Source organism: Bombyx mori, chromosome 3 (genome assembly GCF_030269925.1).
Source record: "Bombyx mori chromosome 3, ASM3026992v2".
NCBI classification, from domain to species: domain Eukaryota; kingdom Metazoa; phylum Arthropoda; class Insecta; order Lepidoptera; family Bombycidae; genus Bombyx; species Bombyx mori.
In genome coordinates this window covers 10,675,507-10,884,420 of record NC_085109.1, presented here as the reverse complement: position 1 = coordinate 10,884,420, position 208,914 = coordinate 10,675,507, and the positions used below count along the sequence as shown (strand labels likewise).

At 37.4% G+C, this 208,914-nt stretch overlaps 17 protein-coding genes, 2 long non-coding RNA genes and 1 other non-coding gene across 40 annotated transcripts; 10 read left to right on the top strand and 10 right to left on the bottom strand.

Moving 5' to 3' along the window:
* The first annotated feature begins 489 nt into the window (after nt 1-489).
* On the top strand, nt 490-27,363 carry LOC101738413 (centromere-associated protein E). Its single transcript, XM_004931643.3, has 12 exons — nt 490-727; nt 11,410-11,474; nt 19,897-20,116; nt 20,210-20,449; nt 21,309-21,507; nt 22,469-22,636; nt 23,174-23,325; nt 24,485-24,645; nt 24,867-25,023; nt 25,903-25,962; nt 26,036-26,201; nt 26,767-27,363. Exons 1-12 carry the CDS (start codon nt 713-715, stop codon nt 26,811-26,813), a joined length of 1,650 nt encoding a protein of 549 aa, XP_004931700.1. The 5' UTR covers nt 490-712; the 3' UTR covers nt 26,814-27,363.
* Nucleotides 27,364-31,558: 4,195 nt separating this feature from the next.
* On the top strand, nt 31,559-32,860 carry LOC101738547 (uncharacterized). Its single transcript, XR_009976916.1, has 2 exons — nt 31,559-32,034; nt 32,549-32,860. It is a non-coding gene; the product is annotated as an uncharacterized LOC101738547 (transcript).
* A 350-nt stretch (nt 32,861-33,210) lies between these two features.
* LOC101738677 (actin-related protein 2/3 complex subunit 2) lies at nt 33,211-43,702 on the bottom strand. The gene is made up of 8 exons (XM_004931645.5): nt 43,311-43,702; nt 42,710-42,803; nt 42,248-42,347; nt 39,169-39,355; nt 37,714-37,849; nt 36,956-37,040; nt 35,965-36,172; nt 33,211-35,210 (listed from the first exon to the last, which is right to left on the bottom strand). Exons 1-8 carry the CDS (start codon nt 43,382-43,384, stop codon nt 35,183-35,185), a joined length of 912 nt encoding a protein of 303 aa, XP_004931702.1. The 5' UTR covers nt 43,385-43,702; the 3' UTR covers nt 33,211-35,182.
* Nucleotides 43,703-44,885: 1,183 nt separating this feature from the next.
* On the top strand, nt 44,886-46,846 carry LOC101738816 (ubiA prenyltransferase domain-containing protein 1 homolog). The gene has a single exon (XM_012695159.4). It carries the CDS (start codon nt 45,035-45,037, stop codon nt 46,025-46,027), a length of 993 nt encoding a protein of 330 aa, XP_012550613.1. The 5' UTR covers nt 44,886-45,034; the 3' UTR covers nt 46,028-46,846.
* A 36-nt stretch (nt 46,847-46,882) lies between these two features.
* Nucleotides 46,883-71,041, bottom strand: LOC101739047 (ubiquitin conjugation factor E4 B). The gene is made up of 19 exons (XM_004931647.5): nt 70,805-71,041; nt 70,025-70,660; nt 69,818-69,956; nt 68,998-69,557; nt 66,192-66,437; nt 65,524-65,770; nt 60,818-60,991; nt 59,690-59,810; nt 58,747-58,878; nt 57,696-57,893; nt 56,234-56,576; nt 55,587-55,682; nt 54,744-54,853; nt 53,403-53,541; nt 52,695-52,808; nt 51,115-51,235; nt 50,363-50,469; nt 49,409-49,502; nt 46,883-48,663 (listed from the first exon to the last, which is right to left on the bottom strand). The coding sequence occupies exons 1-19, from the start codon at nt 70,826-70,828 to the stop codon at nt 48,608-48,610; spliced, it is 3,657 nt and encodes a 1,218-aa protein (XP_004931704.1). The 5' UTR covers nt 70,829-71,041; the 3' UTR covers nt 46,883-48,607.
* Nucleotides 71,042-74,863: 3,822 nt separating this feature from the next.
* TOR1 (target of rapamycin) lies at nt 74,864-96,617 on the top strand. Of its 3 annotated transcripts, none has more exons than XM_062674000.1 (11): nt 74,872-75,006; nt 75,501-76,268; nt 76,361-78,930; nt 79,012-79,181; nt 79,280-79,565; nt 79,646-81,387; nt 81,460-81,619; nt 82,618-82,833; nt 84,387-84,758; nt 89,786-90,100; nt 94,135-96,617. In XM_062674000.1, exons 2-11 carry the CDS (start codon nt 75,620-75,622, stop codon nt 94,567-94,569), a joined length of 6,915 nt encoding a protein of 2,304 aa, XP_062529984.1. In that variant the 5' UTR covers nt 74,872-75,006; nt 75,501-75,619; the 3' UTR covers nt 94,570-96,617.
* Nucleotides 85,192-89,788, bottom strand: LOC119630259 (uncharacterized). The gene is made up of 2 exons (XM_038019017.2): nt 88,684-89,788; nt 85,192-85,289 (listed from the first exon to the last, which is right to left on the bottom strand). Exons 1-2 carry the CDS (start codon nt 89,517-89,519, stop codon nt 85,277-85,279), a joined length of 849 nt encoding a protein of 282 aa, XP_037874945.1. The 5' UTR covers nt 89,520-89,788; the 3' UTR covers nt 85,192-85,276.
* On the bottom strand, nt 95,946-97,966 carry LOC692798 (cytidine deaminase). Its single transcript, NM_001046645.1, is given in 2 exon segments — nt 95,946-97,145; nt 97,729-97,966. Coding segments are annotated over 2 exon segments (561 nt in total). The 5' UTR covers nt 97,868-97,966; the 3' UTR covers nt 95,946-96,723.
* Nucleotides 97,967-103,834: 5,868 nt separating this feature from the next.
* Nucleotides 103,835-116,159, bottom strand: TOR2 (target of rapamycin). The gene is given in 10 exon segments (NM_001184845.1): nt 103,835-104,272; nt 105,194-105,508; nt 105,851-106,216; nt 107,263-107,478; nt 108,665-110,554; nt 111,186-111,471; nt 112,031-112,203; nt 112,307-114,879; nt 115,074-115,871; nt 115,940-116,159. Coding segments are annotated over 10 exon segments (7,275 nt in total).
* Nucleotides 116,160-116,798: 639 nt separating this feature from the next.
* Nucleotides 116,799-124,850, top strand: LOC101739194 (sedoheptulokinase). 6 transcript variants are annotated; one of them, XM_062676568.1, is made up of 4 exons: nt 121,624-121,983; nt 122,308-122,425; nt 122,749-123,328; nt 123,558-124,850. In XM_062676568.1, exons 3-4 carry the CDS (start codon nt 123,042-123,044, stop codon nt 124,657-124,659), a joined length of 1,389 nt encoding a protein of 462 aa, XP_062532552.1. In that variant the 5' UTR covers nt 121,624-121,983; nt 122,308-122,425; nt 122,749-123,041; the 3' UTR covers nt 124,660-124,850. The 6 variants fall into 6 exon arrangements, with proteins under 6 accessions (XP_062532564.1, XP_021207330.1, XP_062532552.1 ...); XM_062676580.1 differs by lacking the exons at nt 121,624-121,983; nt 122,308-122,425 and adding an exon at nt 116,799-116,944; XM_021351655.3 differs by having other exon boundaries at nt 121,619-122,425.
* LOC101739429 (uncharacterized) lies at nt 120,474-126,051 on the bottom strand. Of its 2 annotated transcripts, XR_001140055.4 has the most exons (3): nt 125,664-125,818; nt 125,461-125,588; nt 120,474-120,870 (listed from the first exon to the last, which is right to left on the bottom strand). It is a non-coding gene; the product is annotated as an uncharacterized LOC101739429 (long non-coding RNA). The 2 variants fall into 2 exon arrangements; XR_009976917.1 differs by having other exon boundaries at nt 125,461-126,051.
* Nucleotides 126,043-134,427, top strand: LOC101739559 (zinc finger CCHC domain-containing protein 9). Of its 3 annotated transcripts, XM_021351657.3 has the most exons (5): nt 126,095-126,368; nt 126,463-126,477; nt 132,226-133,137; nt 133,615-133,722; nt 134,237-134,427. In XM_021351657.3, exons 1-5 carry the CDS (start codon nt 126,231-126,233, stop codon nt 134,372-134,374), a joined length of 1,311 nt encoding a protein of 436 aa, XP_021207332.1. In that variant the 5' UTR covers nt 126,095-126,230; the 3' UTR covers nt 134,375-134,427. The 3 variants fall into 3 exon arrangements, 2 of the variants coding, with proteins under 2 accessions (XP_004931708.1, XP_021207332.1); XM_004931651.5 differs by lacking the exon at nt 126,463-126,477 and having other exon boundaries at nt 126,043-126,368; XR_009976884.1 differs by lacking the exons at nt 126,095-126,368; nt 126,463-126,477; nt 133,615-133,722; nt 134,237-134,427 and adding an exon at nt 126,694-132,152 and having other exon boundaries at nt 132,226-132,377.
* On the bottom strand, nt 132,165-146,269 carry LOC101745301 (SET domain-containing protein SmydA-8). The gene is made up of 8 exons (XM_004931770.5): nt 145,677-146,269; nt 144,975-145,182; nt 140,761-140,959; nt 139,264-139,388; nt 138,796-139,022; nt 138,196-138,359; nt 136,449-136,641; nt 132,165-135,871 (listed from the first exon to the last, which is right to left on the bottom strand). Exons 1-8 carry the CDS (start codon nt 145,807-145,809, stop codon nt 135,639-135,641), a joined length of 1,482 nt encoding a protein of 493 aa, XP_004931827.1. The 5' UTR covers nt 145,810-146,269; the 3' UTR covers nt 132,165-135,638.
* A 6,750-nt stretch (nt 146,270-153,019) lies between these two features.
* On the top strand, nt 153,020-158,473 carry LOC101739703 (voltage-dependent anion-selective channel). 3 transcript variants are annotated; one of them, XM_004931655.5, is made up of 6 exons: nt 153,020-153,387; nt 154,272-154,430; nt 154,537-154,700; nt 155,153-155,380; nt 157,129-157,337; nt 158,063-158,473. In XM_004931655.5, exons 2-6 carry the CDS (start codon nt 154,275-154,277, stop codon nt 158,152-158,154), a joined length of 849 nt encoding a protein of 282 aa, XP_004931712.1. In that variant the 5' UTR covers nt 153,020-153,387; nt 154,272-154,274; the 3' UTR covers nt 158,155-158,473. The 3 variants fall into 3 exon arrangements, with proteins under 3 accessions (XP_004931712.1, XP_062532617.1, XP_021207303.1); XM_021351628.2 differs by having other exon boundaries at nt 153,053-153,387; nt 154,255-154,430; XM_062676633.1 differs by having other exon boundaries at nt 153,037-153,387; nt 157,129-158,473.
* Nucleotides 158,474-159,506: 1,033 nt separating this feature from the next.
* On the bottom strand, nt 159,507-166,536 carry LOC101740208 (COP9 signalosome complex subunit 4). Its single transcript, XM_038020532.2, has 9 exons — nt 166,196-166,536; nt 165,456-165,535; nt 164,994-165,145; nt 164,182-164,285; nt 163,410-163,595; nt 162,261-162,379; nt 161,073-161,227; nt 160,316-160,532; nt 159,507-159,687 (listed from the first exon to the last, which is right to left on the bottom strand). The coding sequence occupies exons 1-9, from the start codon at nt 166,276-166,278 to the stop codon at nt 159,554-159,556; spliced, it is 1,230 nt and encodes a 409-aa protein (XP_037876460.1). The 5' UTR covers nt 166,279-166,536; the 3' UTR covers nt 159,507-159,553.
* Nucleotides 166,537-168,652: 2,116 nt separating this feature from the next.
* On the top strand, nt 168,653-191,117 carry LOC101745441 (protein lin-54 homolog). 4 transcript variants are annotated; one of them, XM_021351719.3, is made up of 22 exons: nt 168,704-169,122; nt 170,574-170,709; nt 171,796-171,881; nt 172,695-172,820; nt 173,802-174,030; nt 174,613-174,725; nt 174,882-174,954; nt 175,594-175,718; nt 176,620-176,695; nt 177,158-177,240; nt 177,367-177,444; nt 177,865-177,967; nt 179,354-179,443; nt 180,414-180,484; nt 181,835-181,978; nt 183,005-183,157; nt 184,851-184,929; nt 187,352-187,559; nt 188,223-188,346; nt 188,922-189,061; nt 189,655-189,874; nt 190,520-191,117. In XM_021351719.3, the coding sequence occupies exons 1-22, from the start codon at nt 169,072-169,074 to the stop codon at nt 190,529-190,531; spliced, it is 2,520 nt and encodes an 839-aa protein (XP_021207394.2). In that variant the 5' UTR covers nt 168,704-169,071; the 3' UTR covers nt 190,532-191,117. The 4 variants fall into 4 exon arrangements, with proteins under 4 accessions (XP_021207396.2, XP_021207394.2, XP_037874774.1 ...); XM_038018846.2 differs by having other exon boundaries at nt 168,705-169,122; nt 188,235-188,346; XM_021351721.3 differs by lacking the exon at nt 172,695-172,820 and having other exon boundaries at nt 168,653-169,122.
* Nucleotides 189,777-203,137, bottom strand: LOC105842399 (uncharacterized). 2 transcript variants are annotated; one of them, XR_009976918.1, is made up of 3 exons: nt 202,999-203,137; nt 201,582-202,713; nt 189,777-189,922 (listed from the first exon to the last, which is right to left on the bottom strand). It is a non-coding gene; the product is annotated as an uncharacterized LOC105842399 (long non-coding RNA). The 2 variants fall into 2 exon arrangements; XR_001140051.4 differs by lacking the exon at nt 189,777-189,922 and having other exon boundaries at nt 200,953-201,727; nt 201,809-202,713.
* Nucleotides 191,235-199,533, top strand: LOC101745584 (SET domain-containing protein SmydA-8). The gene is made up of 8 exons (XM_012695206.4): nt 191,235-191,389; nt 191,922-192,121; nt 194,915-195,138; nt 195,855-196,142; nt 196,449-196,692; nt 197,053-197,283; nt 198,044-198,132; nt 199,280-199,533. Exons 1-8 carry the CDS (start codon nt 191,346-191,348, stop codon nt 199,496-199,498), a joined length of 1,539 nt encoding a protein of 512 aa, XP_012550660.3. The 5' UTR covers nt 191,235-191,345; the 3' UTR covers nt 199,499-199,533.
* LOC101740340 (erlin-2) lies at nt 202,898-207,527 on the top strand. 5 transcript variants are annotated; one of them, XM_021351724.3, is made up of 7 exons: nt 202,898-203,007; nt 203,813-203,930; nt 204,637-204,717; nt 205,134-205,242; nt 205,880-206,031; nt 206,609-206,761; nt 206,848-207,527. In XM_021351724.3, the coding sequence occupies exons 1-7, from the start codon at nt 202,955-202,957 to the stop codon at nt 207,214-207,216; spliced, it is 1,035 nt and encodes a 344-aa protein (XP_021207399.2). In that variant the 5' UTR covers nt 202,898-202,954; the 3' UTR covers nt 207,217-207,527. The 5 variants fall into 5 exon arrangements, with proteins under 5 accessions (XP_021207399.2, XP_062532609.1, XP_012550625.1 ...); XM_062676625.1 differs by lacking the exon at nt 202,898-203,007 and adding an exon at nt 203,069-203,207; XM_012695171.4 differs by lacking the exon at nt 202,898-203,007 and adding an exon at nt 203,153-203,294.
* On the bottom strand, nt 207,520-208,628 carry Ef1beta (elongation factor 1 beta'; the record flags this gene model as incomplete). Its single annotated transcript, NM_001044091.1, is given in 3 exon segments — nt 207,520-207,923; nt 208,096-208,339; nt 208,500-208,628. Coding segments are annotated over 3 exon segments (669 nt in total). The 3' UTR covers nt 207,520-207,578.
* Nucleotides 208,629-208,914: the final 286 nt, after the last annotated feature.

The window sequence follows — 208,914 nt, the reverse complement described above, 5'->3', positions numbered from 1 at the left end:
GAGATCGCTTTCAGTGGTAAGACCGCCTACTATCCAAATTAACCTGCCTATTGATTGATTTTCATTATAAATTGTGTGTTATCACTGGTGGTAGGACCTCTTGGGAGTCCGCACGGGTAGGTACCACCACCCCGCCTATTTCCGCCGTGAAGCAGTAATGCGTTTCGGTTCGAAGGGTGGGGTAGCCGTCGTAACTATACTGAGTATTACTGAGACCTTAGAACTTATATCTCGAGGTGGGTGGCGCATTTACGTTGTAGATGTCTATGGGCTCCAGTAACCACTTAACATCAGGTGGGCTGTGAACTCGTCCATCCATCAAGGAATAAAAAAAAAAAAACGTTACGTATAGTCTCTCTCTCTCTCTCTGTCTCTCTGTCTCTCTCTCGCTATCCTTCCATATTAAAATAGTTGAAATTAGTTTTAAAAAAAAATATAAGCCTAAATATTACGATCTAAGTATGTCACAAACTATAGCCGTGCTTAGTTTTATTCCCTGGATCCGACCCGACGCCGGCGCACGCTTGAACCCAAATGATCGAAGCGAGGAGCTAGTTCAAGCCAGCTATATACATTCGCGCAGTCAGTCCATCGTAGACGGCGCGCGCTCACGACATATATACGTACACTCCTCGTCGTATTCTGACTCCGCTCAACCGGTACAAAAACGAACAAAGTGCTTCCTAGTTTAATTTAGAATTAAAAGGCCGACATGCCGAACGGAATCGTGAGTACTTTAACCCTTTTTATTTCCTATTGATATTTAGAGATTAACTGGTTTAACATTTTAAGGCGATAAGTTTTAAAATTGTTTTTTTTTTTTATAATTTTCTTTTTAAGAATTACGAGCGTAAAGCCGTACACTTCAAATTTAATTTGTCAACCGATTTAAGCGGAGAATGGCTAAATGTTGATACATTCATATCTTAGTATGTAAATTACATCCAAATTGTAGAGATTAATTTGGAAAGACCCAAAAATAAAGAACACTATATTATTATATCACTAATATATTATGTTATTTAGTAAGTTTTGGATTTAAGAATTCTCAGAGATGATACGCATCAAAAATAATAAAAATAACGTTTTTTTTTTTTAATATTTTTTATTTCAATACAGTCATTTATATACGAAAAACTTTCGAATATAAATAAGTAGTGTATGGTTCGAATTTCTCAGAAGCGTAAGCTTGATGTTCTAAATGATTCAATTATGAAAGGTAATTTTCGCACCTCTTAGTGAAGAGGGAAGCTTGCTTTGTATACACAAACAGTTAGGTACCATTAATTCTAACTAAACGACCGCTTCTAGATGACATCTATCGATGAACTACATTTTATCTTCCGTTTCAATATCTTGACTTTCGGTAGTTTATGTGTTTTAAATTTTATTTTTTTCCTACCTAATCTGATAGACTTAAGAGGCTATGTTGGCGTAACATTATCGTGTAGATGAGCTCTCGGGGCTCAAACCTGACGACGTTGCTAACATTAACCCTAGCAAGAACAGTGCTTCGCAGAATCTACCCCCGTATCGGAAACGCGACCCACTGGGAAGATCCGGGGAGTAACTCAGTGGGCTGTGTCTATGGATTAGTTTACTCGCCGAATCCTTCATGCGACGGGTTCGACGAGACCGGTGACCTGTGCTTGAGGTGCCTAAAAGCACCGTTAGTGGATCAGGAGGATCCGTAATGACGTGCTTTTTAATAGTGTACACAGCGAGACCGGCACACGGTCTTCCGGGTGTTAAGCGGCAGGTAGATCCGCCTCATTTGAGACGTGAGGAGGAGGTTTTGATAAGCTTGCGAAAAACGACAATCCTTTATTTAAAAGTAGATTTCTTCAGTTTCAAACCAAGCTTACCCCAAAAATATATTTAATTTTAAAATTCTAGTTCCACAATTATTATCTTTCTGGGTTTCATATTCATTCTCTTTGATTGCTCCAAAACACATAGGTTGAATAATCCAATTTTAAGACACAAAGTAATGCGGTAACTGGTATGCGGTATGTGGACGATTCTATGAAATCTCGGACGAGTGGCATTACTCGTAATTATAGTTAACATGATCCGTAAGGTCGAGTTACATGTTATCTGTACATGTTTAATTGAATTTATCAGTTAGTATAAATAATAAAAACAACGTTTTATGCCCCCGTTTCTTACTTTTTGTTCACAAGCGTGAATCATAGGAAAGCTCTAGCTACATTTTGGGACGGCTACCAGACTTTATGGTGGTCCTTTTCTGTGATTCGAATTATTATGCTGTGTATTTCACTGCGGAATTTAAAGATACTACAACGTCATTGCCAACGCTTAAGATGAGACTTGACACTAGATGAGCCATGAGCTTGTCCTCCTATCTAGGAATCTTCTTCTATATCGTTCCCTCACTGCTGAAGATCGCGACCATATGTGACGTTCCTCCACTGTGTTCGTTTTTTTTATTGCTTAGATGGGTGGACGAGCTCACAGCCCACCTGGTGTTAAGTGGTTACTGGAGTCCATAGACATTTACGACGTAAATGTGCCACCCACCTTGAGATATAAGTTCTAAGGTCTCAAGTATAGTTACAACGGCTGCCCCACCCTTCAAACCGAAACGCATTACTGCTTCACGGCAGAAATAGGGTGGTGGTACCCACCCGCGCGGACTCACTAGGGGTCCTACCACCAGTAATTACGCAAATTATAATTCTGCGGGTTTGATTTTTATTACACGATAATAAGTGGAATGAACCGCATGGTACAGACTACCACCTCCTATCTAGGACAATAATAAAATTATTGATTCAAAATTCCACTTATGACGTGTCCAGACTTCGATTAAAATCACATACCAACAGATGGTCTGGATTATATTATTATTTAATGCATCTAGCCTAAATGATTTATCTTAGTAAATGTCTAGATTGATACGTAATAAAATTTATATATATTTCAATTTCTGTCGTAAGAAAACGAGCGAGCATAAACCCGATCTAATAGTAGTCTTCATCGTTGCTTCTGGACATCAGCAATACCATGGCCACAGCCAAGCCGCTGCCTACTGTAAATAATGCAGCAGATACTTTTAAGTACCTATTGTTTTTGAACCAGCAAGTTGTACTGTTCACTTTCCTGAAAACAATCCCATAAAGCTTATCTTTAAGTTAACAATGCGTCAGTGCAAAGACAAATTTTACGCCACCTCGTTCTAGAAGAATCTAAAAAGAGCAATGTACTCTCTAAAGACAGATATCTTCCTAGTTTCCAGTTCTAAGTCTGACATTTAATTTTCCCTTTATTGAAACACAATTCGCAAATACGTTCTGTGTTCCACCCAAGTTATTTTATTTTGCGGCGTATTTTGTACAGTCGTCTACTTTATTTATTTAATGCTTATGTGGGTAGACGAGCTCGTGGCCCACATGATGTCAAATGATTACCGGAGCCCATAGACATCCACAAAGTAAATGCCGCCAACAACGTTGAGACATGATTTCTAAGTCTCAGTTTGACGGTACTACGGTTGTCCTACACTTCAAATCGAAACTTATTACAGTTTCATGGCAGAGATCGCGGTACTTAGTATCCGCCGTGCGGGCCCATGCTCTTACTAGGGCTAGTACTCTTGCTAGGGTTAGTGTTAGCCACGACCACAACTTAGAGCCCTGTGAGCTCACCTACTCGTTCGACGAATCTAGTATGATCTCTTGAGGTCACTAGAATAGGAAGAATTAAAAAAAATAGCGTTCCCTCAAGACGCCTTACCACCAATCGGTTGAACTAAACTAAGCAGAAATAATTTTTTGGCTGTAAACCAGAAATAAGAAAGTACTATTATTTTTTTAAGTTACCTAAACACATCCGTCTCTAATGAGTAACTAAATGCACTGAAACAAACGCAACAGTAATTCAAAGCTTTATCTTGATGTTACCTGAATCCCGGTCAAGGATTAACAATGCGTTTCAGAACTCATTCCTTTCGCTTTATTCGTGTGTCTCCGTCATCGACATATTTAGAATTACTAGGAGACTTTTAGGTTCGATAGAGCTTTAGAGACTTTTCGTATATTCAATAGGTCAGGTAGGATAATCGAATTTAATTTCGATAATTCTAACTCTTGACGTTCTTGTGTACCCGCTAAAGTGTGTTCAATTTACATTCAGCTTAAATTTATATCATAAACAATTTATATAAAACCAATGTCGTAAATGATTGACTAACAGCTTTCACTGCATTCGTTCAATTACCACAAGGTGCCCTCAAAACGCACTTAAATGATGAAAAATGTTTATTTTATTAGTCTTACTTGCCCACATGCAATACCATTGATTGAAAATCGAACATATCCATAAATAAATGATCCTCGATCTTCCTAAGTTGATACTTATCGAGAGACCTCGTTTCTTTGGTTATATCCAATAGTTGTACCTAATCACACAGCGCAGTGCCTTGGTTCAGTTCTCAGTTAATGCTGGCTGTTGCAACTTATTGAATTGTAGATAGACTACACACACACGGCTGACCTGACATTTATTAGGTCAAGTTAAGTAATAAACAAGGCGCATTCGATGCGTTGTCAATGAGATAAAGTAGTTTAAATGGCTGCACTAATCTGTGTTTTGTCGCATCACAGAGCTAATTGTTCATTCGTGAATTGTATTAATGACTGATGTTTAGAAAAAAACTAATCAATATATTAAATAAAGTCTGTAGATTAAATACATTAAAAAACAACACACAAGGGTCTACAGATAATTGTGACAATAGAACTTGTTTACCCAAGAGAAAGGTTTTTAACTGCATTTACAATTGAACGTTAATTGGACACCTACTTTAGCAAATGTTTACACGCAGCTTTTTATGAGTTTCACAATTGAGAACTTGTATCATTTACGTTTCCTTTTCAATTATAGAGATATTATATTATATTGAGAGAGAGAAGTATGGAGGAGTTTCTTAACATGGGATTTATTCCATCGAGATATTATGATAATTTCGATGGATTTATTCATTATAAGGAGAGCCTCAGTGTGTATTATGAGTACTCAGCCAAATAGTAATTATTAGTTAAAAACCCTTACATACATGTGGACCCGAGATGTTGAAAACAAACACACACTAGATGCACACAAGAAGAAGTGCACTCAGACCTCTATTACTAAATATCTTTAATCAAGATACTTACTGAATGCAGCTGGCAATCGAAGCCAGGTCTCGTTATAAATTAATAAGCGTCATTAACCATCTAAGCGATCTTAAGATAGTATTCATCTACAGTCGTCAGTTTTACATCTCTCATAGAAGGTTAGACAATTTACAAATTCTATAAATAATAGGGGTTACAGTATGAAATTGCCGTTCTATTGTAATAGGTACTTCGAATTGACGTAGAACCTTCATGGCTTGAGATTTTTGAATAAACCTCTTTTTAAATGGTACCTATGAGGCTCTTCTTTTAAAAAATCTGCAATGTATAGATAATAATGGTAGATATTTTGATTGAATAAAATGTTAAATGAAAAAAAAAAACGAATTTCAATTTTTCAGTAAAAATCGGCAATTTCAAACTTTAACCTCTAACATAAACCAATGTCAATTGCTTTTTAATAACACTTTTTGCGTATTTGATAAAACTGCGGTATGGTTAATTTCTGTTAAATAATGGAACAATGACATTTACGCACGAATAAAAAAAGTAGGTGAGTATTCGAAATGCATAACAATGATAAACAGGTTACAGAGATCATAAGTCAGAAGATTCTGTTCAAGAAAGTCAAGTGTAGGTATGACATAACATTCGCGTCGATTCTAAACCATCGGAAAGAAGTGTCTTTTTATTTATTTATTTATGTTTGAGAAGTTACTGGTGGCCCGGAGGCCTTTCCAGTTTTACCACGGCAGGTGGGCGAGCAAAAGCCAGGAGAAGTGGGGTTTGCTAAGAGCTATCCGAGCGCCTCCGAAGGAGACCTAACAACTCAAGAGTAGCTATTTCGTGAATGCATCTACTACCGAATCGGAATCGCGACCCGCTGAGAAGATCCGGCGAGAAATTCAGCGGGCTGATGTTTGGGTTAGGTTGCACGTCGAACTCGGCAAAGAGTTGGGTACGGTTACCAGGGTCCCTAAACCTACTCCTAGTGTTAGAGCTAAAGGTGTCTAGTGCAAGGGTTATTGGATCTGATGGATCTAGCTATGGACAAGCACGTGCCTAGGGCGTCGACGGTGACTGGCTCCTGCGGGTACCTAAGTATCACAAATGTCTACACGTAACGCGAAATGTGGGGGCCTTTAGAAAGGCATTTGAATCTTAATAAAGGAAGTGAGAAACATAACACAAAATACAATCACTGCACGCACATTGTGCTTGTATTTTTTAGGCATATATGGGCAGACGAGTTACGGCTTACAGCCATAAAGGATGGAATTAGCATATCTGGACATTAGATATGTACGTACGACTCGGTCATTGGTATCGATGGGCAAATGTGTTCTCATCGAGTGCTAGCATCTAGCCTGCATCTAGCCCACTAAGTTTCTCGCCGGATCTTTTCAGTAGGTCGCGTTTCCGTTTCCGATCCGGTGGTAGAGTCTGTGAAGCACTGCTCTTGGTGTGTTAGTGTTAGTAACGTCGTCAGGTTTGAGCCCCGTGAGTTCAACTACTAGTCAAGGCTACGCTGAAATGGTCGCTCAAGACCATCAGCTTAGGTAGGAAAAAAAAATCGATAACGAATTGCTCGCAAAATCTCGATTACGAATGACTTTTCTTCATTCAACTTTGTATGCGAGAGGAATAGGCACTAGGTGGATGCGGCCGTAGTCCAAACGTCTAAAGGATTTTTTTTTCATGTTTTTCTAAATATAGTTGATAAGTAAGCCCAGCTGATAAAGCGTGGTTACCACTACCTACATAAATTAGTGTTTAGTTAGAGATATTACAGAATTAATGAGAAGAAGTGATTCCCGGAAACTTTTTCTGAAGAAATGAAAGCCTTCGCTTACGTTCACAGAGAGACGGTTGTTATTCTATAAAGTTCTAAGAAATAAAAAACCTCTGAAAGGTACCGAAAAAGGAATAGGGCATCCGTTGCGACTAAAGAAAATGGTCATAAAACGAATGAACACACATAGAACGTTTATAGTGAAGAAATCGAATTAAAAAAATTTAAATGGAAATTTAAAATTAATTTATTAATTTTTAGTTTAGAAATTAATTTTAAATTTATAATTTAATTTAAAATCGAATTTACTCATACTTGTTTTTTTATTTCTATGGTACCGGCGAATAGAACTTGACATTAATCAAATACCTAATACATACATCTCTTGCAAATTACAATTTCAAAATTTGTTAGCCACGATTTCCTTCTTTAAATTTATGTAATAATGATCTTTTTTTAATATAAAAATATAGCTTCTCTTACTATCTAGTTTGTAAACTTTTTTTTGTCAAACAAAAATATTATCAATATATTAATGCGCGAAACAAGGAAAAAAACAAAAGAAAACATCGCATTTATGATACTCTTAAAATACATATTTTTGTATTTATAATAGTTAAATAGTCGTATTTAATTAGATATACTTCATACATGACATAATATGCACTATGTCTAATTGAAAACATTGAACATCACATTTCAGTATACGTAACAAAAATAAACAGATAATAATAAAAAGGTCGTGAGAAACAAACATTACAAGACCCTTTAAAAATTCCAAAAAAAAAAATTAAACACATGCTATACACCAATGAAGGTTGGTAGGTGTTTTTTTAAATGGACCTAGCGTCATTTCCTGTTTTCCATAGTTGGTAAACAGCTTGATATCATCGACTCACATAAACAAAACATAATTGAGTTTATCCTAAGGTCCGAGAACATTATTAAGCGAGAAGTCTCCGTGTATACTTATAGCTAGTGGCAGATGTTGTAAAATAGTTTCCTAATTCTCATAATATCTATGACAAAATCGAATGAAGATGATATTGCGTTCTGGTTTGTAGGGTAAGATAGCAAAAATTCTTAAAGTACTGAAATATCATGTATCAAAATCTGATGTCCATGGACTCTGGTAACCTCCTAACAAATAGTAGGCGATTGGTAGATACAGATATTCGATTATAGATTGGATTATAGGAAGCTTATGTTTTCAATTACACCAAATTTAATTTGTTTTTCAAGTAATTCAAATGTTCAATACAACCCAACGTTTCTAACAATTTCAAACCAGGAACGTTTTCAAGCCAACCGTAATAATAGTAGTTTATTTTGAAACTAAACACGTCTTTCCTTCACGGAAGTTTTCCATAAACACTAAGCCCGGTGATTATTGAAGGAAAATATAATCCTTGTAACCGCAGAAAATTACATAATATATATTTATGCAGCGTCGTGCGCAAAGAAATGGCTTTTTTATACATATATCAGTACCTAATAATATGTTGTTGAAATGATATCATCCGAGCCTAATAAATCTTGGTATTCCGAAAACGGCGGTGTTCATAATAACAGCACTGAATTAAACTACTCCGCCAGCCGGGCTTCCTTGGGGTGAGCTGCGCCGTCTGGTTGTAGTATTGACCGCGGTAACCCCCTTACCTTATCCGGGTTCTGACCTCGGAGGACGCTTGAGCGAAGAGTGCAGGGGAGTCGTTTAGTGGGTAGGATCCTGAAAATATCCTTGGGCCTGCGGTCTCGCAGTCGCAGACCAGTTCCACATACCCCATGCGCCCCCTAGGCACGGAGACCTCGTAGGAGATTCAGCAAAAAAAAAGGTACTTATACTCCCCAGCACCCGGGCGGGCCCACCGGCGCTCACTCTGAGTGGCGGGGGGCTCCGTCTGTGGGGGAGTTTTGCTGGACTTCCACCGGGTGCCTCCGTAGGTGGCGGATAACGAGCCTCTGGGAGCAGTCACACTCCCAGGGGTATCGCTCCTTCTCTCTCGTCGTGTAACAGCGGGAGAGAAGGAGCGACGGGGACCAAAACCAGCAAGGGGGGTTCCGGGTTCTCCACGCCCTTTACTGGCTGAAGGGTGTTTCTCTGGAGACACCTGGGCCTTCCCCTTCCTTCTTCCCCTTTGATATCGGCGTTGCTTACGCATCTTCCGGCCGCTGGTCGCCATGTCCCCGGCTTCGGCTATAGGTAAACGTCCTACAGAGGGGGGTACCGGTGTACCGGCGTGGCTTCGTCGTTGTTGCTCTCTTGAGCGTTGGGTGGTCTGTCCTGTTGCTCATTACACTCGGCGGGCCGCCGGCCAGCCCATAATCCTCGTGGGGGACCGGGGCCGTTGCCGCGAGGCAGGGGCCCGCGAGGACGTAAACCTCTTTAAAAAAATCCCCGATCCTAAGCTCTGGTGCCCAGCGATGGGATGAATAGCTGGAGGGAGTCCAGTCCCGAGGGACCCCAGGGGACCGACCTCTGGTTAATCAAAGAGTACAAATGGAAAAATGGCATCTGCTGGAAAACTATTACCCCAGGATGGTACCTCCCGCTCCGCGGGGGGCTTTTTAGAGCGTGCCTCGAGTCGGGACGGCTCTCGTCGAAATGGATGACAGGCAGACTGGTCCTGCTGAGGAAGGACGGGCGCCCCGCGGACTCACCCGCAGGCTATGGCCCCATCGTGTTGCTGGACGAGTCAGGCAAAATGCAAGAGAGAATCTTCGCGGCCCGCATCGTCCGGCACCTAACCGAGATGGGTCCCGATCCTTCCACGGAGCAGTACGGCTTCAGAGAGGGCCGCTGTTGCTGTTGATCCAACTCCAACGAAGCCGTAACCCGGGGCGTTGTGGCAATGGCGGTGTCTCTGGACATTCGGAACGCATTCAACACCCTGCCCTGATCGCGGAGGCGCTCGAGTATCACAGCGTCCCCGTGTACCTTCACCGGCTGATCGGCTCCTATCTCGGGAACAGGTCGATCGAATGCGTCTGACACAGTGGGGCGGTGTACCGCTTCCCCGTCGAGCGTGGTGTTCCGCAGGGGTCTGTCCTGAGCCCCCTGCTGTGGAACATCGGCTTCGACTGGGTCCTGCGGGGCACCCTACGGGGGCCTACTATAACGCGAGATCTACTACAACGCGAGGCCCACTACAACGCGAAAGATTAACATGTCAAAGGTTGTCCATACCTGCTCTACAACTACAAAGATAGATAAGAAATCCTAGAGAAACAATAGGTACATTCGTAAAACAGTGTAAATAATGTATTTCCATTGTTACATAATCTTTCTTTTAGCCCACAGACGTCTATGCTGGACATAGGCCCTCCCCAAGCCTCGCCACCACGACATAACTAGCACCTTATCTGAATATAAATTAACGGTATCATCCTACATACATACGTGTATCTCTAAATATGGATAAGTCTAGAATGTTGTCTGTGAAAAGAACACAGATATTAAAATTTTTACTAAACTTACTTTTTTTTCTCTAAAACTAACATTATTATTAGTTTGCGTAGATGTCAGGCGATGGCGCGATCCATATGAAGTGAATCTTCTCAATATTCAAATTATGACGCGAAATTAAAGCTTTAATGACAGGTACATTAGTACATTAGAGTACATTGTACAATTGAATGTATATCTACGGATATATGTATGTACCTAGGTTTATGTGTATGATGTGTGTATGTGTATGTATGTATTTGTACTTATATGTATACCGCCAATTGTACTTTTTTTGTATTTAATATATCGCACTGTTTATTTGTTTTTTAGTGTACAATAAAGAATACTCTCTCTCTCTTTCTCTCTCTCTCTTTCTCTTTCTCTCTCTCTCTCTTTTTCTCTCTCTCTTCGATCAATAATAGTACTATTGATCGAAGCTCTCTCTCTACATTCATGTACTGACTATATTACATGGTGCACAGAGTATGATCGCACTGGATGCGGGTTTTCTGAGTTTATCTCTACATATTCGCTGGTAGCCTAAGATGCTATTCCAGTTACGCCCTGACGGGTAGGTTATCTCACGGGCTCAATTTGAGAGAATTTGTTAACACTAGCCCTAGCAAGAGCAGTGCTTCTCAGAATCTACCAGCAGATCGGAATCGCGACCCACTTGTTACGACTAAAACCAAACGCAATAAAAAAAACTGAATTTCTCGTAATACTTACATCAGTAAACAGACTTACATTATTAAAACGATAAATTAAAACATTTAATAGCCAAAAACGAAAATATTACTAAACATATGTATGTAACTACCTAATTATTCGTTTTGTGAAAACGTTTATCCGGCCACAACAAAATTGGGCTTAAATCTCTTAAAATACAATAAATATTCGTAAAGATAAGCCCACGAGTTGTTATGAATAAAACACGTGTGTGCAAGTCGAGGCCTTATACTTGTCATGCCGCGACTTCATTCAACACACTCAGGTACAACCAAAACTAATGTTTGTTGGTGTGTCCCCAGAGACTATGGTGGGTCGCCGTCGCGCTTCTATTGTGGACTCCTCAAACAGAATGCCGGGAAGTTACGTAAGTATATTTTTTTACACAATAACAGTATAAGCAGAGCTTATACGAATTGTAAAGGAAATTTTTATGCAAAAAAAACTATGATTACTTAAAAGATGAAGCAGGTAGAAATAGTTTTTCAATTACATGTATAATAGAAGACGTAGGAATTTGATACTTTTTCCTGATCTACTCAATTTCGCTTTTACTCAAACCACTGGTACCACTGGAAGCGCGTTCGATTTCGTATTCACTATACAGGGTTCTTGACTCAAATGTATAAATTTCATTGCGTCATTAGGTGATCGAGTTCACAGCCCAAGTGGTTGTAAGTGGTTACCGGAAGCCCAGGACATCACAAAGTGAGTAGTCCCACTCATATTCAGACATAAGATCAAAGTATGACCCGTCAGACTATTTCATTGTTCTATTTTGTGTTAGAGCCAAAAAATATAGATTTTTGTTAATAGGAATAAAAGGTACCGTTTCAAATGTCATTTAATTCGATTATTTAATGAATTCAACAGAATAAGTAACCAACATTCAGTAAATAAAAAGAGAAGAGAAGTAAAAAAAAAAAACATTTTTATTAAAATGTCGATCGTGAACTATATAACATTAAATAACAAAGCGTTGGTGTGATCGAAGATTAACGTGACTATAACAAACATGATTAATTACACATAACATAAATAAATAAAGTCGTGGAGGAAACAATTATTTATTATTTTGCGACATTTATCAAATAAATTTTTAGTCATTACTTCTTCCTTATGTAATTACATATAATATTAACATTTTGTTCTCTAGGACTAGTCTACTTTGTCAAAATCTTTATATAATATCATATTTTTATCTTTAGATATTTTTGCTGTTCAATTATAGTTTTATCGCTTTGCATTCTGTAATTGCATTACATTTTTAATGATTCATTAAATAATTCGGAGTTTCTGTGACCTTTTTTTTAACACTGAGGAACTGGGAGAAAGATTTCCGATGTATCGTATCAATTCAAACAAATATATAAGCGTTGAAATACAAAGGGTAGGTAGGTACCAATTATTCTATACTAGTGGACCCCGCGAACTTTGTTCCGCCACACGGTTTGTTTCAAACACATCAACCGGTTAAATTCAAAATTCTACTTTAATTAACCATAGAATATATTACGTTTCGCTGTCAGTTGCGTTTTGTTATTCCATATTAGTTGCGTTTTGTTATACCACGTTTTATGTCGCGTCCCACGGGAACGTGATAAAAATATCCTTTGTCCTTTTCCTGGTTTTAAGCTACATCCCCACCAATTTTCAGACAAATCAGTTCAGCCGTTCCTGAGTTATAAATAGTGTAACTAACACGACTTTCTTTTATATATATAGATAACATATAGTAGCCTAGCACATGTTTAACAAACAACTTCTAAAACGAGTAATAAAGGAATCATGTGATAAAAAGGTAACGATTAACGGTAGGCAGCCGCTTGGCCCTACCCCTGGCATTGCTGAAGTCCATGGGCGACGGAAACCACTCACCATCAGGTGGGCCGTATGATATCGTTTGCCTACAAGAGCAATAAAAAAAGGTATGCGTATTGTAAATCCACGCGGCAGGTAGGTGCCACAATTTACTAATTTCTACTGTGAAGCAACCCTACGTTCAGTGTGATGTATGAACGCCGTTATTACGATACAATTGTGGCTTCGACTTCAGACGAAATTTGATGTTTATTGGAAATCTAACATCGCGATAGAGACCTCGTTACAAGTCGTTTAGTATTTGTTTTTTTATTTTCTCTCAACCCTATTTTTTTATTTTAATTCGTCACTACGATCTGCTTCAACCCACAGGAGCGACAAACACAATCCACTTAGGTACAATTAAAAAAACGTGTGCAAATGTCATATGAGTCGGATTCGAACTTCTTGAAGATGTTGAGAGATTCAATTATCTAGACCAAGACAGGTCAAGCTTATAAAAGCCTGTCAAAACTCCTTCTATAAACAAAAAATTAAATTGAGAATTAATTTACAATTTAAATACTTAATAATAATTGTGAAACGAATATAAAGTGCCTTAAGCATTTTAAACTCGACAGAATTCTCTTTATATCAAACTAGCGACCCGCCCTCGCTTAGCTTTGTAGCTTTGTTGAAATTGTAATTTATTATTGATTTCTCCACTATTTAATGGATGTTATTATACATATAATATTCCTCTTCAATCACTCTATCTATTAAAAAAAAAACACATCAAAATCCATTGCGTAGTTTTAAAGATTTAAGCATACATAGGGACAGATATAGGGACAGAGAAAGCGACTTTGTTTTATACTATGTAGTGATGAACACAATAAAAATAGATACTTAAAACCGTTGTATATTATTACATCAACCGGAATTCGAATATATTTCTGAAGCTACATGACTTGTGAGTTGTAGCTGAATCTTCAGAGAATAAGTGGTTTATTTATAAAGTTCACGTTTCACAATTTTCTAATTTGGTGACAGTCTGACGACGACGAGATGTGAAAGCGAATGCATCGCTCCTAAACATAGCATGTAAATTCGGTGTCTTATTCGTATGCAGGTAATACATATAACTGTGTAGTGGCGAAGTGTCAGTTTTTACACGCTTTATATTAGCTTCTCTTGTATGTATGTTTGTATGTTTGTAACTGACTCTTTTAGACGCGATTTTGACCCACTTTAAACGGCCAGATTTCATTCAAACTTTGTAGGTTTATCGAGGACCCATGACAATACAGTAATTTGATAAGCTTATTTCATGCCTCAATTTGCAAAAGAAGATTTTTGCCAATTTATATAATTTTTATCTATAGTCGATAAGGCAGGAATTGATGTTAAAGTACTTACCTAATAGTTTTAAAAATACGTTTTTATAGAAAATTTTACTATAAAATGAAAAATAAATAATAGTTTCAAAAAACTAAAAAAACACGCTTTAAATATAATTCAACTAAAAATAGAAAATAAATTTTAATTAATTTAAATTGAAAATAGTGTATAATATATTTTATTTTAAAAAAAGCGTGGGATGCATGGTGTTATTAGTTATAAATATTTTATTATATTAAATTTATTTTCTATTTTTTATAATATTAAAATTTATTTTCTATTTTTTAGTTGAATTTTACAAAAAGCGTGTTTTTTAGTTTTTTTAAACTATTATTTATTAAAAGTTAAACCAGAGACAATAATTGTTACACTTGGACAAGCCTGACGCATACTAAAACTGTCTTCCTGGCTCAATCTTGTACAGATATGATTTTAGGCTATCATACAATCACTGTTAGTATCTTCCTTCGTATGTCCATTTTTGTAATAGAAGCCGATTGGAGCGTCCATGTATGGATTCAATTTCAAATACACGTATCTACTAATTTGTTATAAATTCTTTTTTCTTCAGAAGCCATAGTGGTCTAAAGGATAACACGACTGGTCAATTTGTATAGAGCCACGCGATGGTGCCGCTGTTTGAAACCCGTAGGCAGGTTTAATTTTTTCTAAATAAATACGTAATTAACAAACATTCACGAATTACTTCCACAGTGAAGAAAAATATCTATACATATAAATAAAATTGTAGTGTCTGTTTGTAATATTGAAATAGCCTGTTTTAGAAAACACCAAAATAACACTTTTTACAATTTTTGTCTGTCAGTCTGTCTCTCTGTTTGTTCCGGCTAATCTCTGGAACGGCTGGATCGATTTTGACGACACTTTCACTGCTTAGTAGCTGATGATATAAGGAGTAACTTAGGCTACTTTTTTTAGACTAGCTTCGCCCCGCGGCTTCACCCGCGGTACGACCATAATCGCGGGACTCAGCTATCTCAATAATAAAATTTAATGTTTCCGAAGCGAAGCGAGGGCGGGTCGCTAGTATTGTAATAAAAATCAAACCCGCAAACATTATAATTTGCGTAATTACTAGTGGCATGGCGTCTTGTGAGCCCGCAAGGGTTGATTCCAGTATCTTGCCTATTTCTGTCGTGAAACAGAACTTCGGTTTGAAGGATGGGGCAGTCGTTATACTGTAAAAGTGAGACTAAAACTCGACTCTCAAGGTGGGTGGTGGCAATTACGTTGTAGATGTCCATGGGCTCCGATCTCCAACTAATATCAGGTGGGCGCAGAACTCGTCCTTTTCTTGCTTTTGTTATTTGATTAATAAATAAAAACATTTAGAATAGCAAAATATTGTTTCCCTTTGTGGATTATCCTTAGACCCTCTGAAACTGACTGTACAAAGTGCAGTAGCCGTGACCTAACTATAAATAACACAGTATAAATAAGCTCTACTATAAGTATCAACATGCGTTAGATTTGCTATTATTAAACAATAATATTATTCAACGTTTAAACAAACAAAGTACCGAATAACTTTCGAAACATCAACAATTAAACCTACAAAGCGATATTAAATCCAACATTAGTATGTATTGTAGGCAAATTGAACATGCCATTTCCACACATTTATAAATTTTATGTTTGAAAAATAATTACGTTTTACTAAATTGAAAGTTATATACTTAATTTACAGACAAAACTTGAGAACCATGAGTCCGCACGGGTAGGTAGTAGTAATGCGTTTCGGTTTGAAGGGTGGGGCAGCCGTTGTAACTATAGTTGAGACCTTAGAACTTATATCTCAAGGTGGGAGGCGCATTTACGTTGTAGATGTCTATGGGCTCCAGTAACCACTTAACACCAGGTGGGCTGTGAGCACGTCCCCCCATCTAAGCAATAAAAAAAAAATTGTCGTTTTGTTGTTTTCTTTGTTTATAAATTACTAGTTTTTGCCCGCAACTTCGTCCGCGTGGAATAGTTACTTGAGCATAACGCTAAATTTTACCTGCGACTTCATTTTCTTTTGCGTAGAAAGAAAAAAACCCAATTTTGAAACATTATTTATTGGTGCTCCGTTTGTCTTGGCGTGATGTTATATAGCCTATAGCCTTCCTCAATAAATGGTCTATCTAACACTGAAAGAATTTTTCAAACCGGATCAGTAGTTCCTGAGATTAGCGCGTTCAAACAAACAAACTCTTCAGCTTTATAATATTAGTATAGATATCTATTTTCTGGTGTATAATAATATTTAATGAAATCACTGACTTGTCAGCTCTTCTCATTTAAACGTAAAATAAGATAAATTTAAGAGGCAAAGTCCTTTGTTCGCCTGTACATTTGTCGTGTTTTATGTTCACTATTATGTAGAATTTACTAAGTGTCATTTATATACATTATTATTGGACATTCGAATGCAGAGAATCTGTGCCAACTATTAATATTTTTTGAATGTATTTGAGCACACTTTGCTAAAATGGTAAAGGATATAATATGTATAATACGATAATATTGTTCATTAACCCACTGAGTTTTTCCGCCGGATATTCTCAGTGAGTCGCGATTCTGATCCGGTAGTAGATTTAGCGAAGCATTAGCAGGCAAGATTTAGCTTTTGCAAGGGTCAGCGTTAGCAATTCTCTCAGCTTGAGCCCGTGAACTCACCCACCTGTCCGTGAGTAGTTATGGGAAGACACTTCGAACTCTTCTTAGGGTTAGTGCTAAAGGCGTCTAATCTATCTTAGTGAATCGGGTGGAATTATTTACAGGAAATATTTGATGGAAAAAAAGACAGAAACTTTATTTTTTATTCACCACAGAAGTAAACCGATATCGTGCTTGTATCATTTAATTAAACGAGAACGGATATTGAAATCCCGCAAGGAAGACAACTATTTTTGCGCTCCAATCACAAACAAAACATCAATATCTATTTAAGGGTCAACTCCTAACGTTAACATTGATTGATTTATTTATCATCGACTTCCATCCTTACGCATTACTATTGCAAACTTCATTCATAAATGTATTCATAATGTGTGTAATAAATTGAGAATTTTACGCGGAATTTCTATAATCTTTAAATTAAAACTACTGTTACGGTTTAATCTCGTGTTTTTTTTTTATTGCTTGGATGGGTGGACGAGCTTACAGCCCACCTGGTGTTAAGTGGTGACTGGAGCCCATAGACGTGCGACATACAAAGTAAATGCGCCACCCACCTTGAGATACAAGTTCTAAGGTCTCAAAGAATAGTTACAACGGCTGCCCCACCCTTCAAACCGAAACGCATTACTGCTTCACGGCAGAAATAGGCAGGGTGGTGGTACCTATCCGCGCGGACTCACAAGAGGTCCTACCTCCAGTAATTTTTTTTTATTGTCATATCATTTCCAGTGTCGATTTATTTATTGCTTGGATGTGTAGACTAGATTACGGCCTAACTGGTGTTAAGTGGTTACCATAGACATCTACACCAAAATTCCACCTCCCACTTTGACATATGAGTTCTAATGTCTCAGTTTTTGCAATAAAACGGCTGCCCCACCCTTCGAACCGAAATGCATTACTGCTTCATGGCAGAAATAGGCAGAGTAGTGATATATACCTACGCGTGCAGACACAGAAGTCATCATAGCACCAGTTAAATATTTACGATTTTCGTAATCATGGACGACTAATATTAACTCGCAATAACTTGGTCATCATCAAGTAATCATTAATTCTCATTGCGAATTACAACCGGCCTACTGTACTAAATTTAGAATTGGTAATTCAAATCTATAGTGGGCTTAGGAGTGAATGTAGGTTTCTTCGAGTTTATTCGTGCGTCTTTGCCTTTGTTAGCTCTTCAGTAAAGTTTGTGAATTAGTTTCGTTAAAAGAAACAAGGTGGCGCGCGAGTAGTTTCAATTAAACGTTAATTACGGTAGGTAGCGGCTTGGCTCTGCCCCTGGCATTGCTGTAGTCCATGGGCGACGGTAACCACTCACCATCAGGTGGGCTGTATGCTCGTCTGCCTACAAGGGCAATAAAAAAAATTAAAAAAATTTACAGTGTAGTGAAAGCTACAAGCTACTATATGATATTTAAATTTTAGAGTAGGTATATTCTTTCTTTTTCGCTATACGTACATATGTTTTGCGGGGTCAAATACATCTCGCGACATTTAGCAGGTCGTTAGTCACCACGTGGGAAGACTACCCACACTACGCTTTCCTGTGCGCGGTTGCTACTCGAGAACTTTTCGGCCCCACCGGTTATCTATTCCAAGAGCAATGTATCCTATTCACTGCCACTTCAATCTTGTAATCGTTCAGGCTATCCCAGTTACTTTAGTTCTTCTTAGAATCTCCTCATTCCTGGTTCGATTTTGCAGGAAACTTTCCATATAACCATAGCCCTCTCCATTGTCCTTGGAGTGACTTTGAGTCTTCCGATAAGGCTCATTGTCACCGACCACGTCTCACTTCCGCATGCCAGCACTTGCAACACACATTGGTCAAAGACTTTCATCAAGGCATTGCAGCATTTGAGATGAGAAAATTTTGCACAGCTTCCCGAACGTTTCCCAGCCCAGTTTGACAATTTGTGCTAGATAGACGTAGTCGACTATAACTTCGCGCGTAAAGTTTTCTGGAGTGGGCATAATTAGTATTCGTACATATAGTATTCGATTTAATAATCGTTTTGTGCATGTTCATACTATAACCCACTCGGATTTCTGTCCCTACTGAGGTCATTAAGCATTTTGCTGATATTCTCCAAGGTCTCAGCGATAATCACGTCTCGTCGGTAAACCGAAGGTAAGTTATGTACAGACCGTTAATGCCTTTGAGCCCCTTCCGATCCAGAACCTTTAAAAATCCTGTAATGCAGCGATGACAGGTTCGAAGAAATAACATCTCCGTGCTTCACATTACGTTGCACATGGACGGGTTCTGAAGCCCGGTCCTGTAATTGGACTAATAAAGTTGTATTTTCGTACAATCACTTCAACACTTCGATGTACTGGAACCGTTGGAAACTGCAATAGAGCCAAGGTCTCGATCGAATCGAAAGCTTTGTCGTAGTCCCCAAATACAAATCAAAACTGCAGGTTATATTGCTCGGTCTTTGGTACAACCTGCTGCAGGGTATGAATTTAGTCTACGGTTCCGCTGTGCCCGTTAGTAAGAATTACTAAAAAACATAAACTATTTAACTACCCACTCGTTTAAATGAAGAATATTATTAATTACAGCAACAACATTATATTTAATTAAATATATTGTTCGCTTTTAATATATAAATTGAATAAATATGTAAATTGGTGGTAGGACCCCATGTGAGTCCGCATGGTTAGGTACCACGACCCCGCCTATTTTTGACGTGAAGAAGTAATGCGTTTCGGCTTGAAGGCTGGGACAGCCGTTGTAACCATACTGAGACCTTAGAACTTATATCTCAAGGTGGGTGGCGCATTTACGTTGTAAATGTCTATGGGCTCCGGGTCCGCCATTAACACCAGGTGGGCTGTTAGCTCGTCCACCCATCTAAGCAATAAATAAAAAAACACTTTTAACTATTACGCAGAATCGAGGATATCCGGGATGTGCTGATGACCTTAGTTCATTTGGTACGAGCAACAGAAGACAAACTGGAGAGACATGAGTTCAGAGAGAAGATGCTTGGGGAACAAGTGAAGAAGATGCTGATGGCACTTGATAAAAAACATAGAATGTTAGAACCACTGAAAGGGATGATATCGAGGCTTGATCAAAGGCTTTCAAACGTGGAGACGATTCTTCTACAGGTATGTTTAAAGTCACTAACATTGTTAATTATATATTTTAAACCAATCATATTACTTGATCAAGGGTATTTCTTAACGTAAGTTTTATTTCAGAAAGAAGAACGCGAGAAAGATTCTCAAAAGAAGACAGATGAAGCACTGGAAAGTATCCAGAAATCTATTCTAGCTCTAACGACGACAGTCACAGAGAATGCTAAGGAAAATAAAAATACAGAAGTAGACAGTAAATTAGAATCCTATGGAAACACTTTAGAACGACGACTTAATGCTACTGATGCCAGATTAGAAGCTGTGAAAACTCAAATAGATAATTTGAAAAACACAATAACTGAGGTTCGCTTCTAAAATCTATTTCGGTACTGGGTAAATTTTACTAAATTGGCGATTGATTTTAACCGGTCACATTATGCGTTACATTAATTAATTTTCTTCTTTAATTACCTAACTTATTAAAAACTCAGTTGAATTTATCTATACCAGTGGTCCCGCAGTGGTCGAAATTCGACTATAATTAATTGAAATTATAAGTTTCAACATTGTTATGGTCCTATTCTATAGATTTCGCCAAGACTACACTATAGACAAATACTCGTAATATTAAAGATAAACAATACTAACCTATTCTCAATTTGACTACAGACTTTAAGCAATAACAAAAGTTTGACAATAAACAAAGAGTGTATGTGTGTGTGTCAAATACATGGTAGTGTGTGTAATATTTTCTTTATTGGTTTAATGTATCTTTTATGCATAATTTTTAAAAAATATTAGCATTGTGCACTTCTTCTCTATATTCTCTATAAACGTGGAAAATTTCATATTCCTCCGTCCGCGCAATTTTCGTAAAAAGGGATACAAAGTTTTTGCTTCACATATTAATATCTATCTCTATATATATAAAAATGAATTGCTGTTCGTTAGTCTCGCTAAAACTCGGCTGGACCGATTTGGCTAATTTTGTTCTTGAATTATTTGTGTAAGGTCCAGAGAAGGTTTAAAAGGTAGATCAATATAAAAATGCTCGGAATTAAATAAAAATAACAATTTTGTTTTCCCTTTGATGTGTCCCCCGTCGGACGTATTCCTGTTTTATGTTTATTTTATACAAAAGTTTAAGTCTTTTATTTATCGATTGAGGCTCTACGAAGTCTGCCAGGTTAGCTAGTTTCAAATAAATATGTTCGACTTACAGGATAACCTTCGAACATTGTGTCAGGGAATGGCCTATGACGAAAATCCATTGAAGAAACACCTGACGGAGGCTGAGAAGCTATTAAATAAATATGAACTAAAGTTGGTTGAATACAATAGTACTTCGAACAAGAATGATGTTGAACCGATTAATGAGATACCTCTGGCCGACGAGCAGTGGCACAGTAAGATGGCTGAAGGTGGGTTTACATTTCAGATTATCAAGGTTCATGACCTTCAGAACTTGCGAAAGTAAATTTTCTTATTAATTACCAACTTTATTATGGGTATTGCTATAAGAAAAGTCACCTTGACTTAACAATCCCAAAAATTGTTTCTTTAAACACACTTAAAACTTTTTAAAGTTATAAAGATATAAATAAGCATAGTTTATACAGCTTTCTTTAGCTTTATAGTTTAAAAAAAAACAGTTTTCCAAATTATCGTTCTCTTTAAATTCATGTTTAGGCTCACGCTTTTTTCAATTTCAATGTCATCTGAAATAGTTGGGTACTGTAATTATAAAATAGATAAGATATATAAATTAATATAATATGTAAATTATAGGCAACGACAGCATATCTCAGTCTACATCAATATCCTTTCCGAAAATTGGAATTGTAGTAGTAATAGCCTAGTCTATAAATCGTACTGTAAGAAGACATTATTAATCGTGTCATTTGTAATATTCTGACAACGCAGTAAAAGGTACTACCGCTCTGCCTATTTCTGCCGTGAAACAGTAATGCGCTTCGGTTTGAAGGATGGAGCAGCCGTACTATAAAAATGAGACTTAGTCATGTCTCCAGCTGGGTGGCGACATTTTTTTTTATCGTTTAGATGGGTGGAGCTCACAGGCCATCTGGTGTTAAGTGGTTACTGGAGCCCATAGACATCCACAACGTAAATGCGCCACCCACCTTGAGATATAAGTTCTAAGGTCTCAAGTATAATTACAACGGCTGCCCTACCCTTCAAATCGAAACGCATTACTGCTTCACGGCAGAAATAGGCAGGGTGGTGGTACCCACCCGCGCGGACTCACAAGAGGTCCTAGCACCAGTAAAACGTTACGTTGTGGACGTCTATGGGCTCCAGTAACCACTTAACACCATCCTTGAGTTCGCCTAACTATCTAAATTTAAAAAATACAATTTACAGTAATGGAGCGCCAAGAGATAGATATAAAGAACATTCAAAAGATACTAATTGACGCAGAGAGCATGTGGAAAGATTTACCGCGAGTTTCACAGATAGAGCGTGCCCACAACGAAACTTTGGAAGCTATTGTCAACGCAACAGAAGACATAAAAGCTAATGACGAGAAATGTAAGTTAATACTTATTTCTATAATTGTAAATAGGCATGCTTTAACAAAAACCGACTTCAAATAGAAAAAAAGATATTCCAAAACAAATTAATATACACTAAAAACAATAATCATCGAAATTGGTTGGCGTGATATTGAGTTATTGAGTTATTCATCTATTTTTCGCGCACGTAGTTAATGCAAATTTAAGACTTATATGGTTTTCTCATGGATACCATTATCAGAACTGGACTAAATGGGACCACACAGGAAGCATCAGCTTTCTAATAAAAAAGGAATCATCAAAATCGATTCACCCAGTCAAACGCTATGAAATAATACAAAAAAAAAAAACATACAGTCGAATTGAGAACCTCCTCCTTTTTTGAAGTCGGTCAAAAATTATTGCTGATGTGCATATTATGAGAAAAGCAGAGTCTCTAATCAAATTATATTGCCACATAAAAGTAAATGTTTACGATTACTTTAATATATTGGCTTTGATTTGGGAGATTTTTAATACGATTTTCTTTATAACGAAACTAATCTTTTTGTAGCTGTGGATAAGGTGAACAAAGAATTGCGTGCGATGAGCGATCGTCTTCAGGGAACTAATGTGGACATCCAGAAAAGTCTTACGCAGAGCAACACGCTGACAGAACGCGCGTTCAATGACATCTGGCGAAGCTACGACATGCTGCGGAATGAGGTAATCAGTACAGCAAATGAAAATGCCATCCGTGACCACGAAAACTGTAATAATAATCAATAACTTGGAACAATTCACGCACGGTCATCCGTGTGCTTAGTGCGAGTTTTTTAACGTTCTCGATAGCGTAAAAGTTAGCTCATATTTGTATGGAGTTGGAACGTTTGCGTACATTTGCCGCTAAGGGCGCTGTTCGAACTGCATACAAAATTGGGCTAACTTTTACGCTATCGGGAACGTTAAAAAGCTCGCACTAAGCACACCGGCCCCAAATTAGGAGTCCCTGTGTTGTGGGTACCAGAGACTGATAAACATACTTATATACGTTTAAATATATACATAATAAGCACCCAGGTAATGTGTGGACAAACGTGTTCATCACACGAATGTTTGCCCCGATGTGGGATTCTTAACCACGACCCTCGGCGCAACAGTCAGGAGCGCTTCTACCGCACCACCGAGTCAGTCAATCAGTGTAATGTTTTAAAAACAATAGGAAATACCGCAATGAGAGTAAACAACCTGAAAATGAATGCGCATATTGTGTGTACGTACGAGCTTGCCCACTGAGTTTCTCGCCGGTGTGCTTAGTGCACTATCGAGCACTTTTACACTATCGAGAACGTTAAAAAACTCGCACTAAGCACAAGGATCTTCTCAGTGCGTCGCGATTCCGATCCGGTGGTAGATTCTGCGAAGCACTGCTCTTGGTAGGGCTAGTGTTAGCAAATTCTCTCATAGTGAGCCCGTGAGCTCATCTACCCGTCCGGGCATAGCTGGAATAGCCTCTTAAGCTACCTACCAGCGAATAGGTAGGAAATAAATACAAGGTCCGGTATTTCTATCACGAAACAACTATTGTTTCACACTTAGTTTTTACGGATGTTCCGTTATAACTACTGAACCATGCATTTGATTAACTTGAAACTTGGTATCCATGTAGAAAATACATGTACTTAATGGACAGGCTAATATTTATATGATTGTTGGACTCCCTACACCAGTTGCGGGGGCGTTAATGATGAGAATCTTTGTTGGGGTGAGAAATAATAATGTTAATTTTAAATGCCCAGCGAAGCGGACGGGTACAGCTAGTCTTTTATTAAGACTGTGTATTCACGTCATCGTTTCATTATTTATCTATATGTTTTTTTTTTAGATGAAAACACTCACTAAGAGCGAAGAAGTCATTTTACAAACCGCAGATAATGTGATCGCAGCGAAGCAAGGTATAGAATACGGAGTTCAAAAAATCCTTATATACGTGGGCGACCTCATAAAAACGCAGACCAAAACTATGAACAGAACTGTTAGCGAAAGGTAGACGATAATATTTAATATTCAATGCATTGCTAAAATTTTGAACCTTATAAAAAATGCATTACTCCTGACAAATGCACATTTACATATCGCCATAGATTTTAAATTCTAGTTTTATTTATTGTTTTTTAATTTTATATTAAGAATTGTAAGTATATCAAGTATTTATTTAAGTACCTATTGTACTGTACACTATTGATTAAAGCGAAATTTTTAAACAGATTCGACGTGATACATTCCACGGTGATAGACAAACATAATGGAACTCTCGTAAATCTCAACTCAAAGATAGAGATGGAAATGTCGCAAGTGTGGCGTCAGATTGGCATAATGCATCAACAGCTCACAGCAAGCCAAGGGTCACTCAACAAACTGACGGTAATCTATTTTTGTTTCACATTAAACTTTTTCCCGCGGTGCACATACTATTTTTTCTCCTACCAGGCCGAAAGTTCGTGGAGTACCAAGCCGGGGTCCTGGGGCGAAGCCTCGGTGGGGTCCAGGGGCGAAGCCCTGGCGGGGGGTAAACCCGAAAAAAAACAATTTAACTATATTTTAATTTTTAAATAAACTGCTACTAATTGAATAAGAACTATCTGGTGAACTCATCTTTGCTTAATACTTCACTATTAAATTTTATTGCCTTTTGTTTATTTCACTTTTACACTAAACACAATATTGCAAATTACCCGAGCACAAAAATAGCGAAGAATTTTAGGTGCGTGAGAGCAGACGTAGACACTAACGCGCATGCGCACTTGTACCCAGGGAGAAAAAGTTACACTTTCTTCCCTGTACAGCGGGAGGAAAACCGAACTTTCGGCGTCGGTAGGAGAAAAAATATATATTGGTGTATAAAATTAATTTCTCTCGGTTCCCACCTTTAGAAGAAGGGTCGGGTCATCTTGTTGACGAGTTGCGATCTTGTTGAGACTAGTGCGCCATTTAAGCTTGAAGAAGTGCTATGGTGGGTATAAGTGTAAGGGAACGATTTCCAAATCCGAATTGCGAAACGTATAGAGTAGTCATGCGATTTTAAGGATGGGGCAGACGTTGTACTTCTTTAAGATCTTCAAGCAAGCGGATAAAATCGCTCTGTAGACCGACAGTTCGAATATTAATATAAAACGTCGTAAATAGCCAGTCAAATAACTATCTTGTAAGACCCTCAGGTCTAGTATTATTCTACTGATGGCAGCTATTGTTGTTAATGAAATAATTACGATGCCTTTTTTATTATTTGTATTCTGTTGACAGGAACTATCCGAGAGTTACACAAATAGTAGTACAATCACTTTGAACAAAGTGAAGGATGAGGTAATTTACAATGCACCTTATTGCATGACGATTAGAACTATATCACAATGATTAAATTGTATTGTGTGTGTAGGTTGGCAACGTCACTAACAAAGTATTGGAATTGGGTGAGAATTTAAATTACGTATTGGGAAGACTGGCCCTCGTGACGCAGGAGTTCAGCCAAATATCAACAGGATTGAGCGAAGCATTAATGAACTTGAAGAATGATGGGAATGTTGAAGAAAAAAAAGAAAAAAGTTAGTTTTTAATCTTTATTAATTAAATTAATTCTATCAAACCCACGAGTGTTCTGGTTCCATCAGCATTAAATTTGAAATAAATAAATGAATACACACATGTATGTACTTAAAATGGAAGCTCGTCGTATATCGCAGTTGGTTGCGCAAAAATGTAGTTTTACTTTTAAGTACCTACAAAGTCGGGTAATGTTGTATTGGAGAGTAAAGAAAAAACAATATTATTTACAAATTTTAACAATTTAAACATAAAACATTTTCTCGATCCTGAATCTCTATTGGTTCTTACGCAAAATAGTCTTTCTATATTCTTTCCCCATCAAACTCTCAATTTACAATGTTTTTAGAATTGTGACGCAGTTGACCCACTAATGTTGTCCGTGAAATAGTGCCCAAAATTGACAATTTTCCGTCTAGCTCTTGTATTATTTCTTCTCTGAATAAATACCTTTATCGATCTTTATTGAACAATTCAAAAGTTTGAACAAATTCATCCGCCGTCAAGTGAAACGCTCTAACCTTTTTATTTATTAGCAGTATACGTTTTCACATGTTCATAAAACAGTTTCAGGTCCTGGTCCTCACGAAATTAAAACAGAAAACAAACCCTGAGTCGAGTTCGTCGATGCCAAATATACTATAGTTGTATTGTAACTAGTTATAAGCTATTACCAACTTAGTTAATAAGACGACTGAATTAGACACAATGCCTTAAGTTCAATAAAAATTTATAATCCTACCATCAAAAGATAGATTAAAGAAATGTTTCACAGAATATGATGTACTTCTTCTTCTTCTTTGTCGTTTCCTCATTACTGAGAGCCGTGTTGTACTTAACCTATTAAAATCTCAAAATTCAATGTTTTTTATTGAGACTGACTTAATTTCACAAAGGTGAGTAAATTGACAAGATTGTAACGTAAAATTACTAAAAATATATATCACGCAATGCATTGTATTGATCCGTTAATGTTACTTTATCAATACACAAACTGAATTAAATAAATAAAAAAATTAATATGACTACTTATGACGAAACGTAAGCTAAAATTAAATGGTCAACAATGTTAATTAATACTAATTATAGTTAAATTTATATACGTATTAACAACTTATGTAAGACTAATATGTTTTCCTAATAAAATAATTTAATCTAAAACAATATGTACTTTGATTTAAACCGATAATTTATATTTATGTCAGTCAGTAGCGTTTGAAAACGGTAAGTAAAGACGTCTTTCTTCAAACGAAGCCTGCGGAGAGTACCTACTCAGGGGTAGACATCCGTGATTACCTGGAGCTTGACTCAGTTAGTATTTACAGTCGGCATCATTGCGCCACTTTGAGAAGGTGGCACGACACGAAAACCCTCTTGTCGTGGCCGCCGGAAATTACATACCCGACCCTGTGGACCGAATGGTAAACAGTCGACGTCACCCTAAACACGTCAGTATGGATACTCCCGATCCATTAACAGTGCTTTTAGGTACTTCAAGCACCGGTCACCGTCCTTGCCGAACCTGTCGCTTGCGACGAAGGACTCGACGAGTAAATTAACCCACAGACACAGCCCACTGAGTTTCTCGCCGGATGTTCTCAGTAGGTCAGTAACTGTAGGCAGCGGCTTGGCTCTGCCCCCGGCATTGCTGAAGTCCATGGGCGACGGTAACCACTCACCATCAGGTGGGCCGTATGCTCGTCTGCCTACAAGGGCAATAAAAAAAAAAAAAAAGGTCGCGTTTCCGATTCGGTGATAGATTCTGCGACGCACTGCTCTTGCTAGGGCCAGTCTTAGCAACACTCCGGTTTGAGCCCCGTGAGCTCACGTCAAAGAGAAGCTGAAATAGCCTCTCAAGGCTATCAGCATATAATCTTAGGCTTTACAGCCCAGGGTGGCTTTAGCCTGGTCCAGTATGTCTCTCCAGACTGTTCTGTTCAGGGCTTTCTGCTTCCAGTTCCTGATACCGATAGCTTTGAGGTCGTGCTCTACGCGATCTAACCATTGGAGTTTGGGCCTGCTACGACTTCTGCTTCCGTCTGGTTTGCCATATAGTAGTTATCTTGGCATTCTGATCTCCTCCATTCGAACTACATGTCCTGCCCATCGTAGGCGTCCAATTTTTATAGTTTTTATGATATTAAGATCCGTGTAAATATCAGACAACTCGTGGTTATAACGCGTCCTCCAAATCTCGTTTTCCTGTACAGCACCAAATATCCGTCTTAAGATCTTACGCTCGAACACAAGTAGACGGTTCTCATCCTTTTTGCTAGGTACCCATGTCTCTGAGCCATAAATAAGAATGGGCCTCAGTAGGGTTTTTTAAAGAAGAATTTTGATATTTCGTGACAGAGTTTTGAATCAGAAATATAATATACCTACTGGCTGTACCCGTCCGCTTCGCTGGGCATTTAAAATTAACATTGTTATTTCTCACCCCCACAAAGATTCTCATCATTAATGCCCCCGCAACTGGTGTAGGGAGTCCAACAACCATATAAATATTAGCCTATCCATTAAGTACATATATTTTCTACATGGATACCAAGCTTCAAGTCAATCGGATGCATGATTCAGTAGTTATAACGGAACATCCGTAAAAACCACTGTAGATTTTTAATAGTTTAGTATAGATAAGCAGGCCGAAGTAGCATTTATTCGCCGACAATATTCGTTTAACTATTTCTGCTGTTATGTAATTATCAGCATAGGTAGGAAAAAAGGGGGTAGGCAGCGACTTGCCTATGCCCCTAGCATTGCTGATCTTCATGAGCGACGGTAACCACTCACCATTAAGTGGTATGCTAGTCTGCCTTCAAAGCTCATATAAGGAGTAAACACGAGCTAGGTATTATTAGCAGTAAAAGGATAAACAGAGAACCAAATTGTTTGTCGGTCATACAGTTTAAGAGTCACGCTTTACAACCAGTAACGAAATAAAGAAAATCTTTCAGTAATAAGTTTGTGATCGAAAGATTCTTTTTTATTTTCAAGAAGTACCTAAATATGGCTTCTAATGCTTTTTAATCAGAGAAATCTTATCTCCTATTATTTTGCTGATACTCTGCGACAGACATAGCCAAACCACCGCCTACCGCTAAATTCGAACTTTTGGGATAGCAACTTTCCATAAATCAGGAGCGAACGCTTGCAGCAGAAGCATCTATGTGAATTGACAATTAATTAGATCCTCTGTGTTTGACCAGTTTGCCAACGGAACTCTCAAAAACAATTCCCTGACTGACCCTATATGATATGATCTTTCAAAATATGCGGCAGATCCTTAGAAGATGTAGAAGCGGGATTTCATAACTTATATCTAAGAACAAGAAAGTAAGATTTAAAGCTACATGAATTTGGCTGTGTGTGAAACGGATGACAGCTTGTGAAATGTGGATTGTAGGGTTTACGTGTTTCGTTCATAATTTACAAATAATATGTAAGTACTTGGTTAGACTCTTGGGGACATTTCGATTACCAACTTATAAAATTCAATGAGCACTGCTTACGAAATGCGATGTCAATGATAAAACACACCCAATAAGTTGAATTTTACCACACAATAAAATTTTAACAAAATGATAAATTTGAATTCAAAGTAATTTTATGTAATACTAGCGGTCCGCTCCGGCTCCGCTCGGGTCTTTAACAAAATTTTCTACGATATTTAACGTTGTTTTATTTTTTTAAATAAAAGAAGACTTATTGCGGCATAACTATAATAGCTAGACATATGCTGTCGCGACACTTTTTGTAAATAATAATGTGTTCTACAAAGTCGTAGTACATTATTCTATCATCAATAGTTTTCGCAGCGCATGCGCTGTAATAAATATTTTAGGTAATTTTTTTACACCTTGGGTTACATTATTGAAGTTTAAGGATCCCTAATTTTTTTCAAAAAAGATAATAGCCTATGTCACTCAGGGATAGTGTAGCTTTCAAAGAGTGAAAGAATTTTTCAAATCGGTTCAGTAGTTTCGGAGCCTATTCAATACAAACAAACAAACAAATCTTTATAATATTAAGTATAGAAGTATAGATGTTTTAATAGATAAATTATTTACTGACATTTGTTCAAGGCTAGAATTTAGATAAATGATTAAAGTTGTGTTTTTGTCAATAAATGATTTACGACAATTATGATTTTGTTTAAAAAAAGCACTATTGCACTTAAAGTTATTGTTAGGTGACACAACTATTTATAATTGAAGTTCATACCGTAGAACAGACTCGGATAGTGGGTAACAAAGGAGTGCCGAAGCATGGGGTGCGGTCTGACCACTCCTAAAAATTAGAACGCCCCGTAGTGTTAGTAATCCAATTGGAAAGAAATGACGCTATATGTGTATATTTCTGTAAAATATAACCTAACGTAGCTTAGCGATTATAAACTAGTTAAAACTAACTCGAAAGGTCGGAAAGATGGATCCTTTTATGGATGTGATAAAGAATTCTGAAGAACCTGAATGGCTTGAAAATAACATCGTTGGTGGCCTGAGAGTTTGGCAACTTATATTTTTGTGTCTAGCTGGTGTGACGGGTATAAGTAAGTACTAAAATCTTCTTAGAACGATTTCCCAGAGACAATTTCAATTACAACCGATGTGTTGCATGTAACTTTGCCAAAGTTCATTTTGTATAAATATGATTTATGAGCATATTTGAACTTAATGAGCTCTTAAGCTGCACTTTATATTGCATAAGACTTAACCTATTAATCTTCATCATCATCAGGCTATAGCTACCTATTACCGAGCACTGGCTTCCCGTCAGAATGTGAATTGTATGACATTCGAAGTCTCACTCAACCATGGCTCACAAAATATCTAAGGATATTTCTTCGTAAGATTCTTTAATATCTGCTTAGCAGTTTTTTATTTTATTTATTGCTTAGATGTGTGGACGAGCTCACAGCCCACCTGATGTTAAGTGGTTACTGGAGCCCATAGACATCCACGACGTAAATGCGCCACCCACCTTGAGATATAAGTCCTAAGGTCTCAGCATAGTTACAACGGCTGCCCCACCCTTCAAACCGAAACGCATTACTGCTTCACAGCAGAAATAGGCAGAGCGGTGGTACCCACTCGCGCGGACTCACAAGAGGTCCTACCACCAGTTAGAAGTTACTATACACAGTAAAGACACAAACAGTCCGTAAGTTTATCCACCATTATTCTTTTAATTTCTTGCAGCGGTGATAGTGTGTTGCTGCTTTCGCTTTCGAATACCCCGCACGAAACAACAAATAGAGGCAGACTACCAGAGGAGGAAGATCACTTCTAAATTCAGGCAACAACTAGAAACTATACAAGACTCTAAAATGGATGCTATGTCATTACATGATGGTCAGTGATTTGTTATTGCTTATGGACTACCGCAATTAACGTCTGGTTCGTGGTATGAATGGGCAAGTTAACCTGAATATATGTGAAAATTAATCTGGCAGAACGAGATGCTTAAAAATTCGTTAAGCCAGTACCTACCTGCTTTACTATTATTTGCTCTTTTTAGTATTTGATCCATTACAACAAAAAAAAAATAACCTACAACAATAGGTTATTTTTTTGTATAACCATTAATCATAGACACAAAGGAGACTGCAATAATTTTTATATCCTCTGCAGTAACAGAACAGATAACAAATGAGTCAGTTCAACAATGATCTTATTTGCATTTCAATACGTGTGATAAGATAATTTTATGATAACCGTTACATATTAACCGTTAACGTCTGCACGCCAGCCCTAGAACTTTTGCACGAGAAGACAAACAAACAGATGGACTACCAACCAGGGTCGCAGCCGAGTTCCATCTCCCCGGAACAAAGTAAGCACTTTTTTTTTTTAATTTGCTTGCAGATTTAATTGGGTGTGCTAGATTCAATTACACAGAGCTAGCGTCCTATATACAGTAAATTGTGTAATTAATGATAGAGTGGTTAGATGCTTTTAGAAGCGTGAAATATGAAGCGTGGATTTGGAATAGTGGGTCAAACTGATCGATATTCGTCACCCCCACAATAGTGTCTGGTACGTTGCTTTTCGTAGATTCCCCTTTTAATTACGAGTTCTAAGTATTTCAGGATTTCATAACCATAACATTTTTCGTGTGTTTGCGTTTCAGGGTTCGTAACTCAGGCTAAAGATTTTTTTATTGCCCTTGTAGGCAGACGAGCATACCACCTGATGGTGAGTGGTTCCGTTGCACATGGACTTCAGCAATGCCAGGGGCAAAAACAAGACGCTGCCTACCGAGAAAAAAAACTATAAAAAATGTTAAAATATGTACACATATCAAACCCAAAAACTTATTCCTTTATTGCTATTCCCCACATTCTCAGGTTCTCTCGATGCCACAGTCCAACCCGATGGACAGAAGGCAGAGCCCCAATCATCGGGGCCCAACTTTGTGAAATTTGCGACAAAGGTGGCCAACCTTTCCAAGCTTGGCCCACCCAAACCCACACCCACAACGTCAGAGGCGCCGAAAGACAAAATGGACTTTTAGAAAATTTGATTTCTTAGCAATTTAAATAATAAACGCCAGTAGAAAGCGTTTTAAATCTGAAGACGTATATTTTATAACGTTATTATAGCTATATGTGAAATGTAGTAATATTTAGTTTGTTCCGTATTATAATCATTGCATTGTCTTACTTAGTTTCATTTTGGCGCAATAACCTTTTTTTTTAATGCTTAGGTGGGTGGACGGTCTCACAGCCCACCTGGTGTTAAGTGGTTACTGGAGCTCATAGACATCTATAACGTAAATGCGCCACCCACCTTGAGATATAAGTTCTAAGGTCTCAAGTATAGTTACAACGGCTGCCCCACCCTTCAAACCGAAACGCATTACTGCTTCACGGCAGAAATAGGCAGAGCAGTGGTACCTACCCGTGCGGACTCACAAGAGGTCCTACCACCATACCACCAGTACCTCTATCTGTATAGTATTTTAGTTTGAGCGACTTCGTTAAGTGTGTCGTGAATAAAACAAATATCATATTGCAGTAAGTTTTCTTTAATCTAGAAAATAAAAATACAGTATAAACGGATTTTTAAATCACAAGAATAATAATTACATATTCACAAATAACTTCCGTGTTCCGCACAGTCAACATAATCTCGCTTTAAAACTGACAGTAAAACAATAATCAAATGTAAGCAATAACTTTAAAGCAACATTTTAACTTACTTTTATTTTACATAAATAATATTTACTTAGCAAGTTTTCGAAAATAAGAATTACATTAAAATTTCAAGTTAGCTAACGTTTCATTAATTAGTTTACAATTGTGTCTACGTATGCCATTTTTAATTTTCATTCATTCAATTTATATATTTATTATTTCATGTCATGTCATAAACTTGCCACCGCGACCATTGACTTAGCGAATTACTTAATTCATATAAATCCCAACGTGACTATTAAGCGATGAACAAATCACCTTAGTCAACTTTCAGTCCACGACTCGATAATCTCTCATCCTAATATAATTAATTAAAACACTGTTATATTTTTTACTTATATTTTATTTTTAACACATTATTTTACCACGGCGAGTTTGGATTGCGTTATCATATTACAGTTACGAATTATTTGGTGTTTTTTTTTTCTCAATAATCCGAGCAACGTGCTCGCGCTAAGCCTACGACGCTAAACACGTGTCGTAAGAATGTTGCACCAATATGTTTTACTAAGCAAAAAATTGTATTAATAAAATATTGCAATAAAATTCGTCTAGGGTGAATACAAATGCTTTTCGGAATTTGCAGTGAAAACGGACTGTTGTTAATAGTCAAATATACATATTGCGTTTCTAACCTAGCGTCTCTACAGAACAATAATCGCATCGCATCGATCGAACTAAATCAGCATCACCATAAATAAGGCCATTACACATAGTTCTCGTGGTCTATGGAAGAATCTATTGTAAGGTACTATACATTTTCACTTATATATTAATTATAATTGATCGGACCTATCTAAAACGTAAACGGTAAAAAATACATTTAAACATTGTTCGTGTTACACGTAATATTATTATCATTGAATTATACAAAAATGTTAAGAAATAAATACAAGAGCAGTTAAATAATATAAAATGATAAAATAATTCGTACGAGTTTGTGCATGTTACCTGTCTCAACATTCATGTGATATACATTTTTACATCTAAAACGAATAGGTAAGTAAGTAGTGTGTCATAATAATTATTATATTACATTTTATTTCTAGACGAAGACCGGTAATTGTATTAACTTACAACAAAATTACGTTAGCGAGTCTCCTACCTTCGACGGAAACTATACAACATTATCTAGATATATATATATATTTCTGTATACGTAAAGTCGAACGCTAAACTTTAGGAACCCAAGTCTGGATGCGGAGCTTTCGTTACAATAAAGCACAACTTCGTCTTCGTCGACGATTACCACTACTGCAACATTAATTTACGCGCTACGATCACGAGTCGATCGAATAAATATTCATAAAATGTTCAAGTTTCCTCGCGTTAACTACGAAACGCTCTCGGCAGCACGCTAAATCATTGAGCACACGAGCGTATATTTGGCAAAAATGTTTCGTGAAAATGGCATCAAGACAATGTTATAATAAGTACTTTGTGACGTTCCGAAGGACACTCGGGAAGTGTAAAATATGAATAGAAGTAACACTTAAACGATCTTTTAAGTAATAAATTAATAAAAATTAACAATTTCGTTTGAATATTATCGAGCGTCGGACGACACTGCAATGCACACAGCGTCCGCTCGTGTATCTGACGACCGGGGTTAATAATTTAAAATTGTTCAAATTACAAGGTGGATTCAAAGACTATAATGAACGTTCTCGTCGTGACGTGCGAAGGGTGGAGGTCGCGTCACTGATGACGTCACTGATGACGTCACCGGACGACGGAGAACGCGCACACTGTGTTCGGCGTCTACCTTCCGCCGCAACGTAACACTCAATCTCTTCTCACAAAAGTTCTGCCCCTGTGCGAGAAAAATTTATATATATAAAAATGATTGCTGTTCGTTAGTCTCGCTAAAACTCGAGAACGGCTGGACCGATTTGGCTAATTTTGGTCTTGAATTATTTGTGGAAGTCCAGAGAAGGTTTAAAAGGTAGAGAAATATGAAAATGCTCGGAATTAAATAAAATTAACAATGTTGTTTTTCCTTTGATGTCCCCCCCCCCCCCCGTCGAACGGATTCCTTTTGTTTGTTTTAAGTTTATTTTATACAAAAGTTTAGGTCTTTTATTTGTCGATTCATGCACTACGTAGTCTGCCGGGTCAGCCTGATATAATATTAATGAAACGAAAGGTTGAGAGAATGTTTTTTTAAGGGATTTTGTGACCTTTAAGTCATGTCTTATTTTAATTTATATTCATATTTTTATGAAAAATTATATTAAAGTGAAATGAAATGAAGATGATTAAATTGAGAGAAATGAGTTCGTCGTCCTGGTGGTAAGACGTCTTGTGAGTCCGCACGGGTAGATATCATCACCCTGCCTGTTTCTACCGTGAAGCAGTAATGCGTTTCAGTTTGAAGGGTAAGGGAGCCGTTGTAACTATAGTGAGACCTTAGAACTTATATCTCAAAGTGGGTGGCGGATTTACGTTGTAAACGTCTATGGGCTCCAGTTACCACTTAACACCAGGTGGGCTGTGAGCTCGTCCACCCGTCTAAGCAATAAAAAAAATAAAAAAAAATCGTGTTAGGGCCGGCCGGCCGCACTCACGTGATGGTCTTGCGCTCGGAGGGGCGCGCGGCGGCGTGCGGGCGCGCGCGGTTGAGCACCTTGAGCAGGTCGCCGGCCTTGGCGCGCATGCGCGAGTGCACGTACACCTTGGAGCACTTGATGTGGTAGTGCAGGTAGTCGCGGAACATGTGCAGCAGGTCGATGGTGTTGTCGCGCGCCGCCGCGCACGTGTGCCGCGGGAACAGCACTGCCCAACACACACACACTCCGTTAAGCGATTACGTTTTATTCACTATTGTGAGGAGGTAAAGGAATGCGAGGAGCAATTGTCCCCATTAAAATGTGAATAATGTGTGTCTGTGTGTGAATCGCTTGATAGGCAGCAGCTTGGCTCTGCCCCTGGCATTGCTGACGTCCATGAGCGACGGTAATCACTTACAATCAGGAGGCAACTATAAGTCCACATTGTTGCCATTACTAAAAAGCAAGCAAATGCGTTTCAATTCGAACCTTCAACTCGTGTCTCTGCGTGCTCAGGCAGTAAATAAAAAAAACATTCGGTTGTACTCACGATTACAAAATTTTTTTAATTAATAATCAATGGTTTTTCTTTTCTTGGAATACTAAATGATAGGTAAGTAAGCACGCACAGTAGGCGACACGATCAAAAGTAACGCGTCTTGATTTTCAGTGTCGGATATGCGCTATGTAAAGTAACAAGAAATGTAAGAGATTATGTGCAGGAAAATAAAAGTTATTCAAAACAGAGATTTTCCAGTATGGTGGTATCTACAATTCAAATTCACAAAGGACATTTTCTGACAACCAACCAACTAATCAAGCAGATTAATTATGTAGATACGATTTTTGTTAATTGATATTATTCGTCCGTCATGGACATTCATAACATGTACAGTACATATTCAATTCTGACCTGCCTCAGGTTTGAGCCTTGACATAAATAAACACATGTTCACTCAATGTTTCAACCATCAAGCTGAACACTCAACTTAAATAGTTATTAACTCACCAAATGTGACGTAGCTGATGTTGTCACCCACTCTGGCGTCAGTGTCGACCAGTTCTAGCGGCGGCTCCTTGTGTGAAAACAACACCTGGATACACATGAACAAATCGTTAAGCTTTTAAATTCTTGTTACAAGTTTATTTGGGTGCATGACCTTTAAAATAAAAACTACAAAATAAATAGACAGTAGGCAAGAAGACCCTGATTAGCATCAAAAGAAATATTGATAGTACAGGACTTTATTGTAGTGATGATGTGTAGTGTAGACGTGAACGAAGGCTGATGGCCCCCAGTTCCATGTGCCTCAACCGTACTTGAGACATGAGATTGAAGTATTGTAAAATAATCTGTCGTGATGAACCCTGTTACGCCAAGTAACCTATTTTCGTGATTGAGGTAACCAACCCCTTTGGAGATATAGGTTGACAAGTAGATGTGAGATAAAAAGGGGGTCCGGTAATCTCTACTTAAGTCGGATATTTAGGCGTCGGCAGCAGGGCGTACTAACTATTTACACAGCATCACTGCGGTGCAGAAGGCAAGGGGAAACCACTGCACTACCCCTCCCAAGAAATCCTATGAAAGCAAACAATGAAACAAGAGTATTAGCATGAAATGGAAGCTGATGATACAAAGAGCCACGAAGGGCTTTCAGGGATACGACCTTCAGCAATGAAGTATGCGACTAAGAAGAAGAAGAAGAAGAAGAAAATAATATGTGCTGCTTAATATAGCATATATATTAAAATCAATATACTTACTTGAGGTGCGGTGTGCGACGCCCTTCTTCCCTCTTTCAGTTCTTGCATAAACACTTTCCCAATGACCATATCATCTTCGTGTCGAAAGACTGTTGAAAACACAACAGTCACGCGATCTTCCTGCGCTTCAACGTATCTGAAATAACACCATTTGCACATTTATCAATGACACTCCTTATCGGCCCCATACGACACTGCCAGCCAGTGAATTTATTTCAAGGTTTTTTGGTGTGGTCACCATTACATCACAGCTTGGCCAAAACTTCGAAAGACGTTGTTGAGAAAGCAAAAAATATTTTGGGATATAGACCTTTGAGACATGAAGTTGAGGTCTCGATTTTTTTTTTGCTTAGATGATTGGACAAGCTCACAGCCCACCTGGTGGTTAAGTGGTTACTGGAGCCCATAAACATCCACAACGTAAATGCGCCACCCACCATGAGATATAAGTTCTAAGGTCTCAAGTATAGTAGTTACAACAGCTGCCCCACCCTTCAAACCAAAACGCATTACTGCTTCACGGCAGAAATAGGCAGGGTGGTGGTACCCACCCGCACGGACTCAAGAGGTCCTACCACCAATATATTTTATTGTACAAGAAGTACAGATGGTACAGTACAAGAACGGGTCGTGCATTTTTTAAGTAGGAACGAAATTGGCTATTTTTATCCATACAAGAACATATAAGGTTTCTCAACATTTTTAAAAGTTAACTCATATTTGTATGCAGTTGGAACGTTTGCCTACATTTGCCGCTAGGGGCGCTGTTCCAACTGCACTGAGTTAACTATTACGCTATCGAGAACGTTAAAAAACTCGCACTAAGCAACTGAGCACTGGTATAGCTTGTTGATGGCATTACTTGATATACAAATTGTCTTAAATTTTAGGCAACCAAAAACAACTCAATATTCAAGACACCTATAAAGACATCAGTATTTTCACTGAATTTCAATTAGTATATTTATATATATATACATATACTAATATATACATATCGACGCTTGAAAAGCAAACGTGACTAAGCGACAATGCGTGAACTTTACAGTAGACTAATTTAAGGTTGAAATACCAAAAATTCTATTTTAATGTATCTAGCTGTAGGATTGAAATGATTTTAATAGACCTAGAAATAATTTTTTTTGCGCATCGAATATGGTTATTACCTATCATTTATGTACAAAGCAGTTATTATCGCTTAGTCACGTTTGCCTTTCAAGCTTCTATATGTGAATATTAACAACTAGCGACCCGCCCTCGCTTCGCTTCGGAAACATTAAAACACATATGAAACAAAAAAATAAAATAAAAAAAAAGTAGCCTATGTTCATCAGGGACAATGTCGGCTTCTAATGGAAAAAGAATTTTTTAAATCGGTCCAGTAGTTTCGGAGCCTATTCGAAACAAACAAACAAACAAATCTTTCCTCTTTATAATATTAGTATAGATACATACAAAGTTTCATCCTGTCGGTAGTTAATGACGGCTCGCTTGTGGCTGACGTCACCGTCCTCTTGCAGTCTGAAGTAACGTTCGAATACCGACGCAAAGCAATTCCTCTTCAACAGACCAACTTTTTTCACTACATCCTCCCAGTCTTCCGGAATGTTTTCCATGTCGAGGAGCAATGAGATATTGTAACCTGTGTATAACAATGTTTATGTCACATAAATTATAAAAGCAGACTGTACCTGGATCTTTACAAGATAAGTTTTATGCCAATAATTTATCGTTTTGTATTAATTGCTGAAGCTTATCATCTTACATCGATACTGGACACTCTGGACACCAGAAATATTTTCAACTGCAACTTGTATAGATACATATGTTTTTGCTTAGATGTCTGAACGAGCTCACAGACTACCTAGTTTTAAGTAGTTGCCGGTGCAACTGACAATATGACCAATCCTTCAAGCCAGTACACATTACTGCTTCGCGGTAAAGGTGATGATACACAGAAACAAAACTAATTTTACGATTTAATTTTTCGCGTTTTTTTTTTCCTGGACAGGATAGTGATTCCAGCGCGACGCTTCCCTAACATTAATTACATAATGTCTTGCCTTCATTGTCGAAGTCGTTCGTGAACATATATTAGAGAAATATTTCCTTAGAAAAAATGGTTCGTGACTGCGGAATTTCAACACTGCCACAGTCGCATCGTATCAAGATACGAATACACCGGGCGTCTTACGGTTTAGGCAATGACGACTTCCAAAAAAAAAAAATTAAGTATGGTTATCAACTGCATTCTTACGTCATAATTTATTCTATGATAATACAATTATTCAAAGCTGTTTACATTGTTTAGTGGTGTCGTACAAGTATTTGCATTCAAAGCAGGTTTCTGCACTTATTACAATTCATAAATTTTCATTCCACAAACATACCCAGATAAAACATGTACAACATTATCTTATCAATTTTAAAGCAAAATTTGGTAAGACTATCAGCCTTATCCATACTCACAATAAGATATAAATGTAAAGTTTACTAATGAAGAACATTATTTTCATTTTATTATTCAAACAAATTTCATATTATTTCAATCAGCCTATATTTTACCTGAATTTTTTTAGTCTGTTCTGTCACTTTTTCAATCTATAAATAAGATGAACTAATATTTAGAATAAAAATTAAATTATATTTTAGCATTTCTCTGATAACTGAAGAAACACTTCAGTATAAACAATATATAAACAATATAACTTCGAGGTCATCTATTGCCATTCCATATTTTATCAAATTAATAATACACCAAATAGTAACGCCGAGCCATTCATAGGCGTGGTTATGTGGCACCGACACGCGACGATAAAAATAAACGGGCAAAGCACTCTGTGATTAATTAATCTCCAAAATGAATATCAATAAGAACTCATTTAGAAAAAATTCTTCAGAAAACTATTCAAAGTACATGTTTTTAATACCCACAATCAATTTATTTAGGATTTAATTTTCACAACCTTATTCTACTTCTCATCAGAATTAAATTGACACAGAATTTTTAATTTTTTGAAATTGATGTTTTTTCTTCTTCGTTATTTATCGCACGCTGCTCTTGGGACTCTTTGACTATAGCTATTCCGCGAAATGTTTAGTCTAGGCACGGAATATTACTTATTATCTGGCTCAGTAAACATATTTAAAACAAAATGCTATACAATAATACTATATTTGGCTCTTTTGGTTGACAAGGTTGCAGATAAAGGTCTAGATGACAAGAATAATACACGGCTCCATAATGTTAAGTAATTATTGGAGCCTATACATTACAACATAAATGCATACAGGAATTTGTACCGTGTACTTGAAGCCTAGAAATCTTGGTAGATCCCAGATATTTTTCAGTAGAAATAGGCATAACAGTTACCAATGTATGGAGACTCAAAACACCTTTTCAGTAATGTGATTCATTCAAATAAATACTTGTAAAAATGTTCTCCTATAAATTTAGATAAAATACATATTTCCTGTTTTTAATGTAATACAAATTAATTTACTTTAAATGCCAGCTAGGCCTTCAAAAACAACTAATGAGTACATATCAAATTAAGGAAAATAAGGTAGAATAAGTCCAAGTGATGTTATATAATCTAAATATAAATAAGGAATTCAGTACCTTTGTCATCTCTGGTTGTCAATCTGTTTTTTTTAATTGGCGATAGACTGAATAATTTACTTATTTATTACACTTCATGTAAAATTTACAATGGGAGACTTAATGCCTAAGGCATTCTCTACCAGACAACCAAAGGTAGTGCCGAGAAAATAGTGGTAGGTGCAACAAAATAATATTAACCTTATCAACATAATTTAGAAATTATCAATTGTTTTTCTCTAAATTTCAATAAACAAAGAAAATAAATATTTAAAAAAACAAAATAACACTGAGGTTTCAGTAATTTTAGTAAAATTTCAACCACAGCATAAACAAAACTGCTAATAGATTATCCAGTTGTGTATAAATATATATTAATAAACAATACTTCCAATACTTCTTCAGCATCAATCTGTAGTGGTAGAATCTTCAGCTAAATTCTTAATTAACTGTCCCCTTATTTAATCTCCCCCATTGAGAGTACTGGTGATATAAAAACCTCTACCCTTACAGGTTAGTATTGCTTTTCATCCCATTGCTGTTGCTATTATGCGTTTCTGTTTCATGGATAGGATACCCATTATTTTAATATAATTTAGATTTAGACTATACCTCAAGGCAGGGCACATCATTCATGTTGTGATAAGTTTGAACTCTTAGTAACTGATACCATCAGATAAACCATAATATCAACGTGTTTCCCGAACTTTATGACATGTCCTCCTTCAAACGAGGCTTGTGGGAGAATTAAGTAGTAGGCAGCAACTTGGCTCTGCCCCTGGCATTGCTGAAGTCCATGGGCAACGGTAACCACTCACCATTAGGTCGGCCGTAAGCTGGTTTGCCTACAAGGGCAATAAAAAATATATATATTCTCCACATCTCTTCCATTATAAGGAAAAAAACAAAATTTAAATATCTTTGTGTAATTACCTGACTCTGGTTCAGTAAGAAGGGGTCCATACACCCTCTTGAGGAGCTCATCTGCTCCATGTTCTTCTAATTGCTTGTAGAACTTCAAAGATATACTAACCTAAAATAATATTTTTGTAATTATGTACATTTTATGAGTCTAAGCTTGAAGGTCTGTTGATATTTAATTTTAAACATAATTCTATTTATTCTTCATAGAATTTTTTTTAGGTTTAGCAACATTTCCTCCAGGTGTTTTTCCAAATTTTTCAAATAACAAACCTATTTTCTCACCTCATTCAGCTACTGATTTTTACATTTTTAATTGCTAGATTTATGTTTTGTGTTTATATGTTTTATTGACATTTTTATTCAAACCAATAACAAAACAATTTTAAACATAAAACTACACATTACTAGTTAATATGACATCATTGTATTGAGTTTCTTTGATTTAACTATCACTTATCAAGTCATACATACCCTAACTTTGGTTTTGTCTCCATTGACATTGGATATATGGAATAATACTCCATCAAAATCAGCTACAGTAACATCTATTGACTCAGGCTTTAAGCTGAAAACAGAAGGGGATAAAAATAAACACTTATTTATTGAATAAATTAGTCATATCCTCTTAGTAGCGACATTTGGTATCAGTTTCGGTGCATTGTTTACGGGCAATATGGTCATTGGAATTCTAAGCCTTTATATGGGATATTTCCGCAGACAAAAATATGTGGCACTTATAAACAACCGATATGACTCATCCAAGTCGTGATAGGCACTAACGCGTCACTGTGACCGTGACACATTAGAATTTAATTCCAATAATACCTGTTCTCTGACACTAAGTGCACAATTCACTTGGTATTTGTACTCCAGCCGTCAACGTGGGACCACCCCCAGTGAATCTTGACACTTGTCAAGTCCTCCCCTGGAGGGGTTATGCCCAGGATACAATCTTTATAGGAGTCATCATCATAATGACTATTAAAATTTAAATAACTACCGTAAACAGTGTACTCGATAAATTGATTCTAATCACGAAAAAAACAGTAACTTTCTAGTGTAACGTACTCACCGCGCCAGTGCATTTTTATATTTAACCGTTAGTGTTTCTTCTATAATTCTATTATTGATCTCGAGTAAGATCATTATTCAACAATTTATAACCTACAGATATTTCATAAAATCAACGCCTAGAGCACCTTCATTTAATTTTTTTAAGTAAGAATTTTTACGATGACCGCCCGTGCGTATAGACAACCAAAAACGACAGAGAAAAGAAACGAAAAAATTTAATGAAATTCGACAAGCAACCATAGAGTGTAAATTGAATATATGAACGAGAGCTTAAAAAGTTCTTAGATTTTAGTGGAAACTAAAATGACAATTATCTACAAAATGAAGACAATATACATACATATAAACAATTTTTAATAAAAAATTCACGATGCAAGCGAAGCTTACATCAGCCTAAATTCTTAGGAATATAATGACATGTCATTGATTTTTTTGAACTCGTAAATTATTGCAGTCCTTTTGTTACTACTTTTTCCTATATTTTATTATTTTTTGATGAATTGTTTGAGAAAAATATTAAACATCATAAAAAAAAGTGTGCTTGTGTGGTAAAAACTTAACCTTTACGTCGGTTATGTCAAAAACCAGAATATGGGTCTTTTTTGTCTTAACTGAAAACTACGCCTAAAAGCAGAGTGAAGTTATCAAGATTCAGCAACATACTTTTTATCTCCTTTAGCCCCATTGAGTTTCTTGCTGGATCTTCTCAGTGTGTGGCACTTCTGATTTAGTGGTAGATTCAGCGAATTACTGCTGCTCGGGCAGCTGGTAACAAACTCCACTCTTCCTGGCTGAGTCCGTACTCACTCAGATCTTTTGGTGAAACTAAAAAGGTAACTGGCCGCAAGTAATCCTTCCTTCTTAAAAAAGAAGTCTATTGAACTCTCAAAAAGAATTATCATTATACTGAGAGGTTGTGGACAGCATTTCATTTCACCTGATTCCTTTCATTTCATTAAGATTTTACATCAAAGAGTATATTTTCCTTTAGCACCATTCGGCTTTTGGTAAAATGTTAATTATTCAAATTACTAATTTTTCCAAGCCCACTGAGTTTCTCGCCGGATCTTCTCAGTGGGTCGCGTTTCCGATCCGGTGGTAGATTCTGCGAAGCACTGCTCTTGCTAGGGTCAGTGCTAGCAACTCTCCGGTTGAGCCCCGCGAGCTCGCCTACAAACGTTAGGGCGAAGCTGAAATAGCCTCTCAAGACTATCAGCATAGGCAAGGTTAAAAAAAAATAAAAAATTATCCAAACACACTACTTGACTTGTATGAGTTATTTTCCCTTTGCCCATTCATTGAACGAATCAAAGAAAAAATATGTATTCTGGCCATATTCTACTGTATTCTACTTATTAACTCCATGATTCTGGCTGCTGTCTTGTCAACTATTTTTCGTTCTTTCGTATCTGTAGGTAGTTATCTCAAATATACTAAGTGTATAATCTATGGATAGGTATATTATCTATGGTCAATAGAACAGACAAGGCTGGGCTTAGATTCCCTTGCCTTTCCTAATAAGGAAAAGTTGTACCAAAAAAATAATCTATGGTCAGTAATACCGTTTGTTTTGGTTTGTTTTCTAACATCGTCACCTGGTGCTTCTTTATTTGGTTCATTTAATTTCTTAGGTTGCTTATTTTAGCAATACTTTGGATAGTGATTGTTGTGTCAGATTTATTTTTGTGACAATTATACCTAATTACAATTTGCTTTAAAAAAATGGAACAAAAAAGAAAAGAAGAAGATATTCCAGGTGAAGAAGGCAACTTATTAGAACAGCCAAAGGAAGATACGATAGCACCTCGAAATCCTTTTATGAAAGTGCGCACCTATGTTTTGGCGCTGAGACCGTGGTCTCTAAGTGCAAGCTTGTTACCGACACTTCTTGGAGCAGCACTCTCTTACCGGCTACCGGGCGACAATGGTTTCAGTTGGTGGACTCTCTTGCTAACATTGTGCACAATACTTCCGGTTCACGGCGCCGGTAATGTCGTCAACACGTATTTCGATTTTGTTAAAGGAATCGACAACCGCAAGTCCGATGACAGAACTTTAGTAGATCATATTTTGAGTATTGATGAAGTGGTATCCCTTGGTGCAATACTATACCTAGCTGGATGTGCATTTTTTGTTCCGTTGGTAATTTCATCACCTGCCCGTATGGAGCATCTAGCTTTAGTTTATTTTGGGGGTTTATCATCCTCCTTTCTATATACTGGTGGTATAGGTTTGAAATATATAGCTCTGGGGGATATATTAGTTTTAGTAACGTTTGGTCCAGTGTCTGTAGTATTTGCTTTTCTGGCCCAGACGGGACGAGTTGATTGGCCCATAATGGCTTATGCAATACCGTTAGCCTTAAACACAGAGGCAATATTACATAGTAATAATACGAGAGATTTAGAAATAGACTGTAAAGCTGAAATAGTAACACTGGCTATACTAATTGGAAGAACAGCATCTTATCTATTGTTTGCATTTTTATTATTTATTCCATATATAATGTTTGTGGTTGCTTCTGTCCGTTGTTCGTTATGGTTCTTGTTGCCAATGCTTACATTACCAAGAGCTTTTGAAATAGAAAGAAGATTTAGAAGTCCAGATGCTATGAGGTATGTGCCAAGACAAACAGCTAGGTTAAACTTTTATTTTGGTATGCTATACATGATCTCATGTTTGTTTGCTAATAAGCTGCCATTTCTTTTACGATAGATAAAAGATAGGTGGACACTAAATTTATTGTCTGGTACCAAATATATTTATAAATCTAATAATAACGTTATTTGTTAAATAATTTAATTTTGTGAAAAAATAAAATCATTATAATGTAATGTTGTGAATCTTATTGAGTTAAATATATTTCCATTTTTAAATTCACTAATTATAGTTCCAATAAAATCACTAAATTATTACAATGTTAATAGGAATAAGATAATTTGATACCACAAGCTACTTAATGCCTTAAAAATTTAGTGACCAATTGCAATATAAGATTTCTTTGAGTACCCAATTGATTATAATTATAATCTTTAGTCATAAATGACAAATAAACTACACACAAATTTGTATAATATAATTTTTTCTAATGTCGAGAGTTATGTCTTTGCCTTGTATGTTGTAATTTCTCCTTCCAGTGTAAAGAATATTTTTACTAGAAATAATGTTGGTAATAGTTTCCCACTATGTTAATTTTATTCATGATTGTAGACTGATAAACATACCTTATGCCATACATATGCAAATCTAAATGAATGAATGGAGAGATTTAGTTATTAGATTCTAGCATTATTTACGTGAAGGTGATATAATATCTTCTTATTACTTTGAATCTCTTGTAACATATTCATAATCCTACAAATATTCCTATCTACAAAGTGTTGTGTGTTAAAGCTTTATTAATGTTATTGTATTAGAAATTATGCTATCTTCTTTAACATATTGAATATAGTTAAGTGTTAATGTGAATTGGACAATAATTTATTGTTAAAAATTAAGAAAAAATATATAATTATTTACAATTTTCATAGAAAAGCAATTTTATTTTAGTTCTATTCAATAAAACCCATGTTTTACTTTTATGCTGTATGTGTATTTATATAATCAACATAAATGACCTCTAGTATAATGTCTTGGTAAAATATAATAATTACAAGTGAAAATATACAAGTGAGACCATAATAATTTTTAAGAAATGGATTTTAGTATGGAGCAACCTTTTTAAAAATTATCCATGACTTGGCAGTGATTTTAAAAATACATATCTATAGTATAAGTATTAAAACTACATGGTTTATATTATTATTTTATGTTTATCAAGTATGGCTATTTATATTACTTTGAATGAAAAAAAAAATCCATTTCTAACAAACTAATTATTTAAAAAAGGAACAAAATCACATTGATTAAAATTAAACGATACAAAATAATGTTTGCTAAAAATAGACTACACATAATATCACTAAACACAATAAATTGAATAGTAAAATTAAATACATTTTTTCCTAAAATTTTATTTTCATGAAAATAGTCTTTAATCAACACTCCATACATTTGTTTATTATCGTATTACATAATATTATTTATAATGTTTGATTTTTGTATATTTAATCATTAGTTTTAAACTAATGTATGACTAATCGATCCACAATCGACGTTATTTGCACATGACTAAAGAAAATTTAGTTTTTACTTAAAAAAATGCTCAGTTACATGTTTTGCCATTACATTTTATTTTATACTTTCCGGGGTTTAGACAAGCACCTCGCCACGGAACCGCGTCAAGTGAATGGCATTCATAATATTAGGCCTCATTTCCTATATATACAGAAATGGGAATACAAACATTATGCTAAACAGACCGAATACCAAACATGGGGACAAAGTTGCTATTTTAAATTTTTATATACAAAAAAAATGCATTAATTTTAAACGTAGGCAGCGGCTTGGCTCTGCTCCTGGCATTGCTGAAGTCCATGGGCGACGGTAACCACTTACCACCAGGTGGGCCGTACGCTCGTCTGCCTACAAAGACAATAAAAAAAAAAAAAAAACGATAATTGTAACAATGCACACGATCTTCTTTTAGTTTTTTACATAGTAATAAAATCATATGAAACATCTCGGCCTACATAACATGGAACAATAGACATGGACACTTCGTTAGTTTTTTTTTCTGTTCATTCGATCAAATCTCAAAAATGTTTAAACCATTTCAAGGCAAATTAATTCCATTAACTGAAAACTATTTTCATTTAAACGATAGCAATTGAAGGCGTTTCGATTTTATAAAAAAATATAACGAGAAATTTAGTCACGGAAAAACAAAAGAAAAGTTCAAGAAATTGTAAATCAAAATAACGGAATTGATATGCACTTCGCCTTTTCATACGTGGTCTAGAACCGAATTCCACTTGCCGTTGTCCAACAGTTCCAAGATTCGCGGCCAACGCTTTTAAAACACCTTTAAAACTGATTCACTCGAACTCTAAAAACACTATGGTACGAGAATTTTAATCTACGTATTATTTATTCAATTTGGTGCCATCGATATCAATCAATTGATTCAATGGACACCTTGTAGTAGGAAAGCTACGACGATAATATATACTAAGTTTTGTCTAACACGTTCATTAGTATAGTTAAGATATTCACGAATCGTTCTCACAAGCACACACGCTCTGGATAATCTCAGTCACGCGCGGACAATAGTCCCCGAAGGCGGATTTACACCTGTCGTTAGTCTTTATATGTGTAATGTTGTGTACATCAGACTTTAGCCTTGGCTTTGGACGATTACGTTGATTTTTTCTCGCGCTGCCATTGTTGGATTCTTTCTTTGAGTTCAGTCGCTGTAATAAAAACATTCAAGATTCAGATTATTTTTTTAATTCGGTGTTACCACTCGTAGGTAATGTTGTAAATCCAGGTGGGTTCCACTAGATCAATGTAACACCACAATCTTCTCTATTTATGCCTTCTAGTTCAATGGTGGAATAACCGTTATAAAATTCAACTGATGGCTTCAAGCTCATGTTTCAACGTGACCACCACGAAGTCGTCGTGGCCTAAAGGATAAGACGTCCGGTGCATTCGTGTCGAGCGATGCACCGGTGTTCGAATCCCGTAGGCGGGTACTAATTTTTCTAATGAAATACGTACTTAACAAATGCTCACGATTGACTTCCACGGTGAAGGAATAACATCGTGTAATAAAAATCATACCCGCAAAATTAGATTTTGCGTAATTACTGGTAATGGGACCTCTTGTGAGTCCGCGCGGGTAGGTATCACCTTTCTGCCGTGAAGCAGTGATGCGTATCGGTTTGAAGGGTGGGGCAGCCGTTATAGCTATACTGAGACCTTACAACTTATATCTCAAGGTGGGTGGCACATTTACGTTGTAGATGTCTATGAGCTCCAGTAACCACTTAACACCAGGGGGCTGTGAGCTCGTCCACCCATCTAAGCAATAAAAAAAATATCATATGATGTCCTTGAGCTCTAGTAACCATCTAACGGCAGGTGGGTCGCCAGCTCGTTCACACATCAATGCAAAGAACAATCATGATAACTGTAATGGAATCTGATCAGTACCTGGACGTAGTTGGTCCTCGGAGAGAGGCTGTCGGTTGAAGGGGTCCGTGGCACTGTTCAGTAGATGACGTAAGATCACCGACCTGTCCATTACCTGTTTAATACAATTAAACACAACACATTAATAAAACTTCGCAAAAACAAGTAATTATATTCTTATTGCATGAGATAGTGTGGTAACAACACTATCCATTTCTCCATAGAATTCAAGGTCGCATGGCAGTCTGTAGATAATGAACCTCACAGACAAAGTTAATACAGACTCATACTCTGAGCCATGAAGTCGAAATCTCAATTGTATTGTATAAAGGCTGACCTTCCTTTAAACCGAAAATCATTACTACTTCGTAGTAGACATAGGCAGGATGGACCTTCCCGTGCGGGCTTACAACGTTACTAACAATGGAAGTCAGTTGGTGATCGCAGTACGTTCACATAATAGAGAACGCTACTGTCCAATCCTCGAAGAATAGTCGCTTTACGACACCCAGGAGAGTGGGTGGGGCTAATCCAGGCCGACACGACGCGGCCAATGCAAAACCGCACGAAAATAAAATCACATCGTCTTCTCGCATTAAAACTGTATAATCTCAAAACTTACTAATTTTACAGGAGAGTGTTTTAAAGGTTTAACATGTGATATTTTTAATATTAATCATCTTTGCAACATTTATTTATGAATTTTTACCAGTTAGATTATCTGTCTTTTAAAGTAAGATAAAATTATGTATTCATTTTGTTAATAATAGTCAAAATCTCAGTAAACAAAAAAAAAAAACTAAAACTAAACTACGCTCTTTTGACAGTATTTATGAGAAAAATACTGGTGATAGAAAATGATTCCGCATATTAACGCAATTTCGAATATTTTTGGAAACCGTACACTTTTAATGAGAAAAGACGATATATGCAAATAGACATTCTAAATCATAATTAAAATGTCAAGAAGCGAACCTTCCCAGAGGGTAAAACCACGGGATCCGTCATGAGCGTGTCCATGAGTGGATCCCGGAACTCTTCGGGGGCGTCTGCAAATTCGTCGCTTTTCTGCTGGTTCGACACTGAAACGAAAAATAATTATAAAGAACCCGTTTTTATTATTAAAATGCGCAATATATACATAGTGGGGGTCGTATAATTAGAAACGCTACTAACGGTCCTTGACATTATGTAAGATACTTCACTGCAATCGTTTTTTTGTAATTTTTGTTTGAAGTTTAAAATTAAACAATAATTTTATAACTTGTAACGAGACTAAGCCAAGCCTTATATTTTTTTCTTATATTCATAAGCAAAATCAGTTGAAGCGAAATGAAATGAAGTTTATTAATTTGAGACTAATCAATTGGTATGAAATTAAATGAAACGCGATGGGATGGGATTAAATAAAGTCTCAGTAAATTTGTGGTTAATCACTGAAACTTCTTGGAAGAAGCCAAGATGCTATGTCTGGCGGCTTTGTTGCATCTTCCCACATTTGTACACTTTCCGCCGTGCCGTTATTACACATTTAAACCTAAAGAAAATTTAAATAGACAAAATAAAATAATTTACGCAACTTCGCTCCTCGCGTACCCGCCAAAAATGATTTAGTACCAAATGACGTCACACGCAATGAAGTTCTTACAGCGGTTTTATGTCAAAAGCCGTTCTATTCCCTGTGTATGGAGAATACTTGAGTATATCTTGTGTTGAAGTGAACTCACCAGCAATTTGATAGGCATTGTCTGCGAGCGCTTTAAAGCGTTCTATTTCTGATGGTGTTTTTATGTAGGACTTTGTGAGCCGCACGGCCGCCTCTTCAAACAGTTCTTTCCGGAACGATCTCTGTCGAAAAACATCACAATACTCCATCATTAAATACTCGTAAACGTTTATAAAATACTGCTGCAGATATGTACGAGACATTGATTAATCGGCCACATGTGACCCGGACGCGATCACGTCACGCCCTGCCCTTCTGAACTGCTTGCTAAGTATTTAGAACCAAATCTTATGTTTAAGCTTGAATCTAAACTAACTAATAAGCTTTTATCGCGAACTTGGTAGTAGTTTTTTACTGTGACTTAATTATATTAGAATCGATTCATTAGTTTCAGTGATTAACCCTAGACGTACCTTTCAATAATTATTAAAGTTTCTTGTTTCAAAACTAGGATTAAGCCATTCAATAAAAAAAAACATATATTTCAGATTAACAGACAACAGATTGTTAATAAGATTTGTTTAAGTAATAGGCTACTATAGGTTTTTTTCCTAAGCTGCTAGCCTTGAGAGGCTATGTCAGCATAATCGGGCGAGTAGGTGAGCTCACGGGGCTAAACCGGGAGTGTTGCTAACACGAACCCTAGCAAGAGCCGTGCTTCGCAGAATCTACCACCGGATCGGAAACGCGTCCCGCTGAGAAGATCTGGCGAGAAACTCAGTAGGCTGTGTCTATGGGTTAATTTACTCGTTGAGCCCTTCGTCGAACTATAGGTAGGCCGAAACCACCACCCTGCCCATTTCTGCCGTGAGGCAGTATGTGCTCCGGTAACCACTGAACACCAGTCGTATCGCGAATTCCTCTTAGCAATATTTATAATATATTAATACGTGAAGCAGAAACTTTGTACCCCGTTTTACGAAAGTTGCGCGGACGGAAAAGTATGAAATTTCTCACACTTATAGAGAATATAGAGGAGTGCGGAATCTTAATATTTTTTTCATGTATTTGATACACACATGCATACATACTATTTGTTTATTGTCGTCAAACGTTTCTTACTGCTTACAGTATGTGGTCAAATTGAGAATAGATTAAATATTGTTTGTCTTTATTAATATTTGTCTAAAGTGTAGTTTTGGCGAAATCCGTGATTATTTATATTAAAATATAAATCTACAGGGGTTTTTACGGATGTTCCGTTATAACTACTGAACCATGCATCCGATTGACTTGAAACTTGGTATTAATGTAGAAAATACATGTACTTAATGGATAGGCTAATATTTATATGAGTTTTGGACTCCCTACACCAGTTGCGGGGGAGTTAATGATGAGAATGTTTGTGGGGGCTGAGAAATAATAATGTTAATTTTAAATGCCCAGCGAAGCGAACGGGTACAGCTAGTAGAAGTATAATATTGACAATAGAATCATAAGAGTATACAAACTTATAATTTCAATTAATTATAGTCCAATTTCGAGTGCCGGGGGACCACTAGTATATAGAAATTCATGTATAGAAGCCTATTTCGATAGGTAGATCGGGTGTTGTTAGTAGTGTAGTTGAGTTCAACGCACCTCGTCGGCGGCCAGCGCGGCGTGGAACTGCGGGGAGTCCAGGTGCAGGTAGATGTCCACGAGCTGACTCAGCAGCCGCCGCGGCTCCCAGCCGTACTTCTCGGGCCGGCGGACCTGCACAAATAATTGTTTTCTGTTAAAAGCATCTTAAGTAGATGATACGTTTATTATAAAAGAGAAAGAGAGAAAACAAGATACATTAATTAAAAATATTTTTGCACTTTTTTTATTAATAATAAAAAAAGTATGGTTAAGTCTCCTGTATGGTTAAGAAGTTTTGTAATTATCGATTATACTGTATAAATAATAATATTCATATTTATTGAACATTAATATTATACACTTTAATATTAAGTTAGCATTAATATATTTACAATGAACTCTGCACTAGGCATGTCTATGACACAGGAGACCAATGACCAATGCTCCCCGCCACGGTGTTTCCCGAGCGCTATGACATGTCCTTCAAACGAAGCTTGTGGAAAGTATTGAGCAGTAGGCAGCGGCTTGGCTCTGCCCCTGGCATTGCTGAAGTCCATGGGCGACGGTAACCACTCACCATCAGGTGGGCCATATTCTCGTCTGCCTACAAGGGCAATAAAAAAAAGCGTAAATGCCGCCACCCACCTTGAGTTATGAGTTCTAAGATCTCAGTATAGTTACAAGCCTTTAAACCTTTCACTCCTCGATATGTAGTGTGGAGCTCACCTTAAGGTTTTTACACTTGGGGCCGCAGAGCTGCTGCAGGTTGAAATTGAGCATGGAGGCGAGCCGGTCCACCAGCTCGCTGCGTAAGAACGGCTCTTTGATCTCCACCGTCAAGTACTCCAGCATGTCAACCGTTTCTCTGTAAATATTGTACCCATTATAGTTTAACAATAAAGACACAAAGCACATCAATGTGGGAAACGGAACGTTTAGAGTGAAAGGGATGAATGTATGGGGAAGAAAGGGACAGAGGAGAGATATTCAAGATGGCGATCGGACATCATACGGTGAACGTGTGCACAAAGATAACATTAAAGACACAAAGCACATCAATGCAGGAAACGGAACGTTTAGAGTGAAAGGGATGAATGTATGGAGAAGAAAGGGACGGAGGAGAGATGGTCAAGATGGCGATCGGACATTATAAGTTGAACAACTACGTGCGCTAAAATAATACATTTTGTTACTTTTCCAAAAAAAAACTGTTTTATTTTACTTTGAGCTAATCCCACATCAAATACACACAAAAAAGGCCAACACATTTACCAACCAGCCTTCTTGAAGAACGGTTTCTTCATCCTAAGAACTGTCATTTGTTTTCGTTTGCTAACGTCAAGAGAAGTTTTCTAAACTGTTCGATAACAACAAAAGTGTTTTGTGTACTCAATATTTCTCTTAACTCGATCACCCTAGCTATTTGGCCCGATGTTGTCTGACGATGGTCTTAATAATGCGGTTTCCCCGACATATATATAGTATACTAGCTGACCCGCCAGTCTTCGTAGTGCCTCAATTTTTTTATTTAACTTAAACAAAAGTAATCCGTCCGACAGGGGACACATCCAAGGAAAAACAAAATTGTTATTTTTATTTAAATCCAAGCATTTTCATATTTATCTACCTTTTAAACCTTCTGTGGACTTCCACAAATAATTCAAGACCAAAATTAGCCAAATCGGTCCAGCCGTTCTAGAGTTTTAGCGAGACTAACGAACAGCAATTCAATCCGTCTGGTCCACTACACCAGACGGATGTGATAAGTGACATGGTTACTACACAAGGGGTTCGCGGGTTCGAATCCCGCCAAGGGAAGATATTTATATGATAAATATAAAATGTCTTTTTCAGGGTTATGGATGTATAATAAATATATGTATGTGTATAATAAAAATCTTACATTTATTTCCGTTATCTGATACCTGTAACACAAGCTCTTTACGAACTTAGCGCGGGACCAGTTAACGTGGCGTGATCGTTAGTAAATATATATTCATTTATATATATAATATTTTATATTAGTTATTTGTAAAGTTAAAACGGTACAAAGGTAGAATGTCGCACCTGGCGAGCGTGAGGTAGGAGCGGCACTGCCTCTCGTCCTGCGCGAGCGTGCGGGCGCGCGTCTCCCCGCCCGCCGCCCCCTCCTGCGCCTCGTGGATGCGCTTCAGGTACTGCGGACAACACCACACCACTACATACATACACACTCAACACAACTATCTCGCTAAGTATCGGAATATAGAAATAGTTATCTGTATAACATTATTATCTTCACAATTAAGACTCATCTCGATTTGTGGCGGTAGTCATTAACGAACACAAGATATTTGATAGATTCCTGAATCTCGCTTACCACATTTTCAATATAAGCGTGCAAGTTACGATCAACAACATTCGGACCGTCGGTCTAACGAGCAATACGTTCCGCTCGGTGGAAGAACTTCCTTCCGTCGTAAACCTACACGACTTACCTTTTTCTTCCTAGATGGAGTGGGTATAACATCTATTCACAATGTAGTTTGATTTGATTTATTTCTACAAGTACCATACCACTTACGTGAACTCTCATTGACGATGTCGGACTATAAACTAGCCATTAAAGGGTTAAATTAGAAAATAATATGATGATATCATGAACGGGAGACAGCAGTGAGATACTGAAATGGACGCATTAATATAAAAGAAGCCAAACTACAACCAACTAAGACATATTACATTTTACAATACAATTGAGGCTTCGACCTCAAGCCTCAAGTAACAGTAGGTGGGCCGTGAGCTTCAAGCATTTATTCAATAATTAAATTATTCAAAAAACATACCAATAAAATACATTGGTAAGATTTGAACAATAGGCGACTTCAACAAAAGCAATTATATATAAAGAGGAGAAGATTAAACACTGACCGTGAGACACTCGTCGAGTAGGAATGTGGTGTCGTTCATCAACATGTTGATGAACTTCACAAACTGACGACCGGAACGGGATTCCTTCACGATGGCCTGGAACCACACAACAAGGTACAGTACACTGGTGGTAGGACTTCTTGAGAGCCCGCACGGGTAGGTACCACCACTCTGTCTGCCGTGAAGCAGTATGGGGCAGCCGTTGTAATGAAAACTGAGACTTAGAACTCATTTCTTAAGGTGGGTGGCGCATTTACGTTGTTGATGTCTATGGGCTACAGTGACTACTGAACACCAGTGTGCTTAGTGCAAGTTCTCTATAGCGTAAAAGTTAACTCAAATTTATATGAAATTAGAACAGCGCCCCTAGCGGCCAACTGAGGGAGCACAAGTGGACGGTGTTTTTTTGGGTTTGTTAAATTGTTAATAAATAGTTGTTGTTTGTTAAATTTGTAATCAGATTTTATATTTAATGCTGTAATGCTTATATTGTAATTTAAAATTAAAACTTTAAAATAAAATAAATAAAATAAGATATCCTACCCAAAATTGTGGACGCACGAGTATACGTAATGTGCCTTTAGATTTTACACTTAAATTATTTAATTAAACAAAATGATTATTTCCGAATGAGTTTCGTCACTGACCTGTTTATGTATGGGTCGTTCCCACATTCCCTTCAATATGATACTGATATGGAATCGAATAGTGAACTTGTCGTAGAACTCCGTGCTCTGGCCCGTAGTCTCAATGTCCGTATAGAATTTCATCAAAGCGCTGGGCAGCTCGTTTTGCGACATCGGATGGTCCATGAACTTTTCGTATACGTTTTTCAGCTTCAGCGGAACCGAAAGGTTTATCACGAAAAGCACTTCGACAATTTTCGCAACAAGATATGGATTTTTGATGAGATGGGAATTGCAGATGGCGCTGAGGAGCCACGTTATGATTGGATCCTCTATGTATTCAGCGACTATTTGAGGTACGTATCTGGAAATGGACAACAAATAACATTATCTATAAATTAACACGTGAAGAAAAAACTTTGCACACCTTTTAATTTTACGAAAATTGCGCAGACAGAGGACTATGAAATTTCCCATAGTTATAGAGAATATAGAGGAGTGCAGAAGGCTAATATTTTTTTTAAATTATGCCTAAAAAATACATTAAATCAATAAAAAAACATTACACACACTACCATTGTATTTGACGCATACACACGCATGCTTGCATACTATTTATTTACTGTCAAACTTTTGTTCTTGACGTCTGTGGTCAAATTGAGAATAGATTAAATATTCTTTGTCTTTATTAATATTTTTCTATAGTTTGTAGTCTAGGCGAAATTTGTAATTATAGAAGTATAATTGCGGGGGCGTTAATAATGAGAATCTTTGTGGGGCTGAGAAATAATAATGTTAATTTTATAAGCTCAACGAAGCGGACGGGTACAGCTAGTAGAAGTATCATATTGACAATAGAACCACAATAGTGTACAAACTTATAATTTCAATTAATTATAGTCGAATTTCGACTACCGGGCGACCACTAGTTATTATTATTATTCCGGTGTCAACCTCTATTGTGTTTTAGCAGATATTAAGCTTATACATTTTTTGTATAATACAGGAGAATGTTGTTAGACGAGGCCACGACCGTCAGCTTTGAAGATTATCTACGCAAGGAGGAGCTTACACAATCTGGATTATAGCTTTTCATACAAAATAAACTTCCAATTTGAATTGCTGTTCGTTCAGTCTCGCTACAACTCGAGAACGGCTGGACCGATTTGGCTAATTTTGGTCTTGAATTATTTGTGGAGGTCCAGGGAAGGTTTGAAAGGTGGATATGAAAATGCTCGGAATTAAATAAAAATAACAATTTTGTTTTTCCTTAGCTGTGTCCCCCGTCGGCGAGATTCCTTTTGTATATTTTAAGTTTATTTTATACAAAAGTTTAGGTCTTTTATTTATCGATTGAGGCACTACGAAGTCTGCCGGGTCAGCTAGTTCCTGAATATATATTTTCACTTTACACTTTAAAACTTAAGAAAACAAAATGTTACCAGACATGCTAAAACCTAAAAGCATAGTTTATGAGACTCACTGCACAGCGAAGAGCATGAACTCGGCGACGTCCTCGACGTACCACTCGGGCGTGGCGCGGAAGGCGAGCGCCGGCGGGCCCTCCCCGGCGGACGCGTCCAGCTGCCGCGACAGCAGCGCGCACACTGACGAGTAGAACTGCACGCTGCGCCGCATCACCTCGCCCTCCAGCAGCGCCGTCTCCGCGCACTGCTTCGATCTAGCACCCACCGACAAACTGTTATGTGACAACCTGTACCGGGTCTTAACAAGAGAGGCGACATAGGTTCTGTTATCGCTTACACGGGTCAACGATCTCACGACCACCTGGGGTTAAGTTATTAAGTGAGAATAACGACTGTCCCACAAAAAAAATATGGAGGAGAGTAGCAGCCGCCCCTGCTGAAGATTGAAAACGCAAGAAAGAAGAGAAGAGAAGAGGGAAGAAGAAGGAAAGTCCCACCCATCACTACCTCAAGCCTGCCCTACAACATCCTGCAGCGCATCACCCCCACCTCATTAGGCAGGGAGATTCAGCCCGGGCAGAGGGGTTCCTCCAAGGCCCACTCCGTGCCCCCGCAAGAGGGTACGACGACCCTCCTTCCCTTGTCCCGCATTTGGAATTGGAACGCACGAGGGCTTTGCAGCAAAATTAGACAAGAGGATAGTGGACGTTCGACATGTTTGTTTCTTGAATAATGGCCATCCCCCCTGCTTTACGACATATTATTATACCTGTTTAAGATGATCCCATCATCTAATTTTACAATCGCATCGCCCGCCACCGGAATAGAGTTTATCCATACTACCTAGAACCACTGCGTTCATCCACAGTGTGATTCCAGAGATCTTATTTGCCACGTATCATCCGGCTTTGGAAAGAGCTCCCCTCCACGGTGTTTCCCGAATGCTATGACATGTCCTTCTTCAAACGAGGGTTGTGGATAGTACTTAACGGTAGGCAGTGGCTTGACTCTGCCCTTGGCATTGCAGAAGTCCATGGGTGACGGTAACCACACACCCTCAGGTGGGCCGCATGCTTGTCTGTCTACAAGGGCAATAAAAAAAACTACCTGTGTAGACGTTTGATCTGCCTTCTCCAACGTCTCAGTAGTTCTCGATTCCGCAGAGCTGAAAAACTGTTTCTCCATTGTGGTTCTGCAGCCATCAGTTCCTCGATTACCTTCTGTAGGTCACGGAAAGCGCTGTAAATTGAAGAATCAAAATTATTTACTATTTTTCGTGGATTTTTTTATATATAGGTATGTATGGTCTTGGAATTCATGAATGCGGCTTCCAGATCGATTTAGATCGTACGTGACCACCGCCGCTCTTGGACATTGGCAATGCCGATATAACCGCAAAGGACTCCTCAACCTTGTTCTTTTATTTCCTTTCTAGGTAGACGAGCATAGGCCCGTCGGTGAGTGGTTCTTCTTCTTCATCATTGTCCTCACTGCCGAGGATCGCGACCAAATGTGACTTTCCTCCACACTGAACGATTATGGGTGGTATGGACCGCATGGTATATACTACCACAAACCCTTTCTTCACCAGATCTGACCATCAATTTTTTTATTGCTTTGATAGGTAGACGCGCTCACAGCCCACCTGATGTTAAGTGGTTACTGGAGCCCATAGACATTTACAACGTAAATGCGCCACCAACCTTAAGGTATAAGTTCTAAGGTCTCAATATAGTTACAGGCGGCTACCCCACCCTTCAAACCGAAACGCATTACTGCTTCACGGCAGAAATAGGCGGGGTGGTGGTACCTACCCGTGCGGACTCACAAGAGGTCCTACCACCAGTTAATCTAGCTGGTGAGTGGTTATATATAACATAACTCGTCTACATGCTAATTAACTCACCCCAGTGACAGATCGATTTTGTAATTTGGCGGCTCGACGGCATGGTATTAAGCTTCCTATAGAAATTATGATGAAAATACACAGAAAAATTCCGAATTCTATACAAACAAGGGTAGCAACGGCGGCAGTCGCCGGTTAACCTACCGAATACGTCTTTGATGTGTGTGTAATGCAGGAATGAGTGCCACGTGATGCATGTGCAGCGTCAGGAACCAACAAACAGTCTGGAATTTAGCCTCGGGCCACTTGTGGTTCGGATCGTTATCTGAAAGAACAGATTATACTATGTATTTCATTTGTCTTACCGATTTCGTATGTGCAAAGATTTCTTATACGTATCATAGACATCGTTTTTTTTTTTCAAGTAATCACCGAAAATCGCGTTATTTCGTCTTTTTAGTTGTTAAGTGGTTACTGGATTCCATAGATATCTACAAAGTAAATGCGCCACACACCTTGAGATATAAGTTCAATGAGCTCAGTATGGTTACAACGGCTGCCCCACTCTTCATACCGAAACGAATTATTGCTTCACGGCAGAAATAGACGGGGTGGTGGTACCTACCCTTGCGGACTCACAAGGTCCTACCACCAGTAAAGAGATGCAAATCTTAAATGCAAGTTCTTTTAGTCGCCGCTTCGCGAATGCAATTCTCTTACCGGATCGGAATCGCGGCCCGCTGAGAAGATGCGTAAATAGACGTAAACAATGTTTAACTGTTTAGGCATATTTCAGGGCTAATGCAAATTACAATATCCTAACTTAATATTTATATGTCGGAGACGGTCATTAGTTTGGTAGCTAAACAAAACTCGTACGATTTCCGAGACATGGCAGCACGATTGCGGTATCTTCGAAACGGCTAACTTCGTGCTACGACAGAGCCTAGCCGATGGAGGCGCGTAGACGCCATCTAAATTGTCCTAAGACAACAAACGTATACTCAATATTTCTCTTAGCTCGATCACCCTATTCCCCCCTATGATGTCTAACGATGGTGTTAATAATTGTAGATTCTCCGACATACATAAGTGTATTTTTATTAATAAATACTCAGAGACGATCGAAGGGACATGTTTATTAAAAAATCTCACAGATGGCGCTGTATTAAATAGTATGTATATTTCTGTCTCATTCTTTGCTGGCTTCATCCTACACATTTTTGTATTTGTGTCTCTTACCTGTCGTTTTTTCCGTTGCATCCGGTTTGAAATCACAACGATTCTAAAGAAGTTTTCACTTCAATTATGTAGGTATCTCGTGAAACTTACTGAGTTCATCGAGCCAGTCCTGGGCCTCTTGCGCGGTGAAGTACAGTCTAGTCTCGTCGCGGACGTTCGCCCACGAGTCCGGTTGGAAAGTGTACAGCGGGTACACGCGCTCCAGCTTAATGCGGACGGACAGCAATTGTAACACCGAACACACGTTCAACATGAAGCCATCGCCTGAAATGTTTATTATTTTTATAGCTTAGATGGGTGGACGAGCCCACGGCATACCTGGTCAAATGCATTGCCGCGTTATTTTGTTGTTGAAAAAAAAACGATATTTCCAGTTTTTATTATTAACTAGCTGACCCGGAAGACTTCGTAGTGCTTCAATCGATAAATAAAATACCTAAACTTTTGGTTTAATAAACTTAAAACAAACAAAAGGAATCCGTCCGACGGGGGACACATCAGAGGAAAAACAAAATTGTTATTTTTATTTAATTCCGAGCATTATCATATTTATCTACCCTTTAAACCTTCTCTGGACTTCCACAAATAATTCAAGACCAAAATTAGCCAAATCGGTCCAGCCGTTGAGCTTACGGGCTCATTCTGAGAGAATTTGCTAACACTAGCCCTAGTAAGAGCAGTGCTTCGCTGAATCTACCACCGGATCGGAATCGCGACCCATTGAAGAGAGCCGGTGAAAAAATTAAGTGGGCTGTCTTTGGGTTAGTTCGCTCGTCGAACTTTCCTCGTAATCGACGATTTCGATGAGGATGGGCACCTGTGCGTAAGAGGCCTAAATGTACCGAGAGAGGATCCGGTGGATCCGACAAGACACGTTTCGTACGACGGCAACTTTGCGTTGTCCCGTCGCCTGGGTCAGATAGGGTTCTATTTTCCTATCGATATACTTATCTACATACATTTTGAATTCAAGGATGTAACACTAGTTGTAGTTGTAGTACTGTACAACGCAGTCAATCAACCTAACAAATTATCAAAAACAACTTCGACTATGAAACAATGAATATGAAGAATTACTTTGCAATTCGAATTGCCCACACGTATCGATACTTCAGAGAGGAGGCATTAACGTTTTGGTGACTGTGATCTCCGGTGCCCCATTTACGCCAATTAAGTAGCATGAACGCTAATTAAAATTTAAACCTAATATTCGAGCGACCGTGATGTCAACAATTTTTTTTCCTTTATTGCACATAGGCGGTGCGATATTCCTATTGAAATTCTCCTCAGGTTAGAGCCCCGTGAGCTCACCTACTCGTTCGACTATGCTGGCATAGCCTTAGGGCTACCAGATTAGGTACGAAAAATTTTTTTTTGAAATAGCTTTTGCCCGCGACTTCGTCCGCGCGGAATAGTTACTTTGGCATAACACTAAATTTTACCCGCCTCTTCATTTACGTAGAAAGTGAAAATATTTTTGAATAATATAATGTTATGGAGCTATTTAAAAAGGAAAAAAACCCGATTTTGAAACATTCTTTATTAGTGCTCCGCTTGTATTGGTCTTAGCGTGATGTTATATAGCCTATAGCCTTCCTCAATAAATGAGCTATCTAACACTGAATGAATTTTTCAAATCGGACCAGTAGTTCCTGAGATTAGCGCGTTCAAACAAACAAACTCTTCAACTTTATAATATTAGTATAGATATAGATTGCGCTAAACTGCCTTATAGCTTTATAAACGTTGAAAACAGTGATATAACGTATAATGCGGAATCAAACAGCTATTTTCATAATGTTAATTTTGAACTTTCTCATACATTCTGACTAAGAGTTACAAAAGTTTTAGTACAGTAATCTTTGTTATGATGGGCAGAGGCGAATGGCCGCGGCGATGCTGTCAACCTTGAGACGTAAGATAATAGTCACAAATACACGAAGAAATGAGAATTGACGATATTAAGTGACAGAACAAAAAGAAAAGAAAAAAATACAAAGTTATTTGGCAAGAATGAAAATGTACCTCGATCACTTTCTAGGTATTGGATTGAATCCAAATAATGAAATCGTACAATCTAAATACAGGTGTGTTCGTGTTAAATTTTGTATGTCTATACTACAAGAGTCTATATTGCATTTAAATGGTAAAGTGTCATATGAAAAATTCATGTGCATACATAATAAACAGTATTAAAATCATATTCCAAGGAATGAAATTTCACAAGTTTATCACTGTATTTATGTTGCTTGCTGAAGTGGACGGGGAAAATATTATGTCGAGCGAAAAATGCAGCGCACTCCTGGTTTGAATGGTTTTGATACATTTTATGTTTGAATTTCAAATCATAGCCTTCGATTTGTTTACTATTTTAAAACCGCCCACAAGCATGTATGTACCTACATCGAAGATGTTTACAAACAAAAAACATTAATATAATTATAGTTAAGGTGGATCAAGCCAAAACACTATTCTGATGAAAAATATCTATTTAATAGAAAAATATTAAAAAAAATACATTTTACGAATTTGGTAAACGTGTTACGTATTAAGATCTTGAAATAAAAGTATATAATCACATTTCATCAGTACCGAGTGCAAAAAAACAATAAGTCCTCATTTCATCCACAAATGCGCGGATGGAGTTACGCGATACGCCTAGTATTATTATTATCTAGTTACGTAAAACTACATATTGAATTCGTTAATTGAAAGACTACAATTCTATTTGTGTCAGAGTCGACGTTGAATTAATAGCACATAATGTTCTAATCAGCATTTTGTTTGCCGAAAGTTACAGTAGTGAATGATCTACTGTGCACGCCAGTACTTTTCCCGAGACACTTGCGATCGTAAACATAAATATTTACACGGAATCAGTTACAGTGTTACAGCGGTTCGATGTAGGGAAACTTATTATTTGGACTAGAGGTGGCTAATATAACCAATAACCAATAAATTTACCGGTAAAAAAAATTAACACTTCTATTCGATAAATAAAATTACCCAAAACGGTTAAAAATACCGTTTACCAAACACACTGCGTGTAGTGGCATAGGCAATTATTGGAAATTATATTTATGCAAGTTTCAACTTTATTTCAACACGTAAGATTCATTTTCGCCTTGCAGATGTCTTCAACTTATCATGTAAAAAATATTGAATTTTATGATTTCATTGTATGCTCTATACCCCTCAAAATAAAGCACAATATTTAAGTTGGTGTATTTTACAGTTAATGATAATTTTTTTCGTTAAAAAATTGAAATGAAACGATATTTTTACCGAACGCGAAGATGACGTGATTGGTTGATTTTTTAAACGTAATATTTTGTTTGGTACTTGACATTTTGGTGGCTCAGTGCATCTTTTCTATTATTTTGGTAAAGTTGTGTTTTTGTATTTTAAGAGATTTGTACTTTGTGTTTGTGTGTTTTGACTTTGTTTTTGTGTGTTTGAGACTTTGCTTACTTTGTTGTTGTGGATTTTTAAATTGTATATCTAATTTAAAATGCCGAAACGCAATGCAGAAATATGGGATCATTTCGAAAAGTGCTAGTACCATTCAAGTTTAACATTAGCAAAATTAATTTTTCAACGAAAAGATTTACCGGTATTTTCAACCAATAAAAATATCGGTAATTTTTTTTATCAATTACCAGTTAACAGATAAATAAATTCAACCGTTAACGCCATCTCTAATTTGGACCGAAGCCAAACGTATGTTTATTAGACAGAGACGAGGTTAGCGGCATTTCAAAGAAATCCAACATTTTCAACAAGTCATTCAATCGTAATTTTGCTAATTGATATTTTTATTATGTTTCCAAGACATTGTTGTGTCTTGAAGCACTATCGTGGTCTTTACTAGAAAACGCACTAAAACGGTTAATACGTAAGAACTAGATTGGCGTAAAAAGACAATGGAATGAACACCAACAAATGTAGAAAACAAGGAAAAAGGAGTAGGGTAACAAAAGACATATTTGGTTATTTAGACCGACTCTGTGGAGCAGGAGTTAGCGTCCCTAAATATCATATATTCGATTCCCGTATTTAGCAAATCTTCATATGATGCACAAATTTATTTGCTCTAGTCTAGGTGTTTAATTTCGATGTGTATATATTTTAATTTATATAAGTATCCATATCAGTCTCTGACTCTCATAGTACAGGGAATTCTAGTTTGGGATCTACTCTAGTAATAGCAATTAGTTATGTAACGATTTATTGAAATTAATTAAATCATGAGTTTTTTTTTAAATCTTCATCGAGCTCCACTATTATCAGAGGTGATAAAACTGAGCTCGACAATTTTTATTTTCAATGTTACTACAAGACAGAGGTAGGTAATGCTACAGTCAAATCACTACCTCAGGTTTTATATAATGCTAACAATACCCTGTGGACAAGTCACACATTACTAGATAACTGTGTGTGACTTGTTCCTCAGATAAAAGAGGTGCTCGATGAAGATTAAAATAAATATGATTTAATTAATTTCAATAAATCGTTACATAACTACCGGGCGAAGCTAGTCTATAAAAATTTATAAGCCTAAGTTACTCCTTATATCATCAGCTATCAGTGAAAGTCTCGGCAAAATCGATCCAGCCGTTCCAGAGATTAGCCGGAACAAACAGACAGAGAGACAGATAAAAATTGTATGTACTGTATAAACTGTATATAAATTCATATGCATGTACTAAAAAGCGGTTAATTCAATATTACAAACCGACACTCCAATTTTATTTATATGTATATAGATTTCGTTACGGGGATCATTTTTAACTCACCAGCGAGCGTACGTTCATCAGTCTGCAGTTGTGCGCGTCGTTCATTTCGCTGCAGTATGGCCGCGAAATAGTTTAGGAAAGGCTCCCTAGCCTCGGGACAGACCAGGATATTATGACAGATGTTGTGCAGAGTATTGCGACTGGCTTCCACTTCCCGTTGCAGAGCAAAGGCCAAGCTTCTGTCTCCGGTTCCCGAAGAGAACAGACGCTCTGCCAAACGGGGGTTCTCTTCCGCGAACAACGATATCTGGAATTATGAATCTTATTTAAAAAGCTTCTCATTATTTATTTATTTCTTATTCCTACACTACATCTCATATGTTTGTGAACTCGGCAATACAATAAAGATGTTAATAAAAAACTAGCTGTATCCGTCCGCTTCGCTGGGCATTTAAAATGAACATTATTATTTCTCACCCCCACAAAGATTCTCATCATTAACGCCCCCGCAACTGGTGTAGGGAGTCCAACACTCATATAAATATTAGCCTATCCATTAAGTACATGTATTTTCTACATGTATACCAAGTTTCAAGTCAATCGGATGCATGGTTCAGTAGTTATAACGGAACATCCGTAAAAACCACTGTAGTCTGTAGATTTATATATTAGTATAGATTATGTGAAAAAAAAAAGGCTAATGATGGGTAATGGGTAATGAAACTCACTGAGAAGAAGGGCCCGAGGAAGCTCACGCGTGCGATCTCGCGGCCCGGTGCTGAGGTGACTGGGTCCGGACAGAACGAGGGTAGGCGCGCCAGCAGCTCGCACACAGGGCGGCGCGTGCCACGAGCCCCCGCCCGCACCTCGCACAGCGCGTGTAGAGCTCGCAACGCCGCCCCGCCGCACACGTGGCCCGTGCCCAATGCACTGCGCATCTCTTCACGAACTCCAAGCACCAGCCAAGTAAACACCTGTCCGATCCCATCATAGATTACGCTTTTTCATTACACTAAATTCAGGGATGGGCAAATATTTTGATAGTCGGGCCACATTGCAGATGAAAATTTGACCTCGGGCCAAAGGGTTTTTTCTAATTTTAAGTATAGTTTTTGCTAAGAATGTCAATTGATGAATTTTTTATAACTTTTAATTAAATTGTGCGACTATTATACATACTGTAATTGTTCAATTATCATAATTATATTTTCGAATAGGAGGCGCTGAAATTTTGATTCCCACCGGCATTTATGTTAGATAAAAACTAATATCTGTGTTTTTAATAATATATATATATATACAATGCTTCACGGGCCAGACAAAATTCTACCGAATCCGGTTCGCGAGCCGCCATTTACCCAGGCCTGCACTAAATGATAGCTGCAATTATGTAACGATTTTGGTTACTAATTGTTGGTACTTGTAAATATTCAATTTAAGAATATCTGTCACATTTACATATAAAACGACATATTAGTGACATTAGAGTTTCGTGGACCTAGTTTCAAGATTATTTTTGGATGGGCAGACAGATAGGCCTATAAAAATTAGTGTTACTTAGAGCCTTTAAAAACCACAACGCGGATACCGGTGCCCACCTTGAGCCATTAACTAGGGTCTTATTGGCAAAACGTGATAACTACTATTATACAGGCGATACTATAGATAGAATCGAGCACAAGGTTGTTTTGCAGCACAAGAAGGCAGAATGCTAACACCTATTCTGTCAGAACGAGTTCCATTCATGTCCTTAAAAGAAATAAAATTATTCTAAAGATAATAACTACAGATTTATTAATATTACAATTCAGTATTTAATAATACATCCTATACTGTAACATAATTGTGCTAGTATACTTAGAGAGGCAATCTTGTGTTGTCTTGATTATCAAGATTTTATTGTAACTATCGAAGTCTATAAGCAGCAGGTACCTGCTTTGCTGACGTCCATCAGCTTCGGTGACTACTCACCACTACATGGGCTTTAAGCTCATTTGCCCACAATAAAAAAAATTAGCAGTCATCACGGCCTAGGGTGTTAAAGGACGAGACGTCCTCATATATTGCGTGGTGTTTATTTTTATTGCTTAGATGGCTGGACGAGCTTACAGCCCACCTGGTGTTAAATGGTTTCTGAAGCCCATAGACATCTACAACGTAAATGCGCCGCCCACCTTGAGATATAAGCTCTGAGGTCTCAAGTATAGTCACAGCGGCTGCCCCGCCCTTCAAGCCGAAACGCATTATTGCTTTACGGCAGAAATAGGCAGGGCGGTGGTACCTACCCGTGCGGACTCACAAGAGGTCTTACCACCAGTAAAATGGTACTATGGATGGTACTATGTTCGTTTTCAAAACCTGCACGCAGGTCCCATTTTTGCTAATCAAATACAATATGCTTAGCAACATATGTTCAGGACGGTCTTGCATGATCCAAGAATAATGTGGTAATAAAGACCGGATCCGCAAGTATTTAATTTTCGTAATTACTGCTCATAGGACGCATTGCGAGGGTAGAAACCACTTCTTATTGCATTAATGAGCAACTGAACCCATAACTCAGTTGGTGTTTAATAGTTACCGGAACCCATAGGTATCACAGCATGACCCCACCCATTTTGAGTCATCAAGTTGACTAGTAAAAATTGTATTGTATTTGTAAGTTTATCAGTGAATCTCAATGAATTATATCTTCCGTAGAACTGAATATAATAAAATATTTATATTATTTTTCAAGAACACTAGTTTTGCTCTTGGGTGTGTTTCAAATCTTAAGACATTTCAAGTATATTTCGTTAATTTGATAGTTAAAAATGTGATTTAATTCCACAATATACTAATAAAAGCAGTGGAATACTTATTGTAGTGTATTAGTGAAGATATTTGTTGTCCTTTTAATAAAAGGATTGCGGAGTGCAGGTTGTATAAAGACAGACACACAATGAACAGATACATTACCCAACATATGTGCATAAGTTCATAATTAAATAATAAAACATAAGTTATCTTTTTGCTAATTTGTCTGTCAAATACAATGTTTGTTTCAAATTCAAATTTCAAATCAATAATAATTTAATAATGCAATAGTTATGTGTTTATTGGAGTAGGTTCAAATTTAGAAGTTTTTTTCAACTTTTTATTTGGTTTAATACAGCATATTTGTGTTCTTACTGTACTGGTTGGTTAACTAAGTTTATTTATAAATGAATATAAACCAATTTATATCAATGTAGTTGTTTGTTAGATAAAAACAAACATATACCATTATTTCAAATCCAATAATTGGTTGAATTTAATTCAATTGCAAGAAATCTTGAATATCAAATGTTGGTAAACATTCAAATCAATAATTTATATTTCAATTTAAATGTCATCATAACATACTTGTTGAATAACAAAACTTGTAAACTCTACCACTGGTTCCAAAAAGAATTACAGTACTGAGAACAACCAGTGAAACAACAAACGCAGCAAGCCTGGACTATCCATTATTCAAGATATTTGTTAAATAAGTTACATTATAAAGGTCCTTACCTCATCAAATATTTCTTTATCAAGATATGTAGCAAGCAGTAATTCTGGGATGAGGCCCGTTGGTGCATTCCCAATCAATATGTAAGGTAATAATGGTGATTTCCTGCACTTTTCCAATTCGAACCTTCCTTGTAACACTAGTACCAAATGATTGACCAGTATAGTTCTCAAACTTTGGAGCAAATCACTCAAAGGTGGTTCTGAACTCTTCTTGGGGTGTTCTCTTTCATATGAGTTTACATTATTGTAGAATTGAAGTAAATAACTAACAACTAAGCCTTGTGTGGGCATCGTTTTCTGGATTGGTAGGGCTGGTGATGGGCATTCAGGTTTATCCGCATCTGTTTCTACACTTGTTGAATTGGACAAAGAGTCCTCACCATTCTCCTCATTCAAGTTCTTTGAAGTCTCAATAATTGCAGTAAGTTTTTGATTCAATGGATCACCACCATCTGCTATTTGTATTATGACATCCATTAAAGCTTCAGATATGAGCTCAGTCAGAGAAAGTTTTGGATTATCAAGTAACGATGCTGCTACTGTTGGCACAAAAATCCCACCTGCATACAAATATTCTCTCTTTAATAAGATTAAGTATAAGTATTAAGTACAGAAAAATTAAATGTGACAAGTTTTATTCTAGAATCCTTTAAAAAACATATCTTGATTTCATAGAATTTTAAATTGAAAGAACTGTTTTAAAAAAATAACAATTTTGTTATTATTGCAAAATATTATGGATTGTTTCCAAATTAGGTAGGAAAGATTATTTCCAAACATTAACTTTCCTTTCATTCCTAATTAATATATATTAATTTACCTGCACTGTCATCTGACCATGAAACTTGAAGAATCTTTGATACAATGGTGCGTAATTGCTCTTCTGTCAACTCTGTGCAACTGACAGTTCGAGATCTATGTATTTTACGTGCCGGAGATGCTGATGAATCATCTTCAACCTTAAATTACACAATAGGTTAGAAACAATTTTACAACAAGTTACATTGGATTTTCGGTTCTTTGCTACCTCCATTGGTTCTTGCTGAGCTTCAGATTGAGAATTTCTTTCAGACACATCATCTACTTCCATTGACAAAGAACGACGAGAACAACTTGGTGAAGCATTTGTTTGTCTTGGTCGTACAGGTGATGGCTCAACAAACTGTGGTGGAGATATTGATCTTGATGTGCTATCTTCCCTTGTAGAACTCCCTTCTGAACCAGCAACAGTATTTTGCGGTAAGCTTCCCACTCTCACAGACCCACAACTTATCAATGTGTCATCACCCATTGAGTCAAAGCTACTGTACTGTCGTGTTTGTGTAAGATCTGTCATTTTTGTGTCTGGCATTTCATCCAATATATTGTTGTCAGTTTTTTCTGTTACAATTAAACCGTCTGCTGATATTTTATTTTGATCTGATTGATCTGACCTGACTTCTTCTGAGTAATTGGGCTCTTGATTTGCATTCGCTGTGTCAGGAGTGGTGGGTTCTGTAGAGCTTCTAGTTGAAGGAGCTGGGGACAATCGTAAGGGTTGCTGTGGACTGTGTAGGTCAGGAGAAGGAATTGAGGCGCCAGGGGTTACCGGAGGACTAGCTGAAGTAGGCACTGATCCTGCACTATTAAGAGCTGCGAGACGAACCAGGCGTCTTCTTCGTATCTGTAACGAATATTGACATCTTGCAGCACGTGTGAGTAAATGACAATTGCTGGGACGTTCACCATTGACGCTTTGTTTTGTTACGAAATTAGATTGGCCATACGTAGTAATAGACGGTCGTTTAAAAAAATTATTTTGACTTACCTCCTCTTGGCTCAATTCACTCATGATGAAAATTATAGAGTAGATTTTTCTATTAATTTGTTCGGCCTATTCTGTTACGTTAATTTTTCTTTCAATATTTTTAAGAAAAAGAAGCACAAGCCACACAACGAGTCAGTCACCTCGCTCAGCTGTTTGACGTTTGAGGCTGCACAGTGCACAATGACAATGACGAAGTTAATAATGAAAATACACGCGTCATCTTTGTAGATGAATTAGTATAAAGAGTATGTCTCTTTTTGTGATATTTGAAACAACGTAAACAAAAAGAGATAGCACCAAATATGACATTCACCCACTGTAAAAATGTTACCCTAGCAATAAAATCATTCTAGTACTATATAATTAAAGTTTTTTTTAATAATTTTCATACCTACCTACTTTTAGCATTACCCTTCCTGGAGGGCTGAGCCTTTGCTCGGCCAATGGCTCAAAATAATCCGAGTAGAATATTTAATTCTTACACAAACGCAAATCTGTATATGTGTAACATTTATTTGATTTTTGCGGCATAACGTAGTGTAAGTGATTGCAATATTAAAATTTAAAATAATAAATTAATGTGTTTAAAAATGTGTAAGTCGTATGATTTGTTCCGAACTTTTCCCTTTAAGTAAATGAATTCAGTCAATTCTCTGCAGTGTTTTCCTGCAGAGCTGCAAAATCCTGTTATTTGCCATGAATAGGTACGTACGGACAGTAACCAGAAAGAATAACCTGACTCATAAAAAAAATCACATTCACAACTTCTCTTCACTGATACCAGTCAGTCACTTACTTTTTGCATGGAAGTAAGTAGGTAGGTAGGTGAAATAAAAAAGGCAGTGCCTAAAAGTCAATTTAAACGGGAAAAAGTGGCAAGAATAGTTACTATGAATTTATAAAGAGCAATAGCGAGACTGGTAATTTTCGGGGCAGGATTTGGTTAGTTCTTTTAGTTCTTTACGTGTCTCTGCTTGTTTTGAGAAAACTTTTTTGAGGGTAGTACGATTTACAAAATGATATACCTATTAGTCCCAATAGAGGTAGGTTTTTTTTCTAATAATAGTAAATGTATAAATGATCTTATACTAGTCAATAATAAGCATATTTTAACACCATTTATTGACGATATTTTTTGGCCATTAATTTATTATTACATTCCATAATTTGATCTAATGATGACAAAAGTCTACATTTAACGATTTTTGTTTACTCTTTGAACTTAAAATGAAGAAGTTTTGGGTTTTTGTAATTTAGTCTTGAATTAACATGAATAGTTATTCTGTATCGTTATTTATATGTATTCTTCTATTTTTCTACTGTACTTGTAGATAGACGATCATGCGGCCTACTTGATGATGAGTGGTTACCGTAGCTCATGAAGACATTCTGTTTAAAACTCAAAACTCACTATTTAAACCCCACAATTTTTTTCTGTCTGTTTTAACGTCGACGTAGCCTAAAGGATAAGATATCCGTTGCATTCGTGTTGAGCGATGCACCGGTGTTCGAGTCCCAGGCGGGTACAACTTTTTCTAATGAAATACGTACTCAACAAATGTTCACGATCGACTTCCACGGTGAAGAAATAACATCGTTTATTACGAGGGCGGCACTAAAAATTTCGGGAATTAACGAAGTGACACAACATTACTATTTAAAAATGTATTTATTGCTTTTCGAAGTATTCTCCGCGAAATTTGACACATTTTTCCATACGATGGAACCAATCATTGAAGCAACCATTCCATTCGGAAGTTGGGGTCTCCAAAATGGCCGTTTTGTAGGCGTCCACAGCTTCTTCAGGTGATGAAAATCTCTGTCCACGCAATTTATTCTTTATTTTAGGGAAAGTATAGAAATCATTAGGGCTTAGGTCGGGGCTGTACGGCGGATGGTCTAATAATTCTATGTTTTCTTGCTCTAAAAACTCTTTTGTTCTGTGCGCGGTGTGAGAACTCGCATTGTCGTGATGGAGGATGATGCGGCGGTTGCAGTTCTCTTTACGGAGTTCAGAAACGACCTGTGGCAAACAAATGCTAGCATACCATTCTGCATTAACCGTTCTTTGTCTCTCAAGAGGAATAGTCGTAACATGGCCGGTTTTGGAGACAAACGTGGCCACAATTTTTTTGAAACACTCCGTGAACGAACAATTTTTGTTGGCTTTAACTCATTTTCGAACACCCAAACTCGTGACTGGTTTTTTGTTTCGGGTTCGTACGCGTATATCCAGGATTCGTCACCTGATACAATGTTGTATACAGCATTTGAGGATCCTGCGTGGAATCTTTCGAGAGTTCTGACGCACCAAGTAACGCGAGCCGCTTTTTGCTCTTCACAGGGCGAATGCGGTATCCATCGGGAAAACAACTTTTTTACACCTAATTGTTCATGCAAGATTATTTGTATTTGACTCATGCCAATGTCTAAAGTTGCCTGAATTTCGCGGTATGTCACATGTCGATCTTCCTCAATCAGCTTACGCACAGCATCAACGTTTTCTTGGGTGACTGCAGTTTTTGGACGACCTTGACGGGGATCATCACTGAGCTTGACACATCCACGTTGAAACTCAGCAAACCAGCGATAAATTGTGGTTTTGGATGGGGCTTCATCACCAAATGCAGAAATCATCCGGTCAACACACTGTTTTTGTGTTAAACCACTTCGAAAGTCATAACATATCATCGCTCTTGAATTTTCTCGAGTCAATTCCATTTTCTCAACGACTAAACAAGTTTGACAAAACCTCGTGACAAGACCGAGAATCTTTTTTTAAATAAATAAATGGTATTCGATTTTTAAAATCAAGGAGTTTTCAATTAAAAAGATTTTAATATGACAGGAACAGTGGAAATATTCCATTCCCGATACTTTTAGTGCAGCCTAGTAAAAATCAAACCGCAAGTGTTGCTAACACTGGCCCTAACATCTACTGGTGGTAGGACCTCATGTGAATACTGGTGGTAGGACCACTTGTGAGTCAGCGTGAACCACCACCCTGCCTATTTTGGCCATGAAGCAGTGATGCGTTTCGGTTTGAAGGGTGGGGCAGCCGTTGTAACTATACTTGAGACCTTAGAACTTATATCTCAAGGTGGGTGGCGCATTTACGTTGTAGATGTCTATGGGCTCCGGTAACCACTTAACACAAGGTGGGCTATGAGCTCGTCCACCCATCTAAGCTTTGATGTTTAATGTGTTTTAAGCAAACACATACTATGTTGTTTGCTTTCCCTATTATTTTCGAAAGCCATAAAAGAACCATAAATGGCTTTGATGAAATGTCTATGACCCGAGTTGAAGCTGATGATCAATTTAACTTTGTCGTACACGAAAAAGAAAAAGATAAAAGTACACAAAAAAAATTATATCACACGGATTCTTCAATGTATCTAATTATAATAACTATGTATAGTTCAAAGTAGGGAAGCAAGGGTAGTTTTCCAATTACAGAGCATAATGCGACTCAGTGGGACACAATGCCGAATTATGCTGAAGCATAATTGGAACGTGAATTAGTTTTCAAATGCATCAGCAGAGTGCGCTAAGTTCAGTATTGAAAAAAATATATTCAAACCTCATTAATGTATAAATAATGTAGTGGTAAACAATAATAATTGGTTGAAAACTATTTACGGTTATTTTAAGTAATTTAGATTTTGATTATTTCATTAACACTTTTTTAAGTTTTGAGTAATTTTTATAAACGAGTTATAAGAAAATTATATACTTTTTAATTGAATCATCTTATCCAGATGATAGTGTTGACGATGATTTATCGAGTGCTTCGAGTTTAAATCAATTATTTCATTAACAAGTGATATACTTATTGAAAATATATATGATAATGAAACAGATGAGTTATTTGAGCCATTAATAAAATATCTGATGACAGGCAGTACTTTTGAGAGTGCTCGATTGTGCGAAGCGTTGCTGTAGTTGGACCATTCAACGTTGAGCATTATGCCGCATAATGTGCTGTAATTGGAAAACTACCAAGAAGATTTTTTTAAATACCTACATTTGTGAACCATAGATAATCTATCAATCCTGTGTCAATGGCCGAATGTTATTAACTTCATTTGTTTACATTTATCTTTTAATAATTTGTTTAAAAATCGTTGACTATCAATTAAGTCGACAAATATACAAACGAAATCATGACTAATAGTAATTTGAGTGAAACATTGATAGAGGTTTGAATTCATAATAATTTATAGCAGTGATGGTGATGAACTGCGAGTGTAATAGTTTGTTCTGAGTCTTTTAAAAAACAAATCTGGCTTTCCTTGAAATGAAAATTTCTGACAAAGGCGACAATATGACGAATCATCAAGTATTAGAGCTGATATCAGGTCTAAAATCTCGACATTCAGAAACAAGACACCGAGCTGTGCGAGAGTTGCTACATTTTGCCAAAACAGAACTGCGGGAAATGTCTCAGGATAGTTTGACCCAAATTTTAGATGATTTCAACCAACAGATACACGATATGACCACTAGTTACGATAACAACGAAAAAAAAGCTGGAATTCTTACTATAGGTACATGATAGAGGTTATATTTTTCTATTGGCCATGATTCACATGTCTTTAATGGTTCCAAATAATTAATCTATTAACAAATACAGAAATTTTGGAGTAGGTGGTGCTAATTTAAATAAATAAAATGTTATAAAATATCTTTTCAGTTTGTCTTATTGGAGGTGATACAGAGACCACCAAAACAAGGACAATACGTTATGCAAATTATCTACGAAATGTGTTTCCATCTACAGACATAAATCTCTTAGAATTGGGTGCTAAAACTATGGGACGATTAGCTTCCTCATTAGGAATTAAAAGAGGAGAATATGTGGAGACTGAAATAAAAAGATGTTTCGAATGGCTAGCTGAAGAAAGAAATGAAGGCAAACGATTATCGGCTGTTTTAATTTTGAGAGAACTGGCTATATCTATGCCATCATATTTTTTTCAGCAAATAAATGGATTCTTCAATCATATCATGAGAGCACTTAGAGATCCTAAAGATCAAATACGAGAAGCTGCAGCAAAAGTTTTGAGGGCTGCTTTTGCAGTAACCTCTCAGAGAGAGCAGCCAGAGCAAAGTAACAAAGCTCATTGGTATATTCAATGTTATGAAGAAGCAGAGACATCATTTGGTGATCATGCTATTAGAGAAAGGGGATTGAACAGGGATGACCATGTGCATGGAGCTTTATTAATTCTAAATGAATTACTCAGGTGCTCAAATGCAGCATGGGAGAAAAAATACACTTCTCTAATGCAAAAGCTAGACCCTGATTTAGATTCTCATGATGAAATGTCTTCTCTCAGTCCTAAAATTCAGGGTTCATGGTCATTGTCACATTATTCAGATGAAAAAAATCAACCTCTAATATTTGAATCCAGTATTTGCAAGAAATTAATTGAAGATAATTGTGAAAAAATCTCAGCTGGTATGAACTGGCAAAAAAAAATTAATTTGTATTTAGAAAAATAAATTATAGTGTCATTGTATCTATTGAGACTAAACAATTATTTTTTACAGATGTAATGGCTCAGCAAATATCAAGAGCTCATAATGTGCATCAGATGCTCCTTCTGTTAATACCTCGATTAGCTGCCTTCAACAAAGAAACTTTTGCTAAAAGACATCTGAAGTCAACGATAAATCATTTGATAACATTCTTACGTGGTAGAGAAAAAGAAAAGGCCATGGCTTTCACCACACTTGGCTTGGTTTGTGTAGCTATGGAATCAGATGTACAACAGTATCTCTCAAGAATTATTGATATTATCAAATTAACCCTGCCAATCAAAGAAACACAGAAAAAACGTAACGGATCTGAAACACCATTATTTCATTGTGTTACATTACTAGGATTTGCCATGAAAGAGAATGTAGCAAATGAAGTTAGAGAGCTGCTAGATTCTATGTGTTTGACAGGCTTAAGTCCACAATTAACAACTTGCTTTAAAGAACTAAGCAATAATTTACCTTCTTTAAAAAAAGATATAACTGATAAATTATTGAACATGCTATCTTTAATATTGAGAAAGAAACCTTATGTTTCTACCAACGAAAATCACAAAGGTGTCTTCACAACTGCTTTGCTAGCAGAACCTCATGATGCCAATAAATTAGTATTGGCTTTGAGGACTCTAGGTTCTTTTGATTTTGAATGGAATAACACTTTGATGTCCTTCATCAGAAGGTGTACAGATCATTATCTGCTGTGTGATCATCACGACATTCGGCTAGAAGCAGTAAAGACAGCTGCAAGATTATTAACGAAAGCTGTGGAGAGATGCGCCCAGATAAATTCACGAACTTTAAATTTAATGATTGATGAATCCATAGGTAAAATTTTGTCTGTTGGACGATCAGATTTTGATCATGAAATACGCTACAGAGTACTTGAGGTGTTTATGAATCCAGTATTTGACAGATATCTTGCTGTAGAAGAACATCTAAATTGTCTTTTTGTTTCTATTAATGACTCGAATTCTGAAGTTGGAGAACTAGCACTGTGCATTTTTGCAAGATTGAGCAATCTCAACCCAAGCTATACCACACCAACATTGCGTCAACTGTATGTACAAATTCTAATAGATTTGCAACATTCAGAATCTCCGCGGAATAAAGAAAAAGCTTTACGAATGATAAATAATATTATATCTCATGCTCCCACAATTACACGTCAATTTGTTGATACAATTCTAAATGTGCTTATACCGAAACTGAAAGAAAAGGACAGTAATTCCACTATGATATCTACAGTACTAAAGGCCATCGGAGATTTGGCAGAGGTTAATGGTGGTGGACATGCTTTAAATAAATGGTTAACAGAATTGATTTCTACTCAAATTGAAATCCTGGCAGATCCTAATCAAATCGAAAAGAGAAGTGTTGCCCTATGGTCTTTTGGTCAAGTTGTAAGTGCAACAGGGCACGTGGTCGCTCCATACATGGAATATCCCAAGCTAATGGATCTTTTGCTAAATTTCTTAAAAACGGAACAGCAACTTCGAGAAATACGCGAAACTGTTCGGATTTTGGGATTGTTAGGAGCATTAGATCCATATAAATATAAAGTAAATCAAGGATTAATAGATTTCCAAACTGTGTCTACTTTGATACCTATAAGGGAGCCGTCAGTCGATAGTTTTGAATCTAATATCAGTGAAATGTTAGTAAATATGTCACCGTTAGTACTAGATGAATTTTATCCAGCCATCGTAGTGACTTCACTAATGATAATGTTGCGCGATCCGACGTTAGCGCACCACCATCCAAGTGTTGTGCATTCTGTAACTTTTATCTTCCAATCACTGGGTATTAAATGCGTCCCGTACATATCACGTGTGACGCCAACGCTTCTACACGTTATTCGGACAACGGAAAACAGCAATTTTCGTGAAATACTTTTGACGCAATTAGCACAATTGATATCTGTTGTGAAAATCCACATTCGAAACTATCTGGAAGACATTTTTGACATGATAAGGGAGTACTGGACTCCCAACAGCCACCTCCAAGCTACCCTAATAATGTTGGTCGAACACATAACGGTCGCGATCGGTACAGAATTTAAAATTTACTTACGTAAAATACTACCGAACATTCTTAGGGTATTGAAACACGACACAAGCAAGGATAGATTTTTGACAGAGAAACTGTTAATAACAATACAAAAGTTTGAGAATAATTTGGATGACGTGCTCTTGTCGGTGGTGCCAGCGATAACCGCCCTGTTTGACGGGAGAAACATTCCGTTCGCAATTTCGAAGCTTGCGATGGAGACCATCGAGCATCTCTCCGTGCACTTGTGCGTCAAACAGTATTCGGCGACAATCATTCAAGCCCTCGTCAAAGTTTTGGATAACAACGCTTCATTGAGGCAAACTGCAATGAACACTCTCTCCGCTTTGATAGTTCAAATGGGCCGCGAATACATAGATTACATACCGTCTATGGAAAGGATATTATCGAAACATAAAATACAATGTCCTAACTATATCGTGTTGGTAACGCGGTTACAGCTAATATCTACGCTTGCATCAGATGATGATTATTTGGACGAAACGCGGTCAAGACTTCGTAATCAAAAGAACGAAGTGAGTGTAGGCAACATCTATTAGCAACTTGTTGTCACAATTAAACTGGGTGTTTAAATAATAACATGATCTATTTTCTAGATGGTAAGGTGCACAACGGAAATGCAGCCTATACAGAAAGTTACGTTAAATGTACACAATTTACGTAAATGTTGGTCTGTCCATAACATTGTGTCCAAAGAAGACTGGATGGAGTGGTTGCGTCTGCTCAGTGTCGGCTTCCTGACCGAATCCAACAGCCCTGCTATCAGGCGAGCAATTGTGATATTTATTTATCAGTCCCTTAATTGTAAAGCATAAATCAAGAGTTGTTTAAAAAAAATTGGTAATTTTGGTAAATTACTTACAGAGCCTGTTCTACTTTAGCACACAACAACCCTCAACTTGCGAGCGATCTGTTCAATGCGGCGTTCATGTCGTGCTGGACGGAGCTGGACGAGTCCTCGCGCAAGGACTTGGTGGCGGCCTTGGAGCGAGCACTCACCGTGCCCGACCTGCCGGAATTAGCGTTAGCGGTCCTCAACCTGGCCGAGTTTATGGAGCATTGTGAAAAATCATTGTTACCGATTTCCATAAAGTTACTCGGAGACACAGCTATAAGCTGTAGGGCTTACGCTAAAGCTCTTTATTATAAGGTTAATGAATCTTTATTATTGTTCATAGTTAATTAAATGTCTTAGTGATTTTTTTTTCAAATTTTTTATACACGTTTTAGGAGGAAGAGTATAAGAAAAATCCGTGTACGAAGGTAATTGAAGCTTTAATTCATATAAACAATAAGTTGCAACGTAAAGAAGCTACTAACGGCTTACTCGAAAAAGCAGTTAGTGAAAACAAAAACGGAGAGAATGCTATAAATAACCACGTTCACTGGTACGAAAAACTTAACAATTGGGACCAAGCTCTAGAACTGTATACTATTGCATTAGAATCTCAGCCCAACGACGAGGCTTCAAAGTTGGGAACGATGCGGTGTCTGGAAGCTATGGGCGAATGGAAAAGATTGTACAGTATGACCCACGATCAATGGGACAACATGGACGAGGAGTTTCGTAATAAATCTGCGAAAATGGCCGCAGCGGCATCTTGGGGTCTTCAAGAATGGTACTCGATGAAGAAATACGTGGAACTGATTCCAGAAAGTACCCAAGACGGGGCTTTTTACAGGGCCATCATAAACATACAGGACGGACAGTGGGCCGAATCGAGACATTACATCGATCTTGCCAGAAGTCTCATAGATGTCGAGCTGACAGCAGTGGTTGGAGAAAGTTATCAAAGGGCTTATGGAACACTAGTCAACGCCCAACTGCTAACCGAATTAGAAGAAATTATCACTTATAAATTAATAGAAGAAAGACGAAGCACAATCCGAAAGACTTGGTGGACACGACTCCAAGGCGGGCAGAGGCTGGTCGAGGATTGGAGGAAGATATTACAAGTGCGCAGTCTAGTCATGTCGCCGAGAGAAGATTTTCAGACGTGGTTGAAATTTGCGTCGCTATGCAGGAAAACGGGCGCAATTAATCAAGCGCATAAGATAGTTATTTCGGTGTTGGGCAGCGATCCGATCTCGAACCCCGACGTCATGTTACACGTGCAGGACCCGCGAATCGTTCTGGCTTACAGCAAGAACTTATGGGATGTCGGCAACAAACGTTACGCTCACGATGTCTTGCAAAGATTCGTGGATAGCACCGAACCGGAAAACGAAGAACATTGTCGTCTCTTAGCGCGTTGTCACTTGAAATTGGGCTCGTGGTGCGAAGCAATACACGAAATCAATGAGCTATCGATCCCGGAAATCTTAAGGAACTACGCGACCGCAACGATCCTCGCCCCGGAATGGTACAAAGCGTGTCACGCGTGGGCGTGTATGAACTTCGAAACGGTTCTGTTTTACAAGCAACAAGACAACACGTCGGAGAGCAGTGTAACGGGCGGTACTGGCGAGAAAAAAGTCGCTCGAACCGACTTCATAAACGCGTACACGATACCCGCTATCGAAGGTTTCTTCAAGTCTATAAGTTTGTCGAACGGCAACGCTTTGCAAGACACGTTGAGATTGTTGACTCTGTGGTTCGACCACGGACATCATCCGGCCATTTACGATGCAATATTCGAAGGGATACGACAGATCGACATCAAGATATGGCTACAGGTCATACCACAGCTGATAGCCAGGATCGATTCGCCGCGAAGTCTCGTAGCTAAACTGGTTCACATCCTTTTGATTGATATCGGAAAATCTCACCCTCAAGCCCTGGTTTATCCATTGACGGTCGCGACGAAGTCATCGTTCGTGACCAGGAAAAACGCCGCCAACTACGTATTGAAAACTATGTGCATTCATGCACAGAATCTGGTGAACGAAGCCGCTATTATTTCGGAAGAGTTGATCAAAGTGGCAATACTGTGGCACGATCAAGTTTACATAGCACTCGATGAAGCGTCAAGGTTTGTTGGGTACAGATAATTTTAGATAAATATACCAAATATTGAACAACTAATCTCCGGCGATGATTTCAGGTTTTGTTTCAGCGAGAAAGATTATAAGAGAATGTTTAAAACTTTGGACAAAATGCACGCAATGCTGGATACCCCTCCGGAGACGTTGAAGGAAGTCTCATTCCTGCAGATGTATGGACGCGATCTACAGGAGGCGCGGCGCTGGTGCGAGTTATACAAGGTAAACTTGTTACAGGCATAAGGTCTCATAACCCTGGTTTAAACATTATAATGTATTATTTAACCAATATCTTTGCTACCTCTCTCTCTGGTGTAACTGGAAAAGCATCGGGGCCACCAGTAATCCTTCAATGATGAAAAGTACTTGAAAGATTCAAGTTGATATCATCATCATCATTTGTCTACCATTCTCCCAGTCACCTGGGGTCGACGTAACATGTTTTCTCCTTCCATACTCTTCTATCATATACCATTTCTTCGCTCGCTCCCCTCTTACACATATATGTGAGAAAAAATGGATCATCCATTTCTTCTTAGGTCTACCTCTTCCTCTATATCCTTCCACATTCATAGTTAACACTCTCTCATCACATGTCCATACCCATCCCAAACGCGCACTTTTCAACTTCTCTGTCACAGGGGCCACTTTCAGACTTCCTCTAATATATTCATTCTGTATTCTATCCATTCTCGTTACTACACATCCCTCGCTCCCCGAATCCTAATCACGCAGGAGCAAGTCACCGTCGTCGCCCTAGACACGTCAGATCCAATAACTCTTGCATTAGGTACCTTCAGCTCTAACACTAAGAGCAGGCTGAGGAACCCCGGTAACCGTACTCGCCGAACTCGACAAAGAGGTCGACGTGCAACCTAACCCATGCATCAGCCCGCTGAGTTTCTCGCCGGATCTTCTCAGCGGGTCGCGATTCCGATCCGGTAGTAGATTCATTCGCGAAGCAATTGCTCTTGAGTTCCTAGGTCTCCTTCGGAGGCGCTCGGGTGGCTGTTAGCAAATGCCACCCCTTCTGGCTGAGCCTTTGGTCGCCCACCTGTCCTGGCGAAACTGGAACGGCCTCCGGGCCACCAGTAATACTTCAATCATAAAAAAAAAACATGCATCGCAACATTAGCATCTCTGCTGCATGCAATCGCTTTCTATCCGCCATTTTTTTTTCAACATTGAGTTTATATATTAAGTATTATTTATTAATACAGGAGAGCAACGAAGAGAGGTACCTGAACGAAGCGTGGGATCTGTACTACCACGTGGTGCGGCGCATCCAAGCCCAGTTCCGGTCGCTGACGTCACTGGAGCTGCAGTACGTCAGCAAACGTTTGCATTCGTGCAAGGACCTGGAGCTGGCCGTCCCGGGCTCGTACGTGCCTAATCAGAAAATAATTAACATCTCGTACATACACAGCAATTTGCAGGTACGAATTTAGTTGCGAATTAGTATCATCAACACTGATAGCCGTTTCGCCTAAAAAACTATAGCGCAGGCGAAAAGTGAGTTAGTTTTTCATTTCAGATTGTCTAAGTATGTATATTGGTATATATTATATTATAATATAATACATATTATGTAAACGGTATATATCTGTTAATTGTATGTATATATTGTCTATGGTACACCGCAACATACCTGCTATATTTTTATATTTTCCAGAATTTCTGTAAATTAAACGGTTGTCTGCAAGAGATCGCTTTTAGCGATAAGACCGCCTATTGTACAAATGTATCTGCTTTTTTAATGTAAATTGTGTTTTGGTGTGCAATAAAGAGTATTCTCTCTCTCTCTCTAAGTTACTTTGCAAGAATTTCGAATTTTAAAAATTTTTTGATTAAGATTTTGCGTAAATATATGTATCGTTAACCATCAACTAAATAGTAATTTTAGAAGAGCTTTAAGCTTTGACGTTCTATTGAATTGTGATAACTTAATTAGGGCGTTATAGCATTTTAAATTCTCTTCATATTCAGATTCGATTGCACAATTTTGTGATTGACAAATTAATATTCAATTAGCAATGACAGGTAATAATTATCAGAACATAATTTGATATTATGGATAATAACATGTACTTTTAGGTTAGGAATTGTGTTCTTTTTTTTTATAATAAATATTTTATTGTCTATTTGATCTTACTTCTATATTGTTATATCACGGGAGCTCACACGAGTACCTACTCGGTACCAACCACCACCCTGCCTATTTCTGCCGTGAAGCAGTAATGCGTTTCGGTTTGAAGGGTGGGGCAGCCGTTGTAACTATACTGAGACCTTTGAACTCTTATCTCATGGTGGGTGTTTGCATTTACATTGTAGACGTCTATGGGCTCCAGTAACCACTTAACGCCAGGTGGGCTGTGAGCTCATCCATCCGTCTGTGGCGGGTAGCCATCATACAATACAAGATATTTGACCGATGCCTGAATCTCGCTTACGACAAGAAGCTTGAATATAATAATATACAAGTTCCGAACAACAACATTTGGACCGTCGGTCTACCGAACAATATCACCTGCTTGGTGGAAGATCTTCCTTTCGTTGTTTAAGCCTCACACACGTCCATCTAAGCAATAAATAAAAAAACATTTCCTACGTTTCAAAGACTTGGTAGTTTCCGTGTTCTTGAACTTACGAAAGTCAAACTAAATGTGTTTTTAAATATACCCTTTTTTTATAATACAATAAAATCATTTTTTTCTACACTATTTTTTATTCAAGTTTATTTTCTATTTTTTAGTTGGATTATCTATAAAAGCGTATTTTGTTGGTTTTTTTTTAAATTATTATTTATTTTTAATTTTTTAGCTGAATTTCAATTTTTTCAATTTTTTTATTAAGTATACCAAATTTCGAGTTAATCGGACGTTTTGAAGGGGGTCAAAATCATGTTCAAAGATTCCGTTACAAACATACACACGTCTGAAGGTAATAAAAGCGTATTAAAATTTGCTTGAACCTTATTCTTTTGTGTCAGGTAATCAAGTCGAAGCAGCGTCCGAGACGTCTGACCATACAGGGCTCTGACGGCAAACAGTACATGTTCCTGCTGAAGGGCCACGAGGACCTGCGGCAGGACGAGCGCGTGATGCAGCTCTTCGGATTGGTCAACGCTCTGCTGCGGGCCGACGCCGACACGTACCGACACGACCTCGCCATACAGAGATACGCGGTCATACCGCTCTCCCCCAACTCCGGACTCATCGGCTGGGTCCCGCACTGCGACACTCTCTACAATCTAATCAGCGAATTTCGCGATAAAAAGACGAACAAAACGGCGCTGAACACGGAACAGCAGATCATGTTGAGGATGGCCTCGGATTACCAGAAGTTGATGCTGAAGCATAAGGTGAGGTTCGGGAGTGCTCTGAGGAATTGTTCGAAACGATACCATCGAACCGCCCGCCACCGGAGTAGAGTTCATCCGTACTACCTGGAGCCACTGCGTTCATCCACAGTGCGTTTCCAGAGATCTTTTTTGCCACGTACCATCCGGCTTTGGAATGAGTTCCCCTACACGGTGTTTTCCGAGCGCTATGACATATCCTTCTTCAAACGAGGCTTGTGGAAAGTACTTAACGGTAGGCAGCGGCTTGGCTCTGCCCCTAGCATTACTGAAATCTATGGTCGACGGTAACCACTCACCATCAGGTGGGCCGTATGCTCGTCTGCCTACAAGGGCAATAACAAAAAAATATATAAAAATTTAAGGCTCCGGAACTATTTTAATCTCAATTTCATTGGTTGTTGTATCGGAACTTAGGGGCAATGAAACGACCGTACGTAATAACAGCTGGTTTATTACTACCGTGAGCGGAGCGGGTCGCGATATACGAAGTACATAACAAACACTGCACTCCTCCCTCATTATTTTGAAATCCTGACAAAGAAAACAACTAATTAGCTTATCGTTAATTTAAAAATACTTCTTATAATCTACTACTTTTCTTGTCCTCTTTGGTCGACCACACTGTCTTTCATTATCTGGCGCCCTCTCTTCTAATCTCACGTTATCGGGGTCATCTGATGCTACAATAGGGTAATCAGGTTCACACTCGGTCGGCAGGCTGGCAGCTGCGATGTTTTCACTAGCCTCCTCCCATTCATCGCCCTCCTCATCCTCCCCCCTCACAATGTCAACGTTATTGCCGTGCGTGGGGGCCGATACTGGTGCCGGCTCCGGTACCGGCGGCGACGATATAGGTGAGGACAGCACTAACTCAGAGCTAGGCTGCGATACTGATTGCACTGTTGTGGGTCGATCCGGGACTGAAATATCAGCGCCTTCGGTGGAAACAACATTGCTCACAATTGTTTTTGACCTAGCATCCGTGTACTTCCTAATCTGATCCAAATGTCTGACACACGTTGAATCACAGTTTTCAAAATTGATCTGAAACATTCTATTGCCTAAGATATTCGTTATTTTTCCTTTCATCCAGCTAGCCTTTCGAGCAATAAAAAATCTTGCCCAGACTATTTCACCTATTTGGAATTGTCTAGATTTACTTAGTTCTTTATTAGGAACAACTGCATTATCTTCCACTTTTTTAGTGGGTAATATTAAATCTAATCTTGTTCTTAAATTACGTCCAAACATCATACTTGCAGGTGATGCGCCTGTTGTGCAATGTATACTATTACGATAATCGAACAAAAATCCAATTAATTTTTCTTGAATAAGCCGTGGATTGAAATTAGGATTATATTTATTTTCTTCGATTATACATTTTAACATTTTTCGGCAAGTTTTCACCGAGTTCTCGGCTTGGCCGTTACTTGCTGGATGATAGATCGGTGAATTTAAGTAATTTATACCGTTATTTTTGCAAAATTGTTGAAATTCCACGGAACATATCTTAATGTCGTTATCTGATACAATTTCGTTAGGGATACCGAAAACTGAGAATAATTCTTTCAGTTTCAATATTAACGCACTAGTGGAGGTGCCGCAATTCATATGAATGCATTCGAGCCATTTACTAAATGCATCGATAACAATTAAATAGTGTACCGTTTGCCCTATAGACATATAATCTATGTGAATACGGTGCCATGGGGCAGGCGGGCGCGGCCAGGGCGCGGGGGGCGCACGGGCCGGCGCGCTGCGCTGAGCGGCGCATACGTCACAGCTGCCAACTAAACGCTCAATATCGCTGTCAATACCTGGCCACCACATGCGACTTCGTGCCATATTCTTCGTCTTAACGATACCGAAATGAGCACAATGTAGTTCTTCTAACATACGATCTCGAAATACCGCCGGAATGACTATTTTATGTCCACGAAACAAACAACTATTGATAATTTCTAAATCAGTTTTACACATAAAATAGGGTAATATTAATTTGCAACTAATCTTTCGCGGCCACCCCTGCTGCATATAATTAATGACTGTTTTAATAGTTTTGTCATTGGCGGTGGCATGCTGTATTCGTTCGAAAGAGACTGGTTCTTGTGTTGCATCCATAAAGGAGATAGCACTATGTTCCTCGCTTTGTTTCCTATCAGCTGACCCGTTCGGTTCGTAAGCTAACGGCGCTCGGGAAAAGTAATCTGCCACAATATTGTTTTTGTTACTTATATATTGCACAACGTAGTTATAAGCAGATAACATAATAGAATATCTTTGTAAGCGTAGCGCGGCGGTCACTGATATGCCGTTTTTTTTACCAAAAATAGATAGGAGCGGTCTGTGGTCTGTTCTTAATATGAATGGTTCCTGACACCCATACAAATACTGATGAAAGCGCTTAACGCCAAACACTATAGCCGTCGCCTCTTTATGAATCTGACTATAATTCTTTTCGCTTGGCGATAAGGAACGCGAACCGAACGCGATCGGCCGTTCTGTACCGTCGCTGTAGCATTGCGCGAGTACCGCGCCGAGACCAGACGGGCCCGCATCCACTGTCAATGTTAGCTGCGCCCTCGGATCGAAATGTGATAGTACGCGGTCCGAGGCGAGTTCTTTTCGCACGGAATCAAACGCAAGCTGCTGTCGCTTATCCCAGTGCCATTTTATGTCGTCTTTTAATAATTCGTTCAGCGGACTTAATAATGAGGATGCATTAGGAATAAAATTCCTGTAGTAATTAATTACTCCGAGAAATCTTTTTAATTCTAGGACATTTGTGGGGATTGGGGCTTTTAGAATTGCATCTACTTTACTGGGACATGTTTTAAGACCATTTTTATCTATTTTAAAACCTAAATATGTGACACTGTCCTGGAAAAAAGAACACTTTTCTTTTTGAAGCCTTAACCCAGCATTTTGTAATCTACCTAGCAATAAACGAAGTCTCTGCAAATGTACGGTTCTACTTGGGGCTGTTAAACAAATATCATCATACCAACACGACACTCCTTCAATACCTACTACTAGAGATTCTATTGTGCGCTGGAAAATAGCTGGGGCATTCGCGAGACCGTACACTAAGCGTGTATATTTGAAAAGTCCTTTCGGTGTATTTATAGTTGTGAGGTCTTGAGAGGCTTGAGACAAACAAATTTGATTATAGGCATTACTTAAATCTAGCTTAGAATAATGCTCGCCGCCGCCTAACTTCGCGAAAACCTCGTCTATGTGGGGTAATGGATATTTGTCAATTTTTAAAACTTTATTTAGGGTACAGGAAAAATCTCCAGCTATTTTCACTTTACCATTCTCCTTCAGAACTGGTACTATGGGCGTAGCATAATCTGAAAACTGTACTGGTACTAATATACCTGCTTCGACAAGCCTATGTAATTCTTCTTCAACCTTGTCCTTTAGAGCAAACGGTATTTGGCGTGGCTTAAAAAATTTAGGTGTTGTATTTTCTTTCAAGTGTAAATGCACTTCATATTTATTAAAACGGCCCAATTCATCTCTCCAAATGTCAGGGAATTCATTCAAGATCTGCTGCACCTCTTGGTATTCCGCTCTAACTGATAAATTATTATTGTTACACATAGAAACTAAACTCATATTAAATTGCGTCATGAAATCCCGCCCTAATAATGGTGGACCACCTTCTGAAATTACATAAAACGACATAGGCTTCATAATACCATTGTAACTTACTTCACAATCGAAATAACCTACGGGCGTAACTTTATGCTTAGTATAAAGACAAAATACTATATCAGACTTACTTAATTTGTATAATGGGAAGTTATCCCTGTAAAATCTTTCTGAAATTACACTACGAGCAGCTCCGCAATCTAATTCCATAGAATAAAACTTATTATTTATAGAAATGTTCAACTTAATAGGATCGTAGCGAACATACCTTAAATTATACAAATCACATTTTTTACATTCGTGTCCATCGCTTTCGTTATCATCCATATTATTTAACGACAGTTTTCCGACCTTTTTGACACTGCACACTTTCTTAAGGTGACCCTTTTTACCACAAATCATACACTTATAGTCTTTGAAACGGCACTTTTCTACGGAATGACCTTTCAACCCGCACACTGCACAGCGCGCGGCTGCAGCCGATGCCCACGACGACTCCGCCTGCGCCGAGGCGCCCCGCGCCCGACGCTCGCTGACACGATACACCATCTCTTGTTTGATAAGCTGCTCACTACCATCAACATCAGCTCTCGCCGCCCGCGCACACGCAGTCTCCTGGGCTATTTCAATAGCTCTCGAAAGCGTTAGGGAGTTCGAGTCTTGTTCGAACAATCGATCTCTTTCTGGACCTACTTTCAGGCCTAGAATAAATCGATCACGTAGCAACGTATCTAATTCTGTACCGAAATTACAGTGCACGGCGAGTCCCCTCAGACGTGCCGCCCAATTTTCGACTTTCTCACCGTCCATTCTGATCGCACCATAAAATTTTGCCCTGTCGGCAAAAGTCGATCTTTTCGGTTGAAAATGTCCGTTGAGTACTCTAACCAGCTCAGTCCATTGTACTATTTCTACCTCCTTAGGATGTACGAGGTTCCTCACAAGCCGATACGAATCATCTGAAAGATGTGCAATAAGCACGGAGCACCAATCTTCAGCTAAAACTTTGTTCAACTTTAGGAAATTTTCTAATTTCTTGTAAAAGATCTGCCATTCTTGGGTTTTATAATCAAACTCAGATATGTTTCCTATAAGTTGAGCCATATTTTTTTTATATATATAATATGCACTTGTGGGTAATTCGTCGCCAGTTGTTGTATCGGAACTTAGGGGCAATGAAACGACCGTACGTAATAACAGCTGGTTTATTACTACCGTGAGCGGAGCGGGTCGCGATATACGAAGTACATAACAAACACTGCAATTAACCTAAGAAAAACCATTGAAAATTTGTGTTGGATTTACAAAAGGGTCCCGATTTCCCCAATCTACGGTATATGAATTATTCTAACGTAAAAACAATGTTTTAGGTGGAGGTTTTCGAATACGCGCTTTCGCAGACGCCGGGCAACGACCTGGCGCGGCTGCTGTGGCTGAAGAGTCCGTCGTCGGAGGTGTGGTTCGAGCGGCGCACCAACTACACGCGCTCGCTCGCCGTCATGAGCATGGTGGGCTACATCCTCGGCCTCGGAGACAGGCACCCGTCCAACATCATGCTGCACAAAGTCACCGGCAAGGTCCTGCACATTGACTTCGGCGACTGTTTCGAAGTCACGCAGACGAGGGAGAAGTTTCCCGAAAAGATACCCTTCAGACTGACCAGGATGCTCATCAATGCTATGGAGGTGAGTGAAGTTATATTATTTGGTTGGTGTAAGTTGACTCGCTCAGCGGGTACTAGAGCTCTTAGGTTAAATGCTCATATTGAGAAATTAGTGAATGAACAATAGCTTTCCAAGCGCGTGACAGCATGATTAAGAAAGACGTTAGTGCTGATCCGTTCGAGCCTAAAAGTAAAAAAAAACATGTGTGGCACTCGAGGACTGCCGCGGTAAAGCATATAGCATTTTTTATCAACTTATGCAATTATAATTAGACAATAATAATTTAATATTAAAACAATAATAAATTAAGACCACGCTATATTTATTAACATTAACAAAAGCAAAACATTAACTGTCCCCTTCACACTCATAAGCTAGACCGCGCGAGAGAGAGAGATGGGCAGACTTTTCATGATGCGCATGCAGTGCGACGTCACGCCGCGCGCTTATTTACAAACACTACAATTACAAGCGCAACGTGTGAATGTGTTGAACGCGAGCTACATGGTAGGCGGAGTGGGGGGTGTTGGGTTTTATTTTCGTTACGGAATTTCTTGATTCGGTCGCCGCGCTCAAAGCCCGCAATAAAAGCTATGCAATAGCTTAATATTAAGCAAAATATCTGTATTATCTATTCAGTGTTATAGGCATCGAGTTGTGATTAAAACTATAACAGTCATATTAATATTTAACCTACATTTCGATCTCATTAATTCGCAATCTTGAATGATAACCAACAGATTAATTACGGGTCGCAAACTACGGATTTGATATTACGATACCAGTTTAAATTGGTTCGTCAATCAAGCGAATTGTGTTTGCGAAAACGTTAATCGAAAAGGCTCTCCGTGCGTTATATGTATATAGGTGTATAATATTGCATTAATGTTTTTGTGAAAGGCACGCAGACAGCGTTCCGATTAAAGAGTGAATCATTCGTACCGCGACTCGTTAAATGTCTCGACCAACTTAAATAATGACAACTCGATTTCACGTTTCTCAAGACACTTAAAGAAAAAGCTTTGCTTATAGATTAATTTTCTTAACAGTTTTTTTTTTGAGTCGTAGGGTACGTAACCTACTTATGTTTATTTTGAAAAGTACAGACTTGAGTTCGTCATATGTCTATTTAGGCTATTTATACATATCAGTATCGAGGGGTGAAAGGCTATTTCATTTAAGAGACATTTCGCATAATACGCGGCATTTATATTTGTAATTAATGGTCCGTTTTATTTGTTATTATTATCAACAATTCGACGTTTTTAATTGAACTTCAATTATGTTTATCCCTATTCAAATAGCGGAAGAATTTTTTTATTTGCCACGATATTTTTTCAAAAATTTTAAACCTTAAATGGCTCACCTGTTAAATTGCAAAAATGTCGCTTAAACCAAATAGCTTTTCGCCCCTCGATATATAGGTATTCAGAGTGATGGCGGGACATCGTGAAACGCGTCAATCTAAAGTATCCAAACACTTTTTTTCCTACCTATGCTGATAGCTTTAAGAGGCTATTTCAGCGTTACTCTAGCGAGTAGGTGAGCTCTCGGGGCTCAACTCGGAAGTATTGCTAACACTGGCCCTAGTAAGAGCAGTGTTTCGCAGAATCTACCACCGGATCGAAAACGCGATCCACTGAGAAAGTCCGGCGAGAAACTCAGTAGGCTGTGTATATAGGTTAATTTACTAGTTCGACAAGGACGGTGACCGGTGATTCGAGCTACCTAAAAGCACCGTTAAAGGATCGGGAGGATCCGTAATCACGTTTCCCAAACTCTACATGACGATCACGACCACTCTGTCAAGAGTGAAACGGTTGTGAAGAAGAAGGGTGTTTAAAGTACTAAATCCAAAGTCGAACCGTCACAATACAGGTTTCGTCATCTGTTCGCAATCACTAATTATTAATAATACATGTATTATATCACAAGTTGGTAGCAACAACACAGTCTAGCAATTAAACTAATGTTTACCCGCGACCATGAAACAGTTTTCATACGCAATCAAATACAACAGTTGAACAGCTAAGAAAATCGATACATAATGTTTGATAAATATGAAAATTTACATAATATGTTTGTTATTAATTCACAGAAAAAATATAATGTTTATAGTATTTATAGATAATTTATAACTTGTTTTTTTTTATATTCATATGTTATGAGTTAGCTCAGTCTCTGGCACTACTGACTTTCATGACGTTAACCAAAGTCAGGTCGGTCGTATGGACGTCGCCTACCATATAAAGCCAATAAAAAAAGATATAGGAAAAGTTTTATCGTGGTAAATAACATAACCCGGACAATGCCGAGTATATCTGCTATAATAAATACCATAGTGCGTTCCCTGGTTCGCGATTCTACGTAACGACAGGTCTCCAGATCGGCTCGTAGTTTATAGGTAGGATACAGAAGCAATCTTTATCCGGCAATATGTATCTTTGTTGTTTCTGAACTACAAATCTAAATAAATTAAATTATTGTTAATATAAAAAATCATTGGAGATAATTTCGTAAATACTGGCAGTACTATTATCTTTTCTCATAATCTTAATAATAGGGATTAAAGTATGGAATTGCCGTTCTATTGTAATAGGAACTTCGAACTGACATAGAACCTTCATGGTTTGAGATTTTTGAGTGAAACTTTTTTCAAATGGTACCTATGAGGTTCTTCTTTAAAAAAATGTGCTACATTCGATTATCGAATTAGTTTTTTTTTATTTAGCTTAGACAAATCAAACACGATCAAATAATACTTGCTATATTAATGGAAATTAAGTTAAATAATGATATAGAATAACTACGCTAAGTGCTCTTACGTGAACGGCCCCCAATAATTGATCGAATGAGTAATCAAGATGGACTTTTAAAATTTTTATTGAAGTCAATCTTTATCATTTAACGGTCTCTTTGAAAACTCGTCCGCATCGCAACATGTAATTGTAAATTAATTGATCACGCTATGTCATCAGATTTGAACTTCTTGAAAAATAATGCCCTCATAGTTGTAGGTACATAGTAGTTGTTAAATGTATTTCAATGTCGATCTGACACGCAAAATGACCTTGATTCTGACAGGACAAATTATGTAAACAAAGAAATATGAGAAGTCGTCGTGGTCCGAAAGTTAAGGCGTTCGGTTTACTCGTGTCAAGCGATGCGACTATGCCCATGTTCAAATCCCACAGTTTTTAGAAAACACGTACATAGCACGTGCTCGCTAAAGACATCATCCTTGATGCATGAATAACGACGTCTTTTTTTTATTGCTTTGGTTGGCTTTTGGCTCACGGCCCACCTACTGTTAAGTGGTTAGTGGAGTCCATAGACATCTATAACGTAAATGCCCCCACCCACCTTGAGATATGAATTCTAAGGTCTCAGTATACTCGTAGTTACAACGACTGCCCCCTCCCCCTTCAAACCGAAACGCATTACTGTTTCACGGCAGAAATAGGCAGGGTTTTGGTACCTACCCGCGCGGACTCACAAGAGGTCCTACCACCAGTAATAATGTTATAAAAATCAAACCCGCTAAAGCAATTTTACGCATGACTGGTGGTAGGACGTATTGTAATCTCGCACGGTTGTATTGGTACCACCGTCATGCCTATTTCTGACGCGAAGCAGTCACGTGTTTCAGTTTAAATCGTCAGATAGATGTTGGAAAGTATATTGAAGACATTGACCATATTTCTCAAAGTGAGCGGCGGCATTCAGTTTGCCGTCTCAGGTCAAAGATCTCTACCTCACATCAGTATTTTAACGTTTCATGTTCAAGGGCATCCTCCATGTAAATATTAATAGTAGATTAAGTAAGTCTTCTTCTTTTTAGATTTTTTTTTAGATTAGTTTTCGTTATCATTATTTTATCCTATATTTGTAAGGAACATTGTGTACTCAACACATTTATCTTGATTAGTCGTGCGCACATGGCTTATGTTAACAGCCAGATTTTTTACTTGTTGTTATTTATTGTGTATCTTTTTTTTGCTTTTTATGTGTATTGTGTGCCTAATAAATAAAGTAAATAAATAAATTTGATCCAGGTAACCGGCATCGAAGGTACGTACCGCTTCACCTGCGAATCTGTGATGCACGTCCTCCACAAACACAGAGACAGCGTAATGGCTGTGCTCGAAGCCTTCGTCTACGACCCGTTACTGAACTGGCGGCTTGTAGACAACGACCATCACTCCATCACGGAGTCCTCGTTCTCCTCAGACATAGACTATTCGTACACCCTCCCGAACAGAAGCCGAAATCATTTGCTTTACGAATCACCAGAGATCCCGCCCGAGGCTAATCTAAATAAACGCGCGGTCGCCATTTTGAACAGGATTAGGGACAAATTGACCGGAAGGGACTTTCCTAATGTTGAATCTATAGTGAGCGTGCCCCAACAAGTGGAACTGCTCGTGAAGCAGGCGACAAGCAATGAGAACCTCTGTCAGTGCTATATCGGCTGGTGTCCATTCTGGTAGTGGACCAACTGTAATGGTATATATATATATATATAACATTTCTGTGTATATATATATATATATACACAGAAATGTTAAGCGAAAACCAACTTCGCTCGATCTGAGAACGTAACAGTATCTTATTATAATATACGATGTTACATCATATATTATAATAATATACGGTAGAAGAACGTAAAAGTATATTAAAACCATAAAATCTTGTCGAAAACAGATAATTAAAAGAAAAATTAATAGGTATCGTAATGTTTATGTCCTAGTGAGTTTTTCTTATTTACGATCCAATATATTTATTAATATCCGAAATATGAACAGAAACAAAAGTTTAATTTTCTCAACATTTCTGTTTGTTTTAAGTTCCTTCATTAGTTATATTGAGTATTAATATGTTTTGTACATTAAGTATAGTATATTATATTAGATTAGTTCGTATTTATAAATGTCGTAATAAAATTTTCGATAAGTATTACTATAACAGTTTTGTTTCGTTATTAAATTAAAAGGACGGTAGGTCGTAAAAAGTATACTTTTAATGTTTATACAAATAACATAGATATTAAGAAGCTTATTTAATTGTTAATAATGTAAATAGCAATTGTTAAAGAGTCGTTACTTTTATAGACGCTGTAAGAATTAATTTCACGCGACTGTCTGACATGAGTTTGTTTCTTCTTACATTAGGTATTAGGTTCAAGTACTGAGAAACGCTATAAGGTATTTATTTGACTGTGCTAAAAAATTTAGCCGAAAGATTTCGTTAAAATATACAACATTTCAGAAGAATATGTTTAATATTCAATTTTGAAAACATTGGATTAGTTTGACCGAAAACCCTATGACATTTATTCTCTATCTCGTGACGTCATAAGTGAATGTCATTCTACTTGGAGTTATCAATTCAAAATATTGAATTTTAAAAATTTGGATGCGTTTTGAACTTGGAATAAACCATCTGTATTTCTGTGTAACAGTCAAATGCGTACCCTATTAAACTGAAACCTTTTTGCTAATTATTTATAAACCAAATAGATTTTATATGAGTTTAATTCTCACACTCTCTCAATTTTTTCAATTTTGTTAGCGTAGATAACCGAATTGTCTATGTAAAATTAATTTATGGTTTTGAAGTTTTCCAATCGACGTATGAATAAACCAAAACTCACACGTTCTCACAAAAGAGGTCGTGCGAATATCTCGAGAACAAAATTCGTAACAAATAAATATATGTTTTCATTCAGTCAAAACTGATATCGCTGCGAATACGTGTATTATCTGGAATTAATAGTAGATATTACACATAATATTTAGATGAACAATAATCACTGCCAATAAGATAAATAACAATATATTTTTGTGTTGAATAATAAACAATACGGGTATAATTATGGTAATAATAATTGTTGACTGCCATTTTGCATTTCCATTAACTCATAACGATTTTTTACATTTAACATCGTAAACATAATTCAGACACATAGTTTCATAGCAAAAATTAAACGAATTATTATGTGAACGTAATAATTTACAAGAATTTGGATACATTTCGCAAATTTTTTTATTTTTGTGTAAGCACTAAATAAAAAATAATGTCCATACAGACGTAATGACAGTTGCCAACAATGGAAATATCTCTACTTTTACAAGTAATATTTATTTATGAAAAGTAGAATACAAAACTAACCATGGCAAGAACATTGGAAAAGGTACAATTCTTTTACGAGTAAACCTTTAGAAAAATGACCAAAAATTTTTATTTCAAATTTCATTGTTATAGTAAACAACAAATCAAGACTGTTAATTTCTTAAATTTTAAACTGGTGTAAAGATTACCACCAGAAGGTTCTTAGTTTCGCTTAGCCGGGGATGTCCCCGGCAAAAGGTGGATCTTCACAACACAGTTTGTGTTTGATTCTCATGAAAACAAGTGTCTGTTTAATAACAACGTTTCTTCAGAAACTCAATTCACACACATTGCACCTATTATTAAGTAATCTAAGCGTTGTGTTATCAAAGTGAGAATATTATACAATAAAGTTTATTAAAACCTCTCAATTTCTTTCATTTACTTTTTCTCTTGATTGAAGCCGTAAAATTACACTTACGTAATAACGCTGATACTGTCACTTTCATTGTTTTTTTTTTTCAATTCCGTTTTTACGTAATGACACTATCCTTTTTAAAACTCACGAACGAAAGAGGTAGAAGATGTGATAGTTTAGTACATAGAACGGTATCCATTGTCGGCCTGCTCAAGTAGATTTCGATGTCACCGTCCGAACTACAGAACTCGTTGAGGGTCTGCCGACATACCCCGCAGGGCGCAGTGAATTCTCTTTGATGGGCTACTATAGCCACACATTTAAATTTCGTGTAACCGTCACAGACAGCCTTCGCAACAGCCGACCTCTCTGCGCACATCGATGGTGTCAAAGTGGAGTTCTCAATGTTGCATCCGGCGTACATTCTCGAATCTTCTTCGGTAAGTATAGCGGCACCAACAGAAAAATTGGAATAAGGACAATAGGCCCGTTTCCTAATTTTGACAGCTTCCATCAACAGATTCTGAACAGTCTCATCTGGGAACGTGAACATTGATGTGATACAATTTAATCGGAAAAAAAATGCATCAATGTTACAGAAGATTATTATGATAAGGAGTGAGATTAGCAAATAAAAGGTTAATTGTGTTTGGATTTAAAAAATATGTTGTGATGGGAGTCATAAGATAAAGGAACTGTTACTGTGTGAGGGTTTTTATTTAAAAGATATGTAAAACTAAAAATACACTAATTTAGTCAAAGAAAAAACAAAATTTCGCAATATTTTAACAAGGATTTTAAAATTATTCAATGTATTCGGCGACAAGCAAGAAGCAATTGCGAATAAACACGTTAGTTGTTGTTCAAATTAAATGTTACGTTATTGAAACGCAATATTGTCGCAACGTTACGGACTTTTATTAGGTATTTGTGTACTAAACATCTGTCATTCGATTACGATTTTTTTAAGACATGTCCATTCTACATTGTTAACATTAAAATAGCAGTTACGCGAGTCATAAGGAAGCGAATAAAAAATGCATTATAAATTATTAAAATTCCAATTCAATGTGACGAAACATTTAGCTCCTTTATCGAACATAAAATAAAAAAAACTTACCCAGAGAATTAAAGTCCACGATTTGAAAATTATCCATTGTGCGTGCGTTTGTCTCTGTCGTGTTGGTGCGCGCGGTTCCCAGTGCGGTCAGCGACCAACTGATTACAGTTAAACGATCTTTGATTAGATATTGTTTCATGATTGAAAGTCCCTTTTGCGTTGTGACTTATGACGACATGCAGTCTTCTATTGGCATGCAACAATATTTGCAAATTGACATATTTGGTCAAACAAGAATATATCGAGATAAAGATTGACTGAATCTGTTTCTGCATTGTCTTGATAGATTAAACATATTTATGATGCATATTCAATTCATGACCAACTTGAATACAACTAAATTGAACGCATAATAAGAATTGCGATACAATGCAAATTGAAAATACAAGAAATGAGGCCAAGTTTCATGGCCAAATACATTTCATTTTATGTACACTATGTTATTCTGTATTATACTGTTGGTTCCATTTTACGTTTTTTTAAATTTTATTTGCACCGTCATTGCCCTACATGCAATCGTTGGGTAGGTATGTGTAACGTGTAATCGTAAGCTCACACCTCACTTGGTATTAAATGGTTACCGGAGCTCAGACTTCAAACTGGAATGCTGAACAGCTTTGAAACAAAATAGCTGATGATAGAAATCAGCAAATTCATATATTTTTCGAGTTTATATTTACAAGATACTACGTCCTTGGTACAACAATTAGTCTGGCATTCTCATCGATAAACAATTCGGATTCCGTGCAAATCATTCGTGCGTACAACAGATTAACCGACTAAAATCGATCTACACGGGAGCCCATTTCTTCGACGTCGCAAAAGCGGACCCCATGTGAGTGGAGAGGATCTCATGTGAGCCCGCACGGGTAGGTACCACCGCCTCGCCTATTTCTGCCGTGAAGCAGTAATGCGTTTCGGTTTGAAGGGTGGGGCAGCCGTTGTAACTATATTGAGACCTTAGAACTTATATCTCAAGAAGTGTGGCGCATTTACGTTTTAGTTGTCTATGGGCTCCAGTAACCACTTAACACCAGGTGGGCTGTGAGCTCGTTCACACATCTAGGCAATAAAAAAAGCCGATTTAGTTTACTTATTAACGATATTCCCCAGTCGCCGCCGACTCAGCTAGCCTTATTCGCTGACGACACAACCGTTTACTACCCGAGTAGAAACAAGTCCCTAATCGCGAGTAAGCTCCAGAGCGCAGCGTTAACCCTCGGAAGTCTACATATAAAAATAAAAAAATATATTTTCAACAACATATTACAGCTCAAAGCTTCCTAAGTAAAGGGTTTTTCATTAAGAGTGCTCAAATTTATAAATATAATAAAAAACCTGTTTAAGTGATAATGCCACAATTTTTATTTTATTTTATAGAGTATCTATTCGATGTTATTATGTTATTATAAATGGTGCTCAATTTCACGAAGAGCACACCTTCAGGGCGGCAATAGACTATGGTTTGTCTGCATAGACTAATGATTTCACGTAACCCGACAGAAAGTAGTCGAGCGGTGTTAACTTTCACGATCGGTGGTCAGTTGATGTCGCCACCACGCAAGATGACGAAGACTTCGAATTTCTCATCCATTAAATTTAATGTTTCCCGTGCTGTATGGCAAGTGACGTCGTCCTGTCGAAACCATATGCTTCTAAGATCCATATCATCTATCCTAGGCCACAAAAAGTTTGTTATCATCGTCCGATATCGTTGCCATTGACAGTGAGCGCGGCTCCTCACGCATCTTCGAAAAAAAAGGCCTGATGATACCGCTGGACAGGCATGTAACGTTCCGTGGTGAAATCTCACGACCATAACTTAATATTACCATTAACCACCACTTAATATTTAAGTTCCACGACAACACTTCAATAGCCATTCGATCAGTTATTTTCTAGATACCTAATAGAAAGTAACTTTTATCAAAGTGTCCAAAGCTGATTTTTCCAAATCACTAAGTCTTTCTTTAAATATTTCATATTTCATCTTTCATCCTATAGCCTATAGCCTTGTTTGAGAGCCGTACCAAGTCCTTGAGATCTCCTTGATATACTTTATGTCGCTGATGAGGAATGGGATGAGGAAGCTAGCTACCCACTAAAAACACAGCCGTGCTCTTCAAAAGGGGTTACCCTCCCGACACCACTGCAACTAGTATTTCGTCACGAATTAAGCCCTACCGTGCTTTATTCCCGCCGTTAGAATATTTGGCCAGCCCATAGCGTGGGCCTCAAAGGCCACGTACCTATGCATCACCCTCCACACAGGGATGACATGCGGTCTCCACATTAAGTTAATACGCGGTAGAGCCGCGTTTCTACTCGGTCGACTCTACCCAATGACCTCCAAGCGAAGTAAATTATCCCTTCCTGATAAGGTAACACTCTTCAAAACATGCATACGTTTCGTCATGATCTATGGAATCTATGGGTTCTATGGGTTCACTCACGAAGCCCCCATGCGCATAAACTCTCCAGGTCATTAAACCATACCGTTTCTGCAAGGTAGCCGTGGGAGCACCGTGGTACCCGTGAGGAATGTCGCCCTTCACGACGATCTAAATTTAGAACCAACACGTATCTTATACCTACTCTAAGATAGGTGGCAATCACTCGTTCCGTACAGGTCTTAGGGCTCGTAAGCCACATACGTCAGTTGATGCATAACATTGTTGCAAAGAGCATTAACAGAATATTGTTTTTTTTTTACAATTATAAGTACAATGTACATGACTAGTGCTGCCACTTGTATGTATGTTTTCAGCAACGGTCTCTCTGCAGCCCATATGATAATTAAAACCAAAACAAAAGGACGAATTAACCTTTTTTTTTATTAAATAAAATATGTAGGTAATAGCGACGCTCAGCGATATAAAACAACCGGAAAATGATTATGAGAAGTTATTCCGCGGTGATGTCACTTATCGCCACGCAATCTTGTTACATTACAAAATCTTATTTTATCATACGAAATGTCATATCGATGATTGGTATCACCTTCGTTCTAGTAACATATACTACAAATAGGTATTATTCATCGATACTTAGAATAGAAAAGCTTTGTTTAGGTCCGCTAATGGGCAGTGTAGCAATGGCATCAAATATTGTGAGCTCATAACACGGTCATCAATATGTAACATATATCCTGACGACGGCGCGGGTTGACTTAAGGATGTGATGCTCCAGATGATGTTTCTTCCTTCTTGAGATGCTTCGTAGCGGGCGTGGCCTAAAAGATAAGACGACTGATATACTGACATCAATCGATGCGACTATACTGGTATTCATATCCTACATGCAGGTATCAAATACATACCCAAGTTTCACGAATGATTTCCACAATGAATTAATAATATCATAAAAACGAGCCCGCAAATAAATAAATAATTAGCGTAATTACTGATGATTACGAATATTCTACAGATCTGGGGCGAATCAGTTATGGATTAACCTATGGCTTTATCACCGTGTAAAACCAGGTGGTAGGACCTCTTGTGAGTCCACACGGGTAGGTACCACCACCCTGCTTAATTCTGCCGTGAAGCAGTAATGCGTTTCGGTTTGAAGGGCGGGGCAGCTGTTGTAACTACACTTGAGACCTTAGAACTTATATCTCAAGGAGAGTGGCGCATTTGCGTCGTAGATGTCTATGGGCTCCAGTAGTCACTTAACACCAGGTGGGCTGTAAGCTCGTCCACCTATCCAAGCAATAAAAAAATAAAAAAGATTTGTGTGTATATAAATGTTATGTTTACATGGACTTGCATAGAAAAGCGGCCAATGTATTAAGATTTTTTGTGTGTATGAAGTAGGAAATAACCAGAAGAACAATATGTAGACAATGCTGTTATAATTGAATTTTCTATTATTTAAATTGTCATTCCACGAAAATTTAGATTCATATCGTAACCGTACACGTATGTTTATAATGACAAAATAATTTGAAATTAAGCATTTTCTGATGTAACGAAAGACAAAAAAAAATAATGTCGCCTTCCTAATGACAATCAATGGTAAAAGTCAAACTGACAGTTCCTGTTTTGTGTAATCATAGGATAGATGTCGCTTTATTTAAAATCTCATTAATAACGTAAAGCACATTATTACATAATGTTATCCTGGGTATTTTAAGATTCATATTTTTTATTTATTTTCGTTACTTATAAGCATAATATACATTGTTATATGTATTATTTAATAACCTTGTTTATTAATCAAAACTTTGAACTATGGTGGTTGTTTTACGCTATATTTATTTTGTAAACCACCGAATTCCACAAGCTTGTTGCCTTTCGAGACAGCGCCATAGCGCGCCAGACAGAAAGGCATAACGAAACGCAGCACATAATAATAATATATCTTTTTATGGAATTGGCTATAGGGAACAAGTTTCGTTTAAAACATATTCATTATACTCACTATACAAAAAAGCACAGAAAGCACTTATATAAAGCCTATTAGCAACAACAAATGTTAGCACGCGTGCGTGTTCAATCCAGTTCAATCCATTGCTGTTATGATAATATCTTTGAATCCGAATTGCACTGTCTGTGATTATAGTCTTTAGAAACTACCTTCTCTCTGCTTCGAAAATCCTCAATGCAAAGGGTCGTGGCCTCCCTGAATAACTTTCCTGGGCTATTCCACACCAGCACTGCCTATCCTCAGCAGAGTGGATAGCATCGTGGACTAAGGTGTCGACATTAGAGCGTATCTAGTCTGACTAGCATTGAACTTCTGCCTCTGGGTCTTCTTCCGCATACGTTGCCTGTTACCAGCAGCTTTTCTAGATTGTCGCTTCTCTTTCTGACAACGCGTCCAAAAACTCGAAACTCCTTTGCGCGCATATGGTGCTGTGCCGCGTCGGAACTTTGATATTTTCCTCCATCTCCATATCTCAAACAGGTCGATGTGTTGGCCGTAGACTTTTTCAAGTCTTTACGCCCAAAGAAAAATGAGAATGTAGGAAATGCTTTTTGGTATTCTTGAAAATATTTCATAAATCTATACATATAAATAAAATTGGAGTGTCTGTTTGTAATATTCTAATAACCGCTTTTTACTACATGCATATGAATATATATACGGTACATACACTAAAATATATTTTTTACAATTTTTGTCTGTCTGTCTGTCTATCTGTCTGTTTGTTCCCGTTAATCTCTGGAACGGCTGGACCGATTTTGACGAGACTTTCACTGATAGGTAGTACCTTGATGATTTAAGGAGTAGCTTAGGCAACTTTTTTTAGACTAGCTTCGCCCCACGGCGACACCCACGGTACGACAATAACCGCAGGTGACATCACGGGACAGCTATCAATATTAAAGTTTATTGTTTCCGAAGCGAAGATAGGGCGGGTCGCTAGTGGTCAATATTGGACATAGACTAGAGTTTAGAAACAATTATTAATTTAATTTCCTGATATCTTTGGTGCATTAAATTTTTAAGCCTTTTTTTAATAACAGAAATTAAACAGTATAAAGATTTTTTTTCGTTTAATTCCCAACTGAAAATCTTAAAATTAATGAATCATTTTCATTTTACACAACACAAATACGAATAATATAACAATCAAATATTTCATTGAACAGATCCTTCGTTAGAGGCATTATTATTATTCTAGTCTAGTTTGCATTGCACGGTACACTTGTTAAACAACTATATTGTTGTCATTGTTTTCTTCAAAACTTTCATTTGCATTGGAAGTAAAACATTGCAATTTAAGTCATTGTTATATTATTGTATTTAATATTTATTAGATTAAAATTAAAAGTTACAACTTACAGCAGCTACTTAGTAAAAATGCTCAATAACACATCACAATAATTGAATATGCAATTTCGAAAAGGGCACATCTCTGAAAATGTAAAATGTTCAGGAAATGAAAAAAAATGGATTATTTTCTAAAGCAATGTAAAATTTAAAATATTAACTTTTGAGATATATTTTAGCGTTAATTAGCAATTGAAAATTACTGGAATTATTATAAAATTGGTGTAGGTAAGCCTCAAAACTACATGAAACGTATATGAAAAAACGTATTTGACAAAATATGCGACATGTGCCCTTTTCGAAATTGCATATTCAATTGTAAAGGACATCACCAAAACGGACACCAGCCGACATAGCACTGACATAAGTTCTCGTTGCTGGTCGCCTGCTGGATGAGCAGGTCGACTTGTTTCTGCACGGACACCGTCTCGTCGATGTGCGGGAAGTCGCGGCCCGTGAGCTTGTCCCGGACGCGGTTCACGATGGAGAGGGCGCGCTTGTTGAGGTTGGCCTCGGCGGGTTGCGCCGGGTCGCGCGGGAGGTCTCGCGGGGGCTCGCGCGGGGGGTCGCGCGGCGGGCTGGCGGGCTCCGCGGGGCACGCGTCGGGGTCGGCCCGCGAGCGCCGCGTCGCCTCGATGAGCCTCCAGTTCAGCAGCGGGTCGTACACGAAGGCCTCGAGCACGGCCATCACGCTGTCTTTGTGTCGGTGCAGTACTTCCATCACGGACTCGCATGTTCGGCGGTACGTTCCTTCGATGCCTGTCACCTGTACATCATTTTATTTATTTATTTATTAAACTCCATGTAAAATTTACATTGGTAGACTTAATGCCAAAGGCAATCTCTACCAGTCAACAAAAGTAGTGCAGAGTGAATAGCATGAAATTTATATTAAATTACAAATACATACATAAAATCACATATACATACATGCATATAAAAGTTTATACAGTATTAAAAATAATATATTATTAATAAATACTAATAAATACATAACACGGACGGTAAAGTCATAATTCAGTTATATACATTTCACATCAAGCGGTGACGCTCATGAAGTGACTATGAGTTCGACACATTCATAAATTCATAAACTATGAGACAGGTAGCCCCAGGACCGGATCTATTTAAGCCATTAAGCCTGTTCTCACATTCCAGCTTATTAGATCGAACTGTATTTCATGATGATGCCTTACTAAAAATAGTGTAAAATTAATTAGATTTAAATCCATGATTATAGGTGTAGCGAGTGGTCGGAAACCTTGTCATACCATGTTTTTACCATGTGCTTTGCTTTAATAAGAAACACTACTACAAAAATAATTACATACATGTGGGGTTTTATATTCAGGGTGGGCCAGTGAAACGTCTGATCACTTCACACTTCACACAAACTTGATTCTTTATTTCGTCTTAATCTATGTAACTAAAATATAAACGTCTTGCTTCTTCAGAGTTACACCGCGTTTGTCTTTCTTACTTCCTAACACGACATCTCCTACCACTCTCACTCAGTCATGCTCCATATCGCTCCGTTCCGTTCCTACATACCTAATAATTTCGCGGAAGAGCTGTAGCCGAGGAGTTAACGAGGCGCACAGGGCTGGCGCGCCGCGGTGTTCTGACCACTGAGTGTAACTAATAATGTATGGGACTCAAAATTAATAGTTCATATTGAACGCCTCACCTCCATGGCATTAATGAGCATCCTAGTCAACCTAAACGGAATCTTCTCCGGGAATTTATCTCTCGTGACAGCAACTTCGAAGCAATCACCAAAGTCAATATGCAAAAATTTTCCGGTGACCCTGTCGAGCATGATGTTGGACGGGTGCCTGTCCCCGAGGCCGAGGATGTAGCCCACCATGCTCATGACGGCGAGCGAGCGCGTGTAGTTGGTGCGCCGCTCGAACCACACCTCCGACGACGGACTCTTCAGCCATAACAACTTCGCCAAATCGTCACCGACCGTATGCTCTAGAGCATGCTCAAAAACTTCCACCTGAAAAAGTTTTTTTTGTTAGATATTGTTTTCTTATCTATTCACACGGCCCAGTCGTGTAGTGATTAAAGGAATCGATAGACACCACAACGCGAATGCCGCTATCCAGTTCAATACAAGTCAAAGTTAAACAGAGTCATCCTCAATTGTTTAGTAATAGCGCTTCGCGGCATAAAAAAAGGTGAGTTGGTCTCATCAGGTTTGAGCCCCGTGAGCTCACCTACTAGTTAAGGCGACGCTGATATAGCCACTCAAGACTATCAGCTTAGAAAAAAAAAAGGTGAGTTGGCTAAAAAGTCTAGTAACCAATTGAAAGTGAAACATTACAATAAAAGTGATTACCTTTTGCATTAGCATCAATTTATCGAGATCTGAGGCCATCCGTTGCATGATTCTGTGTTCGATGTTCAACAAACACTTGCGTTTGTCCCTGTAATCTTTGATGAGGAAGTGCAGAGTGTCACAGTGCGGCACCCAGCCAATGAGACCCGAATTAGTGGAGAGCGGGATGACCGCGTATCTCTGTATGGCCAGGTCACGCCGGAAAGTGTCCGGGTCGGCCTGCAGCAGCGTGTTCACGAGACCGAACAACTGCATCACTCTTTCGTCTTGACGGAGGTCTTCGTGACCCTTCAGCAGGAACATGTAGTCTTTACCGTTCGAACCGCGGATGCAGAGACGACGTGGTCTTTGTTTAGAACTTATCACCTGTGAACGACAATACTTTTAAGTGATTTTATGACCTGGTTACTAAGACCTTTAAGTCATGTCTTATTTTAATTTATATAATCTTATTTTTATGAAAAATGATAATATGGAGTGAAATGAAATGAGATGAATTGAAGATGATTAATTTGAGACATTAATCAACTGGGATTAAATTAAATCAAATGAGATTAGATGATATGGGATGAAATGTAACATCAGTAAAATGGAGGTCATTTACTGATATTTTTTCAGTGGACTTTTTGGAGGATCCCGAGAAGTTACGCACAGCGGCTTTGTTTCGTTTTCCCACATTCGTGCACTTTCATAGATATTTAAGGTAATAAACCACCGTTATTACACATTTAAACCTGAAGAAACACTAAGTAGGCAAAATAAAACAAATCACACAACTTCACTCCTCGCGTTCCCGCCAAAAAGTCCGAACGACAATGCTTTTTTTTTAAGGGATTTTATGACCTGGTAACTGAGACCTTTAAGTCATGTCTTATTTTAATTTATATTCATATTTTTATGAAAAATTATATTATGGAGTGAAATGACATGAAGATGATTAATTTGAGACATTAATCAACTGGGATGAAATTAAATGAGATGATACGGGATGAAATATAATCTCAGTAAAATGGTGGTAATTTACTAAGATTATTTCAGTGGACTTTTTGGAGGATCCCGAGAAGTTACGTCCAGCGGCTTTATTTCATTTTCCCACATTTGTGCACTTTCACAGATATTAAACAGTTAATAAACCACCATTATTACACATTTAAACCCGAAGAAACACTAAATAGACAAAATAAAACAAATCACACAACTTCACTCCTCGCGTTCCCGCCAAAAAGTCCGAACGACAATACTCTTTAATATTAACCATAGATAATACACATAAATTAGTTTTTTTTTAATGCCCTTGCAGGCAGACGAGCGCACGGCCCACCTGATGGTGAGTGGTTACCGTCGCCCATGAACTTCAGCAATGCCAGGGGCAGGGCCAAGCCGCTGCCTACCGCTAAACGCTAAGCCGCTACCTGCAGGCTGCTCTGTATATGCGCGATGCGTATGAGGTCCTGGTCGGGCACGTAGGAGCCGGGCACCGCGAGCTCCAGGTCGCGGCAGTTCAGCAGCCGCGGCGACACGTACTGCAGCTCCAGCGACGTCAGCTGCGGCAGCTGCCGGCTGATGCGACGGAACACGTGGTAGTACAGGTCCCACGCTTGGTTCAGATCTCGCACCTGACCAGATTCCTGTATACATGGATTTAATTAATTTAATTTATACATATAAATAAAATTAGTGTCTGTTTGTAATATTGAAATAGCCGCTTTTTACTACATGCATATAAATATATTATTATGTATATGGTACATACACCAAAATGACATTTTTTACAATTTTTGTCTATGTATTTAATTTTGTTCCGGCTAATCTCTGGAACGGCTGGGCCGATTTTGACGGGACTCTCACTGACAGGTAGCTGATGATATAAGGAGTAACTTAGGCTACTTTTTAATACGAGCTTCGCCCCGCGGCGTCACCCGCGATACGACAATAACCGCGGGTAACATCGCGGGACTCAACTATTCAATAATAAAATTTAATGTTTCCGAAGCGAAGCGAGGGCGGGTCGCTAGTTCTGAATAAGATGACCCTTCAAACCCAAACGCATTCCTGATTCACGGCAGAAATAGGCAGGGTGGTGGTACCTACTCGTGCAGACTCACAAGATGCCACCAGTAATTATGCAAATTATAATTTTGCGAGTTTGATTTTTATTATACGACTAGCTGTACCCGTCCGCTTCACTGGGCATTTAAAATTAGCATTATTATTTCTCACCCCCACAAAGATTCTCATCATTAACGTCCCCGCAACGGGTGTAGGGAGTCCAACATTCTTAAATAAATATTAGTCTATCCATTAAGTACATGTATTTTCTACATGGATACCAAGTTTCAAGTCAATCGGATGCATGGGTCAGTAGTTATAACGGAACATCCGTAAAAACCACTGTAGATTTATATATTACTAGCGACCCGCCCTCGCTTCGCTTCGGAAACTGTAATTTATTATTGATTTCTCCACTATTTAATGAATGTTATTATACATATAAACCTTCCTCTTCAATCACTCTATCTATTAAAAAAAACCGCATAAAAATCTGTTGCGTAGTTTTAAAGATTTAAGCATACATACGGATATAGGGACAGAGAAAGCGACTTTGTTTTATACCATGTAGTAATTATTATACGATGTTATTCCTTCACCGTGGAAGTCAATCGTGAACATTGGTTAAGTACGTATTGCATCAGAAAAATTGGTACCCGCCTGCGGGATTCGAACACCGGTGCATCGCTAAATACGAATGCACCGGACGTCTTATCCTTTAGGCCACGACGACTTGTCGACGATCTTCTAACGTATCTAACATACCTTATATCGGTTGCACCAATCTTGTGCCTCGTTAAGTTCTCGGCTGTAAGCGTGGCTGAACGAAGCTTCCTTTACCGTTTCCGGTCCCCTCTCCAACATAGCATGCAGTGGTTCCAGCGTTTTCAGCATAGCATTAACGTCGTTTTCGCTGAAATATAATCTAGAAGCTTCCTCTAATGCCTCATACCATTGTTCGTGCCACAAAATAGCTACTCTGATCAGTTCCTCCGAAATCATCGCGGCCTGATTGACTAAATTGCTTGAATGAGTACACATAGACTTCAATATGTGATTCGCTGCGTTCTTTCGGGCCACAAATGACGATTTAGAGGCCACCGTCAATGGATACACAAGAGCTTGCGGATGTGACTTTCCAATGTCGATGAGTAATGAGTGAATGAGTTTCCCAACTAGGGGTCGAGGTGTGTCGATTCTGGCGATGAGCTGCGGTATGACTTGGAGCCACACGTTTATTTCAATAGTTCTAATACCCTCTACGAGCGCTTCATGTACGGCGGGATAGTGACCATAGTCAAACCACAAAGTCAACAATCGTAATGTATCTTGTAAAGAGCTGCCGTGTGACAAATAGATTGATTTAAAGAAGCCTTCTACGGCGGGAACCGTGTGCTGTTGAATGCATTCGGGGCTCATTTTTCGCTCACCAGAAAGGGTGCGGCCGGAATTGGTATCTTGATGTTTGTAGAAAAGCACAGTCTCAAAATTCATGTAGGCCCACGCATGCCAGGCTTTGTACCAATCGGACGACAACTCTGTGGCAGCCGCGTAATTTCTCAATATTTCCGGTATGGAATGTTCATTGATTCCGAGTAGAGATTCACACCACGATCCCAATTTCAAATGGCATCGCGCCAATAGTCTGCAGTGGTCAGCATCTCCAGTTTCAGTGCCGATGATGTAACGCTGAAGCTGATCGTACGCAAGCTGTTTATCTCCAGCAACCCACAAGTGCTTGGCGTAGGCCAAAGTCAATCTTGGCTCGTGCGTCGGAAGAGGCATATCTCTATTTTTGCTGGGATCAGTACCGAGTAGCATCACCAAAGTTTTGTGGGCTTGCCGTGGAGCACCACTCTTCCTACACAACGATGCGAACTTAAGCCAAGTAGCCATATCTTCTTGCGGCGTAAGAACTAAGCTACGAACTTGTAAGATTCTACGCCAGTCTTCAACCAATCTTTGGCCACCTTGCAACCTTGTCCACCAGGCTTGGCGAATGGTTTCCCTTCTTTCATTTACCAATTTATATGTGATCACTTCTTCTAATTCGGCAAGTAACTGAGCGTTTACCAGAGCTCCATAAGCTCTTTGATAGCTTTCTCCAGCCACTGCAGTTAGTTCTGAATCCAGCAATGTTCGTGCTAAGTCTATGAATTGTTTTGATACTTTATATTCACCATTGTGAATGTTAAGAACAGCTCTGTAGAAAGCACCGTCTTGGGTGTTCTCGGGTAGGAAATTTACATACTTTGCCATCGAATCCCATTCATTGAGGCCCCACGCAGCTGCAGCGGCTAATCTGGCCGCTTTGTATTTTTCGTCAGTACCCATTTTAACCCAACTTTCTGAAACTGTATTGTATAATTTTAACCACTCTCCTAAAGCTTCGTAACAACGTAGTTCACCGAGATATGCATCCACATCGTCAGGGTCTGCTGACAATTTTTCGCTGTACAGATTAAGTGCTTTTTCCCAATTGTGCAATTTTTCATACCATCTGATTTGCACTTTCAGATTCGTGTCCCCGGCTTCACGTTGAGCCATTACTCTTTCCAATAGACCTTCAGCTGCTTCTTTTTGTTGCAATTTATTATTAATATGAATCAAAGCTTCTACAACTTGTGAAGTGGCGCCATTGCGGAACTCTTCTTCCTGGATACAAAAATGATAGATAAAATTTTGATTTAGGATATTTAAAAATCTTGACAAGCTGTCATTAACAGAACTAGACGATGACCGAGCTTTGCCCGTTTTTTTTTTTTTTTTGATAAATTGTCTTTTTTGGAAATTATATTTAAATACGAATTACATATTGATAAAATGATGAAATATTCCAAGATCGTTTAGGCATTTTTAAGTGAACACGTGAGTTAAAAAGACACAAATAATATAAATAAACAGTATATTTTCTTGGTCTAACCTTAAACCAAACACTCATTGGCTTCGGGTGGCTTAACAACGCCATCTGCTGAAATAGCTTTAGTGTTATTGTCTCTTTAAAGCAGTTAGTTGCTCTCAATTATGAAAAATAGTATTATTATTCGCCAATAGATGTCGGGAAGAGTCAAAGTTGATTATCGATAAAGTTGATTATTGAAAACACGAATAAAACAACATTTTCTGAAAATAAACCGTAGCTAGATCGATTTATCACCCCCGAAATCTCCTGTGTACTAAATTTTATTAAAATCGTTGGAGCCGTTTCCGAGATTCAGATTATATATATATATATATATATATATATATATAAGAATTGCTCGTTTAAAGGTATAAGATAGCTCACCTTGTAATGAAGAGCTTTGGCATATGCTCTACAGTGCATAGCCCGTTCTCCCAAAAGTTGTGTGGATATTGGCAAAGCGCCTCCTTCACAGTGTTCCATGAATTCGGCCAGATTTAGCACAGTGTGCGCCAGCTCCGGCGCGTCTGGAGCAGTTAAGGCCTGTTCTAACGCATTCGACAGTTCGGTGCGCGAGGTGTCGTCTAACTCAGTCCAACAGGATACGAAGGCCGCGTTGAACAAGTCTCGCAAAAGTTGAGAATAATTGTGGGCAAGATCTAAACACGCCCTGAAAACGAATTTTGATAACTATACTACGTTTTATACAATGCGAATGTTAGTTTTTCTCCTACCTACGCCGAAAGTTCGGTTTTCCTCCCGCTGTACAGGGAAGATAGTGTAACTTTTCCCCCCTGGGTACTGACAAGTGCGCATGCGCGTTAGTGTCTACGTCTGCTCTCACGCACCTAAAAGTCTCCGCCATTATAGTGCTCGGGTAAATTGCAATATTGTGTTTAGTGTAAAAGTGAAATAAACAAAAGGCAATAAAATTGAATAGTGAAGTATTAAACAAAGATGAGTTCATCAGACAGTTCTTATTCAATTAGTAGTAGTTTATTTAAAAATTTAAAAACAGTTAAATTGTTTTTTATGAGTAAGGGGGGCTCCGCCCCCCCACCCCTCCGCCAGGGCTTCGGTCCTGGACCCCGGCTCGGTACTTCACGAACTTTCGGCCTGGTAGGAGAAAAAATAGTATGTGCACCGCGAGAAAAAAGTAGGACATCTCATCCCGCGTGTTGGCCAATTTACTATTATACAATTATATTAATAATTGTGAAATTACATACCTTAGAGCAGGGCTATGAGATTCGGTTAGCAATCCAATGCTGAACCGCCGAAGCCACTCCAACCAGTCATCTTTAGACACACGACTGCTTACAGTCCAGGCAAGCTTCAAACTATGAGCGTTCACACATAACTTGCGAATGGACTGTGATGTGTCACATACTATGATACGAGCCTGAAATTTTTATATGTTTATCAACAAGGATATATTATTTTTACAATTTATAATAATTCCACTTAAAAATAAGTTTCTTGTTTGAGAAAATGAGTGACCTTACCTCTTGGTTGTTATTTCTGGGCCTACGCCTCGTACTTTGGAGAAACTCATGCATAGCTAAAGTTTGACTAGACTGTAATCTTGACAATAGAAGTTCGTAATTTTGATGCTGTATTTTATGTTTAACCACCACTTTTTGTACTAGAGGTATGAAATCGGTATATTTTCTACCTAGCTGCACTATCAAGGCGCATAAGGTGTCCATTGCCGTTTGTCTTAGTGGAGCGCACGAATCTAGGCTCCGCACAAGCGGGTGGATGATTCTCGAAACCAATTCATTATAACTGAGAGAGTCTGATAATATGTCTACTGTTTCCATCGCCACCTTAGCTACATGAATTGGACAATCGGAGGCGTCAAACAATTTAACGATAGACGGTATTACGAGATGCATGTAGTCGTCAAGGTTATCCTCGAACTTTTGTAGAGCATATAAAAGCTTTTCAGTGACCACGCGATCTTTACTAGTATCATGCGCAAGTACGCGCAGTATTTGAGGCATCAACTGTGGTAAATACACCTTAAATTCCGAGCCGAGAGCTATGGCTATGTATTCTACTAACAGTATTAACGTCGGTTGTAGAAAGCTGTTTGGCGTCCAAAATTCCTTAATTAGATCAAATATCTTGTCCAAATAATTGCGTATGTGTTGTTTCACGATGGCGATTAGCCTCGCTAGTTGTGTGAAAAGGAATTCGCGGAAGTTGTTGTTATCAGTCGCCCGCGCTACGTACAAGAGGCTTGGGGTCACGCGAGATATGTACGGAACACATTTAATACCTAAAGATTGGAATATAAAGGTCACAGCCTGAACTACATTAGTGTGATGCTGTTGTAAGGTTGGATCACGTAATATCCGCATTAGTGTTGATATAACGATTGCCGGATAGTACTCATCTAAAACAGGGGAAGACATATTAACTAGCATTTCACTGGTAGTCATATCAAAATTGTTTCCTTCAGATTTGCTATCAGTGACAGGGACAAGTGTGGAATCGACCTTCATCCCTTTTGTCATTTTGTGCTTGTAAGGATCTAAAGCACCGAGTAAACCCAAAACGCGTATAGTTTCCCTTCTATCTTTAGGTTGTTGTTCAGTTTTCAGGAAATTTAACAGTACATCCATAAGGTTTGGGTATTCGGTGTAAGGAGTTACTACATGTCCAGTAGCACTAATTAGTTGTCCGAATGCCCACAGCGCAACACTTCTTTTCTCAGTGGCACTCGCGTCTGATAATAATTCCAACAGTATAGACAAAAGTTCGGGAAGCCATTTTTTCAGCCCAGTATTGTCTCCATGTACATCTGCCAAATCTCCAATCGCTTTCAATACACTGATTACAACACCTGGATTAGAGTCGGATTCTTTCAGTTTTGGAACCAAAACATTAAGTATTGTTTCCATGTAAGGTTTTACAAGTTTCGGTGCATGTAGTATTAAATTGTCAAGCATTCTTGCTGCTTGCTCCTTATTTCTACTCATTCCAGAGTGTTCTAATTCGGTTAAGAATTGTATCAAAACTTTTCTAAGACCTGGCATAACATAGGCAGGGTTCACAGCACTAAGACGTCCCACTGTACAAATTGCCAATTCACGAATGGACAGGTGTTCATCATTCATGGCCATAAAAAGGAAAGTAAGATTTTCAACTTGTGCCAAATGAATATCAAATATATCAGTTAGTGATTCTAATACCCAATAACGTACTTCATAGTCAGGATCCGTGACTGCAACAATTAACAATTTGCCTATGACCTCTGCAGTTAACAATGTGAGTGTTCTAGATGGGCTGTTGATAGTTCTGATTGTAGCATCAGCCAATAATTTTGCTGATGTTTTAACTGCTTCAAGTCTAATTTCTTGTTGATCACTTAGCAAGAAGTGTTCTGCACAGCGCCTAACAAACATTAATAAGCTGTGTTGTCCTTCAAAATGAAACGTGCCCAATGTGCGTAATGCCAATACTACACTGGCTGAATCTTGTACTTCTATCACAAGACTCATGTTACTCATTTGTTGTTCTAAAGAATGTGGTACACCAGGATGCAAAAATGGTTTGTTTCTTAAAACAATTGAAAGCATATTTAGTAAGCCTTCCGATATTTCCCTTCTGAGATTTGGTAAGCTTAGACTGAGCTCTCTGAGGCATATGGTTAATGATGGGCTAAGTCCAGTAGCAAACATTGGATCCAAGAGTTCTTTTATATCATTAACCACTAGATCTTTAACTGTACCAGCCAGTAAAGTTATACATGCAAAAATAGATGGATCAACCCAAATTCTCTTTTTTGTTAGTGTATCTCTTACAGGCAAAGCTTGTTTTATAACCTCCATGATTCTTGGAATATAATTCTTTATATCATTCTCTAGAGCAGCCGCCATCAAACCTATTGTTGTAAAAGCAACATTTTTGTCTTTTTCTCTACTACGAAGACATGTGATCAAGTAGTGCATTGTTGTACTAAAATATTTTTTTAGAAAAAACTCTTTATTGAAAGCTGCCAATCTTGGAATTATTATAAGTAATATTTGTGGTATCCCTTGTATCTTCAATACCCGTTGAGCCATAACATCTGAAAGATATTAATCGCATTATATGGTATAGTAATAATACTACAATAGTTTTATTACATAAATCTCTTTAAGCTAACAATTTTTTTTTTTATATGTTATAATTTTCAAAATTATTTTTGGAAAGAAAAGCATTACTTTCATAACTAGAATTTATTCATTAATGAAAAATTTTAACACTTAACACTAATGTTACCTTGACAAATCTTCTCAAACTTTTCAGTAAGTAGTTTACGACATACTGCTGATTCATAGATAGGCACAGGATATTGAACATTCTCAGTTTTAAAACCGTCACACAAGTATCCACGTTTGACTGAAGGACTGTGCAACTTAGCGCTTATAAAAATGATATCATCAGAGACTGTCAAGTCTTTTTGTGTGTCAAAGTTGTGTATGAACTGTGTGTACTTCTTTTCCCAAACAGAATTTGAACATCTTAAGAGTTCATTCAATATTAATAATCCTCCATGCACTCTATCCTCTTTGGTCATGCTCTTTTCTTTTAATGGTATGTCTTCAAAAGAAAACATAGCTTCTTCGTAGCACTGCATGTACCACTGAAGTTTTGCTGTTGATTGCTTTGCTGTTTCTCTCTGCGAAGTCACCACCAAGCCAGCTCTCAGAGCCTTGGCTGCAGCTTCACGGATTTGCTGCTTTGGATCTTTGAGTGCTATTAGAATGTGATCAAAGAAACCTGAAACTTGCTGATAAAAATATGTTGGCATTGCTATGGCTAGTTCTTTAAGAAGTAAGACTGCTGAGTGGCGTCTTCCTTCATTGCGTTCTTCGGACAACCACTCAAATGCTCTTTTAACTTCGAATTCTACATACTCTGCCCTCTTAATACCTGACACAGTAGCAAGACGACCGACAGTTTTAGCAGCTAGTTCCATCACTCCCACATCAGAAGATGGTAGAAGATTGCGAAGATAGTTGGCAAATCTCGTTATACGAGTTTTTGTTGTGTCGCAATCGCCACCGATTAGGCATACTGAAATAAACAATTACTTAGAATTTTAAATATATTCCTGAAATTATCTTAAAAGAGAATGAAATTACCAATAGCAAGGACACCGCCCTTCTTTTCGTGGACGTCATTGCTTGAAACCATTTCAAATATTTGATGATTGAATTCATCGAGGAACTGCGTGAGTTCCTCTTGTGGTACCTCTCGTAATTCCGTCTTCGCATAATGATAAAGTTCACGTGCAGTCTTTATCTGAATGTCAACCGTTCGAGACTTCAGTCCCGAAACAAATTGAGCTACTTGATTAGACATTTTTAGGACCACTACTTCATGTTTCAGCCTTCAGCTTTAAATTGATTAACGCGATTAACTTATGATTCTGAAGAAGTGATACAAATAAACATAGAAGACCGTCATGTTGAGTTTTTTTAAGGAATTTTAGGACCTGGTAACTAAGACCTTTAAGTCATGTCTTATTTTAATTTTATTTATATGAAAAATGATAAGGGTGAATATTTGAAAACGTGCATTTTTGATGTCTCGCTGTGAATAACACATTAAACCTAAATCGATTTTGATCACTTTTTTTATAGTTAATGAAGGGGGGTACATATTGCTGATCAATTTATTGTGTTTTATAAGCTATTAGCCATTTTATAAAAAAAATAGTTCCCAAAATCTCACTACCATCCGTGTCCCTTTTCCCAATTTTCAACCATTATCATAAGAAAAATTAAACGAAACCTTTGAAGAATAACATTTTTTCTTATTATTTAGTAAATATAATAGTTAACGTATAAACTGAAATAAAATATATGATATAAAGAACGGTTTCAGTTAATTTTATACCAATTCAAAAATTGTCCCACCCTTCGTACTACTTACCGTTCGCGAATATTGACAGTGACATAGAATTGTACCCAATGGTAAATGTCATCCTCACGACGACTCCCCACCACGACCTCAGTGCCCGCTAGTGACTTAAGGAGATTACACGTCTTAAAGAGCGATTTGGCGCCAACGAAAAATTAATAATCTACAAAAAATCGTCCAGGTCAAAATAAAATCTCCTTACCGTTCGTGTCTTATATATATAGGTAAGTTATTTGTTCAGATTAATTTAATTAATGATTTAAATATTTGCCATAAGATTATTTGTCGTCTGATAACGTATTTAGTCTCATAAGTCTAATAAATAATGCAACGTACACAAATATTTCCAAATATCTACTTCCCATTTTACTATTTACCATTTTTCCCGTTCACATTTTACCCGAATGGTAAGGAGCAAGCTGAAAAGGTAAGTAGGTATTTTTTCTATTTAAATGTAATATTGTTTCATTAGATCCTATTTTTACTGGTGGTAGGACCTCTTGTGAGTCCGCGCGGGTGGGTACCACCACCGTGCCTATTTGTACCGTGAAGCAGTAATGCGTTTCGGTTCGAAGGGCGGGGCAGTCGTTGTAACTGTACTTGAGTCCTTAGAACTTATATCTCAAGGTGGGTGGCGCATTTACGTTGTGAATGTCTATGGACTCCAGTCACCACTTAACACCAGGGGGGATTTGAGCTCGTCCACCCATCTAAGCAATAAAAAAAAATAAAAAAATTTAAACTGCCGTGTAAATTACGAAACCACTACAAATTTCAGATTCAAGAAAAGTGCAACATAGCACTTTCTGCGCTTTTTTCTGTCACTGCCAATCTTCTCTTACAGTAGTGGTATCTCTATCGTCGCTTTTTTTGTTTCTATCTATACTTATTCAATAAATAGGTATAGGTATGAGTTGTTAGTTCCACAACCGTAATCCACACAGACTCGGAGACTGTCATCGGACTTCCACAGAGAAGTCCGATGACAGTTTGGCCCATAGTGCGAAAGAGAAGGCTAACCTTTTGGTCCAAAACCAAATTCTTCGCCTCGAACTCGACTGTGGACGACGGGGGTGCCACACCACTGAACATCCCCCGGTGTGATAGTTCCCTGCCGGAGATCTGCTTTACACAGTGTGCAGTCAGGCAGGAACTCCGACTCCTGGACGTCCATAAGTCGATTGGGCCGGACGGCATCCCTGCTGTGGTTCTGAAAACATGCGCCCCTGAGCTGACGCCTGCGCTAACGCGTTTGTATCGCCTCTCTTATTGCAGTAACAGGGTTCCGTCTTCTTGGAAGACCGCCCACGTCCACCCTATCCCCAAGAAGGGTGACCGGTCGGACCTATCGAGCTATAGGCCTATCGCGATAACTTCCTTGCTTTCCAAGGTGATGGAGCGAATAATAAAAACACAACTCCTGAAGTATCTTGAAGATCGCCAGCTGATCAGTGACCGATAGTACGGTTTCCGTCACGGTCGCTCAGCTGGCGATCTTCTTGTATACCTTACTCACAGGTGGGCTGAAGCCTTGGAGAGCAAGGGCGAGGCTCTTGCTGTGAGCCTTGATATCGCGAAGGCCTTCGACAGGGTTTGGCATAGGGCACTTCTGTCGAAGCTACCATCTTACGGAATCTCCGAGGGTCTCTGCAAGTGGATCGCTAGCTTTTTGGATGGACGGAGCATCACGGTCGTTGTAGACGGTGACTGTTCTGATACCATGACATTAACGCTGGCGTTCCACAAGGTTCGGTGCTCTCCCCCGCGCTTTTCATCCTGTATATCAATGACATGCTGTCTATTGATGGCATGCATTGCTATGCGGATGACAGCACGGGGGATGCGCGATATATCGGCCATCAGAGTGCCTCTCGGAACGTGATGCAAGAGACACGTTTAAAACTTGTGTCTGAAGTGGAAAACTCTCTGGGGCGAGTCTCCAAATGGGGTGAATAGAACTTGGTTCAATTCAACCCGTTAAAGACACAAGTTTGCGCGTTCACTGCGAAGAAGAACCCCTTTGTCATGACGCCGCAATTCCAAGGAGTATCCCTGCAATCTTCCGAGAGTATCGGGATACTTGGGGTCGACATTTCGAGTGATGTCCAGTTTCGGAGTCATTTGGAAGGCAAAGCCAAGTTGGCGTCCAAAATGCTGGGAGTCCTCAACAGAGCGAAGTGGTACTTCACTCCTGGACAAAGGCTTTTGCTTTACAAAGCACAAGTCCGGCCTCGCGTGGAGTACTGCTCCCATCTCTGGGCCGGGGCTCCCAAATAACAGCTTCTTCCATTTGACTCCATACAGAGGAGGGCCGTTCGGATTGTCGATAATTCCATTCTCACGGATCGGTTGGAACCTCTGTGTCTGCGGAGGGACTTCGGTTCCCTCTGTATTTTGTACCGTATGTTCCATGGGGAGTGCTCTGAGGAATTGTTCGAGATGATACCGGCATCTCGTTTTTACCATCGCACTGCTCGCCACCGGAGTAGAGTTCATGCATACTACCTGGAGCCACTGCGGTCATCCACAGTGCGATTCCAGAGGTCTTTTTTGCCACGTATCATCCGGCTATGGAATGAGCTCCCCTCCACGGTGTTTGTGTTTTACTAATTACCATTCCTATAATATAATTACCATTCTAAAATTCTCTTTACCATTTGTTTAATTTCTCATTACCGTTTGCACAATAATTTCAGATCCAAATTGTGACGGCCTATTTTTGGTCTCACGCATTTTTTTGTATGTGTATGCTATCAGCTTTGCTATGAATATCTAAAGAACAGTTTTGCAAGTACTGTTTTTTCATTCTTTAAAATTGTCTAATATGTTCATTTGCAAATATTCACCCATAATATGGGCCGTTTTCCAATTACGCACAAGAGCGCATTATGCGGCATAATGCTCAACTAAGCTTCAGCATAATTCGGCATTGTGCGTCACTGAGTCGCATTATGCTGTGTAATTAACCATTACTTAATGGTACTTTTCGTTTTGCGGCATAATGCTCAACTAAGCTTCAGCATAATTCGACATTGTGCGTCACTGAGTCGCATTATGCTCTGTAATTAACCATTACTTAATGGTAGTTTTCCAATTACAGAGCATAATGCGACTCAGTGACGCACACTGCCGAATTATGCTGAAGCATAGTTGAGCATTATGCCGCATAATGCGCTCTTGTGCTGTAATTGGAAAACGGCCATGGAGTGAAATGAAATGAAATGAAGATGATTAATTTGAAACAATCAACTGGGATGAAATTAAATGAAATGAGATGAGATGATACGGGATGAAATATAATATCAGTAAAATGGTGGTCATTTACTGAGATTTGTTCAATGGACTTTTTGGAGTCAAATGGACGTAGCAGGTATTTGGGAGCCCCGGCCCAGAGGTCGGAGCAGTACTCCACGCGAGGCCTGACTTGTGTTTTATAAAGCAAAAGTCTTTGTCCATGCGTGAAGTACAAAAGTAATGATGTAACAACATCGTGTAAGATGAAACGTCATAGTGTAAGGGCTAAGAAGGTATTGTGCCCTGGGCGCGAGTTAAGATCGCTACGTCACATCCATCACAAGCCATCCTGTTTCTGCTGTGAAGCATGCTTTTCGGTTTCAAGAGTAGAACAGCCGTTATATAATTTACTGGAGACTTTGACCTCACGTTTCAGTTTTAATGGTCTATTGGCCTTGTTAATTATCGATAGGTATGCCGTGATCTCATTCTCCCAACAGGTCAAATAAAAATGCATCATCAAACAAGATTAAATAAATTATATTTACTTTATTTATTTTTTATTTGCCCCTAATTTCTCTTCGATTAATTTAACCCAGCTTTCATATTGTTCATTGTCTTCTTCATTTAATTCGTCACAAAATTTATCAATATCTTCATCTTTCACAGTAGCTTCTTCTTCAGGGGTGAACGGACTATTTTCATTTGTCTGGCTGCTTCTCTCGACCACTTCTTCCTCTCCACTGTCATTAAATTTTATTTTCTTATTTAATGTTTTTTTTAGTCTTTTGTTTTTATTTTGTATTGTTTTTATTATTTTATTTCGGGAGTGCCCTGTGTCTTCTTTATTATTTGTAGTACAGAAGTTTTTTTTTCTGTTTTTTGTCGTTTGCTTAGCTGTGTTGCCCATATTGATCTGCAATATAAATAAAATTGTATTCAGATTAAAATAAATATGATATCGAAATAATATAACTATTAATCATTTTATAATCACTTTACTATTAAATAACACCTTTTTTCATCTACTTCGAAACCATACATACGGCCCACTTGATGATAAGTGGTCACCGTCACTCGTGGACGAAAGCAATGCCAGCGGAATAACCAAACCGCTGTATATCGCCGAGGGTTCCCATCAAACTTCGTTTTGAAATGGATATATTATATCGCTCATAGCGCCTAAGGACACACCATTTCAGAGCCAGTTGGTAGGTATGGAAACATGAACTCAGTGATAGGTGTGAACGTTGTTGCGGAGTGCAGTCAAAGGAAATAGCTAACACTTGGACGTGTTTACCCAGAGATATGAGTAGTAAGCAACAGTGCAATGTCAAGAAAATATCGACTTTAATATTCTATGAACATTTTGAAGACATATATACATTTAGGCCTTCCGGAAGAGCATAGCCCGTTCAGATACACATGCATGCGACTTCGGCATTTAGTGTAAAGTTCTTGCCTCCTGATATTTTTGTTAGTATAATAATTATTGGTAGTATGAAAATAAAGATTTCATTTAAATACAATTTACTTCTAATTGGTTAATTTAATGTTAAAACAGAATGGGGCAATGAACTCATTTTCAAAATATGTATCGGCGTAATTAAACAATCCGCAGCATGGAAATGGTAGGTACTTGATTACGTGTGAAGTTGTCATTCGCGTTCGTTTATTGAACTGGCGCAAACGGAGGAGGGTCATTATTATTGGTATAAAAAGGAATTTATGTAGTTCTTGTAGTATATGTATGGTTCTAGCAAAGTACCTTTAATACCGAATAAGTGGCGCGTGAAACAAAAAACATGAAATTCAATGTGAAACGTGACCGAGATTTATTATTATGAACTAAAATTAAAAGTAATTGAAAAATATTTGCTTGTATCGTCGCAAAACATAAAAAGTCTATCTATTGTTTGTTTCAAGATTTTTTAACAATAGCCGAAAGTCAAATTGAACTTAATTTAAATAGTTTGTCATTTCAGTTTATCCAATCAATAGTCTTCATACAAATGAACCGTCATCAAATGTAGGTATTCTTTGAAACCACTCATTACTTAATGCAATAAAAATGCTATGTGGAAGCATCGCGTGCACGCACCTATAAAACGCAAAACATTAACGACATTATTTGTTTCATATTGATTTTCAAGTATCAGACCTTAATTTGCGTAATTACTGGTGGTTGGACGTCTTATGAGTCCGCACGGGTAGGTACTACTACCCTACCTATTTCTACTGTGAAGCAGTAATGCGTTTCGATTTGAAAGGTGGTACAGCAATTGTACTGTAAAAACTGATACCTTAGAACTCATATCTCAAGATAAGTGGCGGTATTTATAATATGTTGTAGATGTCTATGGGCTCCGGTAACCATTTAACAGCAGGTGGGCCGTGAGCTCGTCCACTCATCTAACCTAAAAAAAGGACAGTAGGTTATGAAAATAAATAGTTAAAAGGTTTATCTGAGGGTAAGTCTTAGTTATATTTATTGTTAGTGGCTAAATTTTCAAGTATATTTTAATTAGCCAAATAGCATGAGATACTTCTGTGAGATAGTCTCATTCTTTAATTATCTGACATCGTAAATCCAATGTCGCTTGTCACATTAGTAAAATGGAAACCCTGCCAAAGAAATCGCAGCTAGTATCCAACCGTACGAAAATAATTCCAACTGAAAAAAAACAGACATGACTACTTCAACGAAGATATTTACATTTGGTGTGCAAAACAGAAGCAAATTAGAAACGTTATCGTAAAAGTAATATTCACACGACTTATTTATTGGTTGTAGGTTAGTGATTAATGAAAGTGTTTGATAAACATATGCCACTCAATGAGATAAGAACTACAAACAGAATTTTTTACGTAATAATAGTTGCAGTGTGTTTATTTGAATACGCCAGGCGTATTGCGACCAGACTAGACTAACCACCCACAATCCACCCACTGCTCTCTTCATGGTGCACAACAGCGGCGTCCGTCACTCTGTGATTCGCTTATTTACCAATTGATACTAAGTTGTGCACACATATCTCGGATTTTTATACTATTAAACTTGAATTATTTTTTATTTATTCATTTACAATGGCTGATAACATGAAACAATACATTCTGGGAATGGACATTGGTACCACTTCAGTAAAAGTATGCATTTACGATTATCACACTAAAGAAGTGATTGCTAATCAAAACAAGGACACAGCAGCTAACATACCGAGTGACCAGGGAATTGAAGGCAATAAGCAAGATGTGCCAAAAATAGTATCAGCTGTTCACTTTTGTGTGTCGCGCCTTCCTCGCGATCTGTTGAAGCATGTCACAAAGATTGGGATTTGTGGACAAATGCATGGAGTTGTATTGTGGAAAAACGAGTGAGTGTTTTCATACTTTTATTGAACAGCAAATAAAGAGTCAAAAGACATCCATCCATGGCCTGTACCTTAACCACCTGATTATTGCTACCTCCACCAGGTCATTGGTCCACCTTGTAGAAGCCGTATTGTCTGTCAGCACTAGAGAAATTTTCGGTCTTAACAGCAATTTGTTCTAGAAATACATCTTTTGTACTAGTATTAAAATTATTTATTTCACATGTTTCAGGGCTTGGGAAAAAATTGAGAAAGATGGTGTAGTCTTACGTTTTGAAGGTACTAGAGAAAATATGTCTGCTTTATATACATGGCAAGATACAAGATGCAAGCCAGAGTTTTTAGAGACACTGCCAAAACCAGATTCTCATTTAAAGTGTTACTCGGGGTATGGATGTGCAACCCTTTTATGGATGTTAAAACACAAACCAGAAAAACTAAAGCAATTTAAGTATGCCGCTACTGTGCAAGATTTCATAGTAACAATGATTTGTGACTTAGACACACCAATTATGTCAGACCAAAATGCTGCTAGCTGGGGGTATTTTAATACAGAAAAAAAAGAATGGAACCGAGACATTTTACAGTCAATCCATTTCCCTGTAGAACTTTTGCCTAAAGTTGCCAAAAGTGGTGAGATTGCTGGAAAATTAAATATGTCTTGGAATGGCATTCCTGCTGGTACCCCAGTAGGAGTAGCACTTGGTGATCTTCAATGTTCAATAATTGCTACACTTGAAGATTCACAAGATGCTGTTCTGAATATTTCTACATCAGCACAATTAGCTTTCGTTGTGGATAAAATTTCAAACTTCAGCAGTAATACTATTGAGCATTTACCATATATTAATGACACTTATCTCGTTGTTGCTGCATCCTTGAACGGTGGTAACGTGCTAGCGACCTTTGTGAAAATGTTGCAGCAATGGATGCTTGAATTTGGTTTTCCTATACCACAGTCTAAAGTGTGGGAAAAAATAATTGCATTGGGTTTGGATGCGCAAGAATTACCAACCATGAAAATCAATCCTCTTTTGCTTGGAGAACGGCATGCTCCAACAATGAAGGCAATGGCCGAAAATATTGACCTATCTAACATTCAACTTGGGTCTGTCTTCAAATCTCTCTGTGATGGACTTATTGAAAATTTACACTACATGATGCCAAAAGAAATATTACAAAGTGCAAACATTAAAAGAATTGTTGGCAATGGTTCTGGCCTTTCCAGAAATCCTGTGTTACAGAAGGCTGTAGAGCGTTTCTACAATTTACCTCTAGAATTTACATCAGGAGGTGATGCAGCAAAAGGAGCTGCCATAGCAGTGAAGTTTTAAATGTTAAATGTGTTTTTTTTTTGTATTAACTGACCACCAAATTTTGCCGTTCATTATTATGTTAGTAAAAGGAACCTGCAGACACTTCAGTGTATGTCTCTTCCCACAATACAGGTAAAATATATCATAATGATGGTGGTCTTCAAGTTTTGTTGTGTATAATATTACGGAATTAAATATTATTTATTTCATGTCTTTGTTATTTAATTCTTATGCTATTTATACAATAGTATACTGTTTACTCTAGTGGCTTCTCTAAGCCACACCATTGACAATTATTATGGGGACAGTGACAACGAGCTTACGGCCCACCTGATGGTGAGTGGTTACCGTCGCCCATGGACTTCAGCAATGCCAGGGACAGAGTCAAGCCGCTGCGTACTACCCATCTTGGAGACTGACATCCTACATTTTACTTGAAAAATTGCATGCATCTTTATTTTTATTTTACAATCACTCTATCAGTAGAAAATTTAAAATATTTACAACTTAGTTATTAATTATATGTATTTTATGATTTTAATGAAACGTTAATAGACTCGATCGTTTTATTATATGAATAAATCTGACGGCGCTTTTCTTTTCGATTATTAGTAATTTTGATCAAAGAAAAAAGTTCACGAATGTAGTGTTATAGCTCCAGGATACGCTTAACATCGTAGGACGTGAGCTCGTCTACATCTGAGCATAAACGAATCGTATCTACGACTAAGACTTGAGTAAATTAATATCTGTTTAACATCGATGACGAGAATCTGAAAGTAAGTAAAGGTCGGAAACAAAAATAGTAATGTTACATACATTTCTAAAACTCTTCTATTTAATAGTACTTGATCTGTTAATTTCTTGACCTCTTGAGTTTGATAGAAGACAGCTTTTAGGCTAATTATATTTTCTTGCAGCTTTCTTTACACTGTAGAATTAAAAATCTTGTGAGACGAATTTTAAAACTATTTTATATTTTTATATCACATATGTGCGTATTTTTATTAATAATTTTACACCTTGAGTTTTAAAACAAATGTAATTATGAATATTATTTATAATTCATTAAATATTTCCTAATTTCAACACAACAGTTTAATTTTCTTATAACCTAATTTTTTAACTCATATTTATTTGTGTTTAATCTATGTTTCCTAAGCAAAGGGAAAAAAGCCCATTAACTCTTTCTCAGCCGAAACCACATTGTTGTTCGAAAAATAAAATAGAAAGGAATGAAATATAATTCAAGAGTAAAATGAATCAATAGCGAGTTGGTGTTGAAATTAAGTTAAATAAAATAATTAAATTACTTTAGTGAAATTAATTACAATTTATTCCGTTTCTTTTCATTTCCATTTACATAAAATATGATAACAGCTTTTTTTATCTTTAAGATGTAAGAACTATGCTCCCTTTGCCCGTTTAATTAATAAATCGAAGAAGAAGAAGAAAGAAAAAAATTGAGAAAAATAAACAGCGCACTTCAGCGCAGCTCGTAGGGTAAATTCATTACAGTTTAAGGTTAGAATAAATAATTATCGCTGGTAGATATTTCGGTATAATATCAGCGTATAGTCGTTTCCAAAATGACAAGATTCACGCGGGCAAAAGGCTCGAAATCATCTAATGAGAAAACACCGGAAGATGGAACTCCTTGGGAAGTAATGAAGGAACAGTTAATGAAATCTAAACAACAAAACGAAGACGCTGAAAAACGAGAACAGGTTATTATTTATTATTTTTAATCAGCAAGCACAACATATAACTGAAGAATAACGTGTCCAATAATGAAAACACAACCATTTCTACACATTGCAGATTATTATGCTTGACGTAAGACAGATGTACTTCGTAAATAGACACTACGATACAACAATACTTAATGAAAAAAGCGCGGGAAGTGTTGAATTAAGCGGGCGTCTTTTTTTTGGCTAAACTTTTGAAAATTAAATTAATTTAATATTACAGGATCAGTTAAGTTGTAAAGTGTATATATATTAGTAGTATTGATTATTTATAGTTTTAGTTTGTTTTCTTCGCCTGGTAAGTCATCTTATTGTATTATATGTAAATAGTATTTTTTTCTTGGCCTCCATGTTGGAGCCCGAAGACCCTGGAGGGACATCCCTCCAGGTGTCTCATGTAGTTACAATAGATGCTTCGGGAATGGAAACGGAAGGTTCCATTATAGATACAGACTGTTCGGAAAACATTAAATCCGTTAAAAGAAAGAGAATATCAACTAGAAACCAAAAAAAGAGAAGGAATCACAAACATTCAGATCTACCAGATTGCCAACTTTCCCCTAATGATATAAAGGATAATGTTATACCTAAAGTACTTGAGTCAGATGATAAAATCACTGAAATCCATCATAATGAGGTTGCTAACTCTAAAAACATTACGAGTAACCCTCGCACTGCTAGGCTGCTTTACCAGGCGTCAGACCCTGCGCCTTATGATGTACATATTCAAAAAATTTTACAACCTAATCAAACTGGATCTATACATCCAGTACAATTTGGATTCTTTCTAAAAAAAAATTCAATAAAAAGCATTGTAGAGGGAAGCATAAAAAAAATTGGAAGGAATAGGTTGTCATTTCAATTTAAAACATTTCAGGAGGCTAACTCATTTCTAAATCACAAATCTCTTGATGATAATAAATATAAAGCTTTTATTCCGGCCTTCACTATCACCCGCATGGGAATAGTGAGAGGTGTTCCATGTGACTGGGACGAGAAAGATGTTATAGAAAATATAGAGCTTCCGCAGAACTGTGGAAGCATTCTGAAAGTTAGGAGACTAAGCAGAAAGGTTTATGACGGCGAGACACCCAAGTTTGTTCCAACTGAGACCGTAGTTTTGACCTTTGATGGGAAGGTGTTACCTCCCAGGGTCTTTATGTGTTTTAACTCCCTACCTGTAGAGCTTTATATTTACCCCACGCTGCAATGCTTTAATTGCTGCCGTTTTGGTCACACCAAAATGCAATGCAGAGGCACTCCAAGGTGTTACAAATGTGGTGACAATCATTCAGGTATAAGTTGCGAGACGGAAAGAGATGATGCTGTGTGTATTTTATGTTCTGGTTCCCATTTCGCAACAGACAAAAAATGCCCGGAGTATGCTAGGCAGAAAGCTATAAAAGAAACAATGGCTAGAAACTCTATATCCTATTCAGAAGCAAGTAAAGTCTATCCACCAGTTTCAAAATCTTATGCTGACATTGTTGCTTCTGCTTCATCAGCCCCTTCGGGTCCAACTATGACTTATTCAAGCCCCTATAATTTAACAAGCCCTTTTAAGAGTCCGACTCAATCATATAAGAAAACAGTATTCTTGAAACCCAAAGCTCGTCCCAGAAATTCTAGTAAGGGATATGATCAAAAAGCGCATGCAGAGCTTATCCAAGATTACAGCAACATTCCTTCCTTTTCTACAGGTTGTCTCAAAAATTACAATGATTTGTCAGAAATAATAACAAAGGATCTCATCATTTCTATAATTCAGTACCTTTCACAATCGAACATAATTAAAATACCGTCCAACGATGCCGTTTCTTCAAAAACTTTTTTAACTAATGGACAGTCAGGACCATCCACGAAACCAGTCTCTGGTGATTCAATGGAATTGCCGGAGTATTAATAGTAAAAAAAGTGACTTAATTTTTTTATTGAATAGTTACAAACCATTTGCAGTCTCTCTTCAAGAGACTTGGCTTCGTCCTGGGTTCAATTTTAGAATTCCAGGACATGTCTGTCTTAGAGAAGACAGAACAGATGGGTATGGTGGAGTGGCACTAATTCTTAGGGGAGGTGTGCCCTTTGTCCACTTACCCATCCCTAATCACAGTGATAAATTTTCTATTATTGCTGCTAGTGTAAATAATATCTGTTTTGTAAATATGTATATACCTCACCCTTCCAATGAAGTCTTTGACGATATTCGTAGCATCCTATCTTCCCTCCCGCGCCCTATTTTGGTTATGGGAGATTTCAATGCACAACATTCTATGTGGGGAAGTTCTAAGTCTGATCATTATGGGGCTAGAATCTTAGACATCTTAGATGATAATAATTTATGTCTTTTAAACTCTGGTTGTCCTACTAGAAGAACACAGCCCCATGAGGGTATTAGTGCACCAGATCTTACCCTTTGTAGTCCCTCACTTGCTCCTACATTAAACTGGTGGCCTCTATCGTCTTCATATGGAAGCGATCACTTTCCACTAATGGTATCATTTCCTCAAAAAATTTGTGAAAAGACATCAAAGGCCCCTCCCCGGCTAAAATATAGACTTAAGGATGCCAACTGGTCATTATTTGGAGATAAAGTTCAACAAAATTTATCAACCATACCTCCACTAAATGACAGCAGTAATCATCTTTGTGCTGAAGCTTTTACACGGGCCCTACTACAAGCTGCTGAGGAAGTTTTTCCTATAAAAAACAATAGTGGAAATGGGTATATTCCATCACCTCCTTGGTGGGACAGTGAGTGTTCTGCTGCGATAGCTGAGAGAAAGATAGCTGAAGAAAATTACAGAGAAAATTCTACAACACAAAATTTTAATATTCTTAGTAATCTTATAACTAAAACTCGTAAATTATTAAAACAAAAAAGATTCAATAGCTGGAAATCTTTTTGTGCCTCAATTTCACCAGAAATTTCTCCATCTCAAGTTTGGCAAAATATTCGTAGATTCAGATCCGCTTTCAAACCTCCAAGGTCTCCTTTCATGGATAGTAGTACAGTTGATTTGTTTCTTGACAAATTAGCTCCACCATTTGTCCCATCTATAGATAATATTTCTTCTGACTCACAGCCTTCTCTCCTCTCCCAGCATGATAGTAGCGATTCATTCATTTCCTTTAGCCTTTCAGAACTCAAAGGGGTTCTTTCAAGGCTTAGGGACTCAGCCCCGGGTTGTGATGGAATTCCATATTCTTTTCTTCAAAACCTGAATGACTCCTGCCTTTCTTATTTTCTCAGTTTAATTAATTCAATCTTAACATCAGGTAATATTCCTCCATCATGGAAAATCCATGAAGTTATCCCAATACATAAGCCCAACAAACCCATTAATGATCCATCATCATACAGACCAATTGCATTAGCTTCAGTGATTTCCAAAATTTGCGAACATCTAGTTAAAAATAGACTAGAATGGTTTATTGAGAGTAAAGGGTTACTATCTCCTAACCAGTTTGGATTTAGGAAAGGTAGGAGTACGATGGATAGTCTCAGCATTTTTATGACAGACATAAGATTGGCATTTTCATACAATAAGTCTGTGTTAGCAGCATTCTTAGATGTGTCTGCAGCCTATGATAATGTCAACCTTTCGGTTCTGAAACAAAAAATGATTAATTTGAATATCCCACAAATTTTCATAAGTTTCATAATCAATCTTCTCTCTGGTAGAATGCTTAAAGTAATATCAGAAGACTCTTATCAATCCCGTATTGTCTGGAAAGGTTTACCCCAGGGCTCCGTTTTAAGTCCCTTACTTTACAATATATATTCTCATGATCTGGAAGCCTCCCTTAGGGGTAAAGTTAACACACTCCAATATGCAGATGATTTACTCCTCTATGTCTCTGGTGATTCTATTGACAACATGTCTGATACTGTCACATATTCTCTTAAGTTGCTAAAAGTTTGGCTTGACAATAACTCTCTAAGCCTTTCAGTTCCTAAAAGTATTATAGTCTTATTTTCACGTATGAGGCTTCCTCCATCAGTGTCTGTATTTTATAATAACATTAGAGTTCCTGTTAAAAGTGAAGCAACATTTCTTGGGGTAATTTTAGACTCAAGACTTACAGGAAGCCCTCATTGCTACTATATAAGTGATAAATGTGAGAAGATTCTAAATATATTGCGTTGCCTCTCTGGAGTTTGGTGGGGAGCCCACCCTTTCTCTCTAAAGCTTTTGTATAATGCCCTAATAAGGAGTATTTTGGACTATGGAACATTTATACTTGAACCCTGTAATGCAGTAGCTCTCCATAAGTTAGACATTATCCAGTCTAAGGCTCTGAGAATAATTGCTGGGGCTATGCGTTCGAGCCCTATTAACGCTTTGCAGGTCGAATGTTCTGAAGCCCCCCTGCACCTCAGACGACAATTTCTTTGTGACCGGTTTCTATTTAGAGCATTCCAAGTTTATAATCATCCTCTTTACACTAAGTTACGGTCTCTGCTGGAATGTATGGATTATCCGTACTGGACTCATAAATCGCCGCCATGCCTTATTGTTAGTCTCCAAAAGTACTTAGCTCTTCAAGCTCCTACACATAGATCACAATTCCTTCCAATATTTTGTGTTAACTATGATGCCCTAACTTTAAATCCATCTATTATGTTTGATTTCGGCCTAAGTAAACAAGATCTTTCTATCAATGCCAAATTTGTTGATATTATTGACAGTGACAGCCGATGGAAAAATTGTCATTTAATTTTTAGCGATTCCTCCAAACCCGGTCCCGAGGAGTGTGTGGGGGTCGGCATTTTCCATCAACAGTTTGGCATTGTTCAGAAAATAAAATTGCCTCCAGAGACTTCAGTATTTACTGGAGAATGTTTTGGTCTTCTGAAGTCTCTGGAGTACATTTTAATGATGAAGCTTAAAAAGTCAATAATTTTAACTGACGCTAAAAGTGCCCTCCAAGCCTTGGAACGTTTTCCTTTTAACAGTAACCGAAATAATCATCCTGTGATTATTGCATGTCGTGATTTATTGTATCAATGTTGCATCAAAAATTACACAGTTTCCTTTGCTTGGATTCCGGGGCACTCGGGTATCTTTGGCAATGCCAAGGCCGATAGCCTTGCCAAAGCTGCGGTCAATGATGGAGATTTGGTTCCGTACAAAAACTTTTGTTGTGATTTAGCTCTGCTTCCTAAATTCCAATTATTGAATTCTTGGACTCACATTTGGCGTTCTTCAAGACAGACTAAAGGTCGATATTACAGCACGATCCAGGTGGATATACCTCCTAAACCGTGGTTTTCAAATCTGACGTTTGGTAAAGCTATCACATCGACCCTTATTCGCATGAGGCTGGGCCATGCATGCATTCCCTTGCATTTGGCAAGGCTTAACCTTTTGCCTAGCGATATATGTGAGTGTGGCAATGACGTTGGGGATTTTAATCATATATTCTTTGCCTGTCCTCGAAATGACCGTTCCGCTTTTATTTCCTCACTTTTGTCCATTAAAATTCCTTTTCCTACTTCAATTTCTATCCTTTTATCTAATATCAATATTGATGTATATAGAATATTAGCTAGTTTCATTTTTCATAATAATATAAAATTGTAACCATTTATGTACTTAGTTTATATAATATATATACCTGATCCTTTTTCCAAATTCCGTTCCAATTTCAAATCCAAAAAATAAATCCATTAATTCACTTCCTAACCTTTTTGCGTGGCTGACGCACAAACCGTGCAGGCCAAGAAATGGGAGAAAAAAAAAAAAAAACAATACTTAATAGGTTACAGATAAATTTTATTTCTACTTAATATATCCGTTCACTATTAATATACACAAGTAATATTTATTTCTAGGCTGAAAAGAAACGTATTGAGAATTATGAGAATTTTCTTAAGGAACACAAAACTCAAAAACGAACAGCCACATGGTGTGAATTCGAAGAAACCACACAGACTACAACCAAAAAGCAAACAAGTCCTAGTAAAAAAAAGAAAAGGAAACAAAATAGTTCGTATCCTCCTGTTACTGAAGAAAATCTTAGATTAGATGATCAAGAGAAGACAGCTGAACAGAAAAAAAATAAAAAAACGAAGAATAAAAAAAATGAGTCCACAAACAAGCATGCTGTTCAAGTCTCTGAATATGTAAACCACAACGAGTCTGATGTTTCACAAGCAACTGTAATTCCTACACCTAAGAAAAAAAAAGAAAATTTTAAAAACAACCAACAAAAATTGCAGAATGACAATGCAAAACAAAATAATAAACAAAATAATCAAACTGAAAACAACAAAACTGTCAATAGACCAAAGGAAAGAAAAAAGAAAAACTTTATTAATGGACAACCAGTCCGTAGGAAACCAGTAGACGATAGCTTCCAAATAATAATCAATGGTAAAGAAGTTGAGCTGATTCGTTATGATGGTTTTCCTGTTATGAAGAAAGATGCTGAACGTTTACAAGAATTAAAGACCAATATGATCAAGAAGGGAATTCCTAAAAGTGAAGTGCAGAGAACTATGAAATTGGAAAGGAGAAGAGCAGAAAAGGCGTTGGCCCGTGTGAAGCGAGAAGTTTGTTATAATTGTAGGAAAGGTGGCCATAACCTGTCAGATTGCCCAGATTTAAAGTCGGTTATACCGGGAGTTGACGCTGGAGATGGTATTTGTTTCAAATGCGGCTCAACAGAGCATAAACAGTTTGAATGCAAAGTTCAAAGGGACAAGGAATTCAGATTTGCAACATGCTTCATTTGTAAAGAACAGGTAAAGTCCTAGAAAAACATAGGTCTCTTATTTAAGCTAATATGATTTTACTTATTAATCTTATTTTTTTCTTGTACACAATATAATTATTTTTGATTCAGGCCATACATTAATGATTTGTATGATTTCTTGAGGACTAAGAAAAAATAGAGTAGCATTTACGAATTTTTTATGTTATGTTTATTAGGTATTAATAATTTTCTTACTTTTTATTGAAGGTCCAGGATCTGCTCTCTGTACCTCACACATAGTTTACCTTGGAACCTATTATATTATTATAATCTACCATGATTCTCTTGTCTGTCAACATAAGTTATGAAAAACGAAACTACACTGTTTGGATGTATTTATGTTAATGCAGAAGATTTTTCAAAAATTATAACAATTGACTATAATTATGACAATAAACTTTATTGGTACGGTGATTATGAAATGTATGATAGAATAAGAACTAAGAAAGTTTTACTCATGTTTCAGGGACACATTGCTAGACAGTGCCCTGATAATCCAAAAGGCTTATATCCTAATGGTGGTTGCTGTAAGATCTGTGGTGATGTTACTCATATGAAAAAGGATTGCCCTACGGTAAGGAAATTATTCTCGTTATGTTAAAAATTCAAGTAAGCAAATGTAACATCTAAACATTTAATAGTAACTAAACAATTATTAGTAACTATCAATAGTATTTATAGTAAACTATTCAGATAACAAATATTTTTATAGGGAGTACTTAGTCGGCTTGCACAGTATAAATCACTATGTAAAATCTACCATGCTTTTTATAATAATTTTTTTTTTCTAAAATTATCCTATCGTACATATGATTTATGTTCTAAATAAATAATATATATATATATATATATATATATATATATATATATATAATACAGTACAAATGTAATTACTGACGTATGTAAGTTATATCTTTGTAGGCTTACTGGTTAAAAAAGTTTCAATATTCACTTCTACAAAAAAATAAGAAAAATTTCATAAGTACATAATAACAATTCATGTGATTTCCGTATATTCTAAAATAAGCATGCTGGCTTTGTCTCCCATTTTACGACAAAATATATTGTTTATAATTGTAATGTTACAGATGAATAACCAGAAAGAAGAGACTGCAGTAAAATTACAGACATTGGATACTGCTGATAATGTTGAAGAGATAATGGAAAGACAAAAAAAGCCTGCTGCCGTTGAGACACTTAAGAAACCCAAGAAAATTACATTTTAAAACATGTACATATATTCATATTATAATAAATACCTAATGAATTTGTTTCAAGAGATCAGTTTATTGTCTTTTAGAAATTTTATTACTAATTTCACAAGTAAATGTTGTATTCAATTGTGCCAAAAAATAATCACAATAAGTAGAGCATCACAAGTTAACTTTTATTGCTCTAGAGCAGCGATTCCCCATCTATGGTAAGCGTACCACTGGGGATACGCAGGGTCCCGTTGTGTGCGTGGTAATTTTATTGGTAATGGCGGAAATAATGAGAAGTTAAAGCAGTTAACTTAATATGAACATTAAATACAATACCTATATATGTGTACAACATGTAGTTTAAAACGAAACTTTTATGTAACTATAAATATAGTTATTAAATAGAAACTGTTCGACTGATAAACAATATAAGAAACGAGATCTATTCGACGCTTGAAATGCAAACATGACTAAGCGACAATGCGTGAACTTTACAGAAGAATAATTTAAAGTTGAAATTATTTTAAAATATACCTGAAAAACACCTGAAAAAAAATTATATTTTAACGAATCTAGCTATAGGATTGAAATTATTTTAATAGACCTAGAAATATATTTTTTTTGCGCATCGAATATGATTATTGCCTATCATTTATGTACAAAGCAGTTATTGTCGCTTAGTCACGTTTGCCTTTCAAGCGTCGCGTCGTATTGATAGAAATAGGTATGGAGATATCACTGTGAGTACTCATAAAAGAAGATCTTTATCAAGGGAAACCGAATGGAAACGCAATAAATCCGCACGCAAGTCAGAATTTAGATGCCATTTTAAACTTAACTATAAACAAATTTGACCTTTAATCACAAAGTGGTAAAGACTACTATACTGTTACATAATTATGTTAAAATTGATAAATCTCCTTGTAATATTTTGTTAAAGGCGGAATAAAAAAGTAGAATGTCCATCAAATCAATCAAAACAGCAAGTCGATTTTTTCTTTTTGATGTATAAAAGTAGTGTGGAGTGAAATATGAGGTATACCTATACATATGGCGGGCTATTTCCGATTTTAAGAGGAAAAATACATACTGAAAATTATTTGTAAAAAGGGTTGTTTTAATTCCATATAATTTAGATAATTTCTGCACAATAAATTGATTCGACCGTGTGGAGCTGGGGCGGGTCGCTAGTACATAATATTTATTACAACAATTAAGACCTACGATTGTACCTTGATGCTTATCAGGTGAAATTTAACGAAATAGGACACAAAAACGCCAATTAAAGTTACAATGACTCAAGACTGGCTATTAGTTGTTCCATAGATTGTTGTGCTATTTGTCCAGTAATGCCTTCAGGACTGTGAGGATCTTCACGCTGTAGAATCCTTGCAGAATCCGCTAGACATTTAATTGGTTCTTGCAATTTCTCTTTCAGTTGATCCGAGGTAATCAAACCAGCCCCGTATTCGTTTCTTGCCAAAAACATTAGTGGCGCATGTAATTCATACAGCATCATACCTAGGAATGAAATTGTAAACATTTATCATACTTTGTGGTAAGAGTTGCTGTAGCAACTTATATCGCTATTTTGCAGAATGGCAGAAACCTGAATCTAGCTAAAACTCATTTCAAGATGTCGCAATATGGGACAGGTCTTACACCACACAGTGGGGCCAATTATGATCGTTTTTGTTTCACGATTTCATAAAACTAGCTTTTAGATAGCTTATTGGTGTTCTGGTTGCCTATTAAGCAGTTAAGAAAATCCCAAACATAAACAAACATTGGCGTCGATTTACCGAGTAAAAAACCCGTTGATGTGTGATCTCCCCATATATAGTTTTAGCTACGGTATTTGTACGATATGTGAAATTATAAAGTTGCATTGTGAAGAATTCGAATTTAATGAATTCGCCCTTGAATGCGATCGGGAGTAAGCAAGCGCGATAAAAATCGGCACATGGAATTACGTTTAATGCGGAAAAACCACTGTAAATACCTGCTGAAGAGTTTTTTTATTTTTTTGTTAAACTTACCATGGAGTATGTATACATATATTAAATTATTATGTTAGGATTTAAAATACTGAACGTACCTCTCATCCTAGTTTCTCCCGGCGTTATAACGTCCAAGGTTTTGAGAACAAGTCGACATATTTCTACTTTCCTTTCAAGCAAAACGTCGGGTAGCTCATCAATGTTATATTCTTCCACTCGACCATATAATTGCGCTAAGGAGTGCTTTAATGAAAGAAGAATCGAGTGTCGGGGGTGGAAGACTGACTTGTACTGTAACAAACGGTTTAGAAGTTATTTTTTCTTTACTTTAATTTAAAGGGAATTATAACTACAAGTAAGTTCATTTAGTACCTGCGATCCAAATTATAGATTTGATTAGACTCGCTTGATTAGAGTAATAAATTCAAAGCCATAAAATGTGCATACAAGTTCTATTTACTAATCGCTTTATCGTTTGTAAACCTGTTTAATAACTAAGGTTTACATATTGCACTGTCTACTTATGCACACAAAGCAAAACATTCGTTGATCAGATAATCTTACAGGATTCCTCCTAAAATGTATCTGGATATTATATTCATTATCAGATTCCGATACGGTTATGCAGCTACAAAATACATCTCTGGCTAGGTACTACTACATCCTACTTCACATGCTCTTTTTGATTCCTTTAAAATTCTTCCTAGGTTTACTTAATATACGTAAATGATAATAATAAATGTAGTACCTAATCCATTATAATAGAATAGTTATCCAATAAAAATCGATTGTCCAAATTACTTGTTGGTATTCGTTTTTTGAGTTAGGTGATACTAAAATTAATTTAATGGATTGTGTTATTACCTACAGCAATTATAAAATGTTGGTTTCGGTATGGACATAGTATCTTCTGTTAATTTTTCGGATTGTAGATTGTATTTATAAGCCAGCAAGGTGGGTAGCAAGATCCTAATTTTCCGCAGCGTAGCATTTGCGTGTTTTGGTCCGAAGACCGTGTACCAAGAAGCTTCCTTCTTCGCCTCATTAACCTTCTTGATGTGAGTCCCAAGGAGGGCGATAGTTTTCATGAGTGTCTATGAAATTCTTTAACCAATTAACATCAGGTGAAACCGTATCGAACGTATACTCTAGTAATTAAAAAAGCTTTAAAGGTAGAGCAAATACTTCAATGTAATTGAGATAACGTGACTGTTTACCAACTTTAGTATTAAATTGTTTCAAATTAACGGTCATAGAGTCTTATGGATCACGTGGATTTCAACTTTGTATAATAAATTTATATTTAAATGCTTTTTTTTGCCAAAAAAATCCACAAGTGAATTCTTTGAGATTACAGTTGAGTGATATTTTTTATTTATCGTAATAACAATATCTTACCGACTCATTTACAAAAAAAAAACACGTTCTTATGTACACGTAATAAGGCATTATCTATGGCCTATAAATAGTTTGATATCATGAGTAATAATTAAAGACAACAGATAAGAGGAGTCAAGCTACAAACACTTTTTTTAAGTCAGATAAGAGGGGTAGAGGTCCCAAACGATGGTCGGACCAAATAGCGGAGGAACTGGGGAAACCTATCAGCGACGCACTCCACCGGGCTGCAGGGCGGGATCGATGGAGACAGTTGGTTGAAGAAATCGGGCGGAGTCACGATCCTCAGCAGTGAGGGACCGATCGAAGAGAGAGAGAAGAGGAGTCAAGCTACAAACATTTTTTTTTCTCTCTCATCTGTTAGCCTTGAGAGGATATGTCAGCGTAACCTATTAAGTAGGTGAGCTCACGGAGTTCAAACTAGAAACACTGAAATTCAAAGTAAACCTTTTTAATTGTTGCTTCTCGTTGTTCGATCGCTGCTGGGCCAGGTTCTAGAGCGTCCAACTGTTCTGTCTCAGCTTGAACGACGGCTAACATCTTACGGATGGCGGCACTAGATGTCTTAAAGCCACAGTTTTTATCTGAACACATCCACATTGCTTCGTTTTCTGGAATATTTAGTGACAGTCTTAATACCTTTGCTCATTAAATATAGCCAGTTAATACAGTAGATTTTTTTTTTGTGTGTGCCTTAGTTAAAGTAAGATGTGGTTAATGTTACCAGTGATACAGCGTCTTGTAAGCCTGCGCGCTATGTACCACTACCTTGCCTATATCTGCGGGGAAGCAGTAATGCATTCGGAGGTGACGAGTGGGACAGACTTTATACTATACAATGAAGCTTAGACCTCATGTCTCAAGGTGGGTGGCAGTATTAACGCAGTAATATCTACGGACTCCAGTAATCCCTTACTACCAGATAAGCTTTGAGGTCGTTTCCCCGTCTAAACAACAAAAAATTAAGAATTGAATTTAAAATTCATGACCATAACTAAGTGTATAAAATCTTATCATGTATCACTAAACTTATCTGCGACTATTTACCTAGAGGATTTGTTGGCAATATAACCCCGTCGTCACACTTGCTACATTTGAGTGTGCTAAGATGTGTATTGAGCTCCGTTGGATCAGCGCAACGATGACAGTCGCAGTAAAAAAACTTTGATTCAACAAGGAATTCTCTTCGCACTAAAGTTGGAGACAGAGCATATGTGTAACATAAATACAAGTTTTCCCCGGATTTTATAGGAATAGCTGCCCTGACCTGAACTCTGTAAAATGGGTATACAAAGTATATAACGTAGGTAATGGTAATAGTTCATTAAGTCGTTCGAGAATCGCACCGCACGGAATAAGCATTTATAATGTCTACTACGATTAGGAGCACAAAAATACATATTTACAAATATTTATCTGAGACAATTATTAATGTAATGGATTACTATTATTGTATCGAATCTATAAATGCATAAAAGTACAATGAATTAATTGAAAAAGTACCCTGAAACTCACCGGTAGTCATTGCTAAGTACGGTATGAACTATATTTGGAACACAGCTGTGTGCTGTGATAGCTAATCGAGGATATATAGCACGAATACTGAAGCCTCCATGTGATGGAACCTCAACTGAATTTACCTATTTAAGAAAAGGAATACGATGTTCAATTATCAAATAAATGGAATTGTATTTTTTGCATGAATATGACTGTATTGTGAATGGTTCCGTATATAGAATTAACTTTCAAGATAAATAATAGGGGTTGATGTATGAAATCGCCGTTTTGTAATAGGTACTTCGAACTGACATAGAACCTTCATTGTTTGAGATTTTTGAGTGAAACTTTTTTCAAATGGCACCTATGAGGTTCTTCGTTTAAAAAATATACAACATTCGTTTATCGACTTTCAGTTGTTTTTTTATTCAACTTAGAAAAGAAAGATGGATACTTCGAAAATTTGAGTGATTTTTGAGTATGAGTTCCGACGCGGAACTATCGCTGCAAAAACAGCTCGCAATATCAATGTTGCGTTTGGAGAGGAGACTGCTAATGAACGCACCGTGCGATTTTTGTTTAAACGCTTTCGTGATGGAAATTTTGATTTGAAGAACGAACCACGTGGACTGCCATTTTTTTCGTGATTTGGACAATTTTCTACGTGATAAAAAGTTTTCTTCCCAGGGAGCAGTACAAAATGGTGATGTAGATACTACAGTTTGTAGTATCTACATCACCAGAGTTCTATCGCAAAGGACCTTCGCATAAATGACCTTCCTATTAGGTGGCAGCAATGATAATAATGGTAGATATTTTGATTAAATATATATGTCAAATGAAAAAAAAAAGAATTTCAATTTTTCAGTACAAATCGGCAATTTCATACTTTAATCCTATAGATATTGTAATGGTTCTTCTTCTCGTTATGCTTAAAATAACATGTAATCAAAAAGAGGCAGGTATACCATATTTTTATGTAATATATAAAAAAAAACAATGGATTTTCGATTCGAATAATAGGTAATTAATTTGTAACAGGTAAAAATATTACCTATTTAAATAAAATACTATATCGTTTTTATAATTAATAACAACATACCATCATTTACTGGATTTTTTATCGAAGAGCGAGATTTACTGCATTACACTGACGCTTAAAATGTCATGTCCATAACTGTTACTTTACTGGTGGTAGGACCTCTTGAGAGTCCGCGCGGGTAGGTACCACCACTCTGCCTATTTCTGCCGTGAAGCAGTAATGCGTTTCGGTTTGAAGGGTGGGGCAGCCGTTGTAACTATACTTGAGACCTTAGAACTTAGGTATATCTCAAGGTGGGTGGCGCATTTACGTTGTAGATGTCTATGGGCTCCAGTAACCACTTAACATCAGGTGGCATGTGAGCTCGTCCACCCATCTAAGCAATAAAAAAAAACTGTCCTTGTTTAATCTTACGACATTTTTAAAGTAAGCCATATGTAGTAAAAAAGTATTTTATAAAGTAAAGCACTTACCTCAAGAATGCCACAAACTTTTTGTACTAATTCTTTATCGAATTTGTTTCCTAGCTTGCAATGATCGACCAGGAAGTTGACGACATTGACTTGGTCTGCAGACCACGTTTGTTTCTTTTGTCGTGCCTCAGTATGGGTTTCCATCGGCTCTAGCTCATACTGCCATCTGTGAGGATCTTTTTCTTTCGCTAACAGAACCCTAAAATGTACAAGCGATTTGTATATGATTATTATAAATTTAAAACAGAAAATGATACATTAGGCACCTTACGGGTGGAGAGCTTATGGCCTGAGAGCTGTTCTTGTATATTGGAGCAAAGCCACTTCCTTTTTTTTTTTTTTTTTTTTTTTTTTTTTTTTTTTTTTTTTTTTTTTTTTTTTTTTTTTTTTTTATGATTGAAAGTTTACTGGTGGCCCGAAGGCCTTTCCAGTTTCACCAGGACAGGTGGGCGAGCAAAGGCTCAGCCAAGAGGGGTGGGATTTGCTAACAACTGCCCGAGCGCCTCCGAAGGAGACCTAACAACTCAAGAGCAATTGTTTCGCGAATGAATCTACTACCGGATCGGAATCGCGACCCGCTGAGAAGATCCGGCGAGAAACTCAGCGGGCTGATGCATGGGTTAGGTTGCACGTCGACCTCTTTGTCGAGTTCGACGAGTACGGTTACCGGGGTCCCTAAGCCTGCCCCTAGTATTAGAGCTGAAGGCATCTAATGCAAAGGTTATTGGATCTGATGGATCCGTAAGGACGTGTCTAGGGCGTCGACGGTGACTGGCTCCTGCATGATCAGGATTCGGGGAGTAGTCAGCGGCGGCAACGATAAGGCGATTATCATGACGCATAGCCTTATCGAAGTATCGTTCAGACGCTGACTTCATGTATTTTCGAATTGATTCGAGGCCTAGGTCGTCGTGTAGGTCAACGTTCCTCACGAACCACGGAGCCCCGACAGCTAACCTGCAAAAGCGGGATTGTAGGGATTGGAGGGTGTCTATGTGTGTGCGGGCCGCGTGAGCGAACACCACACTCGCGTAAGTCATGACGGGCCTTATGCAAGTTTTGTAAAGTGTCACCTTGTTCCGAAGGGACATTTTACTCCGCTTACAGATCATGGGGTAGAGTCTACCGAGAATAAACGCGGCACGGTCACGGACTGATTTTATATGCGGGCGGAATGTCATCGATGCATCCAGGGTAACGCCCAGGTACTTGACCTTCCTGGCCCAGGGTATGGGTTGTCTAAAGAGAGTAATCGGGGGTGTGAGATTCCTCCTCCTAATCCGGGAGGAAATCCGTGTGGAGCTTCCCCTCTGAAATAGCACCGCAGTACTTTTCGCTGGGTTGATGTCTATGCGCCATTTTCGGAACCACTGTCCTAGGGCTAGGGCTGCGCTCTGAAGCTTCTTCGCGATTAGGGACTTATTTCTACTAGAATAGTAAACAGTCGTGTCGTCGGCGAATAAAGCTAAATGGGTCGGCGGCGACCGGGGAATATCGTTGACGAATAAGCTAAATAGGAGGGGTGAGAGGACAGAGCCTTGCGGGACTCCAGCTGTGAGAGGTCGTGGGGAGGAGCGGGTTCCCTCGACTCGATATCGAAAAGAGCGGTTCGACAAGAAGTCCCGTATGATGAGCACGAGACTATCCGGCACGCCCATGTTGAATAGTTTGAAAATCAAACCATTGTGCCAGACTTTGTCGAACGCTTTTGCGACGTCGAAGAAGAGAGCTCCCGTGTATAACGGTTTTGGTCGATTAAGCCCCACAAGAATGTGCTCCGTGAGGCGGTGCACCTGTTGAACGCATGAGTGATTTGTACGGAATCCGAATTGTTCATCGATAAGAATGCCCTTGGATGAGACGAAGTCTCTGAGGCGCTTGTAGAGCAGACGCTCATACAGTTTGCCTAGAGACATGAGGAGGCTAATCGGGCGGTAGCTCGTCGGATGATTTTTTGGTTTACCGGGTTTATGTATGCCGATAACGTCCGCTTCTTTCCACACCGCGGGAAAGATACAGTTCGCCATAGCGGCATTGAAAATAGATGCCAACATCACGATGAGTTGGACGGGTAGAAGTTTAATAACGCGGTTGGATATACCGTCGGAACCGGGAGCCTTGCGAGGACGTAGGTCTTTGATCAAGTCTTTAACTTCCATCGGGGTGACGGGTGGTAACGCATCAGAGGGTGGCAAGGAGGCTCTGCGTTCTACCTCACTGTCTACTAATTCTACATGAACAGGGTCCACGGATTGAGTGCTGGGCGTGCACTGGGTTTGCAATGTATCGGCCAGCAGCTCTGCTTTTTCGTCATCATCGAACGCCGCGAGTCGGCCTGAGGGGCCTACGAGGGGGGGCATAGTTACTACCGTATCCGATTTGAGAGTACGAGCTAAGCGGTAGTAAGACCTTTGGGAGGGCGCGAGTCCTTCTAAGAAATCAGACCATCTGGCATCTCGGACTTCGGCGATGCGAGACTTTACGTCGCGTTGTAGGGCACGCATTCGAATACGATTTTCCGCGGTAGGATACCTGTCGTAGGCGCGTATCGAGGCGTTCTTAGCTCTAAGGAGTTCCCTAATATCGTCGGACAATTTGAAGCGGTGAAGGAAGTCCTCCGCTACAACTTGTTTCGATGACCTATCTAATGTCGAGGTGATGTGTGACGTTAAGATGTCTATGGCTTCAGCGGTATCCTGAGGAGACGGGATAGAGTCCGGGTTAAACGGGAGCGATGGTGGATCAGATTCAGCCAGGCTGATGCCCAGCGTGTGCCAATCCACCACAGTCCTCGTGACGGGAACGGAATCGGGAGCGCGACCGAGCTTCATAACGACGGGACGGTGGTCTGAATCTAACTCTGAAACTACTTCGATCGAGTGTAAGCGCAGAGTTACGTTTTTTAATAACGCTATGTCGAGTATATCCGGGCGATGCGCGATATTTAGCGGGTAGTGAGTCGGGGTTAGCGGAGCGACGATATCGAAGGCGAGATCATCGACTAACGCGTCAAGCCGCCTGCCATTCGGGGTTGTGGTGTGTGAGTTCCACCTGATGTGTTTACAATTTAGGTCGCCCGCCAGAATGACAGAGCTCCCCATACCGAGCAGCGCCTCGATATCACTGCTTAGAACGATCTTATCCGGTGGAAGATAAACGGACGCGATAACGATCGGCGCGTGTCCCGTCAGTGAGATTCGGCACACTGATGCTTCGATATTAGCGAGCGCGGGAGGATCGAGCGGGACGCAATGCAGGGCTCTTCTATAGTAAATGACGGTACCACCACCACGGGCAGAGAGCCTGTCGTTCCTGACCATGTTATAGTTCGCGATTTTAGGGTCACGGCGCGCGGGCTTAAGTAGGGTCTCCTGCACTAAAAAGATATCAATTTGGTGGTCACGCAAAAAGTCAGAAACCTGATCACGTTGATTTGCGAGACCGTAAGCGTTAAAAAATCCTATCGTTACGGATAGGGGCTTTATTCTACTTATATACGCCATTGATTACCGGCGGAGTGAGGGGAGGACGTACGTATTTAATGACGCGTATACGTCGGCGTATTCCTGCACAACGGCGATAAAGTGTTGTGCAGTGGAGGCAGCGCGAATGGCGTCGCCCAAAGCGTTAACGCGCTCAAAGTTGATCGACTGAAAGAAGTCGATCGCTAAAGCGAGATTGTCGGACGCGGTCGGAGGGCAAGTCGCGGGAGAGGGACAAAGCCACTTCCATGGAGGCAACATACTAACAAAAACTCACCCTTAGGTACTGGCTATGGATTCATACGCTTATCATCAGTTTACCAACTGTGCCATGAGTTCATTCACCTATCTAATGCATTAAAAAGTAAAAAAACCTTTTTGAGGTCTTTAAATCATTTAGGTTCATGCTTAATTAACGGTTCTTAATTCTTTAGTGTAAGTTTTTTTATTGCTTTGATGGAGGGACCAGCTCAAAGCCTATTCGAAGCTAAGTAGTTACAAGAGTAGTTACTATGGACATCAATAACTTAACTCCCCCAACTTTTGGAGAAATGAGTCTCAGTTTTTTCAGTACAAAGGCTGCTCCACCCTTCAAACCAAAACGCTTTGCTGCTTCACGGAAGGAATACGCAGCGTAGTGGTACGTAGCCTAGCTGGCTCACAAAATACCCAAATACCAATTTTGAAGTTTTAATTCATTATTTTAAAAAATGTATGACATGTCCTTATAACCTCAATGGTGTGATACAGTCCAGTTGAGGCGCACAAGTAGTCCAGTCATCGACAGGTTGAAAACGGACTTTGGCTGTTGCGAAAACTGCGCATTCAGCAACGTGTTGCGACGAACTTTCGCATTCCACGCTACATATCGGCCAGCCGCATCGCGAACACAGTGTGTTGTCTACCGGAACGTAGCAGCCAAGACAAAGTGGTGGAGTATCTGAATTTAGACAAAACAAAACTATTAGTGAGCGGATGTGTTATGAGTATCGGAATCACGCATACAAGAAAAGTACACCTGACACCGAATACTAAATATCTTTTACAACGATAATCGTACTGGGAATCGAGACCGGACTCCTCGGTGTCGTGGGCGGGGTCACTTAATTTACTAGAGGTATATGCTTGGAGTAATTTTTTTGCTGCTGTTAAAACAGACGGGATTTCATGTAGCTAGGGTTAAGTAGTTCAACTATTCACAAAATAAATGGCGTAACCTATTTTGAGACATAAGATCGAATTGTTTATAATTTCAAAGGAATCGTTGTAACGGTACCCCTAGCTAAGGTAGGGGACCTTTTAAACTGTAACACTGCTTCGCGGTAGAAATAGGCGGGACCTTACTTGTGTTGTGAGCTCACATTCGGCCTATCACAGTTTTGTTGAATGGTTTCAAATTAAGTAGATAGTATAAAGTTAGAAGTAAGCATTTACCTGGTTTTGGCCCAACGGCAAACGGTGTATCACAAAATATCAATTCGCCGGCATCCAAATCTCTACTAGCTACTAAATATCGTCCGTATTTATCGTTTTGCTGTATAGTATAATGACTAATGTCACTGCACATTTTCAATGTAATTATTCAAGAAATCCCGAGCACACAAGGATCTTGTGGAGTAAGATCTAAACGTCTGAGAGTTTGCGTCTGAGCGACTTTAGTATCTATTATAAGATCAGACTGTTCGAGAATTTGGCCGGTCAAACTCCCGTAACGTCCGATTTGGGCTTATATTTTGTAAATCATTATGTTATCGGCTATAAACTTCGCGTAGTGAAAACCTTAAAACGTAATTGTTGTTTAAAATAACAATACAGTACTTCAGCCATCGGTACTTAAAATGTTATTGTTGTTTAATTTAGAGAGAGAGAGAGAATACACTTTATTGCACACCAACACAATTTACATTCAAAAAAACAGTCACAAAGCACATATGTACAATAGGCGGTCTTATCGCTAAAAGCGATCTCTTCCAGACAACCGTTTAATTTACAGAAATTCTGTAAAATATAAAAATATAGCAGGTATGTTGCGGTGTACCATAGACAATACATTATTATAGAAAATATATACATATAATAAACAGATATATACCGTTTATATAATATAACATATACCAATATACATACTTACATACAATACATACTAATATACTTACACACACATAATAAATCAACAGTATGGAAATGATAAATGATAATGATGCAACAAACAGCACTAAGCAGATAAGTAGTGTTCCTTCACCATTCTTTTAAAACAATTTAAAGTTGAAGCACTTTTCACTGCATCCGGCAGAGCATTCCACAATCGAACCGCCTGGACGGTGAAGGAATTGTCAAAGAATGATGATGAATGCACCGGCATTTTCAATCTCAGGTTATCCGATGATCTCAGAGAAAAATTATGCGTATCACCTAGGAACTCCTTTTTAATTTATTTATATATTTAAAGAATGGTCAGCCAGATGTATCCCACCTGAACTGTTCGAGCTGAATCCACACTGCCGCCCACCTGGTTTCAAAGAAAAACGCCCAATCTGGTGCATGCTTAACCACCTGAGAACGGGAGTTGGTCACTGTAACCAACTGCGGAAGAGATGGGGCTGGACGGAAAACGAATGCTGTGAATGCGGATGCCCAGAACAAACTGTACACCACATTGTCATGGAATGCCCACTAATGAAATTCGCGGGCCATGTGGAAGATCTCAAAAATGTAACAGAAAAATCTATCGATTATTTCACAAACTGTAAATTTAAATTATAACCACGCAGTGAAACAAATGCCATACGATAAATAAATAAATAAGGGTTCATTTCGAATTTCTGATTTGGGTGAACGAGTAAATTTTCAGAACAATCGTGACCTACATATAGCTGTCGGAAATGCCAGAACCATTCCACGTTTATAGTGATGAAAGACTGAAATGTAGAACGCATCTGGCGTGACATTAACTGATTTACTAATAATTCCACTGAATTTCTTCTTTTATATTATTTTAAAAGAAGATGAATAAAGAGGCTGGGTAGTTTTTTATATCTTAAATATATGTAGAATTAAGTTCATAATTTTTTTGTAGTAATGTAAATAATACTATATTTACATTACATGTCCATATATATTGTGTAAATAAAATCAATGTGTGATAATCATACTATTAACGGGTGAGCGTATCAGAGATATAGCCTAAAGCTAGTTTACCTACTCATACAAAGTTTACCGGTGGTAGGACCTCTTGTGAGTCCGCACGGGTAGGTACCACCACCCTGCTTATTTCTGCCGCGAAGTAGTAATGCGTTTCGATTTGAAGGGTGGGGCAGCCGTTGTAACTATACTGAGACCTTAGAACTTATATCTCAACGTGGGTGGCGGCATTTACGTTGTAGATGTCTATGGGCTCCAGTAACCACTTAACACCAGGTGGGCCGTGGGTTCGTCCACCCACGTAAGCAATAAAAAAATAATTAAAGAAACAATACACTAGGTGCTTTCGAGGTGTTTTAAATTCTTTTTTTGCAACTACTTATGTTTGAAATTTGGCAGCTTTCCGAGGTTATGTGTTGACAATGATGATTTTCAGTCAGCCAAAGATAATTCGGGTCTCGTGAGTCGTCTACTTTTAATAATAATATGGATTTGAGAACGTCATTAATTATCGTATTTAAAGGTATTGTAAGTCCGAACGGGTAAGCACCATCACCCTGCCGGTATCTGTCGCACAGTAGTTATTCGTGTCTTTTTGAAATATCCTACCTTTCTTCTTATACCTTCTTTCTGTTATATTATACAATCGAGACTTGGATGAAGTGGCATAGCTACCTAGGAGCTAGGCGGGGCAGTGCCCCGGGGCCCTCAAGCTCGGGGTGCGTTCGAATCCTTACCAGAACTCTCGATCGAACTGAAATTTTGGAAATTTCTCCTATTTCAAAATAAATATGACAGGTTGTAACCCCACTTTAATCATGACAACTCAGTTGAGAGAAATTCAAAAGTTATGCCTAGGGAATTCCCTTAAATTCTTTCTGTAGGTAGGCAGTGTTGTCAATTTGACGGATAGTGATATGTGCGTTTATTATTCATCGAGGTGCGTTTCATTGTGAATTCGAGTTAAGATTTTTTTTTCGAGAACGTTTAAAAATTTTATACTGTGCCAGGAGTAAGTAAGCTCGTAGAAGCCGCGCGACGCGCTACCTGCACTCTAGCGCCCCGCTAAGGAGATACGATACACCGACGCGGTGTATCGCGTCCCGACCCGGCAGGCTGGTTCTGGTCCAGCGGGGTATTCCGGGACACCAGCGGCATCGTCTGGGCGGCCTGACGGGCTGCCCTACCGAAACGGCCAACGTTTCAGGGCTTTCGATTCGCGTCGAAGATTCCGTCGGCCGGGCGTCCTTGGGGTGAGCTGCACCGTCTGATTGTAGTGCTGACTGCGGTAATCCCCTTACCTCATCCGGTTTCTGACCTCGGAGGGGATCGGACATTTGGACGAAGAGTGCAGGGGAGTTGTTTAGTGGGTAGGGTCCTGAAAACATCCTTGGGCTGGCGGTCTCGCAGTCGTGGACCAGTCCCACATACTTACCACGCGCGCCCCCTAGGCCCCCTAGGCTAATTTCATATTTTTATTTGATAAAACCTAATCAGTTTACATAGCAATTGGGGCCCCATTTTTTAATTTGCCCCAGGGCCCTTGGTTACCTAACTACGCCACTGCTTGGATCACATGTCTCAAAGTGAATGGTGTTCGTGTTATTATATTATCTATAGGCTTAAGTAAGCAACAAAACGGTTGCGAGTTCGTAAAAAAATGATTCGTTACGATTTCTTTTATTATTTTGAATGTTGATTTATTGAATCTTGTCTAAGAAATCAGCATTATTATCCTTTTTTAACGACCTAGGAAACTCGAAAATTGAGTGGGTCTTTTGCTAGATAGACCGACGAAACGAATACCAAATGTTCACGATTGATTTCCACGGTGAAGGAATAACATCGTGTAATAAAAATGAAACCCGAAAAATTATAATTTGCGTAATTACTGATGGTAGGACCTCTTGTGAGTCCGCGCGGGTGGGTACCACCACCCTGCCTATTTCTGTCGTGAAGCAGTAATGCATTTCGGTTTGAAGGGTGGGGCAGCCGTTGTAACTATACATGAGACCTTACAACTTATATCTCAAGGTGGGTGGCGCATTTACGTTGTGGATGTCTATGGGCTTCAGTAACCACTTAGCACCAGGTGGGCTGTGAGCTCGCCCACCCAATTAAGCAATAAAAAAATAAAAATAAACCTACTTTGGAACTTGGACACGAATTTCCTACCTAAGCTGGTAGCCTTGAGAGGCTATTCCAGCGTAACCTTAACCAGTAGGTGAGCTCACGGGGCTCAAACCTGACGACGTTGCTAACACGAACCCTAGCAAGAGCCGTGCTTCGCAGAATCTACCAACGGATCGGAAACGCGACCCACTGAGAAGATCCGGCGAGAAACTCAGTGGGCTGTGTCTGAGAGTTAATTTACTTGCTTATTACTCGCTTGCAACGAAGGGCTCGACGAGAACGGTAACCGGTGCTTAAAGTACCTAGAAGCACCGTCAGTGGATCGGGAGGATCCGAGATGACGTGTTTTGGGCGACGTCGACTGCTTTCCATTCTTTCCGCAGGGAATGTAGTTACCGGCGGCCACGATGAGAGGGTTCTCGTGTCGTGCCGCTTTATCGAAGTGGAATAATATTACCAAGTATCTATACGAGTATGCAAATTTCATTGAAATCACCGTTAGCGCGATTCAGGCTAATTGTCGAACTTCTCTTTGTCATTACATTAGGTTTATTCTAATGATAATAAATGATTTTTATTCCATCAAAATTAGTTTATTTTTAACAATAGTAGTAGTAGTAGTAATATAGTAATAAAATAATTATAATATGTAGTAGTATTTAAAGATTGTTAAAGATGTTCAAACAAGAGCTTAAGCAACGAAAAGCTCAGTAGCACCTATTTGTGTTACTTACTGCTTACTGTTACCAAACACAGCCTATTAGATTTTTATATTATAAATTATAACATTTTAACATATATTCTATTTGTCAAATATTTACAAGATTTTGTTAAAAATTATGCTAAATTTTGACGATATTTTAATTTTTTTTAACATTAACCAATTAAGAAAATTGTATGATAGACTTCCATTCGTTGATGCAGCTGTCACCCAGGAAACGATATCATGTCTCCGTCCAGTAAGTATAGAAGTAACCAAAATGATAAATATTTCGAAAGTACCTACTTAGAATTTTGGCGTTGCCAATTGGCTATCATTAAGCATTACGATGTCTGACAGCGAAACGATGGTGATCACTCTCCTGTGATAAGAAGTAACTGAATTGACTTATGTAGAATCAATAAACGAAAGAACATCGTAAATTTCACTAAATCTAAGTAAATTATTCTATTTAATTTTTTTTTAGATTTCTATCAAAGTGTACTTGTAAATAAATAAAGAAACTCGTAAACTTTATGTGTTTCTGGTCTAGGACGGAACAATAGGACAAATGATAATTTGCAAAGATGAAGATGGTGAAATTCAATGTCCAAATAATGAGACAATACAGAGCCAAGAAAATAAATTCTCTTTATGGAGATGGCTGCGAAACTTTCACAATGTTAGTAAGCACACATTATATTTATTATATTCCGTAACCCAGGGGCCAGGATTCGGGTGAGGCCCTTAATCCGAAATCCGCCTCGGCATCGGTCGTTTGGTACAGAAATCCAAGAGCGCTCTCTCTCACTTTCTCACACGCTCTCTTTCTGCAAAATAGTAGTCACAGAAGTCGAGCATCGCCCGCCACGACTCGTCGGTATCGATTTATGTGACGAGGACACAGTGTGCCCCCCTCCTGTTGCGAGCTTATGTCACGCTGTGCCCAACGATCAAAATAAAAAATATGGGTAAATTTTCAAAATTGGGTATCCTGACACATTTTTGCACTGAGAGAAAAGACGGCTAATAGACTTGAGCCCGGATTTTTTCCGAAACAAAACAGGGCATGTTAGCTGAAATGCCAAAAGCTATTTGAATTGATTTACTCCAAGGATGAGCAACACGCGGCCCGTCAAACGTTTCTAAAATTGAATTTATTTTATCGAGTTTCTCATTTCTGTTTGTTTTTCTGTTCTTTTTTAGTTTGTTTTTATCTTACATTAAAATTTGTATAATATGAAATCTTTTTTTTCAGTTTTATATTTTTTTATTCTAATATTTATTATAAATAAAGTTTCGTAAATTATTAATAAGAGTTAACTTAATAATATGTGAAACACGCTAAAATTAAAAAAAATTAGGCCATTGATTAAAAAGGTTGCTCGCCCCTGCTTTAATCTTATTAGCATATTAAGGCTCTATAAATTTGGCGCCCCTTTTTTTTACCTGTAGGATTTTTTAAATTTTTTATTATTTGTTCGTCGTTTGTTCGTTAATGTTCGTTAAAAATTGTTTGTTCGTCTTTTATTTATTTATAATTAATTAAACAAATGATCACCGTTAAGTGGGCCCCCTTACTAGATATATTTAATTTTATCGCTTAGATTAATTCATTTTAATCAATTATCGTTTGTTCGATGACCATTGGTGATTGTTCTATCATAAAAACAATTAAATTCCAAATTATTAATTATTTTATAACTAGCAAACCATCCTCACGCCTACATTGCGCATGCGCCGGTTTTGTCAGTCAGCTGGCAATGGCCATATTTACTAGCGTTTTGTTTACAAGTGCGTTTATACTGTCTAATTATTTCTATCTCTTAGGTTTATGGCATTTCTCTAATTATTTCATAAGTAGATCAAAAAAATATTGAAAACTTCAACAAACTTCAACAATACTTCAACAAAAAAATGTCAGTGAATTTAATGAAACGGCCAATTAGTCGTTAACGTACGATTAGCGCGGTTTTAATAAATTCAGTTATTTTTAATGATATTGAATATTAACAAGCACATTGAAATTTCAGTGATTTTTAATTATTTTTAAGAATATTTTTTCGTGTTAAAAATTAAATGATACTATTCATTACCATTCAATAGGAGATAGTTATGATACTTGCATCTATATATATAAAAATTAATTAGATGGGTGGACGAGCTCACAGCCCACCTGGGGTTAAGTGGTTACTGGAGCCCATGGACATTTACAACGTAAATGCGCCACCCACCTTGATATATAAGTTCTAAGGTCTCATGTATAGTTACAACGGCTGCCCCACCCTTCAAACCGAAACGCATTACTGCTTCACGGCAGAAATAAGCAGGGTGCTGGTTCCTACCCGCGCGAACTCACTAGAGGTCCTACCACCAGTAATTACGCAAATTATAATTTTGCGGGTTTGATTTTTATTACACGATATTATTCCTTCACCGTGGAAGTCAATCGTGAACCATCGTTGAATACGTATTTTATTAGAAAAATTGGTACCCGCCTGAGATTCGAATACCCGTGCATCGCTCAACACATATCCACTGGAAATCTTATCCTTTAGGCTACGACGACTTCAAAGTATGTTTAATAAATATGTTTTAGGTTCAGGTCAATAAATCTATTAGTCTAAAAATTCCCACCATTGTACAGGAAAATTATTCCATTTAAAGTAATCTCGTTTCATTTTATTCAATTTTTAATACCATAAGTAACTATTTCAAGTCAAACCACATTCATTTCATTCCGTTCCAATTTACTTTTGTAAAGTATGAAAAATGGCTAAAAGACCAGAGTTCCGGCTGTTTGAGAATAAAAAATAAGAAGAGGAAAAGACGTCACACTGCCATTCGCGCTTTTAGTCATTTTACTACTTTTAATATTATTCTGTAAATTAGTGTAAATTTATCTATTGCATATTTATTGTTTATTACATTAATAAACTAGTTCCACAATTTTGGGTATTTGATTAACAAGAACACTGAAGAGTATTTTAATATCTGAAGTAAATGATCACAGATTTTCTAAAACGCTAGTTCCGGCGCGATGCGCCCTCTTGTGACTTGCTGACATAATCAAAATTGTCTTGTGGTGGGCAGTGCAAAGATTGGTCGCGCGCGCCAATTTGCGTGGAATTCTCTGTGAAATAATACCAATTTGTGAATTTATAAAACACAGTAAGTATCTACGTGAAAGATAAAAACGATCAATCTATGTTTACAAGATCAACCAAATTGTAAACTGCAATTAGGCGTCTTGGTGGTCATAGCCGGTTCTAACTAGGAAGTATCGACGTCATGTTACGGTCATTTTAAAGACTAATACTTATAATAGAGTTCTCAGTGCATGCAAAAATATTTTAAGTTGCCAATTTAAAGTTATTTGTATTTCCATTTTCCTAATTATATTAATGGTTCGTAAATCTCATGACATTGGTTTCTTGGTTATTTGACGCATGTGATTTCAACCTTTGAAATTTGGCTTGGAAATCTTGAGACGAAGGTCAAGTTTAAGGCCAATGAACTTGCAAGTACTTCATTTTGCTTACATATTATACATATATATGTATGCTTATTAGAATAATTCATTCCTTCTTAGCATGACTGTGTTATGTAATAAGTCAACTAAAAATGTTGGATTAATATTTTTCGAAACCTTTGGCCCTGACACAGCTGGCAGTCGTTATTAGCATGACAGTAGTGGTTAGATAAAAATGAATGTAAATCAAGAAACATGATCTTTCGTAATTCTGAATAAAATCATCAAACTAACACAGTCTCACATTCAGAATATCAGACCTGAAAAACCAGGGCAAATGCCCGAAAATAGTCTTATTTAGAAAGTACAGAATTACAACCCTAACTTCTTGTAGATCAGCAAATATTCTGTCCCCTTATGATGATTTGAAAAAACACTCAAATCCAACATCAAAATCAGGAAGCCTACTCTTATAAAACCCAGGAAGCTTATAAAAAGTATTTGGCCTAGATTCTGCCCTTGTCTTAGATTATTATTTTGATAATTTAATTCTATCTTATATTTAGATACCTCTTGATTATAGGACATGGCTCCCCCATATTATGCTGACCTTGGAAAGAAGGCCAATGATGTCTTCAGCAAGGGCTATCACTTTGGTGTTTTCAAACTCGACCTGAAGACCAAGAGCGAGTCTGGTGTTGAATTCACCAGCGGAATCACCTCCAACCAGGAAAGCGGAAAGGTAAGAATGAAGATGTGAAATCAGTGATTTATGTTTAAAAATGAAGTAGCTTGGTTTTAGATTTACAAAAATGATGATCTAATGATGATTTATAAATTTCTTTTAGGTTTTTGGCAGCCTTTCCTCCAAATTTGCAGTGAAAGACTATGGCTTGACTTTCACAGAGAAGTGGAACACAGACAATACATTAGCTACTGACATCACAATCCAGGACAAGATTGCTGCTGGCCTTAAAGTCACCCTTGAAGGCACTTTTGCCCCACAGACTGGGTAAGCTTTGATATGTATTGAAATAAATAAAAAGTTCATTTTTGAAACAATGATTCCTCTGAGAATTGTACATTCGCATTTCTGAGTCATCACTTTATTTTGATAGGGTAACTGGGCCACAGACTAAATATAAACAGTAAACATGCTGGTTCCAAAAAAAGCTATGGAAATAATTACTGCAAGGATTAATTTATTGGGTTTGCTTTTTTTTTCGTATTTGATAAGATAAACAATTGAATGCCTTAATTCTGTCACAATGTGTCTGTGTTGGGTTGACATAGCAACAAAACAATTAAGTAATGACAGTAAATTGAAGCTATTACCACAATATACTGATAATGGATTATAACACATTATAGTATATACTAGATTTCAATGTTAAAGCCACAATGAATGTAGAATAGCATTATCCTTCTGTCCATATTAAAATAAAAAATAATTTTGATTTGTAGAACTAAAACTGGAAAATTGAAGACCTCATTCACCAATGACACAGTAGCAGTGAACACTAACTTGGATCTGGACTTGGCCGGTCCAGTTGTAGACGTTGCAGCAGTACTAAACTACCAGGGTTGGCTGGCTGGTGTACACACCCAGTTTGATACACAAAAAGCAAAGTTCTCCAAGAACAACTTTGCTCTAGGTTACCAATCTGGTGACTTTGCTCTCCACACAAACGTGTAAGTAATCACAAATTATATTGGTTTTTTTTTTAATATTGAGTAATTTTCGGACAGTACTTTGTTCTGCCCCTGACATTGTCGACGTCCATGAGCAATGGTAACCACTAACTATCAGGTGGGCTATATGCCTTAGCTACATAAAAGGGCAATAAAAGTGGTTTGTTTAGTTTTTTTTTTCAGGCAAAATAAATAAAATAAAAAATGTTAAAATGATCAGGTAAATAATCAAAGCTGCAGCTTGTTAACATAATCTGGAGATTGGTTTCAATGATTCAAATTGATTAAATTCATAAACTCTGTAAAATATGAAATATTCAAGGTATAGCTATTGGAAAATGTCTTATCTTTAACAGAGAAGATGGTTTGTGCTTATATGTATATGTATTATCTATATAAATATTTTTACAAAAAACAAATGTCGCCAGATGTGTGAATATTAAAATCTGTTTTATATTCTAATAACCAAAAAGGTCAGAAATATTAGATTAGGTAGATGAAAACAAGTCAATGCTAGAATAAATCAAAAAAGTTAGTTTTACTAGTGTATAATTTGTACAATTTACCTGCCATGGAAGAAAATGTTGTCAATGTTTTACATAATAAAAAATTGACAAAATATAAATAAATAAGGCCGCAATTTGCGACGTAACACAGGAAAGTATCGATTACTTAGAAGTTTGGTTGCATAATCCTATAATTGTTCTAGATTGAGTCGGCAAGGATGTCCCGTTGTTATATTAACCACTTCAATGCGGTGCGGCCGTGTGTGGCATTGACCTTAATACTTAACTCTTCATATTTCGCATGATTCAACTTGACATTAACAGGATAATATAATATATAGCTGGCCTTTCAAATACTCACGCATTCCGATATACGTGAATTAAAAAACAAATAGCGCGTTATGTTCTATTTTAAATAGGTATTTGCTCTTTGTTTGTTGTTGAAACATAGAAAAACAATTTATAATTAGGCGAAAGGTGTGACGTAAAATTTTTAATCTCTTGGCGTGCGAATAATATATGCGACAATATGCCATTGTAATAGTATGCATATTATCTACCTATCTTATCTAGATTAAATGAAACTACCAGTTATTGTTAATATTTTTATTATTATTGAAGATTATGATTTAAAAAACACTTCATGAATGACTATCGTGATCCGATGACTGCATCGCGACAGGAGTAGGCAGGCGGTGGTAACAACTCGTGTGTGTTATACGCCCAAGCATCAGTAATTCCGAAACAGCCTGACCTTTTTGGTTTGAGCCGTATTTCCGGAACAGTCGCAGTGACCTTATATATTGAAGACGCTATTCCTGCATCGTCGAAGCCGTTCGCGAAGCTACGGTTATAAATTCACATTTCCTTAAAATTACCTGCGAAATTTGATCACCGGCTTAGTCGCAACGCTGGTTATGACTACACTCGACGTTTTATCTCTAAGGCCACCACGACTTCAAAATTCGTAATTTTTTTTTTTGTATTGTTGAGTGGAATAGGTCACAGCCCACCTGGTGTTAAGTAGTTACCGGAGCCCATAGACATCTACAACGTAAATTCCGCCACTATCTTAAAATATAATTTCTCAGTATAGTTCAACGTCTGCCCCTTCCTTCAAACCGAAACACTTTACTGCTTCACGGCAAAAATAGGCAGGGTCGTGATACTTACCCCTGCGGACTCACAATACATCCTACCACCAGTGATTTAGCGTAACATTAATGAAAATTATTTTCACAGAGACAATGGTAAAGATTTCGGCGGTTCAATCTACCAGAAGGTATCTGACAAGCTGGACTGCGGCGTCAGCATGAAGTGGACGGCGGGTTCGGCCGACACATTATTCGGAGTTGGAGCGAAGTACGCGCTGGACCAAGACGCGTCTCTGCACGCCAAGATCAACAACAAGTCCCTCATCGGTCTTGGTTACCAACAGAAACTACGCCCAGGTCAATATTCTTCTATACTAATGAAATATAATACTATAAATCTACAGCTGTTTTTACGGATGTTCCGTTATAACCACTGGACCATGCATCCGATTGACTTGAAACTTGGTATCCATGTAGAAAATGTACTTAATGGATAGGGTAATATTTATATGAATGTTGGACTTCCTACACCAGTTGCGGGGGACGTTAATGATGAGAATCTTTGTGGGAGTGAGAAATAATAATGTTAATTTAAATACCCAGCAAAGCGAAGAGGTACAGCTAGTTATCTTATATGTACAATCATTAGGTTTCCGAAAGTTTCATATAATAGTCCTATGATAAAAAATAATCTGTAATTTGCATTTTTACATTGAAAGTGTTTATTTTGTGCAAAACTCCATAAATGACAAGATAACAAAGTAGAATCTCATGACATTCGGCCCATTTTACGTAACTGTTTTATCAACTCATCAATCATGCTCAGACAGAAAATAACCTGGACTTACGCAGATCACGCATTGCTCTATTTTTTTAAGGCACGATTGTCTTATCTCTTATCGGAATGTCTTCCGATCTGTGAAGATTTTACGTAAGTTTGTGAACGCGTAACACGATTATCTCGTTCTCGTGATATTTTTTTTCAATAACATTTCATTTTTTGTAAATTGGAAAGTCATTATGAAGTGATTTATGAGGCAATTAATTGCATATTTAATATTCATAGTACATGTTATTTACAGGCGTAACCCTTACATTGTCTGCTGCCATCGATGGACAGAACTTCAATGCAGGTGGCCACAAGGTTGGCGTTGCCCTCGAACTCGAGCCCTAGAAAATATAACCAAACCTACTCTTGTAGATAAATACATACTGTTGTCACAACCAAACAGCGTGTATAGAGAATCAATCAGTATCGTAGAAATTACGTGTATAGTGCCCGGAGCGTTCAAAACGCAATATTCCTTTCCTGCTTTCCTAAGAATGCTGTGAGACTATTTCATTAGCTTTTCCTAAATGTTTGTAAACAATTCGCGTCAAAATATAGTCTCACTCGACTTTTAATTAATAAATCTTGTAAATAAGCACCTGTGGTGTGATATATAATTGATTGAATGATAATAAAAATGAATAGTCTGTTTTAATCAACAAAATTTTGTTTTATTTATCTGTTAAACCCTTAAACCCCATATTTGTCCTGTACCTCAAAGTAAGAAAAATGTTGTGATATATTACCCCTTATTATTTTATTTTATTCTGTTAAGATTGTTTTAATAAAGTCTTTTATGAAGATGATATCCTTGTTTTATACAGATTAATACCTATTATTTTGGTTACCTCTAAACAAATATGATTTACATGATAACAAATACCTGTATAAAAATAATCCATCTTACATGTCGTAGGGCAATCGGATTATTGCAAAATTTGTAGGACGACTTCAAAGGGACTGGATTATTGACTGACGGGACTAAATGTAAGGCAGTTTTTCGCAAACGAGCAATTTTTTGTTGTTTGCAAAAAGAAACTTATTTAGGACAATCAAAACGCGAACTCCGACCAATTGACTAATTAAAATGATTGTTTATAAAATCATTAGTTTTGATTGGTTAGGTACATAAATTGGATTGATATTATATTAAAGCAATAATTAAGTTAATACTAACTAGATGATGTTTTTTTTTTGATAACGCCATCTTGCGTCTTTAAAGCGGTTGGTTAGTTGCCCTCAATTAAGAAAAATAGTATTATTATTCGCCAATAGATGTCGGGTAAAGTTGATTATTGAAAACACGAATAAAACATTTTCTGAAAATAAATCGTAGTTAGATCGATTAATCGCCCCCGAAATCCCCTGTTTACTAAATTTTATGAAAATCGTTGGAGCTGTTTCCGAGATTCAGATTATATATATATACAAAAAATGCTCGTATAAAGGTATAAGATATTGAACTGCTCTTCACATGGGTGAACGAGCGAGGTTTTTTTTAATAGATAGAGTGATTGAAGAGGAAGGTTTATATGTATAATAAAATTCAATAAATAGTGGAGAAATCAATAATAAATTACAATTTACGAAGCGAAGCGAGGGGGTCGCGAGTAAAATATAAAATATGAAATTTATGTGCGATTATTATATTATGGATGACTCGGGTCAAAAAGGTACTTAGAAAAGAAAAGACTTAATTTAAGATAATTATTTAATCTATGCTGTTTGAAAGTATAAAATACAATTATTGAATCATTTCTTCCTCCACGACTTTGGCCATCCACTCTGGTTCTGCGGAAGCTATCTTCTCAATCAGACTATTTACTTGATAACATAAGCTTTGTATTTGTTTGTCCCATTGAGGCAATATTTCTCGAGCTGAAATATTATCATTTTATGTTAAATAAATATATGCCCTAATATTTCGTTTTCTTCGCGCCTTTAACTGTGAACATGCCTATTCCTTATTAATAATTCACCTAGTATATTGAATACTGAATTGCTATATGATATTTCTGCTAATAATGGAATTGAGACTTAGAATTAAATGTCGAAGTTTGGCCGGTAGTATTAATAATAAGAGATTATTGTCAGAGAACTGGTGATAGGACCTTTTGAGAGCCGCGCGTGGGTAGATACTACCACCCTGCTTATTTCTGCCGTGAAGCAGTAATGCGTTTCGGTTTGAAGGGTGGGGCAGCCGTTGTAACTATACTTGAGACCTTAGAACTTATATCTCAAGGTGGGTGGCGCATTTACGTTGTAGATGTCTATGGGCTCCAGTAACTACTTAACACCAGGTGGGCTATGAGCTCGTCCACCCATATAAGCAATAAAAAAAATATTTGCCGCGAAGTATACATGGCCTTTAATTTTGAATAGTATGATAGGCAAAGATAATTCCATTGGACTTCAGCTTAGACATCATGATGTGTCCCCCGATTCAAGTGTGGTATAGGCGTAGTCTGCAACATAAATGCTAACAAAATTCAGTTCTTATACTTACTTTCAAAATGTACAATGGAGCTGATCTGGTCGATGTACCCGTTCATGCGACCCTCGCTGATCATGTGGCTCGCTATTCGTTCCGCTTTAGCCGGCGGCGTTTCTAGTAGCGCACCTAATTCTTCGAATGTTATATTGTTGTAGAGCTTGCTCGCTGACAGCAGATTGTGTTCGAAAACCGCTCGGTCGAGGATCGTAGACCCGTCGGGTGTGGTCGCCTGTTACATTTAAATTAATCATCAGTGAATCCTCTATCATTTCAATCAACAACATAATTATTACAAATAGATCAAGACGCGGTCATAACCTGGTAGGCACATACTTAGACTGCCTAGTTAAGAACGTACAAAGTATAAAAACACTGCACAGTAATTAATAAAAAGTGGCTTTTGATCTCAATTTTTCATGGTTGATGACAAAATTCGTATTTTATAATACCCGTTTACATTATTTGGTAATTATTGAACCGTGAAAATTACATGAACAGGGTAGAATTTAGTTTCCTATTTATTATTCCAAACTAATATGGAGATAACACGCTTAAAATTTCGGTATCAAAAACCTGCAAACTTAGACAGCAAAAAAATTATAATCAATCAAATTAACATTTTTTTTTAAGGTTTTCAGTCATGCTTCTATTCATCTATTATAACTTATATATTTATGCCTTTTTTAATGTCAATTTCCCAAATTTGCGGACCGTCAAAACTCGGCCCCGTGTCCGAACAAAAAAAAAATGTAATATGTCCTAACTTAACCTTTTGATGTGTCTGCATGAGGGATTCGAACTCCTGCAATTCTGACCGTCGAATTATACGATCTAAATACATTTTCTCTAGAATAGAATACGCCGGCAGCTGTTGGCACCGCTCATCTTTGAACAATGTTGCTAGCATTCTGGATCTCTGTTGTCCTGTAACATTTTAGATAAAAGACATTACTTTTTAATACGCTTTTATTAGCTTCAGACGTATGTAGGTATGTTAGTATGTAACGGAATCTTTGAACATGATATTGACCCCCTTGAAAACGTCGGATTAACTCGAAATTTGGTATACTTATTAATTAAGGACCGATGACAATTCGATATTTAAAAAAAAATTGAATTAAATTGTAATTCAACTAAAAAATGAAAAATAAATAATAGTTTAAAAAAACTAAACAAATACGCTTTTATAGAAAAACATTTTACACGCTTTTTTTTACAATAAAATTATTGATATTGATATATAATTATTGATATATAAATTATTGATTATTATTAATAAAACATTTTTTCTTACACTATGTTTAATTCAAATTTCTTAAAATGTATTTTCTATTTTTTTGTTGGATTTTCTATAAAAGCGTGTTTTGTTAGTTTTTTTTAATTATTTAAATATTAAATTTAAAATAAATTTAAATTACTTTGACGAATATTAACTACTCCTACAGCTGCTCCTATTTCTCACTAGTATAGGAAAAGCCTGCGCATAGAAAATCCCACCACTCTACCTTGATCTACCGCGATATAATCACGCGTTCCAGTTAGGGAGAATTTTTGATACATTCCTGCTACGCTGTGAGAGTGTCCTAATGTTATGTGGGCGCTTATTAATGAAAGATTAATGTATTCGAAAACTGTAAAGTATTTTTGAGGTGTTGATTAAATTATCATTCGGTAAATAAAGATAACTCTAACAAAGCACCATAAAATTGTTGACACTGGTATGACTACTTAACAGTAGAAATGGATATTAAAAAGACTAGCATGTCTAATGAAATGAAAAAAAATGCACCATTTTTTATGTAGTGACTTAGACTTAGACTGTAGTGACTTAAATGTTCTGATCTGAAGCTGTGGTCTTATTACAAAAATATTGTGTAATATAATCAATGTGTCAATGTCTTATCGATTTTCTATTTTTGCAGCCCAACAATCTTAGCATTACATTGAAATCAATTACCAGCAGATGCCAACACGGTGCATATAAGGGCATTCCTGAGGCACGTCATCCGCTCGTCCTCGTGGATAATGTTACGATATGACAATTCATTGTACCTTTGAGCCGCTTCGATGAATTTCCTAAAACAAACCAATTTTTATTTCTTTTTGTTTATGTTGCAATGTCGAGAATTGCGAATGTCTCACTTTTTTTTTTCCTACCTAATCTGATAGCCTTGAGAGGCTATTTCAACGTAACCTTAACTAGTAGGTGAGCTGACGGGGCTCAAACCTGACGACGTTGCTAACACGAACCCTAGCAAGAGCAGTGCTTAGCAGAATCTACCACGGTGTCGGAAACGCGACCCACTGAGAAGATCCGGCGAGAAACTCAGTGGGCTGTGTCTGAGGGTTAATTTACTCGTCGAGCCCTTCGTCGCAAGCGACGGGTTCGACGCGTTCCCGCTTGAATGCCTTGAGACACGAAATTAAAGTCTCAGTTGTTAATAACGTTTCACCCTTTCAGCTGGACATAGTTGCATCGCTTCGATGATAGATTTTGCGAATGTAGTGTTCGCTCAGTGACCAGTACCTAAACTACTCCCACAAAATTTTACAATTTCTCTTTTTAGGTTAACCCTCGAAGCTAAGGTGAGCAATGTGGATCTTCACAATGATCTGGGTGTCGAACGCATTGGTAAGTACACCGCGCGCCTTATCCTTTAGATCACGACTTTTTTTATTGCATATTTGAATGGACGAGCTCACAGCCCACCTGGTGTTAAGTGGTTACCGTAGTCCATTAACATCTACAACATAAATGCGCCACCCACCTTGATATATAAGTTCTAAGGTCTGAACTATAGTTACAACGGCTGCCCCGACCTTCAAACCGAAACGCATTACTACTTCACGGCAGAAATAGGCAGGGTGGTGGTACCTACTCGCGCGGACTCACAAGAGGTCCTACCATCAGTAAAAACTTCTTGCAATACCTTCATATTTATGAATTTCTGTATTTAAAATTTATCAGATTGACTATTAAGAACTGTATTGGCATCATTTGAAACACAATAAAAACACGTCACATCTAAAGATTTAGAAGTAATGGCCCTTTTTTTTAAACCTAAATTGTTGCTGACAAAACTATTCAGCGGTATAAAATATATACCTTCTATAATCTAAAACTCTTGCATAGCAAACTTTGTAATATATCTGCAGTTGCTCGTTGGTTGTTTCGGCCTGTAGCAATGAGGCTCTGTTGACGAATGCCTCAGCTTGCACCGGATCGTCCACTTCAAGGTACAGTCTGGCTATCTTTAGGTACGTTTCCAGTTTGTAATCAACTGAATATTGTCTAAAAATGAAATTTTAAATATAATCAAGAGGTCATGTTCTTTTTTTATTTCATGGAAACATTTTCAACAAAAAAAGATATCCACTGTAATTTGTGTTACAAAATCTATAAACGTTTTATGTATAAGCTAGTGCAATTAAATTTTTCATATTGGAGTTGTTTAAAAGGTATAATATAAAACTCAACATAGCAGTGGTATGTACTACATACCCAGATAAACTGCTCCCCTTCATGGATTGGGGTTTAAAATACCAACTACTTCCTACTCCTGTTTCTACAGAACAGGGCTGTTCAGATTGCTATCAGAACTGATTTCATTCATGGGATGTAGAAATACTATGTTCACCCACAGTGCAGAGATACATACAATCTAATTTTGGAATGAGCTTCCCTGCAGTTTTTTCTGAGTGCTGTGACATGTTCTATTTCACAACAATATAAGGGGAGTCAGTGCTAGGGAGAGGGTTGGATATGCTCATTACATTGCTGACTTCCCTGAATAACTATGACCACTCACCATCAGGTCTGTCTGTAAAGGCAATAAAAATAATAATATTACTGTTTTGAAAGAAAATGAAAAGCATACTTCTGTCCAGTTTCCAATGGTATTCCAACTAAAACATTAGCAGCTTCCTTCCAGTTTTGATTTCGCTCGTAGATATCTGCTAAGTGCTGTCTGATACTGGCCACCTATGATAATGAAAGACTACAAATAAATTTTATATAACGTAACCTTTGTTAACTATAATTATACATTTTTACAGATGATTTATATTATTGTCAGGGTTAACATTTGTGTTCATAATTTAGGATTGGTCAAGATTTTTATAAAATACTAGCTGTCCCGGCAAACATTGTTTTGCCATATATAAGATTTCTAGGGAATTTCTAGTGTAGAAAAAAAAACTAATTTATTGTAAGTGTGTAAGGATGTGGTAAATGAGTGAAAGAGGCATGTAGCGCTGTGAACGTTGAGGGAATATATAATAAAAATAACAAAACCTCATTAAACCACATAATACCTCATTATAACAAAAAAAGTCCAAATAAAAAAAATATGTTAGTGGTGGACAACCCTAATCACTTAGGGGTATGAAAAATAGATAGTAGCCAATTCTCAGGCTTATTGAATATGCATAAAAAACTTCATGAGAATCGGTCAAGCAGTTTCGGAGGAGTATGGGATGAACATTGTGACACGAGAATTTTATATATTAGATGTTCTTTAATATTAACTTTTGAATAAAATCTAATAAAGATTTACAAATTTAGAATTATTAAGGTGTATTCTTCTGAGATTGAGATTAAGAATTTTTTTACTTCAAAGTATTTCATCAGATTTTATAAAGTAAATTTGGTTTTCCAATATGAAATTTCTGTATAATACATATATCTCACCTGTTCTTCAAATGAAATAACTCTGGGTTGTATAACATCAAGTGCAAAGTGGGAAACCTCCTGTGAAACATTATCAGCCAGCAGTGCTAAGTGTGTGCTCACATCTGTCAAGAGTTGCCTTGAAATCACTAGGCTCACATTTTCATTAACAACTGTGTGAGAAGAAAAAACTGACAATATTTATACTCTATTAGGAAAAAGAAAAGTACACCAAGAGTGTCATTATGGTTAATTTGGATGCTTGTAATAATTTTTTTGGATCCTGATTTCTTTTATGAATTTTGTGAAATGCCAATTTACCATTTCAATATTCTCCATTTTCTTTTGATAATTTTACCCAAAATTATGCTATGGTTTTACAGCTGTTTTAAGCAATTGTTTGCTGTATTTATCTGCTTATTTATTCCAACAGAAAGTAACATTAAATCAATAAGTTTAAATATAATAAAAAAATAAACTTACTCGCTTCTATGAATGCTTTCAATGACTCTGATAATTCTTGTTCTGTACTTTTTAGTATCTCCATAAGAACATTGCGATACCTGTAATGATTAATGTTAAGATCAACATTACAAGCCAGCCTCTTAGAGGGAGGATTGTAACAATAAAATAAAAAAATTATAATAAATAAAACTGTAATAATAACTGTAATGTAATGATGATGATGATGATATTGCATAGAAAGTATATTTTAATTTATATATTTTATTTTTCTATATTCTAATTTACCTACATATTATATTTCATATAATAATGAAAACATTATTTCATTGTTCGTTTTAGTTTGTTAAATTAGAAAGATTTGACAGATATACTTAAATTGAGGAAAATTTGCAGGATTTAAAGTATGATATGTTGAATGAAATTCTATGGTTTGAATTTGGATTATAAAATATATTTTTCAGGCAGAGCTGTGCCCACAGCCCACTCGGTGTTGTGTTTACCAAAGCCCATAGACATCACAACATGAATGGCGAAACCGATTTGGAAACATGTTTATATCCCAATAATTTAATGTTCTGATTTGAAGGTTCAGAGATCTGACCTATCCTCTCTAGTTATAAAATACAAATCACAAAATAGATTAATTTATAAATATTATTAGAGCCACTTTAAAATAAAGCTATACTATTATTCTTTGTAACTCATAATTCTTATGTTATTTTTAATAATAAAAGCAATTTCATTATGTAGGTACTAACTTTTCAGCTTGATCTTTATGCAAACCACCCGAATTTCTCAACTCGCTTAAGTACTGGCGAACACTTTGCAAATTGACGGGCATTTTAATTTCCTAATAGGCTGGATATACCTTAGCTAAAATAAGCTAATGATAATCGGCAGGTAAATATATTTTAGTCAAATTAATCCTGTGGTTAAATTAGATTATTATTTTTAATTGACGTCTTTATTTTTCGACTTGTTTACGGACAGCGGCAACTAGAATTTTTAGCTAAGTGTATAATCTATGCCACCACTGTTTTTTTAAATATTGTGTGACTTTTTGGCGGGAACGCGAGGAGTGAGTTGTGTGATTTGTTTTATTTTGTCTATTTATTGTTTCTTCAGGTTTAAATGTGTAATAACGATGGTTTATTAACTGTTTAATATCTGTGAAAGTGCAGAAATGTGAAAAAATGAAACAAAGCCACTAGACGTAACTTTTTTTTTTTTTATTGCCTTTGTAGGCAGACGAGCATACAGCCCACCTGATGGTGAGTGGTTACCGTCGCCCATGGACTTCAGCAATGCCAAGGGCAGAGCCAAGCCGCTGCCTACCGCTTAATACTCTCCACAAGCCTCGTTTGAAGAAGGACATGTCATAACGCTCGGGAAACACCGTGAAGGGGAGCTCATTCCATAGCCGGATGGTACGTGGCAAAAAAGATCTCTGGAAACGCACTGTGGATGACCGCAGTGGCTCCAGGTAGTATGGATGAACTCTACTCCGGTGGCGGGCGGTGCGATGGTAAAAACGAGACGTTGGTATCATCTCGAACAATTCTTCAGAGCACTCCCCATGGAACATGCGGTACAAAATACAGAGGGAACCGAAGTCCCTCCGCAGATCCAGAGGCTCCAAACGATCCGTGAGAATGGGATTATCGACAATCCGAACGGCTCTCTTCTGTATGGAGTCAAATGGAAGAAGCTGGTATTTGGGAGCCCCGGCCCAGAGATGTGAGCAGTACTCCACGCGAGGCCGGACTTGTGCTTTATAGAGCAAAAGTTTTTGTCCAGGTGTGAAGTACCGCTTGGCTCTGTTGAGGACTCCCAGCATTTTGGACGCCAACTTGGCTTTGCCTTCCAAATGACTCCGAAACTGGACATCAAAACTTCTCGGGATCCTTCAAAAAGTCCATTGAAAAAATCTCAGTAAATGACCACCATTTTACTGAGATTATATTTCATCCTATACCATCTCGTCTCATTTAATTTAATTTCATCCCAGTTGATTAATGTCTCAAATTAATCATCTTCATTTCATTTCACACAACTCACTGCTGTGTGATTTGTTTTATTTTGTCTATTTAGTGTTTCTTCAGGTTTAAATGTGTAATAACGATGGTTTATTAACTGTTTAATATCTGTGAAAGTGCACAAATGTAGGAATATGAAACAAAGCCACTAGACGTAACTTCTCGGGATCCTCCAAAATGTCCATTGAAAAAATCTCAGTAAATGACCACCATTTTACTGAGATTATATTTCATCCCATATCATCTCATCTCATTTAATTTAATTTCATCCCAGTTGATTAATGTCTCAAATTAATCATCTTCATTTCATTTCATTTCACTCCATAATATAATTTCTCATAAAAATAAGAATATTACATTAAAATAAGACATGACTGGTCTTAGTTACTAGGTCATAAAATCTCTTAAAGTATTGTGTTCAGCGTATGACCTCAAATATTAAGTGTATTGTTGCGTGTGTGTTTTCTACACGCGTTAGTCACATTGTGAAGTTTCAGAGAAAAGTTATAATCGTATTATGATTATATCCCAAATCGTATAGCGATTACTTTAATAACAATTTAACAAAAAAGCTTACAAATTAATACAATAGGGTATTAGGCAAATACAATAAAAACATATAAGTAAACATGTTAGATTCATTGTTATATATATATTTTTTTTAATTTCTATAAAAATACTCTATATAGCCGAATAATTAGGATTCTAGTCTTTTACATTACTATATAATTATTTTTTAAGAGCTAATTCAGAGTAAATTTATGGCATCTAGTTGCATTGTAATAACCAATCAAAGTTACTTCTTAAAGTTGCGAATAAATTAAAAATACTGGTCGCACCGGGTGTAAGGTTTAACTCACATTTCTTAGTTAAACTTAATAATAATTGTAGTAGGGAAGTATGCTAAGCTTGAATTTGTGTCTGATTTTCAAGTAGAAAGATGTGCAAAATAAAATGTGGTACCTATGTGAGATATAGATATAAATGTTTAGAAATAAATAAAAGTGTAGCAACAGCCATTTTTTAATTTAGTGAAATACGTAGGTAATTCGAATTTTTCCCCTCGCGTTCTTTTCATCATTAATTAGCTTCATTCAAGTCTTATTTTTATATTTTTCTGGTATAGGTATATCTAGGTACTGTAACTTTACTATTTTCAAAAATAAAAATCGACTTCTGTTTTTTGTAAGAGAATCGATTATTTTCGTTATGTTGGCGAATGGTTCACAAAATTAAAAAGTTGAATTGCAAAATAGCGCCATCGAAATTTTAAGGAATTTGATGTTTACTTTTGGGAATATAAATAACTGTAGCCTATTTTATCTACTTTAAATAGTTAGACAGACGCTTTTATTAATTGTTAAACAAAGTGCGTGTTCATTTATTACTCATATATCAAATAAATGTATGTATTGTGAATCCTAAATTTGTTTTTAACCGTGGCGATTCGTGAGACTTCGGTCCATTTATTTGACAAGTTAAAATGGCGGCCTCTTTTAAACTATCATACCATCAAAAATCTTTAGTGTACCGGAGTGAAAATTAAAATCTTTTTGTGATATTATTTGTAAATAATAACGTTTAATCAGACGTTCAAAATGGAACATAACTTAGATGATTCATTAAACTTAGAAGGAAGCATAGAAAGTGTAAGTATTCACTGCAGAATTCAAGACATTCTTTTCTTATTTTTATGCTTATTTAGCAACGAGTTTATTGTAATAATTAAAGGCACTTCGATAAATCAACCACACAAACTTATGATTTGTACTGAATTAATAGTATTCCAGAATTGTTGGTAATCAATCATACTTTGCATCAACAATCTTAATTAATTTTCACAACATGCAAAGATCTAATTTTTTATATCCTCATTATTATAATATAATCCTCCTTAGTGTAATAGTTAAGTTATAAACTCAGGATCAAATAAAAAAATAGTTTTCATTTTTAGATAATGTAAAATTGTATCTGAAGTATGGTTTCAGATTTCAAATTGATCTCTGAGGTCTGTTGTTTTGATAACTAAAACTCAATTCATAATAGTAAGGTTTGTGTTTATGTACAGCAATAAAGTTCATGACAATCATTTGCATTTGACATTTAATGAAAATCGTTCAAGAGTTATCCTGTCCGCAGTGGATAGTATTTCCATTAATGAATTATATGATGAGAATGATGAGATTTAAGTTTACATCCATTATTTGCAAAAAAATAATTATCACCTTCTTATTATTTATATCCATCATCTTTTTAGACATAAAAGAAATTGGATGCCCAGTTGACCAAAAATTCTTCCTTAAAACCTTTTTTGTTAAGTTTCTTTACTAGTATTTGGTGTCTAATTCCATTTTTACTTCAATGTGAATTATGTGAAAGGATTCACATAATCTTTTGTAAATCTGATACTTTAGAAGCACTTGAATGAAAGGTGGGATCTCTTACCATTGAAACTTCAATACCTTTCTCACACTAGGTGGTGACGTGATAAAAAAGCATTTTAGCCATTTTCATTTTATCTGCTCATTTAAATAAATAAAAAATCTGCTCATAGAGTAAGTTTTATCTTTCTGTTTTATAATTCTCATTCAATTAATTTAATTAAGGTAACAATTTAACAGTATTTTGCGTTTTACCTTTACAAGATTGACAGAAGCAATAAAATCAAATAATTTTTTTAATGCAAAGCATCCAAGCTAGTAATTCAAGTCATTGATTATTGAATCAGTCACTAGGTATTACTGGTGCTTTCTCACAGTTGGAAGTAGTTTTCAAATAAAAACAGGATGCATATTGCATGCATACCCATTTTATTGAAGTATGCACATACAACAGAGATAGTAATCTGTCTGACATGAGTAGGTGCATAGTACGCACATTTCAAAGAGCATTTTACAAGGAGTAAAATATTAATATAAGTGATTGCTGTTTTAACAGAAATATTATTTTTAAGTAATTTTAGTGTTACTTATAAAAAAAAGTACAGAATGATAGAATATAAGCATATTTACTGCTATGATATTTTGAATCTTGTGTAATAGAGTTAAAGAAGGAATGGTGTTTCATTTTTGAAATTTCAATATTTGAAATGGGTTTTTAGATGGATTTTGATAATGCCGGAGTGGTTGTTAGTCAAGATAATATGACTCTCTCTGCAAATGAACACTCAGGTGATCTCTCAATGGATTTTGAAGAACAACAAATTTTAATGGATGCAGGAACGGAAGAAGTCATTGGTAAAAAAACTTAGATAAAAATCAATTATAGTCTATGACATTATTAAAATGTTATTAGTATATCTGCAGTCTCCAGTAATGAACAACACAAAACAACAGAATTTGTTTCTATTCCTCCAATTTATGTTTCAAACCATGATTCAACTATAATGAAAACATTCCCTGAGATGCCAAAAGCTTTATATAAATGAAGTCACACAATTATTCCCTGAGCGACTTATTATGAAGATGAAAACACCAACTCACTAGCTTTAGAGACACGTGATCATGAGCCCTAAATGTGTGCCATTGAATGAGATTTTGCAATGACATAAATTATCATTACTAGTTAGTGATCAAATTGCAACAATAATCACAGACACCGTAATATTGATTTTAATTTTGTGCTTATATTACATTTACAATTTTTTCATTTATTGATATTATTGCTTTAGTTGAGAATAAAATCCAAAATTTACACCACAGTTTATCACTAGATACTTTACTGATTAGTGTCGGTAAGGTGGTGCCACATAGGTATGTACCACCACTCTATGTAGTTCTGCCCCAAAACGTGTGTCTTTTGTATATCATCATAGTCAAACCAAAATCTGCAGTGTGCACTTTTTGAGGTTTTTACTTTTTGACTTTATCATATAGTTCACAGCCCTATCTACCTTATAAAAACTGTTATGTGTGTTAGCTTTAATATTTATCTATAGCTTTCATTTGATATAGTTCTTAGAAATTCACCTTAATATAAAATTTTATATGAAAATGTTTTTACTCGTTAATTCAAAATAGAGTTTTTGCACATAGAAGATTTTGGTTTGACAGCGACGATGTGTAATTAAGACATAGACCTCATGACTCAATTCGCGTGGGGATGTTTATGTGCTCCAGTAACCACTTAACACCAGGTGGATTTTGAGCTGTTGACATTTGTGGAAATAAATAAAAAATGCCACCAAAAAATGTTGCTGAACAATTATTTCATTACCCATTGTATAATATAACAATGTACAATATACAATGTCTGCGATTATCAAATATATTTTTTCAAATATAATTTATTTATCTTGTACAATAAATCAAAATTAATTACAGATTTTACAGGTGACCAGTTTTCGCTTCAGGAGTATGCTGTGCAAGATGATCAAACTCCAGAACCTGAAGTGACTATTGAGCTGAACGTAAATATGCTGTCATTTTTTCATGTTTAACCATAATATATATTATAAGTTATAAATATGTAATTAGTTAATTAACTTGTAATAGTTAATTTTTAATGAATTATTTCAACTATTTATTCGCTTTTTAGTAATCACAGCTAGTAATGTTTTGCCAGAGATTAGTGTATAGCTTAATATTATGGTAAATGAGTTGTTTACCATTACTACAGACACATTTATTCAATAAATAACTCTATTGTTATGTCAATAGAATGAAATTGGAGCTGAGAGGCGACAAATCAGCATTGCCATCACCCAGTTTATTAAATTATTAAATCTCATTTGTATTTTAATAATGATTATCCGAGCCTTCTATCTGAAACTTGTCATTAATTTGCAGCATAAATGTGGGCAGTATACTGATGTCGGAGTTAATAATTTTCCTAAAACTGATTTATTTTATTAAGCATTTATCTTTTATTTTAAGTTACTCGTGAATACACATTTGGAGACATACAAAAAAAAATGTGGTATCTTTCTATCACCAATACAATCCTATTATTTTTCTCTATCTAATCACTGGTAGCTTACCGGGCTATCCCAACTACGCTCGGAAGGGAAAGTGAGCTCAGAAGCTCAACCTAAGAGAATTGCTAACACTAGCTCTGGGGAGGAACTCTGTGGGCTGTCTATGGAATAATCTCATGCCTGATAGGACATGGATGTCTTATCTGTTAAATTAGGGACGGACATCCCAATTGTAAAATGGCATTGTATTTGTTTTTGGTGATGTAATAATGCCTACTATAGATTAAATTTATGGATTAATTTCAGCAAATGAATATAATAACACCACAAGACACAATGTTGGATCTTAATTTAGATCTTGATAGCTTAAAAGTGGAAAGTGATAACATTTCCAAAGAAATAACCATACAATCTAAATACATTCTATTAAAGGTAATTCATTAAAAACTTTCGAATGAATAGCATGTTATTTAGTCGATTTCACCAATTACGAGATTTGCGACTCCAAAAGCGAACGTCTAGTGCCAGGGTGTTTATAATTCTGTGCTCTTTTAAAGGCGATAATCGTACGAAAAATTCTATCATGACATAATCAAAGACTGCAATCATCTCTTGTATCCGAGAAACTAATGTATATGAGCCTTGATTTGTTTAATGCTCTTTCTAGAATCTAATAATCTCGTTACGTTTTTTTCGTAAATCATACATAAGTTTGAGAAGCGTTTCTAGAATCAAACAGAGTTGATTATTGAGCAAACCACCTTGAATCTGACTACTATATTGTGGTTTTATAAAACTTCCTACCTATTCTAAATAGTAACCTCAAGGGGTTATTCTAGATTCACCGAACTAGTAGGTGAGCTCACGGGGCTTAAACCGGGAGTGTTGCTAACACTGGCCCTAGTAAAGAGCAGTGCTTCGCAGAATCTATATTGTGGAGTTGAATGGTGAAAATTCCAACTTCGATAAAGCGGCACGACACAAGAACCCTTTCATCGTGGTCGCCGGTAACTACATTCCCGATCCTGCGGACAGAATGGAAAGCAGTCGATGTCGCATCAAACACGTAATTTCGGATCCTCCCGATCCACTAACGGTGCTTTTAGGTACCTCAAGCACCGGTCATCGTCCTCGTCGAACCCGTCGCTTGCGACGAAGGGCTCGACGAGTAAATTAACCCTCAGACACAGCCCACTGAGTTTCTCGCCGGATCTTCTCAGTGGGTCGCGTTTCCGATCCGGTGGTAGATTCTGAGAAGCACGGCTCTTGCTAGGGTTCGTGTTAGCAACGTCGTCAGGTTTGAGCCTCGTTAGCTTACCTACTAGTTAAGGTTACGCTAAAATAGCCTCTCAAGGCTCTCAGCTTAGGTAGAAAAAAAAAAGGGAAAATTCTATATATGAATCTTTTTTACAGTCCGCATCTTTGAAACCCACTAAAAAGCCAGAAGTGAGCAGCATGCCGCGACAAGTGCCAATAGCGCCGAAGCCCCGCCTGTCGCAGACGACCAAACCGAAGACCACGTTCGGTCCGGGCAAGCAATACGCCATCGCGCCGAAACCTGTTACGTTTGTGATGAATAAAAATACAAAAAAAGTCTCAGTAGCCGGTGTACAAGCAAACTCAAAAGGCAATGCTGTACTAGGTGAGATTTTGTTATGAATATAATTTTTTAATTACCATTCAGTATTCATATTCATTTCAATATAACTGATGATTAATTTGATATGTGGGTAGGAATTTAATTAGTAAGTGGTATTGTTAAAATCACACAAAAAACCTATGGACTTCTTTATTGAAGTCAGTTAAACTTCTAAAACATGAGTTGTGAGTGTCGTGACATAAATGATAAGACATCCGGTGTGTTCCTCGTATCCAATTTTGCGGGCGGACAAATGAAATACCTATATACTTAACATATGGGAACAAATGATTTCTATGTTGAAGGAATTAGTCCATGTAATAAAGATGAAACTCGCAAAATTCACGTAATTACTGATGGTAGAGCGTATTGTAAACTCAATTGGGCAGAGAACACCGTGCTGCACATTTCTGCCTTTTGCTTTGAGCAGTGGGACAGACTAAACAATAAGGCTTAGTCTTCCACCTTGTCTTTCAACCAGGCGACATTCACGTTGTATCTTTGGGATATGGTAACCACTTAACAGAAGGTGTGCGGTAAGTTTGTTCACGGAAGTTTCCAATAAAAAATGTTTTCTATTTCTAGCTCAAATTGGTAAGCAGTTAGTTATGGTACCAGCTGAAGGAGCACAGAAAATTAAGCTGGTGTCTGCCGGATCAGGTGCCACTCTCCAATATGTACGAGCTAATTCTGATCAGGTACTTATGGCCGTTTCCTGGATCCTATTGCATGTACCACTATCAGAGTTGTAACAAAAAGGTTTCATACAAATCAACTTGATTGCTTCTAATAATAAAAAAGGTTTGTTGGTCAAAATATATATTTTATACATTAAATATATGTTACCGTTTCAGGCACAGTTAACACCAGCAAAGGCCGCCGGAACAACTCAAGCTAAGCCTTTAGTGGCTAAGGTCGTAGTGCAAGGTAAGCGCTCGTCACCTCCACTCACGCGCTGACTTAACTGTTACCCTCTGATTAAGTCCACTGCGAAGAAATCGTGCTTCACGTTTGAACAGTAAAATATCTGTTATTTCCAATTCAGCAGATAGTAATCACGCAAATTATGATTTTTGCCTCTGGCATTGCTGAAGTCGGCTCTGGCATTGCGGTAACCACTCACCGTCATCAGTTGGGCTGTACGCTCATCTGCCTACCTACTAAGGGAATAAAAAAAAAAAATATTTATTACAGCGTGCTTAGTGCGAGTTTTTTAACGTTCTCGATAGCGAAAAAGTTAACCCAATTTTGCATGTAGTTGGAACAGCGCCCCTAGCGGCAAACGTAGGCAAACGATCCCATTTCATACAAATATGAGCTAACTTTTACGCTATTGAGAATGTTAAAAAACTCGCACTAAGCACACAGGTTTGATTTTGATTACGCGATGTTACTCTTTCGCCGTGGAAGTAATTCGTGAATATTTGTTTAGTATTTCTTAGAAACCTGCGTGCGGGATTTTAACACCCAATCGCATCGTTCGATTCGACGAGGCTCGAGGTTTCTTCGGTTATTCTTTAAGCGATGAGGATTTCCAATATATTAATAAAACTATTTACTTTTTAGCGGGTCACTCAAACACGGATACAAGTAATCAGCCGGCAGTACTAACAAAGTTGTTGCCGTCAAGTAACGCGGGCGCCCGGTACGTGATGCAACAGAAAACCGTCCCTATATCTATTGGAAATAAGGTGAGCTTCTTGGTATAAGTTTATACAGGCTTTTGACTGGATGGAGCATGTATCACTTCTACAATAAATAACTTTTAATGGTATCTGGGGTAAACTTACAGTCCGCTCGCGAGCTCCGAGGATTTTTAAGGAATGTTGACGTAATGAGCTAGTGTTGTAATTAGTCGATATTGCGCTATCGATACTCACACAACTTAAGCCTCCGTGCGAGTGTAAATTATAAAATAGTTTTATGAGGGTATTATGTACTTCAAATAAAATAAAAACAATTGATCACGTATGAATTTAATTTAATGAACTGATACTTATTGAACAAAATGAACGTGAAATCTTATTAATTACTCTCGCAATCAGATTAATCAGTAGTTGAAGAATTTGATGTACTATTGACACTCTCTTTATGTACTTCAATAATAAATGATTCGACAACATCCTCCATTAAGCTATCCTTTTGTCAGTAATGTTCCTCTAATGCTAAGACATGTTTATTATGCTAGTGCTCGCCATTCCTTTTTCATCAAATTAAATAGCTATTTGTGCAAACAAAAATACTTATAAGTGTAAAACTATTTATATTAGAAATCACACGTAATTAATACTGCTATCGCAAAATTAAAAACAACGAGTCGGTAAGCGTACTCTCACATTAAGGTCGACACTAGTACTGGGAGAGTGCGGGGTATGAAGCGACGGTCGGGCGCGGTGCACGCCCGCCCGCTTCCTCAGCCCCCGAATCCTCGGAGCTCGCGCGCGGACTGTACTTGGATGGTAAAGAAATACATAATCCAATACCTGTGTTGAATACTTTGTTCTTAATTCAGTATTTTGCTTAAATATAATTCTGTTTTTTATTACCAAATAGTATGTAATGTTTTCGATAAATTAGTTACTGCATATTTAGGTTTTGCTGTCCTCTCCCACTAAGCAAGGAGTTAAGAAGCAGCAAATTATTGCCGTGAAGTCGTCTCCACAAAAAGGTACTTGAAATCAAGATATTAACTTAATGATGGAACTTTATGAAATCATTCCCAAATTACATATATAATTATGGAAATATAATTATAATAAGACTTCGTAGATCAACTTTGTTGTCTTCTTCATGTCCCATTTAAACCAGCTCCAACCAATCGTGGCCAGATACCCATTTTTTTAATGTATCTTTGAAACTTTTACTGGTGGTAGAACCTCTTGTGAGTCCGCGCGGGTAGGTACAACCGCTCTGCCTATTTCTGCCGTGAAGCAATAATGCGTTGCGGTTTGAAGGCTGGAGCAGCCGTTGTATCTATACTGAGATCTTAGAACTCATATCTCAAGATGGGTAACGGCATTTACGTTGTAGCTGTCTATGGGCTCCGGTCACCACTTGACACCAGGTGGGCACTGAGCTCGTCCACGCATCTATGCAATAAAAATAAAAACATGTTTGTATTGTATTGTAGGTTCAACGAAAAAAGTTTTCATATCGGCAAATCCTAACCAGAATGTGATCCTAAAGACCACAGCGCCATCAAAGACTGGACAAGTGAGTTAACAATTTACGTTATTGTATTATTTCATTATTAAAACGATACACTCTATTACACTATTCTTTGTGTTATATTGTACAAAAGGAATAGAGTATATTGTTAAGTAAAATTTATGTTGATAGATTACAAAAGATGGTAATGTCATTCTGCAAGGAGGGCAGCGGACGCAACTGCATCAAATCAACGTACCGGGTAAAGGCGTAAGTGTTATTCTTTTGAAAATATAAAAAAAAATATTTTTTTTGGTATCTATATATATAAAAATGAATTGCTGTTCGTTAGTCTCGCTAAAACTCGGGAACGGCTGGATCGATTTGGCTAACATTGGTCTTGAATTATTTGTGAAAGTCCAGAGAAGGTTTAAAAGGTAGATAAATATGAAAATGCTCGGAATTTAATAAAAATTTTGTTTTTCCTTTGATGTGTCCCCCGTCGGATGGATTGCTTTTGTTTGTTTTAAGTTTATTTTATACAAAAGTTTAGGTCTTTTATTTATCGATTGAGGCACTACGAAGTCTGCCAGGTCGGCTAGTTCGTGAATAAAATAATAAATAAAAATATGATAAAAAATATAATAAATAAAAATAAAATGACAAAAATATCGGTGATGACTGTTTCAGATACAATATATTCGACTGGTCACGAACTCGACGCCGGCCGCCTCCAAGTCTTCCTCCTCGGTGACGCTTCCAGCCAAGTCATTCGTCTTAACCGACGCTAAAGGTAGCAAGCAATACTATATCGCACCTTTAGAATGTAGCAAGTGTCTTAACTAAAAATATTAAGAAAATTTGTCTATACTTCAAACGACTTATAAACATGTATTCTATTAGTTTATAAAATTAAAAAGTCTCTTTTAGTCTAGAAAAGGACAACCGTACTCTTCCCGCGTATCTTTTAAATCAAGGGAATACATTAAAGTATTAAAACCGAAAAAAAAAAAACAAATCGCAATTCTTTAGTTACATTTTTGAAGTTTACCAAAAATTAAGAATTTCGGATCAAACCACTTCAATTCAAAAAAATCAATCAATCATAGGTGCGATATAAGTTAGGGTGTTACATAAGTTCCACAATACAAGTGACGGCGGTCTAGTAGCCATGTTGCTATTAATTTCATTTGAAAATTAATAATAATTCACAGCCCTTTTATAGGTCTGGCACTGTCATTATTTTAAAGAAAGTGGTACATATCGGTGCCATTAGTGGGCCGAAGAACATGAGTTTTTTCAGCATGACGTCACGGCACGGGCTGCGCTTGCTACTGGAGCAACTCTGTGGTTCTTGCTTTCTTGCTTTGTAGACATGTGGTTTGGGCGTACCCCTTCAGAGACGCTACGAAAAAACGAATGAAGAATACCCAAAATATAAAATTATAATTAATTTAGACTAGTATGGCTATGTAAACGACGATATTTTTAAATCGAGAGATAAAATTTAAACTAATTTCGTTCAGACCATTAATAATCTGTGATTGTATCAGTAAAATAGGGCAACAAGGTATTCTAAAAAATTGAAAGTGAGTGAGTGACAAGTACTGCCCAAGAAATTGCAAATACCGACTCGGTGGAATATACATATTTATTATATTGGATACATACATCATGCGCTGTATCTATGGTTTCAAATTGAACATTGAAAATTTGAAACGGGTTCTAGTATATTTTTTAACTATTTTCATATGTATTTAACTTCATTTTAATATTATTTTATATAAATGATCTTAAATCAGAGGTCGAAACATAAGGAAAATTATAAAAAATCACGAATCCGTATAAAAGATATTGATCAAAAGTAAAACCGAACCCAAGTCGGCGCCGCTAGTCTCATATTGAGAGCTATATAAGTTTAAGTATTGGCTTGACCATTATCTATCCATGTAACAGAATCTCATCTTCTTAATCTCATCATAATAAGCACCTAATTCAAAATTGGCAATTGATTTGAAAAATTGCACAGTACGGCTGTTTTTCAATTACAGCACAAGAGCGCATGCTCAACTAAGCTTCAGCATAATTCGGCATTGTGCGTCACTGACAGACTTGTTCTGAGCAAATTGACTTTTTATTTTTTAATGTTTTTGTGTTCAAACCTAATTTATTATTACAGGTACAGTCCTTCAGATGAGCTCAGAAAAAATGCTTAGTACTCAACCACCACCTTTGATCATCACAGGGAATTTACAAAATTCGTCTAAAGGTGAATTTCATTTACTAAAAAAAGTATGTTTATAAAAGTCACGTATTTAATTATGCTCTTTGGTAATCAAAAATGTCTAGAGTTTTAAAAAAAATATGGTTTCGTTATTTAAAACATTTTGTTGGACGGTTAAATTTGAGAGGACTGGGTTCTGTAGGTGAGGGGCTATTTAAAAAATACTCTGTTTCATGGTTAATATAATGATATTGCAAACACTTTGTATATATATATTAATACGTGAAGCAAAAACTTTGTACCCCTTTTTACAAAAATTGCCCAGACGGAGGAGTATGAAATTTCCCACACTTATAGAGAATATAGAGAAAGAGTGCAGAATGCTAATATTTTAAAAAAATGATGCATTAATAATACATTAAATCAATAACAAAAACATTATACACCCTACCATGTATTTGATACACACACTAACATATATAAGCTCCATGTTTATTGTCAATCTTTTGTTATTGCTCAGTCTGTGGTCGAATAGAGAATAGGTTAATATTGTATATATTTAATATTATTTGTTTATAGGGTAAACTTGGCAAAATCTGTGATTTTAGGAGTAGAATAGCCTTTGACAATAGAACTTTAATAATGTTCAAACTTATAATTTAAATTAATTATAGTCGAATTTCGACTACTGCGGGACCACTAGTTTTTATAAAACTCTAAGATGTTACTCTGACCGTGTCTAGATGAGAAGTCATTGTGTTTTAAACATTTAAATAAGCATTCCAATATTCGAAATCTGTAACCTTACATGTGTCAAGTGCTACCTGCCATTGCTTACATATTCAAACTCCAACACATTTAAATTCTAAAATCCAGAACATGTTTTAATTCGTTTTGAAAATTCGAAATTAAGTCATCTTTGTGTCATTTCAGTCATTTCGTAAACATAATATTAATTTGAATGTAATTTCTGACTAAGATTTTAAAATGTTTTTATTTCGTTTCCGTGGCCCAGTGACCGTGAAACCCGATCGCAAGCTGGTGAGGATAGCTCCGCTCACCAGCAAGAGTGGAGCCGCCGCGACGGTGAGTTTGTCCTCTTTTAGGAACTGTAAACAAAATTACTTAAAAAAAATTGTTGAATGTCAAGTCGAAATACTTCATTTACACCTTCGCTCAACGTGTCGAGTATTCACAGTTTACATAAAACTAATGATAATTTAAACACGAGAATATATCGATTATAAATATTTCTTCTAATAATTAATGTAACTCGATAAGTCCTATGGAAATTTTGGAATGTCATAACAAGTTCGACTTCTAAACGTGTCATCATTTATACATTTCAAATCGATTTCAGTTGTTTGGTATGTGTATGGAATTGAACATCATTTTCACAGACGTTAAGACGTCCAATTAATTTGATAATTTTTACATGCACCAAAAACCGATTAGGATATAATACTTTTTTTATAACTTCGTTCTGTCATTTTGACCAGTTTAATCTTTAAGCATGTTTTAATTTTTAAACTTCTTAATACGATTTATTTTTATAACTTAGGATACTTTTACAGATTTGAAATCACTACGTCCTAGAATTCGTTTAGTTACTGTCTTGTGCAGACGAACTCACAGCTCATCTGATGTCAAGCTCTTCTTTGAATCCTTAGACACTAATGAAGGCCCACGCCGCATCAGTTCTTTTTAGATAATATGTAATGTTCGTTGTGGATGAGTTGAAACTGCCAATGAAATTGTTAAAATTATGTTGTATCTGGCGATATATACGAGCAACTTGGCGTCGCTCGGTGACGCAGGAGCTAGGCGTCTTGAGCATGATGTGGGAGGAGCTAGAACAGACTACCTAAGATCGCCCTACTTTGAGCCCTACATCTCAGCAGAGGGTAATAGGAAAGAAAGAATAAGAAGATGGGAGATATTAATTAACACTTATAAATGTCGATACGAACGGAAAGGAAGTGCTTGTATTTCTTTCTAATAATGAGTGAGAAGTTTTTGGCGGAAAGTTGTGTGATTTGTTTTATTTTGTCTATTTAGTGTTTCTTCAGGTTTAAATGTGTAATAACGGTAGTTTATTAACTGTTTAGTATCTGAAAGTGCACAAATATGGGCAAATCAAATAAAGCCGTTGAACGTAACTTCTCGGGATCTTCCAAAAAGTCCACTGAAAAAGTCTCAGTAAATGACCACCATTTTACTGAGATTATATTTCATACTATACCATACCATATCATCTCATTTCATTTCACTTCATATTATCATTTTTCATAAAAAAAAAGAATATAAATTAAAGTAAGACTTGACTTAAAGGTCTTAGTTACCAGGTCATAAAATCCCCTTAAAAAAAAAACTAATGAGTGATGTGTTTCAGACTAGTGTAGTGTGGATGTGACATGCCGAAATATTTGTGCGCAGCAACCGACGCCGGCGCGGCCGCCGCAGAGCCTGCTGGCGCCGCTGTCCCCCGCGCTCGTCAAGCGGGAGCCCGAGCCGCGCGACCACGACCCAGACGACGTCAAGCCCGCCCTGCGCGACCACGTGCAGCCAGACAACCTGGAGGTATCCTCCTTTACGCACTAGTTATTACGTGTCTACACTTCGAAGTGCGACTTCTCTAGTGCTGTGGTTAGCGCCGTTGACCCCAAAACGCAACGTTTGAAATTCAACGCAAGCGAAAGTGTGCGTGGTGGAAATGGTTGCTTATGTGACAGCAATACGACAATGTTCAATGTTCAGTTTGAACTGTTTTTTTTATTTTATTTTTATTGCTTAGATGGGTGGACGAGCACACGGCCTACCTGGTGTTGAGTGATTGTCGGAGCCCATAGACATCTACAACGTAAATTCCGTCACCCACCTTAAGACCTTGTGAGTCCGCACGGGTAGGTACCACCGCTCCGCCTATTTCTGCCGTGAAGCAGTAATGCCTTTCGGTTTGAAGGGTGGGGCAGCCGTTGTGACTATACTGAGATCTTAGAACTATATCTCAAGGTGTGTGGCGCATTTACGTTGTAGATGTCTATGGGCTCCAGTAACCACTTAACTCCAGGTGGGCTGCGAGCTCGTCCACACATCTAAGCAATAAAAAAAAAACATGAGTTCTAAGGTCTCACTTGTACAATGGCCTTCAAACCGAAACACATTACTGCTTCACGGCAGAAATAGGCAGGATGGTGGTACCTACCCGCGCGGACAAATTATATTTTTGGGGGTTTGATTTTTATTACACGATGTTATTCCTTCACCGTGGAAGTCAATCGTGAACATTTGTTGAGTACGGTATTTCATTACAAAAATTGGTACCCGCCTGCGGGATTCGAACACCGGTGCATCGCTCAACTCGAATGTACCGGACGTCTTATCCGTTAGGCCACGACGACATCAAATTTAGTTTCGAGTTTAACGAATACGATGTTATTTTAAATCTAAGTACATCAAACATATTTGAAATAATGTCGTATATAATAATTTCGTTTTAAATATACGTATATAATATATGAAATGAAAAATGTGAAAACTATGCTACAAAAATTAATAAATTTTTAAATGTACATCTGTTTATATCTTTTTAAATTTTATGTATAGGGTCAAATAATGGGTGAGAATGCGGATAGTATGGACAACAGCACAGGAAATAACGTCGAACACCCGCTAATTGTGATACCGAATTTCCAACATGAGGAGTATGACGACAGGGAAATTGTATACGAGCAAGACATCAAGACGTCTATCAACATGGTTAGTGCATTAAAACAAACCTATCGAATAGTTTTTTTTTTTTTTTTTTTTATTACACTTCATGTAAAATTTACATTGGCGGACTTAATGCCTAAGGCATTCTCTACCAGTCAACCAAAGGTAGTGCAGAGTAAATAGTGGTAGGTGCAATGAAATTTATATTAAGCTATGAATACATACAAAAAAAAGTATATCTACATATATACAAAATCACATATACATATACATACATACATATATACATACATACATACATACATATAATAGTTTATACAGTATTAAAAGGAATATATTAATAAATTTCCTTAACAAATAACTTCATCTTAATAAGTTCATGACGATTCCGCTAACTTTTCCAACAACATTCGCCGAACCCTTAACTTGAACGTGCAGCGGTTAGTAATAGTCCTGATCTCGAGAGGAAGCGCATTCCATAGCAGAACAGATTGCACGACGAAAGAGTTACGAACATAACTAGAAGTTAATAGTATTGGTCGTAAAAAATATTCTTTGTCTTAACACTATTCATTCTACTAGTGGTCCTCGGTAGTGGAAATTCGACTGTAATTAATTAATATTGAAATTATAAGCTTGTACACTATTATGATGCTATTGTCAAATACTTGAATAATTACAAATTTCGCTAAGACTACACTTTAGACTTTAGACAAACAAAATTAATCTATTCTCAATATGACCACAGACTATATATGAGTCGACTATTATCAAAGGCGGCAATCTGACTTTTGGACAATGATTGGTAAATCAGAAAAACGAATTATTGACTTTGTATTCCATTGGCAGTCACAAAACTCTTCGGAACGACATCTTAGATAAATAACAGGTTAACTATTAACCTTTATTTAATGCAGGTTTTGAACCGTATTCTTTGAAGGAGACGATTATATTCAAATAAATCTGTATTGACATATCAATAAAATTTTTTTGTCCAAATGTACAGATTGCCGCCTTTGATAATAGACGACTCATATATAAGCAATAAGAAAAGTTTGACAATAAACAAATAGTGTGAATGCTGGTATGTGTCAAATACATGGTAGCGTGTGTAATGTTTTTATTGCTTTAATGTATTTTTTTATGCACAATTTAAAAAAAATAACATTCTGCACTCCTCTATATTCTCTATAAGTGTGGGAAACTCCATACTCCTCTATCCGCGAAATTTTCCTAAAAAGGGGTACAAAGTTTTTGCTTCACGTATTAATATATAGATAATAGCGTATTAAATTTTGTTCTTTTTTATTACCATGGAATGCTAACGATTATATGACCACAGGTGATGTGTGGTCACAGTCTGGTATAAACAACATCAAGACTGATGCCACAGCCGAGTCTCGGGTGGTTCCCGTTTGCCCTTTTGGCATTTAAATGAGGAGCGTTAAAAAGTCCCAGATATTAATGGGCTTAGAAAAAATATTTACATTTTTTTTTCTCTTGGTTTAGAAAAATCTCTATTTGGAACGCTATTATTAGGAATAACATTTAGAATATGCGTAGTTCGTTTGACAATCAGGAAGAGTTTGTTCAAAGGCGCTCTAAATGCTTATCGCCAAAACGGCAAAGATATACGCAAAGGGTTGTTACGCATAGTTTGTATGCGGCAAACAATTCCTAATAGAGCGTATAATTTGATGTCACAGGCAGAGCCGTTACAATAATTTTGAAATTTCAGCACGAGTCCAAAACACTGGTTGAGTTAGAACCCGAAATAGTATACTCACCACCGAAAACGTCGCCTTCACCCGATAACGGTAAGTCATCACGGTCAATCTATACTAGTTTATGTATTATAGTTTTTACCTGTTTTTTTTTGGTAGATGTAGGGACACGTAAGCGCTTGCGCATGCAGTTATTGCATTACACTGCACCAGTTGCCCGGCGCCGGTCTTTATGTAAACACATGTACCATCTTACGGAATAAACGGTGTTTTATTTACTGTGTATTAGTTCTTTATTACTGAAGTCACAATTGGTAACAACATCTACAGTAGTGATCCAAAAGTGGTGACCCCGACGTGATTTATATGAAACGAAAATTGTGATTAATAATGACGACACCAGGAGTTCCGGCAACTCAACTAGCATTGTCGCAGACTTCAGCGGACATTATGGCGATCTCGCTATCGACACGTATACCAGAATTTTGGACAGAGCAACCAAGAGCATGGTACATTAGGATCGAGTCTATACTCGCCCCACAGAAACTTGGGGATGAAGTTAAATTCGACATTGTCGTATCGAAACTACCAAAAGAAGTCATTATTCAACTAACAGATTTTCTAGCTAAGCCACCGGACACAGGAAAATTTCTGGCGCTAAAAACGAAATTATTATCAACATTTGAGGAGTCCAAAAGTCGACAAATTGAAAGACTCATAGGAGAGATGGAACTAGGAGATCAAAAACCTTCTCAGCTATTGCGCCGCATGAGAGAGTTAGCCAGAGATAAAGTACCGGACGACACCCTGCGAGTGTTATGGCAAGGTCACTTACCTACAACATTGAGGGCAATCCTTACAGTCACTGAAACAAAAGATTTAGACAACCTCGCCATGATTGCGGATAATGTTGCGGAGGCCACGCGAGTTAACCACATCTCTGAGGTCGTTAATCAACAAACCTCGAATATGGAACGACCATCAACAAGCGACACGTCTTTAATTTTAGCGGAAATAGCAAAATTAAGCGTCAGAATGACTAACATGGAGCAGTCACGATCCAGACAAAACTACTTTGATCGTAACCGTGATAGAAGTGGCTCACGATCTTCATCGAGACGCCGTACCCCACAGAACCCCAACTGGTTATGTTACTACCATTACAAGTTCCGTCAGAATGCTCAGAAATGCGTCCAACCATGTGCATGGAAACCAAGTTCGGAAAACTAGGCGTGGTACGGTCGCGGGCGGAAGCTAGTACCATTTTAGGATGCCGCCGTTTGTGTGTGATGGACTACAATAGTGGACTAAATTTTTTGGTGGACACAGGTGCTAATATTTCAGTTTTACCGGTGCCTAAAATAAGTAAATTTATCAAAAATCCTAACTATAAGTTATATGCAGCCAATGGAACTGAAATTGCAACATTTGGTGAAAAAACGTTAGTGCTAGATTTGAAGCTACGTCGCGCTTTCCGATGGAACTTCGTGCTTGCAGATGTTAAACAGGCTATATTAGGGGCGGACTTTTTAACTTCTAACAATCTTTTGGTTGATATGGGTGAACGTAAGCTTATCGATAAGGTAACAGATCTGAATTTATTAGCTTGTATTGTTGTTAGCAATCAACCTTCATTGCATACTGTTGATGTGAGTCATCCATATCGTGATTTGTTAGCGCTGTACCCCGACATTACGAAACCAGCGTCATTTAAGGAAGTAAGTTCTCATAACGTTTTGCATTATATTGAAACTACTGGTCCACCGGTGCATGCTCGTGCTCGACCACTGGCACCTGAGAGATATAAAATAATTAAGGAGGAATTTCGGATCATGCAGGAATTGGGTATTTGTCGGCCTTCTAAAAGTGCTTGGGCTAGCCCGTTACATATTGTCCCCAAGAAAAATGGAGACTTAAGACCATGTGGTGATTATCGTCAACTGAACGCTATTACAAAACCTGACAGATACCCTATTCCTCGACTGCATGATTTTACTTATATTTTGGCTGATAAAAAGATATTTTCAAAATTAGATATCAATAGAGCATTTCATTGTATTGATGTTGCTCCTGAAGATATTGAAAAGACTGCCATAATAACGCCTTTCGGTCTTTTTGAATTTCCTAAAATGACATTTGGTTTGCGGAATGCGCCACAAACATTCCAACGCTTTATGAATAACACTGTCCTACAAGTATCCAGTAGTGATCCAAAAGTAGACAGACTTATCAGATCCTACTTTCTAAGTACAAAACAATGACAATTTAGCTTAAATTAAAGGAAGTAATCTAACAATAAAATAGAACGGAGCGCCACGAACCTTTTCGAACATTTATAGGCAGCGGCAATCTACCCGCAAATAAAAATATCCAAAAAAGTTCATCAAAAACATCCAACAATACATATATTAGAGATTGAGCAAACAAAAAATTGCTTAACGACATGTCTGTCTATGTATGCATGCGATCCAGTAACAAATTGGAAAATAATTAATTCTCTTAACGTTCATTGTAGACGTGGGGGCCACGGAACTAGGTCTTCGGCCAAGGAAGGCGTGTAATTGTACAAAGTCTCAGTGCCTCAAGTTGTACTGCGACTGTTTCGCGAACGGGGAGTTTTGCAATCAATGCAACTGCAATAATTGTCATAATAATTTAGAAAATGAAGCGTTAAGGCAGAAAGCCATCAGGGCGTGCTTAGAGAGGAATCCTAATGCGTTTAGGTAAGTTTTTTTTTGTAAATATCATTAATATTTTTTTACCAGCAGTAAAATTTTATTGTTACTAATAATTTAAAGTGTTCTGGTGGTAAGCCGTCTTGTGAGTCCCCACGGGTAGGTACCATCACCTTGCCTATTTCTGCCGTGAAGCAGTAATAAGTTTCGGTTTGAAGGGTGGGGCAGCCGTTGTGCTGCAAAAACGGAGACCTTAGAACTCACGCATTTACGTGCGTATGTCTATGGGCTTCGGTGACCACTTAACGTCAGGTGAGCCGTGAGCTCGTCTATACACATCTATATATATAAAAATAAATTGCTGTTCGTTAGTCTCGCCAAAACTTGAGAACGGTTGACCGATTTGGCTAATTTTGGTCTTGAATGATTTGTGGAAGTCCAGAAAAGGTTTAAAAAAGACTTAAAATAAATATGAAAATGCTCGAAATTAAATAAAAATAACAATTTTGTTTTTCCTTTGATGTCCCCCCATCGGACGGATTCCTTTTGTTTGTTCTAACTTTGTTTTATACAAAAGTATAGGTCTTTTATTTATCGATTGAGGCACTACGAAGTCTGCCGGGTCAGCAAGTCAGCAATAAAAAAAAGTAGTCACCAAAATTGTTACAGCTTAATTTACTGTTTGTTTTTTATTAAATGAAATATTTAAAGCAAGTTTCACAGGCCGAAAATCGGGAAAGCAAAAATCGGCGGGCCGGACATCATAAGGCGGCATAACAAGGGCTGCAACTGTAAACGAAGTGGATGCCTCAAGAATTATTGTGAATGTTACGAGGTAAACTAAAAATTAATTATCAAATTACATAGTAATTAACTCGTTGCAATAATCATTTATATGAATCAGATTTTTTTCAATTATTTTCCTAAAATAAATAAATGTGATAGTAAAATTAAAATGAATGTGAAACTGCGAGTTTAAAAAAGATTAAAAAAAGACAGTGGTATCATAATTTAAACCACTGATTCTGATATGTAGTCAGTCTGTTCATTTAGCGTTTTAAAGTTGGTATACTTCAGTCTTGCTGTGACAACGAGAGGCACTCCTACCGTAAAATTGTTTAATTTAATATAATAATATGTTATTGTTGCATATTATAATGTTGGAGTGATCGTCTGGGTTTCTTATAATAAAGATGCAGATTTTCATGGATAGTTTTTATTTTAACGGAGATACACTTTTTGTGTCAGTACTCATTGACGGCGCTAGAAGAAAAAGGGGCGAGCACACGAATGACGTTGACACATATTAGACGAGTGACAGCTGTCAGTTGGTATTAACATAAAGATGCGTTTAGAAATTATACAATTCTAACATATAATGACGACCTCATTTATGTGGTGTGTATGCAGGCGAAGATAGCGTGTACGGCGATGTGTAAGTGCGTGGGGTGTCGCAACGTGCAGGAGTTGGTGGAGCGGCGCCGCGACATGCGCCTCCGCACGCAGGACAGCGACTCGACCTTCCGCCCGGCCCTGCTGGGGCAGCCCAAGTCAGTATTCAATAGGCGAGGCACGCTAGCAACCATTTCAAGGAATATTTAACACCCTACTAATGTTTGAAGTGAAACTTCTAAAGTGACTTCCAACAAGGTTGCGTTAAACGTTTAACGCTACCATGAAATAGAAAGAGATAGAGCGAGAGTGAATGCGTGGCACTCGAACGCACGCGCGTAATATAACCTGTTACAGGCCAGCGCGAGCGTTAGCAACGAGTAGAGTCCAATATTTTAAAGAAGTAATAAATAAATAAAAACCGATAATTTTAAATATAATATAAATGTTGAAGATGTGGCATTTCTTATACACATCATTCCCTATTACAAGAGCAATCTGATTTAAGGATGAAAAATGAAGAAAACCACAATACTACACATCGAAAAAGAAGTTTCACTTCATTCACGTGCACCAAGTTTTTTTTTGCGTGTACTTCACACCAGTGACAGTCACAATGGAGCTTTGCCTGCTTTGCTTTTATCAGTAGAGTTCTGGTAAACATTCGTTTTGTATTCACAAGATAACAACTTACCCTTAACATTTGTTTCCTTGTCGCGATTGTTAGTGTTGAAACTAATGTGGCTTGCAGACATCCGTGCACGTTCATGACGATGGAGGTGATCGAGGCCGTGTGCCAGTGTCTGGTGGCCGCCGCCGTGGAGCGACGGGACGACTCTCCGCGTGACGCGCCCCGTGACTCGCCGCGTGACGCGCCCCGTGACGCGCTCGGAGACGTGCTTGAAGAGTTCGCGCGCTGTCTGCACGAGATCATCGGGGCTTCGCATCACGACTCCTTGCTGCTCGATGTGGTGAGTGCCACGTGACGCGGTCGTGACCGGAACATATACACTGTATAACTGGCAGAGGCGGATTATCCGTAAGGCAAATTAGGCACGTGCCTAGGGGCGTGTAGTTACAAGGGGAGCGCAAGCTCAGAATTTTTTAATAAATAAAGAAAATAACATCGCACAAGCATCGATATACTCGTATTTATACAATATTGCAGGTTTGTTTGTATTTCATTCGCGCATTAGCGTAAGTACAAGGGTCCTGGTCTACTAAAGTCTAGGGTTTGATGATACAACGTCATCGTAATTGCAAAAACAACTAGTTAAAACTTATAGTATTATAATAGCCATTTATGGCCGGTACAGTGGCGCCGATAAAGTGATTGCCTAGGGCGCTCTGGACTTTTAATCAGCCACTGATAACTGGTAGCTCCAGTAAATTAAGAAATTTCTTTGAGGTTTGTGAGCCGTTGAAACGATAGCTCACAATTATTATTATTATGTGTTACTAATCATTACAATAATTCTTCACTTAAAAAAAATTCCAGTCTACAAAAGTTATCCCTTTAGATATAGGGAGAAAGGAATCCTTCCTTAAACCGATATTAAAATAATAGATTACATAAACAAAACATATTATTTTAATACATATCGATTTTATCACAGGGACAAACGTGACAGATTTGAAATTTGCCAGCGCTGAAGATGAAAACATCTCTAAAACTCCGCAAAACCTTAGGTTAACTTTACTCAAATAACGTACTGTCATCCTACGGCTAATATCTTTTATTCAACCAGCCATTCTATTTATAAGAAAAATCAATTTGCTTGCTAAAATTTAGTTAACCAGTTAGATATTACGTACCAAATATACGTCTTGACATTTTTAAAGAAATTAAATGTAAATATTTTAATCTGACGAATACAGTAGTTTAATTTGGAATAAATAGAACCTTTTTACATGTAAACATTATATGAATAACATAAATGCAATATTAAATATAAAGTTTAGGTGTAGTGTAATTGCTTCCAAAAGACTGTTATAAATAAATACTTGACAAGTTTCGTAAACGTAGTTAATTGTGAATATTTGTATCTACTTTTTGAAAATGGATTCTTTTATAAATCAATTTAAGAGATTTTTATTGTTGTTTTTAAATGTAAATAATGTTGCTGTAAATAATATGTTTTACTAGTCTTAAGGATACCTTAGGAGGAAGGTAATTATAGTGTATAGTGGCGATAAATGGATTTTTACAGAAAATTTATTTTGTTTTATTTCATTTTTAGTTTGTAACAATGGTAACTTTACAATGATCCAGTTACTTAGATTTAGCGGGCGAAATATTTGGGTTAAAAATAGCACCGCTATAAATAAGGCGGACGGTAACTACACGTGGAACGTAACACTGCGTTCGCACGTTCTGAGTTATTGTAGGTCATTTCACCTAACGTTCATAATAAAGCGCTTTGTGGTGTCAAACAGTTCAATATGACCAACAAATATGAAGTTCGGCATTCAGAGCAACTGGGCAGGTCAGTTGCATTCAAATATTTTTGGTATTCAAGTGATGTTTTTTTTTTTAATCTCCAATATATTGTGTCAATTTTGATCCTTTTAGTGTTGAGTTTATTGTCACATCCTTTGCATAAATTGCTAAAGGATTTTTGAACATTACAAAAAAAAATTATGCTAAATTCACAGCAAAATAATTTTAAATTTATTTATAAATGTCAAGTTATTCAGTGTGCTCAGTTGTGTGCAATTAGAGTGACCTATCTCCAGTAGTGGACTGCTATGGTCTGATAATGATCAGGATGATGATGAACTCATTAAAAACGTATATGCGTGCGCTAAGATACGTCCATACAGGTCGATACCTAATACATATAATCAAACCGCAAAGTCGGTATTCCGACGCTTTGTTCTTTGTACGTATTTATAGAGTCGATATATCGACGGTTCGCGCTCAAGGGTTAAATTGGTTAAAACGCGTTCTATGGAACTTAAAGCCGCATTCAAGTTTAATTTCGAATGTTGGAATTCAGTACACATTCATCTTTTTAGATACTTAATAGCTGCTAAAGCTTTGAAAGCCGGAGAGACGATCCTCTCGGACGCACCGTTTGTGGTCGGACCCAACGCAGACACATCTCTGGTATGTTTCGATTGCTACTGTCCACTCATCAGCAAGTTTAATGTATGCAAGAACTGTGCCCTTGTGCCTATTTGTCCCGGAGACGGATGTCCTGAAGCTTTTTCAAAAAGTGAGTGTCTAACTATAAGCATATCTTATAACGTTACAACGAAAAATGCAGGTAGGGATGATGATCCACCGAAAACGTCGCCTTCACCCGATAACGGTAAGTCATCACGGTCAATCTATATGAGTTTAAAGTTTTTACCTGTTTTTTTTTAGGTAGACAGACATATCAGATCCTACTTTCTAAGTACAATACAATGACAATTTAGCTTGGGTACCTAGGCGGCACTGAAAATTTCGGGAATTAACGAAGTGACACAACATTACTATTTAAAAATGTATTTATTGCTTTTCGAAGTATTCTCCGCGAAATTTGACACATTTTTCCATACGATGGAACCAATCATTGAAGCAACCATTCCATTCGGAAGTTGGGGTCTCCAAAATGGCCGTTTTGTAGGCGTCCACAGCTTCTTCAGGTGATGAAAATCTCTGTCCACGCAATTTATTCTTTAGGGAAAGTATAGAAATCATTAGGGTTTAGGTCGGGGCTGTACGGCGGATGGTCTATTAATTCTATGTTTTCTTGCTCTAAAAACTCTTTTGTTCTGTGCGCGGTGTGAGAACTCGCATTGTCGTGATGGAGGATGATGCGGCGGTTGCAGTTCTCTTTACGGAGTTCAGAAACGACCTGTGGCAAACAAATGCTAGCATACCATTCTGCATTAACCGTTCTTTGTCCCTCAAGAGGAATAGTCGTAACATGGCCGGTTTTGGAGACAAACGTGGCCACCATTTTTTTTGCAACACTCCGTGAACGAAAAACTTTTGTTGGCTTTAACTCATTTTCGAACACCCAAACTCGTGACTGGTTTTTTGTTTCGGGTTCGTACGCGTATATCCAGGATTCGTCACCTGATACAATGTTGTATACAGCATTTGAGGCTCCTGCGTGGAATTTTTCGAGAGTTCTGATGCACCAAGTAACGCGAGCCGCTTTTTGCTCTTCACAGAGCGAATGGGGTATCCATCGGGAAAACAACTTTATTACACCTAATTGTTCATGCAAGATTATTTGTATTTGACTCATGCCAATGTCTAAAGTTGCCTGAATTTCGCGGTATGTCACATGTCGATCTTCCTCAATCAGCTTACGCACAGCATCAACGTTTTCTTGGGTGACTGCAGTTTTTGGACGACCTTGACGGGGATCATCACTGAGCTTGACACGTCCACGTTGAAACTCAGCAAACCAGCGATAAATTGTGGTTTTGGATGCTTCATCACCAAATGCAGAAATCATCCGGTCAACACACTGTTTTTGTGTTAAACCACTTCGAAAGTCATAATAAATCATCGCTCTTGAATTTTCTCGAGTCAATTCCATTTTCTCAACGACTAAACAAGTTTGACAAAACCTCGTGACAAGACCGAGAATCTTTTTTTAAATAAATAAATGGTATTCGATTTTTAAAACCAAGGAGTTTTCAATTAAAAAGATTTTAATATGACAGGAACAGTGGAAATATTCCATTCCCGATACTTTTAGTGCAGCCCTCGTATAGTAAGTATAGATGATACTAATATATAAATCTACAGTGGTTTTTACGGATGTTCCGTTATAACTACTGAACTGTGCATCCGAATGACTTGAAACTTGTTATCCATGTAGAAAATACATGTACTTAATGGATTGGCTAATATTTATATGAGTGTTGGACTCCCTACACCAGTTGCGGGGGCGTTAATGATGAGAATCTGTGGGGCTGGGAAATAATAATCTTCTTTTTCTCCACCTTATCCCACTAGGTGGGGTCGGCACAGCTAATTTTTCTCTTCCATTCTCTTCTATCAGCCGTCATCTCAACACTCACTCCTCTCTCTCTCATATCGTCATTCACACACTCCATCCATGTCTTTTTCGGTCGACCTCTTCCCCCTCTACCCTGCACTACCATTTCCATACATCTCCTAGTCACATCTTCTCTCTACGCATCACATGTCCATACCGCGCTAACCGTCCGCTCCTTAATTTGTTGTTTACCGGGGCCACTTTCACACTTCCTCTGATATATTCATTTTTTGGGAAATAATAACGTTAATTTTAAATGCCCAGCGAAGCGGATGGGTACAGCTAGTGTCTTGAGAAAAGTTCTTGTAAGAATCATTGCGTGTGTCATCGTGGCTTAAATGATGAGACGTCCGATGTACTCGTATCGAGCGATGCGACTGTGCCGGTGTTCAAATACCGCAGTCAGATATCGATTTTTTTAATGAAATACTAAAATCAAGTTGACAATATATTAATGCTATCGTGTAAGAAAATCAAACCTGCAAATCAATTAATTTGCATAATTAATAAACAATTGGAACCTTGTGCCTCAAGTGATAGCCTCCGGTAACCCAATTTGAGACATGACTTCTAGGTTTTTTTACAGTACAACGGCAGTCGTACTCTTCAAAGCGAAACGCTTAACTGCTTCATGGAGATATAGGTAGGGTGATTATAAGAGCTTACTCTTACGATATCTTACGATACATTGATTATAGTAGCAAAATGCAAACGACATTAATTTTTTTTTCCTACCTCAGTTTGTAACCTAGGTGTTATGCCAGCGTAACCGGGTAAGAGTTTAATGGTGCTACGACATATCGTGAGCCTGTACGGGTGGGTTCCTTTAATATGTCTATGTGGCGAAGCGTTCATGCCTTCGGGTTTGAAGGGTGCGAAAGTCATTATATGATAGGTATCACTGGAGACTTGAACCTTACGTGGTGGTGTGTGGGTTGCGACAATGACGTTGCAATTGCAATCATAGTTTATGTGCTAATTCAAATTTAAATGTTTTTTTTTTAGAATGGCACAACAGTTTCGAATGTGAACAGCTTAAGCGATTAAAATTGACGGCCGGCCTCAATCCTATGACAATGGTGCGAAACGTTGGATCGTTATTAGTTTTGAGGACGATTCTAAAGAGAAATGTCGAGCACGAAGCTTGGAATGAATTCATGCAGCTTGAAACGCATCTAGAAGCGAGACGAGGTACAGACTTGTGGGACTTTTACGAAAATACTGTGAAGGTAATAATAACTGAATGAGATCCGTGTGTTTAGTCCGAGTTTTTTAACGTTCTCGCCACTTCGATAAAGCGGCACGACACGAGAACCCTCTCATCGTGGCCGCCGGTAACTACATTCCCGATCCTGCGGACAGAATGGAAAGCAGTCGACGTCGCCCAAAACACGTCATCTCGGATCCTCCCGATCCACTAACGGTGCTTCTAGGTACTTAAAGCACCGGTCGCCGTTCTCGTCGAACCCGTCGCTTGCGACGAAGGGCTCGACGAGTAAATTAACTCTCAGACACAGCCCACTGAGGTTTTCGCCGGATCTTCTCAGTGGGTCGCGTTTCCGATCCGGTGGTAGATTCTGCGAAGCACGGCTCTTGCTAGGGTTCGTGTTAGCATCGTCGTCAGGTTTGAGCCCCGTGAGCTCACCTACTAGTTACGGTTACGCTGAAATAGCCTCTCTAGGCTACCAGCTGAGGTAAGAATTAAAAAAAAAAAAATTAACGTTCTCGATAGCATAAAAGCTAACCCAATTTTGTATGCAATTGGAACAGTGCCCCTAGCGGCAAACGTACGCAAACGATCCCATTCCAAACAAATATGAGCTAACTTTAACGCTATCGAGAACGTTAAAAAAATCGCACTAAGCACATTGAACTTCTCGAAACCCATCAAGATAATTTTTGACATTAACGGGAAAATATGTTTTCGTTTTTTTTTTTCTGTCAGTTCATCCAATCCCTCGGCCTTCTAGAATGTGAAAATGATAAAAATTTAGTTCAAAAAATATGCGCAGCGATAGACGTGAACAGTTTTGAAGTGCGAGGGCCGTCGGTTCCTGGAATTGGCTGTGGCGAGACGTTACGAGGCGTGTACCTGCAGGCGGCTTTGCTTGCTCACGATTGTGTGGGTAACACGCACATGAGCATCGGTGATGATAACTTACTAGTGTGCCACGCGAGCGTTGATATTAACATAGGCGACATTATATATTACAATTACACGGACGCGTTAAAGGTTTGTAATTAAATAAGATATTTGTTAACCGATTTTTTTTTATTGCTTAGATGAGTGGATGAGCTCACAGCCCACCTGACGTTAAGTGGTCACCGAAACCCATAGACATACGCAACGTAAATGCGTGAGTTCTAAGGTCTCCGATTTTGCAGCACAACGGCTGCCCCACCCTTCAAACCGAAACTTATTACTGCTTCACGGCAGAAATAGGCAAGGTGATGGTACCTACTCGTGGGGACTCACAAGAGGTCCTACCACCAGTAAAAACGTCCGTACGTATTGTCAGACTTACGATTTTAAATACAGGGTACTGATGTTAGACAACAACATTTATTGATCGGCAAGTACTTCAAGTGTACGTGCAGTCGTTGCATGGACATCACAGAAGTAGGAACGTATATGAGTTCTGCTATGTGTCCTGAATGTAAATTCGGTTATGTCTCAAGAACGAGCCTCCAAGAATGGACCTGCAAGGACTGCGGAAAGGAATTTAAGCATTCTGACGTCGAACGCAAAGTCGCATGTTGCACAGCAAAGTTACAAACTATAAGTGAGTTTGGTTGTTTTTTTTTTTATCTATTGCTTAGATAGGTGGTGGAGCTCACGGCCCACCTGGTGTGAAGTGTTACCGGAGCCCATAGACATCTACAACGTAAATGCGCCACCCACCTTGAGATATGAGTTCCAAAGTCACAGTATAGTTACAACGGCTGCCCCACCCTTCAAACCGAAACGCATTACTGCTTCACGGCAGAAATAGGCAGGGTGGTGGTATCTATCCGTGCGGACTTACAACACGTCCTACCACCAGTTGTCTTGAGAAATAACTATGAATATCTAAATTATTCTAATTATGTACCTAAGTAATGTATAATGTTGTTGTGAGTCTAAAATAAATTGTAATTTACAGATAAAAATGACGAAAGAGAATTGGAAGAATATATAAGAAATGTATCATTAGTTTTGGCTCCAAATCATTATTTGCTGTTAGATGCAAAACAACGCTTAGCTGGGCTTTTAAGGGACATCATTAATAGAGAGCCTCGTCCTACTAAAAAGTTAATAAGACGAAAACTTGGATTGTGCGAGGAAATGTTACCAGTGCTGGAAAAACTTTGTCCTGGTATATCAAGGATCAAAGGTATGAGAATACTATTATATGAAAGTCAATAACAAATTCTCGTTTGCTATCTTTAATATAAGTAAATTTAAGTTCTGTTTGGTTCAGACAGTTTTTGTTATTGTGTTCGCAGTACACATGCTACCAGATAATTATACGAACCTTTAGCGTTAATTTGATCTAGTATAATAAACTGTAAAGAACAATAAAACCATAGATCGTGAACGGATAAAAAGCTACAATCTAATCCCATCTCAGCCATAAAAAAAGCTAATGAGATATTTGAGATCAATCTTAGAATAACATTTTGTGGATTGTATTGTAATAATAGGTAATTGTAATTGTAATAATAGGTTTTTACCGGAGAATTTTCCATTTTATAGTACTGGCCATTTGAAACGTATTTTATGTATGGCAGGCAATAAATTCCATATTCAGAAGATTTTTATTTATTTATTGATTTGCGTTTTGTTTTTGCTACATTTGTATATTTTTGGTCGATATGGACACGATAAAAATACGAGTAAATATGGAATACGAGTTCCGTCGCGATAGTAACGCCGCAAAAACGGCTTAACCATTTTCATAGGTTTATAAGCTGACTTTTAAAGCCGTCAAATTGTAATTTTACGTATAACGAAATGCAAAGTGTGCGCTAATTGGTTGAGCGAATCGCGTTGCTTTTCCCCGGTCCCCCGCCGCCCTTGTAACGGCATGAATCAATTATTGATAGGCTGGTATTACATCGTAAATATTAAAAACAAAAAACGTTTTATTTCAGCAATACCTTTGTATGAGATGCATGCCGCAATAGTGCAGTTAGCAACGAGAATGTTTCATAGCCGTGAGATTAATGGATCTGAATACTTGGTAATGTATTTTATGATTGTAAACAGAAAGCACCTAATGAATGTGTAAAATTGTGAAAATAAATGAAACGGTTAATCGAATTGTCTTTGAGCTCCAGTGACTTAGCACCAAAAGGGCCCTGAACTCGTCTACCCATTGAGAGTAATAAAAAATGTATTTGTTGATTTTTAATTCTCAAAAATTCACGAAAAATCTAAACTTCATTGATCTACATGCTGATTATTTTGATAGGTTTTAGTACACGGGTAGGTACCACCACCACCTGCCTATTTCTGCCTTGAAGCAGTCTCGGTAGCAGCAGTTTCGGTTTGCAGCCTGCCTATTTTTGCCGCGAAGAAGTAATGTCGGTTTGAAGGGCGCGGCAGCCGTTGTGCTAATAAAAGTGAGACTTTAGAACTCAAGTCTCAAGGTGGAAGGCGGCATTTACGTTGTAGATGTCTATGGGCTCCGGTAACCACTTAAAATCAGGTGGGCCATGAGCTCGTCTAGCCACCTAAGCAATAAATAAAAAAGGTGATGTCATACCGCGATTCATAGTGCTTGGTAGTTAGTTGGTAGTGGGGGAAAGGTTAGAAGCTACTCATCCCAAGCAAATTCTAAAAGGGGAACACAAACAATAACCACCTACCACAAAGTTAAATGTCTTCAGCTTTGCACCACCACCCATCTTGGGATATAAGTTCTAAGGTCTCAGTATAGTTACAGCGGCTACCCCACCCTTCAAACCGAAACGCATTACTGCTTCACGGCAGAAATAGGCAGGGTGGTGGTACCTACCCGTGCGGACTCGCAAGGAGTCCTACCAAAGTTCTTCGCAAAGTTTTTTTGACTGGTAGCTCAGACGGCTTCTGTTGAACATAAATTTTCGTTGATACACTGTCTATGGAGCTCGTTGCTTAGATCAAAATTTGCGAAACGAAAAAGCCATAACCATAACGCATTGTATGCTAGTCTAGTGTTCGTTTGTGGCAATATTAAAATCATTTTCCGGCTTTCTAACAGTTATTTACCGTCATATTTATAGACTAAAATTGTATGTAAAAGCTTACAATAAGAGAGAATGCTGTAACAATGCTGAAATAAGCATTATTTTTGTTTAAGAGTATGTACAATTACGTAACTAAAGGGTACTCTGTATTTTTCACAGGAGGAATTATTGAAGGCTGAATTGTATTTGAAAAAGTCATTGGAAATGTTAATTATTGAACCGGTAAAATCACCTGAAGGCAAACTATGCGCTAAAGCTTTAGAAGATTATAGGACATTAAAAGCTGCTAAGACAAAAGTTCTAGGCGCCTTACATGTCGAAGGAAAATCTTATGATACTATGTCTGAAAAAGATGTATCTGCACTAAATAGAACATAACCAAGTGTGAATAAATCAATGAGAATCGTAAACTATTACTTATTTTTTTTTGTCTATGTCAGGATTACCTATATTAATAGTAAATTTAATGTTCTGTTGTCCGCATTAGGAGTACACGCTGGAACTGTTTTATTATAGATCCGTTGAAAAAAAAGTAGTTCGATTTTCTTGAGGTTTCTCGTTTGAAGTCGTCGTGGTCTAAAGAATAAGGTTGCCCGTGTACTCGTAGCGAATAACCTAGTGTTCAAACCGCGCAAGAAGATACTAATTTCTCTAATGAAATGCGTATATGACTCGTCTTCCACGATGAAAGAATAAGGTTAATAAAAATAAAATCCCCAATAAAAAATAATAAAAAAATTGCGAAATTGCTATACAGATGAGAACCTCAAGTCTCGAAGCTGGAAAGGGAGCATTTACGTTGTGATGTCTCATGTCTGGTAACCGCTTCACATAAGGTGCCCTGTGACCCCGATTACTCGTCTGGCAATAATAAGAAAAAAGAAAATCGGTCACTGAGCTCTGTATGATTAACCATGTCAAAACATTGTCACTTGCTATGAAAAATGAACTATTTTATCGTAAGCGACCGTCATATTGGCTGATACAGCATCTAGGCAATGCACTACACGAAAAGATAGCCCTAAAATCATGGCCACTGTTTGTTAGTTTAGTAGCGGTATGTTGCGCGGTGATGAATTATCACAGCTTCTCATCAAATGGCACGAGTATTACTGTGGATGTGTACTCGTGCCATATGAGGAAGGAATTGTGTGAGGAACTCGCCACAATGATGGGGACACTCGCGAATTTCCGGTCATCTTGGTTAATCGCTCTTTCCGCTGCTCCTAAACGACAACGCTCAACCTAATACGGCATAACGGTCTCTAAGTTACAAGAGCTAAGGTTAGAAGTTTTGCGTTATAGGCCATACTCATTAGACTTCTACTTTTTCCAAAGCTCGGACGACTTGTTGGCAGGGAAAAAATTCAATATCCAACAGGCAGTACAAAATGCCAGATTTTATCAGTAGGGATTGAAAGATTACCACTGCGCTGGCAGAAATGCGACAATACCATGGTTGTATATTTTTTTTTACATGTTGTTTATGATATACAACTGATTTGTAAGAAAAACATTTCTAAAAAACCATCTCCATTATTTACTACCACGGTTAAACTACACAATCCACCACCATACTTTTTTTATTGCTTAGATGGGTGGACTAGCTCACGGCCCACCTGGTGTTAAGTAGTTACTGGAGCCAATAGACATCTACAACGTAAATGCGCCACCCATCTTGAAGTATAAGTTCTAAGGTCTCAAGTATAGTTACAACGGCTGCCCCAGCCTTCAAACCGAAACGCATTACTGCTTCACCGCAGAAATAGGCAGGATGGTGGTTCCTACCCGTGCGGACGCACAAGAGGTCCTAACACCAGTAATTACGCAAATTATAATTTTACGGGTTTAATTTTTATTACACGATGATATTCCTTCACCGTGGAAGTCAATCGTGAACGTTTGTTGTGAAGTATTTCGTCTTTAGACTTTGCGTAATAGACGACAAAAATATTCGACGTAATTTTTCATGAAGCGGCCCAGCTCAATTGTATTCTTCTGCTGGCCTCTTTGTCGAATTTGTTTTTACCAAGCTGCAATGTTTGCCCCAGGTAAACACATTTTTAAATAATTTTGAGCGAGCTGCCTCACGGCAATCGCCTCCGGTTGGACATATTGGTTAAACATGATCTTGATTTTATTCAAATTCATTCGAATGCTAATGCGAATAGAAGAGTTGGCTAAGTTGTTCAGCAATTGTTACAACACGACGACGATGTCATGTGCAAATCTCAAGTGTGAAAAGTGTCTCGCCGTTTATGTTTATTCCTTTCCACTCCAGCGTCTTAAAAGTGAATAAATTTGTGAACAATTTAGGGGATATAACATCCTCTTGTCTCACTCCTTGATGTGTCCAGGCTGCCCGGTTTGGACGGTCATATTCGCAGCGCTTTAAATACATTTAATCACTTGGATATATCCCCAGTCTATTTGGCAACGTTGCTATGATCCTAGAACTGACCAGATTTCGATAGCCATACTCTTGGGTCTTCTGTATAATCTGCCTTAATGTGTTTGTGGTGCTGTATCCTCCTCGAATCCCGGCCTGCTCCAGTGGCTGAAATTCGTCGAGTCTCCGACGTCTCCGTGCGTGACGATTTGTGAACTCTTGGGAATTTTGAGCATTTTAGTCATTAATGTTTAATTTTGCAATGTTTAAAACTATTGCCATTGATGTAAACTTCTTACTTTCTCTTATTACAGCCCTTAGAATAATTACACATAGAACGATAGTTCTCTTCAAAGCGGTCTGTCAAAAGTGAGGCAAAAATATAATCTATGTGTGCGTAAGGTACTTGTATTTACGCTCGACGAAACGCACACAGTGAAAAAAAGAATGTTGCCAATATATTAACTTTCTCTAAAAATAGAGAATTTCAAACTATTACTTGTGATCACAGAACAAATGTGATTGTTAGATTACACCTTTTATTTATTTGGAACTCATCAATTATTACTGCTGAACTGATGACAAGGCCCATAAATCCCCTAAACGATTAGGAGCTAAATATAAGTGCAATTCGTCTATAGAAACTACTCGGTAGTGACCCGTTTTGTTTACATCCTAAATAATCTAACGTACCTATTTACCAGAATACACGAATATTGCCTGCATGATGAAAATAAAACTTGTATAATTTTTTTTGTTTTTTGTTTAAACCCGCCACCACACGACCTACTTCAAAATACTTACGTTATTTGGTGTAAAGTTATTATTTTTGGTGGCATTGTTTATAGGGCGGTTTTTTAATTTAATAATAGTGTAACTTACAAAAAACACGCGAATATTCTAATTCACTTAGAAGCATTCTAGTTTACGTCTGTATCTATAGTCAAGCAAAGTAGTTACTTTTGCTTAAGGAATGACCTAAGAAAATATTTTATGCTCAAACAAACAAGTGCCAGAATTATAGAGAAAAGTCATGTTTCAAGTTATAACTTGTCTATAGATAGATACGGGTCTTAGAGTGATCGAGATGAGAACACTTTATGAGAAAGAAAAAAAAAAACAAGTATAATTATTTATTTCAGTAGCCTTGTAACAACGGAAAGTGTTTTCTGAACAATTGTCGCTTCGATGATAGGAAGGAAACCTAAAACCAAACCAAAACATAAAATTACATATTATTATTACAATTATGCGAACTTGTTGTGTTTTTGTCTCAGTTTCCTTATTAATCAATTTAATTTAATAAAAAAATGCGCTTGTAATTGCCTAATTGAGACTGTTTCACTTTTAATTTAACAACAAAATGTGTGAGAATATTTCCCCGTGTTGGCAACATTTTCATAAACTATGGCATTACAAATTATTGAAATTTATTTTTCATTTTGATGAATGTTTTACGTAAAAATATACGTTCATACACATTACTTACCCGTGAAATGTAATGTTACTATCTTTCTTGTGTTTTTCCGATGTACTATGACATCCGTTCATTGAACAAACCGTCATTTTTAATAAAATTTTCGGGAGTACTTTTCAATACGACACGTCCTTGAGCACTGACGGGCCGAATAATGAACTTAGCCAATATGGCTAGGTTTGAGTTGCCTCATTTTACGGAGGCGGACTCGGTTTCTATGTGTAATTATTCTAAGTTACAGCCATAGAGTAATTTTACCCACTTTTCACAGATTACCGTTTAAAGCATTTTTATTGATTTAATGAAATGTCAGTAAAATTTAATTGGTATTATTATTCATTTTCTCGTCTCTTTGTCTCAACCTGAAAATCAATAATTTTAACTAAATATGTCCATACAGTGACTCTATGAAATCGAACTTAATTAAATGTATGTCCATCAGAATTTAATGCTATTTAAAAAAGTGTGTACTTTTTCTGTTTTTATTTGTTTAAAATTGCGATCTTGAACGACTTTAATATTTCAATATTTCTTGGTTTTAATTTGGTTGTTATTTATTTACAAAAACGTTTCTTTCATAATCGTATTTTTGTCTCATAAGTATATAGTTTAAAAGATATAGTAAAATAATTAGATCTGACTTTGTTAGCATTACAACGACGGAAAGGCTAAAATAATAACTCAGTTGAACTTGCCACACTCTGTTTAAAATATAGAACTTCTACCATAAAAAATTAAATTAACAACAATTATAAAATAAATGCACTAATTGAAATAATCCTTCATTACTGTATAGAAACACAAAATAATTATTAAAACATTACAGACTAATAACTATGGCTGACCAATCTTCTATTTTGGCCATTGTGATTCTGGCTGTAGGGGTCACGGTTCATTTTTCCCTTCATAAAGTAGAAGAAGGACATGTTGGTGTTTATTATCGGGTATGTTGTTCTTGGCTATGGTACATTCTACTTGTTCAGGGCTTCACATGTTTGAAGGGTGGGATAGTGGGTATATAAGACAATTGAAACTGCAACCTCTTACCTTAAGGTGGGAGGGGTCATTCCAATAGTGATGCCTGTAGGTCCTGATGCCACTTAAGATAATGTGGGTTATTGTCCAAACATGTATATCATGGGATCATGTCTTGCCATAGCAGTTTTTAGTTTTATAGTGCAAAACACATTACAGGAACAGTATGTGCTTTTATGGTAAGGTTTTATGAATAGTGGGGAGTAGCAAGAATCATGTCAGGAATAACCAGAAATGCAACCTGTATTCATCGGCTGCAATAGTTCTCAAAACCTGCTAACCATGCAATTGAGGATGAACATAAATAACTGACATTAATATTTAATAATTTAAATATATGTACTAGATTAATATATTTGTGTAAGATCAAAATTAAATAATGCATATAAGTCGATGAAGGCTACATAATTTAATTTATTCAAAATGCTATGACAAATTTTGTAAATTGAAAATTATTCATTAAAGTAGTTATAAAATAATTCCATTGTACCCAGTGAAAAGGTTAATATTATCACAACCTTTCCAATTGAGTTCCAAATGTCTAGTTAATTATATTATTCGTTATTTAGTCAGGTAAAAATAAATAAGTAAACAGTAGTGCTAATTTTCTTTCAGGGTGGAGCTTTATTACCAGTTACAAGTCAAGCTGGTTTTCACATGATGATACCACTTCTAACATCATACAAAGCCATTCAGGTATGTTTTATAACAAATATTGACTACTGTGAAGCTTTTGCAAGTTCTTAATACTACTTCTCATTATTTTTCTATAGGCTGCCACTAATTGTCCACTGATTTCCAATCCTAATGTACCTTGAGTTTAGCGGTATGTTTCCAACTACCACCCATAGTTAACAAGCCAATATGTTTAACTACTAACAGTCTATTTATTTCTGCTGTAAAGAAATTGTATGTTTATTTTTATTATATTCCCAAGGAATGACACTTGTTGATAGTCCATCTGCTATTAAGCAGCTATCAGTGCCCATAGACATCATCATGTAAATGCTAGACTAAGACAGACTTATCACACTACACATCTAGCTTCTTTATATTAACTTGGATTTGAGTTCAAGAACAGTAAAAGGTATATTACTTTATTTTTGTTTTAGACAACTTTACAAACTGATGAAGTTAAAAATGTGCCTTGTGGCACAAGTGGTGGGGTGTTGATTTATTTTGAAAGAATCGAGGTAGTCAATAAGCTGGACCCACAAAGCGGTGTGTGTTTTATTTTATGTTATTGTATAGTATGTAAGAGAAAAATTAGCTGTGCCGACCCCACATAGTGGGATAAGGTGGAGAAAAAGAGAAGTATAGTATAATTATATTAATTATTATGAACTTTTTCTATTTATATGGAAGGAATGAAAAAGCAAAAGGGTTTACTATACATAATGAAAAAAATTTAATACAGACTATAGCTTCTGTTTATAGTTCATTTTTATTGCGTAGACAGTGAAAGAGCTCACTTGGCACCTGGTGTTACCGGAGCCAATAGAAATTACAATCTGAATGCAGCCATCCAATGTGTGGTGCTATAATCATCTATCATCAGGACTAGTATTATAATCAATAATTAGACAAGATTTATATTGAATTTGAAAATTTGATGTATATTAAACAATTATGCCTTCATCTTCATTCTAGAAGTATTTGGGGAACATTTACAAACGTAAAATGAAGCAGGTACCAAGATTTCTTTAAAAAGTTGTTACCAGTGTTGGGGGATTGTACGACAGCATAGTTTGATGAGCATCTTTTTCATTAGACGATAACTACTTTTACGTGTAATTTTTTTTTATGAATTCTGTATCTGATAAATTTGTATTTGATGTATTTTATTTATGCATTTCAGTACTAGATATGGTGCGCAACTTCACAGCTGAATATGACAGGACTCTTATTTTCAATAAAGTGCACCATGAACTGAATCAATTCTGTAGTGCCCATACCTTGCACGAGGTATACATTGATTTGTTTGATCAAATCGACGAGAATTTACGGACAGTGAGTTATTTCGGTTTCTCAATATATTCTCAAACTTTGTTTTTTTTTTTATTGCCCTTGTAGGCAGAAGAGCATACGGCCCACCTGATGGTGAGTGGTTACCGTCGCCCATGGACTTCAGCAATGCCAGGGGCAGAGCCAAGCCGCTGCCTACCGCTTAATACTCTCCATAAGCCTCGTTTGAAGAAGGACATGTCATAGCGCTCGGGAAACACCGTGGAGGGGAGCTCATTCCATAGCCGGATGGTGCGTGGCAAAAAAGATTTCTGGAAGCGCACTGTGGATGACCACAGTGGCTCCAGGTAGTATGGATGAACTCTACTCCGGTGGCGGGCGGTGCGGTGACCGCAGTGGCTCCAGGTAGTATGGATGTCTACATATACAAGACACAACACACAAATAAAGGCTGTTCATAAAACATAAATAACTAAAAGTATTCTTTTGGATGAATAATACAGTAAAAATGTTTTAATTTTGCTTTCAGAATAATGCTTTTGATAGGGAACTTTTGAAATATTAAGTGTTAAATATATCTATGTACATAACTTTTATAAGCATTAATTTTCCTCTTTTTTAGGCATTGCAAAAGGATCTTCATGAAATGGCTCCAGGTTTAAGGGTTCAAGCTGTTCGCGTCACAAAACCAAAAATCCCAGAATCAATCAGGAAAAATTACGAACTTATGGAAGCTGAGAAATCTAAACTACTTATTGCAGCCCAACATCAGAAAGTAATTGTGTTGATCTTGAATACTTTCTATTGCAGTAAGAATGGTGCCGTTTAATGAATATATATTTAACCATAATTTAATTGCAGGTTGTTGAAAAAGAAGCAGAGACAGCAAGGCGCAAGGCTATAATTGAAGCAGAAAAAGAGGCCCATGTAGCAAAAATACAATATGAACAAAAAATCATGGAGAAGGAATCTCTACAGAAAATTGAACTCATTGAAGACAGTATTCACAAGGCCAAACAACAGACAAAGGCAGAAGCTGACTTTTACCATCTCAAAAAACAGGCTGAAGCCAATAAACTTCTTCTGACGCGGGAATATTTGGAGTTGAAGAAATATGAAGCGCTCTCCAACAATAATAAGATTTACTTTGGAAGTGATATACCCAACATGTTCTTACAAGCAAATGTTGGTGAAAGTGTTCCCATCTTAAAAGGTGTAAAAGTTGAGTGAACTTCAGCTTTTTTGTCAAGATAAAAAATATACTTGCATTTTGTATATCTTGCACACATACAAAAGTAGATCTTTGTATGGTATATTAATCTTAATTGCTGATGTATAATAAATAATTGTAGTTTCAAGAAGCAGTCATATCATATATCACTGTTTCTTGTTTGAATTAAAGAATATTAAAAGATGTAAACAACATTTGTATCAAGTGTTGAGACATAAAATTGATATTCATTTTAAAATTTTGACTGATGTTTTCATAGTTGGATGTAAGTAATTACTTTTTATGTAATAAAATAACTGTCTGCTGTAAATGTGATTTAATTGAAAAAGTTGCACTTATAAATATTACATGTTATGGCTGTTTAGATTTTGTTAAATGCAGCAATGTCAACAGATTGTACAAAATCTTCAAATTCTTGAATTTTTTCTGTCAGCAAATCAACAGAAACTTTGTCGTCCTCGATGACACACATAATTTGCAGTTTATTTATGCCATACCCAACAGGCACAAGTTTGGAGGCTCCCCAGAGAAGGCCTTCCATTTCAATAGTGCGTACTTGGTTTTCCATTTCCTTCATATCGGTTTCATCATCCCATGGCTTGACATCAAGGAGAATAGAGGACTTGGCAATGAGGGCTGGTTTCTTAGACTTCTTGTCAGCATATGCTTTCAAACGTTCTTCTCGAATTCGTTCAGCTTCTGCATCCTGCATATTAATAATGACATTTACAATTTATGATTATATGTCCGAATTTACAATTGGCCATTGGTTATTAAAGATTATTTATTGTAATTGAGTTAACTAAGTTTTCTAACAATTGACAAGATGAAATATCCCTCATTGAGTTAAAAGCACTGTTAGTAGTAGTATTACAAACCTCTTCCTCGTCACCAGAACCAAATAGATCAACGTCGTCGTCATCGTCGTCTTTCGCTGCTGGGGCGGGAGCCGTGGGTTTAGCACCGGCGGTCAATGGGCTGGTGCCCTGAGACCAAGTTTTGCGTTCAGCCGGAGTGTATGAAGCAATTTGATTATACCATCGTAGTACGTGGGGAAGGTTAGCGGCCGGCGCCTTGCCAACTTGCTCAAATACTTGAACATCAGCTTGAGAAGGAGTGTATCTAAATAAAAAAAGATTGGCTAAGAGCTCTTATTGATAGTATTATAATAATATAAAATGTGAATTTTAATTTTAAACATATGATTAAAGTGATGAGGTTATAGATGAAGTTGACGTGGTGCGCTTTGTAAAATTGCAATAAATCACTTAAATGCTTTTACCCAGACACGTAGCTTTTCTCAGCTAAATATTGGTTCAAGTCATTGAGACCCTGGGCGGTTTTAACGTCTCCTACAGCCATAGTTTCTTTTAGTGTAGCAACTTTTTTCTAGATAACCACACGGCTGGGTGAGAAAATGAGTAAGAGAGAGAAAAATTATGATTGACAGCTGACAGTGACATCGATTTTTTTTAAGGGAATTTTTGACCTGGTAACTAAGATCTTTAAGGCGTCTTAATGTTAATTTATATTATTCTTTTTATGAAAAATGATAATATGGAGTGAAATAAAATGAAATAAAGATGATTAATTTGAGACATTAATCAACTGGGATGAAATTAAATGAAATGAGATGAGATGATATGAGATGAAATATGATCTCAGTAAGATGATGATCATTTACTGAGATTTTTTCA

Bases quoted from the DNA above. Each gene is read 5' to 3' on its own strand.
- LOC119630259 (XM_038019017.2), bottom strand. From the start codon at position 89,519: ATGGCTCAACTTATAGGAAACATATCTGAGTTTGATTATAAAACCCAA.
- LOC101739559 (XM_021351657.3), top strand. From the start codon at position 126,231: ATGACAAGATTCACGCGGGCAAAAGGCTCGAAATCATCTAATGAGAAA. The intron at 133,138-133,614 runs GTAAAGTCCTAG...CTCATGTTTCAG, and splicing joins GCTTCATTTGTAAAGAACAG to GGACACATTGCTAGACAGTG. The intron at 133,723-134,236 runs GTAAGGAAATTA...GTAATGTTACAG, and splicing joins TGAAAAAGGATTGCCCTACG to ATGAATAACCAGAAAGAAGA.
- LOC101738413 (XM_004931643.3), top strand. The intron at 20,450-21,308 runs GTTCGCTTCTAA...TTCGACTTACAG, and splicing joins TGAAAAACACAATAACTGAG to GATAACCTTCGAACATTGTG. The intron at 26,202-26,766 runs GTTAGTTTTTAA...TTCATAAAACAG, and splicing joins TGAAGAAAAAAAAGAAAAAA to TTTCAGGTCCTGGTCCTCAC.
- LOC101738677 (XM_004931645.5), bottom strand. From the start codon at position 43,384: ATGATCTTACTCGAGATCAATAATAGAATTATAGAAGAAACACTAACG. The intron at 42,348-42,709 runs GTATGTATGACT...ATATTATTTTAG, and splicing joins GAGACAAAACCAAAGTTAGG to GTTAGTATATCTTTGAAGTT. The intron at 37,041-37,713 runs GTAAGTATATTG...ATGTGTATCCAG, and splicing joins CGTCGCACACCGCACCTCAA to GTGTTGTTTTCACACAAGGA.
- LOC101738816 (XM_012695159.4), top strand. From the start codon at position 45,035: ATGGAACAAAAAAGAAAAGAAGAAGATATTCCAGGTGAAGAAGGCAAC.
- LOC101740340 (XM_021351724.3), top strand. From the start codon at position 202,955: ATGAATGTTTTACGTAAAAATATACGTTCATACACATTACTTACCCGT. The intron at 203,008-203,812 runs GTAATGTTACTA...AAAACATTACAG, and splicing joins ACATTACTTACCCGTGAAAT to ACTAATAACTATGGCTGACC. The intron at 206,032-206,608 runs GTGAGTTATTTC...CCTCTTTTTTAG, and splicing joins TCGACGAGAATTTACGGACA to GCATTGCAAAAGGATCTTCA.
- LOC101739047 (XM_004931647.5), bottom strand. From the start codon at position 70,828: ATGAGTGAATTGAGCCAAGAGGAG. The intron at 65,771-66,191 runs GTGAGTTTCATT...TCATAATTCCAG, and splicing joins TCCTCGGGCCCTTCTTCTCA to ATATCGTTGTTCGCGGAAGA. The intron at 54,854-55,586 runs GTCAGTGTTTAA...TGTTGTCCGCAG, and splicing joins TACTCGACGAGTGTCTCACG to TACCTGAAGCGCATCCACGA.
- LOC101745584 (XM_012695206.4), top strand. From the start codon at position 191,346: ATGACCAACAAATATGAAGTTCGGCATTCAGAGCAACTGGGCAG. The intron at 195,139-195,854 runs GTAATAATAACT...TTTTTCTGTCAG, and splicing joins TTTACGAAAATACTGTGAAG to TTCATCCAATCCCTCGGCCT. The intron at 196,693-197,052 runs GTGAGTTTGGTT...TGTAATTTACAG, and splicing joins AGCAAAGTTACAAACTATAA to ATAAAAATGACGAAAGAGAA.
- LOC101745301 (XM_004931770.5), bottom strand. From the start codon at position 145,809: ATGTGCAGTGACATTAGTCATTATACTATACAGCAAAACGATAAATAC. The intron at 139,023-139,263 runs GTGAGTTTCAGG...CCCATTTTACAG, and splicing joins GTACTTAGCAATGACTACCG to AGTTCAGGTCAGGGCAGCTA. The intron at 138,360-138,795 runs GTAAATAGTCGC...TAAATATTCCAG, and splicing joins ATTGCCAACAAATCCTCTAG to AAAACGAAGCAATGTGGATG.
- LOC101740208 (XM_038020532.2), bottom strand. From the start codon at position 166,278: ATGCCCGTCAATTTGCAAAGTGTTCGCCAGTACTTAAGCGAGTTGAGA. The intron at 163,596-164,181 runs GTATGCTTTTCA...TTTCATTTTTAG, and splicing joins CCATTGGAAACTGGACAGAA to ACAATATTCAGTTGATTACA. The intron at 162,380-163,409 runs GTATATATTTTA...GGTTTGTTTTAG, and splicing joins AGAGTTTTAGATTATAGAAG to GAAATTCATCGAAGCGGCTC.
- LOC101739703 (XM_062676633.1), top strand. From the start codon at position 154,275: ATGGCTCCCCCATATTATGCTGACCTTGGAAAGAAGGCCAATGATGTC. The intron at 154,431-154,536 runs GTAAGAATGAAG...AATTTCTTTTAG, and splicing joins CCAACCAGGAAAGCGGAAAG to GTTTTTGGCAGCCTTTCCTC. The intron at 154,701-155,152 runs GTAAGCTTTGAT...TTTGATTTGTAG, and splicing joins ACTTTTGCCCCACAGACTGG to AACTAAAACTGGAAAATTGA.
- LOC101739194 (XM_062676580.1), top strand. From the start codon at position 123,042: ATGGCTGATAACATGAAACAATACATTCTGGGAATGGACATTGGTACC. The intron at 123,329-123,557 runs GTGAGTGTTTTC...CACATGTTTCAG, and splicing joins GTTGTATTGTGGAAAAACGA to GGCTTGGGAAAAAATTGAGA.
- TOR1 (XM_062674000.1), top strand. From the start codon at position 75,620: ATGGGACGATTAGCTTCCTCATTAGGAATTAAAAGAGGAGAATATGTG. The intron at 81,388-81,459 runs GTTTGTTGGGTA...CGATGATTTCAG, and splicing joins GCACTCGATGAAGCGTCAAG to GTTTTGTTTCAGCGAGAAAG. The intron at 82,834-84,386 runs GTACGAATTTAG...CTTTTGTGTCAG, and splicing joins ACATACACAGCAATTTGCAG to GTAATCAAGTCGAAGCAGCG.
- LOC101745441 (XM_021351719.3), top strand. From the start codon at position 169,072: ATGGAACATAACTTAGATGATTCATTAAACTTAGAAGGAAGCATAGAA. The intron at 177,241-177,366 runs GTGAGTTAACAA...TTATGTTGATAG, and splicing joins CGCCATCAAAGACTGGACAA to ATTACAAAAGATGGTAATGT. The intron at 187,560-188,222 runs GTAAGTTTTTTT...AAATATTTAAAG, and splicing joins AGGAATCCTAATGCGTTTAG to CAAGTTTCACAGGCCGAAAA.